General features: G+C 50.8%; 18 protein-coding genes and 1 long non-coding RNA gene across 70 annotated transcripts in view; 9 read left to right on the forward strand and 10 right to left on the reverse strand.

Annotated features, from left to right (window-relative positions):
• Nucleotides 1-1,250: 1,250 nt before the first annotated feature.
• On the forward strand, nt 1,251-4,562 carry LOC142062898 (deoxyribonuclease-1-like). Its single transcript, XM_075106088.1, has 8 exons — nt 1,251-1,397; nt 2,077-2,165; nt 2,333-2,416; nt 2,557-2,672; nt 3,491-3,603; nt 3,910-4,067; nt 4,145-4,241; nt 4,509-4,562. Exons 1-8 carry the CDS (start codon nt 1,251-1,253, stop codon nt 4,560-4,562), a joined length of 858 nt encoding a protein of 285 aa, XP_074962189.1.
• A 1,367-nt stretch (nt 4,563-5,929) lies between these two features.
• Nucleotides 5,930-9,835, forward strand: LOC142062899 (deoxyribonuclease-1-like 2). The gene is made up of 8 exons (XM_075106089.1): nt 5,930-6,493; nt 6,844-6,932; nt 7,948-8,031; nt 8,148-8,248; nt 8,323-8,435; nt 8,688-8,842; nt 8,966-9,062; nt 9,785-9,835. The coding sequence occupies exons 1-8, from the start codon at nt 6,347-6,349 to the stop codon at nt 9,833-9,835; spliced, it is 837 nt and encodes a 278-aa protein (XP_074962190.1). The 5' UTR covers nt 5,930-6,346.
• A 276-nt stretch (nt 9,836-10,111) lies between these two features.
• ECI1 (enoyl-CoA delta isomerase 1) lies at nt 10,112-18,001 on the reverse strand. Its single transcript, XM_075106086.1, has 7 exons — nt 17,872-18,001; nt 17,405-17,533; nt 16,300-16,427; nt 15,515-15,661; nt 14,097-14,218; nt 12,246-12,424; nt 10,112-10,640 (listed from the first exon to the last, which is right to left on the reverse strand). The coding sequence occupies exons 1-7, from the start codon at nt 17,912-17,914 to the stop codon at nt 10,474-10,476; spliced, it is 915 nt and encodes a 304-aa protein (XP_074962187.1). The 5' UTR covers nt 17,915-18,001; the 3' UTR covers nt 10,112-10,473.
• Nucleotides 18,002-18,473: 472 nt separating this feature from the next.
• Nucleotides 18,474-19,997, forward strand: PTX4 (pentraxin 4). The gene is given in 5 exon segments (XM_075106229.1): nt 18,474-18,656; nt 18,805-19,252; nt 19,255-19,611; nt 19,614-19,896; nt 19,898-19,997. Coding segments are annotated over 5 exon segments (1,332 nt in total). The 5' UTR covers nt 18,474-18,512.
• Nucleotides 19,998-20,938: 941 nt separating this feature from the next.
• CLCN7 (chloride voltage-gated channel 7) lies at nt 20,939-45,503 on the forward strand. 2 transcript variants are annotated; one of them, XM_075106090.1, is made up of 25 exons: nt 20,939-21,138; nt 31,709-31,780; nt 33,011-33,082; nt 33,323-33,388; nt 33,996-34,128; nt 34,480-34,589; nt 35,357-35,437; nt 35,882-35,944; nt 36,530-36,613; nt 36,784-36,877; nt 37,289-37,353; nt 37,827-37,943; nt 38,285-38,339; nt 38,892-38,952; nt 39,761-39,899; nt 40,170-40,263; nt 41,590-41,759; nt 42,089-42,140; nt 42,463-42,590; nt 42,786-42,871; nt 43,134-43,266; nt 43,384-43,443; nt 43,789-43,965; nt 44,073-44,153; nt 44,273-45,503. In XM_075106090.1, exons 1-25 carry the CDS (start codon nt 21,004-21,006, stop codon nt 44,357-44,359), a joined length of 2,415 nt encoding a protein of 804 aa, XP_074962191.1. In that variant the 5' UTR covers nt 20,939-21,003; the 3' UTR covers nt 44,360-45,503. The 2 variants fall into 2 exon arrangements, with proteins under 2 accessions (XP_074962191.1, XP_074962192.1); XM_075106091.1 differs by lacking the exon at nt 37,827-37,943.
• Nucleotides 45,504-46,213: 710 nt separating this feature from the next.
• Nucleotides 46,214-48,335, reverse strand: PERCC1 (proline and glutamate rich with coiled coil 1). The gene is made up of 2 exons (XM_075106092.1): nt 48,225-48,335; nt 46,214-47,110 (listed from the first exon to the last, which is right to left on the reverse strand). The coding sequence occupies exons 1-2, from the start codon at nt 48,248-48,250 to the stop codon at nt 46,363-46,365; spliced, it is 774 nt and encodes a 257-aa protein (XP_074962193.1). The 5' UTR covers nt 48,251-48,335; the 3' UTR covers nt 46,214-46,362.
• Nucleotides 48,336-50,464: 2,129 nt separating this feature from the next.
• LUC7L (LUC7 like) lies at nt 50,465-69,180 on the forward strand. Of its 7 annotated transcripts, none has more exons than XM_075106109.1 (12): nt 50,495-50,674; nt 51,412-51,482; nt 52,569-52,663; nt 57,524-57,622; nt 58,333-58,443; nt 59,092-59,235; nt 59,678-59,854; nt 60,689-60,777; nt 65,149-65,178; nt 66,120-66,284; nt 67,363-67,424; nt 68,821-69,180. In XM_075106109.1, exons 4-11 carry the CDS (start codon nt 57,527-57,529, stop codon nt 67,388-67,390), a joined length of 840 nt encoding a protein of 279 aa, XP_074962210.1. In that variant the 5' UTR covers nt 50,495-50,674; nt 51,412-51,482; nt 52,569-52,663; nt 57,524-57,526; the 3' UTR covers nt 67,391-67,424; nt 68,821-69,180. The 7 variants fall into 7 exon arrangements, with proteins under 7 accessions (XP_074962205.1, XP_074962211.1, XP_074962207.1 ...); XM_075106105.1 differs by lacking the exon at nt 67,363-67,424 and adding an exon at nt 51,765-51,848 and having other exon boundaries at nt 50,500-50,674; XM_075106110.1 differs by lacking the exon at nt 67,363-67,424 and having other exon boundaries at nt 50,483-50,674.
• Nucleotides 69,181-70,646: 1,466 nt separating this feature from the next.
• FAM234A (family with sequence similarity 234 member A) lies at nt 70,647-93,591 on the forward strand. 9 transcript variants are annotated; one of them, XM_075106098.1, is made up of 13 exons: nt 70,720-70,748; nt 76,622-76,942; nt 77,026-77,334; nt 78,410-78,529; nt 78,740-78,928; nt 84,743-84,873; nt 87,212-87,341; nt 87,800-87,938; nt 88,228-88,368; nt 88,768-88,846; nt 89,272-89,424; nt 90,290-90,392; nt 90,549-93,591. In XM_075106098.1, exons 3-13 carry the CDS (start codon nt 77,070-77,072, stop codon nt 90,758-90,760), a joined length of 1,662 nt encoding a protein of 553 aa, XP_074962199.1. In that variant the 5' UTR covers nt 70,720-70,748; nt 76,622-76,942; nt 77,026-77,069; the 3' UTR covers nt 90,761-93,591. The 9 variants fall into 9 exon arrangements, with proteins under 9 accessions (XP_074962204.1, XP_074962195.1, XP_074962199.1 ...); XM_075106100.1 differs by lacking the exon at nt 76,622-76,942 and adding an exon at nt 73,745-73,848 and having other exon boundaries at nt 70,731-70,748; XM_075106097.1 differs by lacking the exon at nt 70,720-70,748 and adding an exon at nt 75,181-75,367.
• Nucleotides 74,387-75,107, reverse strand: LOC142062905 (uncharacterized). The gene is made up of 2 exons (XR_012662583.1): nt 74,681-75,107; nt 74,387-74,565 (listed from the first exon to the last, which is right to left on the reverse strand). It is a non-coding gene; the product is annotated as an uncharacterized LOC142062905 (long non-coding RNA).
• Nucleotides 93,592-94,861: 1,270 nt separating the features above from the next.
• RGS11 (regulator of G protein signaling 11) lies at nt 94,862-100,592 on the reverse strand. 4 transcript variants are annotated; one of them, XM_075106118.1, is made up of 17 exons: nt 100,010-100,592; nt 99,270-99,366; nt 98,897-98,947; nt 98,704-98,810; nt 98,552-98,603; nt 98,410-98,468; nt 98,147-98,223; nt 97,949-98,030; nt 97,707-97,775; nt 97,006-97,029; nt 96,859-96,920; nt 96,496-96,609; nt 96,267-96,382; nt 95,796-95,883; nt 95,534-95,672; nt 95,387-95,469; nt 94,862-95,315 (listed from the first exon to the last, which is right to left on the reverse strand). In XM_075106118.1, exons 1-17 carry the CDS (start codon nt 100,067-100,069, stop codon nt 95,189-95,191), a joined length of 1,407 nt encoding a protein of 468 aa, XP_074962219.1. In that variant the 5' UTR covers nt 100,070-100,592; the 3' UTR covers nt 94,862-95,188. The 4 variants fall into 4 exon arrangements, with proteins under 4 accessions (XP_074962219.1, XP_074962220.1, XP_074962222.1 ...); XM_075106117.1 differs by having other exon boundaries at nt 94,863-95,315; nt 97,006-97,035; XM_075106119.1 differs by lacking the exon at nt 95,387-95,469 and having other exon boundaries at nt 94,862-95,250; nt 97,006-97,035.
• A 34-nt stretch (nt 100,593-100,626) lies between these two features.
• Nucleotides 100,627-104,852, forward strand: ARHGDIG (Rho GDP dissociation inhibitor gamma). The gene is given in 7 exon segments (XM_075106122.1): nt 100,627-100,767; nt 100,769-101,024; nt 102,215-102,397; nt 103,335-103,418; nt 103,492-103,568; nt 104,169-104,232; nt 104,321-104,852. Coding segments are annotated over 7 exon segments (990 nt in total). The 5' UTR covers nt 100,627-100,641; the 3' UTR covers nt 104,521-104,852.
• A 133-nt stretch (nt 104,853-104,985) lies between these two features.
• On the forward strand, nt 104,986-109,502 carry PDIA2 (protein disulfide isomerase family A member 2). 3 transcript variants are annotated; one of them, XM_075106114.1, is made up of 11 exons: nt 104,986-105,315; nt 105,873-106,079; nt 106,400-106,533; nt 106,601-106,738; nt 106,823-106,954; nt 107,034-107,159; nt 107,237-107,431; nt 107,795-107,915; nt 108,082-108,263; nt 108,350-108,436; nt 108,576-109,502. In XM_075106114.1, the coding sequence occupies exons 1-11, from the start codon at nt 105,099-105,101 to the stop codon at nt 108,660-108,662; spliced, it is 1,626 nt and encodes a 541-aa protein (XP_074962215.1). In that variant the 5' UTR covers nt 104,986-105,098; the 3' UTR covers nt 108,663-109,502. The 3 variants fall into 3 exon arrangements, with proteins under 3 accessions (XP_074962215.1, XP_074962216.1, XP_074962217.1); XM_075106115.1 differs by having other exon boundaries at nt 106,835-106,954; XM_075106116.1 differs by having other exon boundaries at nt 106,838-106,954.
• AXIN1 (axin 1) lies at nt 109,490-183,405 on the reverse strand. Of its 2 annotated transcripts, XM_075106112.1 has the most exons (10): nt 183,146-183,402; nt 180,029-181,000; nt 141,486-141,626; nt 134,532-134,628; nt 127,226-127,363; nt 121,305-121,858; nt 118,758-118,934; nt 117,344-117,589; nt 112,166-112,333; nt 109,490-111,338 (listed from the first exon to the last, which is right to left on the reverse strand). In XM_075106112.1, exons 2-10 carry the CDS (start codon nt 180,904-180,906, stop codon nt 111,212-111,214), a joined length of 2,526 nt encoding a protein of 841 aa, XP_074962213.1. In that variant the 5' UTR covers nt 180,907-181,000; nt 183,146-183,402; the 3' UTR covers nt 109,490-111,211. The 2 variants fall into 2 exon arrangements, with proteins under 2 accessions (XP_074962213.1, XP_074962214.1); XM_075106113.1 differs by lacking the exon at nt 118,758-118,934 and having other exon boundaries at nt 183,146-183,405.
• A 23,728-nt stretch (nt 183,406-207,133) lies between these two features.
• MRPL28 (mitochondrial ribosomal protein L28) lies at nt 207,134-210,547 on the reverse strand. The gene is made up of 5 exons (XM_075106126.1): nt 210,025-210,547; nt 209,709-209,861; nt 209,423-209,557; nt 208,483-208,569; nt 207,134-207,550 (listed from the first exon to the last, which is right to left on the reverse strand). The coding sequence occupies exons 1-5, from the start codon at nt 210,310-210,312 to the stop codon at nt 207,473-207,475; spliced, it is 741 nt and encodes a 246-aa protein (XP_074962227.1). The 5' UTR covers nt 210,313-210,547; the 3' UTR covers nt 207,134-207,472.
• PGAP6 (post-GPI attachment to proteins 6) lies at nt 210,527-227,707 on the reverse strand. Of its 3 annotated transcripts, none has more exons than XM_075106124.1 (13): nt 227,533-227,707; nt 223,301-223,478; nt 221,537-221,744; nt 221,329-221,429; nt 220,678-220,943; nt 219,112-219,440; nt 218,281-218,374; nt 217,591-217,714; nt 216,756-216,892; nt 214,493-214,671; nt 213,834-213,980; nt 213,318-213,434; nt 210,527-212,806 (listed from the first exon to the last, which is right to left on the reverse strand). In XM_075106124.1, the coding sequence occupies exons 1-13, from the start codon at nt 227,627-227,629 to the stop codon at nt 212,510-212,512; spliced, it is 2,274 nt and encodes a 757-aa protein (XP_074962225.1). In that variant the 5' UTR covers nt 227,630-227,707; the 3' UTR covers nt 210,527-212,509. The 3 variants fall into 3 exon arrangements, with proteins under 3 accessions (XP_074962225.1, XP_074962224.1, XP_074962226.1); XM_075106123.1 differs by having other exon boundaries at nt 221,329-221,462; XM_075106125.1 differs by lacking the exon at nt 227,533-227,707 and adding an exon at nt 226,935-227,071 and having other exon boundaries at nt 221,329-221,462; nt 223,297-223,478.
• A 7,315-nt stretch (nt 227,708-235,022) lies between these two features.
• Nucleotides 235,023-235,947, reverse strand: LOC142062912 (hemoglobin subunit alpha-A). Its single transcript, XM_075106127.1, has 3 exons — nt 235,716-235,947; nt 235,353-235,557; nt 235,023-235,249 (listed from the first exon to the last, which is right to left on the reverse strand). Exons 1-3 carry the CDS (start codon nt 235,901-235,903, stop codon nt 235,121-235,123), a joined length of 522 nt encoding a protein of 173 aa, XP_074962228.1. The 5' UTR covers nt 235,904-235,947; the 3' UTR covers nt 235,023-235,120.
• A 2,399-nt stretch (nt 235,948-238,346) lies between these two features.
• Nucleotides 238,347-239,231, reverse strand: LOC142062913 (hemoglobin subunit alpha-D). Its single transcript, XM_075106128.1, has 3 exons — nt 238,964-239,231; nt 238,640-238,844; nt 238,347-238,522 (listed from the first exon to the last, which is right to left on the reverse strand). Exons 1-3 carry the CDS (start codon nt 239,053-239,055, stop codon nt 238,394-238,396), a joined length of 426 nt encoding a protein of 141 aa, XP_074962229.1. The 5' UTR covers nt 239,056-239,231; the 3' UTR covers nt 238,347-238,393.
• A 1,997-nt stretch (nt 239,232-241,228) lies between these two features.
• Nucleotides 241,229-243,552, reverse strand: LOC142062915 (hemoglobin subunit pi). The gene is made up of 3 exons (XM_075106129.1): nt 243,388-243,552; nt 242,086-242,290; nt 241,229-241,506 (listed from the first exon to the last, which is right to left on the reverse strand). The coding sequence occupies exons 1-3, from the start codon at nt 243,480-243,482 to the stop codon at nt 241,378-241,380; spliced, it is 429 nt and encodes a 142-aa protein (XP_074962230.1). The 5' UTR covers nt 243,483-243,552; the 3' UTR covers nt 241,229-241,377.
• Nucleotides 243,553-248,387: 4,835 nt separating this feature from the next.
• Nucleotides 248,388-275,565, forward strand: part of NPRL3 (NPR3 like, GATOR1 complex subunit) — a 47,192-nt gene continuing 20,014 nt past the window's right edge. The window contains exons 1-9 of one of the 29 annotated variants that reach the window (XM_075106157.1): nt 248,413-248,734; nt 250,213-250,282; nt 256,701-256,739; nt 256,949-257,107; nt 260,415-260,544; nt 263,903-263,977; nt 266,921-267,074; nt 267,899-267,980; nt 275,182-275,319. In XM_075106157.1, the coding sequence (XP_074962258.1) occupies nt 260,461-260,544; nt 263,903-263,977; nt 266,921-267,074; nt 267,899-267,980; nt 275,182-275,319 (533 nt within the window). In that variant the 5' untranslated portion in view covers nt 248,413-248,734; nt 250,213-250,282; nt 256,701-256,739; nt 256,949-257,107; nt 260,415-260,460. Of the gene's footprint in view, nt 249,527-250,212; nt 250,283-256,700; nt 256,740-256,948; nt 257,108-259,477; nt 259,595-259,999; nt 260,064-260,414; nt 260,545-263,902; nt 263,978-266,219; nt 266,675-266,920; nt 267,075-267,898; nt 267,981-275,181; nt 275,320-275,565 lie in introns of those variants that run through there. The other 28 variants (XM_075106168.1, XM_075106153.1, XM_075106161.1 and 25 more) reach the window with 28 other exon arrangements.

A 275,565-nucleotide genomic window follows, 5' to 3' on the forward strand; every position in this document is an offset into this window, starting at 1 on the left:
CATGCCCCAGGAGCTTCTGCCTCCAACATCGCATTCTCCAGGTTGGCTTAATTTTGCTGAGATGCTCTCCGGGGGCTGAGCCTGGGCACAGCTCACGAGCATCGCCCAGGATGGATATGGTTCTGTATAGGTGCCTCTGCCCAGGAGGCTGTGGAGGCTGTTGTGCCCCCTGGGAGTGGGGAGGACTTGCAGGACTTTGGGCAGTTCGTGGCATGAACAAATCATAACATTATCAAATCATGGCATTACCAAATAACTGCGTTGCCAACCAGAGGGACTGCAGCATTACAGATGGTAGCATTTGCAGGTGTAGCAAGGATGCAAGTGGGGAAAGGTGCGGATTTAACTAGAGCAGCTGGCCCAGAAGAAAAAGCAAGACTGGGGAGCAATCTGTTCCCTAGGTCGGGCTTTGGGTGTGCCGAATGTTGGGGTGTTTGCTGGTCTTCTCAGCCTGTCTTATTGAGGCTCCTGGCAGGGACGGGTGCTCAGGGCATCTGGGCTTGGGCAGGGCTCAGATCCCATCCACTGGTGAAATATTACCCCAGGGAGCTGAGTGCCACAGGAAATACTTCCCAAATGCCTTTCGCTATGGGTGGAAGCTGCTGTGCTGCCTCGGTGAGAGGTCCCGGGAGACTCCAGCCTGGGTGAGGATGGGGCAGGGGCAGTGCTGGGGGACAGGGGGGAGAGAATACCCCAGGTAAGGATGCTCCAGGCAGGGAAGGAGGTGGGGAAGGGTACTGGGGGGGATCCATCCCTTGCTCTGTCCCAGCACTGCTGCTGTAGGGTCTTTTGGGTCTCCAGTGCAGACCCAGGGAGGGGTGAGAGAGGCACAAGCCAAGAGACCTTGGTGTCCTCAGCCACTGCTGCCCACCGTGGGCCAGGAGAGGCATCCAGGCTGAGTGCAGTGAATGAGGAAGCAACTGCTCTGCGTCACCATGAAATGGCACTTGCTCCTTTGCCAGTGAATTATCCGCTCTGGCCTCACGGGCAGTCTGGCCTCCCTCCAAGAGGGACAGGCAGGATAAGGCACCCCACGTGAGGCAGGGACAAGGTCTCAGCAGCCTAAGGCCAGAGCCGAATGGCTGGATAGGGGTTCACCATCCCTGAGTCCTGGTCCTTCAATGGAAAACAGATGCCTCCCAGTGAAATCAGTACAGCCAGTGGGAATACCCTGGTCACCCTTGTTGTCTGTGCAAAATCCCCCTCCCAGCCAGGGGGGCTGAGCCCATCCATGCCCCTCTGCATGCAGGATGGTGGCATCAAAGTTGGTGCTGTCACTGCTGGTTGTGGCTCTCCTGCTGCATATGGCCACCACGCTGAAGATCAGTGCCTTCAACATCAAGGCATTTGGGGACAGCAAGATGTCCAACCAGACTATCGCAGATATCATCGTCTCTGTGAGTGCTAGGGGAGAGGAACAGTCCTGGCCACTCTCTAGTCTCTGGGATGCAGCCAGCTTGGGGCAGTCAGATGCTAGCCTTCTGCAGGCATCTGTCCATCCATGCGTTCACCCATGCATCCACCCACCCATCAATCCACCTGTCCACACCCCTCCCATCCATCCACTTATGCCTCTGTTCATCCACCCATCCATGCCTCCATCCATGCCTCCATCCAAGACTCCATCTTCCATGACTCCCTCCCTCCCTCTCCCCCTCCATCCATCCACACCTCCATCCATTCATCTATCCATCCATCCGTGCCTCCATCCAACCATCCATTCATCTGCTCTTCCCCCATCACCATCTCCACCTTAGGCTGTGTCCCCTCTTTCCAGACCCCAGCTGAGCATGGGTCATGCTTGGTGTTGCCCAGGTTCCTCACTCAGAGCAGCCTGTGAGCAAGGAGTTGCTGGGATGGTGGGTGGTAGACTGATGGGTGTCAGAGGGCACTGTGTCACCCCAGGGACCTTCCAAGCCAGAGGACACCAGCAGAGGAGCTCCCTCCCTGGCTCTTGAGTCCCTGCTGCCCCCCCATTGCCAGCCTTGGAGCCTTCAGAGGCCAGCCCAGGCACCCACGGCGCCCCCATGAGCAGCTCCTGGCCAGGGGCAAGCAGCTCTGAGCTTGTCCCCACAGATTCTGTCTGGGTACGACATCACCCTGGTGCAGGAGGTCCGGGATGCCGACCTGAGTGCTGTGAAGAAGCTCATGGACCAGCTCAACAGGTGACCCTGATAGCACAGGGTGGGGAGTGCCTGCAAATGGAATGCCAGGACAGATCCTGGATGGTGTCTTGCCATGCTGGAGCACCTCTGGCTCAGCTGGAGAGAGCCTGCTGGGTGCTAGGGAACACTGGGAGCCTCCTCTCACCCTCTCTGAATCTCACTCTCAGGGCATCCATGCACCCATACAGCTTTTTGAACAGCATCCCCCTGGGTCAGACTAGCTACAAGGAGCAATACCTCTTCATCTACAGGTAAGGGATGCCCCCAGGGTCCAGTGTCCCCTGTGTCACCCGCTGTCACCCCCAGCAGCCCCTGAAGGGAGGTGGGTGCCTTTGAGGACCCTGACTGTGGCAGGAGCAGTGCCGGGGGCTGCCCCGCTCTCATCCCTCAGGTCGGACATGGTCTCTGTGCTAGGAAGCTACTACTATGATGACGGCTGTGAGTCCTGCGGGACTGATACCTTCAGCAGGGAGCCCTTCATTGTCAAGTTCTCTTCACCCACCACACGTGAGCAGAGTGGCACATGGCAGCACCTCGGCAAGAACTGGGGGCTGCCAGGACCTGGTACAGGGTTCCCTCCACATGGGGCTGAGTCCTGAGCTGTCTGCCAGGCAGGGAGTTGTACCCTGGAGCCCCAGTTCAGGGGCTCTGCTGGGGTACTTCACTGCTGTGGGGCCTTATTCCACCTGTGGGAGCTCAGGGGTCCTGGGTACCTGCCCAGCATGGCCAGAACTGCCAGCTGTTTCCCACCATGTGCCATCTCCCACCATCTCCCATCTCCTCCCATTGCCTGTCATCTCCCACAGTGTGCTCTCTCCAGTTGCATGCCGTACCACATCTCCAGCTGTTTCCCATTGTGTCCCACATCCCATCTCCTGGTACCTCCCATCTTGTGCCATATCCTACCATCTGCTTCCTCCAGTTGCATGCTAACTCCCATCATGTACCATCTCCCATCACCTCCCATTTCTCATGTTGTGCCATCTTCTACCCCATGCCATCACCTCCACTTCCCTGGCACTCCCCAGGGTACACACACTCTCGCACCTCTCTCCCACCCCCATCTCCTTCCCAAAAAAGCAGTGGCTTGGAAAAAGTGTTGGGAAACAAGTAGCAAACCCCAAACCAGGTACAGAGTAATCCAGCTCCCTGCTGAAAATTCCAGCCTGGAGGACAGGCAGACCACAAACACCAATGCAGCTTTTTCCTTCAGCAACTTTTCCCAGCCAGTAGCTGGGGTTTGGCCCAGGGTGTTCCCCTGGGGTTCCCGCTCCCTTCCTGGGTGCTGCACCCAAGCTGGGGGCTGATGGCCACCTGTCCGGCAGAGGTGGAGGAGTTTGTGCTGGTCCCCCTGCATGCTGAGCCCAGCAGCGCAGCAGAGGAGATCGACGCACTCTACGATGTCTACACTGATGTCATCAACAAGTGGGCAACTAACGTAAGCTGTGGTGGGGAGCTTGGCTCCTCCCTGGGGCAGCTGGGCAGGTGGGCATGGCCACCGCACATCCCAGTGGTCGTCCTGGGATGGCCATATCCCATGGGAGACTTCTCGTACCCATTGGGACAGGTACCACCCTGTCAATGTCCAGGCAGGGAGCTGCTTTGTGGCTCTGCTGCCGTTACTGGGGCTTGTCCCCCCATACTGGGGAGCCCCAAGAGGATTTCTTGCTGCCCGGTAAGATTTTAGGGAGCCCTTGGTGCCCCAAAAGGTCTGTGGGGAGGGAAACAACATGCTACCCCACAGAACATTCTTCTCCTGGGCGACTTCAATGCCGACTGCTCCTACGTGACCAGTGCCCAGTGGCCGTCCATCCGCCTGCGCTCCCTTGACGCCTGTGAGTGGCTCATCCCCGACAGTGCCGACACCACTGTCACCAACACCACCGACTGCGCCTATGACCGGTGGGTGCTGCAGCAGTGGCATGGGGCTGGCATGGGGGGAACTGGCAGGCACTAACACCCCCATGATGCCCTGGCAGCATCGTTGCCTGTGGCACCATGCTGCGCCAAGACATCAAGCCTGGCTCAGCCACCATCAACAACTTCCAGAAGACTTTCCACCTCCAGAGCAAGGATGTGAGTGAGGGGCTCGGGCACACAAGCCCACCAGCACTGTGATCCAACCCACTACCCCTCCTGGGAGCACAGGTGGGCTCCCTGTTCCCCAGGGCACACCCAAGGGTGGCCTGACCCCAACCCCTGCACCAATGCAACCCCCCAGCCTGAGAATTTTGGGATATGCTTTACATTTCGGAGGTGGAGTGTTGGGGTCCCAGCCAGCTATGACAGTTATGGCAGGTCTGGATGAGCTCAGCCACCTCTCTGTTTTCCCCCCACGCCTAGGCTTTGGCTGTCAGCGACCATTTCCCAGTGGAGGTGACCCTGAAAGTCCGCTGAGCCTGTCCACATGCTGGTGGCTACCAGGACACCCTGGCATGCACCTTCATCCCTCATGGGAGCCCATGTTCCACCAGTGCCAGCCAATCTGCCTGCTGCCTCTGCAAGGAGCTGCTCTTTGGGGTCTTGTGGGAGTGGGATGCTCTCTGTTTCCATTAAAAAATGAGCCTTTTCCAGGCCTTGCAGCTCTGGAGGGAAGGTCCATTCAGCCCCCCCAGCAGCCTCTCACTCTGGAGCCCCCCATCCCCCTGCTGGGGGCAGCCTCATCAGGGCTGGAGCCAGGGAGGACCCTGGGGCCGGAGGGTGGCAAGTGCTGCTCCCCATGGGCTGCCGGCAGCGAAAGCAGGGACACCGGGAGGGGTCTGGGAGGCTCCAGGCAGGATTTGGCCCCCTTACTGGGTCACAGGTTGCCCTTCCGCCAGCTTGGGGGCTGCATTCTGGTGGAGCTTGCCTGGCTGCAGGGTGACTGATGGGGCACTGACAGTGAGGGTGGGGGGAGGTGGAGAACATGAGTCAGTTCCCAGGAGGTTCAGTGATTCCCGGGGCGTTTCAGTTCTGGCACAATGCCGAGGGACACCAGACTCATCTCATGACTGGGTGTGAGGATGCAAATCCTGGCGGCATACGTGAGAGCCCAGCAAGCCCCAGCATGAGCAGCTGTTACCTCCCTGCTCACCCCACTGCTAGCACACCAGTGTAGAGCCACCTGCTCTCTCAGCTGGGGTGATGACACGGGCTGGGTTTACACCATGTGCCATCACAGGGGCTGCTTTGGGTCACCAGTGGGGCTGCTTTGGGCCATGAGTACTGCTGTTCCAGATGATCACCAGGGCTGCTGCAGGGGTTTGCAGCCACCCCCTCTTGCCAAGGTTGGCAGCACTCAGCCTGCCTGACCCAGACACCCTGCTGTTTCCTCCTCTCCCCTCTAATTACACCGTCTGAATCACCCATGTTAAGGCCATTGCCCTCTGCCACCTGCCTGGCCACTGTGCCCTGTGTCATGACCCTGGGGACCTCCCCCGCTGCAGCACCCCGAGTCCTGTGTGTCCATCCAGCCCCACTGGGATGCCCCGGCACCAGTGCGCCTCCCCAGCTGCCCTTCACCGCATCGGCACAGGAGCGGCTATGCCGGCCCCACCCTACCACCCTGTGGGGTTTTGGTTTCCCAATGTAGGAAGGAGCCCAAAACTATGCCAAAACCCCCACGGGGGTGTCCGACTCATCCGGCTTTGCTGGCACTTCCGTCGGGAATAAAGCTGCCCGTCCTGCTTCTGGGAGGGCAGAGGTGCTGCGTGCTTGGCATGGTAAGGACGGATCCGGACTTGCTACCTTCAGCCGTGAACTGGGAGGGGCTGGGATGAGCTGGGATGAGCTGGGATGAGGATTCACTCCTTTACTCCGACCATGGGAGCTGCGATCAAGTTTAAGGATGCAAAGCAGCAAGGGGTGCCAGTAGTGGTGGCTGGTGCTGGCAGGTGATGGAGATGACCTGGTGGGGAGCAGAGCTGGGTGATCGCTGGGGCTGGCAGAAGTGCTCCGAGGCAGATTCACTGCAACAGGATGGGATTTAGCTTCTCCTGGGACCAGAGAGCCAGCAGACAGCCTGTGCTGCTCCAAGAGCTGCTCTGGGTGGTGCCCGCTGCAGCACACCGTTGCACACCAGGACTTAGGAAGGACCTACATGGATTTTTTTTTTTTTTTTCTCTATCCCCCAATCCAAAGCACTTTTCCAAGTTCAGCTTCCATCACTGCATCCATTCCAGCTCAGCACCCCTCCCGGCAGGATGGGAACCATGATGCTGGTACTGTGTTTGCTGACCATGGCTCTCCCGTGCCCAGCCACTGCCATGCTGCGCATCGGCGCCTTCAACATTCAGGCCTTTGGAGACACCAAGATGTCCAACGAGGATGTGGCAGGCATCATCGTCAATGTGAGTGTAGCCAGGGATGGGCTCTGCACTGGGGAAGACTCAAAATGTGGCTGCTGTGCCAGGATCATGTGGGGATGTGGCCGTGGATGGGATGGCATCCCAGTGCTGGGGATGCCCTGGGTGGATGAATGTTTGGTGGGGATCAAGGTGGGATGTCAGTCACACCTCACAATCCTTCTGAGCCCTCCGTGGGGACATCTGCCCCAACACCAAGGGATATGTGGGGCCCTGTGGTGCTGCACCCAGCACTACATCTGAGTGCCTGGCTAGGAGGTGGGTGGGAGAGAGGGGGTGGCCCCTAGCCAGCAGCAGGCTCCCTCTTGCCATTGCTAACCCTCTTGACCACACAGATCCTGTGCCGCTACGATGTAGCACTGGTGCAGGAGGTGCGCGATTCCGACCTCAGTGCTGTCACCCAACTCATGGAGCAGCTTAACAGGTATGAGCAGGGTTGGGGCCAAGAGTGCCTGGCTGAGATATCAGCATTAGGCAGGGAAAGCCAAGTTGCCTCAGCAATAAAAGGCCAAAAAAAGTTGTCCACTGGCAGAGGGTTTGTTTTTGGAAAGGGGTATAGGAGAAAAGTGCTGGGGCTGAAGCTTTGAGCAGGCACTGAAAAAGCCACCAGGAATAATCCAGGTAGGGGAAGGGGAATACAAGCAGCACAAAACCTCTCTGAAAGCTACAATCCCATTGGAGCACACAGGATGGAAAGAAACTACAGCTCTGGCAAGCTCCATCTCCAAAATCCAACAGGACAGGGCAGAGGCAAGATGGGGGATGAAGGGGATGGGGCAGGCAGCCCCCCACACCCCAAGGCCCTGTGAGTGGCAGGGGGATCCTGGATTGGACCCAGAGGCAGATGATGCTCTGAAGCAAGCAGCTGAGGCATCCCAGAAGGAAAAGGGGCTGCTGGGTGGGCTAAAACTGGCCACTTCAGGGCAGCAGCTCCTCCACCGGCTGGGTGCTGATGATGTTTTGGCTGAGGGCCCTGGGGCTGGGGTCAGGTAGAGGTGGCTCCTGTCTTGTTGAAAGGCAGCAAGTGCTCATAAGCAGGTACACCCAGCCCACGTCCTTGCCTCTGGTGTCCCCTCCAGCATGGCCACAAAGCAGCTGGGGCAGGGAGGGTGACGCCAGGCTTCGCAGGGCCCCAGGCTGCTCATTAACCTAATTTAGCTTCACTGCAAATGAAGGTGTGGAGCGTCCCTGCAGAGAAAGGGGTGGCCATGTCCTGCCCACAGCCAGCCGTGCCTCAGGAGCCACCCCAGGGTGGTGGGGACACCAGGGTGGCTTGGGGCCACTACACCCATGTCACCCCATGGCTGGGGCATAGTGGCCCATGGGGAGAGCAGAGGAGGACCAGCTGGTGCCAACTCCTCAGCCACCCAGCCCGTGGCCATGCCAAGGCCACCCCAGGGTACCAGTCATGTCACCATCATGCCTTTGCATCTCCGCAGTGTGTCCCCATCCCCGTATGACTATGAGATCAGTGGCCCCCTGGGACGGGACAACTATAAGGAGATGTACCTCTTTGTCTACAGGTAATGGGGCTGGGCATGCTGCTGTCTGCCCCGCAGCACCATTGGGCCACCAACACCATGGAAGGGATCCAGGGGACATACCGAGCCCCAGGATCACCATCTCTTTGGTCCCACAGGACAGACACCATATCTGTGGTGGACACCTACCAATATGAGGACCCCGAGGATGTCTTCAGCAGGGAGCCATTCATCCTGAGGGTCTCAGCGCCCCACACCAGTAAGCAGGGGGACAAGTGGCTCCAGGTGGTGGCATGGGGTGGCTGTGGGGCTGACAACTCTCTCCCCTGGCAGAGGCAGAGGAGTTTGTGCTGGTGCCGCTGCATTCAGCCCCACACAATGCTGTCACCGAGATCGACGCGCTCTATGACGTCTACCTTGCCATCGTTAGCAAGTGGGGGACTGACGTGAGTGCTGCTGGCACCGGCAGTGGCACCAAGGGTGGGCGCTGAGTCCCGGGGACCATTCAACCCACGCAGGGTCCCCACTCTGAGGCGAGCGCAGCTGGTGCAAGGGTGGTGGGATGGGGACCCTGCTCCTGCCCTGTCCCCTGCCATGGGGGATGCCCCAGCACCTGGGGCTGAGCCCCATGGGAAGGCTGGTGTTTGGGGCAGCCCCATTCCCCAGCCACCATGAGCCCCCCCATTTTCCCATTGCAGAACATCATGTTCCTGGGGGACTTCAACGCTGACTGCGCCTACGTCCAGCCAAGTGACTGGTCAGCCATCCGCCTGCGCACCAGTGATGTGTTCAAGTGGCTGATCCCCAACAGCGCCGACACCACTGTTGGGAAATCCGACTGCGCCTATGACAGGTGAGCACTGCTGCAGCACTGTGGTCCCTTCCCTGGCACCCCAGGACCCCCTGCCCATCCCACACCACCAGCGGCTGAGCATGGGGGCAGGAGCAGGACCCACTGCCCACATCTCCCCGGCAGGATCGTGGTGTGTGGTGCCAAGCTGAAGAGAAGCATCGTGCCAAATTCAGCTGCCATCTACAATTTCCAGCGCGCTTTCCAGCTGGAGCAGGACAAGGTGAGCCAGGCGCGCAAATCTGGGGCTCAAACAGGCACCAAAGCTGAGCTGTCCTGGGCAGCACTAGCTGTGGGGCTGCAAGTGCCTGTTTGGGATTAGGCAGCCCAGCCATGGCCACATAGCTGCCACATTTAAGAAAAAGCCCAAAAGCGGCACTGGAGGAGCTCCAGCAGCAGCCTGAGCCAGCTCCAGCCACAGCACATGTGCCCCTGCCCAGCGCCTGCCTGTGGGTATGTCAGCACAGCCCTTGTCTGGGGCACACTCCCCTCCTGGGACACAGCAGCCTGCAGCCAGCTAATAGGGAGCTCAGGATGCCAAGGGATCCATGGGTGGAAACAGCGGGGAGAATTTGGTGTCACTGCTTCTCCCCATGGGGAAGAGATGAGACACTGTTTTTCATAGTCTTTCATGGGCAGGACCCCACAGTGTGGGGCAAAGCTGACCTCCAACCACCCATAGCTGGCACAGAGCTCCCAAGCAAGGCACAGGGGTCTTGCAGAGCAGGCACCCACCTGCCAGCACCTGCCCCAGGGTGTCACACCCGGGCATCTCTCCACAACAGGTGCCAAAACTGGAGCCTCTCAGGGTTGGGGACATCATGTCCCCCTCCAGCAGGCAGATGGGTCCGGCAGGGTGATCATTCGCCCTGCTGGCCCCACCAGCACGGTAAGGGGCTCACCAAACGCCTGTGTCACATCTCCCTACCTCTTGCCCTCCTCCAGGCCCTGGCAGTCAGCGACCACTACCCGGTCGAGGTGAAGCTGACAGCTTGAGCTCCTCCTGCACCCGCAGACCACTATCCAGCTCCAGCTCTCACCACCAACCCCTGTGAAGCACCCTAGGCAGCACCATCCATGAGCCCTGCATGTGGGCTGCTCTGGGTCCTGGTCTAGAGAAGGGTCACAGATGGCCACTGGCCATGCCCAGGCCCCCCCAGCCCATGTGGCTCACAGCAAAGCCCCACCAGCTCACCATGAACCAGAGCCCAGGGACAGGCCACCAGGCAGGAAGCGGTGACTGCAGACAGGCTGGGGAATGACACATCCATGTCCTACCTCATCAAAGATTTTATTGACAAATCTCATTTCGCAATTAGCTGTTGGACAGAGGAAGGGTATCCAAGGACCGACAGGCTCAGGACACAGCAGCTCAGGACACAGCAGCATCAAGACCCTCTCCAGGTCCATTCCTTGGGGGAGCCGAGCAGCTCTCCCTGCTCTCAGGAAAGGCAGCGGTGGTGTCAGGCACTCTATGGGGACTAAGGGGAAGGGGCGGTTGGGGGCCATGGAAACAGGCAGCAAGTCACCCATTGCTGACACTGCAAATGGCTTCACTGTGAAAGTCTACAGCTATTGCAGCATTTCGGAGGATCACTTGAACTCCTGGGACTGGGCTCCAGCTGGCTGGCTCCTCAGCTCTTCTTCTTCTTCAGCATCTCCATATACATGCGAAGTGATTTCTGGATGGACTCTTTTGAGATGAAGCTGATGAAGTTCTGAATGTCTTCCTCCCGGTGAGCTACCAGGCGGTCCAACACCGCCTTCCTCATCATGGACTTGGTGAGCTGACGGGCATGGTCTGGAGAGGAGAGCAAGGATGGGAAATGTGCATGGTCCTCGCCGCCGACCAGCCCTCAGCCACTGCCACCATGTGCAGGTCCCTCCAAAGGGGAGGTACCACACAATAAAGGGTTCTTTAAAACAGCAGGGGAAGGTGTAAGGAAAACCCACGGGCTGGAAGCTGAACTGGATACATTCTTACACAATAAATTATGAGCTGTATGGCTCAGTGAGGAAATGACTGATCTACCTGGACAGGTGACAAAAAGTTGTGTACCTCCTTCTCTTTGCACCCTCCAGAGCCCAGCCCCCTCCCCAGTACACACCACCAGGCTCAGGGCAACAGTAACTGAACAAATTCTCCCCTCCTTGAAACTGCCCTGGCTCTAAGCTTCTTCAACCCAATCCCTTTGACCTCTAGCATGACAGTCTGCTCACGCAGGCTGCATATGCTGTACAAACACCAGCAGCACTGTTCCCCTCCAGCTCAGCCCAACGGCAGGCTCTGGGCCAGCTGGGTATAGATATGTGGATGCTGCTGGAGCTGACCAAAGCCTCGAGCACACGTCTGCTCACACCCACACAGAGCCATGCACAATGATGTGGCTGCACGTCTGTTGCACAGTTGTTGCATATGCACTCTCAGTGTGCTGCAACAGCAACAGTGAAATGATGAGCAACCGCCCCCCATGCACTGGGAATCGCAAATTGCTCCAGCACCTGTGTGCTTCAGACACCTTCACCTGGACAGAGTCCCCCTCGCTCCGATTTAGGGCTCTGGGGAAGGATCTGCATGGTGCCTCCTAGAAGTCAGGAGAGAGCACAGCTAAGACATGCTCCCCACTCTTCAGGGCTGCGGTTTCGCTCTAATGCCAGGACAGCAGGGGAGAAAGCAGTTTAGGGATCCTCTTCCAAGGCTGGGAAACAAAGTGACAGCCCTGGGACCTGTCCATTTCTTCAAAGTTTCATTAAGGTTTCTACAGAAAAAGCATCTGAAGGCTGACACATAGTTGCACCTCCCTGCAGCACTCAGGAGGTGCCATGGGATGGGATAGCTCAGGTCTAGCCCTGGCCAACAGAGAGCCCTCTCCCAGTTCAGGAACTACATGCTGCCAGTCACGGAGCAGCTCAAACACGCATGTGATGTCTCCACTTGTTGTCTGTCCTCATGCCCCCATCGCCATCCCCAACTCAGCAGAGTGACAAGAGTTGATCCAAACCACAAAGGCAGACTAGCAGCGACCCAGGCACTCTTGTCCAGCCTGTTCCCTCAGCTCCACAGCAGCTTTCCTGGGGTAACACCTCCACTAACAGACGCAGAGATTCAGCTTGTATCTGGAGCTCAGGCACCTCTGCATTGACTCAGCAGGGCTCGCAGGGTGAGCCAAGCTGGAGCCACGTGCCTTGCACACCCAGCACAGTGTCCTTCTGTGCAGGGGCACTAGCAAGCACATCCGTTAGCCCAATGCTGCCTGGCCCACTGTGCTGAGCTTTCCTACCTCCCAGCATTCACACCTTCCCTTTAAATGGAAACTGTTACACAGCTCCGAGGTACCAGCCCTGGTACCTGTCCTTCCCACCCAGATCAGATCCCCCTTTCCTCTGCCAGAGGTGCCGCCCTTACCAGGAAGGGCCAGCCACTGGGCCATAACAGCTGCAGCCTTCTCCTGGAGCTTCTCCTCTGGCACCAGCTCATCAACAAGGCCAAACCTGTGGGCCTCAGGTGCAGGGTAGAGGGAGCCCAGCTGGAGGGAGCGTTCAGCAACTCGGTGTCCCACAGTGTTCACAAATGTGTCCTTAAACCTAGAAGAGATGGAAGGAAAAGCCACAGTCAGGGAAAGAGACACCCAGCAGCAGCTGCGCCCAGACACTGAAGCTAAGAGCACACTTGGTCCACTCCCTAGGCAGGGGTCTCTAAACAGCAGCTACAGCTTAGCCACACTGCAAAAATCAGGTGAGCAGAGCCATTTTCAGTACCACCACAATAGAGTTCACCCTCCTCTCCACAACAGCGGCTCTATTTACCCTCTGTGCAGGTCCCAGCTGTGCCCACTTGCTGTGACATGAAAGCTCCTTTCCAACAGTACATTTAAACATTCTTAGGGCAACCACGGGTCCATGCCTTGCATGTTATCATAGAATTACAGAATCATAGAATGGTTTGGGTTGGAAGGGACTTCTAGAGGTCATCTAGTCCAACCCCCCTGCAGTGAGCAGGACATCTTCAACCAGACCAGGTTGCTCAGAGCCCCGTCCAACCTGACCTTGAATGTTTCTAGGGATGGGGCATCTACTACCTCTCTGGGTAGCCTGGGCCAGTGTTTCACCACCCTCATTGTAAAAAAAAATTTCCTTATATCCAGTAGAAGTCTACCCTCCTTTAGTTTAAAACTGTTACCCCTTGTCCTGCCACAACAGGCCTTGCTAAAGAGATTGTCCCCATCTTTCCTATAGTCACCCTTTAATTACTGAAAGGCTGCAATAAGGTCTTCCTGCGGCCTTCTCTTCTCCACGCTGAACAACCCCAACTCTCTCAGCCTGTCATCAGGGGAGAGGTGCTCCATCCTGCTGATCATTTCTGTGACCCTCCTCTGGACCCACTCCAACAGCTCCATATCCTTCTGGTGCTGAGGGCTCCAGAGCTGGATGCAGTACTCCAGGCGGGGTCTCACCAGAGCAGAGGGGCAGAATCACCTCCCTCGACCTGCTGGCCATGCTTCTTTTGATGCAGCCCAGGATACAGTTGGCCTTCTGGGCTGCAAGCGCACATTGTTGGCTCATGTTCAGCTTTTTGTTCACCAACACCCCCCCCAAGTCCTTCTTTGCAGGGCTGCTCTCAATCCCTTCATCCCCCAGCCTGTATTGATGCCAGGGGTTGCCCCGACCCATGTACAGGACCTTGCACTTGGCCTTATTGAACCTCATGAGGTTCTCACAGGCCCCCCTCTCCAGCTTGTTTAGGTCTCTTTGGATGACGTCCCATCCTTCTGGCGTGTCAACTGCACCGCTCAGCTTGCTGTCATCTGCAAACTTGCTGAGGGGACACTCAATCCACTGTCTATGTCATTGATGAAGGTATTAAATAGTCTTCATCCCAGTAATATTAGTGCCTCTGCACTTCCAGAGATCTCCACAGCTATGGGATTTTGCAGGTACACCACCTGTACCCACAGAAAATCATGTTCCCAGAGTGAGCCTGACTAGGGGCATCTCCCGTCACTAGTGTCAGAGTTGACTGCAGAGTCAGAACCTCGCTGGTGCACAATGTGAGGACATCCTGCAGACTGAAAGCTTTTCACATGCCTGCAGAATAGGACAGAGAAATGAGGTACTGTGTCCTGCAGTTGCAACTACCTGATCACTGACACATAAAACTATATCCCAGCATCCAGTGAAACTGATTAATAAACTCCTTGGAGATGACCTCTTTTTAGAGACCTACATGTGACACCAGAAGTGGGAGGCACTGGCCTACCAGAAGGGAGCCACAATGCCCAGCTGGGCTTCATTCAGGCCGATGCTGAATTTGGGGTTCTCCGCCATGATCCTGTAGTCACACGTCAAGGCAATGAGACAGCCTCCCGCTGGGCTGGACCCCTGGCAAAGAGTGGAAGGAATGAGTCTAGGTGATGGTTACAAACATACCTGCACCCCCAGCCTCGCCATTTCCTCCAGAGCAGGGAAGACACAGGGTGACAGTGCAGATGTCCCCCAAGTCTCTGATTACCTGATTTGAAACAGCCCTAAAAAGGATTTCTGATAGGTTTACCAGGGGTTTACCCTTTCACTTTTTCAATGCTCTCTGTTTCTTGCATTTTCCAGCCTGGAAATCGTTAACTGATCCATGTTACATGGGTTGCAAACCCTGAGTTTTAAACCCTACTTGAGTTTGTAACACTAAATGCCACAGAAATGGTTCTGTCCGGGAGCTTTGTAACACCTTCTACCTATAAAATTTCCATTTGTGACCATCCTTGCCACGACTTGGTGCTTGCTCAGCCCTGCACAGGATGCCTGTAAGAAGCTACTCAGAGACCCAGATGCCTTCAAAGACAGTCTACGGAGAGACACACAACTGTGAGCTGCCAAAGCAGCACTGCACTGAAAAATGAAAACAAGACACCGAGCAGGTAACAACCCATCTATGGACACTGAGACCCAGGTGGCACTTCTCTGCTGGCCAGGAACCCAGCTAGAAGAGCAAAACCTGGTGACAAACTGCACTGCCTAAAGCACTGCTGCCCAGAGGGCCGAGGACAAGCACTTGTGGGACTGCATGGCTGCCTCCCATCTCCTCTCCTCCAGTGAAGCAGTGCAAAGGCCAGGTAAGTGACCCTGGACAACTCCTACAAGTCTCATCAGTGAGAAAGCAGCCGGCAGACATGTAACAGACATCCTTTGGACCCCCTCCTACTCCAACTAGTTAGCTTCTCGGGCACTAATCTGCCACCAATGCCCCTCTGGGCTTTACCACTGGCCTACACTCCTCCTCCTGGTCCTCCAGCCTGGAGGATAGACTCCCAGCTGAGTTCCTGGGGCAGGGTATGGCTTTTGCTGGACAAAACACTGCCAAGGGCACTTCAGTCCCCATCGGCAGGATATGAGTGCAATGCAAGCTCTCCACTACAGCCAAAATGCTGCCACACTCCAGCAGTGCCTGCAGCTTACATGGAGCCTGCAACATTCCACACTTTCATACCTTCCCACAGCCCAATGTGCTGAACCGACAGCATGTACTTTGCCCAGGCATCCCAACATATACATCCCTGTATTTGTTTTGGCACTGACAAGCCTGATTTTTTGGCTGTCCCTGCCCACACGGTGCAAAGAAGCTGCAGCAAGCGACAGACCATGCTCCTGCATGGACTAGGAAGGTGGATCCAAAGCACATACATTGACTGCAGCGACTGTCACCATGTTGGAGCTGTACATCTGCAGCCACATCTCCTGCACAGCTCTCCAGAACTCGGCATAGTGCTCCGTGCTCTTCCCGCACATCTCGGTGATGTCCAGGCCAGATGAGAAGATTTTGGGGATGGCCTGGAAGTGGGAAAATACAAATGTCGATGAAAGTCACTACTCAGGGATGACCCTTTAGCCCTCTAATGAACTCAGCCTGGCAGCCTGAGGAAAGGGAAAGTGATAATTAAATATGACATAAACCAGGGTCTTTCGGGGTTCTGAAACAATCCCCCCAGTGCTCCCATAGCCTGGGTCACCCCATCACCATGGCCTGCAGGGCTTGGACTCTGTTTGCAGCATGATATCTCATTATCAGGGTCCCTGTGCAGGTACATCAGCCACACAGCACAAAACCTGCCCTGTCCCATTCCCAGGCACCAGCTTGTACCCACATGACACCTGAAAATAAACACCGGCTTCCTTCAGCAGCTGTGTCTGGGCTATTCAAGAGATCTCATGGGATGTGTCAGATTTGCAGATAAGCAGCTTTGATTTTAGTGACAAATGAAAATACTCAGTTGTTATTCTGCTAGAAGAAGGCAGGGCAGAAACAGCACAGCGCTTCCAAGAACCCCCTCCCTTCCTTCCAGAGACAATCAAAGCAGTCTCCTAGCCGCCTTGTGACAGTGACCAGGGAGCCAAGAGACCAAACTCAAGCAAGGGAATGGCATCCATGCCTGCCAAACTGCCCCACAGCTCCCACCCCAAGCACGTACGGATGTCAAGATGACGCCACGGCAGGCCCGGTCGTTCTCCAGCTTCTCCAGGCTTATGCAAAACTCAGTGAGGAAGTCCAGGTTAAGGCTGTTGACTGGGGGGCTCTTGAATTTCATCGTGGCAACACCTGCGCCATGGTAAACACAGAGACATCAGAACTTCCCACCACAGCAGACCGCGCTGCCTTGCCCAAGGGAGCTTCACTTGCCTTCCTGTTTCCCTGCTCACCCAGATCATGTCTTCCCACTCCTGGCTTTCCAAAAAGCCCCCAGAGCAGTGTGGTCAAGAGCAGGGCCCTGCCTTTTCCCAGATCTGCTGGCAAGCTGGGCTCACTCAGTCAGTGGCGAACCTGGAGCACAAATGAACATGCCCGTGGTGGCATGCTACGTGTCAAAGACCAGCCACCTTTGGGGTCACACTGCCTAGCAGTTCCCTGTGCCCAGGGGAGCACACACCTTTCTAAGCCTGCTGGCAGCATTGCCACCCTGGCCAGCACTGCAGGAAGAGCTCTGAGCCCTCGTCCCCTCCCAACTCGCACTACCCTAGCCCAAAAGTTCCTCACCGAGTGCTTAGTCTGGGTGCTGCAGCTGTGCCCAGGCTGGAGACAGTGTGAGGACCCACCCAGGGACCTGGCAGCCAAAGGCAGGCCCTGGGAAGCCTCAGGAAGAAGCACCCTTTGTTCGGTGCAGGGATGTGGCCCTGTGACAGCTATTCTGGCAGCCAGGACATAGAAATCCCCAACAGCTGCTCCCTGAAGGAGCACCTGCCACTCTACCATGTCCCCAAAGCAGGGACTTCACAGTTGGGATGATGCCTGGGCAGGGGACCGGGCACGAGGTCTGCCCAGGGTGAGAGCTAGGGTTACCCTGTGGCACCCAAGTAGCACCCAGTCACCTGAAATGTCCACAACCAGTGAGACTCCCATACCCAAACCTTCTCTCTGAGGGTCCCAAGCAGCTTAAGCTGGAACGTCTAGGATTTTGGTGGCTTTCCATGCACAGAGACACATGTGCCATGGGACGGGCATGGGAGAGCCCCCCCCGCCTACATCGCACAACACCCCGTGGGACGTGGGCAACACTGCAGAGGTGCCACCTGCCGTACCTGAGCTCTCATCCAGCTCCACCAGGATCTTGTTGTTGCTGAAGGCACGACATGGGGTGAGCAGAGGGCCGGGGGGCTCCTGGTGGGCTCTGCCCCAAGCCAGAGGCCGGCGGCAGAGAGGCAGTACACCTGGGGGGACAAAATCCTGTAGGGCCGGGCAGGGAACAGCCCCCACAAGTGTGGGGTGTGCTCCCCAAAACTGCTTTGCACAGACAGGATGGGGACATCCTGACCCACAACGGGGGACACAGGGATACCCTGACCCACTGAAGGAGGACATGGGGCACCCCGATCCACAACGGGGGACACCCTGACCCACCGAAGGAGTACGTGGGGCACCCTGACCACGGCGATGGGGACAGAAGGAGGGGCCGAGGGGACGCCCCCACTCGCGTCGAGGGGCGCGGGGACACGTTGACCCCCAGAGAAGAGACACGGAGCCGCCTGGCCGGCGGGACCGAGCGCACCTGACCGGGCGATCCGCGGGGGGAGGGTCAGCGCCGCCGCCATCTTCTGTCGCCTGATCGAGGGTACGGGGCGCTGCCTCGGCCGCACGTCACTGCTCCGCCCCGCCCGGCAGGGCACGCCCCAGCGGCAAGCCCCGCTCCCGGAAGCCCCGCCCACGGTCGGCGCCGCGGGGCGCACGTGCTGCCCACCCGTGGTGGCCCGCGAACGCCGGGCTGGCTCCACTGCCTTTCCTGCACTGCCCTGCCCTGCCTGCACTGCCCTGCTACTCCTGCAGTGCCCTGTTCTGCCTGCCCACCTTGCCCTGCATGCAGCGTGTTAGTCTGAGGCTCTCCACCCTCCTGCCCTCCAGGAATCGCCCCACACAACTGGGCCTACTGGGGCCATATGCTCAGGGATTCCCCACACACCTTCCCCACCCTGTGGCTTAGCTCCCACTGCCTGGCCCCTGACCCGGGCAGCCGGAGCCCCCGGGAGCTCCTGGGCTGGGGCCAACTGTCCCCACAGAGTGCCTGGCCTCGGACCACAGGGCTGGGAGCTCCAGCACTGGTGTGCCAGCAGTGGCTGCAGATCTCGTCATGGTGGAGGCTGCCCCACAGGAGCACTGTGGGGTCCAGGGCCAGTCCTGCTGTGCAGGCAGAAAATGTCTAGCAGCAGCATGGTGAGGATGGTGCTGTCCTTCTGCCTGCTCCTCACTGCTGCCCTGTGGGGTGGCCTGAGCCAGGTGCTGGGGACCGTGGCCTGCTCCAGTACTCTGCTCCTGTGGCTGCGGTGGCTGGAGGAGCAGGTGGGTGCCTAGGGTGGGGAGGGGACACGGCCTGGCCTGTGCCAAGGGGCACTCAGTGTTTCAGGCCAGGCTGGGGTTGGTGGCGCCACAGGGGCCCAGCAAGGGGATACGGTTTCATTCCACCTCACCCCACTCCCTCCGCCACCAGCTCCAGGAGGTGACACCGAGCCATCTCCAGAGCATTGCCAGGAACTACAACACCTCCTACAACATTGGCAGACTCTTCCAGGTGCTGGTGGAGCAGGTGGAGGCAGCTGCCACTGCCTGGGCTGCCCTGGGTGCTGAGATGGCCCACCTGGCCACCACTGACTGGTGGCTGCACCGCAGGCTGAAGAGGCTGGACGGGACGGTGGGTGCCTTGAGCCTGCTGCACCACCTGCTCACCCACCCACCAGGTGCACCAGTGGAAGCTGGCACCAAGCCACACAGTATGCTGGACGCTGCCTGGAGCAGGGGCAGCCAGCTGGAGTGGGAGCCACAGGGCCAGGTGGCCCCCAGCACCCCCAGCCCTCAGCAGCTGAAGGTGAGAAGGTGGCAGCAATGCCAAGAGGAGGAAAGGCACTGGCTGCTGGCCAATGATGGGCCCAGTGGAGCACCCAGGGAGATACAGAACCCCCTTGCGATGCAGCACTGGGAGCCCAAGTCAAGGCAGTGGTGCTCCCTACTGTGACTGCAGTCCCCCAGGAGCAGCCACTGGCCACCCAGCAGCCAGGAGAGGGTAGGTACAGGCCCCCCGCCCTGGGACCCACCTCCCCAGCCTGCTGCACCAGTGCCATCCTGCTCTTCCCCAACACCTCTGCCGAGCGCATGGCCATCCTAGGGCTGGGGCTGTGCCGGGGGCTGCAGGTGCTGTCGCTCTGCGCCTGGCTGGCCACCCCAGCTCCCCACCTTGGAACCCTCCTCTCCTACACCACCAAGGATGGCAGCAGCAAGCTGGTCATGCATGGCCATGATGGGTTCTCCCTGGCTCTGCGCACGTTGTCATTGGCAACAGGGAGTTTCGGGAGCTCCCAGTGACCCCGCTCCTGGATGGCAAGTGGCACCACCTCTGCCTCACCTGGTCCTCTGGCCAGGGCCAGTACTACTTCTACGTGGATAGGCGGCTGCTGGCCACTGGATTTGGCTTCCAACAGGGCTGTGAAATTCCTGCTGGTGGCTTGCAGGTGCTGGGCCAGGAGCAGGAACACCCCGGTGGGGGCTTTGGCACCACAGAAGCCTTCGTGAGTCACCTGGCTGGCTTGGCTGTGGGCTGGCCCCGACCCTCTCTTCACACTAGCTGATACCTCACTGCAGGGCAGGGTGCAGAGGGTGGCGTGCCCCTACCTCTGGCACTGCCTGTGACAAGCCCAGCAGTGGGAACAGTGCTGGCTCTCTGTGGTCAGTGCTTGCTTATGGTGCCCGGCTGGCACAAGCCATGTCCTCCCAGGGTGATGGGACACCAGGCCGAGGGGCCGCCTCAGGACTGGGACCACTGGAGCTCAGGAAAAGGAAAGGTGTTTTGACAGCCAGGGTACGGCAGAAGTGGGGCCTGTCCCAAAGCCGGGAGGTTGTCAGCTCCTGCCCCCAGAAGACGTACAGACTTGTCATTCCTATTAAAATGCTCTGGGAAGAGAGGAAACTAATGTAGTTCTGGGCTTACTCTTCATTGTAATGCTTAGTGCCACTTGCAGCCAGACAGGAGCTGCTCAGCACAGGCAGCAGGGGGGCCTGGGCTGGGTCACGTGCGGGTGCTTGCTGCCTGTCCCCTGCTACTGCTGATTCCTGCCACTGAGTCAGACCCGGGGAAAGCTGTAGCACGGAAAAGCCCATGATCTGGAGTGAGCCAGAGGTGCCATAGCAGGTGACATTGATCCTGCATGCATGGCCCCTGGCTGGAGGGTCTCCTCAGAGGGTGCCGAGCTTTGGGCTGAACTGTGCTGCTCCGAGGGGGGCTCAGGCAAAGCTCCCCCAAACGGTTGCCCTGCGAAATTCTCTGCCTGGAGAGCGGGAGCAGCACCGGCACTGACTGCTCCCCAACCCCGCGGTCCCCAGAGGGTGTGCCTGGGCCTGGCATGGCGCAAGGCCTTGCCGCAGGCCTGCGGCCTCCCGGGCTGCCGTCACCGCTGTCACGCTGGCATCAGGCCCCGTCCCCGGAGGCGTCTGCGGGACCGGCGGGACCCGGCGTCCGGTCCCTTCCCCGGGGACGGGGCGCGGAGGGCTACATGCGGGACTACAACTCCCATGGTGCTCCGGGGCTCCACTGCCCCCGACGGCCGCCGTAGCGCTCACGTGATGGCGATGGCCCGGCGGTCACATGACTGGCCAGTGAGGCAGGGGCTGGTGGAGGTGTGCGCTGCTGCCGCCCCGTATGGCCAACGTCGCCAAGAAGGTGTCCTGGTCCGGCCGTGACCGCGACGACGACGGCGAAGACGGCGAGCGCGCGGGCGAAACCACCCCGCTGCTCAACGGCACCGGCCCCGGGGCGGCGGGCGGCGCCCGGCAGGTAGGTACCGGCACAGGGATAGCGGCACAGGTACGGGGTACCGCTACCGGCAGGTGGGTACTGACACTGACGCGGGGGTACCGCCACACGGGGGTAGGGTCTGCCCCTTCCCGGACCCCCCTGCACCAGCCGCCGCTGGAGGGGGCTGGGGCCGTGTCTGCGTCCCCCTCCCCTGTAGTGTTTCACCGTGTCCGTTGCCGCGGGGCTGGGCGGGGGTTGCCGGCAGGAAGCTGCGGGGCGCCGGGGCTCTGCTCCGGGGGAAACTCGGGCCCCCTCTGGGCTCCCACCAAGCCGGGGAGCCCGGGGAAAGCAGAACCTGGCAGGGCCTGATGCGAACAGAAGCTGGGAGGGAGCCGGGGCATGGGGCCTTCAGGTCACTTGTGGAGAAAAAGCTGAGCATGGGGGCTGACTCACCGTCCAGCGCCTGCCCTACAGCAGGGTAGGCTCCCATCACGAGGTGCCTGCATGCAGCGATGCCAGTGCCCAGCCGGGACCCTGTTGCAGCTCTGCAGGCTTGGCTCCTGCCCACTCCTCAACTGTGGGCACAGCCCAGCAGCCTGGTCCCTGTCAGCAGGACCTTGTGCTGAGCTGGGGCCTGCTCCTGCCTGCTGGGGCTGCCCTCTTTGTTTCTACTGAAAATACTGCTCTGTGAGAGAGCCTGTTGCCTGGTACACTGCTGATGCCCGGGGCAATGTGTTGGGCTCAAACACAAGAGCATCTAACGCTGGCGTGGTGGTGGACATTGTGCAGTACGTACGGAACTGTGCTGGCAAAAAGAAGTCTAGGGTGGGACCTATCACAAATGCAGGGAGGCTAATTCCTTCTTGCAAATAAATTTTGGTTAATTAATTGAAGAGAAACTTCTCACCATTGTAGCTGGAGGCTTCTACTCGGGCCATCTGCCTAGCAGTCTCTCCTCCACACGAAGCACACTGTGACTCTGGCTGACACACTCCGTCCCTGTTATAGAGCAAAGCTGTGGTTGCGTGGGCTGTGCTGGGTGAGGGCTGTGGTCTTGGTAGGACGTCAGGCTGGGTCCTTGGGGCGCTTCCGTGCTAGCACTGGGTGGGAGAGGAGCTGCCTCCGGGCGATGTCCTTGAATTTCCTATGAAGAGTTTGCTGGGAAACCTGAGCTTAGAGGAGGAGGAGGAGGAGGAGTGGGGCCAGCCTTTGGCAGCTGTTAGCAGGAATGTCTTGCCAAGCATGATTCTGTGCTGCCCTGCTCCTGTGCAAGTCAGAACAGCAGGCTAATTAGAGGGAAATGCAGGGTTTGTTAGGCTGGAAGTGCCTAGTGTGACATTGTGGGAGCAGGGCATGGCAGCTGGAAGGAGTTGCCTGTTCCTATGCAGCTGTTCTGGTGTGAAAATAAAAATAATTTTCCCAGCCAGTACAACAGGGCCCCATGAATTTACAGCATGGGTTGTCTTTAAAGACCATGTGGTGAATTCTGCAGGCCTGAAGAGTGTTAAAATAGGGATTAACCAGATCTCGTGGCCGTGGGTCAGTTAGGAATGGGTTTCCCTTGTGGCTCAGAAGAAATGCCTGAGCTCCCTCTACAGCAGGGCTGGTCAGTGGTGATCAACCCTGCTGATATGCTTTATTGTCACTGTGTCCCTTTGCAGTGCAGGTGGCTCAGGCCCCAGCTGGTGACAAGGCGCTACATGGTATTTTCCTTAGCAAAAGAGGAGAGTGAGTACCTTGCTGGAGCTCCAAACCCATGGCTTCCCAGACCACACATGCCTCTGGCAGTGTCAGCTGAGTTGTCACCGTGGCACTGAGGTTGCCTTTTGGTATGGGGCAGATGCTTCTCTCCCTTGGATGGTCCTTTGACCTAGGTGCCGCATGGTCGTATAAATTGAAGTGGGAAGGCAGGACAGCTTTGGCAGAGAAATTAAGGGAAACTGGAGTTGCTTAGCTCATGGGAGACTTAAACTTGAGTTATGGTAATACAATAAATATGTCCCCAGCAGAATGTCTTCTCTCTCTTATGTGCTTATTTAATGGAAATGAAAGTGATCTTAAAGTGACAAAAGGAACCATGGGTCTGTAGTTCTTCATCTGGTTGCTGTGAGAGACAGACTGAGCAGTTGTGGGTGGGAGGTAAGGAGGGGCTGGATAAACATGCCTGTGACTGTAGAGGGGCTGCTACAGGGCTGTCCTTGAGGTCTACTCTGGTTTTGGGGCTAGCTCAGCACTGCTCTGGAGCTGACTGAGCCTTCATCCTTTCACCAGGACCCTCTAGTGCCTCAAGTATATCAGGAAGCAAGAGGCTGCCTGTATGTCTGAGCATCACACCTGCCATGGGCTGCCCTTTTCCCACATTCTAGAGCTGTGTGTGTCAGTTCTTGGGCTGAAGAGTGGGTAGACGATTTTAGTAAGAGCAGCCAATTTCCATCATTAGGCATTTTTTGAAAAAGAACACTTCTCCTTCACTACCCGTTGAAGATATGCTCTGTGCTTGTGCTAAAATGCCTTGACTTTGGGTTTGGTATAATGCTCCTGCTCCAGTGGGTGCCTGGAACAGGGGGTGTGGGCAGGGGGTCACCAAAATATGGACCAGGATGCTGCTGCTGGGTGGCTTGTTCTTCTTAACTCCTGTGTGTTTATTCTGCCTCTCTAGATATTGTTGGTCTTGTTTTCTTTAACTTCAAGTAACAGGGTGCAAAATGCAGCCTTTGTGTGGCCGGGTGGCAATGCTGGAGGTCTGCTGTGCTTGCTGTAATTGGAAAATCTGGGGGGGAGGGGGAGGGGGAGGGGAGAAAAAGAGAAGTCTGCTGGGTGAGCCCTGGTTCCTGGCAGATGGGCTGCAGGTTGCGTGTCCCTTGGGTTCTGGCAGAGAGGCTGCCTGACCCTGCTTGCCCACTGCTGCCTGCCCAGTGCCAGGAGCCTGGAGCTGACCTCCCTGGGAAGCTGCTGCCCTTGGGTGGTGGCAGGAGCTTCCCCAAGCAGAGGGGTTTTAGCAAGTCCAGTCCCTTCTGCTGGGTGCTCACATGGTCAGGGACTGCTGTAGTGCTTTAACCTTGCATTGCTCCTCTGCAGAGGGGACATGTGGGACAAGGTGCTTGGAGAAAGGCAGGTGATCCAGGACAATAACGACATCTCCCAGCCTTGTGCAGGTGAGGGGCAAGAAGCAGCTCTGCCCTGGAGTGGCAGCGGGAGGTCAGAAGCAAAATTGCATCCGAGTAGTGATGCCATGGGGTAGTCCAGACATTTTCTGTGCCCTTATGGGCCTGGAGATGAGGAGCCTCATTCTCTCCTGGTGTGGTTCATTTCGGGGATGATGGCTGTGTTGGTTTGAAGCCCGTTGCAGCTGTAGTTGTGTGTCAGAGGAGGGGGATTTCCAAAGCCTTGTGGCTCATCTGCACCATACGCTGCTGTAGCTGGTGATGGGGCTTCCCAGGCTAGTGAGCCATGCCTGCTGACACAGCCTTGTAGTCTGGAGGTGTCCTACCCACCTAAGCAGGTACCAGGAACTCCTCGGCAGAGTGCGCTGGGGCCAGGAAGGCCCTGGGTGCTGGAAATCCTCTTCTTTCCCTCCCACTGCTTCTGCAATACTGCTGTGTGCTCCTGATGTGGTCTGCACCACACTTTATCTCATTGATAACAGAAAGCCATGTGCTTCCAGTTCGTTAGTGAGCAGCAGGATGGTGATAAGGGCCAGTGTATAGGGGGGGTGTCTTAACACCAGGTGGTGGTTGGTGGGGGTGGGTGATGTCCTGCATGGAGCAGCCTTGCTGGCTTGTCCCTGTGGAAGTCAGTTGTGGAGCAGAGTTCCTATTTATGGTTCTTCAGAGTGACTTTTGGGAGGCACGGCCAGGTCGCTGTGCATGCAGCCTGTGTTTGTTCTGTGGTGTTTTAGTCTTGACTGAAGTTGTTCTGCTATTCACAAACAAGGATTGTTCTTTGACTGCTCTGCTCGGAGGTAAAATGCTGCTCTAGCATCACATATAGCTGTGTGGCTTCTTGTCACCTTTGCCAAACTGGGATGCTGGTAGCAGTGCTGCTGCCTCCCACCCTGACCTGTGATGCTCCAGGCTGGTGCCAGGATCTGCATTAGGCTGCTGCTGCCTGACTTTGGAGGTAGTCCTCTTGGGGCCTGAGTAGAAGGTGGTCGCTGAGACCTTCTGCCAGACTTTTTTTCTTGTTGAGATTGATCCTGAGTTTGCCCTCGCCCATCTTGGGTGGTGCTGGAGTGGGTGGCAGGTGATGAAGGGAGAAGGGGCCTTGGGAGGTCTCTAGCCTCACCCCTGCTAAGAGCAGCAGATATGTTAGACCAGGTTGCTCAGGGCCCATCCCCAGGTTCAGTGTGTCACCACCCTCAGAGGGAATGTTTGTCTCTGATATCTAAGCAGAAGTGCCCTTGCTGCAGTTTGTCCACTGCTTCTTGTCATATCAATGCAAAGCTTCAAGAAAGGTCTGGCTCCATCTTCTCTGTAACCTCTTGTTAGGTGGCCGGAGATGGCAAGAAATCCCTGAGAAGCCCCAGCTTCTCCTCATATGTCTTACCACATGCTCCAGTCCCTGGCTGTCTTGCCAGACTCACTCCTGTGTCTCAGTGCCTTTCTGGTCCCTGGGGAGCCCAAATTGGGTCCCAGGCATGCTCTGGCAGGTGCTAAGCAGAGGTGTGGGATCCCTTCCCCAGACCTCCTGGCTGTGGTCTTGCACAACCCAGGAGCTAGCTGACTGCCTCTACTGTAGCTGTGGGCTGCTCACTCCTCTTCAACTTATCTACCAGCTTGCTGCAGGACTTTTTCAGCAAAGCTGCTTTCTAACCATTGGGGCATGTCCATGTTAGGTGCAGGGCTTTGTATTTACCTCTGTTGAACTTTGGGGGCTTCCATGCAGCCTGGTGAGGTTCCTCTGAGGAGCAGCCCTGCCTGCCAGTGTACCAACTGCCCTGCTAACAAAGGTGTTAAGCAGTATTGGTCCAGATGAAGGCTCCAGGCATCTTTCTGCAGAGCTCAGAATGGGTAAGGAATTAGCTTTACCACCTAAACAGGGCAAGTGCTGAGGGCTGGGTGCTGCTGCTGTCGGAGGCAGGCTCAGCTGGCCTGAGAGCCTCTCCTGGGGCAGGAGAGCTGTTGAGTCCTCTGGATTTTGGCCACAGTGTGTGTTGTTATGTGGAGAAAATCATACTGTGGTCACACCAACATCATATGTACCCAGGATCAGCAGCTGTCTTGGCCTGAGTTTGAAAAACAACCAAAGGAGGGTTGAGCCGTCCATGTGCTCAACGAATCTTCGAGCCATGCACAAATAGCCTTCTGTCTTGGCTCCTGGATGCCTGAATCTCCTCTGTCCCTCTTATAACAGTCAGGTGCTGATAGAAGTAGCTTTTTCCTGTCCTCCTGGCATGTGGTCCCCATGCCAGGCGAGACAGGAGCAGCCTCAGATAGCTACTCCAGAGTGACTCAGCCTGTCTGGATGCTGGAGGGGTGCCCAGGCTTAGGGGGAGGGGGGCACATATTAAAAACATGCTGCTTGTCTAACAAAGTTCACTGAATCACAGAATCACACAGAATCACAGGTTGGAAGGGACCTCAGGGATCATCTAGTCCAACCTTTCTAGGAAGAGCAGAGTCTAGACAAGATGGCCCAGCACCCTGTCCAGACGACTCTTGAAAGTGTCCGATGTGGCTGAGTCAACCACTTCCCTGGGGAGATTATTCCAATGGATGACTGTCTTTACTGTGAAAAATTTTCCTCTAGTGTTCAATCAGAATCTCCCCAAGAGCAACTTGTGTCCATTCCCCCTTGTCCTCTCCATGTGACTCCTTGTAAAAAGGGAGTCTCCGTCTTCTTTGTAGCTACCCCTTAAGTACTGGTACATGGTGATGAGATCCCCTCTGAGCCTCCTTTTCTCAAGGCTGAACAACCCCAGCTCTCCCAGCCTACCCTCGTATGGCAGCTTCCCAGTCCTTTGATCATCTTGGTGGCCCTTCTCTGGACCCCTTCCAGCCTGTCTACATCTTTTTTTGTATAGTGGGGACCAGAACTGTACACAGTACTCCAGGTGTGGCCTGACAAGCGCTGAGTAGAGCGGGATAATGACTTCTTTATCTCTGCTGGTGATGCCCTTTTTGATGCAACCCAGCATCCTATTGGGCTTTTTGGCTGCAGCAGCACACTGTTTGCTCCTGTTGAGCTTCCTGTCCACCAGGACCTCCAGGTCCATTTTGACAGAGCTGCTCTCCAGCCAGGTGGATCCCAGTCTGTGCTGCACTCCTGGATTATGTTTTCCCAGGTGCATGACCGTACACTTTTCCCTGTTGAACTTCATAAGGTTCTTGCTGGCCCACTCTTTGAGCCTATCCAGATTTTCCTGCAGAGCAGCTCTCCCTTCTGAAGTGTCTACTTCCCCACTCAGCTTGGTGTCATCTGTAAACTTTGTCAGGCTACACTTGATCCCGATATCCAGATTACTTGTAAAGATGTTGAATAACATTGGAGTCCCCCAGTGATCAATATTGGGCCCAATATCGATCCCTGGGGGACTCCACTTGTGACAGGTTGCCACTTTGAAAAAGAGGTATTTACCACCCTTTGGGTGCGGCCTGTTAGCCAATCCTCCACCCACTGCACAGACCACTTGCCTAGGCCATAACACATCAATTTCTTCAGGAGGAGGCTGTAGGCCTTGGAGAAGTCCAGGTAGACAATGTCCACTGCCTTCCCCGTGTCAACCAGGCAAGTCACTTTGTCATAGAAGGCCACCAGGTTTGTCAAGCACGATCTGCCCTTAGTGAAGCCATATTGGGTTTTCCCAATCATGTGCTTCATTTGACTTGTGATGGCCCTCAGGAAGATTCGTTCCATAAGTTTCCCAGGGATTGAAGTAAGGCTGATGGGCCTATAGTTACCCAGATCCTCCCTTGGGCCTTTCTTGTAGATAGGGGTAACATTTGCCTTCCTCCAGTCCTCTGGGACATCCCCCGTGCTCCATGACTTCTCAAAGGTTATGGAGAGTGGCCTTGCAATGATGTCAGCCTCGGGTGGATGGTGTCAGGGACCATCGATTTGTAGGGGTGAAGTTCCTGTAATAATTCATGTACTAACTCTTCCTTCACTGATGGTGGGTTGGTGTTTGGATCAACCGGCAATTTCGTTCCCAAAGCCTGGGACCTGACAGTGCTGGTAAAGACAGAGGTGAAAAAAGCGTTGAGGACTTCTGCCTTTTCAGCATCATTGGTGATTGACTCTCCTATTCTGTTTAACAGTGGGCCTATGTTTCCCTTCTTTTTCTGCTTGTGGTTGACATACCTGAAGAAACCTTTCTTGTTATTTTTGACATCTACAGCCAGTTTCATTTCAAGCTGGGCTTTTGGTTTTCTAACTGCATCTATGCACGCTCTGGCAATGCCCTTGTAGCTCTTGACAGATAATCCTCCACTTCTCCATCTCTGGTATGCTTCCCTTTTGCATTTGAGTAGACCCAGGAGGTCATGGTTGAGCCAAGGGGGCCTCTTGCTCCACTTACTTCCTTTTCCTTTGTAGGGGATAAACTGGCTTTGTGCTTCCAATAGAGAGTTCTTGAAGAACTCCCAGCACACACTAGCTCCTTTATCTTTCATGGAAGCTTCCCATTGAATCCCTCCCAGCTGAGGCCTGAGTGAACTGAAGTTTGCTTCTCTAAAATCCAGAACCCTTGTCTTAGAGCTGACCTTCAGCACACTCAGCAGGATCCCGAACTCCACAATATTGCGATCACTGCAGCCAAGGCTATCACTAACCGAGATATTACGAAGCAGGCTTTCTCGGTTTGTGAATAGCAAGTCCAGCAGTGCCTCATTCCTGGTTGGCACATCTAACATTTGTATCAGGAAACAGTCCTCTACGCATTCCGGGAACTTGGTGGATGACATGCGAGCTGCCGTATTGTTCTTCCAGCAGGTGTCTGGGTAGTTGAAGTCACTCATAAGGACCAGGTTCTGTTGGCCAGAAACTTGCTTTAGTGCCCCAAGTATCGCTTCATTGACATTGTCATTGTGGTTAGGAGGTCGATAGCAGATGCCCACTGTGAGGTCCTGCTTGGAGATAACCCCTTTGACTTTAACCCAGACCAGTCGCAATCACCATAGTTAAACTTAATACATTTGAGGTTTTCCTTAATGTAGAGTGCAACTCCTCCACCTCTTCTACCTTGCCTGTCCTTACGAAAGAGCCTGTAACCATCCATTGCGATCCCCCAGTCATTTGAGTTGTCCCACGATGTTTCAGTTACTCCTATGATGTCATACCCTTCTGAGTGGGTATTTTCCTAGACTGCGTGTATTCGTATACATACACTTGAGGTGATTGCTTTTCTGTTTCACATCCTGGGAGTCAGCTACAGAACATTTGTCACCACAGAAAGCAAGAAATCCCAAAGTTGTTGGCTTCAGGTCCAGCTGCAGCTCCTTTCCCTTCATCTCTGCTTGGGTCCTGCTGCCACCTGCTCCACTGGGAGTGAAGCTGCCATGCTGTGGCCCCTTGCTCCATAGGGAGTGAGTGTAGGTGGGATGTGTCACTGGTTTGTCCCCATTTGGTCTTCCTGTGCACCTCCATGACCAACAGAAGGAGGATTTCCCTGAAGGGCTGGTCCTATATCAGGTCTGAGCCCAGGTGTGAGTGGGGGACATGGCACCAGTGACAGTTTCCATCTCATTGCCTTGTTCTTACCCTGGACATGTGGCATCTAGTAGGAACCTTAAAATTTTTTGCTTCCTGAAGCCAAGTGGAGGGGAGTTCCCTTGCAAGGTCTCAGCTTTATCCCTCCCAGGGTTTCAGGGTGAGGACCCCGTCCTTCCCTTCTCCCCAGGTCAGCAGGGGCCTGGCTGGGGCATCCAGCATGGCTGGGCACCAGTGGGCGCTGAAACAGGTAGTTCCTGCCTCCGGCTTGTGACTCTGTGTAAGTTCCTACATGTATCCCCCCTGGGGAGGTGACAGTTTTGGGTATGCCTGGCTTGTAGGAGCCCACGGTGGTCTTCTCTGACTGCCAGGAAAGTCCACCTGGCTCCTTGCCAGGGGGATTGTGGAGCCATCACAGACCAGAACCAGGCTGGTTTTGGTAAACCTGTGTCCAAAAAACACTCCCTGGAGCCCCCTCCTATGGGCAGATCCACAAACATGTGACTCCCGTACTGGGGACGCCCCTGCCTGCAATGGCTCAGACTTTTGGGGATGAAAGGTTACCAAGGAGGGTTTGAGAAGCTGGAGCAAAACCCACCTGCAGGTCAGGGAGTGAATGAGAATGTGGAACAAATGGAGAAATGGGAAAATAGGTCAGGCTGCAAACACAATGCAATATTCTTTGTGTGCAGTGACATGCGCGGCTCCCAGCTGCTCTGGCCTGCACGTTCCAGACAGGATCTGTGGGGATTAAAGCAGCAGAGGCTTGATCTGGGATCTGTTGGCTTGCTGATGTGCCAGAGCCCTGCTGTTGCTCACCATCCCTCTTATATTCTCCAGTCCTTTAGCCTGTCAGCTGGGGAAGAGTGAGGCTCTAGAGGGGAAGATCTTAATGTTGAGAAATGGTGTTTGGGCTGTACTTAGTGACAGTGCTGTTCACACCCTTGTGCGTTCCTGTGTTTCACAACGGCAGAGGGGTGATGGCAGCTTGCCTGCTTCTGCTGGTCCCCTTGCAGCACTGCCCAGCTGGAGGCTGGCTCAGCTGCAGCCCAAGCCCTTGCCTGCATTGGCCAGGAGACAAGAGGTGCCCCAAATAGTGCAAAAACTCCCGTGTTACACAATGGTGCTGCCAGTTAGAAACCCGGTCACCAGCAAAAGGAGAACCTCCTTCCCCAGAAGGAGATGCGAATGCTCCTTCCCAGCATTGTGCTGGGTCTGGCTTGGAGAGGCACTGGTGTCTCTGAGGCTGTGTGGGAGCAACAAGCCCTGCTTCCTCCTGTGTGTGCTGGCTGGCAGCTGGCCCAGCCTCCACTCTGGTTCTGGGTGCTCAGAGGGGGATGAACGTACTGATGTGCTCATCTCTCTGGCTGGAAACTGCTCCATGGAGCGGATGGCCTGCCCTCAGCCTTCCCTTATCGCTGGCTGGGTGTGCAAGCTGAGGAATGGCCCTGGCAGGTCTTGGTGTGCTTGTGATCGTGGAGATGGCACTTTCTGTTCAGGGGGTCTGTACCTCGCAGCTCCAGGGGAATGTGGAACGTGCTGCTCAGCACGGGTTTGTTGGCTGCACGGTTGCTGTGTCAGGGTGTCACACTCCTTGGCTGGAGGCTGTCAGTGACTCTCGCCAGCTCTTGGGGCTGCCGGCTACCAGTCTTGAGCTGCTGCTGGCTGGCACCTTCCCTAGGGCAAGCTGGCTCTGCCAGCTAACATGTTGCAGCAGCTTGCCCAAACCCCAGCAGACTGCTGCTGCCTCATGCTCCCTCTAGAGTTGTGGGTCCCACATTCCCAGTGTGTCCTCCAAGAGCAGTCCTCTGTGAGTGCTGCACTTTGGGGGGCTCTGGCAGTGGGCAGGCAGGCAGAGCTCGGCGAGAGGCACAGAGCATGCGCACCCGTGTGCTTACTCCTTCCTTCTGCCAAGGCTTGCAGCACGTTTGGGACTTGACCTCATTTTCCCTTCTCTCCGCAGCTCACTCCTTCCTCCTTCCTGCGCATTGGACAGCTGAGCAATGTGGACCTCAACGAGGACATCCGTGAGCTGGTGAGTGGCACAGAAAGGGGTCCACCATTACTGAGACCACTTCCCTTCTACTAACAGCTGTTTTTGTCCCGTCCCCCCCGCCCACATCCTGCTTGTCCCATGAGGGCTCTAGCACTTCCTCCTGGGTTGGGTGACCTTCGTGGTGTGGGCAGCTGGCTGCCCCTCTGCCTTGTCTGTTGCTGCTTCCTCTTAGCTGCAGCACTGGCCCAAGGACATCATGGTCCCCAGCACCTCTCTGAATGCCAGCACCAGCTCACTGGCACGGGAATCTTCCTCCTATGGGAGCAAATGTGGAATCTAGTGGCATGGGAAGAGATTTCTTTCTTGTCACGAGAGCTCCAAGCCGCTTCTCTTGCCTGCTGCCCAGTTGAGTGTGAAGGCAAGGGAGGGGATCTGTAGTGGGACAGCAGCTGGGGAAGGTACCTTGGCCCTGGGGACAGGGTTAACGGCAGATGAAGCATCTTGCGAAAACTCTCAAGTTTCAAGTTATTCCCCTTCCATGCACACCTGAGAAGTTTTTCTTCCGCAGATTCTCCTGCGTCAGCTCTGGAGCTGTAGGAAGAACAAATGGGAAGAAGACTTTTGCTAAACATTTCTTGTGGAATTCTTAAATGTGAAGAAATATGTCTTAATCCAACACCTTGGAGGAAAGGCTGGGCTGGCTTTGGACATAGCTGTGATGCAGGGTGCTACTGCTCCAGGGGCCCTTCTGGCATCCTCAAAAAATGCCCTAATTTGGAGCTGGGAAAAACTTATATGGTCAAAGGTGTTTGGGAAACAGAATTTGGTTTCTGCCCAAAGTCGTGGGCCTGCTTGAAATAGTTCCTTGCTTTCGGCTGAAGGGATTTCCTGCTGAGGTGAAAGGTTGCTGTCCTCTGGAGCACAGAGCTGCTCAGAGGCAGCACCAGATCAACATGGTGGCATGGTACCCAGCTGGGCAAATGCTCCATCTGCCTGTGGGGAAATGTCCTACCCAGGGGTAGAGAGGCAGTGGGTGATGGTGCACCCCTGACAGCCTGTTTCAGCTGCCTTAAATCCCATATATCCACCAACTGGTGGAAAATCATCCTAGATCCTGGCCTGCTGGACAGCTTGCACTAGGGCCTGGGTCTCTGCAGTCCTCCCTGCTACTCCTGAGCATGAAAACCAGCATTAAACCAGTAATTATGTGGCAGACAGGAGGGCTGGACTTGGACCTGCCCCTCGTAACCTGTGCATTGCATCCCGCAGGAGACGGAGCTCCCTCGGCAGCATCCCAATGAGATCCCCCACAATGAGAAGCTCCTGTCACTCAAGTATGAGGTGAGCGCCAGTCTCCCTCCCTTAGCTTTGCCCTCTGGGATGCATTGCGTGAAGTACCTGGGGTGAGGGCTTCTAGCTGCCCAGCTAGAGGGATTTCAGCAAGGAAGGAGCAGGATTGAGGGAGGAAAAAGATACAGGGGTGCAGAGGGGCAGAAGTGAGGATCTGAGGTCAGCCCTCTCCAGCGTGGGTGTCTCTTCCCCTGTGCTAGATGGTAACGGCATCTCCCTTTCCTGAACTAGAGCCTGGACTATGACAACAGTGAAAACCAGCTATTCCTGGAGGAGGAGAGGAGGATAAACCACGCAGTGAGTCTCACCACAATCCCGTTGCCCACTGTCCCTGCCGCCAGGATGGCTCAGGGAATCCATTCCTCCCCCTGCCTGGCTGCTGAGGGGCTTCTCCACCCAAGGGCAGGTCGTGCTCAAAGCAGGTCTTGAGCTGGGGTGGGTTTTTATGGGCACTGACCAGCTTGTAATGAGCCATAAAACCTCAGGAGCAGGACCCAGCATACGATGGTTCGAATGGGAGCTAGCCTGGGTGAACATGGTGGTGGTGTTGGGCAGCACAGGGCAGGTCCCTGAGCAGAAGGACTTCTGGAGCTGTGAGAAGCATCTGCCGTGGGGCCTTTGGGAGTCAGTGGCGCAGCAAGAAGCCCAACAGGAGGGACCTCATGGAGGCAGGCAAGCTGGAAATGTATGTCTGCTGGTAGGGATCCCACAGAGGGGCAAGGGTACTGGTGTAAAATAAGTAAATTGTGGCCAGGCTTTGCAATTCTGGGTCAGCGAGCATCAGCTTTCCCTGGGCAGCTCAGGGTTGTGTTGGAGAAGGTGCCCAGGTGGGTTGGAGTCCCGCCAATGCTGGTGAGGGCCCGGCTAGGCAGCAGCAGGGTCTGATGGCTGTCTTGTCCCTCAGGCTTTCCGGACAGTAGAGATCAAGCGCTGGGTCATCTGTGCCATGATCGGCATCCTCACCGGCCTCGTTGCCTGCTTCATCGACATCGTGGTGGAGAAGCTGGCTGGGCTGAAGTACCGGGTAGTGAAGGGCAGTATCCTCTCATGGAGCTGTTGCTGCCTGCCAGCTGGGAGCTGCGGGGTGTCTGCTCCTGGTAGCCGTGGGAGGGGTGCTGGGGGAGAGGGCAGCGCTTCCTCATCTGGGTTTGGTGGCACAGACTCTGCTGCCCAAGGTGCTGCTGAGTGCCCAGCTCCTCTGTGGGGCTGAGCTGTGGCTGGGCACTGCCATAATGGAGGAGGCTCCTCACAGCAGCCCGCCCTGGCTGCCCTAAGTGCACAGGACCTGCTGCACTGCTACAGCCCAAGAAGCATTTTAGTGACGTGTTATCACAATGGGAGGGATGGAACCCAACTGATACTAGGCTTTCCTTGAGCTGCTTCCCCAGATATCGACAAGTTCACGGAGAAAGGAGGCCTGTCTTTCTCCCTGTTACTCTGGGCCACCCTGAATGCCAGCGTGGTGATGGTGGGCTCTGTGATCGTTGCTTTCATAGAGGTAAGAGTTTGGAACTGGTCTGGGTCAAGGTATCCCTGTGCCTCCTGCCTTGGCTCTTTACATGGGGGAAGCAAGTCTCCAGAAAACATGCAGATTTGTGTAATAGCAGATGTATTTCTGCCAGATTGGCTCTTAGTAGCCCTAGTTCCTCGGTGTTAGCTCCAGCTGTGCTTTTGAGTTTTTCCAGGGTTGTCTGACTCATGGAACATGTTGCCCTTTGCTGGTAGCCTGAGGCAGAGGGTGTGCTCCAGCTTTGGGTGCAGGGGTAGCTCTCACAAGCCTTGGCCCTGGCTCGGCCTCTCTGCATTGGGTGTACATGAGTACTGGCAGAGAGTGGACTGGTTGGCTGCCTTGGGGACATGCTCAGAGGACAAGCTAGAGACTGGGGCTGGTTGTGGCTGGGACGGGGCAATGGTTCTTTACAGGCCACTCTGAGTCAGTAACGTCTTCCTTGTGGCTTTTCTCTTGCTCTCCCTGGCCAGTAAATGTAAGCCTTCTGCAGCACTGGACCTCTCACCATGACATGGTGGTGGGAACGCCCTAGTGTCCCCCAAGAAGCCAGCCAGCTCCTTCTCCCTGGCACACTTGCCCTTAGAGCCAGTGGGTGCCACCCTCAAGCCCGTCTCCAGAGCCTGTTGATAGGCTTTGGCCTCATCTCTGAGCCTCCCTGAGGGTGTGCTTGGTGTGCCCTGTGCTGAGAGACAGGAATAAGGTGGCCAGTGTGTCCCCATCTTGGCAGCCACTCATGCTCTCTCTGATACCCACAGCCTGTTGCAGCCGGCAGTGGCATTCCCCAGATCAAATGCTATCTCAACGGTGTGAAGATCCCGCACGTTGTCCGCCTCAAGGTAGGAAGTGGAAGGTGGTGGTTTGTGTGCCTTCTGCCCATGATGGGGCCCCCTCTGCCAGGCTGGCCTGGGTGTGCTGTGTTCTCATGAGGTGGTCCCTGCCTGCGCTGCTGTGGCAGACAAAGAGCTGGCATGAGCTCCCACCAGCTCTGCTGCGCTGCCTGGCTCTGTAGCTGTCCCCCCCAGTGTCAGGCAGTTAAACCTCATGCCCTGAAATCAGCAGATGGCACTGGGAACAGCAGCTTTGGGTCATTTCTTTGCTCTGGCCAAGAAGGAAGTTGGCCAACCCCACTGCCACACTGCGGGCACTGAGAATCACAAGTTCACCAGGGTCACTGGCTCCTGCCCCTGCAGCTGGCTGGGTCTGTGTCCCCTGTGGCTGCTGCAGTTGTGTTCTTTGTGGCAGCTGTGTGATGTGCTCTGCCTGTCATCTCTGTTTTGCAGACCCTGGTGATCAAAGTCTGCGGTGTCATCCTCTCGGTGGTTGGTGGCCTGGCTGTTGGGAAGGTGACGTGCACAAAGTGCTCTCTGACACACTGCTGGCATATTGTTGTCCACTGCTGGCACATGTGCCACAGCCTATCACTGGCCCTGCACTGGAAATGGGGTGCTGGGGGCCCTGCAGTGACTTCCCAGTTTTATTCCCTGGTCCACTGGCCAAGGTGACTGCGGTGTGGCCAGATTTCAGGAGCCCCTGGGGCATGCAGCACCACTGAACCAACCTGTGTATGGCTCAGCTGAGGGCAGGAGAGCGGCAGCCTACATCCATTAGTGGCTGTCCCTGCAAATGTTAGATGGTGGCAACCTGGGTTCCCCGTTGGGACCTTTCTAGCTTGCTGGGATTGAAGGCAAGCAAGGGAAGCCTGACTTCCCCTTGGCTGGAGGGAGTGCTGGCAGGAACAGGAGGTGGCCGTGGGATCTACTTGCTAGAATGAGGATGTAAGGGGGAAAAATGGTGAGGTCTGTATTTCTTAGAGGGAAATCCTTCAGGCCAGCTGCTTCAGGGCTGTGATGTGATGAGCAGCATTCAACATCCCTGACTGTCCCTGGGGTTCTTCCTCCACCGATCTGACTCTGCTCTCCTGTCAGTAGGAAGGACCCATGATTCACTCTGGAGCAGTGATTGCTGCTGGGATCTCCCAGGGAAGATCCACGTCTTTAAAGCGAGACTTCAAGGTTGGTGTTGAGGGTTGAGGGGCTGTGCTGCATGTGCCCCTCCTGTGCCCAAACCAAGCTGTTCCTCAGGGTCATGCTCATGGCTTGGGGTCATATATGGCAAACCCTGTATCTTCCCTAAACTTATGCCAGTGCCCAGCCCTAAACATGCATTTGCTTTGGTGTTTCAGATCTTCGAGTATTTTCGCAGAGACACAGAGAAGAGGGACTTTGTTTCAGCTGGAGCTGCTGCTGGCGTCTCAGCTGCATTTGGTGCCCCCGTGGGTACGTGTCTTGGCTCTCTGATGCTGAGCGGTGCCTGTACTTGGATCTCATCAGGAAGTTGCTCCCACTTACATGGAGGCAGCTGCCGGGATCTGCCTAGGGCACTTCAAGAGCCCTCTGGCAATGTGCACAGCCGTGCTCCAAGCTGTCCCACCATGCCACACAGGTCTCAGGAAGAGAGAAAGGGGCTTCATCTGTCTTGGATCCCAAATGTTGGGATGGAGGAGGGCAATGGAGGGGCTTCACTTCAATCACTGATGGCTTGGTGGGCTTGCTGGTCCCTTTGCTGGAGCCTGTGAGGTCTGGGGTGGTGTGGGGCATGTGGGCTGGGATGAATTTGGGTGCCTTGGCTGGTGCTGTGAGTCTGTGGCATGCACCCCTTGTGAAGGTGATTGTGTCTTGCATTTGCAGGGGGTGTCCTTTTCAGCTTGGAGGAAGGAGCTTCCTTCTGGAACCAGTTCCTGACATGGAGAATAGTAAGTACTGAAAGCAGGGGCAGTAAATTGAGGGCTGCCAGCTCCTGTGTAAGGCATTGCCTTTTCCCAATGCCCATCAGCCCCAGGCCTTCTGCCATCCCTGCCCCAGCGGGCAGCCGTGTGTAACACGTTCCAAGGAGCAGCATCCCGTCTCCCCTTCTGTGCCCTGGTCCTCAGTGGCTACATTTGGACCTGGGTGAGCTCCATCTTGCTGCCAACTCCTCTCTAAGGGAGGTGCCTTGGGCTGTGCCCCAGGGCAACCAAGAGGCAAAAGGAGGAGCAAGCCCCGGTTAGTGTAAGCTGCCCAAGGGCCGCTACAGGGAACGTGGCCTCTTGTCCCTACCACACCATGGGTACCAAGCCCTATCCAAGGGCCTCAGGGCAGGGGGTGGTTCGAGGTAGTGCTGGGGCACATGGTAAGGGAGCGGGGCTGGAGGCATCTGGCAGTGCCTCTAGGCTACATATCCTTCCAGTTCTTTGCCTCCATGATCTCTACATTCACTCTGAACTCTGTCCTGAGCGTTTACCACGGCAATGCTTGGGATCTCTCCAGCCCTGGGCTCATCAACTTCGGCAGGTTTGATAACGAGGTATGGTATGGATATTCTGCACAGAGGGCTCTGAGGGGGTTAGAAGCAGCCCATGGCAGCTTGGGGCCACCAGTCTGTCTTAAAATATCACCTGGGGGCTGAGGGAGGCTCTGCCCTAGCAGGTTATGGGATCTGCCAGATCCTGGCTCTACCAACCCCAGCAGAAGGCTTTTCTGCAGCCACTGCTGGGTCTGGGGGCTGTGGGATGTCCAGGGGAGACTTTGGGGTAGCTCTGGGAGGTGCTTGCCAGCGCAGGCTTTTGCTGTCCCAGCAGACAGTAACCAGCTGCGGGGCTACAGATGGGCATGGGGATCTGAAACTTGTTTCTTTCTCGCTTGCAGAAAATGGGATACACAATCCAGGAAATTCCTATCTTCATCTTTATGGGAGTGGTTGGTAAGAGAGTGCTGCTCTTTCAGTTTGGTCAGTCTGAATAATTTCCTATGTTCTCTGCCTGAGTCTAAAGAGCTTTGGGATCCAGTTTCCTGGGGAATGGGAAATCCATTAAACTCTGGAGCAAAAGCTGCTTGTGGGGCTTACATGGGGGTGAGAGCTGGATCCTGGCTCAACCATTACCCTTGTAGCAAAGGCAAGCCACTTTAATCCACATACAGCAAAGTTGCTGAGTGGGGTCAGCACATCGTAGTCGTGGGCAGCCCTTGCTTTCAAAGGAGCTGCCCTTATCCCCATGGAGTTGGCCTGTCCCTTGCCTGCCTAGTGCCAGCGCTGTGACACTCGCCCCCAGCCACCCTGCTGCTGGTGCCAGGCTCCTCTTGGTGTTGGGTCCTGGCTGTCTCCGCAGGGACAGCATCCATGTGTCCCAGGGTCACTGGTCACAGCAGATGGGTTGTTGATGTCTTCCTGAGCTTCTCAGGTTCCTTGTGTCCTGGACAGCCATAGGAGAGCCTGGGCCTTGTGTGCTGAGGTTTTTCTCTTCTGCATTCACAGGCGGGATTCTTGGGGCCCTGTTCAATGCCCTCAATTACTGGTTAACCATGTTCAGGATCAGGTAAGAGCTCATGGATAACTAAGGTGATTGACATGGGTTGGCTGGCACCTTCTGAACTCCCTCAAAGCAATGTTCCCAGCCAAAGCAAGACTAATCTCGCACTTAACGTGAGCAACAGCAGCCCCTGGGAGCTGGGGGAGCAAAGACGCCACAGGCTTCTCACTGCCTGTGGTCGAGGCTGTGACCCACAGCATCCTGCCATTGCTCTGAGCCTGCTAAGTAGTTCCCTTCAGTGACTTGAGGGCCTGAAGAGGTGCGAACATTGTGCAGACCTGACTGTTACGTGCTTCTGAGAGCAATAACAGATCAGAGAGAGCTGCTAAAGCCATCTGAGCCCAGTCTGGCGCAGCCAATACTTGTCACCAGCTTTCCAAACACCAGAACTAGCCTCATGGCCTCAGGGAGGGATGGATGACCTGTGGCCTTGGAGCAGGGAGGGGCCTGCAGCAGCTTCCAGGGCATCACTCCTCTTGGGCCTTCACGGGCCGCAGCTTTCTGGGCTTGGCTCTGCACTGTCCCCCAACCCAGGTCATGCCAGCCTTTATGGGAGCTGTGCCTGGCTCTGTACAGGGGAGGCAGGCAGGTCTGCTGGAGCTGGCTGGGCAAAGCTGCTTTTTCCAATGGCCTCCTGCCCTGGGTCCCCACGACAGCTTCACCAGGGCACAGAGTGCTGGACAGCCTGGCAGGGTCTGGGAAGGGAGCAGAGCCAACCAGCCTGTCTGTATGCCTGATGTGATAAGCCAAGCCAGGCTGCAGGTGATCCTGCCTGTACCCCTGGGTACCACTCATTTCTCCACTCCCTTGTCAGGTACATCCACCGGCCCTGCCTCCAGGTGGTCGAGGCCATGCTGGTGGCAGCAGTGACAGCAACTGTGGGGTTTGTCATGATTTACTGCTCGAGAGACTGCCAGCCCATCCAGGGGAGCACGGTGGCATATCCCCTGCAGGTAGGAGGTGCTGGAGAATGGCCACCCTGAGCCTGGGCAGAGGCTGAGGGCTAAGCAGGAAGATGAGGCCCTGCTGGGTTTTGTGGCACTGGACCTCACAGTCAATGCCCTCCGCTGCAGGCAGAGCTGGAGACCCAAGCACGGTGTTGGTGTGCTTGCTTCCCACAGCTGCCTCCGCATCAGCACACGTACCACTGAGCCTGGCAGCCTTCCCTGCCACAGGGCAGCCTGGATCTACTATTTCTAACTCACTCTTTTCTTCCCGCTCAGCTTTTCTGTGCCGATGGAGAGTATAACTCCATGGCCACTGCCTTCTTCAACACACCCGAGAAGAGCGTTGTCAGCCTCTTCCATGACCCTCCAGGTCTGTACACCCGGCAAGTGGGTCCTTGAACATGAGCAGAGCAGCACTGGGCTTGTGCGAGGTGGCTGACCTGTTCCCTGGCCACTCATGGGACAAGGCAGGGGATGATTAGAGTGGCTCCAAGAGGGCATGATGGGATCCAGCAAAGCACTGTGCCTGGTCCTTTCCTGCAGTGGTGGAAGGAGGTGGAATGGATGCTGTGCCTGGTGGTGCCTATGAGCTCAGCCAAAGTGCTGTGGTCTCAGGAGCCTGTGGCCAAGGACCTGGTTTTGTTTGTTCATGTTTGCAAGCTGTTGCTTCTGAGTTGCGTGGGAGCATGTCTGACCCTTGCTGACTGTCTGAAGTCCATCCTGGAAATGTCCCTGGCTATTTTCTTAATTAGCAGGGCCTCTTGGCCCAGAATGACTTTACCTTCTGGGCAGGTTGTGGAGGTGGATTTGCTTGAGAAGTGCAATTTCGCTCCCAGGTTCCAGCTCCCATTTCCCTTGGACCTAGTGTAATGACAGCATGCCCTCTGCTGGTCTGAGTTTTGTGGGCAGGGAGCAGACAGCCCCAAATTTCTAGATGCTTAGCCCAGAGAGTTCAGCTTGGCCACCTGAAGCCAAACGTCCTGTGTCTCAGGGCTGTTACCTGCAGTGCTGGGTTCTCCGTGGCTCAGGGTTTCGGTCCATTGACCTCTCTGTGAAGGAGAGGTTGCAAAGTACTCATTTAAACTAGACTGAGCTGCTTGGCAATCCTAAGATAGCAGTAGACTGAGTCCTTGGGACAGCAGGGTCTCACTCTGATGGCACAACATGTGCCGTGGGGCAGCTTGGGACTGGCCAGAGCAGCTGTTGCAGCTGCGGTATGGGAGGGGGTTCGCAGGACCTACTCTGCTGAGTTGACCCAAAAACTGGCAATATGACCCATGCCAGCTAACCAACACCTCTGTCCTCCTGACCTCATCCTCCAGCACTGGCAGTCCCTTGGGGCTTTGAATTTCGTCACGCTGCCTCGTGGGAGGCTGGGAACTGCAAGACTAGGAGGGGTTGGGTCATCGTGGGTTGTAAGATGGAGGAAAGGTACATGCTAGACTCAGTGGGATGGGTGGGCTTGGTATGGCACTGTCTGACTGGCAGGGCCCTTGAGTGGGCAGAAACAACCCCTAAAGAGATGGTTTGAAGGGCTTGCGGTGCCAGGGAGGAAGGTGCATCTGATGAGAGGGGATTTCACTGCTGAGAGTGTGTCATGGGGCTGCTGCTGTCTGTTCTCCCATGGTCGCAGCCCACTGGGGTGTCCTTTGGGCTGTGGGACCAGGACTGACTCTCCGTTCTCTCTCTATCTCAGGTTCCTATAACCCCATGACACTGGGCATGTTCACACTGATGTATTTCTTCCTGGCCTGCTGGACCTATGGCCTCACAGTGTCTGCGGGGGTCTTCATCCCCTCGCTGCTGATTGGTGCTGCCTGGGGGAGGCTCTTCGGCATCTCCCTGTCCTACCTGACCAAAGGCTCGGTGAGTGCTCAGTGGGAAGGAGGACTGGGCAGAAGGACATGCGGCACCCAGCCCTCCTCCCTCACTGCTGGGCAGGCATGGAGCTGGCTAAGAGCCCGGCACAACAGTCTGGAAAGGTGTGGAATGGGTTGACTCCTCACTTGATGTCTTCCCAAGCTGGATCTGGGCTTTCCCATGTCCCAACGGAGCCCTGATGGCAGCTGGGCTGTGCAGGTGGCCTCAGGCACTCCTCCCCACTTTGGAGGGGGGTTTTGGGGCCATAGTACTCTTTATCCCTGGATGCCCTGGAACCAGCAGCTGACTCAGCCCCTTCTCTCTCCTGTGCTCAGATCTGGGCTGACCCTGGGAAGTACGCCCTGATGGGAGCTGCTGCACAGCTGGGTGAGTTCCCCACTGCACAGTCTTGGCCACCTCCTGCTCATGTTGGGCTGAAAGTGGCATGGGAAAAAGTGGTCCATGCTTCCCTGGCGCAGCTTCTTCTGCAGCTGAAGCCCAGCCTGGCTGTCAGCTTCCTAATAACCCTGCCAAGCACAGGCAGTGCTGAGGCATTAGCAAGGTTTGGACTTGTCCAAGGTACCTCTGCTTGTGCAGGCAGTCCTGGATCACCATGCAGAGACCGAAGGGCCTCGGGTGCTTTGTGATCCCCTCGCCCTATGTTCCCCTGCTCCCCTAAACCCCCAAACCCCTTGGGTACCTCTCACAGGTGGGATAGTGCGGATGACGCTGAGTCTCACGGTCATCATGATGGAGGCGACGGGCAATGTCACCTATGGTTTCCCCATCATGCTGGTGCTGATGACAGCAAAGATTGTGGGAGACTACTTTGTGGAGGTGAGGGCTGGTGTGCTCACTGGGAGCCTGGGACCTGGCAAGAGGCTATGGCTTGGGGTTGGGAGTGCTGGAAAACTGCAGGGGAGCTGCAGGGGTCCAGGACAAGCATATGCTCCCTTTTGGAGGGAGCTCCTATAAGGCTGTACCTGTCAGCATCTTGCCAGACTTTTCCTGACAGCTTGGTTCTTGTTGCAGGGACTCTATGACATGCACATTCAGTTGCAGAGCGTGCCGTTCCTGCACTGGGAGGCCCCAGTAACATCCCACTCCCTCACAGCCAGGTAGGTGGGCTGGGGGATGCTCCATCACTCCTGGGGCAGCAGCTTTTGAACACTGTTGGCCTGAGCTGGAAATGGGGGTGGAGACATTTCATCCCCAGTGCCGCCAGCCCAGCCTCTTCCCCAGTGGGGAGCAGTGCCATGGTACGTTCCCTCCCTGTGTCCTGGGCAGGTTATGGGGATGGAGGAGGTAAGCAGAGGGGGAGGGGGGTGGAATTCGGGACTTGCTGCTGTAGGGGTGTTTCACACTGAGCCTTCCCTGCAGGGAGGTCATGAGCACTCCTGTCACCTGCCTGCGGAGGATTGAGCGAGTGGGCACAGTTGTGGACATCCTCAGTGACACCTCTTCCAACCACAATGGTTTCCCAGTGGTGGAGAGCAACCCTGATGCCACGCAGGTGGGCAGGGTGCCGCTTGTGAGGGGGTGCAGCTGGGGGTGAGCCATGTGAGGGCTGGCTGTGGCATGGGACCCTTGTCCGTGCCACCCCTATCTCATACGTGATGCTCTGTTGCAGGTGGCAGGACTGCGGGGTTTGATTCTGCGTTCCCAGCTCATTGTCCTGCTGAAACACAAGGTGGGTGATGTTCTTTGGCCTGTGTCAGAGCCCCAGTGTCCCCGTCCCACTGCTGCCTCAGGCCCCTTGGTGCCTACCTTACTTGGGAGGAGCTGGTGGAGAGTCCTTCACTTGGCACTTGAGGAGACAGTGGGGTCTGCCGTGCTGTGCTGGGGGTACCCCAGCATCATCCTGCATCCCACTGGGTTCATGAACCCCAATCGAGTGGGAAACAGCCTGTTCTTCTACAGGTGGTCCATCTGCCCCATGCTCCTGCTCTCTTCCCTCCCTGCCGTTATGTGTTGCCCTGGCCCTGGTGCCTGTCAGTGCTGCATGATGGTCACCAATGGCCTCTCTCTTCCCAAGGTTTTTGTGGAAAGGGCCAACCTGAGCCTGGTGCAGCGGCGGCTGAAGCTGAAGGATTTCAGGGATGCCTACCCCCGCTTCCCCCCCATCCAGTCCATCCACGTCTCCCAGGATGAGCGCGAGTGCATGATTGACCTTAGCGAGTTCATGAATCCCTCACCCTACACTGTACCTCAGGTAACAGCCAGGGACCCCTCTGCACCCTAGCAACTCGAGGGTCATGGGTGGGCAATGGGTGCTGGCTGGGGATGCCGCAGCCCACGCAGCCCCACTCTGCCTTGCAGGAGGCATCTCTGCCACGGGTGTTCAAGCTTTTCCGAGCCCTGGGGCTACGGCACTTGGTGGTTGTGGACAATCGCAATGAGGTGAGTCCCAGGTCGTGGTGTTCAGGCAGCCTGGGCTCCTCAGGGTGGGGGTACATGCTGCCCTTGTCCCCAGGCTCTGTGTGGCAGCATGGAGCTGTACCCTGTCCCTTTCTCGGCAGGTGGTGGGCATGGTCACCCGCAAGGACCTTGCCAGGTACCGGCTGGGGAAGGAAGGCTTGGAGGAGCTCTCGCTGGCACAGACATGATGCCAGGTGGTGCTGCCCAGTGGACATGTGCCCTGACCCCTCGGAGCCAGGGAACCCCTTTTGTGGGAGGCGGGGAGAGGACTGGGCCAGCCTGTGCAGGCATGACAGTGCCCAGAGCACTGACACGGCTGTGCTGCCCTGGCTATCCTGCCCATCGCTGTCCTCCCACGTCTACTGCCTCCTCTTCTCACCCCTTTCTCTGCTTCCCCAACGGATCCAAATGCACCCTTGGCTCTGTTAGCTTCTGGTGTAAGCTCTCCCTGAGGGTTGGGTAAAGGCTGGAGTGTGCCAGGGGCAGTAGAAGTGCCCTGCTAAGCTGGGCACAGTCCCCCTGCCGTGGTACGTGGCCGCCATCATCTCATCCACCCAGCCTGGGCAGTCTAGCACCTAGCCTGCCCTGGCCTCTGCTGCAGGGCCTGTGGGGAGCAGAGGAAGATGGTGGGGCTCCCTCCTGCTCCCAGGGCCCTGTCCTCCTGCTGGCTGGGTTGGGTTGAGCCCTGGGACAGGCGCCTGCATCTCTGACCAGAGGAGGGGGCTGTGCCCTGCTCAGCTGTGCAATAAAAGGGCTCCCGTGGTTCAGCAGCTGCCGCCTCTCGCTCTTTCTTGGCTACCTTGGCCACTCTGACCCCAACCTGTGTGTGAGGAGACACCCCTGGGGTTCAGGGCAGGGATGGGGAGGGGAGAACTGCCTGCTCTGGTGCAGTGTTGGTCCTGCAGTTCCCAGTGTGTGCCCCTCTGCCACTCCTGCCTTCTTCCCACTACTGCTGCTGCCTTTCCCCTCAGCCCATGCTGGGGTCCAGAGCAACCCTTGGGTGTGTTGCTGCACGTGCTGCAGCTTGTTCTGGCCCTTTCCAGCAGCCTGGGCCCTGCCACGCACGCCAAAAACTACTACCAGCCCTCGATCTGGCCTGGGGGAAGGAGCAGAACCTGCTCTCCCCTGGGTGATGAGGAGGGCTCCAGCCCTGGTACCTCAGCTACCCCATCTCCCACTGTCCTTGCCCCTCACCTAGGCATTGCCCCCTGCCCTGGCCTAGAGCCATGGGCCCAGTGCTGTCCCCTCCTTGCTTGGGCAGGGCCATCCTGGGGCCTGGGGGGCTTTTGACTGTGGGATACTGTGCTTAAATAAAGCCTGTTTGTACTTTTATTGTGGTACTGCCTGTGTCTTGCTTTCCCCAGTGCTGCTGCCCAGGCTTGGCGCAGTGTCTGCCAGTAGCCCCTCATGGCTGAGCTAAGCCCTGTCCCCACCGCTTGTACTGGGAGGGCATGAGCCTGCTGGGGAGGCCAGGGCCCCCCCCCCAGCCCTATGGCAGGCTACCCCTTCTGCATGCTTTCCCTTTCAAGGCCAGCAAAGCTACCACAGTGCAGGAACTGCCTCGGCTGGACAGTCCTGCGTGGCCAGGCCCTGGTAACAGGACCAGGGCTATGAGCTCCAGTGGGAGCCTAGTCTGGTGGTAGGGGCAGTGGGGAAGGGCCGGCTGCCTTCCCCATGCAGTGGCTTGGTCCAGCTCTCCCAAGTGGGTCTGGTTCCCCAGCACTGCCATGGAGCAGGGGAGCTGTGGGCTAGAGCAGGCCCCCAAGGTGGTGGCGGGTCTCTGTTGAGTGCTGGCAGCTGGATGCTTTATGAGGCCCCATGTCGCCCTTTGCCCTGGTGCAGGTGAGATAAGGGGATGGGATCCTCCGACTTGGGCCCACAGAGTAAACACGGGCTGCTGGCTCTTGCCAGCAACACACTTCCCACCTCTTCCTGCTGCCAGGGCAGCCGGTGGCCCCAAGGGCAATGCCAAGCAGTGACCCTTTGTCACCATTGGCAGGGACACTGCAGTGGCAGGTGGCAAAGGACACTGCAAGCGCTGGTGCCTGGTGGGAGTCATTTATTCACTCATCCCATTGCCAGCTCTGACCCGGTGGCTCCAGGTGCCCTAATGCTGGCACTAGGGCTGCTGGGTTTATCATTAACTGGGTGGCACGTGGCGGGACTGGGGGCCCCTGGGGCCATGATGGGGTCACAGCCCAGCAAAGGGCTCGGCCTCCAGCCCCAGGCGGCCTGGCTCGGGTGGCAGCTCTCGTCCAGTGCTCGGCAGCTCCAGCCCTGGCTCCACCGTCCAGTTGGCCAGGAGGTCACTGAAGTCAGGGGTGCTGGCATGGAGGAGGCTGGCAGGGCCAGGGCCTGGCTCCCTCCAGAAGGAGGGTGGCAGCTTCCTCCGGTGCATGGGGGTGATATGGCTGTATTTCCTCTCCAGCCGTTGTGTCTTGCCACTGGCTGCTCGGGGCGGCATGCACCGGTGCACACCATACTCAAAGAGCTCGGCCAGCGGCCCCAACCTGTGCATGGCCCCAGGGCTGCCCCGTGGTGCCATGGCCTTAGGCTGGGCCTCAGTGTGCTGGAGTGAGCTGCAGTCCTCGGGCATGCCGCAGCTGCTGGCGGCCTCCTCTTGACCCTGCCGCCCAAAGTACCGCTGGATGTCGCAGCTGATGAGCTCTGAAAACTTGAGGAGCTGCAGGGTGGTCTCAGCAGCACTGGGGACAGTAAGCTCTGGCCCCACATTCTCCTCCACTGTCTCCTCCTCATATTCTTCCTCTTCCTCCTCCTCCTCCTCAGAGAGGTCGGGGAAGTCTCCTCGGAGGGGCTCAGGGCGCATGGGCAGCAGCAGGCCATGTGGGAAGGGTGAGGGCAGCCGCAGCTCAGCCAGGGGCCGGATGATGCCCGCAGCCATGTCAGCGCGCAGGGGCACCCCGGGTCCTGGACTCACCCTGCAGGCAGGGACAGCAGGGTGAGGGTGGCATGCACCCTGGCACCCTCCCCAACCTGCCACCCTGCAGCGGCAGTTGGCCCTGAGGCAGGAGGGGGACTGTGTCATGCCACACCATGGCCATGGTGGGGCTGCAGGGCAGTGGGAATATCCCCCACAAACCATGGGACATGGGGCAGTAGGGATGTCCCCACCAAGTCATGGGATACAGGGCAGTGGAGATGCGCCCACTGAGCTGTGGGACACGGGGCAGCAGGGAAGTTCCCACCAAACCACAGGAGACAGCAATGAGGATGTCCCCTGAATCATGAGCCATGGGGCAGTGGGGATGTCCCCCAGAACTGTGGGGCAGCAGGATGTTCTCCTGAACCCTGGGGCTGTGCATGGAGGTCAATAGGACCGAGCCCCCTGTCACCCTGGGCTGAGCCACCCCTGCCATCCTAGTCTGATCCATCCCTGCCACCCAGGGCTGAGCCCTCTGCCATGGTAGTCTGAACCATCCCTACCACCCTGGGCTGAGCACCCGGCATGCTGAGCCCCAAGCCCTGCCCACACCATGGCCTTGCATGTTTCTCTGCAATGGGACAAACCTGGCCACCTCCTTGCACTGCCCTGGTGGGCTCTGGTTATGGCTGGGTCATGCTGAGCTGGATGAGGCATCTCTGTTATTAGTGCTATCTGTGCCCTGGGGTCCCCAGCCCTGCCCCACTGCACAGCATTCCCAGCCACACACCTGGGATTGCCATTTCCCCAGCCCTGGCCCCAAGAGGTTCTTGGGGTATGGTACAAATCCTGGGGGACAAATCCTGCTCCTGCCACACCAAGCACAGTGCTGAGCCCTGTACCCAGCCTGAGACAGCATCATTGCCATCTCTGGGGTCACCATGCATTTCTCTTTGTGCTGTCCTCACTGCAGGACGCCTGGTCCTGTCTCTGTGCTGCCCTGGGGTGGGCAGTGGGGGACTCAGCCTCCCGAGGCACCGTCCACCTCCAGGCTGCAGGGAGAGGGGAGTAGAGCCACCCCTAATGGAGCCAGCCTGCCCCACTGCCAGCCTTAGCCAGAGAAACACCCTGGTGCAGGAGGGCATTGCCCAGGGCCACAGCTCAACACTCACCTTGGCGCTGCCGTCCGGCCATGCATAGGCTCCCACGCTGCTCCCCCTTCCCGTCCCTCCACCTGGGCCTGAAGTATTTATAGCGGAGCAGTGAGCTGACGGCTGGCAAATATTTGGTAGCTGTATTGTAATAGTAGACTTGGTAAACAGAGCTGGGGTTTGCTTTAGCACCCAGCAACGGGAGAGCGATGTGGGGAGGGACGTGGGGACGGAAGGCAGGGCTCACCTTAATGGTTCACTAGCCAGGGGATTTTCAAGTGTTGTTCCTGTAAATTCACCTATTAAATCGGCAGCCCCAGCTGCCAAACTGCCCGCACACTTGTGCCGAGGGCTCTTATCTCCCCACTGATTGGAGGTGAAATCAAGCTTTGTCAAATAGGCGTAAAATTAAATTTCATGCTATTTTGACTCCTCGAGTAGGGATCTTCTGAAGAACATACTGCATATCAAGCAATGCCTCTGCAAACAGGCGCTCCCACCGCGGCTGCAGGGGGCAAAGCTGCAGGGGTCCTGCAGTGCCAGCCCCACACAAAACAGAGCAGGACCAGGTGCTGTGCAGCCCTCGTGCAGGTCCAGATCCCCCATCTCCAGCTTTGTGCCCTGCCCCAAGGTGGGTGCGAGGCTCCCTGCCCGGTCCCGGGATGGGGTTTGGAACCTTTTGAGGTGACAGGACACGGCCCTGATGGCATGGCTGGTGGGAGAGGCGCTTCAGGGTGCTGTGCTCCCTGTGGGGCGGTGGGGCTGGGTGCTCAGGGGTGGTGCCTCTTGCTAGGCAGCACCTGTGGATGCAGAGACAAGGACACACCGTGTGGAGAGCGGCTGGGCCAGGCCCATGGTGGGGACGGCACCTGGGACAGCAGCATTGCCACCATGGATGGGGCACTGTGGTGCCCTGTGTCCTTGCTATGGCCTGTGGCTGTGCTGGCCCATGCAGCATGTGAGGGACTGAGGACAGTGACAATGGTGAGCAGCTCGGATCCTGAGGTGGCTATGGCTAGAGGTGCCACTTCTGTTTTGGCAGTGGGATGTGCCAGCGGGGCGGCCTGGGGCAGCGCAGAGCATGACCAGGGGACAGAGATGGCCAGGAGACTGGAGGTGGCTGGGGGATGCAGGGTGGCCAGGGCACAGGACAGCCAGGGGACACAGGACAGCCTGTTCATGACAGCTGGAGGGCACAGGATGGCAGGGTCCTGACACAGCACCCAGACGACATCACCACCTGTGCTGGGGACGCTTAGGGGGTGGGACACCTGCCATCGGGGTTGGGCACGGCCAGAGCCCTGCTCCAGAGCTGCCTTGTCCCCCTACCCTCGGGGTGACTGCAGTTCCTGATCTGCTCCCTCAAAGCTCTCACTGTCACCTGCCCCAAGGACCCTGTACCCTGGGCTGAGCACCCTGCACCCTGGGCTGAGCTGTTCCCCAGTGCTGAGGTAGGATCCCCAGCCCCTGGTATGGTTGCAGCACTGGCGAGGAGAGCATCAGCCTGGCCATGGCTGTCACCCTCTTGCCTCCCCAGGCCAGCAGCCCTGGAGCACCCTGCAGGGGCAGAGCTCAGCACCAGCACCAGCATCAGCACTGGCACCGCAGCGCTCCTTTTCACCTCTCCAAGCACTCACATCACCAACGCCAGGATGGGAGCAGCAGCCATCCTCCCTGGGCACCGCTGGGCAAACACAGCGGGTGGGAGCTGATAAGCCATGGGCACCCTTCTGTCTGCTCCCTGATGTCACCCTCCTGCTTGGCATGGCTTGGCATGGCATGGCACGGCACAGCTTGGCATGGCCTGGCATGGCCTGGCACAGTTCTGCATGGTTTGGTACTGCTTAGCATGGCCTGGCCTGGCTCGGCATGGCTCAGCATGGCCTGACATGGCTCAGCATGTCCTGGCACGGCACAGCACAGCTTCACATGGCTTGGCACTACTCAGCATGGCCCAGCATGGCCTGGCACAGCTCTGCATGGTTTGGTACTGCTTGGCATGGCATGGCATGGCATGGGGTGGCACGGCTCAGCACAGCTTGACATGGCTCTGCATGGCCTGGCACAGCTTGGCAGCTGCTCCTGCTGAGCTCTTGGGCCCACGCTCACTCAGCCCCGGGGGCGGGTGCAGTGGCACCCAGGGGCAGCACCGTTGATGGGGGCCGGGCCCGTCGCAGCCGCCCGGTGGGGAGCCTAGGCCCGTTTTTGGTGCCACCCGGCCGTCCCGCCCCGCCGGCGGACTACCCGTCCCGGCATGCCGCGCGGTGGCGGGAGGGGTCGCTTCCGCCCAGCGCCTGCTGCGCGCCGCCGCCACTGAGGCCGGAGCTGCCGCCGCCGCCCAGGCGCAGGCCTAGGCCCAGGTCGGAGCCGTCCGCCCGCCGCGACCCGCGGCCCGGCCCCGCGCCCCGCCATGTCGGCCCAGGCCCAGATGCGGGCCCTGCTGGACCAGCTCATGGGCACGGCCCGGGACGGTGAGTAGTGGCGGGCGGGGCCTGCAGGAAACGCCGCGGCCTAGCGGCCGCCTCAGCCGCGCGGGGCTCGGCCCGGCCCGGCCCGGCCGCTGCCTCCGCTCTGGACCTGCGGCTGCGCGACCGGCCTCCGCCCGCGGCGGGCCCGAGCCGGAGCCCTAGCCCGCCCCGCCGCTGCCTGGCCCCGCCGAGAGAGCGGGGCGGGCGGTCGCCCGGGCGGGCCGGCGGAGCGGGCCCGGGGCTGCCCGCGCTTCAGGGCGGTCTAGCGAGCTCGGCAGAGGGAGCCCGGTAGGGGTAGGCCTGCCCGGCGGAGGAGCCTGCTTCGCCCCTGGCCTTAGAAAGCGCCCGGCGTGGCCCAGCCCCGGGAGGAGCCCTCCGCTCTGAGCTCCGGCTGCCGCAGGGAGGCTCTAGGGAAAGCTCCGTGCCCAGGTCACGCTGTACATAGAGGCATGTAGGTAGGTGTGCCTGCAGGAGCCGGCCGTTGTAGTTGTCCAAGAAAAGAAATGTGACAGCCTGTGCAAAATATGTTCCCGCTGCGGTTTGTATCTCCCTTCTGCGACTTGCTGAGTACTTAAATTTTCTTTGGCACGTTAGCAGGGCTGTTCAGGTACTTTGCACTTTGTTTCGTAAGTGAATAAGTGCTTTTCTTTCTTTGTGTATTGAGTTGCTATTGAATTGCTTCCCATATTTTTATTTCATACAAACTGAACAATTGTGGCCCCTCTATTTTATTTATAAAGGTTCAGTGTATCTTTGCCTGCCTACATCAATCTGCAAGGGAGTTGCAGAAAAGCCTCATGTTCATCGAGCCGTGAGTCACAACAATTTTTAAAGCTGTTATAACAAAAAAAAAAAGTGTTTGCTTTTTTTTCACAAGTAACTTTAAAAGTGTAGCTTAGAAAGAAAAAAAAATAAAGAACCATTTTCAGTAGACACGACATTATTCCTGGATGCTTGCAAATCCTAAACTATATTCATACTTTAGTATTACACATACCTGTGTCATATACACAGATGAGCTTTAAAATTGTCACATACCATTACCACTTTGCCTTTACTTTTATGTATCATTCCCCTGACTTCCTTACTGCAGGTGTGGGCAAGAAAACTTTTCCTTTAAAACTTTTCAACAGTGGGCATAAAATTCTGCAGCTGAGGTCTTGAAGAATGCAGATGGGTATAGTATATGTTGGAGCTCGCAGTGTGTATTGACTAACTTTGTTTCTTTTTTTTTAAATTTTTTTTGCTTTCCTGATATTGTCTTGTTTAAGTGGCTCCTGAGTGTAAAATGTCTTCTGAGGGTGGGACATGGGTGGGAAGCACGGTTCGAGTTCCAGGCCAAGACCTACAAGATTCGTCTTTGCACGGCCTTGGAAAGCACACTGCATATTTGGTTTTCAAATGAAATGGACCGATGTCTTAATTATCAGATGAACAAATAGCAGTCGCCTATAAAAACTGTCCAGCACAGCCCTGTTTTGTGATTCATAGCCCTCCAATAGTGTGGGTTTTGGTACCTCCTGCCCTTTCTTCACAGTAAAAAGGGGGGGGGGGAAAGTAAAAGATTTTGGCTGTGAGCCAGATTGTCTGTCTCCTTTTTTTCTCTTCTGGCTGTGCTGTCTCTTTATATGGATGACAGGCCTTGGACGTTACTTGGCTTGCCAATGCTGTGTTTAACATGGTGTACTGGATGAATAAATGCTAAAGTAGTGTTTCTTGCCAATTATAAGTGTTCCAGAATATCCTGTTACCCTCTAAGCTTTTTTTGAGTAATTTTGGGGAGCAGGAACACCAAGTATTTTAATCTGCATATAGAGGTGAAATGATCATACTGACATCTTTGTTCTCTTATCAGTATTCTAATGTCTCCTTATTTAAAACCACAAATGAATTTCAGGAGATGAAACCAGACAAAGGGTGAAGTTTACAGACGATCGCGTTTGCAAGAGCCACCTTCTGGATTGCTGTCCTCATGATATCCTGGCTGGAACAGTAAGTATATTCTCTGTAATAAGGAATTCTGGCGAGACAGGTGTTGGTAGAGCTGTTCAGGGCTCGTTCGTGCATCGTAGGTTACTTCTAGAACAGATCAGACTTTCTGTGCCCAAGGAGCAGTCACAATTTTAACTTCAATTTCTGTGACCTGTGTATGGAACTGCTGAAGTCAGGAGCTCTCAGAGTTTGCTTGAAACATTTTTTTTTTTCCTCTCACAATCCCATGTGAAGTTGCAAGATTATTTCTCTTTTAGCAGTTTGAGATGTTAGGGTCTGAAACTTGCCCTGTGGAGGTCGCAAGATCGTAGCTAGCCTGCTGTCCTGGGTGCTCTAGTTCACTGTTGCATCTTCAGCTTAGCAATTTTTTCTCACCAGCTGCAATAATCCTTAATCGTCTCCCCTCTCCAACCATGTGATATTCTCCTGATAGAATGGCCATTTTTCATCGTTACTGGTTGGCATGCTAATGGCAGGTTGCAGCTCCGGCTGACTTTGTCTTTAGAGTTGGTTGGTCTGAGCAGTGTCACTCTGCCTGACTGGTTTGAAACAGTTGAGTCAGTTCCTTCACTGTTGCCCTCTGGGGACAGAGGTGGCCAATTTTCAAAGGTTTGGCTCATGTGCTCTCTCTGAGAGCAAAAGGTGATGTGGGCTTTTAACAGCAAGATCTTGCAAAATAAGTATTCAGTTTAGGTGTCCAGATGAAAGATGCAGTCCGACTTTCAAAAGAAAATGGTGCAAATCTTTTGTAATTGTTGCTGTATCACAGAATTGCAGGATGGAGATGAATATGGATGTTTGAAATCCATCTTCACCCTCACTGTTTGACAGTAAATGGTGATTCACATTGTCCGTCCACTTAACCAGATTGTGTAAAGATACCATCATTATTTATAGCCCTTCCTGCTGTTATTTCAAGAGCTGGGTTTGACACAGTAGGGGAGGGCAGGTGCTCCTTCCTCTGTCGTTGCGATAGCAAGACTCTGTGGCAGCACTAGTAGAAAAAGGTTTAGCAAAAGCTGTCTCGGCTCTGAGCACTCGCACTTTAGCGTCTCAGTGGCTGTTATTGCAGAGTAAGATGCGTAGTCAAAAATCAATCTCTATATATCTCTATATTTATTTGTTATTAATTTGAAGCTCACATGTATTTTCCAGCAATCGCTCCATTGTCCTCTGTATCACCTCTCTTCCGTTTCAGAATTTTAAAGCTGTTTAATCACCTGCCCACCTCTATCCTTTGTGCAGTTCACTGTTGTTAGGGTATATTTTTTGACATGAGATTCTACAACATTTTTTGGGGACCCAAACTGTGTTTTGAATATGCAGGCTGCCTTCTACCTGTTCTGCCATGTTTCCAGGAAGGAGGTAAATGGTGAGTTGAAGGGGTTGAATTAAGTGATGTGAGTGACTGCTAGAGCTAGCGCCAAAGCATTGAGGAAGTCTGAGGTGTTTGGATGCATTGCATGTCTCCTGGAGCAGACAAGTATATCGAGAAATCTGTTTCTCTTCCTTCTGTTACTTGTCTGCAGTGAGTTGTCTCTTCCCTCTTCCTGTGGAATTTGCGCTTACAAATCTTGCACAGGAGCAGGAAGGAAGACGGCTTCTGTGCAAGCGATCTTAAGGGTCATTCAGATGATCTTGTGGTGGCCTTTAAGCAGCTATGGAGCTCTCATGCTGCTCTCAGCAGGTTCTTAGGGGCAAGAAAAAGTACTGATGGCACAGGTCTGTATTGAAAGAACAGGTGATGTCCAGAACAGGAGCAGCATTTCAGCTGTCAGTGCTACCAGCCAGAATGAAACTTAACTGGATTGTGCAGGCTTTCCTTGTGATCTTGGTCAAGTTTGCTCGCACCTCACTGTGCTCTGTTAAGGGAAGAGCTGCACGGGTGAACCAGCCTCAGCTGGATGGGGTACCATCCATCTCTGGATGTGTATTATTGCAGAAATCGGGACCATGGGTTTTTTTGGAAACTTCCAACAGGTGCTCCAAGCCTTCTGATGCTGGTTATGTTGCATCCTTCCCCTGAAGGCATTGTTGCTGCATCCTTCTGTATCCTTTGCATGTGCAGATAGTCCTAGGTGGGAGGCTGATTGGAGACTAGCAGGAAGCTGGATCCCTTGGGTAGCTGTGCTCAGTGAGATGTGAGGGAGTCCCATTCACTGACCATCAGGTGCAGAGTAAGAGATGGAGTCCAGACTGTAAATAAAGCTCTGGAATATTCCTGAGAGCTGCAGAAGGCATGCTGATGTTTGCTTTATTTAGGTGGGCCAGTGTTCCTGGTTATAAGAGCCATTGGCTCCAGAAACTTGTCTAAACTTATCACTAGATAAGGTATAATGGTTCTCTTTTTGGTCTCCATGGGAAAGGAAGAAAATTCTGGGTGAACACAAGTTAGTTTAATATGCACGTGTGCTGTTGTCAGGTGACTTGTCACTAGGTTGTTAGTGGCCTGCACTGAGTTAGCTTTGTAGCTAATGATAAGCGTATTTCTATCAGTGGATGTACTGCAGCACGTTCATAGATGATGGCATCAGCTGGTAATCCTCCTGAATTTTAGCTCCACTAATAAGTGGACAGATGAGTCTGAAAGCTGCAAGGTAGAATGTAGCGTGGAAATTACATTCAGGAAATTAATTGTGTCTCCCACTGGGAGTTATGAGTGAGCTGAAATCTGTAGGCTGCAGAATTGTTTTGGGGGGGTCTGTGCTTTCCTTTTTTACTTAGGCGAAACCCTGTAGCTCTGATTATTTCCAAGAGTTAGCAGTTTCGTAGACGTCATAAGAGATACCTCGGAATGTGGATTGCTCAGCAAATGTAAGCAGGACTAATTTTCAGTGGCATCTAAATGTATTAAATCTTTCTTTGTATGGGGGGTTAAATCTTTACTCAGGCTGTCCTGCTTTCCTGTCCCGAACACTTGTATTATAAACCAGCCAGGGGTGTTGACAGGAGCAAGTCATGATCACTGCTGGAAAGGGTGGGTATTTGCTGACAGGCCTCCTTGAGATGAGAGGATTCTGTGACACAGAAGGGGTAGTGGAGGAAGTCTTGAGGTTTGTATACTGGTGAAACCTGAATGTCCTCCCCTCGAGGAAGAGGTCGAGAGATTCATTGCCTTTTAACAAACAGGGAGAGGAATATGGAGCACACTGTCGGCTCTCTGAAGTTTTGGCTTGGAGACCCTTCTCTGAAGTGAGGCTAGCGGATCAGCTTGCAAGAAGAGTTCAGATAAGAATACTTATGATCTTTGAGAATCAGATGGAATACCACTATTTTCTCCCTATTTTGGAAAGGCATCTCAGTAGAGTGACCATAAGAATAAAAGGTTTAAGTCACATCATGCTCTGATGTTGTGGAAAGTGATTTTTGTGGTAAAACAACAGTGGCTCACTAGTGTTCTTTAAAGATGCTTGCCTGAAGATGAACATGATTAAGCTCTGAAACTACCAAATGCGTTTTTTTGTAGGCATTAAATTTCTACCATTAGAGAGCTCAGCAGGACTATTCCTGGATGCAGTGGCTGTTTCTGTAGCCTGCTGCCTGTAGCCTCCTAATTCTGGTAAATCTGCAAAATGAGGGACGCTAAATAGTGGCAAGTCTTCCAGACCTGTTTTCTTTCTCTAAAAAAGAAAAGCTAATGACACAGATAACTGCTAAATGCCTGAGTGTTACCTGGTGAAGCCTGCTTTAGTTGCTTTGCTTCATTCTGAACACTTCATTGCTGCTGTCTGAGTGCATTGCTACACACAGGTGTCCCTGGCACCCCCAGCTCTAGTTTGTGATGTTCCGCAGGGATTCTGTGTTGATCCTGATTTAGGTGTATTTAGCTTTTTTCTGCAGTTCAGTGAGTTGACACCTGTTGTGCTGTGTTCAGGTTTGGACTTCTTGGGACTGGTAGTGGCTGGGAGAGAAGAGGATGGATGGCTGGGGGTGTTCCTTCATGCAATGACATGCACCCTGCTGTTTGTACTGTGGCTCACACTTAGGCCTTTCATTATTTTGGCTTTCAAAATGCCATATTCTTTTTCTATTTGAAGAATAAGAGAAATGTTCTCTGTTATATGTTGATAATGTTGAAATGTAGTTTCCATTTTTGAGAGCATAATTAACTTCAATTCATGTGGCTGTTAACTCCTAGGTTGGGGAAAAATAACAAATTTAAGTAGTGTCAACTGCAATAGGAGTGAAGGGCAGCATGGAAGTCAGCTTTCTGGGAAGGGAGATGCTCTGAAAAAGTCTCTCATTAGATGGACTTATGCATAGGAATTACCTTTGGGCAGGTTTTAAAATTCCTGGCTGCAGCTGAATGTGGGAAGGAGCTAGCTCTAGCATTACGAGTCTGTTGTTGCTGAGCGAGGGTTTGTGCTTTTCTACTGGCCATGCCCCTTATTTCCTTAAGTCCACTTGTTTTTGATACTTGTCTGTGTTCTGTGACTTGGTATCTTTCAGTATGTTACTAGGGCTCATCCTGACACAGATGTGCTGTTCCAGGTGAGCTTTAAACAGGGTACAAATCTGTATGTTTTGCTGTGCTATAGCTCTGTAATGGGAGGCATTTGGAGTTAGGGTCTATTGAAGGAGCTGCTGCTGCTGCAGTGTGCTGCAGCTTCCCAGCTCACTCACAGCAGTTTCTAAGGCTGTGCTGTGACCTAGACCAGGAGTAGGACTGGACATAAAACATTTGGGGTGGTGTTCTAGCCAGCATGTGGTTCTTCTGGCTAGTTCTGTTATTGACAGGTTAAGAGGAGTCTCCTTTTCCTGAAGGGGCTGGGTTTTGATATGATACAGTTGGCAAGAGTTAAGTATCTGCTGCTTGTTGAATTAATGGAAGGTTCTTACATTGATTTTCCTTTTCAACAGCGAATGGACCTGGGAGAATGTACAAAGATCCATGACTTGGCACTGCGAGCAGATTATGAGATTGCAAGTAAAGAGAGAGACCTGTTTTTTGAGCTGGATGTGAGTAAGGAGAAATTTTTGTTACTTTGTGTAAACTGTCTCTTGAAGCTATTTGGCTGAACAATAAGACTCAGTGGGCATTTCAGCTAGCCATGTTATTTGATGTGTTATCTGTCAAGAATGTGCAGCTCCTTCCAGAATGCTGGTTTGATTGCTGACTTGAAATAGTAAAAGTAGTAATGGTCCTTGCAACCCCATTAGTACAGCTAGCTGGGAGGCTCCTCTGGCATTCCTTGCACCCCACACCTGCTGCTCTGTACCAGGTCATTGTAACATGGTAGCCCGTCCCAGGAGAGTTGACATTAAAAGCCACCTGCTCTGTGGCTTCGCTTTTTCCAGAATTAGCTTCCTGTGATGGAACAGATCAATGTGGAAGAATAATTCTGTCTTCCCTTTCCATGTTATTCCACTGCTTTTGTCTTTACACCTGTTGCTCATGCATTGGAAGTTCCGGTGCAAAGCAGTCTTCATGTGAGCATTCCATTATGTGTCAGAGTAAAGGAACTGTGTCAGGTTCCAAGCAGATAACAGACTTAAGGGCAGGGGTCAAATTTTACTTTTTCTGCAAAGTGGTTTTTTTTTTTCTCAAGGCATCCATTCTTGAGGTTGGGTGTGCATTATACAGGGATTGCACCAGCTAGCTGTGGCTGTCAAAGCTAGATCTGGCACAGGGAGCATCTTTATTCACACTTCTTTGTCTGAAAATGCAGGCGATGGATCACCTGGAATCCTTCATCGCAGAGTGTGATAGGAGAACAGAACTGGCCAAGAAACGCCTGGCTGAGACACAGGAAGAGATCAGTGCTGAAGTGTCTGCAAAGGTATCATCCTCTCATTAACCATTTGTTCTGCCAGTGTGCGTGAGAGCACTGGTGCTCTGTTGTCTCTGACACCACTGATACTGGGAAGTTAGACTCCACAAAGGCTTTGTGGATTCCAGCCGTTGTCCTCAAATGCTGCCACTCTGGCCATTCTTGTGAAAAACTTCAGAGGGCCATAGTAGCATAAAACATGAACTCTAAAACAGGTTGCTTTAGCATGGCAATGAAACTATTTAATGTTAATGTAATAACTTAGAATAGTAAATCTGTCCCATGAGTGTTGTCTTTTCTCTTAGTAAATGCTCATGGAGGTTCCTCTTTGGGAATTTGCTTCATCGGGACGACACAAAGCATTTCTGAAGCTGGTTTTGCAGACTCTGTTCTATTCTGCAAGCCAGAAATGTGCCACTGGCAGAACTGATGATGCCCTCTCCATGTCTAGTTTTTCTTTGTTCTCTATCTGTGACTACATTGCCTGTACTTGGTCCACCAATCCCTTTTACTTGGGATGCCTTTGACTTTTGGAGATCTATGGTCATCTTTCACCAACTACTTTTATTAAACAATAACTTTTAGATAAAAAGGAAGAGTCATCCTGCAAGCTTTAGCAAGGTTTTTGCCTTATTAAAAGCATGTTATTCTCTTTAGGCAGAGAAAGTACATGAGCTGAATGAAGACATTGGAAAGCTCCTAGCTAAAGCTGAACAGCTGGGAGCTGAAGGAAATGTTGATGAGTCTCAAAAGATCCTGATGGAAGTGGAGAAAGTCCGAGCAAAAAAGAAAGAGGCAGAGGTATGGCCTTGGTTCTCCTATGAATTGTAATAGTAGGCTGAGTACATGACGAAGAGCTGGACGGTTCATACCTTATATATAAAATACCTCATATTTCCTGTGTTGTCAGCATCCCCTTTTTCAGTTCCAGCTGGCCATGTGCCAGCAAGCAGTTGGCAGTGTAGTGTCATAGATGAAGAACAGTTTTTAAAAAATGTTTATCTAGTGAAGATAGCTGACTGGGGCAGGGGCGGATTTGTCCTCTGAAATACTTGGTCACTAGTCGCTTGCAGGGATAGACTGTCAGGTTGTGCTTGCAAAGCATTTTGTATGGCACCTCCTTTATACTGAGGGTGGTTTTTTGATTCTTGACAGTGGCAGGGCAAGTCTGCAGGAGTTTCCCTGGAGGTTTGGACTATGTAATGGTTCCCTGACATTTGTCTGGTTTTTTGCCTCCCTTTAGGAAGAATACCGAAATTCAATGCCTGCATCCAGTTTCCAGCAGCAGAAGCTGCGTGTGTGTGAAGTCTGTTCAGCATATCTTGGTCTCCATGACAACGACCGGCGTCTTGCTGACCACTTTGGAGGCAAATTACACTTGGGTTTCATTCAGATTCGTGAGAAACTGGACCAGCTGAGGGTAATCTTGTCTGTTTTCAACCTTCTACTTGTAGTTCTGAAGTCATTCAATGCTTGTGTTAAATTCATACAGTATTCTTTGCAGAGTGCTTGTAGAACCCCAGAAATTTCTGATTGTAGAATCCCTGAAACTTCAAATGGAGATCTGGGTAGCCTCACATGTTCTGTGATTTCTGGGTAGCTAAGTACCCTCAGAATTAGTCAAACCAGATCACTGCTGTCATTTCTTCCTTAAATGCATGCAACTGTACCATTGCTCTTTCTCATTGGTTTCCTTGAAATTTGTCACCATGGATTTCTGACTATTGAAGAGCACTTTCAGACCTCTTAATGAAATGCTTGAACTGAAGTTTCACATAGTGCTGTCAGTGAAGATCTTGAGTAGCTGAAGTGATTAGGAGTTTTCTGGAATGGTTTGTAATGGAATTGTGGCTCTGGTCTTGCTTGGAAACAGAGGTCTCTAGAGTGCTCGAATAAGAGTTGTGATTCCTGTGCCATATTCACTAGGCAGTATTTTGAGGTCAGTGCCTCGACTGATCATTAGCATGAGGCCAGAGCACTGTTTCATTATGTGTTGTGTATACTCATGGTGAGACAGTCCTTGCCTCAAAGCTTACAGGCTTGTCTCTTAGAGCAAAAGGCCTCAGAGTAGGGAGTGGCATTTCTTGCACTAATGTATGGTAGTGAAGTTGTGAGGAAAATGAGAACCTTGATGGAGATTTTAACTAGCAAAATGCAGTGAAACAGTTCTTTGTCTTACTACTCAGGTAGTCTCCCTGCAGACCTCTCTGACCTATTACTGTATGGCTGAAATACGATGTGAACTTTTTTCTAGAAAACAGTGGCAGAAAAGCAAGAGAAGAGAAACCAGGATCGTTTGAGACGGAGAGAGGAGAGAGAACGAGAGGAGAGAATGGGCAGACGGTAAGTGGAAGCTTTGTGAAGTTCGTTTTGAAATAGTCTGATTTCTTGTATCTGAGCACTGCAGGAAAGCAGCATCTGCTGCTGGAGCAGCTGTTAGAAGTGCTCCAGATGCTGTGAGAGCCCCTTGGCATTCAGTTAAAGATGAAAACAAATGCACGAACCCCCTGCCTTAGAGTGATTGTATGTGTATTGTTTTAACCTCCATTGTGTATCTGAAAGATGTGAGCTCCATGTAGTCTTCAGGCTTATATTGGTCTAGTCCCTGCCTTTGGGAATCTCAACCTGAATAAAATGCCCTTATCCAGCATCTGAGTAGGAGGGTTTAAGATGAATGAGGGCTAGGTCTGCACAAAAGGCGCTGGTCATGCAAAAATTCCCCAGACAGCCCCTCCTCACTTCTAGGCTAGGTGGTGACAGCAGAATGGAGCTGGTATCCCTGAGCCAGATGTCAGGCTGCCTGTCTTGCTCATGAACTTTTCTACAGTAACAGTGAGGTGCTTTTGGCACAGCTTTGGAAAACACTTCCTAGGGGATCCGAGGGATCTCAGGAAGTGGCTGCTTCTGGTGGTTGTGGCCACGTGTGTCACCTTCTGCTCATAGTGTATAAACCTTGAGCAGTAGGAGTGGCTGCAACGTTGGTATTCTCAGGACAAGCTCTCTGCCTCTTGCCAGCTGAAGGGGAAAAAACTATTTCTTCTGTACTTGAACTGAATGAGCATCTTGTGTGTAAACAGCTTGGTTAAACAGCCTGGTGTGGAGAGGGTGATTATTTGCAATGGTCAGGCAGAGGAAGTGGCTAAGTAGGAATGCTGTTCTCATTGTCACAGCATCTCCCCACTTACCTCACATGTTTCTCATTTTGTACTACTTTTGTCAGAAAAACCAACCTTGCAGCCTGTGGAAGGCTGTTTTTGACCCTTGGTATAGACTGCAGAGTATGCTTTGGCCATCCGTGTCTGAGGCATGAGATATACATAACTCCAGTATGCTCTAAAATGGTGCTGGCTTCTGGGTATACATTGCTGGAAATGCTAGTAAAGAAACACCAGAATCAAAGCAGCTTGTGTTCTGTGGTCTGCCGCATGGTGATTTTGGTGTGTTGTGAAGATGTAAGCCCCAAATTGTTATGCATTCTCCAGTTAGGGTGTTTTATGTGAGTTTTCTCTCCCTGTGGATTGCCTGGTATCATATGAAATGCCAGTTTTCTCCTGAACTGCAGCGCTTCACATAGAGGCTCACAACTTTCTGGTGTCTGTGCAAGACTGTTGGTAATGCAGTTGTACTTGGGAGCTGCAGAATCTGGAACTGGCTGATGAGGGCAGGAGTTAATCAAAAGGAACTGATGCTGTTGCTATGGACAGAAAGATGGAAATGAAACAAGTGTCTCTGCATGCAGCTGCTTTGGGGCAGGCTCTTTCAGACCCACACTGTAGGACCACATTTGACCTGGACTCCATGTGTCTGTCTCCATGGTGCCTCTTCTTCCTGGAGTTCATTTCTATGTGAAAATTGCTCAACAGAGTTGCCTTCAGGAAGAGTTCTCTGGATCAACCTAAAATGCTGGCTTTCTTCCTCCTGTGGCATGTCTGTGCTTTTGGTTTTGGTTTGTTTGGTTTTTTTTTTCATCTCAGTTCTTGAGAGTTAAAGAGCCTCTTGTGTTCACAGGTAGCCCATATATGGATGCATATGTTAAGAGGGTTTGAAGATCACTTTTGAATATTTAATGCTTTAAATGTGAAGGGTTTAAGAACTGCACTGAGCTGGCCTAAAGTCTGAGTTCTTGCTGGTTCAGTATGTGGCCCTACTTAGAGACTGTGGCCAGCCTTTGCTCTCGCTCTGTAAGGAGGTGTCTGTATGCTCCTCTGTTCAGACACTAAAGAAAAACAAGTTATTAAGGAGCCAGGAGTGCCATACAGAGGAGATCAAATTACTTGCCTCTCCAAAATGAGAACTTGACCCAAAGAAGGAAAATAGTTTTCCCAGCAAATGCTTAGTGTCAGAACTGGGACTAGAGCCCAGATTTCTCTATTTCTCAGTACCTTGTCTGCTGGGAGCTGTGCAACACCATGTTTACAGAAGCATTTTTCCATCAAAAACTAATCAGTGACTTCTATCACCTTTCAGACTGCCTCTCTTAACAAGAGCTTGATACTTCAAGGAACCACAGAAAACATGTTTCCTTCATAACTCTTCTTGTCATATGCAGTATCTTCACGGTGTTATTCAGTAAGAGAAAGAGTACCTCTTCCAGAAGTCTTTGGCGACTTACAGGCACTGTGACATACTATGGAAACCTGTAGATTCAATTGTGAAACTCTGCCTCTCACAGACTTTATTAATTTGTCAGCTAAACTGTGATTTCCAGATAAGAATGAGTGAACTGGGTTGTTCACCTCTAGTGGTAAAAAACCACAGGTCCTTTGTTTGGTGTTGCTGGTGACTGTGGGCTACCTGGTAATCTCTTAAGACTGAAATTCTGTGGAGAGGTGGGATGCTTGGAAGAGTAGACCTTAGTGTTTGCTTCTGAAATACACCAGGAAACAAGTCTAAGCGGAGTTGCCAAATGGACTTTCTTTGTATGAAGCTGGACAAAACACAGGTTATGAAACTCAGCACACAGTCTATGTGATGCAGGAACAAAAATGGGGCGGGGGGGGGAATGTATGCTCAGCTTCTCACTTCTCTGGACAACAGTCTTCTACCGTCTCCTGCTGTATACTGATTCAGGCTAGTAAGGAAAGTGCTCTTTTGTTGGATGCTTCCTGAATTCTGAAGTCTAGTGCTAGAGAGTGATGATCGGGAGTTTATTGTTCAAACTCCTGCTCAGATCATAGGCATGGAAGGGCAGCCAGGTTTTTCAGAGGATGTGGAATGGCTTTGTGTGGATGTGTGCACTGGTGACTCAGAATAAAGTGATCAGGAGAAAAGGAACATTAAGAATTTGGGGTAATTACAACCACCAAAAGGTCCTGCTGCTCTGTCAGGTTCTGTTACATGAAAAAGGAGGTGTGTGGTTATTGCCTTGCTCTCCTGGTTTATCAGCTTTTCCTTCATCTGATCATCTTGTGTATTGCCTCAGCGCATGGTTCATTTGCCTGACTCCCAAGTTCAGCTCCACGTTGTTTACAGTTCTACCTGAATTCCTTTCTAAATTTTTTTTCTTCCTACCATGATTGAACAATTCAATTTCATTGTGAAGGAATATCAGTGCACATTGATTCTCTTAATCTTGTCTTATCCAGGTATGGTTTTAGATGGTATTATTAAAATAGATGCTTCCCTATTGCTTTTTTATATTTTGTCTGTGTAACTTTCAGCTGCGTCTCCAGTTACAGTGCCAGAACAGCTCTGTGGCTGTGTAACTGGAACATCTCCTGTGAATCTGTATGCAGTGTGGAGATGGGAGTATTACAAGAGTGAGTCTCTAAGTCACTAAACAAGGAGACTAGCCGCTTCTCAATTAAAGCACGAAGAGACAGTTCAGACAGCATGTGAAGTTTTTGTGTAGTAGTTTTTGTGTAGCTCTGAAACGTGGCTGTGGAGAAAAAGGGAGGGTGTGTCTTTAATGTGGAGTGGTATTTTAAGTGGTGCTGAGTAATGGTTCTTCAGAAGTTGAAAGAATTGTGACATTGTTATTTACAGACTGTCAAAAGCTAGTGCTTACAGCATTAAGGTTGGAGTGTTGTACGTGAGCTCTGAAGCTATGGAAATGTGGGAAAGAATAGTCACTCTTCTCAAGTTGCTTTCTAAGCCTGAGATGAAGGATTTTCTGTGTATCTCAGTTACTTTTCAGTAATAGTGCTTCCCTTTGCCTCTGTCCCCTCTTTTTTTTTTGTAGTTTCTTTCCCAAACAAGAAAAAAAATGTCATTGATGCAAATATCCGCCTAATGTTTGTTAAATAAATATGATGAGTGAGAAAATCCTGTATTTTCTCTTTATTAAAACCTTTTTAATGTGCAACCACCTTAAAGAAACTGAAATCAGAAAACTGTCGAGTGTCTTTCTGATTGGAGAGGAGCACTTCTTGTGCATATATCAAATATGCACATTAAAGTTGGAAAGGTTTATTGTGGTGTTTTATTAAGAGACTGAACTGGTTTGTAGACTTCTGTTCTGACAAGAAGCTCTGCATGTAAAAACTAGTGTTTCTACAAAGTTCTTCAGTTTTTGACAAATTCCCATTCCCCTGCCCCCCAAATTGAAGATCTTTAAATGTTTTAATGGTTTTATGGCAAGCTTTTTTGTAATGGACGTATTACTTGGGATATTGTGTTCCTGTGAAGAGCTGCTAGAGTGAATGGGTTGATTCAGTGGTTTCTGAAAACCTGCCAACTAGATCATACCTTCTTTTCCTTAACTCTTCTTTCTAGGTCTGGATCAAGAAACAGAGATCGTCGAAGGTGAGTGTGCAGTTCTCCGACAGTTGTCCAAAATGTCTATTTCTGTTTCTGTCTAGTTACTGAGGTTTACCTGGGTCTCACAAATGGAGTTCAGTCAGTGCCCCAGACTCTTCGTTTTGCTCCCTGAACAAAATGGGAACTACTGCTTGGGCACTTCAGTGGTGCTGTGCAACTTAATGTCACCTGTTGGGCTAGAAAGCAGATGCTGGCTAGCCCACTGAGGACAGAGGGTGCTGTGTGCTCCCGAGGGCTAGTCTAAGAACGTACTTGATGCCTTTTTCAATAAACCTAATATACTTTCATAGTTTTAATGTCTGAAATATAAATATTACATATATAATACCTCAGATGTAAAAAAAGAGAGGTTCAAGATTAAAGCCCCTACATCTCTGTGAAGAGCTTACCTTAACGGTGTGACAGCATTCCCTGTGATCACGTACCTGGAAGTCTTCCTCTATACCTCTTCCCATATACATTGGCACCCTTTGTTTTCTTTTTAGAGCAGACTGAAACAAATCAGCTTCTAAAGTGCAGTACTTTCACAAGGGAAACTGTCTTTTGGCAGACTGCCATACGGGTTATGGTAATTTCACATGCCACTTACTTTGGCCTCTCTTCTACTTATACAGGCCTCACTTTGAGTGAGGCATGGTTGGTAAGCTCTGCTCTAGGCATTGGCACATGCTTAGATTAATGGTGGGAGCTTTTTATATAAGCTTCCCAGCAAATTGAATATTCCCATTGGTATTTTGTTGGTAGCATGAGGCCCAGGAGGGAGATGCCCTGCCTGTGGGTGATCTGCCTTCTGTGTTGGCAGGGATGCAGCTGGGGGGATGAGTGCTTATGCTCTGAATATTTGTTACTCAGGAGTGTTACTCAGGTGTACAGATCCGATGTACTGGCCCGTCTCCTGAGTCTGAGGCAATCTGTGTCCTCTTCAGATCACGGTCTCGGGACAGGAGGCGAAGACGCTCGAGATCAGCTTCCCGTGAACGGCGGAAGTCTCGCTCCCGGTCCCGAGAACGACACAGACGCCACCGGAGCCGTTCCCGCAGCCACAGCAGAGGTCATCGACGGGGGTCCAGAGATAGGAGTTCAAAACACAAGTATGTATTCCTGACCCGAGTTCTTCTGGAAAGGGGAGTCCTTGGCATCACAGCAAGCCTCCCCAGTCCCTTAGAGTGAGCAGGAGTATGACCGGTTTCTCAAGTTAGCAGCTGCAGTGTCTTGTACCAGCTCCTGGGCCAAAGCAGGATTTCCCAGTGGCTGTTTGCAGATGGCCTCATGTGGGAGCAATAGGGCAGTAATGGTACAGCGAATCACAGCTTGAGAGGAGAGTCTAGGAGGTAGAACCAGTTCCCTGATTTGCAGTTCCAAGCCTTGAGATATTATTGCTGGTTTGCTTGTATGAGAAGCAGCACAAAGGCCTGCTTGAGCTAAATGAGCCTCCCCAGGCCTGTAAAAGCCAAGTAACTGAGAGGCAGTTCTGATGTTACATTTCTACGGTTACCTTCTGCTTCCCACCTTCTTTCTCAGGGCTGGCATGGGGATGGAAGTGTATGATTTGGGATCTGTGGTAAGCCTTCTGTTAGGATAAGAAGAAGGCTCATTGAGAGACAGGCATTTCTTTAGGAATCTGCACTAGAGGGAGGGGGGGAAAAGGCATCCAAGAGGAGGAGTGTACCATTCTCCTGTCACCGAGGAGAAGCGCTACAGTCCAAAGAAGGGCTTTCCGTCTCTTCTGAACCTCAGCAAAGCACTCACTATGTTAGAGGAAGGATGAGGCAAGCATATGTAAGAGTATTAGAAAAACTGAAAGGAATCACTGTGTATCCTTACAGCCCATCTAAGCCCACAAGCATATCTATCACCAGGTGCTTTCTGAAGTTAGATCTGGCTTTTTTAAAATGCTCCTAATTAATAGGGGAGTGCTTTAGCACTATCTCACCTGATTAGGCACCACCACTAAGTACAGTTCTAGAAAGAAACCTGTTGTATGTCTTGTGTCACTTTAGCTAAAGGGTAAGAACAGGTTTTAAAGATTCCTGATGAAGGGGAGGGAAATAATGGTCTGAAAAAATAAGTCTGTTAATAATTGAGGGGGGTGTGTAAATACTGTTGATTCTCCAATGGCTGAGATACTAAAGTCCTTTTTTAAATCTGTCTTGAACATGAAAAATAAAGAAAAGAAGTTTGGACAATTAGGAAGTGAGGAAGACCCTGTAATAACTATTACTAAAGAGCAGGTAAGGGATTACTTTGAAAACCTTGAACACATTCAAATCAGCCCACTGAGATTGTAGGGGGATTGGCTAGCTGACATACTTCCACAGAATTACTAAGAAATGGGGAGAGACCAGTTTAAGAAAATAAAACAAAAAAAAGAGAACAAACAAAAAACCTTGTTCCCTGAAAGGGTGTAGCTTCTCTGTCCTTGAGGATTAATGAAATCTGCATTCAGGTTCTGCTGGTCTGAGATCTCGCTTGTATAAAGGAATGGAGAGCCTGTCGCAGGATCTGGAGATCGCAGGGTAGGAGGACTCCGGGCAGCAGGCATTGTTGTGGGAACAGGAAAAGGAAAAGAGTTCTCATCAGACAGACTCGCGTTGTCTTCTGGTTAAATGACACGACTTAATGAAAACGAAATGGCTCGTGTGATACAGAGGGCTGTAAGGTTTTAATGTATCAATTGTGCAGTATTTCCAAGCCTTACAATCAGCATGAATGAAAGCTGGAACCTCTAAGGTACCTGCCAGGTCCTCTTCTTGTGACTGTAAAGAAAAAACCTGTGTAGTGAGTCCTAGAGTAAAATGTCCTGGCTCTGTGGCGTCTGTGAAAGCCTCTGCCTAGTTCTGAAGGGATATGGGCTGCTAGAGCTCCTTCAGGATCACTACCTTTTGAAGGCTGCTAGTCAATAAGCTGGCATTAATCATACAGGAAAACAGCCTTTTCAAATTGGACCTAACATGAAGCCGTCTGCTTTATTCTGTGTGGGCCGATGCAGCGAAGCGCTGCTGAAAATCTGTAGCTGTCATTTGGGCAGGCTGCAAAAAGATTTGCCCATGTTGTGGGCTGTGAATATAAATCTGTATCATCCTGGCGTTGAACCCAGGATGCTGCCAAAGACACAACACTTGTCAGGATGCAAAGCAGAAAAAGCCCAGGGCTGAGCAAGCGCTTGAGTCCAAAGAATACAGCTGGTATTTAAAGTAGTTGAGCAGAAAGCCACTAGCTTACAGCGTAATCAAAAAGCACTCTAGAAGACAGAAACGGAGCTGAGTGAGTGACAAGGGAGAAATTGCAGGCACTTTGTATGGCCCAGTAAACTAATAAGGGGCCCAGGGAAGACCTCAGAGAGCCCCTGTGGCAACAGCTTGAAAGGATCTCTCTAATGAGAGAGTAACAAAGGCTGTGCTGAGCACTCAGGGCTGCAAACCTGGTGTTCTCTTACATAAAGCTGAGAGGTACCGGAGTTGCTGTCCTGGGAGACACCACTCCTGACATTGCAGTACCTAGGCATAGTTCTGAGAGAAACTTGTGTTATGCCACAGCCCTGTTAAGAGAGGGGATGTCATTTTGTGTGTGTATTTGAAAATTCTTGTAGTTGTGAAGTTTATAGCGATGGTTTACTTTGTACTTCAGATCTTCTAGAGATCGATCTTCAAGAGAAAAGTCACGAGACAGAGAGAGAAAAGAGAAGAGCTCTTCTGAGAGGCGGCACGAGAGCACAAATGGCAAATCTCGTTCCAAGAGATCAGAAGAGAGAGAAGCTGGCGAGATCTGAACTCAAATGATCTGTGTTGCACTGTAAATAGTCTGATAAACATTCTACACAAAGCCTAAATTTCCCATTTATATTTACTGAATACAACTCATCTTTTGTAGTTTGGAATTTTTATTGTTTGGCAGATAGCTGTGAGTTTGTAGAGACACAGAGTTACGTACTGTTTAACAGGATTTTGTTTTAGTAGGAATAAATAAATCTGGATGGATTGTTCTCAATTCAGGCCAGTGGTTGACACACAGTGTTTGTCCTCACCCAGCGAACACGGCAGTTGGGCAGTGCTGTGGTCAGACACCTGAGCTGCCGTGATGTTTGTGACGCTTCAATCCTTTCCAAAAGATCTTCCTGACCCTTTGTGAGCACACCAGTAGCACTGGTTCTCACTCAGTTAATTTTTTGTTCTGTTTATGTACGTTAAAAGAAATTCAGAAGTGGGTGGGGTTTTTAGTGCTCAGCCACCTAATTTTTGTGTCTCCAGCATTTGAGAGTTGCCTCACTAGTCCAGCTAAGTAGACACACACAAAATTTGGTCCCGATCTGCCTATTTTGAAAGCTGTTCCATCTTTGTGGATGACCAAATCAGCTGGAGCACATTTCTAAGATGGGCTCAAGTCTAGTTTTAGTACCTTTCCAGATCAGATACCGGATGTGAACAAAACAGTGGAAAATCTGGACTGATTTCTTCTATAGAGAAGTACAGCCACAGCCAGTCTGCCTATTTACTGTTCACCTGAGCCAGAGCTTCCTCAGTGGAGTTTTCTGGCTTGCAAAAAAAAAAAAAAAAAAAGTGTTGGCATAGGTTTGGTGTGGGGTGTTTTTTTGTTGGTTGGTTAGTTTTGGTTTTGTGGGGGGTTTTTTCCCCCCAAGGCTAGGCAGGCAGAAGGTGGCCGAGTGGGAGGGGTGACTCTGGATGGAGCAAAATTCAGGGGCAGGGCGAGGAAAGGAATCACCTGTGTCAGTGTGTTCCGCTTCTCCTGGGACCGAGGCACCAGCTGTGTCCAAACACGTGTGGGAGGAATTTGCATATTGTAATTAGCTTATTTGTAACTAGGTTTATTTTACACTAGGGGAGGAAGGCTGCCTTGCTGCACCAGCCACAGTTGTGACCCTTGGATTGGTATTTTATGAGAACTGTATGAGTAAAGTGCTTGCTGCCTGCTGAGCCGGGTGCTGGTGGGGTGTTGGCCTGGACACTTCTCGTTAGTGCAGCGAGGCAAGTGTCTCTAAGGACAGCTTGCTCCTAATGTTTCCATGGGAGCAGGAAAATGTCTGTCAATGCTGTTTAAAGGCCGTGTGTACGGTGTGGGGGGTTCAGGCGGCTCTTTTTTCCGCCTTGGAGGTTCCAATAAGCAGCTTTAACGGTTTCAATTTCCCTGCGGCTGTCCCAGCACTCCCTCGGTGTTAGTCCTTAGTGCATGCGACCTTTCCCTGTCCGTTTTTACAACTTAATTCCGCGGTTTCACGTATTTGGTTTCTTTTTGTAACCTCCGTGTCGGGTGAGGGGAGAGCAGGGCCCGGGGGGGGGGGGGTCAGCGGGGCGGGCCCTCGGGGTGCCTGTACGTGACTGTGCTGTTCTCTCGCGGTCTGATCGCATTAAAGATCTGTGTTTGTGGCTCCAACTGCTGCCCGGACTTGTTCTTGCGGGTTCCCCGCCCGCGCCGCCGCCATCACCGGGACGCGCCGCCCACCCCTCCGCCGCCCTACGCAGGCGGGGCGGAAGCGGGCAAAGCTGCGTCGTGGAGTCACTTCCGCCAGGAGGCGGTGGAGGCTGGAGGCGGAAGTGGCGGTGAGTGTGGAGCGGGGTGGGGGTCGGTCCCACAGGGGCCTCCTGGGGCCTGAGGGGAGGCCTCCCGGTGCGGGGCCTCCTGGGGCCCCCCTCCCGTCGGCGGGGGGCGGCTAGGCTGCGGCCGGGGGCAACCAGCAGGCAGGGCGGGGGAGCGCAGCGAGCCGTCCCGGGGATAAGGGGAGCTCCCGCGCCGCCCCCGCGGGTGCGGCCTCCCGGTGCGACCCGAGAACCGGACACCGGGCGGCGGTGGGTGGGGGTGTGCCTTTTGGGAACGGAACCGGCTCCTGGAGCGCTCCCGGCGGGAACCGCGCCGTGCTAGAGCGGAGCTGAGGGCCGGAAGGCGGGTTTAGTTAAGCCCCTGTGCTGGGCGGGGGCTAGCGGCAGGGCTGGTCCGGTGCTGGCTCGCAGCTTGAGCCGGGCTGGGGAGCAGCGCTGCTCGTGCCCGAAACACTGGAGCTGTTCCATGGTCCCTGCTGCGCTTGGCCCAGCCCTGGTGCCTGTCCCTGTGACTGGAAGGGTCTCCTGTCTAGCTTCAGCAGCTCAGAAACTTGCCCCAAACCATATCAAGAACACTGGGAAAGAATTTAATCCCTTTTGTAAAAGCCTTGGACTCTGCCAAGGTAGCTTGTTGCTTTAATCCTCCGTTTCATCCAAGCGAGTTTATCCCATGTAGTTGGCGGGCTGCGTAGGGGTCCTGAGGAGATGCTTACAAAGTGCTTCAAAGTGGAGATCGATATTTCAATCAAATAAAAATACAAGAAACCCCTCACCTTGCAGAGCTCAACCGACAGCCTTCAGCACTAATCCTGGAGAGAGTTCAAATTTGTGTTTTCCTTAGCAGGTCGTAAGCCTAGTCTACAGGCATGAATTAGAGTGTTTCTTGCAGAAAGAAAAATACTTCAATGTGTTAAATTGCGATGTCATTTCCATACTTCTTTCCTTATTTTGGAAGGTGAAAAACCTCTTACATAACTGCTGGGAGTCAGAGGGGCAGCCTACTCTGTGGGGAGGCATGTCTTGGTGTGACTGGAACCAGTCCTCCTGCGTGCAGGGGCAGAATTGGGCACCCTTCAAGGGACTGCCTGCGGAGGCTGGAAGCCGAGAGGCTCTGTGGGGCTGGGCATTGGGTATGTGGATGGAATGGCCTGTGAACGAGCTTTCCTCCGTGTACACGTGCAAGAGAGGAAAATAAAAATTCAACTTCTCGGGGGAGGAAAGAGGGTTCTCCTGGAGATACCTGCAGCTGGAGGAAGGCTGTTGTTTCATGCTGCCCTAAACCTCACTAGGCTGAGCAGGAAGGGCCCACTGGGCAGCAGAGAGTTTGTGATCTGTGGAACAAGTGCTCCGCTTAAAAAATGTACTTTCTTTTTGTCATTTTAATAAACCTATGTGAAATGACCACAGCCTCTTCTAAAGGGTTTTCATACACCGAGATCTCCCCAGAGCCCCTGTTGCATTAAATGTATGGCGGTGCGGAGAAGTTGCCATGCTTCTGGTGCAAGCCGGGGAGCCCCATGGATGAGGTGGGGATGCCTGTGACATGGGAGATTAAAACAACTTGCTAACTGCTACTCTGCGGTTGACGCAAGGGATCTGCAGCAGTTGGTGAGGGTGACTGGCTTGGATCTAGCAAAGGTTTTAAGTTTTGGGGTGGTAAATGGCACGTGTCTCTGCTGCTCGGTTGTTATTACTGGCCTAACCTATAATCAGTTCCACACAGCTTTGCAGCTGTAATGCTGTTCATCTGTTTGCTTTTCCCATCACTCTCTTGGAAAAAGTACTAGGTCATGTTTTGCTTTTTGCTAAACAGTTTCTCTGCTTGGAGCCCAGCTGTAGTGAAAACTGCCCTGGAAAAGGACTTTTCTCCTACAAATGACAGATGTATTGCATTCTAAGGTGATGTTTGGTTGTACTCTGGAGGAGTTTCTAATTCACTTATTGTGAACGCTCTGTGGCACATGTCGTGTCTGCACTGGAGGGTTAAGTGTCATTTAAGAAGAATGAGGTGTTTTTGAAGAGATCTTTGTTAACAGAGGCAAAACAGCAAGAGTGAGGGGAGGGGAAAGGACAGCTGTATCAGCAGAATGTGGGTGTTTTCTCTGAGACAGCTGCCTGCGTTGTCTTTGGTGTGGTCTGGGTTAGAAACTGTGTCCTTACAGTGCTTGTAAGGACACGAGCAGGAGCAGAGGTAGCCTGGGGTCTGAAGGGGATGGTCTCTTTGAGGCAGTTGTCCCCACCAGCCCGTGGCTGTGACTTTATATCAAGAAAGTTATGAGCTGCAGATGACCCAGCAAAACTGTAAGCATATGTACGCAGTGCAGTCTGTATTTGGAAAGGAAAATTTCCTCACTTTGAGAAAATCTTTCGTGTTATTTCCTCATGACTGGACCCTGATGTAAGCAGGACTGTAGAAAAGGGAAAAAAAGACCCAATAATATCTTAATGTTGCAGCCAATGACTGCCCAGGGGGTTTGCTGCAGTGCCTTGCCATACATTGTATCAAAACTGAATGGTCTCTACTCATAGAAGACAGCCATGAAGGGAACGTTGCATCTTGTTCAGACCAAAATTTGGAAGCTCTTCTGTCATTACTGATTGCAGCTTGGGTCTTCAGCAATTTCTGGCTGACAGGAAGGAAACCTATAAGGTACTTAAAACTAAAAAGTACAGAGCAAAAACACCCAAATGCTGTGTTTGGGTGCCTAAAATAGCCAGTCAGAATCTGATTTCATCATTCTGTGAAAGATAGAAACATGTTGAACATCAAAGCTAAGTTATAATATATTGCTAGAAATTTTCCAGGAAGAACTGGTGCATGGTGAGATTACAAATGCTGTGGTTTGGTATTTTATGGGTGGAAAATGAGATAAACCTTCCATCACACAGATACTTAAATGGTTTCTATCACCAGTTTTCATACATCTGCCTGTACACAGTTCTCTGCCTATCAGGCAGTTCTAGCTGACTGGTAATGATACTTTGTCTCTTGGATTTAGCTGTGGCTTGGCACTAACCACTTGCTGCACAAGTTCCGCTGGTTTGATACAGATCAGGTTTGTAAATCTGCGCTGTAGCTTCAGCTTCGTGGCACCCCACGAAGGTGAGTAAAGCTGTGTTTGTCTTGAGTGCAATGTTGTTACTGTGGAACAGGAAAGGGTATTTGTTCCTCCTTGACTTGACTGAGGACTGCTCCTAGCCTGTCCTGTTGCTGGGGGTATGTAGCCTTTAAAGCTTGGGGAGTGGTGGAAGTGCACACACCAGAAAATGAAGTCATGTAAGATGCAGACCCTGGCTGTACCGCAGTGCTCCTTGGGCTGTGTGCATTCAGTTTGGGTCTGCCCTGTGTGGTTTCTAATTATTTCCATTTCTGTGAAGTCCTTTTCCCATGTTTTCTCACGGTGAGGCCTCCTTTTCCCAAGCAGAGAGCTGATGCTAGCTATATCTAGAGCCTACAGCATGAGTTAATAATGCAGCAGCACATGACCCTGTATTTCCTTGTGAGGTGCCTGGATTTGTTAAACTTTCTAGTGACTTATTTTGTGTCCTCTACCAGCAGGAGACAAAACGCGGGCTGCTAGAGGACAGTAAAATCATCTGAAATGCACACTATCATTTTCTGCTTGTCTTCAATTAAACCGATTATCACACTTCTTTATTGTTCAGAGTTCAGACTGTTTCACATGCTGCCAGCACGTACTTTGGCAACTGCGGGCGATGGGATTTCCTGCATTGTTTGAGTCTTTGCCATTGACCTTTGCAGTCGTTGTTCTAGCACTGCTTCTGCTCTCGCAGGGGTGCAAAGGGCATTATTCAAATCCTGAAAGAAAAGAGAAAGAATTGCTTTAAAGGCATTGAGTGCTTTTTGTAATCGGTGGCTCCTAGGGTCATTGCTGCAAAAGAAGGGGAATTGCTGGGGTTGTCAGGATAATTACCACTTTTTTTATTGTTCTCATCCCAGTCTAGATGACAATGGTGTGATTTATAGTGAGTCATAGAAATATGCCTTCCATACAGCGTTAAGATGGTGGCCCTTTAAGACTAAGCCAGGGTAGAAGCCTGATTTTGGTTCTTGGGAAGTCTCATAGGTGCTGGAAGCACTCGGCTGTACCCTGGAGGTTTGCTGGCTCCACACCGGGGGCTGCAGAGGGCTCCGCTGGAGAGGCTGGCAGGGTTGTGCTGGAGCCCTGTCACAGCCCGTGCTGTGGATGCTGGTTACCGCAATGTTCAAGAAGATCCACCTCTCCCTGCTGCTGGAGACGGGCACGCTAGAAATACACAAACCATCTGCCTCGTTGCAAGGGAAGCTGTGTGACCCATTGCTGCTGACGTCCCCATTGCTGTGGCGGTGGTTGCTCTGCTCCGGTAAATCATTTGCTCAGCCTGTGCCTGGAGCCTTGTACCTTGAACCTACTAGAGGTTGGGCACTCAGCCGGCTCCAGTAACTGACTGGTGCTCAGCTCACCAGCATGATAGCCTGGTTGGGAGGAAGGCTTAATGCATGACTCTTCCTTTCCTTCCCCTTTCCATCTGGTGCCTTCCTACCTCCGTCTCCTCCATCAGGTGCCTGCAGTTGGTCTGGAAACAGCTGGGGCCTCCTGAAGGTGTCTCTGGTGTTGCTGGTAGACTGATGTGAAGGGCAGATGAGGTCTTTGGAGTAAGATCTTTGGAATAAGATACAACTTCTACATTACTGATTTAATCGCATTTGCATGGTATTGCACAGCTTGAATTAAATTGCCTGGAGCAAGATCTTGTACTTGATGTGCTGTCCTAAAATAAATGCCAGAGTGCTCAGATTGAAGTAAGTGCTGTATAACTCCAGTCTTGTAACTCCAGCAGGCTCTAAGCTTAGCTAGGGGATTGACAGCAGTGTGCCAGGCTGTCCTGCTTGCCCCATGAGCTCAACCCCTGCCTTGCTGCACATCTGTCCCCCTTGTACCCATAGGAGAAGAGACCTCTGCAGCTTTTCCCTCTGGTGGGACAGGGACAATGCGGGGAGGTGAGACCCCTAGTCGAACTGCAGCTGCCTAAAGGAGCCCGGCCTTCCAAGTGTGACTCTCATTTTGTGTTTCTTTGAACCTGTAAATGAACTTTGGCATGAAATGTGAGATGTAACGAGCTCTGTTGTTGTTGGAGTTGAAAGCCCCAGCTCTCTGTGTTGTCTGCTGGTGCTGAGTTTAGGCTGTTTTCTGCTGGGGAAGTAAATTGCTCCAGCGGACAATCCAGGCATGTGACTGCTGGGGCACAGTCATGGAAAATTGGCTTCGTTATCATGTTTATTTGCTCTGATATAATTTTTTATGACAGTGTCATGCAGCTTTTTCCAAGGCTACTGGAATGTGTTATTCTTAATTTCTTCCCTTCTGCTATTTTTTTAAAGAAGAACTGTCAGAGAAACTGTATATAATATTGATTTTTATTATTGTTGTGGGTAATGAGTTACAGGCTTTTGTAACTGACTAGGGCTTTTTCTTCTTTTTTTCCCTTTTTATAACAAATTAGCACAGAACCCCTCTGTTACTGTAGCTGTAGCTCAAGATTATGATTTATAGCAGGAGAAACTAAAATAGCAATTGTTAGCTTTTCTTCCATTCTGATGAAATCAAATTTGATCGATTTTAGTCTCAGCTCATGCCTTCTTTTTCCTGTGGGGAAGGAAGTAATCACTCTCTTGTGCTCCGAAGGGCTGGGTTGCTAAACTTAACAAGTAGTTTCTCATCTGAGAAGGGGTTGAATAACTTTGGTTTGTTCCTGTACAGAATATGCTGGTGTTTGTTTCTCTCTCTCCTGGGGAAGCTCAAGTGCTGATTACAGTTGGGAACAGCCTGATGTTGGAATATAAAGGTCACGAGTGTTTCCTTTCACTTCTGCAGCTGCGAGTCAGACTGAGATACATGGGAGGTGGCAAGAAGTCTCTGCAGCAAAAGGAGCTTTTGGCATGTTTTTCTTGAGGGAGACCTACAGACTGGTCAGTTCTTTCTGTGTAGAGGCTGTAGCCTTTTTTGTCCGGGTCTAGCAGAGCTGATTTCCTCTTCTGAAGAAGAAATAGTGCTATTCCTGCACCCCACGGTCTCGCCCCATTGCTCCTCATGGGAGACCTCTAACCGCTAGTACCAACGGCACTTTCTATCCAGCTCTGTTACAACACGCTGATTTGCTCACCTCCCATTAAATGTTTGCAGTGTGAATATCAGGTAGTAACAGCATTTTTTTGTGGTGTGTTTTTTTTTTTTATGTAGTCCAAAATCAATTTTAACTGTTCTTTCTGTTGTTGCAGGTGAAGGGGGAGAAAGGTATCTGAATACCAATGAATGAGCTGCGATGGATAACAAAGACTCAGAAGCTGAGATCCACCCTCTGAAGACTGAGGACATAAAAGGTCAAGAGAATCATGAAAACTCTGTGGAGAGAAGAATTGTCAGCAAGCAGTCATCACGACTGTCTCGGTTGTCCCGGTGGCGCACTGCCGCCTTCTTCATCTCATTATTTCTGTGTCTGATAATTGTGTTTGCTTTCTCATTTATTATTCCTTGCCCAGAGAGGCCAGTTTCAGAAAGAACATGGTTCCAAAACTATGACAATGCAGGTGAGCTTGCTGTAGCAGAATAAATACTTACCAACAGCCCTTTTACTTTATGTGCCACAAAATTTGAATTGTGGAGCTCTACCTAAGTGCGATCTGGAGCCAGGCCTGCAGGGATGCTGCCCTTGGAAGCAAGAGCTGTGAATACCTGACCTGGATAAGCAGTGGCCTGTCATAATTGGAGTGGCCTTCCAGGAGGTGTTTACAGGATCTGATGGAGAAATTAGATGCTGCTCTGAAGTGCTAGCAAGGTAGCAGGCTGGTCGCATTTGAAAAAAAAAATAAGGAAGTGTATCTGGGAATAAATCTGTGTTGAAGTTTGGTCTGTAGAATGTTCTCTTGAAGTTTGAGCTGAGGTTTGGAGACAATTAGGCATTTTTTCCTCTGTCAGTATTACTTTCTAACTTTTCCCTGTAGCTAATGGGAAGGGGAGAGGAAGAATTGCATCTTGGTCTTTTTATAAATTGCACAAATTTATAGTTGCTTTAGTTGGCTCTTTAGTCTGGGTGCTGCTCCCTGGTGGCCCAGCATTCCCTTCTGTGAAAGCTTTGCTTTAATCTTACACGCAATGGTGTGTGCTGATTGTGCTATAAACACAGAGATAGTGCTCACCAACAGGGACTGAGCTGTGCATGTTAATGCAGAAATCCCAAGTTCTGCTACTCTGAGCTTAAGAAGGCTGCTTTTAGCTGAGAGTGAGAAAGATGGAATATCTGGGGCTGGGTTTTATGGGTTTGGGGTGGTTTGGGGATTGTTTTTGTATTTCAGGAGTAGCAACCCCACACCAATACCAGACTTGTTCTTTGTTCAACATAGTTCAAATTCTGGCTGATTGGCTATAAAAGAAGACAAATCCTCTGGGGGATAACAATTTTAAAAAATCCTTTGGCACTAACTTCCAGTCCTTGTTACTCATGTAGATGGCTTTTTTTAATACAAAAGCCAGTTTGTCCTGATGTTACACTGTCAGAGATGGAGGCAGTGAGTAGGTCTCTAGGAATTTGTGTTTTGCTCCAGCTAGCTCTGCTGTTGGTTGAGGCAGTCCTCACCAGCGCCTGGCTTGTGATCTCTTTTACAGTGGCCTACCAGTTTCTCGCTATAGAAGATGTGAATGAAGACAAAGTGCAAGATGTCGTCTTTGCTTTCAAAGCTAGCAATGGCAGCAGCAACTTCAACAGATCCTGTCTGGATGAAGAAGGTAGCTGTAGCTGATTCAGAAACAGAAAGCCTTGTAGTAAAGGCTGTTCTTTCTCTTTTAGCTCTGATTAGTCAGGCTGCTATGGGACTGGGAGAGAAAAGTGGGTTAGCTGGGTGGAGAGAGAACCTAGGTGAGTCCCAGCTCTTGGGTGGTGCAGAGCAGCAAAGGTAGGTGTAGGTAATGCTCCCTCTGACATCTGTTTTTTTTCAGGTCGGCCTTCTCTGTGTGCCTTTGTTGCTGCTGTGTCTGGCACGAATGGCAGAGTGCTCTGGGAGAAGCCTGCTGCTGGGGAGATTGAGTGGATGGAGTGTGGCATCAGGCAGCTCGGGGATGCTAAGTCCCCAGGTTGCTTGGTCATGGCGAAGCCAATGTCTCTTATGGCAGTTGACCTGCGGACAGGTGAGTAATCAGCAAGAGTACTGCTGCCATACAGGGGGCGGTGGTGCTTGCTTTTGTCACCTGGTGACTTCCAGACCTCGGAGGCTGGGAACATGAGCATGGCATGACTTGCTGATACGTGAAAATGGGCACAGGGTATTTATTATCTTGAAAACCTTGCCAGAGCCATTTGCTGGACTGTTGAGAAGCGCCTGTTCTCTCAGCCTCTGTGTTCCAAAGGCTGGGCTCTGTCGTGGTGGTTTGTGCCAGCCACTGTATTATAAACAAACTTTTCAACAGCTTTTGAAACAGGAGAAGCAGTCATTAGCTGTGAATGTTACTTCATACTCTCAGGGGGTGGACACAACCCTGCAGTGTTTCTCAGTTGTTTGCATGTGAGTGCTAGGAGTGCCTGCAGTGGCAAGAAGAGTGGGAGCTTTAGGGATTTATAATTTTAAAGTCATCAAGGAGAGCACTTAGGGTAAATACCAGTTTTGGTAGTCCAGGATTTTGTCTGGTTCCTCTGGAAAGCCTTCTTAATTTCTGAACCTATAGATGGAGAAACTCATCATCTTGCCTAACATGGGGTGAGGGTAAAGGGGGCCTGTACTTCTCTAGGAACAAGGCAGTGGCCATCTGTTCTGCCTTGAGCCTTCCTTGCTGATGAAGCCTGAAATATATAAAGTCTTGGAAACATACCTAGGATCCCATCCTCTGTATCTGGTATTGAACCCCTCACAGCCTATTTTCCAAAAACTGGGAGAGAGAATCATAGAATCACTAAGGTTGGAAAAGACCTCTAAGATCATCAAGTCCAACCATCAACACCACCCTGCCTCCTAAACCATGCTTTGAAGTGCCATGCCTACAAGTTTTTTGAACACCTCCAGGGATGGTGACTCCACCACCTCACTGTGCAGCCAGTTCCAGTGCCTGACCACTCTTTCACTAAAGACATTTTTCCTAATATCCAATCTAAACCTCCCCTGATGTAGTTTTGTTACTTGGGAGAAGAGACTGACACCCACCTCACTACAGCCTCCTTCCAGGTAGTCTCCCCTCAGCCTCCTCTTCTCCAGACTAAACACCCCCAGCTCCCTCAGCTGCTCCTCATCAGACTTGTTCTCCAGACCCTTCCCCAGCTTTGTTGCCCTTCTCTGGACATGCTCCAGCACCTCAGTGTTCTCCTTGTACTGAGGGGCCCAAAGCTGAACACAGGATTTGAGGTGTGGCCTCACCAGTGCCGAGTACAGGGGCACAATCACTGCCTTGCTCCTGCTGGCCACACTATTCCTGATAAAAGCCAGAATGCTGTTGGCCTCCTTGGCCACCTGGGCACACTGCTGGCTCATGTTCAGCTGGCTGTCGATCAGCATCCCCAGGTCCTTCTCCACCGGGCAGCTTTCCAGCCACTCTTCCTCAAGCCTGTAGCATTGCATGGGGTCGTTGTGACCCAAGTGCAGGACCCAGAACTTGGCCTTGTTAAACCTCATACACTGGGCCTCAGTCCATCGATCCAGCCTGGCCAGATTCTTCTGCAGAACCTTCCTACCCTCCAGCAGATCAACACTCCCACCCAATTTGGTGTCATCTGCAGACTTACTGAGGGCACACTCAGTCCCCTCCTTCAGATCATTGATAAAGATATTAGACAAGACTGGCCCCAACTCTGAGCCCTGGGGAACACTGCTTGTGACTGGCCACCAGCTGGATTTAGCTCCATTCGCCACAATTCTCTGGGCTCAGCCATCAGCCAGTTTTTTATCCAGCAAAGAGTATACCTGTCCAAGTCATGAGCCTCCATCTTCTCTAGGAGGATGCTGTGGGAGACAGAGACAGTTAAAGGCTTTACTAAAGTCCAGGTAGGCAACATCCACAGCCTTTCCCTCATCCACTAGGCAGGTCACCTGGTCATAGAAGGAGATCAGGTTGGTCAGTCAGGACCTGCCTTTCATGAAGCCATGCTGGCTGGGCCTGATGCCCTGGTTGTCCTGCACTTGCCTAGTGAGCTCACTTAAGATGAACTGCTCCATAACCTTCCCTGGTACCAAGGTCAGGCTGACAGGCCTGTAGTTCCCTGGATCCTCCTTCCAGCCCTTCTTGTAGATAAGCATCACATCGGCAAGCCTCCAGCCATCTGGGACCTCCCCTATTAACCAGGACTGCTGATAAATGATGGAGAGTGGCTTGGCGAGGTCCTCTGCCAGCTCCTTTAGTACTCTTGGGTGGGTCCTATCCAGCCCCATAGACTTGTGAGTGTCCAGGTGGCACAGCAGGTTGTAAACTGTCCTTCTCCTGGATTACGAGGGGTTTCTTCTGTGATCCTTCCAGCTCGGGGCCGAATATCCTGGGGACAACTGGTCTGACTATTAAAGACTGAGACAAGGAAGGCATTAAGTACCTCAGCCTTTTCTTCATCCTCAGTGGCAATGTTCCCCCCACTCTGCATCCAGTAGAGGATGGAGATTCTTGTTGGCTCTCTTTTTTGTTGTCAATGTGTTTGGAAAAACATATTTTGTTATTCCTTACAACAGTGGCCAGATTGAGCTCTAGCTGGACTTTTGCCTTTCTAATTTTCTCTCTCCATGACCTAATGAGATCCCTGTACTCTTCTTGAGTTGCCTGCCCCTTCTTCCAAAAGTGGTAAACTCTCCTTTTTTTCCTAAAAAAAGGGCAAGAAATAGCTTGCTTTTCCTAGAAATAGCAAGAGGTATAGCTCTAAGCAATCTGAGGAAAATCTAGTGCAACTTTTAATTTCCTTTGTATATGGAAGTGTAGACACACACAGAGCTGGAAAGCTGCTGTACCAACTGAGATATCTTAGCACTGTTTCCCTCGACAGGCTTTAGCACAGGTTATTTATAGACTGTTAATGAAGTAGTTGCTTTTAGGTCAAAGTGTAGAAAGGTGACTGCTGAGCCAAAGGCTCGTAACTAAAGACAGCCATAAAGAAATGGCACAAGCACAGAGAGAAGGAACACAGGTCACAGCAACAATATGGTAAGAAAACATTCCGTAGATAAATTAAAAGTAATAGATGAAAAATTGCTTTAGATAGAAAAGTAAATAACCCAGAAGTTGATGTATTTGATACCTTCTTGCGATTAAGTAGGTTAAAAAGGGTTTCTTAGCGTAGTTGACTTTTACTGGGGGTTAGGGGGGCAGATCAGAATAAAATGTATTTAAATAGGCTAAATGTATTTAAAGTGGCAAAGTCTGACTTACATCACATTGTGCTAAAAACAGTAGTCAGAACAATCTTTAGCTGTTAATGATTCATCATTGTGGAGGATTGGTGAGATTCCAGGGCTCTCAGGCTGCCTAGCCTCTGCCTGTAGGGAGTTTGAAGGGGAGGTAGGGAGATTATCATCTGAAAGTGTCTGATGTAGTTTTGATCTTTAAATGCTGATAAAGTTAGTGCTTTTCTACCAGTTTCAGTTGTGTGAAGTCTTGCTTTCTTGGTTGCCAGAATAAGTGACCTGAGCAAACAAGAAGGAGGGTGTAGGATTGCATGCTTCTGTTTGTGTGGGACGTCTAACATTCCTGCATGTTTATCTTGCAAGCAAACTGGGACACAAGAGTTTAAGATTAGCTGTCACAGGTCAAAGCAGAAGTCTGTGTAGCTTGGTGCTCCATCTCTGCTGGGGCCAGAAGCAGAGTCCTAAGGAAGAGGACAGGAGTAAGTGTATTGCCACACCTTCTCTCTTTACCTTATCCTCTAGCAGCTTGCATTGTGAGCCCTGTGAGCAGTTCTGGTCTGTGCTGGTCTCCTAAGGGATATGGCAGAAAGGGGACTGCAATGACCAGATGTATGAAATTGCTTCTGTGCAAGGAACCACTAAATTAACTGGAACTCTAACTTGGAGAATGTGTGACAGGGAGAAAAGTCTATAAAATTTTGAGTGATAAGTAGAAGAACAGGGAGTGATGGTTTCCTGTCGCAATTCTTCATTGCTCCATGGTTTTTTTTTAATCAAGTGATAGGTTCGGAAAAACCAAAAGGAGATACTTCATCACATCCACGGTACCACGGATGCCAGGAGCTTACAAGTGTTTAGTAAACAAGTGGGTAAGGGCATGGGAACGGGGTCTAATGCTGCTTGGTAGAAAAGACCTGCCTTCAGCTCAGATAGCTTGTGAGCTGCAGACTGGGAGAGCACAGTCTTTGGATGTGCATCTAGACCTCACCCAGCCTGAAGCAAGCAATCCTTGCCACAAAGCTTTGTGTCTTCTGCGGCTGCTTGAACTGAGAGCTGAACTGCCGTCTAAGTCATAATTTTAGTATTCCTTCCATCCCACCCACCCACCCCCCATCCCCCCTGAAAAATCCCCTTTCACCCTGGTTAGATTTGCTGTCTAGCAACTTGTCTAATTTCCATCTTGGCCTCTGTTGCCATGCTTTTGCTGTGACCTTGGGCTTTGAGGAAGCACCGTAACAACTCGTTGATGGAGCAGGCTGAGACTGGATTCATAGTTCATGGTCTTTGGGGTTGTGTTAGAGCATGAAAGCTTCTCAAGTTCTTTGTGTTGAATCCATCTCACTGTTACCTGTTTCTATGAAGTCAGGCTGCTTTTTTAGGAAAGTAAGATACTTCCTCCAAAACTATATCCACTGTCTAACCAGCAAAGAATAGAGCCTTATGTACTGAAATGCGAATTTCATCAGGCTGGTCTTACTGTTGTAGCTTTGGACTGTGCTGAAGCCAGGATATAGTTATTTGAAACTTAAGTTCTCTCATTCCTTTGCCTGCTTGTTTTCTTCAGGGGTGAAATTCTTTGCCTTCCAATGATTTCCTAGGGGCACTCTTCTACTTCACATCTGTTGTCATAGTAACTATCCAAGTATTTTTGCAGTGTTTCAGTAAAAGCTTTGGAGGAATCCTACAGGAAATACAGCCTGCGTTAAATTATTGCAGACACAGTCAGGTCCTTGGCTTTCAGGACGACCACCTTCCTGACAAAGAACATATGATTACTTTGCATTCCTAAAATGATAATTGCTGTCTGTGACACTGTTTAAAGGGGAGAGTAAGCGTTTCTCCTCTGAGCACCTAGTTAGTTGCTTGAGTCGTCCTTAAAAAGAAAAACTCCCACTGGTTTCCCCTCCTCACCAAATTCCGCTGCAGATTCTGCTGGGCAGTGGCTGGAAAGTGGCCAGCAGCCCAGGGCAGAGTGTGTGGAGTAAAGTTACCCAGCTAGCCTGGAGCTGTTGAAGAGAAACTCTTCACAACAAAACTACCATTTTTTAAAGACCAAAGCTCTACTACCTCTATTTACGAACAAGTGTGAATGTGCTGTGGATGTTCTTTGAACAAGGGAGAGGTGGGATGTGAACTGAATTGTGGCTGGTCACATCAGTATGGAACATCTGCAGGAACATCGGCAGGAGGCAAGTTGCAGTAAAAAAGGTTTTGTCAGGAGTAGCTGCAACACTGTGGTCAGAATTCAGCTGCTTTATGGTGTTAAAATGTCTGTGCAGATTTAAATACACAGCAGCAAGGTTTAAGATCACAAAAAAGGATTCTCCCTGCCATGAACATGCAGTGAAGCTTGCTAACCTAAGATAGGAGAAAAGCAAGCTGTTCTTTGCGGCCAGGATGTGTAGGCAGCTAGAATTACTTTCCAATATAAGTTGAAATTTTGGATACTGGGAGTTATCTGAAATGCAGAAATGCAACGAAAGTACCCCATGATGAGCATAAAGGTGACTGGCTGGTGGTGCTGATGGGCTGTAAATGGCTGGCTACTCCAAAGTACTTTGAGGAGCAGGGGTGTTAAAAGCCTTTCAACTGAAGTGTCTTTTAGTGAATGTTTCCCAATAACCCTGTCTTCTAGGGGAGGTTCAGTGGAGCCAGTCCAGTGACTTTGGAGCTAATTATACTGTGCTGACGCCGGTGTCAGTGATTCCAGATGTGGATAGTGATGGAGTTCAGGACCTGATAATCTTTATTGCTACAGGAGATAAGGTATGTCACTCTGAAGCTGTGATAAACCTGGTGGCTGGACCACAGGGCATGGCAGGAATGTTATTTATTTTGATCTTGTAGTCTAAGGGGAAGTGTCCAGAGGCCTCTCATATCTGTGGGTTTGGGGTAGGTTCTTTCCCACTCTACAGAGATGTACTCCCAAATCAATATGTCTTTTTTTTTTTTTTTTAAGCATAAAAGAAAAAAGCCAGCCAGGAATCCCTCCCCCTTTTCAGTGTTCCTGGGCTGTGTGTGGAATAAGCCTAGGCGAGATGAGCTTGCAGTTTTCAGAGAAGTAGAAGTGAACAAACCCTGACAGGTTTGGCTCTTAGATCAAAGCACAGCTAACAGGCAGCACTTTCGTACCACGACTGCCCTTTTCTGGTACCTTTCCTGTCTCTGCCTGTGGTCTGCTTTAGACAGCTCTCTTCCTAGTGTCACTGCGCTGGTTAATTCTGACTTGGGTTCATTTGCTGAAATAGCTGCTAGTTATGTTATCTCCATTCCAATATTGCTTTTCCCATTTCTTCGAAGGGTAAAATCATGCAGCTAAAAGAGTTTTTATACTAAAACATCTGCATCTGTGATTGAGTGGTACAGCATTATCTGCATGTGCAATCTGTCCTGTTTAAAGCATACAAAAGTTATGGTTCCCTGCAAGTCTGACAGGAGGGTGTCCTCATACCACAGCACTCCATAAGCAAATAGGGTTTTGCTGTCTGAGGCATTGTTGTTGCCAGAGACATCAGAAATTCTATCCTCCCAACTCCTATGTTTCTCTTCTGTTTTCTTTTCTCCTTGCTTTTGCTATCCCAGTTATCTCAAGATTTTTTTATTATTATTTAATCTTAAGCAGCCAAGAAATGTTTGAATGTAGTCGCTGTTCTGCAAGACTGCCTTTTGATTTGTTTTCCATTTAACGTCTCTAGCTATCTTGGTATGAGATCCCTTCCTCCCTCTGGACTTGGCAAGCACTCTGTCAGCTTAAGTAAAAGTGTGTTCTTTTTTGAGAAGTCACGCAAAATGTAGGGAACTTGAGTGGAGCTCTGCAGCTTGGAAAAAGGCACTCCTGTCAGAAGGGTGATTCAGAACTTAAGTAAATTAGCTTTGTTGCTAACACGGGCTGAAGTTGAATGGTACATTATACTGCTGTTTCCTGAAGTGGTGGACCTTTGAGCAGTCTGGGGAAAGGCCTGTGTGCAGGAGGTTAGATGGCAGCTTTTTCTGAGTGTCTTATTGACCCCTACCTGCTGCAAGCTTCAGCACAAATACATCCAGGAAAACATGACGTTTTTCAGGATGCATTACTGGTAGCAGCACATGGAGGTATTAAGCAATGCAGTGAGTAAGGTGCATGTATTCTCACTCACCTTTGGCTGTTGCTGTCCCGGGGCAGCTGCTGAACCAGTGCTTGTGACTAAAGGTGAAGCTGATATACAAGAGCTGGTATGTGTCTCCTCCCAGTGTGGGAGGCTGAGAACAGCTGGTGGGTGTGCTGCTTTCCCTCTCCAGCTATGTTCTTCTCTCCCCAGCAAACTCTATCCCTTATTCACCTGCCAGACTCTCCAGATTCACCTTGAGAGCAGCAGGTCTCCTGTTCTTTCTCAGTCTCTCCCTCTCAAGGAAGAGGGAAGGGTTACTGCCTGACTCAGCATCTCTGGTGGATGCTCTTTCTCTTGGTTTGACATTTCCCTTTTCCGTAGCATTACTGCTCTCACCAGACCATGACTGTTGCCCAGACATTTGAATCTGATACCAGTTTCAGTCTATATTCTTCTGGGTGAAATGTTTTTAGTGGATTCTGTTACCCTGTGCAAAGAATGTAAAGAAACCTGTCAGCTCTTTTATCCCCTTGGACTCATGTCAGTCTTAGGAGGAGTAGATTAGGGCACTTAAAATATTTAGCAGAGCTACATGTAAAGCCAAGTTTCCCCTGTGTCCATATGCTGCTTTTTTTCGTTTCTGCCTTTAGGTCCTATCCATCATTGTCACTGCGCAGTAGGCTTGAATCGATCTTTACTGTCCGTAGCAGAGCTGGGGCTTCCTGTTTGGTGGTCCCAGACTGCAGGGGAGGTGGTTGGCAGAGGTAGTAAAATCTCGGGGCAGGTGGTTGTGCTGGAAGTGGTTTTCAAACTTGCAAAAGTATTCACAGCAGGGAGATCATGTAACTCATGCCCACACCTCCAAAACCAGGGAGAGACTTTTCATGCAAGCCTATGCTGTTCCTATTCAGTTCCTGCTCAGTACCAGCTGCTCAGAAGCTTAGGAAAACACTCCAAGTTGGAGCAGTGATAATGCAATGCAGCTTTAAATTTTTTTTTATCCCTTCCTTGCATAGATTAAGACCTTCATCCATTCAGGAAAAAATGGCAAACAGATTGGCTCCACTGGAAGCCTGAACATTGATGGGAAAGCTCGCTATATTAGGCTGAACCTGGACTCCTCCTCCTACTTCTTCTTCTATACAGGTACAGTTCTGTTTGTGAATTTAGTCTGAAAGAGTGATTATAACTGTGAAATCAGGATTTCTAAACGGTTATCTGAAAGTGTGTTATGCATTCTTAAAAGCTGTGTCATGCTTTCACCTAACAAAAGAGCTCTTCAAGGCCAGGAGAGGGGGGGCTTCTGCTTAAACTAAGGTTTTTTTATGTACTGGAGTAATTTTATTTGAAAAAATGTTGAGAATGTAAGGTTTAAGTAGTCATTTATAGCAAATTATTACTCTGGAACACTTGGATTATGAACAGATAAGATGTTAAAAGCATTCAAAAGCAGGCTTGTGTCTCAAAATACCACTACAACTCTGTGATGCAAGCCCTAAAAATATAGTTGATCTGCCAGATCTGGAAAATCGTAGAGTTCAGAGCAAGGGTAGGATAACTTATCTCCCTCATTCTTCTTTTTTTTTTTTTTTTTTTTCCCACAGAAAATGCTCTCTATGCCTTTTCCCTGAAAGATCTCTACAGTGCAGCAACTGGGAAGGAAATTAAGCTTCCCGGCCTTGAGCAAGATCCTCAGTGGGAGAAGAATATTGACCATACTACGCACCGCTTATCCCTTCTCAGGTGTGAGATTATGTCTTGGTTGCTGGTGAACTGGAGGGTACCAGTGTTCCTGACAGGATGACCTGTTGTGGCTTTGTTCTTTTCTGGCTATATGGCTTTTGGACTAGGAGCACATCCAATGCTCGGGGAAGGTGCTGGTGTTGATGGCCAGGTCAGGGTTTCACATCAAAGGAGGAAAATCAGGCTGGGGTTTCCTATTTGCATTTACCGTGCAGGGGAAAAAACCAAAACCCCACAATAAGACCATCCACAGTCTAGGAAGCGTAATCATTTCTCTGTTCTTGTTCAGCTCTGGAGACATTCGTTACCTGGCAAAAATTCCTGGGCAATCACAGGAGAACATCTTGGTTGTGAACTCGGAGATGGCTACACTGATCAATGCACGAGATCTTCAGACTTTGTGGACCCTCAACGTGTCCCGTGTTGTGAGGTAGTGTTACTGATGTGGGTTGGATGAGGCGTTTCCAGTCTCCCAGCGCCAGTGTTGTCCTGGCAGATGCTATTTTTTTATTCATTTGAAACATGAAAGCCTGCTCTGTGGTTATGTCTGGATCATGCTTATTGTATTATGTGTCCTCTGATAGCAAATGTCAGGTGCCACTTCAAAATTGAGCAGCCCAAAGCTTTGATTCTTCATTCTGTGCCTGCTGTAATATGGCTGTCTTAGGACTGGGCTCAGAGCTGGGAGTGGTACCAGGCTAACCTAACACAGCAGTGGAGTGTCTTACCAGGGGAGTTGCTGGTAGGATAGAGGCTGCTCTGAAAGAACAAGGTATGTCCAAGCCATCAGGGTGTGTTACGATCTGTCCATTCTCTTTCTCTCCCTTAGAGAGCCACTACTTGGTTACTACAAACCTGATGTTCTTGGCATTGTCCTTGAGAGTGAAATTGGACCCAACAGAAAGAAGGTTTGAACGCTTTTCCTTTTAACTTCCCTTTTCTCTGCATGTCTCAGCTCAAGGAGGCATTGAGTCAAGGGCAGCTGGTGGGATGTGTTTCCCTCTGGCTGATTTTAGGAAGTTTTAGGCTGGGAAAAAGATTTCTTTCAACAGGTTATTGGAGCCATCTCGGGCACTTTAATTCTCTTCTCAGCAAGGGGCTTCAATGACAGAGCTCTGAACCCCTTGAAATAGCTGCAAAACTTGTGACTTTAATGTCGCCCACCCCAGGTCTCACAGCTCTGTGATGCTCAGCTTCAAGTATTTCCTCATCTTCCCACGTGTCAGATACTTGTTCACGTAGACAGTGTGGGGTAGAGACAGCTGACTTGACTTCTCTCTCATGGCTTTTTAGAGTTCTTTGTTATGATTTTCTTTTCTTTCTTCCCTGCTAGGTTATGATTGTTGAGAGTGGATCTGGAGCAGTCCAGTGGGACCTGAAGCTGAACTCAAGAGCAGAAAGCCCTGGGCCAGCCACGCTTTCTACTGCTGATCACCGGTCTGCCTTCCTCATCTGGGGTGAATACCAGGCAGCAGGAAATGAAACGGTGAATAGTGTTGCTGAATGGTTGCTGTTTGGGCCAGCATTGGGTGGAGCTACCCTCTTTTCCCAGTGTTCACATTCACATCTGTCTGTGTCACTAACACTGCAGGCTCCTGCACTGGGTGTGGGGTCACTGACCAGTCCGGTGTGCTAGAAGCAGGCAGACCCCTGCCTGTGACCTAGTCTGTACTGGGTCCTCACTATGTCCATAGCAACATCCCTGCTAGTAGCTGGTGGTGGCACCAACAGCTTTTTGTGTCTTCAACCTGGCTACAAAAGGGACTTTGTGGCTCTATGAGCAGTCACTGGATTGCCCAGAGCCCTGCCTTGGTGTGGTACTGTAGGTGAGGTGAGAGGCTACTGGCTTGTTACCTCTGCTGCTGTTTGGCCTGGAGCCTCCTGCAGCAGTACTGTAAACAGTGATCTCCCATGGCCATGTGAATATCCTCTCTCTGCACCAGCGCAGTCTCTGGCAGCCTCAGTGCACAGCTCAGCTGTGTAACAGAGACCTCTGGGGCAGTGGCTGGCAGCATTAGTGACAGGTGGTGTCTTGGAGGATTCCTGAGCACCAGCTGAGCTTCATGCACTTTTTCTCACTAATGCTACCAGCCCTAAGGCAAAACTGCCTTCTGCCTGTAGCAGATAGGCCTGCTGTTCGCAGGAAGCTAGGGGTGGAGAGGAGAGCACCAAGCAGTAAGCAAAATCCCAACACTAGTACTAGTGGCATCAATCAGGATAAGTTGGGCAGACACGGGCAAGTATCTGACTGGATGTATTCTGTTGAGCATGAGTAATAGCTGAGCTGGTGCCGGCATTGTTTCTGGAGTAACGTGTGGGTCTGTGTCCTGATAGTGTCCTGTTGGTTGCAGAGATCCAGACCTCCTCTCCAGAAGCTGTATCTTTTCCATCCTTCCTACACTAATGTCCTGTTGGAGCTCCGCAATAGCACAGACCAAATAATTGCATTCAGTGGTAAGTCCTCTCCTTCCAGCACTCCACTGAGGAGGTGCAGGTGGACACTAGCTGCCTGGTACCTCCTGGACTCCGTGAGTGCACGGTGTTGGCTCTGGTGGCCTGTATGAACACAGAGACCTTAGGCTGGGCTTTTCCCTCTGCTCTGCATTACAGCCACGCTGTTCGAGCGGAGCCGTCATGCCTGCTATGTGCTGTTGAGGGGGCCTCAACCCAGCGAGGAGCCAGGGTCAGTGTCTCTGATGAAGCGGAAGCTGAAGGAGGATGTCTCTGAGAGCAGGGTGATCTGGCTGAGCCAGGTGGCTGTGGACAGTGAACAGTACATCCGGGACCGCCTCTACAGGATGCGATTCCACAGCCGAGTGTGAGCTTGCTGAGGGAGGGGGAGAAGCTGCCCTGGCCCAGGGGTCTCCAAGCTGCCTCTCCTCTGCAGCCATGCTCTTAGCAAACCCAGATCATGAATTAAAATGGAAAGCTGCCTATCTTGATCTGCAAACCAAAGTGTGGCTGGTGGGGAAGCACCCCCAGTGTCTGGGGATGCCCAGGCTGTGAGGGCAGCTGCCAGTGCGTCTGTCCTCAGAGCTGATGGGACTTCAGTGGTTGGCCACCCACCACTGAAGTGTCATCAGCTCGGGGAAGAGGGCTTTCCCCTTGATCCTTCTGTGCCTGCAGAACTGTGCTGATTCAGCATGTGTCTGGAGGAAAACATATGCTTGCTGGGGATGCTGGGGCTGATTATTTCTTGGGTGCTTGCATGAGAAGAGGAGCTTTGATGTGTGGTGTTAGATTTCCTTTCTGAGCCAGCTCTCCTGGCTGTGGGAGAGGTACTTGGCTGCAGGTTGATTTGCAATTGCCTTCTCCTGGATTTGGGTCCCTGCTTTGGGTCGTGGGGTGTGCGTAGTGATAGACCCCAGCCGCGGCTGATGATGTGGCTAGGTGTCACCTGGGCCAGCAGAGCACAGGTTAAAGTGTCATTCTACTTAGAAAATGGCCTTTTCTCCTAAGAATAGCCCCATGTGCCCCACTGCGCAGTCACAAGCCTACCTGTGTCTGTCTCCTCTGTTGCTTCCTTTCCAGCCAAGCTGTGCAGTGTTAGTGACACAGAAAGGGAGCTGGTCTCCCCACTGATTTATGCTCCCTGTCCCCAGTCTGATCATAGGTGATGTGAAAACCAGAGACCAGGCTGTCTGGTTCCTGCTGGTATGGACATCACCTCTCCTACTGGTTTTGAGGTACCAGGGGATACAGGACATTTTTTCAGAGTAGAATTGCATTTTAACCTTGCCTGGGAGCTGGGCTTGCCACTCTGGAGAGCCCTGTACCCAATCAGCAATGCCAGCTCTCCTACAAATACTCTTTCAGTCTTGCAGCTGTTGAGGAGCCTTTTCCAAGTACTGTCCCCTCTGCCAGGAGGTGGGCAGGCTGTAGGGCAGGCGTGAGCCACTCTGGGGAACAATGCAAGCTGTCTCTGCAGCACAGCTCTGGAGAGAGCTCTGTGTTCCCTCCCTGCCCTCAGAATTGAAGTGATGTTGGGTGTGGATCTTCAGGTGTTCTCTCTGCCCAGCCTGGTAGCCTGAGGGAATGGGACAGATTGCTGTGTGAAGATGATGTCTCCTCTGGAGACTTCTGTAGCGTGGTGTGCATGCTCTGCTCTGTTCCTTCATGGGCATCAGTGCAGACTGTAGAAATGAGGTGCAAAGTGTGGAAAACAGTTTGAATCTGCTGCTCAGTCCTGAAAGCTGCAGTCCCCACACCAGCTGCACTGAGACACAAGCCCTGACCGTATGCTGCTGGGCACCCACCTGTCTGGTGAGAGGAAGGTGGACAGAAAACACACACCCTAAAAATAACCTCTCTCAAGTTTTGCAGTGCTGCAGGGGGTTTAGCCATTGCCTCCCTCCCTTGCCTAGTCTCAGAACGGGGCGTGTGCAGAAATACTGTAGGATGAGAAACTTAAGCCAGGTTGCATAGGGTCAAGCATCAGTTCTTCTCTTGTGGCACTGCTGAACTTTAACCTGCTGCAGGACAGCTTCTGACTCTGGCAGCTAGTGTCACCCAAGCTCACACCCACAGCTTCAGCTCTCCCAGTCTTGCAGCAAAATGAGCTGCAGCATCAGTGGTCTGCCTGGATGCTTACCTCCTGCTTCCAGCTGGGCCAGTAGTTGCCTAAAGAGTGCCCTGGCTCCCTCTGCCCCATAGCTCAGGCAGTCAAGGGAGCTGTGTAGGATGAGTGCTGCTGGCCTCTGCAGAGCTGTGCTGCTGACGGAGCCCAGTCCTGGGGCATCCAGGCTGTGCAGGAAGCTGGGGATGCTTCCAGGGGAGCACTCCACAACCTCCAAAGCACCCTAGACTCAAAATGGTGGGTTTCTCCCTCTGTTCCTCTCTTTCCAGGCTGTTTTCTGAGTGAGTCTGAGGGTGCAGGGAGACTCCCCTGCCACATCCCCTAGCTTAAGTTGCCTCTTTGCGCAGCACGAAAAAGCCTGAAGCCTAGCAGCCCACACCAGCATTGCAGGGATCATGGGCTGCACCAGTGCTGCAGCACCGTGGTTGCGAGGGCTGGATTCAGCCTGCCCTTCTGCCAGCTAGGACAGAGCTGGGAGCGTGGCTGCGGGAGCTGGGCAGTGGGAGCCCCAGGCTTGTGTGCTAGTCCGATCTCTGTGTTGGATGAGGATTGTATCCCACTGAAATTCCCCTGGCAGGGAGCAAGGTGCCCAGGCTGTATTCTCTCTGCAATCCCAGCATCTCAGCTCTCTCCCTGCTCAGATCTCTACCCACACCTGACCTTTCTCATGGGCACACTGAATATTCCTTTGGGAGAGCTGAATTTTTGGCTTTGGGGGACTTTTTTGGCTTTAAGTTGCCCATCAATGTTTCCAGATACTTTGGAAACGCAGATTTCCCAGTGGCAGCTCAATTAAATGCATCAGTGCCAAAACAGCACCTTCTTAACAAAACAAGTCTCTTCCCAGCTTATTTCCCTGTGTAATTGGTTTTTTGCAGTATTTAATGAATGACTTTGTGCCTTGATTCCATAACGCAGATGGGTGATGATAGCATTTATCACTGTGTTATGTATTAGTGTGGTTTTTTAACACTAAGACTGTTTGGTTTGGTTCTTTAACTTATTGCAGATTGTGCCCTATAGGACTTGGTCTAACCAGTATGGTTTCAATAAATCCTCTTTTGCATTGTTTGTAAATGGTGCCCCGCTTTTGTTGTTGCAGCTGAGATTATGCAAGACTTCTGGATTTTTTGGCAGCCCTTTGTGTGACTTCCCAAAGGCAGAAACCCCGCTTTTTCAGAGGTATCCGGGTGTCCTGGTGATGCTTTGATGGCTGAGCTGGAAGGGACTCTGCCCCAAGGTGCTGCCTGCTACCCTGTCCCACTGCAGGCAGGTGATTTACCAGGAGAAGCGAGCATGCGTAGGGACGCTGGGGTTAGATAACTATCCCTGCCCCCCTGCCTAGGGCGCCATGACCTGGTTTTACTGCAGCAGTCCATCAGCATTAGAGTCTCATGCCGGGACTTGAATTTGGATCAAGCCAGAGGGAGCCATGTGGCAGGCAGTGTCTCATGGAGCATGGGACCATCTGTCACTGCCTGGCGGCTGCCAGTGCCAAGGTCCCAAGCTCCATCCAGTGACCAAGGCTCCTGCAGCTTCCCCTGCCCTGAGGCCCCTGTCTGACCCAGAACTGAGCTGAGAAATACCCCCTGCTCCATGCCGGGGGTCCTGAGCTCTGTGGCAGGGAAGGATGCTGTGATCCTGAGCATCTCAAGCATCCATGCCATTTGTTGTCCAGGGTACGGGCTGGCACCGCTTGCTTGTTCCCAGGCTATGGATGTCCCCAGCCTGCTCGGCTGTGTGTGTCCCTGGGTGTATACAGGGTGGGCTGGAGTCCAAGGCTGAGCACTGGTGGGTACCAGCTCCGCTCTCCTTTATATAATCACCAGTGTTAATCCCCTGCAGCTGGGGCTTGGCTCAGGGGAAGAGAATAATCCTCCTGCCAGATCCTCAGCCTCTGCTCAGATTAATGAGCCCTGGGCAGGGAGAGCGCAGCTGCCAGCCTGAAGGGCCCTTGCAGCCCAGGTTTGCTGGTCAGAGGCACCTCTGGCCCCGCTCAGAAGGCCTTTTTGTCCTCCCTGGGTGCTGTACGTGGGTGCACTGCACTGGTGGCTGCAGGGGGCTGAGTGCCCTGAGTGCCAGCTTGGCCCTGCCAGGAGGGCAGCTGGGGCTGCCAACAGGGTCTATTTTTGCCTGTCAGAGCAAGAAGAGCCATGGGTGGTGGCTGAGCCATGTGGGTACATGTGCCTGGGTGGGGCTGGTCCCCATGTGCACCCTTGCTGGGTGCTGCAGGCAGGGACAGGGGTTGCTGCCAGCCCAGGGCAACACAAGTCCAGCCAGGAGGGGTGGCCACTACCCTGTGCACCCCCCATCCTGCAGCTACCTCCCTGGTCACCCTTCCCCAAAAACCATGGGAGCCTCAGTGCTTCCCCATGGGGGCTTTATTGTCTCCATGGCTTGTGCCTCGAGGGGGACAGGAGGAGGGGGTGAACCTAGCACCAGGCCGGCTGGGTGTGGGATCCCTGACGGACAGGAGGATGCAGGGATGTAAGCAGGGGCTGCAGCGGGACCAGCCTGGCCAGGGAGGCTGTCAGCGGGTTATATGGCTTCTCTCCTTCAGTGCTACTGCCGACAGGGTCCTGCGGCAGGGTCAGGGCGTGCTGGGCAGGGGGCTGCGGCTGAGCTGGAGGGTGCTGGATCAGGGGGGTCCCACGTTGGCAGGGGGCTGGGGCCCTCAGCTCTCCTCCTCGGGGACAGGGGCAGCCACAGGGCCCCTGCTCCTCTCCTCGACGTCACCTACAGGCAGGAGCAGGGCTGGGCTGGGGCTGGAGTGCCGCTGCTTGCGCATGAAGGGGAAGACCCTGCGGGCAGAGTGGAGTCAGTGCGGGTGGGGACCACCCCAGCACCTTGAGGGTTCAGCCCCTGCCCTCACCGCTTCTTGGTCTCTGGGGGGATGACAGCCTCAGCCAGGAGGTTCCTGTAGAGCTCCGACTTGAGGAACCGTGGGTAGGAGTCCTGGGCGAGCAGAGGCATCAGGCTCCTGCCCAACCCTGCTCTGCCCAGCCCTGCCCTCGCCCACCTTCTTCATCAGCATGTAGATGTGCATCTGGGCATCATCCATCACATAGCGGTGGGGTGTCTTGATGCCCTCCAGCGTCTGCTCCATGGTCTTGCTGTCAATATTCACCCAGCGTGTGGCCCCGGGAGCCAGGAACTGCCTGGGGAGTCGCAGCCAGTGGTGAGCACCTGGCCCCACAGTGGGACGTAGCACTGTGATGGCCTGGCCCACGCCAAACCCAGCCCCCCTCTCCCTCCCAAACACTTGCCCCGCTGGCACTCACTGGTAGATGGAGTCCACGATCTCAGGGATGCGGGACTGTTCGCCATAGCGCAGTTCCTCACACGCCTCCCAGAAGCTCAGGTTCTCAGCTGGGGAGGGGGATGCAGTGTTGGGGATGGGGATGTGGCCCCCAAGCCACCACTGCTGGGTCCACAGCCCAGCCAATGGTGGGGCCCAACCCCTGGGATGGAGCTAGCTGGTGCAGTGTGGGGTGGTGGGCCCAGGGATGCTGAGATACGGCAGCAGGTCAGGGGGTACAAGGATGTGGTGGTGGGTCAGGGGCTGGTTCGTTATAGGTTGGCCATAGGTTGGTCAAGAGGTGCTGGGATCTTGTGGTAGGTTTAGGATTGTGGTAGGTTGGATTAGGCAGTACTGGGACATGGTGGGTCTGGGGGTTCTGGGACAGGCTGGTGAGTCTGGGGATGCTGGGATGGAATGATGGGTCAGGGGGTGCAGGGCCGGGGCTGCTCACCACTGAACTCCTTCTTGAGGAACTCGAGGAGTTGTGCCCGGCCCAGGGGGTCGGTGAGGAGCTCACTGAAGTTGAAACCCCAGCGCTCCACGCGCAGCTTTGTGGGGGTCAGCACCCTGTGGGTGGGCAGTCCATGGCTGCCTGCATGACCCTGCACCCCACACTGCAGGTTGGGGTATTGGGGGCAGAGGGGGGGAAGGGGCTGGCAGCCCCCTGTGTAGGTGCTTACGTGGGGGCATTCATGGCCCAGTACGTGGTGTCATCCGTGATCCAGGGGTTGCTTGGCAGGCAGCCAGACATGACGGGGTCATGGGACATGTATTGCTCATTGAACTTGATGTACCTGCCAGGAGTGGTGGCTAGAGGTGGCCAGGGCCACCGTCCCACTGCTGCCACTGGCCCCAGCTACAGCGGGGACATGGCAGGGACGTGCTTGGGCTCTGCAATGACCACGGAGCCTCGGCTCTGCTCCCCACCGAGGGTGATGGCAGCATGGGCGCTGCGGTGCCAACAGCTGGCTGCAGGGATGCTGGTGCCCCTGTCACTCCAATGGGGACCTTGCCTATGGCTGGGGCAGCTGCCAGTCACTCACCCCTCGAGGCAGATGGAGGACTTCACCCTGGTCCTGGCCATGGCCTTCCTGCAGTACTCAATCTGAGGCCAGCCACGGCAAAGACGTCAGGTGTGCCCGGCAGCCTGTGTCCCCCAGGAGCCACCTCCACCCCCTTTCCCCACTCACCTCCCGCTTGTAGTAATCCATGTTCTTGGTCTGCAAGAGATGCACAGGGCTGGGTGAGGGCACGGTGGGGTTGGGACATTGTGCCCACCAGTCCTGCCCAGCACCACCCTGGCATCCAGTCCCACTGTGTGCCCTGGCACCCTGTGGCCCACCTCCGTGGCCTCCAGCCTCATCCCCACACCCCTCCTGGCTCAGCCAGCACAGCCGGTGGGGTGAGCCCAATCCATCCACCCCCAGCCCCAGCATGGCACTGGCCCTGGGTTAGTGACACTTACGTGGGCAGAGGACACGGCACATGGCGCAGAGAAAAGAAAGCAGGTGGTTAGTGGGGATAGGCTGGTTGGTGGGGGCTGGGGCAGTGTTAGTGGGGTCATGACATGAGGAAGGACCACATGGCGGCTGCAGGCACCCCAGGGTGCTGGGACTGCCAGCATTGTGGCTGCCCATGGGGATTAGGGGCGCTGGCACAGAGGGGTGCTGGGTGCATGGGCAAACACATGGACCCCCGGCTCAGCCGGGGCAGGGGGACAGGCTGGACACATGGATGTTAGCAGAGCTGGGGCTCCCCCACCCAAAATGTGGGCACAGCCCAGGGTGGGTCAGCTGGGCACCCACTAGGGCAGCTCATCACCCTGGCACACATGGGTGGCTGTGCCCTGTGCCTGCTGGCAGCCCCAGGGCTGCCCAGCCCCCCCACTCACCAGTTGGACGCGGGTGGTGTGGCAGTTCCTGCGTGTGGGGCCCTGCTCCAGCACATTGGGGGCTCCCGGCTGCAACGAGAGCAATGCGCCGGGGGCTGGCAGGACCCCCTGCGCCCCCCAGCCCCACTCCCTGGACCAGGGCTGTGTGTGGTGCCAGCGCTCTGACCCTCCCTGCCAGCCCAGGGCTTCATCCACCAGCCCGGCATCCCTTGCCCCCCCCTCCCCACCCAGCCCATCCTCACCGGGGGCCGGTTGACAAGCCAGTACGCCTGCTCCTGGCAGTCGATGACGATACGGTCACCCTTCCGACGCTGCTTGGCCGCACTGCCAGTGCAAAGGCAGCAGGGAGGCGCTGGCACCCTGCCTGCCCCAGCACCCAAGGGTGCTCCATCCCAGCGGCTCCCCAGGGTGCAGCAGTGCCAGGCTGTGCCTCCACTCACCGGAGCTGCTCCCGCGCCTGCATCACCACGAAGTCCCACGTGTGGTTGATCCGCTTGTGCAGGAGGTTGTAGTTGTCCTGGGGAGTGGCAGTGACGGTGTCACCCCCGTGGACATGATGTGACACCTGTTCCCTTGCCTGGCCCCAGGTCCTGTTGGCGCTCCAGCACAGGCAGAGCCGGTGCCAACCTGCGGGTGAGCCCCTGCTCCTGGATGAACTGAGACTCCCCCAGCTCATCACAGGTGTGAGGCAGGCACTGCTCACCTTCTCATGCTCGATCAGGTCACCCTGCTTGCGGATGTTCTTCTTGGCCAGGTAAATGGCTGCAAGAGGAGTGGTGGCACCCCAGGGAGAGCTGGGAAGGGGCTGCAGCCCGTGCTGGTGCCAGCAGCACAGTGGCACCTACCGTAGTCCAACTCTGTCGCCGGCCACTTGGTGCTGGTCCAGAAATAGGGGGTCTGCAGTGGGGGGAAAGAGGCTGAGGCACAGCACCAGGGGATGCTGAGCTGGCATAGACCCGAGGCTGCAGCAGCGTCTGTGCCGCTGGCAGAGCCATACCTGGAAGCGGTAGGGTGACTCATCTGCCCGCAGCACCAGGCTGCGGGGGTCTTTGAGGGGGTAGATGTAGCCATGTTTCACAATGAGGTTGCCAAGGTGCAGTGACTCTGGGGGAGTAGGAGTGGGGGCTGCCTGGGGGCTCGGCAGTCCTGGTCGCCCCTTTGGTGCTGGCCACCCATGCTGGAGCACTCACCCTCCTCAGAGATGCCATACTTCTGGATGAGCCACTCCATGATGTCATTCCCTGGGGACAGAGGCAGTGTTAGTGGGGTGTGATGGGATCCCCCAGACTGGGCATGGGGAGGCTGGCACCCCAGCACGGCACTGCGAATGCCAAGGGGTTCACGCAGGGTGATGGGGGCCCTGCCAAGGACGTGCTGAGCCGCCCACCCTGAGCTGCCGATGCATAATTGATCCCAGCTGCAGCACTGAACACCCGCGGGTGCCGGGAGGTGAGCGGCATGGGGTGCCATGGGGCTGGGTGCAGTGCCAGGGCCACTGGGGGAGCACCCACATGCCTCCCCCACCCCACACACCTCACAGGGTGCCTGGCCGCAGAGACCCACCTGTCATGGCGTGGGGGATGACGGTGATGAGCAGGCGCTGGTTCCTCATCTTGATGCCCATGTCAGGGTCCTGCATGCTGACGATCATCCGCTCCATCTGCCGAGCAAGTGCCTGCCATGCTCAGCCCACCAGCCAGAGGTCCCAGGCCCGGGGACAGCCTGGCACCCTGCAGCCGGACCTGGGGCACTCTGCAGCCGGGCAAGCATGTGATGCCAGTGGCACAGGCATGCAGGCTCCGGGCATCCCTTGGTCGGGGGAGTCCCAGTTTTGGGGAGCGAGCTCTGCCGGGGTTATGGCAGCACCCCGGTCCGGGGCTAAGTGCATAGCTCCAGGGCGCCGCCCGTGGGTGTCCCCGCGTGGGGCGGTGCCCGGTACCCCGTGGCGAGGCCGGGTCCGGGGTGGTGCCCGCTGTCCCGCGGCACACAGGGTGCTTGCAGCTGGTACCCGGTCCCCGGCGATCCTGACACCCGTGCCGCTGCCCGTGTCCGGTCCCCGATGCCCACATTGCCCAGTGCAGTGCCGGTGGCCGGTCCCCACGGTTCCAGCGCCCGGTTCCCGCGGCGCCCGGTCCCCACGGTGCCGGTCCCCGGTCCCCACGGTGTCAGTGCCCGGTGCCCGCCGCCCCGCCCCGCCTGCGGTGCCCGGTGCGGTATCGGGCGCGGCGCCGGCTGCCCGCCGCCCGCTTCCGGCGCGGTGCCCGCTCCCCGTCGGGCCGGTGCCGGGGTCGGTGGCGGCTCACCTTGCGCAGACAGGGCATCTGGAGGCGGGGGTGCCGACCGCGGGGGCCGCCGATGGTCATCGCGGGTGCGCGCCCAGCACCGCGCCTCCCGGCCCCGCCTGAGCACGCCCTCGACCACGCCCCGGCCCCTGTCCCGCGCCCCCTTTCAGCCACCCCCCCGGCTGCTGCCGCCTGCGCCGGGAGCCCCGACGGGCACCCGGGTACTGGCGCCCGCCCCGCGCCGCGCCGCACACGGTCCCCACGGACCGGGCCGCCGGGACCGGTCCCCCGCACCGCCCTCGGTCGGGGCGGTGCAGGGTTGGCCTCGGGCCCCCGGGGGGTGGCCCGGCTGAGCCGGTGGGCTGCCGGCTGCGGGCAGAAGCGGGGGGAAACACTGTGGCTATTGGAACGGCTGTGCGGGCAGGGTGCGGGCAATACAGGCAGGGCACGGGCGGGGGTCCAGGCAGCGCATGCAGTGTGCGGGCAGGGCGTGGGCAGTGCGAGGAGTGCGGGCAGGGAGAGGTGTTGGCAGGCCGTGGGGGCTACGGGCAGGGAGCGGGCAGGGAGCGGGGGGTGCGGGCAGGGAGCGGGCAGCGCGGGCAGGCGCTGCGCGGGCGCGCACGGCGGATGAGCTCACTGCAGTCTCGCCGCCCATGAGCGGCGGGGCTGGAGCCGCCCGGCGCCGAGGGGCGGGGGCGGGCGGGGGCGGGCAGCGGAGCCGCCGCGTCTGCGGGAGCCGCCGCCGCCGCCCCGCCGGGCCGCGCCGGGCAGCGCAGCGGGAGCGCAGCGGGGGAGCGCAGAGGAGCAGCCGGTACTGCCGAGCGCGGAGGAGGCGGCGGCGGCGGGCGGGAGGAGCGCGGCCGAGGGGCCCCGGCGGAGCCGCCGACACCGGCAGGGCCGCGCCCCGGGCTCCGGCAGCGGCTGCCCCGCCCGGCCCCGGGGGGAGCTGGGCCCGGCCCGGCCATGCTCGGCCTGGATGTGTGCGAGGCCGGCGGGCAGCTGCTGGAGCTGCTCTGGCTGGCGCTGTGCTACCGAGGTGAGGGGCGGCGGCGGGCCGGGGGAGCGCGGCCCCGCAGCGGTAGGGCATCGCCCGGGTGCCCCAGGGATGGGCATCGCCGGGGGGCGGTGGGTTGGGCGTCGCCCCGTGCGGGGGAGGGGGGCATCGCCCCGGCTCCCTGAGAGGTGAGCATCTGCCCTGGGCAGCCGGTGCGTTCCGGAGTGAGTGTCAACCCCAGGCCCCCCGGGGGACCGGAGCACTCCGCTGGGGCAGGGGACCACCCAGCTGCCCCACCCCTTGCCACCTCGGAGCCTGGCCTGTGGCACCCAGCGCACACCACCCCACCCTGTCCTGCAACCCACGCGGTGGGTGCATCCTTGGGCTGGGAGCCAGCGTGGCAGGGTGCCGCACGCTTCCGTGACAAGCGGGGCACTCTGGGGTGCAGGGCCTCTGCTTTTGCTGGGGGCCCAGAGGTGCACCAGGACCATCGCTCTGCACCTCGGTCACTGCTGCTGCCCCGGAGACCTGTGCAGCTGGCCCAGTGGCCCGGGGGGCTGAGCACGATGGTCCCTGTCCCAGGCTGTGCCCCCCCACCATGTTCCCAGGGATGGGGTTTCCAGGGGCTTGGGGACTGCAGAGCTTACAGCGAGAAGAGCAATGGGTGTGGGGGGATGATGCAGCGGGCAGGGCAGAGTCGGGGCAGAGGGGACATCACCTGCCCTTGTGCCTGCCACAGCCTGGCACCCACCAGAGCCACCGTTTGCCGCTGGGCTGTTTTTACCCCCTGCAGCCACTGGCGGTTTGGGTTTGGGGTGGGAGATGGGGCTGGTGGCTGCCCGGCGGGGTTAGAGGGGGCCACAGGGTGGTGACAAGGACCTTTCCGGGTGACGGCACATGAAGGGCACATGCAGACCACGGTGGGTTGCAAATGCCCCCTGGACTGTGTGCACCATGCAGGCACCAGCTCATCTTGCTCCATGACTGTGTGGAAATGCAGCTGGTGACAGCGCCTCAGTCTCAGCTGGGCCCTGGGGACATGGAGCCTGGAGGCGTCCCCATGGCCCCGAGTGGGGGGACAGCTCAGGTCCCACAGGGGATCACCCACTTCCATCTGTGGCATGTCCCAGCTCAGCTACCCCCTGCCCACCAGTGCCTGTGTGTCACAGGGCAATGGGTGTCCCCCAGGGTGTCCCCGGGGCAGCAAGACTGCCACTGCCTGTCCCCCGCAGACATCATGGCTGACAAGGAGGGGGTGACGCTATCGCTGGAGGAGGAGGAGGATGCCGACATGGCCCTGGCGTACAAGACACCGGAGAAGAAGAGCCTGCGGGAGATCCAGGAGCTGGACCCAGGGGACGAGAGCCTGCGGAAATACAAGCAGGCGCTGCTGGGTGCCATCCCTGCCGCCGTGGGTAAGGCCGGGGGCTGCCTGCTGGAGCTGAGCACCCTGGCACCCAGGCAGGCTGGTGCAGCCTTAGTGGGTGCAGGCAGCTCAGGCATCCCCAGCAGGGAGGGTGCATCCCAGCTGGCGTCGCCCGTGGGTCCTGCCTGTGCCCCCCACCTGTGAGGAGACACCGGCATCCCCCTGCCGACATAACAGCTGCCCAGGGACCCCAGTTGCCTTGGTTACGGGATCACCGCTGCAGTTTCCATAGGAACAGTTAAAAGGGACCGGGAAATTCATTTGGATGACAGAGATGGAGTGAGCAGCCATGGCTGCGGTACCCAGGTGGTGCCCCCTGCTCCCCATGATACCACCCCAGCCTGGTGCTGCCCTCGGTGTCTGCGGGGCCTGGGCCAGGCTGGGGGGCTCCACTGGCCCAGCACCCTGGTGTGCTGGCTGATGGGTGCATGTTGGCAGGGGTGGGGTGTGCAAGCTGGTGAGGTTGGTGCAAACCAGTGGGGTACATGAAGTGTGTGTGCAGGCTGATGGGGCACAAGTGGGCTGGTGGGGTGCAAACTGCTGGTGGGGTGCAGGTTGGGTTGTTGAGGTGCAATTAGGCCAGTGCCCGCCTTGAAGGATGCCTTTGCCTGCCCCTTCCTCCTCCGCAACCCCTTTGGCCTGCTTCCAAATCAGGGAGGATCACACCACAGGAGATACCTGTGGCTGGGCCTTTTTAAATGTGGTCTTACTCCAAAGGCATTGATGCCAAGTTTGGGGCTGGCCTGAGATGCCCCTGGTCTCCTGCATGTTGCCTGGGCTGCCTGGCACTTGCTGACTCCTAATACCTCCACCATGGGCACCGTGGCTCTTTGTGCCATTACAGGGGGCATGGGCAGCCCCCAGGTGCCAGTGGCAGTGGGCTGGGTGCGGGCGGGTAAGGTCTGCACCCTGCCACTTGTCCCTAGATGCCAGCGTGCCCAACGTGCAGGTGACAAGGCTCACCCTGATGTGCGAGCAGGCGCCGGGGCCCATCACCATGGACTTGACAGGTGAGTGGTGGGGGCACTGGTGGGATGAGGAGGAGGAAGGGGTGCCAGGCTCATGGGCCATCTCCCCGTGCAGGAGACCTGGAGGTGCTGCGAGGCCGGGCCTTTGTGCTGAAGGAGGGGGTGGACTACAGGGTGAAGGTGTCCTTCAAGGTGAGGCGGGTGCATGATGCCCTGCGCCTGCTGGCCAGGTTGGGCACAGCATTGCTGTCCTCACACTCCAGGGTCTCAGCCCCATGGGGTCCCTGTTCCCCATGGGTCCCTTTTCCCATGTGTCCCTGCACCATGTGGTCCCTCCTGCCACCCATGGGGTCCCTGCTTTCCCAGGGTCCCTGCCATCCGGGGTCCCTTCTGCCCTGGGGCCTCTGCTCCCCCCGCCTCACCCTCAGGGTCCCTGCCCACTGTGGGGTCCCTGCCACTGTGGGAATCCTTGCTGCCCCCAACATCATTGGCACTCCAAGGTCCCTGCCACCCTGGGGTCCTTACCCGCCTTGGGGTCCATGCCACCCTTGGGTCCTTGTCCCTCTCAGGGGTTCCAGGCACATTGGGCCCTTGCCTTTCCCAGGGGTCTCTGCACCTCCTGGGGGTCCCTGCCACCCTTAATCTGGCTCAGTGCCCCAGAAGCTGGATCCTGAGCGGTGTGCAGGATGGGGCTTTAGAAGTGGGTCCCCCCTCCAAGGCCAGGGGTCCCCCAGGGCAGGGGGCACCAAGCTGTGGGACAGCATCCATGGCACCCCTGCCCTCTGCCCACAGGTGAACAGGGAGATCGTCTGCGGGCTGCGGTGCCTGCACCTCACCTACCGCCGGGGCCGACCTGGTGAGTGGGGTTGGGGGGCGGGGGTGGTGGTGGTGGGGCTGTGCCACCCAAGTCCACTCAACTGTCCCCCCCTCCCCTTCTTGCCCAGTGGACCGTGATGTCTTCATGGTGGGCAGCTATGCACCACGGGCTGAGGAGTACGAGGTGGTGACGCCAGCAGAGGAGGCACCGCGGGGCTGGCTGGCACGGGGCTTCTACCGCGTTCGCTCCCTCGTCACTGACGATGACAAGACGGAGCATCTCTCCTGGGAGTGGGATCTCTGCATAAAGAAGGCCTGGGAGGACTGACCCCTCCCCCACCCGCACCCTGGTTCCCCCCTGCTGCCAGCTCGGGGACGTGGTGCCTGCCATCCCAGGAGACACCTTGCTGGCACCACTGCGCTTGCCCCGGTCATGTGCAGGGTGGGTGGGTGGGGGTCCCTTAGTGAGCGGGTGCTCATGGTCGTGGTCTTCGCAACCAAAGTTATTTTTAATTGCTGGTTTTTTTTTAAATACCGACGCCCACCTGATCCCTGCAGTGTCCCCATTGCTGGGGCTGGGGCTGTGACCCTGCCATGGTGGCGCGGTGCCCGCAGGCTGTGCTCTTCCATCGCCATTAAACCCTACAGACTGGTCTCTTACTGGTGTGTCCATGCCCCCACCGCTTCTGCCTGTCCCCCTTGTCCCTGTTCCCATCCTGGTGGCAGGGCCAGGTCCCACTGCAGGGACAGGCATCTGGAAAACAGCCACCTGGTCCTACTGCCTTATTGGCAGTGCCGAGCAGCCAGTAGCGGAGGGCCACGAGCCCCAGGGGACAGGCACCACCCGCCCTGGGGCTCTTATCTGGGTCCTTTCCCCCAGGCACCTGCTTTGGCAACGGTGGTACCATGTGGGGCTGTGGGGCCCGGCTGGTTTGGCTGATGTTGTTGCTGGCCTTCCTGGGCCCGGCACTGGGGGGTGAGGAGGAAGATGGGGAAGTGGTGGCAGAGGAGAAGGATAACATGCCCTCGGATGAGCTTAGGGAGGAGGATGGTGTCCTGCTGCTCCACGAACACAACTTTGCTCGTGCCTTAAGCGAGCACCGGCTGCTGCTGGTGGAATTCTGTAAGTGTCGCCCCGATGCAGGCAGGGTTATGGGCAGGGACATATGTGGGGATGGGTGTGGGCAGGTAATATGGGTGGGGGATACAGGCCAGAGGCATGGGTGTGGCTGTGGGCAGAAGCAGACACATGGGCAGGGGCACAGGCAGGGACACAGGTGCAGGACAGGCCACGGGGTGCGAGCGGGGCAGGGGAATGGGTATGAGTAAGGAGAGGCTATGTCTCAGAGGAGCAGGGGCACAGGGCATGGCATATGACAGGGCAGGGACATTGGGCAGGGGCTTGGGGCATGGGGTGAGGACATGGGGCAGGGACACAGGTGGAAGCATGGGGTGGGGGATGCACAGCAGGGGCATGGGACACAGGGCAGTGACACACAGTGGGGGTGGGGGACATGGGCCATGGCACAGGGGACACAGGCAGGGGCATGCACTGGAGCTCACCAGGCTCATGCAGCCATTACATGCCCTGGCCACCCATCAAGCCCACCCTAGAGACCAGGGACACCCCAAAGCTGTCCCAGGGCTGGCCCTAACACCAATGCTGTCCCCTGCTCGCAGATGCACCGTGGTGTGGGCATTGCCAGCGGTTGGCCCCCGCCTTTGCCCAGGCAGCTGCCATGCTGAGGAACGAGTCCATCCCAGCGTGGCTGGGCAAGGTGGATGCCACAGTGCAGGTAGCCCTGGCCAATGAGTTCGGCATCACCTCCTACCCCACGCTCAAGCTATTCCGCAGTGGCAACCGCACCCACCCTGTCGCCTACACTGGTAGGGCCATGGCACCATGTGATGGCCGTGGCACCCATCACGGGGTACACTGTGATGGGTGCTGGGGCGGGCTGGGGCGCAAGGATGGGTGGCAGGGGGGTGATAGTGAGAGGGTTGGCAATGTCCTGATGGGGTTCGCAGGGTGGTGATGGTAGGCAGGTGACAGCATGGCAATGATGCATGGGGTGATGACAGGCAGTGCCATGGTGCTGCTGATGGCAGGTGGGTGACTGGGGCCAATGGCACCGGGGGGGGGGTGTGTGTGGCAGCCCGGCAAGGGGTGGCCAGGGTGATGGCGGGGGCCCTGCTCCGCGTGCCAGGCCACATGGACGCCGAAGGCATCGTGCGCTGGATGCAGCGTCGGGCCAGCCCCAGCGCCACACTGCTGCAGGATGCTGACACTGCCACCGCCTTCATCAGCTCCCAGGACTTGGTGGTCATTGGCTTCTTCAAGGTAGGCTGGAGCGGGTGGGGACTGGATCCGAGCTGTGGCTGTAGCAATTCATGGGGTGGCCCTGCAGGACCTGGGGAGCGAGGCGGCCCAGGCATTTTATGAGGTGGCCCAGGAGCTGGTGGATGTGCCTTTTGGTGTGGCTGAAGCGGACGAGCTGTTCCAGGCGTACGGGCTGTCAGCTGACACCATCTGCCTCTTCAAGAAGGTGAGGGGATGGGCAGAGGGGTGTGTGGCGGGGCCGTTCTGGTGTCCTCCTTCTCCCCACCCCCCCACCCCCCACTCTCACCAGCCCCTGCCCCAGCAGTTTGACGAGGGACGGACAGACTTCCCTGTGGACCCAGCACAGGGGCTGGATGTGGCTGAGCTCACCCAGCTGCTCCGTGTCCACAGCCTGGAGCTGGTGATGGAGTTCACCAATGAGGTATGGCTTGGCCATAGCCCTGTTGCCATCCCTGTCAAGGCCATGGTCCCCTGGCCCTTACCCTCCTCCTGCTCCCCAGACCTCCAATCAGATCTTTGGTGCCAAGATCCCCCACCACATGCTGCTCTTCCTCAACAAGTCATCATCAGCACAGCTGCCACTGCGGGATGGCTTCCAGGCAGCTGCCAGTGCCTTCCGGGGCAAGGTAAGGGGGTCCCGTGGCAGGGACGGGAGGGTGGTCACAGGCCACCCCAGCATCAGTGCTGCCTGTTCCCAACCCAGGTGCTCTTTGTGGTAGTGGATGTGGCTGGGTATGGTGCCGAAGTCCTGCCCTTCTTCGGCCTGACGCCCACTGATGCCCCCACCCTGCGCCTTGTCAAGATGGAGAACAACCGCAAGTACCGGATGGACCAGGATGCCTTCTCAGACATGGCCATACGCACCTTCATCCAAGCAGTGCTGGACGGCAAGGTGAAGGTGAGGGATATGGCACCGTGCCAGTCAGCAACAAGGCTCCTTCCCTGTGGTGAGTGGTGGGCTGTTAACCCTGAAGCCTAATGATGGCAGTTGTGCGGTGAACACCAGCCACCTGCTCACTGATGCATGTGCTGCCAGGCCTGAGAATTGGGGTGGGGGTTGTTATGGGAAAGGAGGCAGAAGACCGGTTATGTGGAGAAACACAGAGCTGTGACAGTGGCGGATGGGAAGAGGTGGTCCAAAACGCAGCACAGGAGCACCCCTGGCTGCAGGCTGGGGGACCTCATCCCCATCCCACACTGTGCCCCATGGGGCCCTGTAACTGCTCACCCCAGGCTTTGGCCATCCTGTCTGTCCCTGTAGCCCCACCTGCTGAGCGCAGAGCCCCCCAAGGACTGGGATGCGCGGCCTGTTAAAGTCCTGGTGGGGAAGACCTTCGAGCAGGTGGCATTTGATGAGACCAAGAACGTCTTTGTCAAGTTCTGTAAGTGCTGGGGCTGCCCATGACCCTCCCTGAGCTCTGCACAGGGCTCAGCCCCACACCATGACAGCCCCCAGCCCTGTCCCCTTTGCCCAGAGGATGCTGCATCCTGACCCTGGCAGAGCCCCGCTCCTCCGGCTTGTACCCCAGCACTGTGCATGTCCCGCAGATGCGCCGTGGTGCTCCCACTGCCAGGCGATGGCAGCTGCCTGGGAGGAGCTGGGTGAGCGCTACAGGGACCACAAGGACATTGTCATCGCTGAACTGGATGCCACAGCCAATGAGCTGGAGAATATCATCATCAACGGCTTCCCCACCCTGCACTACTTCCCCGCAGGCCCAGGCAGAAAGGTGGGGGGGGCACCCATGGGGCCACCCCGGCTCTGCCAGGACCTGGGGGATGGGGTCACTCCTTGTCTCCCATCCCACTGCTCCAGATGGTTGAGTACAAGAGCGTCCGAGATGTGGAGACCTTCTCCAAGTTCCTGGAAAATGGGGGGACACTGCCTGAGGAGCCACCTGCGGTAAGTGAGGTCCCCCCCCACCCCAGGGCCAGGGACCCTACCCGCCTCACCCCAGGGCAGGTCCCAGCCTTTGCTGGGCAGGGGAACAGGTCCTGCGGGATGGGATGTGTCTGTCTGTGCCTCACTGCTCCTCCTCCAGGTGCCCAAGCCACCTGAGAATGAGAACAGCACAGGCAAGGAGGAGCCGAGTCCACTTGGGACGGCCGAAACCCGGGATGAGCTGTGAGCCCTGTCCTGCTCAGGCTCGTGCTATAAACATCCTGGAAACAATGTGGGCTCTGCTCTGTGTCTGCGGCTCCCCAGCATGTCTTAGGGAGCACCCATGTATCTTGGGGATGCAGCAGAGCTGGCAGGTGCCATGACAGGCAAAGCCCCCACTGCCAGCTGAACCCAGGGAGGGGTGCTGCAAGGGGCTCTCTGCCTCCCTGGGGTGCTGAGTCAGCATGGCCCCATGTGTGCTTCAGTGTTCGTCCTGGCAACACTAAAATGACATGGGGTGGCCGAGGCCACAGAGGGCATGGCCCTAGGGGGTGCCCATGCTCTCCACACTGGCCTTTGTGCTGGGCTACCAGGGCGCAGGTGATGGGGGACCAGCTGGCGGTCTCTCCTTTGTGGCTCCCAGGCAGCCCTTGCACCCCAGGCCTGGGCTCCACAATCATGTACCAGCCCCAGGGGAGACCCAGAAGCTGCTGTGACAGCCAAGGAAGGCAAGAAGAGCCCAACATGGGGCTCCACACGCTCCTCTTAAGTTTGGCTCGAAGCCTCTGTGATCCCCAGTGTCCCCTTCAAGCCCTGGCACTGTCCCCTCTCCCCTGGGCCTGCTGTTCCCAGACCTGGGCGATCTCCCCCAGGGGCAACATCTTAGTCCCCTGGGGCTGGGACCTGCCTGGCCACCCATCGAGGGAGCCCACGGCTGCCCCAGCCCTGCCACATGCCTAAGCGCATGGGCGAGAGCAGGGCCCTTTGCCTGACCTGTCCCATCCTCCAGCTGCCCCAGCTGGCTGCTGGGGGTCCAGCTGCCTGCTCCGTGGAGAAGGAAGAAACCAGCAGGCAATGGGACGTGGGGTTTTATTTCATTTTATCCAAGTAACTTTGAAAAGATCATTGTACAAGTCAGCACATGAGAATGCAGAGATGTTGCCGGGGCTGCTCACCCGCTTTACATATTTACAGGGGACCCCCCCTGAGGAAAAAAACGGGGGAGATGGCAATCCTGGGCATGTTAACAACCTCACCAGACACAACACCATCAGAATTTAAAAAAAACAGGGAAGAAAAATGCTCGTAACACTGTTCCCAGGCTGAAAACAATTGCAGATTTTGCTGGACTTCACGTAATGTATAGGCAAGTCACAAAACGGTGTTTTAAAGGCACTCAGTGACATATACAACAGGCTGAGTTGCATCCTGGTGCACAGGGTCCTCAGCAGTTCTAACATGCTGCTGCGGCCAAGAGCAGTGCTGGGCAGGGTGAGTGCCACTGTGGAAGCCCCCCAGCTTTGGGGTCCACCCCAATTTCTGGGGGTGGGCAAGGGCTGGTCTCTGAAGGAGCCAGAGCCGGCACAGAGACAGGGCAGAGGGCGAGGTGGGGGGGCCACTGGTGCAGCCCCCGGCTTTCTTGCATCCGAGTAAGCCCAGGAGGCTTCCCAGGGTGCCGGCTGCCTCGCTGCGTAACCTGGCCCTACACGAGCCCCACAAACTGGCGTCAACAACCTGCCTTGCTCTTGGCAGTGGGCTGCAGTGCCCTCATACTGCCTCCCTTGAGACACAGAAGTCGACAAAAGACCCAGGACTCATAAAAAGTAATTTTTTGTCCTCAGCTTTAGTGTCTAATCAGTTCCCTCCCCTATAATGTTTCTCCTAAAGTGTCCCCTGACCAAAGCTGGAGCTTGGCATCAGGGGCCTGGGCACGTCTGTTCCAGGCACATGGGTGCCAGCCCTCTGCAGAACTGCAGCACCCTCCTGGTGAGCAAACCCTTCTCCAGGGGCACTTGGGGTAAGGGATGAGCATGTGGGCTGTGGGATGCCAGCACCCAGCCCTCTGCCCCAGCTCCGAGCCGGTCCTTGCACTGTAGGAAGTCCCCACCCCCGAGAGCTGGCACCAACCCTTCTATCCCTCGGGGATTTACTCGGTCACAAGAAAGCTCAGGAGGAAAAAAAAAAAACCCCAACATCCTACCATGTCCAGCAGCTGAGACTGCCAGGGAGGCGAGAGCCTGGCTCATTCCAAATGGCTCAGTAATCTTCAGAGGTGAGCTGGGACCACAGTCCCTCTGGAGTGGAGCCACCCCTTCCATGCCCCGTAGCGCTCCGAAGCCATCCACGCCGGGGGGGGGGACCAGGGCAGGGTGCCATGAAAGCGAGGAGCAGACGGAGTCTGGCAGATGGCTGTACACTTTGGGTGAGTTCTGCAGTACCTGTATGTTTTACATTTACATAAGAGCACTGTGACATTGGAAATATTTTCCTTTTATTACAATATATCAAAAATATGCAGCTTTAGTAAACAAGGTCATATTACACTTTCTAATGCACTGTACAATGCTACATTACACTTATATTCGGTATGGAGAGGGAGCCCAGGCTCCCACTGGCAGGTTCGTGGGGTGAAAGGTCGTCCACCAGCAACCTGGAGCTTGCTCAGGTCTGTGCCAGAGCAGGCTGTCACCCTCCACTCCGGGCTTGCAGTAGCACCACCAGCGTTTGCCCCAAGCCCTCTCCTCAGGTCCCAGAGTCTTTCACAGTCCTGTCCTCATGCCTCAGCAGCCCTGGAGCTTAGTCAATCTTTTCCACCTTCCCGATGATCTTCTCTTCGAAGATGGGCAGGATGGTGTCATCCTCCCGCACCTCCTCAAAGACCACACCACAGTCGAACTCGTCACTCACTTTCTTAAAGTAATACCTGAAAAACCAGAAACATGGGGGCAGAGAGGAAAAAAAGCAGGTGAATGGTCATGAGGGCACCACAGTCCCCAAACCTGGGTAGTGCCCTTCCATGGCTCTGAGGTTGTGGTGCATGGGGAGCAGCTCCCCCAGATATGGAGGCAGCTGGGGCCATACTTCTGACCCTGCCCTCACCCAGTGAGCAAAAACAGAGTGGTCAGGATCCATGCTGACAAATTCAGGAGCTCCAGTCCTGAATCCAAGCCCATTCACAGCTCTCTCAAAAGCAGTGGCTGAAGGCACCCATGTTGGTGGAGGATTTCTAGGCAGGCTTTCCCATGGCAGCTCCTACTTGGAAGGGAAAAACTTGGAGAGCTACATGCCCCATACCTGGCTCCTTTGGGACTCTGGCAGGACCCAACCACCTTGTCCTCACTGGAGTAAACTCCGTGAGGAACCAAAATTGGAAACTGGAGGGTTTCCCACAGCATCACTGAGCACCGGCTGATATTGCTCCTCACCAGCCCAGGACCCTGCAGGGCAGCTCAGCAGCTTGTGTTGAAGGTGCAAACCATGATGCAGGACTCTTCTGCTACAAAATCCAATCTCCCTCATCCCTGTAACCTGCCTCTTCAACAGCCAAGGCACCTTGGCTCTGCTGCCACATCCCCACCAGTGCATGCCCTGCAGGAGCCCTCTTGAAAAGCTCCAGGAGCCCCCCTGACCTAACTCCACCACACTCCTTCACTTTAGAGGGGACAACACTGCGGTGTCCTGGCAGCGGCATCTGCCAGGGGTCACTTACAGTCTGCTGGCACCACATCTCATGTGGAAAGCAGCCCTTACCTGTAGTTCCCTTTCTTGGTCAGCAGCTCCTTGAACTGTCCCAGTGTCACGACACGCCCTTTGACAAGGGTGCGGTAAGGGATCGGCTCTCCGCAGAAGTAGTAAGCGACCACGATGTTCTCGCATGGCTGGGACGCGCCGCTGCCTGGTCTCTTCTGGGGCTTCAACCTGCCATATAAAAGTACAAAGGAACCCACTGAGTATCAGCCTACCTGCCAGTGTGGGCAGGCCTGACAGCCCGTATCTGCAGAGCCTGGATGGAGATGCTGAATTAGCACCCAGGGCCCTCAGGAGCACCCTTTGCTCCAATCACCAGCTCTCTTGGCACGCAGCCGCATGCTGATGCTCGTGAAGGAGTGAACAGCACTTGGAAAGGCTGGATGGGGCCAGACGGCAGCTACAAGGAGAGCACAGGCTCTAGCTTAGCCCCTTTGTGCTGAAGAAACCCGTCCCTGGGCTTTGAGAGGGGATGGCCCTTCCTGCAGCACACCACTGCCGTCAGCAGTCATCGGTAAGCTCTGGGCAAGGTGGAGCATCCCAAGCCCACAGCAGCAGTCCCAGATCACCATCAGCATGCTCCACCGTGTGCAACGAGCACCCAGGGCCAGATGTGCACTTGGGGGTGATAATGCAAACACTGCTCAGACCACTCTGAATTATTGCTGCCATGGCCAAAATAGCTCAGCACAGCTTTCCACTGACCTACATCTGCAGGGCTGTGCAGACAGGACCACTCCTGCTCCCCGTGGCTCCCCTGGGCACCTCTCCCAGCGTAGATGGAGTTTGGAGGGGATGGAGCTCCCAGCAGGAAATGCCCTGGAGGCTTTGCTGCCTGTCCCTCCTGTGCACGTCAGTGGCTTTAAACCTCCTGTATTTTCTTTACTCTCAGGATGTTGGTCTGGTTGCTGCTTCCAGCCCACACACTGGGGTTCTGCTACGTGCTGCCATCACTAGACTGAAAGCATGAGCCCAGTCCTAACTCCATTTTCAGAGGTAGACAAAAGTAGCAATAATAAAAATCAGGGTACTTTGCTCTTCTGTAGAGCCTTTCATCTGGGGTGCCATAAATGCTGCACAAACTTTGCAGCAGCCTACACAAATTGGTAACTTGGCATGTGTGGTCTAAGCCAGAGGCAGTCTTCTCTTTCAAAGTCACATAAAACAAATTTGGCAGCTTTAAAAAATTATTTAAAAAGCACACTGGACAAAAAAGATGATTTTATATTTACATGACTGGAAAGTTGCTATAAAAAACAGAATTTGCCAAGCACATGAGGTAATCGTAGTTTTGGAAATAACTCTGACCCTAACCTTTAAACACTGGCTCATGGGCAGAGCACCTTTTTAATGGCATGCCCACATAAACATCAGCACTGCAAACTGAGACCAGACACAATCTTTTCACCTCTTTCAAAAGGCATGAGAGGTCTAAAGTTCAGCTGAACAACCCTCCTGGTGCCTGCTCTGCCTGGGAGACCTCTGGAGAAGATGCAGCATCCTGAGAGGCAAGGGTCCACTCCTGGGGCCAGCAGAGGTCTCGGAGCCTCTCCCGTTGCCGTATCAAAGCACAGGATGCCCTTTAGCTAGAAAAACATTATGGAATTGAATCATCCTTGGAAAAAAACAGGGGCATTTAACGGAAAAATGGGTCATAAATTCAGGCAAATTCTGTGAACCCTGTGAGCCAGAAGTTAATTGAAGGGGTTTGGAAAACCTCAGAGTCCCTAAGCTTCTCTTAATCCTGCTAGAAACAAGCTGTGACTAAGAGAGAGCTGTTGCATGCCCAGGGACCTGGGGACACAGCTACGTGCCTTGCACAGGCAGCAAAGCCAGTTCCCCTGGGGGCTGCTGTTCTCCTTTTCCTGGGGAGATGGAGAGGACCCCGCCCAAGCTCTGCCATGGTAGAAGCAAGAGGGGGACCATGCCAGTGGCTGGGAGCCTTCCTCCTGCTGCCACGTAATCATCCCTGAAAGGCTGTTTCTGAACATGCTCAGCCTGGCTCCAGTGCTCACCCTTTTCCAGAGCAGAGATGTGCTCAAAAATGATGCCTGAAACGACGCCCAAAGGCAGAAACTCTGCACTGCTTCACAGAGCTAGAGTTAAAAACAACCTCCACGGTTTTGGATCACCTGCTTTTGCCATAAATCAAAGCAGGGTGGATGGCTGTGGTGCCTCTGAACTCCTGGGGCCGAACAAAACTGTGCAGCAGGACTGGCCAGCCAGGAGCACAATAAACATGCATCCTGAACCACAGCCACCGATCTCTAGCAGGCTGAAAGAAGGCTGATGAATAAGGAAGTACTGAAAATGTAATTTTCCAAGAATTTCTCTCAGGAGAGCAACACAACACAATTGTCTCTGCTTTTGTCATTGCCCAGAGATCTCCTGAGCCTAGGGCTTACCCAAACAGGCCACCAGACCATGTCTGAGCTCTGCCTCATTGAAGCTTCTACCTGTATCCATCTCCTAGGTGGCAACGTGATCCAGAAACACAGCCAGGTACCACCACCCTGCCCCTTCTGGGATCAGCTCCCTTTGCTGCATTTGTCACATATATGAAATGTTATCCAGCAAGGGAATAGCAGCACTCATCTGACCTATTGCATCTGCACTTCACGACCCACTGTGATTTTTTTAGCTGTATAACCCAGTGGTGCTGTGCTAGAGAAACTAAGCCTGGGCTAGAGCACCAATCCAACCTCGCTGTGATGCAGAGGCGAAGCATCCAGCTAGCTCCAACTCAGCCCTGGGGCTGGAGAGCCTTGGAAAGCCTGAAATGCACCCAGCAGATGTTACCTCAGGAGGTCTCCCAGTGGCCAGCTCTGCTCCTCTTCCAGGCTTGGCCCAACCCAATGAATTCCAAACCAAGCTCATGCTAACCTTCTTGTTGCTTGCAGAAATCTTTTCCCTGAAGAGCTGGTATTAATTACTTCATCCAGCTGTGAACATAAGCGAACTATGACACTGAGCTACAGAGAATGGCTCAAAACCTGGCTGTACATGGAAGAAACCTGATGGTCACTGGGACGCCAATGCTGGGCATGCTGGATCTGCAGGTCACTCAGTAGTGGACAATTAATCCTGCATTGCTTGCTAGCAGCAGCCAGGTAGCTATCTCAGAGATCAACAACCCTCCAAATGCTGCAGAATAGGAGAGAAAGGCTTTTTCTGCAATAGAAGTGTGATTTCTGGAAGAATACTTACTATTTCCAGTACGTACAGGCACTACAGGTGCGCCTCTTTTATTTCTAGTGGGGCAGTGCTGGTATGGGAGTGGGGCTACCCAGCCAGGGCAGCAGGCAGTTAGCTGAGGAAGGCCACTGCTGGTGAGGGCTGTGCTGGAGGAGAGTGGCTGGTAAGGTAACTGTGCCAGCAAGGTGAGCTTGGCTGTACAAAGCTGGTATGTTGCACTCTCCTCCTGTGGCCAGCTCAAGCCTGTGCCTCAAGGACACCTCTGGGCTTACCTCCACCTCCCATGCTCTGTGGCTTCCCCAAGGCTGCCGATGAACCTGGACACAGGCTCCAATTTCCCAGAGCTCTCCAGAGCTCCTGACTGAAATAAACAGTGTTTTCACATTAAATCCCCTCTCCATTTCTCCCTAGCTCTCCAGTCAGCTTTGGGCAGCCTCTCAGACTTGGGGTCTATTTTCAGACATTTCCTGTGCTAACCATAGCAGGAGCTCTCTAAAAAGCTGCTAGCTCAGGCATGCTTCAGCTGGAGCACCCAATCCTGCCAAAACCTAGGAGAGAGATTTCAACACCCAGAAACCCCTGGATCCCTGGAGACCACTGCATCCACTCTTGCCTGCTACTGGACACAGGCACATCTGCTCTCCATGAGCAGTTTCCCCCCGGTGAACACAGCTCCATGGTTTTCCACACGTGGGCAGGTAGCTGGGATCCCTGCATCACCAGAAGAAGGGCCGGACCTCATGGGGAGGCAGCGTAAGCAGAGCAGCCCAGCACTGGGAGTGCTCAGCCTGTCCTCCCACTGGCCTGCACGGCATTTACCACGATGCCATGGGGTTCCTACAAAAACTATACCAAGTTATTATTACAGTATTAACTGCATATGCATATAGTCCAGGTCAGTGTTTCCAAACTGTGTATCTGCATCTAGACATTTCTGGGGAAGGTGCATGAAATTAGTATGACTATAAATGACTCAACTAATAAACACTACCCAATTACACCAACTGAAAGGTAGATCAAATAAACTTGGCTTAACCTGACTTGGGAGAGCCCTCTAATTACCTGGCTTTCAATCAATGCTCTGACATAAATAGGCAGAAGTCTGCTACACGGTCACTGCAAGCAAAAATAATTGGAGCTCAGCAATTCAAAGAGCTTCTTTTTAAAATTACAGTTATGTTGCTAAGAGTCAGACACCAAGGTTTCAAGTTTTCAGAATACAACTATAAAGCTGTGAAACGTTTTTAATTGACATAGTGCTTTTTAGCTGTTAACAGTAATTATCTAGCACTTCCAAAACACTTTTCATCAGAGAGCTCCATGGGCCTTGCAAATAATCTTCCCTGAAAGATAACACAGGAGCAGGAGAATTAGCTCTGCAACAGGCATTAAGCTGAGTCACAAAATGATGCAGTGACTTGGACAGGGCCATGCAGAGTCAGTGCTGCTGCAGCGGGACTACAGTGTAGTGCTCCCATCCAGATGCCACAAGCAGCCTTTGCTGTAAGACCGCAGGAGATGTAGATAACAAGCAAATATATATTCTCCTTCTGCAGTTAATTTTGCTGCATCCTGCTAAATTCTGCTCCTGCACCAACCTTTGAAATCATCTTGTGAGTGTGAATGAGCAGAGTCGGCAAGTACCAGGGGAGAGAGCTCTCCCATACCACACCCTGTCTAGACAGGCACCACCTGCCCAGCTCCTCCTCAAGCTCTGAGCAGCCCCTTCTCCACCCTTTTAGGAGCATTTCCAGCCTCTCCATCCACAAACCACAAGACCAGGCCCTCAAGGTGGGTTTTGGCACTTGCACCACCACAGCAGAGGGACTGGGGCAGCTTTCGCTGACCTCTCTGCATGTGCCTCCACCTAGCTGATGCTGGTAGCTGGAGACCAGAGCAGAGGGCAGTGGAGATCTCCCTCAGCTGCCCACCTTGAAAGCAGTCCCCCCTTTCCCTCCCACGCACAGCCATACCCCATCACTGTACCTTTGCTTAAGGGGGAGTTTTCCAGCCCTTTTTTCCTCCTCCTCCAACCTCCTGCGAGCTTCTTCCAGCTGGGTGAGAGGGTTGGGGGCTGGATTGGGTGGCATGGTAGGATCTTGGATGAAGGGGTGAGAAGGCTGGACGACGTTCCGGAGCTGCGCACTGACCCACGGATGCACAGCAACAGGTCGCTCAATGGAGAGGGGTCGGACCATATCGTGGGGCAGCTGCTTCTTAGCACCTGAAGAGCTACACACAAACACAAAGGTTTTAAATGGACCGCCGAGCTGCTTTGGACAGACACACAGTCACTCCTAGATGGACCTACTGCTTCTGCAGCCGGACCCGGGCACCACTGGGAAGTTCCTTACAGCATGGATTCCAAAGGAAAGAGAAGATTTCACGACAGCAAGTCCTGAAGGGGTGAGCAACCCAACCCTGACACAAAGCCCACATATCTGTTTAAGGGCTCTCATCAAGTCCACAATACATAAAAATAAAACCAGCAAAAGGCAGCTCCACCATTTGTGACATTCCTCCAGAAGATGCCCTCCCGTGTGCTGCTGGCATTCCCAGGTTGGGAGCTTCTCCATGAACTGCTTGTCAGCATCCCAGGGATGTGCTTGCCCTTCCAGCAGCAGAATGTGCTGCCTGACTTCACAGTGGCCTGGCACTGCCCATGGCTCTGGCACTTGGCCGCAGCTGCCTGCAGTACCACCCACCCTGGCCTCTATCATCAAGCAAAACAAACCACCACCAGTCTCACCACTCAACCACCAGTGCAGTTGTGTCAGAGGGGACAAGACCCCAGATCCCTCTCGTCAACACCTGGCAAGCACTGCCAAGTGACAGGCCAGGGACTGACCAGACTGTGATTAAGGATCCATGCCTGCAGGAGATCTGCTTGACTCCAGAACGATTCCTGGGACAGTCATGTCCTTGGCTCCACTCTAGGCAGGTGAGGCCATCCCAGAGGATGCTACCAGCAAGCTGAAACGCTGGGCAATCCTGAGCTGTGCTAAACTGCTTACTCAGGGCCAATGGCACCAGTGCAACAGGTCCAACATTTCTATCAGCACCTTGCAGGAGTAACAGGCATTTACATACAGCAAATGCTTAAAGGAAAAACACTGCCTGCTGTGTGCCGCCTTATACGCCTCAGAACCACAGCAGCAATTTGTGAGATTTCCCTGGGGCTGCAACTTCTCTGCCACAGCCGCAAGTCATCCTTCAGAAAAAAACTGCCCCCCTAGCAATCCTCAGGCTCCAAAAGGTCTAAACCCTTGTGTCTGGAGGATTCTTGTCTTCCCAAGATCTCCAGGAACAAGGCAGACTGCCAGACAGCCTAGACACACATGCCTTGTGCAGGAGATGCAATACAACAGTGTGAAGACCCCTCCCTCTTGCCAGCCCTTACCCATGGTTTGTTTTCTTATGCCTGCTGATCTCCTTCTCTCCTTCTATGATCCACTGAAGGATCTTCTGGTTTCTCTCCACATCTTCAGGAGATCCTGGCATCTCATAGCTGGCACCATCACTTTTCCCTGAATCGGTCTTCTTAACATTTCTTTTTGAGAGCAGACTTGCTTTCCCACTGCAAGAACAAAGCTTGAGACATTAGCTCTTTGCCTAAGCCAAACCACTGCAGACCACAGCAGAGGATGGACATGTCTATCTCCAGACGTACTCAACGCTGCTGAGGTCTGGTGCTGCCTGCAGTGCAGATGTGGTCCTGGTTGCCTTCCACAGCCCCCTGGCTCTACCACAGCTCAAACCAACCATGACGCAGTTGAGGCTTAGAGCAAGACTGGCCAGACCTAGGCACAGCAGGCTTCTCCGTTCAGCACCTGCGGGGAAAGGGAGCTTCTCCTCTGGCCAAATAAGCCACAGCAATGTGGCAAAAAGCCCAGCAGATCTCCTGCCACACGAAGGGTTGTGTTAAACCCCTGGCTCTTTGCTCACAGCAGGAAGTTCATGCTGGTGCTGCAATTCACCAGCTCCCTCTCCACAGCAGACCACTGCTTGAAACCTGAGCCCTTCCCATCACCTCCCAGATTCACTGGTACCCCAAACTGCTGATTTGCCATGCCCAGCATTCGCTTCTCACCCTGATTTGAAACGAGGCTTCACATCATGGTGGAAGACCACATCCTAGCAGGGTGGGCTGCCTTCTGTGGGCTCTCATGCACTGGGAAGCCCAACCACATTGAACACTGTAGTCAGATGGATGCCAAGCAGCAGCTGACACTCTGGCTATGGTTATGACTGCAACAAAGGCTCCTACAGAAACTCCACCACTCCTTGCTCACATCCATGCCCACATGTCCAGCTGGGCAGTCCCATGCTTATGAGGCCATGCAGAATTCACCCGTGCTGGCCTGTCATTGCCACAGCCTGTAATTTCATAGGATACTCACCCACTTTACTCTGTAGGACCTTCCTACTTCTGAGTGCTAACACGTGCAGGAAAAATAACCTTAACACCACAGAGGAGTAACAGGCCCTCAGACAGCTTTGCTGATTCTTGGGGGAAAAAGCCTGGAGAGGGGTTGCTAATGATCTAAAAAGGCAGGGCAGACTGACAACTTTCTTCTCCCTACACGAGGACTAGTGGGTATCATCAAATGAAATTCTCCAGCAGCAGGTTCAGTGCAAACAACAACAACAAAAAAGCCTTTTTTTCTGCAGGTTGTAATCAACCTGCAGCTGCAGCAGGCTGGCGAGATAGAAGCCCAGCTGGATTCAACAAGCAGCCAGACAAACCACTGCAAGGGACTGCTGGTTGCCAAACAAGACTGTTCAGATGCAAACTGTTGTCTTGTAAAGCTCCTAACCTGGGGACTGTCAGGAACTGCGAATTTGTACCAGAGGAAAGACAGCTTTGAATGAGCCCTCTTACAATTCCCTTAAATATATGCTGTAGTCGCTGCTAGAGAGAAGTCCTGTGTCAAGATGGGGCTTTGGGCTATGCTTATGCTCTGTTGAAGCAACAACCCTTTTCCCATAGAAACAGGGCAGATTTAAGTGTTTCTCCCCCCCGGAGAGCAGTTTGCTTCAGCTGCCCCTGTGCTCTGCCTCCCTCCTGCCGCCCCAGAAAGCTGGTCCTGCCCAGCCTTTACTAAATAATATTCCACCCTGGTATGCTGCAAAGCAACACCCCAAACCCACAGCCTTGGGAAGCCAGCTGTGCTCAGGATGAGCACAACGGTCCCCTGCAGCTGCTCTATCACCATCCCTTATCCCACACAGCCCCGAGCTCCGCTCTCACCTTTGCAGTCCAGCAAAACCTGCTGCAGCGGAGAAGTAGCTTTGCTCCTCCCCTCAGCACAGAGGGGATGGAGGAATTCAGATGGCCAAGGGAAGATGGACAAAAGCCCGTAAGGCAGCAAAATGGCTTTTCTGGGCAGAGGGTCCCCTACCCTGGAGGACCTCCCCTTGTGACAGGACGCCACAGCAGCACCACAGCATCCATTGCTTTGTTGTGAAGAGAAATGAGCCCTTCTGGTGAATGGGTTAGGCCTTGCAATAAGGAGAGCTTTTTTGTCCTCTCATAAACACCTTAGCATATTGGTTTCTGTTACCCAGACCCCAAGACACAGCCCTATACTTAGCAACTCCTTATGCACAGGGAAGTAGACCTGCATCTGCAATTTCTAAGCACCTCCACTGCTTTAAGGAGCAGAAAACCTACTTTATATCCAAGTCCATTAAAAATCCTGGTTAAAGGGTGTCTTTCAGCACCAGATCACAGAAATGAAAAGGGGTCTGTAAGGGTTATCAGGGGGCATACCTGTTTCTGAAGGGGAAGAGCAGTGGGAAGCCCTCAAACCATGTCCCAGCATAGGCTTTCACAAGAAAATGTGGTTCAGCCAGTGTTTCACCGACATGCTACAGCCCGTTTATGAAAGAGCTTCCTAGAGAAGCCACAGCTCTGGGACTCCTGTTGGGTGTTGCCTTGACTCACCTGTAGCCTAAAGAGTCCATAGGGACAGGGGCCATGCCCAAGTTTTCAGTGTAGTTTCGTGATTTTGTTGCATAGTTATGTGAATCTACATTCCAAGTAAAGCTGTTCTGCACTCGCTGCGTGGCCTCGGCCTCGATCTGCTCTTTTGGTTTCATCACACTATGGTGATGGATGTGGTGGTAGATATGTTTATGGTGGTATAAGTTAGCTGCATCCAGTTTCATTCCTGATTTTGTTGTGTGCTTGCCATGCCCTGGAGGAATTGTTCCTAGTGTCCCTGACAGCTTTCCTAAGTGGCCGCTTTCCGGGGACCGTGGCTTAGGAGAGTGGCGGCCAGGTCCTGGAGACTGGCAGCCTGGTGTTTTCATGACACGCTGTACATGTTCATCAAGGATGCTTTCTGGGTTTTCTTCATGGGCATCTCTCATCTGCATCCCAGCACAGCCCATCTCAGAGTAACGAGGAGCGAAGTGATGAAAGGCTTGGGCGGAAGGCATCTTGTGGCTAATGACTGAGGGACCAGAAGAGATATCTGCATCCTCACCTTCTTCTTCCTGCAAGAAACACAAGGACAATCAGAAAATGACAGCAGAGTGGTGAAAGCAGTCCCTAGTCCCATATCCCACTCGCAGAAGGACTGCCAACCCTTGGGTCAGGCCTGGCTTAGTCCAGCCAGATCTTGAAAAACCTTCAACATGGTGACCCACCACTCCTCTGGAGACCTGTCCCAGACTGTGCCACACTCCTGCAGAAAATTTCCTAATGCTCAACCCAAGCCTGTGTAGTCTTGCTGCCACCAAGCAGAGCTGCTCAGGTCTCCATACCTGCTTTTTGAGCCACCATTAGCAAGGGTCTCCACTCATTACCCAAAGAAACCAAGGCAACCTCTGACAGGCAGCCCACACATCACAACCAGGGTTTACAGATGCAGCTTTCTGACATGTGTAACAATTCATCAGATGTATGAGTGGGCAGAGCCTTACTAAAAAGCTCCCTAAGTCTCTTGATGGTGATTCTGTAACAACCAACAGTGGAGGAAACACAACTTACCACACTGTACCTGCAACATCCTACGAGCCTTCAGTAAGGCACTGCTTCAAAGCCCATCAGGTAAAGACCAAAGTTAGAGGATATGTGGCAAAACAGTTCTCGAGTCAGGCAAGACAAGAGGGGTTTCTCACCTGAATGACTATTTCACAAGGCAAAGCCAACATCAGGCTTGTAACAGGAGGGAGCAACTGAAGGTTGACAGCAGCATGAATGGTTTTGAAAATCAAACACTGATTTCTCCTGGGCATGCTAAGGCTGGAGTAAAATACTTCACGCAGATAAAGAAATGGGCTGGAACTGCTTGTTCTTGTAGTTCACAACAGTCTAGGACGTGCTGTTAGCGACTCTTAAGTCCTTGCCAGGAAGAATAAAACTCCTCTATGCTGACAGCCACAGTTTTGATGCTGACAAACTACTTTATGCTCCAACATAAACTCAGATATTTATGAAGTTTCTTTATTGGAAGTCAGGATTCCTATTTTTTTTAATTACATAAGCAGGATTCCAGTGAGTCCTTTAATCCAGCTCTCTTTTCTTCCTTTGGCACAGCAAAGAAATCAGCTGCAGTGCAGGGTATCTCTGCCCTGCCAGATAAACGTATCTGCTAGAAAACACTGACTTCCATCAGCTTTGCCTGTCAGATGTCATCATCCATCACTTGCTAACCAGCTTCAAAGTTTCAGCTGCCAACCACACAGCAAGAAAGCAAATAACAGACTTCCTCCCAGTGTCACACCTTGGGGTACAAACCTGAAGCAGGGACAAAGCCAGGCTTTGAAAGTGCCAAAGGCGTGGGTGTTGCAAACCTGGGGGTGTGACATGATGCCCACGTCTGGAGGGGACACACAACTTTCTAACAAATCTCTTTGAAGAACTTCAGAGGCACCTTTCATCTACAGCCACAATGCTGCAGCCTGCCAGCTGCTGTCTCTGGGCACCTAGCTCAGGGACAAGAAAAGATGAAGGATGTGCTGACTAAATCCCTACCACTGGGTAAGTATTTATTAACAGTTTATGGTAACCCAGTGACATGCTCAGCACCTGGGAGGCTTTTAGGGCTGGTGCCTACTTTCAAGAAAACTCTTACGTTTAAACACCAACTAATGTGCAAGGCAAGATCTAACCCTGGCACAGATCCCTGAGGAATGGCAGTGCATCCCTTCTGCTTAGAGCTCAGAGCTCTGGCAGTGCTGTTTGACTGGAGCAGGGTGGCATGAGACTGACAACCCAGGGTGGTCCAGCCAAAGGGGTGCCTGGGATTTGGGAAATCCTCTGGCTGCCTGGAACTCCATTTTGTGGATAACTGGGATCTGGTACTTTGCTTTGCTCCAAGACTGACATCAGGGTGGGCTAATGGAAGGAGAGATACATTGGCTCACTCTCACTTTGCCTTGGCTCAGCTCGTCTATGTCACTGAGCAGGAGATCTGGACCCCAAGCAGGTCCTCAGACAGGAGCAAGTGCTGCTGGGGTTGATGGTATGCAGGCAAGCCCTGGGGCAGCTGGCTTCCCACACCCTAGCACTGGTCCTCAGCCTCACATCAGGTAGGAAAGCTCCAACGGTGAGAAAATGGCAGCTAATGAAGGAATTGGTATGCCTATCCCAAGCTGCCCTCTCTCCTCAAGCAGGGCAAAGGTTCAAATCAAGACTGCAGATACCAATTCCGCTGAATCTTTTCACCACGCTCAGTCTGCATTGGAAAAACTGACATATGGCACAAGGTCGGAGCAGTCCAAACTGGGATTTGTATACGGCAGAACCAAGCCTTGGCTCAGCTACATGCTCTGGTGCATTGCAAGGTGCTCCTTCCCTGAGCTACCCAACAGCAGTCTATGCCTGGCAATGCAGTAGCACCCTTCCCTCCCACCCAAACCTTCTCGCACCCAGCTTGCGCAAGCCTGCTGTCTAACCTGCATCCCTTTGCCCACTGAGCACCCTCGCCTTGCCCATGGCCAAGACAACTACATGACCAAGGAGGCACAGGCAAGAGGCAGTAACTGCAGCGTCTTACATCAAAGAAACCTGCGGGTCTGGGGAGCAGCCTCCACCACGGGCTCAGCTTTCCTGGGCACAGGGGTGGTGTGGACTCTGGAGCCATGTTTCAGCGTCTCACTACTGTGAGCTGGGCAAAGCTTGGTGGTGAGTGCAGCCTCTAGCTGGGCGGGGAAGCCCTGGGTGCCATAACCACTAGATGGTGCTTTGTTGACATAATATTGTCAGAAACATCTTCTATCAGCTCCCAAAGGCAGCAGCAGTTAGAGAGATGCAGGCTTCAACTTTGCTGACTGCCTGCTGAGCTATTTTTAACTCTCCAGCAGGGCTGGGGGTGCCCCTCCCTTTGAATTAGGAGGCTGAGATCTGCACTGATGAGCTAAGGGCAAGCAATACCTTCCTGAAAACCTCCTCCTCTGTCTTCTCCCAGTCCCACTCATCAGGCTGCTGCTGGTTGGTAGGGGAAAATAGCTCACCTAACCACCATTTTCAATCATCATGCGAATGATTTCCCTCTTTAGTTAGGCAATGCTTTACCTTCAAATAGGAAGAATCTCAGCAGTGGCTTTGCTTCTCCTGCCTTATTTACAATTCACTCTGTTCAGAAAAACACAGAGTGATCTGTATGATACGATACTGATCTATATGATACTGCAGCTTCCATGCACGACATCAGGCTGAAGTGGCTCAAAAAGTAATAAGGGAATGCAATATCCTCTAATCCTTTCCCACATTGCTCAGAATAATTAATGAATTCAGAGTTGGGTTTTTTTTGAAAAACAAAAATCTTACAGTCTTTTCAGTAAAAGGCGTTTGGCTTTAAATCAGAAGCCTTTTCTCAATGTTACTGCATGGCGTGGCTTTGGAAGCGAACCTGCAGGCAGCTCAGTATGGGGGAGAAGAATTCTTTTTCCCTAGGTTTTACAAAACATTTCCAGCTTCTCTGCTAAGCTGATAACTTCCTAGTGTGACCAATGCTTGTGGTTTTCCCTGTGCTGCTGCTCAGTGAGCCATGCAGATCTGGTAAGAGGTTACCCTGTAGTTTTAGTGTTCAGGTCATAGAAAAAAGCCCTGTGATCTGTCAGGATTCAAGCTCTCCTCTTGCTGATACTAGCAGCTCCTGCACCTTAAGTGCTGAACTAAAAAAGCTACAATTGCTTATTCTGAGTTTTTCTTGAATGGCTAATGCCAGATGCCAGCCAGTCCATGAAATACATTCTGGAGACAGAAAAGAGGTTTAATATATAGCATTAGTGGGAGTCCTGGGCTTAAAAATAGATTAAGTCACACAAAAATGTATTTAGACAGACTTAAATTTATTCTCTGGCACATAGGTATTTGATGATTTTATGGTATTGCTACTGGCAGCTTCTTCAAGGAGGCAGAGGGCTGGGAAAATGTAGTCTGGTACAGGTGGGGTCTGCAATGGAGCCGTGGGAGGAGGAGGAGGAAGAGTGCTCTAGGACTCTGTTAGCAGAAAATGCTGCCCGTTACATTGGCTTTATCTAGAAAGCAATAGGTACCAGACAGGGAAATACAGCAATTCCAGAAGAACAGGAATCTAATTACAAAATAGTACCTTGCTGGCCTTTTCTGGCTGGATGCTGGATGTGCAGGGAATTTGCTGGACAACACTTGAAGCTGGAGGTAACCTTACAGATCCTTCTGCCTTCCTCACTCATTTGAAATGCAGACGTCATTTGAAGAGAATACTACAACCTACAGCTCTTTTCTGCTTAAAGAACTATTGGATAAACATTTAAAAATACTCAATGGGGCTGAAGGGCCTGCTCTGGAGCCCCGGAGGCTCAGCTTCCCTGAAAGCACAGAGCTAGCCAAGACAGGCACCAATACCTCTGCTTTAAGGGACAGCTGTGGGTTACTGAGCCTTTGCCTCAGGGCCGTGGCAGCTATTAACTGCAGAGACCCACAATTTGTTCACATAGGACTGCAGTTATACTAATATTAGTGATGTTCAGCAGCACTGCAGTGTCCTCTGAAAACTCTCCTGTATCTGCAGCACAAGACGTACAAGTACCCACAAGATGCAATATCTCGGAATAAAAGATATGGTGTGAATACTGCTGAACACGGTGTCTTACACAGGTAATGCCAGATGACCAATACCTCATTCTCTCCCTCTTGGAGCTTGTTGTGGAGCTGAAGGCCTTGCACGCTTCCCTTGGTTCATCTACCAAGTCCTTGAGTTCTGAAGGGCCCCAGCAGTACCAGGGCTCTCAGCACACAGTGCCATGGGCAAGGTTTCCCCAGCCACCCATGTGGAGTCAGTGTGTTTCGCTGCCCAGGAGAGGTTTTTTGGATGCTACACCTGATCAGTTCCCAATTTTCAACGGATGTGCTAGACACTGATAGGCAGAACCCTTTTGGTTGTGGTAGAAACAGCCTGAGAGCAGACACAAACACCTCCAAGCATAACATCACCTGCCATCTGGTTACCATTTGTGGGGGAAACAGGGATCACACAAAACCCCACAGAGGAAGGCAAACCCCTGCTACATAGTCCCCATCCTCACATGGAAGGGATTGCTCTCGAAGTCAGGAGAGCAAGGATGCCAAAGATGATGGAGAGCATCCCCAGCCCCTAACTGGCGGCAGAAGCGGGCACTGTGGTGCCGTATCTGGTATCTTACAGCAGGGAGGGAGTGCTGGAGCTCACAGAGCCCTGCATGGATGGGGGAACAGCACTGTGGAAGCTCCTGGGGCAATGTGAGCCTCCAGGAGCCCCCGTGCAAGTAATGACCATGGCTGTTGGAGCAGGGAAGTGGTCACCCCAGTTGCTTCCACAGCAGCTGAAAGCTCCCTGTGGTGCACAGTACACAGACTCCCGGGCTGGTGGAGGAGGCAACGAGGTTACTAACCGCTCGAACACGTTTAAGGCGCTCCTCTAATTTCTCCTCTGCTTCACGTTCCTTTTGTACTTCCTCCAAACGATTGATCAGTTCTGCAGCAAACTTCTCTGGTTCAACATGGATATCCTTTGGCATTCGGTATGTACGCTGGAGGAAAAACACACCAGGGGTTAGCAAAAGATGCACGAAAAATCACGTTTATTTTGGAGGCTTTGATAACTGGAAATGCCAGTTCTGGTGGGGACATGAGGGAGGAGACTGGCAGATGCAGAGGTGCAGGCTAGGACCAGGGGGCTGGAAGCTGAGCCACCAACACGAGCTCTCCAGCTGGCACCAGCTCCACACACCACCCCACATAAGGGAAAGGTTTTCTGGAGCCACAATTCAACAAGCTCTTTCAGCACCAAACTCCAATTTGGGATGGATGTGCTTGCTTTTCTCCTAATGTACACAGCGTCAACAGGAATATCCTGGTTTCAAAGGGTGTGAAAAGGACATACAGACAAACTTCTCAAAAATCATGCTTATCGTAGTGATGTTTTTGCTTGGATAGAAAGGAGGACCCTTACACATACTTATTCAGCTTATCCAAGGTGGATCAGTGTATGCTGGTCTAACTCTGCAAATCTAGCCCATAGCCACAGAAAGGAATGGAAATCCTGTCACCTCAAAGACATCTTACTTCCCTCCATCTTCTGGTACAACCCAGCAGCTGCAAAAGGCCACGATTCCCACAAAGCATCCTCTCTTACTAGAGCATCCTGCAGGATTGCACCTTGGCTCTTCAGAGGCGTGCAACTATCCCCTGCTTACTTTATCAATACAACAACCTTATAAGCGCAGAGGTACTATTCTTCTGCTTGCTCCGGGTGAATAAATGAATATTTATGGAAATTCAAGGGCATTCTTGGTTCCTTATGCTCAGCTACTTTGTCCCTAAATTCCCGAGCTCTGGGATAAGACGTCTATGTAGTGAAGTAAGAAGCTATCAGCTCCTTCTGTATTTTCCTCCTCATTTTTATCCCTTCTGCATTATTTTGTTAAAATAGTAGAAAAAATAAAATGACACAGCAGAGATAAAAATTTAATTTAGAGGAAAAATATATGGAAAATTCAACAGTATAAAAACCTGTATTCAAATATTTCAGTACCAACATGAAATATACACTCTATAGGACCAGAGGTAAAATTAAACATGAAGACACAAGATAATTCATAGCAAAAGAACAAATGCAGCACCAGAAGCAGAAATCGAGCTTGAAATCTTTAAAGGAGGATGAGAGACCAGCTGACTTTATCCCAGTCCGGCCAAATGATCAACGCAACAGATTAAAATAATGCCTTGCCTTAAAACCTGACAAAAGTGCACTCTTCGTCCTAGCCTGGACCTTGTGTTGTTCAGAAATGCGCCCCAGACCGGCTCCATCATGGGGGAAGATGTGGCAGAGCTGGTCCCTGCTTTGTTACTGCTGGGGAGCTTCTAGGATCCAAGTGGTGTTTCCCCATTCCCCTCACATAGCCCAGGGGAGCACTTCTGGCTAAGGGAGTCTGCTTTCATCAGAAACCTCAAACCCATGACCACCACTGTCCATCTCATGGGGAAGCACCAGCAGTTCCTGAGGGAAATTTCTCTGTTGCCTGACAAGTTGCAACCTGTCAGGTGATGTGTTCACTCCCTCCTGCCACCTCAGACATGCCAACTCTCCCTGCGGTTGTTTATATGAGAGCAGCACCAAGCCCTGCTCCGTTAGAAACTTAATGAGACTAATGAGAGGCAGCTAGGTGCTCAGCAGTTACAGTCTTGGGTCTCCCCATTGCAGCTACCGCAGCAGCTTCCATAGAAAAGCAGAAATGGGAAAGAATTCCCCTTTATTTTCATAGCCTTTGATACAATGCAGCATCCTAAACCAAAGTCTCTCCTGAGCCCCCAGCAGCAACGGGTGCAAAGGCTGAAGTTTGCTAACTTGTGTGTTCGAGTCCTGTTACAAGGTGGTTCCCACCAGGTCCAGCAACACTTAAGGACCACGGCTCCGTGTCTAATGAGGATCTGAAGTCATTCAGGGTTACTGCTCTACCCAGGGAACTCGAGACAAGTCGATTTTGGTCTTTTACAACTAATACTTCAGCATGATTATCCAGAGTCTCTCAAAGTCTGGAGGTGATTGAAGCTCACCTACAGAAACAAAAATAACGGAACCCAAGAATCTTTAGGATGAACTCATTTGCCTTTCTCTTTGATAAACAGCTGCATCTACAAAACCCACTGCCCCATCCTTGGGACTTTCCACCCAGCATAGCAGCTTACAGAAGTCCTCAGCAGCTTGCCTGAAGGTGCAAGATGCAGTCCCCTCTGTGAAGCCATCTCTGCAAGGATCTCCCTGACCATCCAAGTTGAATGCGACTGAAATAAACCTCACTTCACCCCACAGATACTAGTTGCACGTGCCCTACATTGTCCTGGCAGGTACCTGCAATGGTGAGTCAAAGAAAGCTGGCAAGCAGGATGATGCTCTAAACATTGCCATGGGCCTGACTTCATTCCTAGCTCAATGGATGAGCTACACAGATCTTCCCAAAACTAATAATGGACTGCGTTGACCTGGTTCAAATGGCTTAAGACAACAAAGTGTTTGAAACTTTTACCAAATGATGGACCTGACTTCGGAAGGGAGACATGCTCCATCAAAAACCAGCCAGGCTGAGCCTGTGCCCAGAGGAGGATCCTCAGGGCTTCAGGATTTTGAACCTGCCCCTGGCTTCCTGTGGGCATACAAAGCCCTGCCAAGGGAGTGGTAAATAAGCTGTCTATTGTTCTGAAATCAGAACAGCTCTGAATGCTTTTGTTCCAAGTAAAGGGTGCAGCACACTTTGAGAGCTGGCTGGTTTTGCAGGATCCAGCCCTCCAGTCTGGACCAGAATGAAACCTCTGGCCATTCTGGGTCAACAATTCAGAAAGAATGTGCTTCATTTTAAAGAACTGTTTTATCTACAGCTGTTTCATCTGATGTTTTATTATCTATTTTTATTTAATGCCACTAGTTCAGACAGGTCTGTCCAGAACCAAATCATGCTGAGATGGGGAGGTTGCAGAGAACAACAGATGGAAGGCTGAACACCAGATGGGTTGGTTGCTTGAACTGGTCTGGATGGAGCAATCTTTCTTACTGATAGCTGTGAGGAATGATTTTTTGGGGTACCTATCACCAGAACACTGTCCTCTGTCCTTGACATGCAAAGTGTTGGAAGCTCTGGAACTTTTGGGAAGAAGCAGCCTGCTAAGAACATATGAGACACACAAGCTCTCCAGTAGTTCCATTTAGCAGCTGTGATCACATTTTCTCCTTCTTTTCTTGGAGTCAGTGGAGTGGGAGTTGTATGGATCTTGCTCCATGAGGCAGATGCCGGCCTTTGCTTTTGATGGATTTCATCTTCCCTGAGAAACTGAAGTTTAAGGATCAAGTGGCACGTCAGAACACACTGGCATCCTAAACGTGAAGTTTTACTATGATCTATATGTGAAAAGGCAGAAAGGGAAGAATCTCACTGGGGCTTGCGGGTTACCCTTGGGAAGAATAAACCTCAGTTGCTCAGAGATTAAATAGTAAGTTTTCCAATGTTGTCCTTGGGTAGATGTCTCCAGTCAGCCCCAGGGATGCAAGGGTTGGGCTGAGCCACTCCTGACAGATCCGACTGGGCCAAAGAATTCTCTGTTGGTAAATCTCCCTCTTCTACCGGAGTTTTGATGCCTTCATGATGCTTGAGCGGCCGATGTTAGATCACAAGACAGTCTTGGAGATGAAATAAAGATGGCAGGCTAGAGAACCTAAGAGAAAAGAACTTCTGAACCTCCACATTTCCCACATTAATAATGCATTCTACTGTGACATATGTTTTTAAAGGATAAATGATGTTTCCATTCCAGAAACAGTTGTGGCACAGCTTATGGATAGCTGAATTTCAGCATCCACTTTAGCAGCGTTCAGGGATTAGCAAGGAGTCCCACTGCTGCAAGGCATTTGAGGAAAAAGGCATAAAATGGCTGATGGAAATTCTGAGCAGGTTCCCAACTCGCAGGAGCAGAAAGCTCATATAGCTGTAGTTACACAGCATGAGACCAGTGCTTCTCCTGTATGCTCCTCACATTTACAGCATAGCAGCTGTAAAAATCTTCTGTTGCACACAAGAATGCTGTGGAAGCCACCTCTGCACAGAGGACATTCTTCTGGGGAAGCTCAGCAATCAGCCTGACCCTTCTGCTCCTGCTTCTACTTTTTTTCTTCTCATGTGGAATAGCGTAAAGAGCTGCAGCTTCCTTTACTGTGGGGCAGGACAGGAGAACTCCCACCTGGTGATCAAGCTACAGCAAGAACATCACAAAATGGCTTCTTTATGCAGTTGAACAAACAAACAAAAAAAAGGAATTCCAAGTCTTAATGATTGAGGTTAGATTTTTCTGAATTTGCTGGGAAAAAGAAGCATCTCCTGTCCTCTCCTCGGAATGGATGAATGCCAGAGCCAGGGTATGTACAGTGCAATAGCACAGGTACAGTCCTGCATTCTCTGGGCTTTCACCCTTCCTTTGGGAACTTGCTTGCTCTTTCCTTCCCTGGTGCTCCAAGACTCTGCTCAAATCCAGGAGAGAGATGGACAACCACATGAAAAGCAACACTTACCTGCCATGGAATGGGTTCCTGTGAAAGGCTCAAAACAAAGGTCTTGTTGTTTGCTAAAGACCTTCACCCACGGCATTCCTGGGCAGAGTGTCACTTCACAAAACACAACTATTCCCAACTTAGAGCATTGGTGGAATATGCAGAACACAGCCGTGCATGCACCAAGATCTCCTGCTGCACAGCAGGGCAACCTACATAACCAGCAGACGCCTTTGTTATTTGGAGGCAGCACAGCTGTTGAAGCTAGTGGGCAGTCTCCTATGAACTATAATATAATACATATAATCACTACTGTTTATAGCTTCTGGACCTAACTAAAAGTGCTGCTATTAAAAGCAATAGAAGTTCTTTCAGAATTTTGCACAGTAGCCCCATAACTCATTTGTAGGGGAACAGTAAGGTCTCTAAAGGACTTCTGAAATGACTTTTTGGAAGTAGGAGGTCCTCTACTATCACTAGGAAAACATGCCATGCATTCTGCAAGTGCTATCAGTATGGACTCTGGCTACACTGGTTAGACATGGGTCCATAAAGACCTTCACTCAAATGTTGCAATTTAGTCATTGCTACACATTTAAAAGCATGCTAACCACCAGGTCCAGGCAGCTGATGGAGACTGCTTTAGCTACGGGCTGCGAGATATCCTAACCACCCGTTTTGGAAAGCAACACTTGAAGAAACATTTGCATGACTTCTCACTAATTGGGGAAGTTTAATTCAATAAGTGTGCAGTTAGAGGTGATTTTAAAAGACTAACTTTATAACATTTCACACGGGTGTTGTCAAAACATATTGTCTAATTACCTTCTCCTTTCTTGGCTGATTGATAACTGAGGGCAGAGCAGTGCTTCTCTGAAGTCAATGCCAATTCTGTGTCAGTAATTGGCTGGCAGGAGGTGCCAGAGTGTCTGAACTAAACTTTTATTCCCTGGAGAAAGTCTAGAACTAACTCGACTTCTCAGTCCTCCATTCCCATATAAATATGCGTCAAGATGCCTTTTTCCCTGGGACTTAAAATTACAGTGCAGAATCTAATGGGAACCGTGGATATTTCACAGAAAAATCCTTGTGAAGAGTCTGTGTGTAGTTTAGGAGGAATATGTAATTCTAAAAGACTGTGTAGATAAGTAGGAGAATATAAAAATTTATAAGCAGCAGGTGGCCAATTTAAATCTTGTTTTTTTCCCCCCCTTTTAAAACTGGTTTCTAAAAAGGTCGATAAAATTTAATGCTAAGTAAAACTAATTAGCCTGCAAGGAACTGCTGCTGGAATGACACTTATTCAGTTCAACAAAAGAAATGTTTGGCAGATGGAAGTTCGTTAAAGCAGAGCTTACTATACATATTTAATGCTCCATACTCTAAGTTTATAACCTGCAGTTCATCGAGGCATTGCCAGTGCACATAATCGACAGAAAGCCACTATTATTTTTATCCAAAAGGCAAAGCCACTGACAAGCTTTGAAGTCAGAGAATATTCACTCGGTAGTTCCCACTGTTGGGGAACAGCAACAACAACAACAAAAAATAAAGGCCAAGCTTTCAAACTTCAACTCTAACAAAGCCATGCTTACAGTAAAAACAGCATCAAGTGAAATAAAAAGGCACCCAGCCAGCCTTTTCAACAGCGACCACACTGTGAAAGCAACTGTGTGAAAAGAGAGGTGACTGAGCAAGGATGGCTAGTGAGCGTCCACAGCCAGGGCTTTCATTGTCAACCCAGTGATCAAAGCACAGGAGACCCTCTTAAATCTAAGGAAAATAAACTAATTTAAAAGGCAAAACAAAGAGTGGTGGTTTTATTTTTTTTCCTTTTTTAAATCAGATTAAAACAAGGGTGTATTTCTGCTGGCAGGATGAGAACAGCTGTGTCAAGTTTGAGGGCACTTCTGGAAAAAGCAGATGGAAGCTTTTTTCCTCCTTATTTGATTTGCTCTGGAGTCCAGCTCTCCAAAGGGGAAAAGAAGCACCTTTATTCCCTGCTAGATATTAAATGTCACCTGTAACTTCTCACAGAAAGAAAGCAATAATAAGCAGAGCTGCAGATGGTGCTGCAGAGCCCTGGCAGGTATGTTTATCTTCCAAAGCTGTTTGCTTACCTGGAGCAACTGGGAAGACAGTATCAGACAAATGAAATACGCCTGCACCTTCTTTGCTCTGCTGCCTCGTACCCCCAGGCGGGCTTTGCCGAGTGCTTGAGAACAGGTTACTGCTCCCTTCGGCTGCCCAGTGCAGAAATACTGCTTGGAACAGCTGCGTTTCTCCCCAGCTGACCTTGTACATCAGCCTCCATGTCCAATGGCCTCCTACACTTTCCACAAACACCTTCTTCAAGCTCACCTGAGGGCATGCAACCTGCTTGCAGGTAGATGCCAGCCAGTGCTTCCATTCTCGTCCAGGAGAAGCAACTGGCTACTGACTGAATGGTTAAGAAAAATTATGCGTTTTGGGCAGCCCTAGATGTTGAGTTTGGCAGAAGGCTACCAATCCCTTTCTTAGCATGGTGTATTTCCATCTTAAAACATCCTCAAATGAATAAAGCACTGAGTGGGGGTTAAACTCGAGCGAGCAGAGCAACTGTATGCTAGAGATCTCACATATCTTGCATATTTACCTCTGGGGAAGGACACAGTGCTACTTACAGGAATGTGAGGTAGTGGCACACGTCCATTTGCTTTGGCACTTTCTTGCATCTCTCTGCGATGCTGCTTTCGGAGTCTGTACGGTGGGATCCCATCTCTGCCAGAATAAAACAAGGACATGCCCTGCTTTAGTGCCTTTCTCTGATACATTATGTTCATTTAAGCCTCACCGCCGCAGAGTGGCAGGTAGGAAACCCCTTCCCGTTTGAGAAAGGCTTTGAATGCCCAGGGTGAGCGCAGCAGAGCAAGAGGAATCGTGCAGGGAATGATGCTCGCCCAGGTCCCCGCACCAGCAACGCTCTGGCACTGGGTACCAAGAGGACTTACACAGCATCCACCGGGAGCAGAGCGAGGCACGGCTCCTGCAACCGCTGCCCTAGGCAGAGGGCAGGGAGAAGAACTTGGACTGCATCCTGGTACCTTTTATAGTTGGTTGCTTTCTATAAGAGAGCCTGTAATGTACACTGTAAACCACAGGGCAGGCTAGGAGGGGGAGGAGGAGAAGTGGGAGCTCAGTGAGCATCTACACCAAGGGGAACTTGGTCGAGGAAGAAGGTATATATTTTTAAGAGAGTGTGACAGCTTCTCAAATGTCTTATCAAAGCAAAGGGGTAGGCTCCACTGCTCTTAAGGAGACGTCTAGCTCAATCTGAAAATATGGGCTTGATACTGGAGTTACTGTATGGAACAACCTAGCCCCCACTCCAAAGCAGGCTGGGCAAGGTTAGGAAGGGATGCCATGGGCAGCAACACCCAACTGAACCAGCTTGCTGAAAATGCTGGTGATGGAGGTCTCTGCAGAGGAAGATGACAGCAGTGGCAACAAACCTTGGTCCTGACAGACTGGGAGCTGGGTCCGTGGCTCTGCTGTGAGTTGTGAGACGGTGTGGACCAGCACTGCTGAGCCACATGCAGCCCTTCTGCAAAGACGGGGGCCTGGGTGCATGTGGGTCCCCGTGACGGATGCTCAGGGAGATCAGAGCCACGAGGATTTGCTAAGCATCCCTAATGGCAAAGCATCACTCCCTGAGCAGGACTTCAGAGGAAGACAGCAAACCCAGTTTTGTTCTCACCATTGCGATCACCCTGCTTACACCTGGCATGAGGAGAATGTGAGTGAAATGGAGCCCAGTTATGAATAAGGACACAGGCCTATCTCCTGGTGACACTGGGTTATTTTTTAGAAAAATCAACAAGTGCAAAAACAAATACCAGCCTGGAGCTTAGCAATTTGGAGCCTTCCTTTTTTATTTTACACATTTCTCTGATTCAGCAAAAGTAACTGCTTGGGAAGGCTGTGCAATGCCACAGAAATGGATGGAAATTAATGTGGAGGGATTTGGTTTATCTGAAGTACCAAATAACTTCCAAGCACACGTGCTGTCTCCTTCCAACCCCCACCACTTCAAGCAGTGCAAACAAGCAAGTCCCAATGCATCTCACAACTCACAACAAGATGTTTGCACAAGCCAAATGTACTTAGCACCCACCCCTCTCCCCAATTGCCAAGCACAGCTGCTTCTCAAGAACATAAACCATACAGTTCAACCAGCAGATTTTTAAAGTCGAGGTGCCATTTGGCAAGGGAAACGCCATTTACTGTGGTGTTTTGCTTGCAAACCTCCTGAGTTACAAGTACCAGCCTGTGCAAGGATGGTCACCATCAACTCTCCCGTTTCCATCATGCCTGCTGCCCTGCTGGCTCTCTGGAAATGTGGGTGCAGGCAGAATCACCACCAAATTACATCAGAAGAATGCAATTTCATGCAGTAACCCAGGCATTCAAAACTAAACACCATTAAAATAAAATAAAACCTGTGATTAATGACAAGTGCTTTTTAGTAGGAAGACAAATGAGAGAACACAAAATTAGCCAGGCTAATTACAGCTCTGGCTAGTGGCTGCAGGTAATGCGGGAGGAGGAAGAGCATGTCTGGGAGCATCACCTCTGCTGCGCCTGGCAGTGACACATTAGGGGAGCAGAGAAATTTCCCCAAGTGTTGCTATACTGACAGGCGATTACGATAGCTTTCATTAGGTGGCTTCATTTTCTTTAATGAAGAACCTCAATTTGAAAAATAGCTTAAGAGTCACAATGGTTAAAGAGTTTCATCGCATCATGACATGGCTTTTTCCAGGCTGGATGGCAACAAAACAACTGGCAATTTTTACAGGGGCAGGGGGGAAATCTGGGGGATTATTTTAGCCGCTGCTGGTTGACATCAATAGACAACATTTCAGCTTAACTGCCGCACAAAACCCGGGCGCCAGAACACAACTTACACGCTAAAGCCACCCGGCTATTCGCGGGAAAAGCAGCATTATATTAGAAGGTGCAATTTTTCTTTCTTTCTCTCTCTTTTTTTTTTAATTCTCCCCAGCAGCAGTCCCAGTGGAAAGAGCGACTTTTGTTCCCAGCACAGTAGCGAAAGGCTGATAATGGCCTCTAATCTATCCGGCTTCAAACACATGTTCAGTCCCGCTGTGCTGCCTTTGATGTCATTTTAACTAGATTCCCCAATGCCACCTCTGAACTTGGAACATTCCTTCGTTCAATGTACTGTGCCAACTCAACCAGAGGAAGCAAATTCAAAGATAAGCACTTTAATTTTATCCCAACAAAACCTTATTCAATAGATGGGGGGAAAGCAAGGAAAACCAATACCGTACTTTTGTTTTCCCTTTGTCAGGTAGCTTGCTTTGAGATATTTTCAATAGATAGAGAAATAATATATATATAAAAAAATAAAAACTTTTTTTTAAAGCATACCTACTTTTAAAATAAAAAACTTTCTCAAACTGTTTTTCCTTGTTTCGTCATGTGATTTTCTCTAGCATCTGAAAGTTCTGTGCTGAAACGCAATGGGGGGACCAAGAGTACTTCTATAATTTATTTAATGATAATGTGATTGGTTTGCTACTGGGGAAATGTGGGGGGCTTCCTTGCCTCTCCAGACTGACCTGCAAGAGCCTCTGGTGAGCTGGGACGTGTTGCTGTGGCTCTGCAGTTGGACTCTTTTCTAACAAGGCCTGTCTTTGCTCCTCTGTAGACAGCTTCCAAACCCAACCATTAAGCCTAACAAGTTGGAAATCATCATTCAGGATCTTTTAGATTAAAAAGCTGTTAAACTTGTTTAAATATAGCAGAACTCAAGGTCATTCTGGATGACTGGCCATAGGAAGGACAGGAAACAAATCCACAGCAAAGCTGATATTTTCTACCAATTACTCTTATCAAAGCACCACTGTCACCAAGAGACCTTTCTCACATAAAGAAGCGCAATGGGAAAATCACCAGGCATTTTGGCCAAAGGCCAGTCATCCGAGAAATAATATTTAATCTGCAAGGTTTTTTGAAGGAGTAACCACTGTCCTAAACCTCTTCGCTCCAGGGAATGGCCGTCCTTACCCTGGAGCAGGTTTGACTGGAATGGGGGAAGAGCAAGCCCACTGGCTTCCCACACACCCAGGGGAAGGTAAAGCTGTTTCCCAACAAAGATAAACCAGAACACATGATAAGACTCAGAGGAAGGAGTATTGTCATTCAGTTGGACCACAACACTGGGCTAAAGAGGAGACATTACCTCTAAGCTCTTGGAGAAATAAAGAGAAGAAGGATATGGACCTAAAGCATTTCTGTGTCTGAACTGGAATATCACATGATTTAATGCAGTTCAGCTTCTGCCTGTTGCCCTCCTACCTAGATTTGCCTTAATTTCCCTTGAGTGTCAGCCCTTCCCACCCAGAGGCCATCTCCTCTGCTTTGGAAAGATGCTATCCATTATCTGAGGACAATGGGGGTTATCTGAGACAGCAAGAGCAGTTCAGGACTGCAGTGTAAATGCCGCTGCAAGCCAGGGGCAGCTTCTGAGCATCTTGGGAAGAGGCAGAACCCCAAAGCCCTGACCTACCACCAAACACCAGCAGCAAGCGACTCAACCCCACCTGCAGCCATAGCATGTTTGCCAGGCCAGCACTCGCCAGAGCCTTTCACCACGTCCTCTCCAGACCTTGCCCCTGCATAAACCAGCTAAAACAACACAGCTGCCATGCCGATTATAAAAACAGGTTTCAGCAAAGAGGACCGGAGCTGTTTTGCCTACAAGGGCAGAGGAATTTGTATGACACAGGAAGACTGAAAAATAATCAGTGGAGCACAGGCATTTAAGAGCAATGTTTTTTAAGCACTCAAAAAGCAAACGCCTCCAATAACAGGGACAGATAACATACTTGTTATATAAATTCAATCCATTACAACAATATTTACTAGTGCTTGGAAAGACACCCTGCTGAAAGTTTTGTCTTTTAGGCATGCATGCTTGTAGCTGGTACCACAGAAATGGCTTTTAGAAAAACTTAGGTGAGCTGGACACTCCCAAAAAGCCTGTGCCTGCCTCCTTCCACCCCAGCTTAGGAGGTCAGATGGCCAGAGCATCACCCAGGTCTTTGCTAGCAACTTTGCACAGCTGAGCTGTGCATGCAGCCACATCCAAACCCTGCTTTGTCATGATCAATACAACATCAAAGCTTAGACTCCCGTAACAACTGCAATACATCAGAGTACAAGCAACTGCTCAGTGTGTCTGTCTCCTCCACCAACTTGAGTTGGCCGACACTGGAAGAGCACACCTTACATCAAGCCGTGCTCTCTGTGCACCTGCCTGCTTTCCTGGCTTATTAGCACTCCTCCATTAGCTGATATTTGCATCCTGACAGTCTGGACACGTTCTCCTCTGATGGAGGGTCAGGGAGGTTTCCACCTTGCGGTCACACCCTGTTCGCACCCTGCCTTGGAGCAGAAGCCACATTTCTTCACTATTGAGCTTGACTGCTGTATGTAAACAGCAGACATAGGGAAGAACCTTGCTCATCAGCAAACGAGGCTTTTTTTGCCATTTTCCTTACAGGAGGCCTAAATTCAAAGCACCTAGACATGCAAGTCTTGTCAAGCAGCAGGAGTCCCTTCTTTAACTTGCGTCTGGTTGTTCTTAATTTTTGCTGCCTTGAGCAACTCTGCAAAAATTCCTTTGAAACTCGGGAGGCAGATAGGTTCAGCAGTGCCATGTGAAAATGGAACAAAACCTGGTACTGGAGTTTTAAAGGGCATAATGAAGAGCAAGTGTTGAAAGCAGACAAGATTCTTTGTAAGCCAAAGGTCAAGGCTGTATGTCCAGAATCCCAATTTGGGGATCAATCTGCATGCATCCAGTTTGAGATGCACAGAAAGAAAGATCACAAGTTTACCCTTATGATTTTTCAGACTTACTTAAAATGAACCACTGAGATTGGGCTAGTTATTAGCCGAAGGCAGTGCACGTATCGGTGGTAATTAAAGTCCTAAAAGCAGCCTATGGTAGGCATAGAAGGGATAAAATACTTCAAGGAAAAAGGAGCAAAGAATAAAGAATGCATAGGATGGTCAAACAGAAATTATTCTGCCTGTGAAAGAAATAAATTATGGCTACTGAAATAAAAATTAGGAGGGTGAAGAACTCTGGCATAAATGATCACAATTCATCACAGTTATAACCATCAGTGCAACCTCATGAGCCTGCTGGACCAGTGGAAAAGGAAGTGCTACAAGCTAATTGATTCTGAAGAGTTCTTACACCTGTCTCTCCTGATAACAAGAAGTTACATGACTTGAATTGATGAATATGAAGAATGACAGAAGGATGTGGCAAAGCAGCTGGATTTCTATCAAACTGAGCCTTTATTTAGTGGTCCTTTACAACTTTCTGTCCCAGGGGCATCCTCTGCCTCCCAACACCCCTTTCTTTGGCCAAGGTCTGCCTCCTCCATTTTGCAACATGGTATGGATAAGGTGTGAGGAGCTGGTGGCAGTGAGTAGAGTGAACTCAATAGCTGTTCCTAAATGGCTCCAAGCCTCCACAGAGCCAGAGACAAGCAAGCTACCAGTTCACACAGAGCCACACAGCAGACACAGAAGTGTTCTTACTATGCCGCACATTCACCAGCTCGCTGTGTTAACTCAGGGCAGGTAGGGAACTGTTGCAGCACCCATTAACAACATCCATGACACAGGCTGGAAAGTTTCTCCAACAAGGTCTGACAGCTCCTGATATTCACAGTGACACTAAATGAGCCTCTTGGAGGACTTTGTGTTTACAGCACCTCTGTTAATAAAAACGTCTCCTAATTCTGTAAACCTGTCATCTTTTGCTTGAAGAATCAAAGAGTTTCTACTCTACAGAAAGACATTTTGCATTTGCACTACTAAAAAACAGACCAAACATTGAATATTTCCCCCTCAATCCTTTTTTTCCATCACAGAGATGCAGTCAGAACAAAATCTCATAAGCACTTTTTTCTACCTTTGCAGACCATCTTCAAGGAAGGTATCTCATGGGTGAGATACAGGGTGCTGTCAGGAAGGTAGTAACTAGAAAAAAGCAAAAAAGATTTGGCGGGGTTTTATTTGTACAAGTTGTGCTGAAGTGCAGTGGTCACCAGACATAAACTAGAGCTGGTCAGTCACCAATCCTACTGAGCAATTGCAGACTGAGCACAGTTTGGCAGCAAAAAAACTCAAGAGGAGAAATACCCAGGTAAGTAGAAAGTTCTGTCTGACATTCAGAAGATACCACATCTCAAATCACTTACTACAAAGCCATCCAACATTTTCAGTATTTTTTGCACCTGGCAAGAAACACTGCAGGAACTCCGACTGAACATTGCTTATTTTAGTTTACTCAAACCATTTGATGCTGCAAACATTCTCAAGACTGGCAAGGCTGAGCAGCCTGCACAGTGACAAAACAATCACACTTGGAAAGGAAGTGAGAATGATCATGACCTTGGGTCTAGTCAGATATTCCCCTGGCATCAGGTGTGGCAAAGCCTCCCCCAGACCAACACAACAGCAGCACCACCACTAAAGAAACAAACATCCTGCTGTCCCACTTACTGTCCCACCAGATTGGAGTTACTTACACGCTGCTGTCCGTCAGCGACATTGTATCGGCATCACTGGACATGCTCTGCTGCTCGCTATCGTTGGCACTGGTCGCTGGTGCCAAAGCGTAGCCTGTGTTGACATAGTAAGGGTTAACAGGCTCCCTCCACGACCCATGCCTGCAAGAAAGAGAGAGTCAAATTAGAAGGACACAACCTTGACCATACTCTGCATCACTGGGCAGAAGGACTCTGCCTGGAGCCCCAGCATCAGTGACAGGCTACACATTAAGCTGTGTTAAGTTGCACTGACAGAACTGTGAACAATTTAACTCATAACTGGAATCAAAAGGGAATACGTGTAGTAATGAAGGTGATACTATTAGAGTTGGAGAGGGAACAACACTATATGGAAGAAGTCCAGTTCCCACGAGGATTTACTGTGTCTGTTGGCTAACTGCTTAGCCTTGTCTTTCTATGAGCAAGGCAGGGCATCTAAAAGCAATACCTAGATAATGGATAATGAGACAGCATGTTTTCTTAGACAAATCAGGCTTCTTTCTACCCTTCCAGCTGCGAGGCATGTGTAGCATGGCCCACCCATTCTATGCTTGCTTTTACACCCCTCTTTACTCCAACATGTTTGCCAAGGCAGGGAGGTAAAGCAAGAAATGGCTGTTGCTTACAATGCAGTACCTAAAGCCGACCTCGAATGTCACACTTGGGTACATCAAACACTTGCAAATTCCACCAGGAAGGACCACCTAATTGCACCAGCTCTTCCAATGGACAATCTAGCCGTGGATCTATGGTTTGTACTCAACTACATGCCTTGTCCTGGAGACAGGCGTACGAGCAGGCCAACCTCCTTCTCTTAAACAAAATGGTGGAAGAGAGATTGCCTGTGTGAGCTAACTTGCGAAGCAAGTTCCTTGCTTAGGAGGAGACCTGCATTAACGGTGAAGCAGCCATGAAACAAGCACGCAAGCAGCTCTTTCACACTGACTCTGCCATTGGCATAGAAAAGCTACTGCTGCCGACGTGCCTCCAGCTCTGCTGTACTGCAGGACAGTGAGGTCATGCAGGCATCTCGTCATCACTGCGAGTCATTTTGCAATTTGCCAGGAGGAACAAGCTGAAATGTTCACACCAACGCAGCATCATTTAATCCCCCACCCTCTCTGCCTACCCCTCTGCAAGAAAAGCAGCATTTGTAAGATATCTTGAAGTTGATAAAATCCTAGGTTTTCCAAGCTCTGTTACCAGCTCTGAAAACCAGAGTCCTGTTTTAATTCAGATCATGAAGCTCATCAGCATGATCTTTTATTTAGTAACTCAGTAACCGGAACCTAGTTGATGCCGTTTTTATACAGACCTTCAGCAAAACCTCTAACGAGGACACAACACGCAATTTGTGCTTCCCTGTTCTGCTGCAAAAAGCTTTTCTGACTGTACTGCAGTGGTCAAAGTCCTACAGACAACAGAAAACAGTCCCTGCCCTGATGAGTTTACGTTTAGATAAGACAAGGAAACCCATGAGAAATACACAGATGGAAGAACTGGATGCAAGGAATACACCAGCAAAGGGAAAAGTTGGCAGTTTCTGCATATCTGTACAGAGTATAAATGCAGGACAGCCACTACGTGAACTGGGACTAGTAGACAACCCATTTTAGGTGGAGGTTTTCAAAATGATTTGTGTATAATGTGGTGCTCAGTGTACAATGATGGAAGCATTACCGAAGTGTTTTAAAACCTGAATTCGACAGGGCTAATAGCCTTCTGCTAGCACACCACTCATACAGCTCCTATTCACCATGCCCTTCTGCTCCTAGACACAGAACCAGATAGTTTTCCTTGCAATACATGTGGTCATGGATGTTCACTGGTCACTAAGAAAAATCATATTGTTTTAGGTCCACTATGGGGTCAGTTAGAAACAAATTGCCCTCCTATTCTCACAAAGAGAAAAATAGTATTTTGCTTGCCATAAACCTCCACTAAAAACTCCAAGCTGTTTCTCCTGAGGACAAAGCTCAGTGTAGTTGCAGAGTGGTGCAAAGAGCATCCAAAACTGAGTCAGCTGAGGTTTTTCATAACTGTTTGAGGCAAAGGAGCCTTGTGAGGTTTCTCCATGCTTGGGTGCAGTACAGAGTCAGTTGGGTATGAGCACTTATGGGTGCCTTGGGATGGCGATCACCACAAACGTCATCTAGCACACAAACTTTCTGTCTATCACTGTAAGTGTGCACTGAAGCAACCTTATTTGTATATTCCATCAGATTTCAGAACAGCTTTCTAGGGCAGATACTTAAGGCTGGAAATAATTTGAACAAGTTAATCCTAAAAAGCCAGGTATAATAAGTGAAAACCGTACCAGCCCCACTTCACCTGTTGTCCCCTTGCATAATGGTCAGTTCTGAGCATTAAAGGAACCCTGTGCAGTGCAACCCTCCTGTCACATCTGATATGACAGTTGCGTGACAGAGGCTGATACAACCTCTTAAATTGAGACAAGACTGACGCATATCTCAGGCCTTCCCTGCAAGCAAAGAGAAGGATGCTTTTTGGATAACCCAATTAAAATATAGCACCAATTTCTGGTGGACCTTCTGCCAGGACTCTCTGGAAGAGGAATGGATTATTCTAGCAGTATATTAAGAAAGCACTATGATATATAGAGTAAACTGTACAGATCAATCCATCTCTCCTTTGTATCTGCTGATACAAAGACAGGGCAGCAGAGAACATCTGAAGAATTCATCGGGTATGGATCTGGGATGGCTGAAGGAACCAAGAACAAGCAGATGAGTGTGGGGTAGTACCAGGCCCCTCTGGAGGAGTTGGGATGGACGGGCAGCACTTCACAGCTGTGGGCTTCCCACTGTGGATGCAGGCAGCAGTTTGGTCACAACTGTTGTATTTAGCTAAAATTACATACTTAAGCATGTATACAACAGGGATTACTTCCATTTTAGCTCTGCCTCTAAAACATCAATGCAAATGTAAACTTTTGGTAAGCGTAAGTAGAGGGAAAGGGTATAGGATTTCAAAGCAATCATAACAGGTTACATTACTTTTGAGGAATCCATCTGTATTCAATCCTTCTCCTAATGTTCCCTCTCCCTGACAACTCTCTTCAGCTGGCTCGTATCACTATTTGAATGTTTTGTGCTGCGCCTCTGAAGAATGCTTTCAACATCTATTAGGAGGAAAACATTAAAGGAACATGGAGTCTAACAAAAAAACCCTGGTCACTTCTGATCTGGGAGGGGAGGCTGCTTTAAAAGGGATACAGGCATGCTCATAGCGATTTGAAATGTCAGCTAAAAACCTCGAATACTGAGCTGTATGTGCTGATAAGGGTGATAAAAGGAAAGGTGAGCATTTAAAGTTAAACTTCACAAAAATTCCTGCAGACTTCCGGATATATATTTTTTTTAACGGAAAAAGCAATGACAGGTTTTGAAATGAATGCAGAACATTTCACACATTGCAGAAATAAAGCTGCACACCTCTTCTGCAGCTCTCAGTTGCTCAACCCTCAAAATAATCACACAGGGAACCATTATAAGAGATCACAGCGATACAAGTAAGTCAACCTGACCATCTGCCTTTTCTTTGCATAAAGCTCTCCACTGATCCCTGTCAATTCTGGTAATACTGACAAGGGCCAAAACTGTTGTAGAAAACCAGCAAGCATCTCCTCCTTAGGGCTTCCTTCTACCTGCTCAGAGTTTATTTTGCATGTTGCCTTGGCTGCACCCCAACCCCAAATCTGCTCCTCCAACAAAGACCAGCACACAGCATTCTGAACATTAGCACTGCCCTAGCTGGAGTTCCCACTGCATTGCAAGTCCCTAAGGGCATCCTTCTCCTTCCAGCCTGGGGTCCCCAGTCTCCTTCACACAGCTCCCCACTGATGGCTATTTCAGTTTTAAATCAAAGACACAAAGTCCCCCACTTCTGCCAAACATGCTACTCTGTGCTCTTTGCAAAAAGAGCATGCTGTGGCTGGCATGCTCTGGGGAAGCACTGCATCACTTTCTAAATGCGCAGCAGGAGAAAGATCTCACAGATCCTACCTGCAAACCTAAATCCACACCGCATCCCCTTTGGTTCTGAACAGCTACATACCTCCTTCATTGATGTTCTTCATCAAGCATGGAAAAAAAACCTAAGGCAAGAAGGAAACTTCCTTGGACATGAAAGACCTGTAGGCAACTAATTTCTGTAGAATTTAGCTTTTCACTGGAGGGAATGTTTGCACAACACTCTATTGGCAGGTCTGAGACATGGTCTTCTCAAGTCTGCTAGCAGTTCCAGTGTGGCTGGAGCGGCTCCCAGTCTAACAGGGAAGCTGATCAGATCCATCAGTTTTCATTGGTACCATCTCCTCCCGCTCTAGGACTAAATTTTTATGACACTGACTTTTTCTAGAAGAAAATTTTAGCTCAAAAGAATCATACCTTATGATAGAAACCAGGCAGGCTGGCAGTCCTCCTCTTGCAAGGGTCCCCCACCTGTCTGACCCTCAGATGACTGATCCCCAAACTCCCTGCTGGCATGGCGAGGCACCTCCAAACCCCTGCACTACCAAGGGAGCAGCTGTTTGAGACACTAGATCAGTAAATCCAAGAGATGAAGACTCATGAAGCTGAAAACCACAAAACCTCAATGCGTTCTGCTTACATTTCCCCTAAACAGCGCTTCCAGAAGATTTCCTCCAAGGACATACTCTAAACCTTTGGTCAGCATGGTTTGGGTCAACCGCTCGTTTTTAACATGGGAGAAATCCCATTTTCTAGACAGCTGGAGCCATGAGGCAGCTGATAATCATCCAAACTTCATGACTTCCCCTGGAAAGCTCCAAGCTGCAGGAGAAGTGGGGCCAGGGGCAAGTGCCAGGGAAGAACACCCCAAAATGGGCTCTGCAGACTCAGGATCTCTTGCCAAGCTGCGACATCCTCCTTCGTGCACAGCAGTGAGGAGCCTTGCAGTGGGACACGATTCCTCCTTTCCTCTTTTGGTGGGCCATGTTTGAGCTGAGGAATGGTGCCCAGAGACCACAGAGCAGGACTGCAACAAAACGAGACCCCGTTACTGAGTCTCTGTGCTTCTACCCTGCTTTTTCACACCAACTTCTGACAACTTAGTTTAAACTTTTATAGTCCTGTGTTTTTAAAGATGACTATTTCCAGAACTACATTTGCAGGAGGAAACCAGAACTAAGCCCTACACTTATTTGATGTCTCTGGTCATTCTGTCTTTGTGTTTAGGAGGATGCAGTCTAATGCTCAGACATCCTTCCAGCTCATTATTTTAACCTCTCCTTTTTTTCAGTGTGAAAAAAATTATTTTCCATTAAAAAAGTTATGTACTTCCACCCAAGAGTAAAAGAAGTTTTCAAAATGACAGCTTGCTGAGTCTCTGGCTGGCCAGACATGATCAGAGCTCTCTTACTTCCCATACTGACATCTACAACAAGCAGGTAACTGCCACATCCTTCACACAATGCCACATTTCATTAGCACAACCAGTCAATCAAATTAAAAGGTGTGCATGTTATCTTATGCTGTACAAGACGAAGCAAATCCCCTCAGCATAGGTAAACACCACATGCTGACAACAGTGTCAAAGTGGCAGCAGGGTCACCTTTAAACGAGAACAGCATTCACCAAGAAGTCTGAATTACAAGATTACATTAATCTACCACCTGAACAGAAAAGTCTCAGTTTCCAACCCACAGTACCAACAACCATGGTAAAAGTTGCACCATACTGGCTATAAACCAGAGAAATGTCCCAAGATATTCACAGCGTTCCCCAATACATCATCATGGGTGTGTTCTGGAGCTAAGAACAAAATGCCTATGAAGATGTAAAGCTGAAAACTTTTCCTCCTGACTGGATTTAACCTGCACCAAAGACACAAAGTCTGCTCAAGAGGTTAAAATTAGGGATTTAGCTGATAATTTGACTGCAAATCCTCGGGGTTGCTCCACTTAAAACTCTTCCCAATTACTGCGTGTACTCAGACACTGCTGTGCATCTCAACTTTATCACTGCCAATGTCAAGCTAATCACATGTGTTCTAGGCAAGGGCAGCTTCTTCAAAGATCACATAAATTCTGGACAAGTTAATCTGTTCTTTGAGGTCTCCAGATGGCTCTTGCCAAGAAAGTTCACTTCCAGCCCTGCAGCCGGCGAGCGCAGCGGCCCTGGCACTCTGCAGAGCATTACAAAGGAACCAGATCAAAGTTATGTCTTACAAAAAAATGAAATCTGAAGTTTGAAAAGCAACAGCAGCCTGTCACTTGTAGGCTTAAAGACAAGTTCTGCATGCTCCAGCTATCAGAGAATTTATGATTACAGTCTGGCTTTTAAAAGCTGATGAAAAAAAAGACATTCTTTAGCGCTCCTTGCCTTTGCAAATCTGTATCTTCTTCCATTCTTATTCATCCTCCTACGCTGGAGGAAGAAGGGAAACAAATAAAAACTTAACTAAAAGTACAGATAAGGGCTCCTCTTCTCTTTTATTCTAAGGCATTCAATTCCATTTTAGGAATATGCAGAGATTATTTTATGGGGAGCTTCAGTAATTATTGTGAAGTATTAAAGTACAGTTACAAAAGCTAAATGCGAGATCTACCAGTCTGTTTCAAATTTCTCACTCCTTTGCATTTACCAAGGACATGCTATTTCTCAGGCAGGACTAATGAACAGAAGATGCATTCACTGAAACCAATAATTTACATCATAGGATAAAGCAAGGTGGGTGAGAAAAGTGATTTAGAATTTGTCAGAATCTAGGAAGAAAGCTGAAATACAGGAAATCGTTTGTTTGCCTTAGGAGGCAAATAAAGACTAGATGGGCTAAATATTGTGGCTGTATTGGAATATTGCCACCCTAACCTTCTTAAGAAAGGCTTTCAGACAACAAGATGCAACCACTGTGTTCCAAGGAAACTGCAGAACAAGTCCCATCAAGATTTCATCTATAAATAAGCCCTTCCAACTCCTCCTTTCCAACAGAGGCAAGGCTGTGCTCATTCGCTGCCCCAATGTAGTACTATATTTTAGATTTTTAGATGTGTACTTATAGATTTAAAATCAAAACTGTAAAAATCCAGTTTTGCCACAAAATAATGTCAAGTCCTTCCTAAAAACGATGTGCATCTTCCCAAGAATAAGACCAAAACCCTAATTCAGTAGCTCAATGCACAAGAAATGAATTAAAATAAAAGAAAAAATACGGGCAACACAATGCCTGCGCATCAATTAACAGGATGCTTGGATCATCTTCCTGAAATAAAGCAAATGTCACAGAACATTTCGTTCTGTATCTAACCATAACAGGTATTTGCTTAGACTCATTTCAACACAGTAGTCTGAATTTACAACATAACATAGTTTGAGTTGTTTTTTTTAAAAAAAGATTACATGATTAATATGAACCCTTATCCATTATGAAAGGTTGACATTAAATAGGGAAAATTTCTGTGAAGTGTACAGAATAGTTGTCTGCATCAATTGTGACTGAACAGGAGCCTTACTGCTTTGGAGCAGCCTGGCTCCATCCATTCAAAAGCCTGTGTTGTGACTTAAGATGCCACAAAACAAGGGCAAAACCAGCATCTCCTTTGTGCATTTTGGATATCCACTGTCCACTGCTCCCACCAATAAGCCACACTTGCCTCTACGCTGTGGCCTTTGTCAGACAGTACTCCATAGGAGAAAAAATATTTTCAATGTTTTATTGGAAGGGACAGAATCAAGCTTGCACAGGAAAGTGCTGAACATCCACGTTGCCAGAAGTTGTTGCCTTAATAACTGAATTTGTGACTGACATTAAAATGCATCCCAAATGCAGCGAGACGACCTTGACCTTGAGGACAAATCCTCCTTACACCTCCAGAACACAGATAAGACGACATGCGTAAGGAGAAATTTCAATTCCCCCCCCCCCATTATAAATAGATACAAACCTTTTCAAATCACAGGACCTGTTTACATGAGCCTTACAGCATGCCTAGGAGCTGGGATTCCCATCCCCAGGCAGGGGATGTCGTGCTCCAGCAAGCTCTCTATGTGCTCCAGCTGCCCAAGGGCTTGGGTGAGAACCAGCCCCCAGGACACCCCCCTAAAATGAGTGGGACCCCTGTCCTCACCCCCCACTCATTGACCCTCCTAGCATGCTCTCCCTGGGCCACAGGGCTTGCTAGCACAGGCACAGGCACTGATGTGGTCTCCTTTCCCGTCACTTAAGCTGAGAGCTGGGGAATATTCAGCAACAGGCTGATAGGCAAGACCTTTCTGCTCTAACTGGCTTCTCAGAGTGAAACGACTTCTATGATTAACACAGCAAGTGATTTTATATATATACACACACACATATACGTGCTTAAGTGGGTGAACACACACAGTAGCCATTTCAGACAGCATGCAGCAGTGCCAGCTCCCACGTCTCTGCTTTCCTGGGTGATTCTCCGAGATACATTGGGGCCAGTGAAGAGAAGAAACCCTCTGCAGAGAGCTATAGGGGCCTTTTCGCTGTGGTTTCCCCGTGGTTTCCCTTCCCTGGGAAGGAAGGCAGGGCAGCTGGGAGTCATAAAGAAGTCGCAGAGGAAACTGTTCTTCCCAGAAGGGGTAATACAACTATCACGTTGCAGATGTAAAAATACCAGCAAACCCCCCAACCGTTCAGAGCCTTCGACGTCACACCAAGCAAGTGACCATCCGTCCCTTCCTCCCACCCTGCCTGCAGCCCAGCATGCTGGTCCCTCTACAGATGAAATAAGCAGCTGAAAACATCTCCCAGCCTTCCAGCTGTGGGCTGGCCGAGCAGACACCCACGTAACACAGCTTCCAGCACAGAGCATCCCCCTTGCCCATGCGGCGAGGGCCTTCATGAAACAAATTACTTCCAAATGCCTGCCTCTGAGGCACGGGGAGAAAGGGAAGTCCAGGTTTATACCTGCGTCTGCTCATAACCTAAAGAAGGCAGCAGCCCCACTTAAAACCAGCACTGCCTGCAAACTATCAAATTTATCCCAGGATTTCAACAGCTTTTCTTCATTATTTTTTGTCTCAACCAAACCACAAATTTACTTAATGACTAAACCAGGCAAGTGAGTACTTTGTTTTCCAGACAGCGGGAACCTTTTTAACGGGATCCAAGTTTTCAGAAAACACGTTTACCTAATGTCAGGCGAGGGAGAGGGTCCACTTCCGAGATGCTTTTTATGCTTTTTTTAACTTTCCCAAACCCACCAGTGTTGTGGTTGGGGTATCTCCGAGTCCCAAGCCCAAGGAGAGGCGCTGAGCAGGGTGAGGAGGAATACAATAAGAACACTGTGTTCCAGGAATTGAATAAAGGCAAGAGCATGCTTTTGGCTAGCAGGATACAGTGCTGCAACTCCGTGTGCTGCTCTTCTTCTCTGGCTGAAGCAACGTTGTTTGTCCACGCTTCTCTGAAATGGAAAGTATTTCTTTTTGCTTACTTGTTCCAAGGAAAGATCTGAGGAGGCCTGGTATAACCAGGCAGATCTGGGGATTCTCCAGTGCCTTGACTCTTCTTTGCCAAAATTTCTGCTCAACAAGAAAGGGTTTACAAGAAAGAAATTACAAGCAGATTTCTCTGCAAGCTAAGTAACTTAAGACCAGGGCCTGTAGGATGAGTAAGTTTTTGGACAGGAACAAAGCATCATGCTTTGGCCAGTGACTCCAGACCATTCCCCTCCTTCCTACATACCTACAGAGCCTCTGGAGTGTTCAAGAACATGGGATGGGGCAGGGACATCCACAGGTACATAGACCACATCGGGGAATTGGAGCCATTGGAATCAAAGGCCAAATAAAACTGCCTGGCTTCAGTCCTTCCTTAGATCACTGAAGCTTTTCAGGAGGGCATAAACCCCAGCACCGCAATCAGCTGTCTGTATTGCTTTCAGGGATATATTTCCCAACACATAAATCACAACAGTGATGTTGCTGATGGCTGAAATGAAAGGGGTAGACATGCATCTCAGGGGGGCTCCATTTGAGAAAGACTAGTCGCAGCTTTGACATTAAATGTTGCTTCTATCACTGGGCCACGTAACGTAGGCTGAGCCACACAACTGAAGACTTGCTAGCCTCACTTAAATCCTCATTGAAACAATGGCATGAAACTCAATAATCATTATTAATTTATTGCCAACAAACTTGGTATTTTAATGAAATTGCAAGTTTGGATGGCAGAAGAAAATGGTCGATGTAATATTTTGACCATCTATGAGGCACCTGACTTGGCACCTCAAAATAACCCAGGTTTGTTCCCGAAGACATTTGACAAAGCCCTACTAATGATGAGGTGGGTAGGATTACTGAGGAACCCTTAGCAATAATCCTGCACATAAAAAAAGACTTTCTTTCACTGAATAAGGTCTGGCTCACTAATGAACATGAAAAGAAGAGGTCTACCTCCAAGTAGAGTCACTCACTGGTGTCTTAACTCCTACAGAAAGGATCCAAGAGACTCCCCCAATTGAACAAGAACCTTTGAGGTGACCGAACTCTGACTTCAGCTGGTAACAAAACCAAAAACACAGAGGGCTGGCAAGACCTGGCAGAGGTAAAGCTGAGAGCCAGGATTTAATAGTGCTCCCAGAGGGGAGATTCAGCTGATTAGAAACATCCTCATCTTCTCTCTCAGTGTATATTAAAGGTCAAGAAGTGGGATCAGATATTGGCAGCACATGAAAAAACAACTCAGTCAAGCAAAAGACCTTCACAAAGATGTTTCATACCTTTGCATTAAAAATTCCTGCAAAGCCTTATTTAACTTTACTCCTATCTAGGGAACACATTCAAGTTTAATATCAAGAGACCATTAGATCAGGACAGAAAAGACTACCCTCCCCTGCCCCCAGAAGACTTCTGCCTCCAATCAGTACTTTATAATGATCAGGCATTCATAAGCATTGGTTGACTGTAACCATGACGGATAAGTAGGTCTCAGAAGTAGAGCACCATGAAACAGACCTTCTCCAGCAGTCCTCTGGAGTCTCACAAGCTCCCCAAATGGGATCATTAAAGGATACTTGTTGGATCATATTAACAAGTGGCAGGCTCTACCTACAAGAAAATACTGTCAAGCTGCAAAAAGCTTTTAAACTTCTTCTATCATTTACTGCTCAGCTCTGAAGAGATGTCAGCATCACAGTAAGTGTATAAATCATAACTCAGTCTCCTGGTCTCTTTTGGGAGCCCGTAATCTGACATTCCCTTCTCATCTCAGGCTAACCTGGCTAATATAACGCAGTGGTTGGGGCATGATGAAAGTGGACCGAGCCATGCTATCCTTCTGACAAGGTACATTAGAGGTTGAAAGCAATGACAAGTCCCCAGAAGAACTGTAATAACAACCAGAAGGAATTAATCATGCAGAAACTGTGTCTAAGGGAGACAGATGCTGTTGAAAAGGATCTTTCCTACTCTAGAGATACTTTTTTTTTTTCTCTTTTAAGAGTTTAGCAGACTAACAACACATAACTTCTTGCTGTCACCAGAAAACACGAATACACAGGGAAGATAGATTTGTGAAGATGCTACAGACAGCCTTTTAAGTAAGGACTAAAGTAACTTTTCCTTAGATTGTGCAGAATGAAGTCTTCACTCACAGTCCTTGTTTTGGGATAGTCACTGAACCTTGTATCTCCAGCAAGACCTGGAAGCCAACCATCAGTCACTGCAGGTCACACAAAATCATATTTAAGGATAATGAATTAAATCAACTGATTTAGTTTCTCGTTTCTTGTGGCTGTACTTTTACAAACAGATCTAAATTCAGTGGCTGTCTGGCAAACCAAAAGCAAAGAATTCAGCGGTGATAAGGATGGAGATCAGCATCTGACACCAGCCGGCACAAGTTGCTTAGCTATCCCTCTCTGCTGCATATACCTTGACCATAACTGGGCATGCTTCTCTGATGAAGGTGACATCTCCAGAGGCATTTGCTAAATAGTTCAAGGTGCAAGAACCATTTCATCTCATTTAAATGGATATTTAATTGTAGTGAAAAACAGCTAAAGGAGGCAGGAAAGGAGAAAAAAAAATAAAAAAGAGACTTGCTCACAGACAAATTGCAGAGGAGTTCACAAAGTAGCTCCTGGGACACTGCAATACCAGAAGGTCCTGCTAAACTCCAGACCAGAGGGGAGATGAAATACCTTTAACTATAGCAAGAGAGTGTTAGAGAAGCTGTTGGGTAGCTTATATATGCAAGTCCATCCCATTACCGGATGTTTGGCCAGTTTGGCCAAACAGTTTGGCCACTGCTCAGGGAAGTCCTGTGCTTGTTTTTTCTTGGTGTATTCTACAGCAAGTTAAACTTGCTTATTGCTATTTTTGCCTTATGCAATTTTTCTGTTTTGGTTCTCAACCATTACAACAGGCAGATATATGGGCTTTTACCTTTATTACACAAATTCCACAGTATCTTTTCATCTGGTATGCATTATTGTAAGGATATATATGAAGTACCACATCCACTTAAAGTGCTGTAAAAGAGCTGTTTGAACTCTCGTTCCATTCCTACATATCTTTATACAATTAAATTCAATTGACAGTTTCATTTAGGAAAAAAGTGACAATGCAACCAATATGCTTTGTTCTAAATAAATTAGCCACTGTTCAGATAAAAGGCATGTGTATTTTTTTAACCTCAGTTTCTTAAAGACAGAAGGCTAGGTGATCAAACTCTTGTGTGTTTCCACTGACGTCTTTTTACTGCCTCCAGAAATTCTGAGTACAAGGTGACACCCAACCAAATTCAACAGGGGAGGGAGGCCCCAAAGACACTGCAATAAATAGTGAAAACAGGAAGGTGTGGAGAGACTCTTAAGCGCTCTGAATAATGATGTGGCTGCTGTAGCCAGATCTCAGCAGAAAACCTACACGGAGCAGAGATCTTAAAATCACGTCAAACGCAAACAGAAGTTTCAGCTCCAGCTGACACCTTCCCAGACACTGAAGTCAGCATGGGCCCATCGCAAAAGCCACATTTTGGGAGCCCGAGTGCTGAGACCTGGTTTAATTCTGCATTTTGGTTGGCTGTGGATGGGCCCCAAATCACCTCCAGTTGACATGACGTGTTGCTGTTACCGTTTTCTTCTTCTATAGCAAGTGGAGCCTGGAGCATAGCACCAAGGCTAGTCTGACCCACTGCCACATGCTACAATCATCCCAGCTGCCATAATTAGAAATTAAATCCTGTGGATGAAGGAAAAGGATGTTTTCTGTGTAGGGCCTGGAGCACAAGAGCTGTGAAACACTGGAGCCCATCTGCATAACACAAAACACCATCTATGTGTATGTGCTGTACTGTACATACAGGATTTCATTGACCAAGTAGGTAATAAAAAAATGCCTCATTGCTTTAGATATTATCTCCTTAAGACAGCAGGGAAAAGCAAGCTACAGTTTTGAAAAAAAATCTATCTTCTACTCACCTCTTGTGCCCAGGTATCACACTATTACTGATCCTGCCCTATCTCTGCAGAACTTCCTCTGCTCAGGGCACAGGATAAATGGATTGATATCCTTATCCCCCTCCGCCGCCTTTGTACTTTTACATCACCCAAATCTCATGCTGAATGCAGCATTATTCATTTGGTTGGAGATTCTTCTATGGTAATTTTCACAAGTGAAACTCTCATTTATTTGTGATGCTGTTCTGGAGGAAGTAAAAGCTACTATCCTCTTATGCACAAAAAGCCAACCGCAATGCTGAAATAGCCAAAATTTTCTCAAAATGTGGATGCTCAATTTGAAGTGCTCTGGGACTAATACTCGGCATTTTTGTTAAGACTTCTGCCTTGATGTATGCTTAGCACATCAGTAAGTCTGATCTGTGTCTTACGTTGTGCACAGAAAATCTAAGGCATGCGTGACAACTCTCTCCCAGGGAGAAAAGCTGTCTTACAGGACGTCTCTTGCAGAAACCAGCACAGAAGCACCCGTGTTCTTCTGCTTGCATCTTCTGCTGCTTTCACTGCAAGGCCTTTTACTGATGCAAGAGGTAATGCAGGTGCCCTGTGCACCTTCCTTCCTATCTGCTCTGTTAGTTCACCTGGCCCTAGCCATCCTATGCACTGAACAAGCAAGGGTCCTAATGAAAAAGTCGATGATCATACATCAACAAATAGGTACAAGAGTACAGACAGTTATGAAATGCCATGTGACAGCACCATGCATCAGACTTAACACTATCCCATGTCTACATAGGGTAAACATCCCCAGCCCCTCTCTCCCATTCAGCTATATGGGTTCAATCATACAGCTAGGGTCATCTCACAGCCTTCCCTTTCAGAGGTGAAGAGAATTTCTCTCCTAACTTGCCATTCATTTGCACGAAAAGGAATTTTATCCCATTATCAAAACTGCCTGAGATTAGTGGATAAGCAGTTATCTTCCTCCTGTGTAATGGGCGTGAACCAAGGCTGAACAGGCACCTTCAGCTGTAGCACCCGAAAACTCCGGGAGGCATCAGAAAACCCCTTTCCAGTTTTAACACCCTGTACAGCTTTGTCTCTTGCTAGCTCCCAAGATCACCTGCTCACTGTTGGAGGATCTCACCCACCTCACCTCCTCCACATCACTGCCCAAAAAGGCTTTTTGTTGCAGAGTGCCTTTTCTGGGGGATGGGATAAGACAGATGGCTCACCTAAAGGTGAGCATTGGAGACTCCAGAATCACCATCACCTGCAATAGGAATTGCAGTTTCCAGTCTCTGAAGCCTTAGCCATGCGCATCATCAGAGCAAATACACTTTCCAGAGACTCTGGCTGCAAAAATTTTACGCCGTCTACTACAGAGCTTGTGCAATTTTCACAAGTCCATAATTTAGTCACATTGAACAGATTCTCACATGAACAGCAGAAAGTATGTTCAAGCTGCCAGCACCCCTCCCACCTCCAGCAACCCACTTGCCAAATGATACACCCCTGCTTCAAAGTAGGGAAGCTGGAAGGTTATCAATGAAAAGTAAATTGTAAGACTCTGACATGAGCGAAACAATGTAATTTCCTCCCCCTCTTTTTTGCTAAAATTTGCCAAAGTCAGTCAGCCTTAGGCAGAATCGCAGCATGGAAGAATACCAAGCTCCACAGTCTGATAAAGATATGAGCAACTACAAAAAAGTTTTATATAATGGGAAATGTTAGGCAACCATGACTACAGCCATTGCCGCCAGCTCTGCCTATATAGTAGATGAGTGATATTTTAACATCACTATTAACGCCCCCTGCAAAACTACAAGCGAGTCTGTAACATGAGTCATAATATCCTCTGCATACATTTTGATCGCAAAGTTGATGGAACACCCGTCCCCAAACCTGTGCGTGAAAACCTTAGATGAATTAATCAAAACATGCAGGAGCTTGTGACATGTCTGAGCATGCACATTTGCATCTGCAGTTGTGAGACTCTTGCGTGACATGGTGCGACAGCAGAGACTTGCCTGCCAGCTTTTTGCTGCTGGTACCTTGTCACATCCAGAGAAGAGAGAACGATATTTGCTAGTGGTTCTTATTCTCAGGCTAATCTTTCTGGACTCTGTGTATATATCCACAGTACAATGTAAAATTCACGCTGTGAATAAGTGAGCAAAGACAGACTCATCTGTTTTGCATGTGCACGTAGCTAACAGAGCAACTGCTCAATGGCAGCATCTTCTCTGCTCAAAACAATAACAGATATCTATGTATGCTGCAGACATGCATTTGTTGTACAGCTTTAAGCAAATAATAAAAGAATTTATGAACTCCAGTGTCGGCGACTTATGGAGATCCTCCACATGCAGGATCACTTCATTACCTGCCTGCAGACAGCAAGTGGGATTGCGTGCCAAAGGGCCATAATTCCTGACCTCTAAATCTTCTACTTCACAACTGCTCTCAGTCTCACCACTGGAAGTCTACCTCAGTCCAGATGAACAATCAGAATAATTAATCAGGCTGCTTTTTTCTCCAGTAGAAAGGAACAGGGCTTTCCCAAGCAGCTATTTCCCGACACCAACCTTGCAAATCTCCCCCCAGGGTTTATTCTCTGGAAAAAGTTAGGGAACAGGTTGGGACAAAGAAATATCTCTACATTTCCTTGACTGCAGCCAACCCCAGGAGACAGGAGGACATGCATGTCTGTGACTGGCTGTGCCTGGGGTCAGGAAGAAGAACCTTCATTTACTGTTGGAAATGCAGCTGCACCCAAAAAATCTTTTGGGGATTTTATTCGCTGCTGCAAGCTGAGGAGATATGGGGCCACAACAGCTCTCAGGGCACTGTTCATGAAGACTTGGGCTTCATTTTTGGGAAGAACGTCTTTGCTGAGGAAGAATTCTGTCTCCCTGGTAGTTTAGGGCAAGTTTATGAAGTGATAAAACTCTTATGTTGACCTTCACTGAAGAAGTGATAAGAATCCAGAAGAGTGACTATACCCCCATGATGGTGCCTGCTCAGCTTCTAGTCTTAGAGAGGAAATGTTCACATCAGTCCTAAAAAGGACCAAGGACTGTGATTTGATCAGCAGGAGAGGATGTGTTGGTGATCATCAGACCCTACAAAATCTTTTCTGATTCTGATCAATGCCACTTTCCGAAGTGATGAAGACTAGCAGGCCAAGGTCACCTGCCTGGCTGAAATTCAGCCCAGGAAGGCTGGTGGAACAGTGATGAGAAAGAGGTCTCTTCATACAGAAGTCTGAAACGTGTGGAACTTTTAGTTCTAGAGCAAGAAAAGATTTTGACCCAGTTTCAGACTTTAGGTCTACCTCCTAAACAAAAGCAGCTGAAGTTTAAATGAGCCAATTCTGCAGATCATTTTGCTGCTGTTACACAATTCCTTCTAATCCCTAAGTGTGGAAGATGTGCCAATGCCGACCCAGGCACATCTTTGTCATTTCAGCTGGACTTCCAGCCTTTCCACTAAATATTTCATTCTGCTAAACCATTCTTGACAAATGCCAAACACTAAAATCTCCCAAATATTTATTGTAATTTCTTTGGCCACACTATCACAAGTGCCTAAATTCCCCTTCTCAGTTGGAGAGCTATCTAGACCAGAGGTCTCCAAATCTTTCAGACTAATAAACATCACAAAGGCTCATGAGCCCCTATGAGTAGTAAGGGAGAGATTGTTTGAGCCACAAAAGGAACAAAAATGACCAGCCATCCCCTGCTGGCTATTCTCCTCCCCTAAGAACTTGGTCTAATCCCCTCCACCCTACAGCCCTTAAAAAACAATGTGCCAAGGAAAGGGAGCAACTGCTATGCATACTGATTCCTCCCCAGCTTGGATGTGGCTCCTGGAGGACCACTGCCAGCCAACTCTTAAGAGCCGCCCCCTCTGACATGCTGGGCTAAGGCAGAAGGTTGTTTTTCATGCCTCTGCCTTTCATGCCCAAAGAAACCATCAGGCTGGTTGCTTGTGCATCTCCTGGGCTCATGCAACAGCAGAGCTCTTCCCACAACCTCTTTGGGTCTCCAAAGCCCAGCAGATAAAAGGACTGTGAAGCAGCTGCAGCTCCTGCAGCCACTCTCGGACCCTCGCCGAGTCAGCCCCAGAAGCAACTCAGGCTGGTCCAAACATTTTGTGGAGAAGGCAGTGGATGCAGTCCAAGGAGCACATTTCTATTTATCTTCCAACATTCAATGTGCTAACACAGCACCATTTTGGTGAGGAGGTGCACACGCTCACTGACAAGCGACGCAGGGAGCAAGAGCCTGAGGTACCAAGAGAAAGGAGGAAGATGTGCCAGAAACACAGGGTTATAGCAGCTCTCAAAGCCACTGCTGTGTGCTCAAGCATGCCAAGGCCAACCCTGGAAGCACTGGTGTCTCTAAATGAAGCCACAGTTAAGAAGGTAACATTATAAACCTATAAAATAAGGTTTTACTGCTGCTGACTAGCTGGAACATGCAGAACATGTGTTGCGGGGAACATAGGATGATTTTATTAGCAAACACAAAACCATTCATGCAGAGTGGCCCAAATGGGGTGGGTTGAATTAAGAGAACAATAGCAGCTCATCAGATGGCCCTTTCTTTCACGTCTTCAACTTACTACGCTAGCAAATACTTAATGCAACTTGGGAAATACATTTTAATCTGAAGAGCCTCACGTTATTAACACATTAGATTAAAATCAGAATAATTGAGAATGTAACCTACTCCTGATGCTGTTCATTAAATGACTAAATCTAAACCATCAGTACTCAGCCAGCCTCCCTCCCTTTTGGAAACTCACTTGTGATCAAGTGATTATTTGCCCAATGTAGCCCAAGCCAGCACTTTGCAGCTCTGCTGAGACTAAATGGGACAGTCTTTCTCGGCACTAAACACAACGCTGCCTCACTGCCTGAGCACCTGGGTCATAGAAGAGCTATGGACCCTTCAGGCTGTTGAGGGGAAGATGTGCTCGGGCTCAGACCAATCTGAAAGGAAAAAAGCAAAACAAAACCAAACTCTGTTGCATCAGATGTTAATGCTAACCACATTTCAAATTTGATCATGGATTTCAGTTCCCCAAATAACAAAACAATAGGCACCAAAGAGGAAAAGTAGAAACTGCTGCTTGGGGAAGCTTGCCACAACATGCTGGCTGGAAATGTGCTGGGACTAAATCCTGCTGCAGCCAGGCTGGGGCTCAGCACACCAAGGCAGCCTGCAGGAAAGGCAAGGCTGGCTTCCCCCTTTCGGAGCTGCTTGGTGGTCCATCTGCCTCCCTCCTCATTTCACCTCCAGCTCTCCTTGCAGCACCCAGTCGATGCACAGTATTTATGCTGCTCACACACCTCAGGGTGGGAGGGATGAGATTAGATTAGCAGATGAGACGGGACAGCATGGAGACGGCCTTGAGAAGCAGAGACTTCAGAACTCACACAGCAGGCTCTGGCTCTGAATGTCCTTGCAGTGGGCACCCCTGTAGTGACGTTAGGATCTAGAGCTGCCCCAGCCTTGTTTAATGCCTAACAATTTTTCAAGGCTTTGCTTTGCAAAACAACCAGGTAGGTGAGCAGAGATGCTGCTGCTTTAAAGCTGGCGTGAGGAACAGCCTGCCTACTGTTCATGGTTTAAATTACAGATTTGCCACAGGACACCAGTACAAATGATAAGGCGGCAGCACCCTGGCTTAACCTTTGTCAAAGAATTCCTAATCTTCTCCAAGATTAGACTTTTGTTCTTCTTAACTGCCAGCCCAACACACCACCTAGACTGCAGGGGGCCAGGCCCACAAACCCAAATTAATTACATCAGCTGTAATTCACACCTCTGGATGCTTTTGAAGTGACTCGTTAAGTGCTTTTGCATAAGACGGGGGAAAGAAAACCTAGTAGTGTATCACATTGAATAACAGATTTCTGTTCTGGAAGAAGCACTACACAGATTAAACCCTAATATCCCAACTAGCAAATTCAAACAGATGCAGTTTGTTTCAGTGCCTGTCTCTGTGTCTATCAGCTCACAGAGTCCAACTGGATGCCTTTAGGGTCTGCAACAGCAGCAATAAAATGGCTGTAACGTAAGCTCAGCTCATCATTTCACCAGTCCGCACCCCAGAATTCAGCTCCTTTCCCGCACAAGGGCTCAGAGACAGAGGAGCTTCCCAGCCGCTGCAGACTGCTACCCCTACCCACCATCCAGCATGCCAAACGGAAGCTGAAACTTCACTAAGGAAGATGCTGTTCCTCAAGGGCTGGAAACGTCCCCCACCCCATCCTAATGCAAACTGTAACATCGTTGTCCCACCCCCGCAGCCAAGCAAGCAGGGGTCTCCAAACACCACCACTGTGCAAACAATAAACAAGAAGTGTTTCAGCTACAGCGATCTTTTCAATATGGCCTTGAGGCAGGCAACATGCTACTGCTGGCGTGCCTCTGGAGAGCGAGTTTGGTATTGCTGCTTCAGCCAGCAACAGCAGACCCTCGGGTAGGACAAGGCAAGGTAACTGCACAGTCGTTCCCACTGCTCAGCACCCCGCAGGGAAACTTGGAAAGATTTAGTCAATCCCAAGCTGGTGCCGCACAGCTTTCAAAGGAGAAGGACAAACTTATTTTCTTGTAACTCACTGTAAAGAAATTGCAGAGCAGCTCGTTTTGCTCAGAGAAAGTCAGTTCCCCATTGCACAGGGTGATGGCTGCAGCAAGCAGGAGACCTGGCTGTGCCTGAGCAGTTGGCACTGCAGATCCTAACCCACACAGCGACAACATCCAAAAGGAAATCTCCATGCTTCAGTCCTCTCCCCACTTCCTTCCTGCTCCTTCAACCTGGGGACTACAGAGAGCAAAAACCACCAGCAGCTTAATGATGGATGGGCAAAACCTTTTCATGTATCAGATGATCAACTATCTGGAGGCTGATGAGGGAGATAGTGGCCCTAAGCTCATCCTGCTCTAATGGCACATCAGAAATGCCAGTGGCTTTCTGCCTCCCATCGAGAGAGGGGTGGCAGGGGCAGGACAGTGCAGGAGAGATAAGTTTTTGACATTTTTGCAAGTTTAATATTCCTACAGCGACCACATGCTGCACAAGAACAACCTTCAAGTCAATTAGAAAATTTAAAAAAAAAAACAAGCCAACACTAAGGACTAAGTGCTTAAGATAAAACCACCACTTATCTCCCAAATGATTTTTCCTGACCCTTTGGTGCATGGCAGTTCTCTGAATAAAAACGTGAGCTATTTACCCAGGGTGGGATTTTCATGAGGGCCTATAGGTGTGTAAAGGCAAGGTCAGTAAGGAGAGAGGGTTCTTTTTTTATTTTAAATTTTTTTTTTAAGGCCAACAGCTACAGTTTGGAAAAGCTAGCAAGCAAGCTTTCAGGCCGCCAAATTACCCTCCCGGTCCACTAGAGAAGCAAGAAACTGAAAGTCAAACACAGGCTGAGAACAAATGTTCCAAGTTAAATATGTTAATCAATTAGATAATTGGAGTGAAAATGCTGCTCAGTGCTCCTGGAAGAGGCTGGGAGAGGTTAGCAGGGGCAGACGTGGCCAACCTGCAGTGAGGACAGCTGTCCTCTATGAAGTGCTGAGGTTACATGATGGTGAAGTGTTAAGACATGTCAGAAAATAAACACCCCTTCTTGAAGTCGGGATTTTTAGGAACAAGCAGAGAAATGCAGCTCCCAGGCCCATCTTCAGAGGCACCTTCTAGGCCTTCAACCTGACACAGAGATGGTCCTCAGTACTCATCCCCCAGAAATGCACAGTTTGCATTGTGGAGCAACAACTGGGTGCGTCCCCTCGGTCTACCTCCTCCAAAGCAAGCTGCTTTTTTTTGGACGAGTTTCTTTGGATGGCACAGAGCTCCATGTGTGCAAGGATCCTGCACCACCAAGCCTGGGCAAGGATGGTGACCCCCTCTCCCTGCAGACCCTGCTCATGGACCATTGCAGCTAGAACAACATGACGACTCTGACACAAGGCCAAACTCTTCCTTTGCATAGCCTGGAAAGAATCCCAGCAATTTCAATGACAGTAATCTCTTTGCCTGCCATCTCCCATGGATTTTCAGCACGGCTCCTTGATGCTGCTGAATACCAGCTCAATACCCAACATGAGTGAGTTATTTCAAACATTTTCAGCCCGTGTTGTTGTGTGCTGAGGTAGAGTGGGTTGTGAAGAAAGCATTTGTTGAGTTAACTCTGTTTTACTCAGCAAGTGGAACAAATTTCATCACCCCCTACAAGTCCATTCTGTTTTCTATTTATACCACAGCCATTTGGTGCAGGACCCAGGAGCAGCAGGAACAGGTGATGTAATGCACTGTACAAACAGCATTCTGTTCATACAGTGGGAAAATAAAGTGCATTCTCTTGGTTTCTTTGATCACACTTAAAACAATCAGATTAGAAGTCACAGATAACCCAAGACATGCTGGAGATGAAAGAATTCTGGAGAAATAAATCACCCAAAGTTAGATATTAAGCAAGATTTCTCTCTTAACAATCAACTTATCTGCAGAGAGGGGAGGAATGACCATGTGGTTTCAAAATACTGCCAGGCATTTTATTTATTTTTATAATACCATAAAACTACTCCACCCACTTTTTCAGAATGAACGTTGTATTACACAAGACATCAAAGGGACTTTATGGCCTAAATTAAGCAATAAAATAGTTGAGATTGTGCGTTATGCTGAAAATTGGCCAGCTTCTGGTGCCTGGTAAGATGGGAGGTGAACACTATGTGTTCAGAGCACCTGAAAAAAGCTCGGGGCAGCATGGCCTAAGGTATCAAAGTGTGTGGCACTTCCATTTAATAGACCAAAGTGAAGCTCGAGGCCTTCAGTGCACGTTGTAACTCTCTCTTACCCAGAGAACGGTAGAAACTCAAGGCTGGGATACTGGTGCTGGCATGGAGAACTGGTATATTAACGGGATATGGTCCTTCATGTCCATAACCTTTAAGGTTTGGTTTATAGGCAAAGCTCTGTTGGCAGCTGTGGGCTTCATGGATGTTGTTCCCCATCTTCGACAGCAAGCCATGCCTTGGGAAAAGGACATGGGAAAACCCAAGGGAAAGCTGGTGGTAGGTCTGCAGCATTGCCACACTTCCCACCATCTGGCCATCTCCTGCCTCTCCTACCTTGATCAGATTTACACAAAAAGGAGAGTCAATTAAAGCCCCTCTTGAAATGTTTTCTGGCTTGTATGCATTTTTAACTGAAAAATAACCAGAAGACAGGATATGTAAGAGTGGTGTGTTAGTGCTAAATGTTTATTTTCCAGCTCTGCCTCATGACCTTACACAGAAAGGTGAGAAATGAGAGGCTAGCAGGAGAGGAGAAAGTTGGCAGGTCTATCACTCCGGAGAAGTGCAGGGGCCGGGTTTCCACTGGAGCAGCTCAGGAGATGCAAGAAAAGTCAACCTGCATGAGACATGAGCTGGCAGATCCCACATTCCCCAGCGTGTGCATGTCCTTCCTTTCGCGCTCTCAAAACAGAGTTTGAAAAAGAAAAAGAAAAAACAATTTAATTAATTTGGGCCCTATCATGATTTTCTGTGGCCTGACTCATTGCGTTTGATCTCCCAAGGCTGGCGAGAGGTGTTTGAGCCTGCCCTCAGAGCCCCCGGCACTCCAGCCAAGCACCAACAATGACTAGACAGACTTTACCGCCACTCCTTCCGTGTATCAATAGAGTCACTGTTGGGCAAGCTGACTCACTGCTCTCCCTGAGAACTGTTCCACACCAGTTATCCATCAAAAGAGAAAAATAAAGCTAAATAATTCTATGTTCGGAGAGAGTTAATTTAACAAGAAGAAGGTTTTTATTTTAAGGTTTTGTTTTGAGGAGGTTTGTCCAAAGAAAGCTTGCACTGCTGCTTTTAGGTGGCAGAATTGGCATGGGGTCCCTGGAGGACGCTCTCAAGCTGCTCTTGCTTCTAAGCTATGCTCTAAAGGCATACTGAGGAGGATATTTAAACCTATGGACTACATGTAAGGAAAACAGATGCACACAAAAGTTCTGGAAACCGCCGGGTATGGGAGTAGAGCTGTTCATAAACCAGCCTGTCTTGGGACACCATCTCCCAGGGCTGCAACGGGGAATGAGAGGGCTTTTCATTTTCCCTTGACGTCTCTCCACCCCCTTACACCCAGTGTAAAACCCAAGACTGGCCACATCAATCTACATTACATCTTCATCTCAGCACGCCAAGCCTGGGTGGAGATGAAGGTGGGGTGAACGCACCCTGCCTGACACTTCTATTCCTGCTGGAAAACACAAAACTCACCCACAACTACAACAAAGAATTACCCAATAACATCTAAGTTCAATTAAGTAACAATGTTTAATACCCCACTAGGACAAATGCAGCTTGGGAAAATGACAACAATGAAAGTTCAGTATGAGCAAGCATGACACGAAGCCGGGGAGACACAAATTTACAGGTAGACCTTGGCCATGCAACATACCCCCCAATCAAGTCACCCCAGCATTGCAGACCCATATTCCCAGCCCATGCCTTGGTCCTAGAGGAATGCCAGCATGGTTGGGTCAAAGACAGTGGAGCAGCAGCAGCAAATAGGACATAAGGACCTGTGCAGATACGTTGGAGCAGTATTAGGCACACTTATAGTTTGCAGCAGATCGAGTTTGGTATGTCCATTCAAGACTTATTCTCTGCTCTACATCCAGGTCCCATCATACAGCAATGAAAAATGGGATTCTCTGTATCTATCAACTTCCTTCAGGCTGCTGAGATTTAACTGATTTCTCTGTAGTGTTCATGAACGTCAGCAAGCTCTACCACATCTTCTGATTAGCTGCATTTAAGCAGTTAATTCTAATTCTGCTACTCCTCCTGAAACTTGATGTAATATGTCAGAATGAAGAGATGCCACTACCTTGCTAAGATGATGGCAGCTGTTTGAAGAGTGTTTCAAGAAAGTACAAGCCAGACTTCTGCACAACAAGACATAAAGACAGTATCTAAGGTTTCTAGGTTCTTTGAAGGCCTTCAAGACTTTACAGGAGAGACCAGTCCCAGGACAAACAAGTCACCTGATGCAATTACAAGTCATGGTGGAGTCCCCAAACTTATCTCAATCAGACACTCTTGATTTCCTGTTTGCGGCATTGACAAATAAAAAGCTCTACATTACAGGTAATCGTACTTCACAGAGGTCAACAATTAAGAAACAGCCAACTACATTTTACAAGCTCAGGATAATCAAAAGCTTCCTCAAATATCTAGAGTTGCAATAAGCACTTAGAAATGGCAACTCCCAACAAATTGCAGGCAATTTAGAGCAATTTACACAGATGACATATTTCCCTATCTATGCTTAAAACCTTCAAACTCAGTTCTGAAAAATACTGCAGGAGTTCCTGGAACGTATCACTGCTGATTTCTAAAAATAGTGCATTGCCCATTCCCACCTTCACTGGCCTTAGAGGCAAGGTGCAGGACCTCTGGTCACCATGCTTCAAAGAGAAATTTACCACCAGGAGAACAGATTTTAGATCAGATATTTAAAACATGGGAGGATCCTAATGTGTGTACCAGCAAACAACAACAACAAAAAAATCCACTCCTCCTGTTCCTTGAAAAATATGCTCAATTTCAATACAGCATGATTTGATTTAAGCCTTACAGTTTTTAAAGGAACAGCCACCTGCTTTATTTGTAACCCAATCCTACTGTTCCCACACAGTCAATGCATGAGAACCAGGATCCAACAGCAAATTAAAAATCATTAAATGACTGAGAGGAAAGGAAACATACCTTTTTCATTTTAAAAGCTTAACCTTTTAGATGGGAGATTTAAAAACATTCCTAGAGGTGCAGAGGAGGAGAAATGGACAAGGATATGATCTAGTGTAGATGGCTGTTATAGCATGGCAGTTTCATCCCTCACTTTCGATGCCTAATTTTGGGAGAAAGAAAAATGATTTTCCTTGATCATGTGGCTTGGGTTCCTGGAACTGCAGTTTTATCTCAGAGCAGGGCTCTCATATTGTATTTCATGATTCCTTCCAGTGATGGCTCCCAGTGTCCAGGCCACCAGTCCAGCTGTTAGTGCCATTACTTCAGCTGCATGAGTATATGCATTTCTGTGGGGCTCATTGTTGCATAAAAGCTGATTAAATCCTTCAGACATGCATGTGACAGAGGAGGATCTGCTTGGCAGTTAACTAAGAACTAAAATCACAGCGGTATTGGTTGGAAGGGACCTCTGGAGGAGCAGAATAGTCCAGCCTCCAGCTTGAAGCAGGACTGCTGTCAACACCAGCAAGGTAGCCATGGCTGAATGTACTTACTAAGAACATGAGAACAGTTTAAGAAATCTGGTGAGAGAAGCAGAATTACAATCAGCCATGGTGGGATACTGGAACAGCCTTTTCTGATCTTGCATCATAGGGACCACAGGAATAGCAAGGAGGATTAACTCAAGGAAAGCTGACAACATGCTAGAAAGAGCCCAGGACAAGCTTTAACACACTTCTCTCCAAGAAATGACGCACGCCTGTTTTGTCTATATGGGATGCTGGAGATAGGAAGGAGAGTAAAGCGCTAATAAGGCACTCCTTTGGGACTCAGAGGGCACTTTGACCTCAAACAGCTCACACGGTCAGCAGGTCCCCAGTCAATGCAAGGCCACACCATCTACTCTCTTCTCTATTCCACCTCCTCAAGCCCAGATCGCTGCAGGTTGCAGGCGATAATTCCCCACCACCCTCCCCTCCTTCCCTGATATGGCATTGCTGCTCTGACAGTCCCCATCTCCACGCTTCCCCCAGCACCTGAGAAGGACTTCCCACCCCTGAAGACCACCCCATGGAAATCCTGCTCTCTGTTTCCAATTCACACTCAAATACAATAATACAGAAGGAATTGATGCACTGAGTGTTAAAATAGTGAAAGGTGAAATCCAGCACCCTAGCACAAATATAAACCACAGTTGAACCATCACGTGGGGAGGGGGACTTGGTGCAGAAGGGTCCCCTGTATGAAAGAGAGAGCTTGTGAAAACCTTTTTAAGGCCTGAAGTGGTTGACTGTTTAGTACAGAGTTTAGATCTGCAATACAAACAGCTGACCCTAAAAAGGAGGAAAAATTTTCAAACTTTGTCTCCACTGGCAACAATAAGGTTAGAAAGAGACCCCTCTACCATACACCAGGACTGTTTTTCTTGTCCTTTATGCCAAACACAGAATAACCTGATGTTATAAATCCTGTTCACACTCAGGTTTGCTCAAGACTGAATATAATCCTGTTTGACAAACCTGCCTGTTTTATTAACTTGCTGATCACACAAGTTAGATAACTTCAGATGCTTGCTCTTACAGTCCTAATTTTGCCTAGCTGGCATATCAATGTATGTATGTTCAATTTAAAAACTATTCTTAAAATTCAAATTTTAAAGGCAGCACATTTTTCTTCCCTGCTAATTGCCTTCTGTGACTTGGCGACACCTTTGTGGATAATAGGTGTTCCTGCCACTACTGTCCCATCTGGAACAAGAGGTTTGGCTCCAGTCCCACCTTCTTTCTTCAGCTCAGGCTTCCAGGATGACTTCCAAAGTTGGGATGTAAGAGGATTATGCTACTCTGTGTCACCTGAGGCAACACACTACACCCAAGTCCACAGCCTAAGATGGGCTACCTGGGAGGGTTTCTGACATTGCTGGTGCCAAGCCACAGGCAGCAATTAACAAAGAAAAAAGGTTGCTCGTAGCTTGACTGCTGGCAATGTGGTTGATGGCTCCAGACAGAAGAACTACATGAGCTAAGAAAGGGAGTAATCCATGCAGAGCTGACTCAGGGCGTCACCATCACAGACCAAAACCCCGATGACCTTGCTGAGCCCAAGCAACTGCTGCCTCCCAAGTGTATCCTACAACTGGGGAGGCAAATCCAGTAAGCTGTAGGAAGCATCTACCCTTCTGAGCAAGTGTAAGAGCTGTGGGCAGGCACTGGAGGACTGCAAGACCAGCGTCTTCACTATAAAATCGGCAGATATCACAGCTCACTCACTACAGCTCCAATGAGCCACCTCTCCTAGGCTGAGCGCCCAAGTCAATGATATTTGCAAAGGACAGTCAGCTCTCAAGAAGAGAAGCTCTATTACTGCATCAAGAAAGGAAAACAGATCAACATGGGGCCAGCTGCGTTTTCTGTCAAGACTGCCGCAGGATCAGAAGAGCATCCTTGAGCTCTGGACTACAGTTGTAGCTGCAGGCAACAAGGCACAGCAGGAGAGGGGCTAGAACAAGTGCTGGGGTTTCTGCCTTCCTCAAATTTGCTCATCTCTTCCATCCAAGCAGCGTGACGGAGCAGTGGAGCTTGACTGGTGAACTGTCCCAGGGACTGAGGGCACCCTGTTAATGTCTAGATCAGAGATGCAACTCGTTGGTCTTGGAGATCCCCCACCTCCTCTCCCTGCTTTGCTGCAGTGGAGCAAAGCAAAAGGCAGTGCAGGCTGCAGCAGGCATCCACACGACGCTGTGCCTCTCGCTGGAGGAAAATGTACCCTGAGCCTGATGAAACTGCAAGGCGTTGGTTGCTCAGCCGTGACACCCACAGCAGTGCTGGCTGCCCTCCTGGCCACGTGGGCAAGAGCCCTGCCCTGCGTGGATGCTTATCTGGGCTGGTGAGTTGGGAAGAGTGCTATGTTAGCATAAAAACAACAACAACCCTGAGCAATTTTCAGCCAGTTTAGTGTAACACATTTCCAACTTCTTAGCAATCACAGAGACAGAGAAACATGTGAAAAATGCCCCTCTCTGTGCTGATTACCTTCTCCTGAATACCACAGGGCTGAAAATAAAAATACTGAGTTTTGCCCAGTTGGGCAGGAAACAACAGCACCTGCAACGACATGCCACGAGGAAAAGCACTGTACCTTCCAACTGCCCCTAAAATCAGATGCGGCCAGTCTGCTGCGTCCCAGAGAGACAATCCAAATGAGCTTTCCTCCCTTCTCTCCTGGACCACTACAATCCATGCAACAGATACCACTGGAAGGACGTAAAAAGAGGAGAGCAGACATAGCCTGTAGCTTGGCTGCTGTGCCTGCCGGCACACAAAGTTGCTCCCCAGCCACCTCTCCACCAGTCCCACCAGCGTATTTGTGTCATTCAGCTGCTGCAAACTTTGCCACCCAAACCTACAGAGAGCAAATCTACATGAAACAGTTATTAAAATGGTGTGAGTCTCAGCACCCTGCCTACCTAGTGCCAGCCACTGCTACGACTGGTTCCACCTCACCAGCCAAAACTCTGTAGACGGAAAGGCCAGCAGAGACAAAGGTGTGCTGGGTTTACCTTTGAAGGGATTTAGATCTGGAGCACTGAACACTGACAAACTGCTGAGACAGGCATTTACTCAGGTGTATAAACATCACAGATGGCAAATGCCAGCCTTGCAAGAATTCTTCTCCAAAGCTTAAGAATAAATTCAACATGTTTTTAAATAATTATGGATGAATCATTTAAAAACTTCCTATATTTTATCTTCAGCAGCTGACACTGATTGTGCAGCTGTTTTTGTTTTTAATATAATTACATATTCCCACCTACTTGCACTCTTAGTTTGTAGCAGAAAACCTAAAGCATAGGCTGACATTTCCTTTTGGCCTTAGGAAGAGACAGAACAGTTAACACAAAACTTAATTCATTTGAGGTGGCAGGGGGAAAGAGAGGCCGCAAGTTAATTTCCCTTAGAAGCCCGATGGTCCCCACCCAGAAACCAGCACACAAAAGAATACTGCCTTTTAAACAGGTAGGTTAGGTCTGAGACCAGAGCGAAGGTTTGTCAACCATGACAAGCTACAGCTTGTTTAACAGTAGACCGAGGGTTGAAAAGTCTAATAAAACCAAAAGGCCTTCCACAACAAAGCTGCTACCACTTAAGGAGAACATTCACACCCATTCAGTAAGGTTTTTTCAAACACGCAAAGGAATTTGGAGCCACTGAAGTGAGCACAGACACACCAAAACCCAGCAGCTAGAAACTGAAGCTGGAAAAAACTGAAGCAAGTAATAAAGAACACACTGAGAACAGTGAGAGTAACTAACGACGGGAAGAGATAACAAAAATGCTGCATGACCTCCCATCACTTGGATGCCTTTCTAAAATAGACACTTCAGCCTGACCACAAGTTATTGTGCAAGAACCACTGGGTGCAGCTGCGTGACCTGTTATCTCCAAGATTACCAAAGGAAAGTTTTTCCCATGACCATTTGGAAAACTTCCTCTCTTCAGAAGGAGGTTTACAGATCAGTTTTAGCAGGCTGCTCCAGCCTTTTCTGGGGAAGACCCAAAACCACAGCTCATGCCTTCTCAAATGCCTCCAGTTGGGCTAATCACCCCCGGGTCACAAACTTCACTGCATATATCCGGAGGGGAAAACCACGATGCTGTTTTACAATGTGACAAATCCTACACTGTAGTGACACATCCACACATCCTTTGCTGCCCATTTCCATCTTGTTTCAAGCTCATGTATTTTTGCGGTGTTAGCCCACCTTGAAGAAAAGAGGGTCAAGCCAGCCTTTTCAAAGTAGCTTTTCCCAAGAGAGGAAAACAAAGCTTCCCTGAACGTGCAGATATTCAAAGACGCATTACATATAAATACTTCCACAACAAAGAAGGCAACTTCTGTCCTTTCTTTTCCTGGCAGAGCCTGGACCAAGCAACAAAGGGGTGATGGTCTTCATCCAGTGCCAGCAGATCAGCAGAAGACACATGCTGCACACACCTGAGGTTGCCAGTGTAACCAATGGCTTTCTTTTGTGGCTTTGCTCAAGGAGGAACATTTTTCATTTCCTAAGAAATAGATGTTATGACAGTCACATGGACCGAATTAAAAGTACAAAGACAAGCCTTCTTAGCCAAAGACCCCAACTTTTTATTTTAAAACAAAACAAAACAAAAACCATGACCTATGGAAATCCAATCTGGGTAGGGCCATAAAGAGAGCAAGAAGGTTCCAAGGTCAGGTTTTACAATCTTTTGAAGTAGGAATGAAGCTGATGTCCGAAGGAGGCATTTCATGCAGCAGTCTGTACAGAGCTTCCCTTTCTTCAGCATACTGCAAATGTTACAGTGCAAGAACTTGCTGTCTTTGCTCGGGCACTCTTATTTATACACAATAAAGCCCTTGTACAGGAGATCAAGGCTGTATTTCATTGATTTGACATGATGGTTAACCTGTGAACTTTGCCCCTGCTAATAGAATAATTTCTATTTGTTGATTCCTCTTTTGGGATCCTCGAGGGTAACAGTTGCTTCAGCCCAGCTCTCATTTGCATGTCTGGTGCCAAATGGTTTTACATCTCTTACTTCTATGGGCCAGAGCCAGGAGACAGTTCACAAAACCCAGTAGCTGCAGCTGGATAAAGTCCCGCACCTCTCTCCCTGGATCCTACCCGTAATTCCCAGGAGATCTCCTGCAACTCAGCTCTGATTTGTACTGATTTGCCTGTGAAAGCTTGGAGAGGTCCTCAGCTACCAAATGATTGATCCCACAGAAATATATGTGCTGGTTAGAGGTCCTAAAGCAACCACCTGGACCAGGCAGCAACAGCAGAACAAGGAAGCCCCTCTTCCAGATAAATCTCACACAGTCTGAAAAGCTGATTGCCAGCCAAGAAAAAGACCAAAAATTACGATTGAAAAAGATAAATCTGTTGAACACTAAAGGCAGGGTTTTCCAGCAAAGCTAACCCACTCTAAATGTGGACTGCTGAAAAAAAGGCAATCCCACCTCTTCATGCCTACTGCTCTCCTCCTTCAATCACCAGCATTTCTCTGAACACACCCTGGAGATAAGTGACAAAAATCTTAAACCTCCAGGCAAAAGGGAAATGAAAATGGAGAGAGGGAGAGGACTGAGACTCTCCAGTCTACAACAGGACAGGGAATATGTGGGGGTTAGAGGGTTGAAGGAAGAATAAAACCCAGTAGCTTCTGGTCATTAGCTCTGAAAGTAGATCCAGGGACTAACATGAGGCCCTGGTGGCTAACCAGTAGGTCTCACTGGGGTATTTCAAAGTTTTTTCCTCTGGCTATAATTTTCCCTCCCCGCCACTGTTTTTCATCAGGATAGGTGAAAGCTATTCATCTATTAACTATTTACATCAGCTAAAGACCTTCTAAAAGGTGGTACTTTAAGGACAGGTTGTATCTTGGGTGCCAGAGGACCAAAAGATTCCAGGTCTTACCACAAAAGTGCACTATGGAGTCTTCAAAGGTAAAATCCAATTTCCACGTGGGTTTTACAGAATTTAGATAATTTAACTTAAAACTGCAACGGTTTTACTTAAATTCATCACTGCCGTAACAACAGTGAAGAACCCAGACCAGGGCTGTAAGGAACGACGGTTTTGCTTTCACACAAAAGCGTGTCCTGCTGCAATTTAATTCCTGAGCATGACTTGAGGCAAAGCAGCTTGCTCTGGCACATGGCAGAGGGGAACAAGATGCATGTCTCCAGAAGAGACCTTTCCTGAAGTGCCCAGATGATGAGAAGGGGATTTACAGCCACACCAGAGAAGGGACATCTTTGTCCCCAATGAGCAGAGATGGGCGCTGCAGCTCCTGGAGCAGTTCAAACCTGAGCTACATGTGTACTGCAGCGTAAGGAAAAAAATGAGCCTCTTAACAAATGAATCACCCCCAAACCAGCTGACCACCGGGGATGGTGTATTTCCAAGACGATTGTCTTCTTTGTAGAGTCCAAAGCTGCACTTCCAAGTGAAGCAGGCAGTGATTAGCTAATTACTGGCATTAGGATAGATGGACCCGTTTTATATCTGATATGCTCAAAAGTGTAGCTCTCCTCCTGTACTCTTCCACTTCCAAATTGCCTCCACTAACCTAGCAGCAGAGCTATGACATCCCCTTGCCATCAAGGGGTTGATAACAAGGCACCAAGGACAACTGGCCTCACCCACTCAGGGACGGCTGCTCCGTGCTGCCAGACAGAGCAAACCCCTGCTCCCTGCTCTCAACCAAGTGTTGAGTCCTTTCAGAAAGATGCTCAGAATTATATTCACCAGCAATTTGACTTTTTAATCATTTCAATTACTGTGACTAAACCCCTTCAATCGGAACAAAACTGGGAAAAAATAACCCCTCTCCTGCCTAGCTTAACAGACCATACCAAATCGTGAAGGTTTTTGCTTTTGTGGGCTTCACATATTTCATTTAACGCAGATAATTAACCTCAGTTTCTAATTTCAAATCCTCTACGTAAGGAACTGAAGTGATTGAATACATTAACTGACAGATGGAAAATTAAAATATTACTACAGCTTCTGCATGTGGCTCAAAAGACAGGGCCTTGCAAAAGATCTTTCTTCTTTTATTTGACCGATTAACTGTAATTTGCTTAATGGATTTAAGGATGATCTTAATAATTCAATGATATTTCCAGGAACTGATTTAGGATATCAGCACCTCCCTTCTGAGTTTTTTTTTGTTTTTAAACTCAGCAATTTTCTGCACTACACATATAGCTACTTCTGAAACCAGATTTCTCCACTGATTCTAATGAAATCAGACCCACAATTTATTTTAGATGCATGGTGGCTGCATGACTGGCCTTGCACTGTTCAGCCACAGTCTGTACCTTCACAGAGCACCTTCTGAAAGCCTAAACCTAGGGATGACATATGACCACGGTGTGCTCCAGTAGCCAGTGACCCAGCCCAGCAGGTAGGAAGGACTTCTTGCACAGCTTGGGAAGGTGGGGAAGTCAACAGCTCTACCCTAACATGAGGCCGGCGTGTGCTCCCCCAGCACCCTCACACCCTTCTCAGTCTCTTTTCCATCAAGAAAGCCTGGCGTAACATGATTTCACAGTCTGTCTCAGTAGTTAATAAATTCAGGATCTAACAGACTATTAAAAGAAAACATCCAAGAAGCAGTCATTTTTAAAACGTCCAATGGTAACTAATTATTCAAGGGATTAGTCCATTATAGCGACAACAAAGAAACTCTTAAAACATAAACCCAAGTTGAACAGCAGATCAAAACCACGGTGTACCCACCCCATGGCCCACCTCCTCCTAGGTGCACTTCTCAGTGTCTTCGGATGGGTTCAGCTCCCATTCAGCTTTTTAGCACCCAATTCTTTCTGAAATGGGGCAGAACCAGAAACAGCCCAACTTGCAACCTGGTTCTCAAAACACAGTATCTCATGATTTGTGCCATCATTGTAAGCACCCATCAAAACAGGACCATCGTCAACAGTGGACCAGAGGGGCCGTGGCTCTGTCAAACTCAGCCATGAAGCCCTCCAGGATGGAGATTCCCTCCTCTCTGGTAAACTGTTCCTCAGCTGTATCCTGCTCCCCATGAAGGTTTTTTTTTTTCCCCCATGTCCAATCTGAACCTCCCCAGCACCAAAAAGATGGGGGTATAACTCCCCTTTGTTCTTTTAAGAGAAAAGCTTCTGTAACCCAAGTAAAACTCAATCACAATAAAATAAAGGACCTGTTTGCTGGAGGAGGGGAGAAAAATGCATTTATCAAAAGAGAGTGCTAAAAGCTTAACTACCTGTCTTTAAAAAGACGCCAAAGCACTGATCCATAACCAGACAACAAATAGACCACTTCATCTTGATTTGTGTAGAGGCAAAGCTATGGGCACAAAAGGTATTCTTCAAATAAAATCCATTTTAAAACTTGGCAACCACCAGTATAAATACTTTACACTGTTAATATAAGCATTTCCATGCAGAAGTTTCATCAGCTTAACAACATATTTAAAAAAGCTGGCGTAACTTCTGTGCAAAACCACCATCGGTCTTTGCCCTGTATGTCTTACAGCACTGGAGTCACTAAATTGCCGGTTAGTGCTATTAGCATCAGATCCTACCTCCCCATTAGGCTCACTAACTTCTCTCTAGAACAATGCAGAACCAAAACTATTCTTCTAGAACTTATTTTCTTTAAATTTGGAAATAGCCACAGATTCCAAATAGGGTTTTACTGATGACAAGTGGCTTTACTGGCCCAGCAATTTTAATTCTAGCTAAGTCAAGCTAAGCATCCAAAACTTTTCCTTCTGCCTTTACGTACACAGATAACATTCAGTAGCTGCTATTTTCCAGCAACCAACCTCTCTTGAAGCTCCAAGACGTCCATGCTGCTTCTCCAGTTAAAAGAACCATCAGTAAGACAGTAATGCATGCCTTGAATTACTAAACATAGACTACTCCTGCATAGCATTTGTGATTTTGCATCCTCAGTTTTCCACTCATGCGGTCCAGCTTCTAACTGCTGGACCATTTTTATGCTGCCTAAGCAATGGAGAAATCTCACGTCCTCCCTGAACCAGCGTACACCATTCCCCTCTACGTTACAGTTTGTCATTGCACTGTCTCAGACCAGAGGTTGTCACGTACCTCTAAAAGCTCCTTCAGTTTTTTCTCCACTTGCTTCCTCTGCACACCCTGTGATGATGGTGTGCTCACTCTGTGTTTTGAGGAGAGCTGCTCTCACGTGTGCCCAGGGAGGCTGCCAGTACGTTGGCACAGGCATAACGACTCTCCTGGTGATTTCTACCAGCCCCAGTGGAGAACTACGTCACCCATCCTTTGCATTTGAACCACCAACAGTTGTGAAACACCATGAGCTTAGTCAGCTCAGTGCTCTGGAAATTAAAGCTTAGATCATGTAGCCAGCTTACTTAAAAAAAACAACAAAAAAAACACACACCACAACAAACCACAAACCACATGTGCATCAAAGCCCCCATTAGCAAATTTCTCCATCCACACCTATCAGCTCCGCCACAATATTCCCCACTGTCCAACAACTGGAGACCTCACCTACCACCACATGTCCTCTCATTACCATCCTCCAGGTCTCCTTTTTAATGCATTTTGCACTTCATGACACAGGTCAAAACCCAAAACAACTGGCAGAACCAACCTACATCTCCCAGCTTGCTGGTCTTTCAGAAGAGACGAAAGCAGAGCTGCTCACACGAAACACCATATATTCTTGCCACGGGAAGAAAGTAAACAACAGCTGTGAGTGCTGCTCCCCAGCACTCTGGGAGTGGGAGGGGAACCCCTTCTGATGCAAAGCTAATGAGATGGCAGAAGAAACCCACCCTGACAAAAGACACAACTGCAACCTTTCAACACCAAACACCAGATTTCCAGCTTTTTAAGATGTGTGTGTTTTCCTGGAGCACTCGAAAACCAGGCTGCAGGGCAGTTCTCAGGCACAGGTTTAATTTCTGGTCTTTGGATCTGAGGAACGCCATCCCAGCATGTCAGAAGAAGGTTAATGAACGATTTAGCCACCCTCACAACCATGTTAGTGTCACTTTCGGAAGCTGCGAGTTAATGCCCAAGATCTTTGGGGGTTACCCTCTTTGAAGTTCACTGATCCATAACGAATGTCCAATTAATTTGCAGGAGCCTAACTATAATGACTGTTGGCCTTTTCCTATGCATACAAAAACACAGTGGGTAACGGCAATGCTTTTGGCGTCAGGATATTCTCACATACGCATGCACATTTGAACACCTTCAAAATATCCAACACTAATAACAGGTTGCCTTCTGGTGTTTGAGGAATTTTTTATGTTTGCCCTCCTGAGAGCAGAGCTACTGCATCAAGATTTATGAACTTTCTGCTGCAAAAAATTTGGAGCCGATTCAAGATGCTCATTTGCTATCAGAGTAGTACTTCTATTGCATATGCTCAGATTCCTCTTTATTTAGGGTTTCCATGGAAGCCAAGGAATAGAAGTTCAATCTTGGGAAGATTAAACAGGCCCTCAAATATAATGCAAAACAGCTTATTTTAACATCCCCTCAAGAACAGAAACTAGAAATTCTTCCACACATATGCAAAACAAAAAAAGGTTTGTGGAAATTATCAAAATAAATTTGGACCCAGCCTTCCAAATGCTGCCCACAGCTATTGCTTCTTGCTACAAAGTAGCTCTGCTGGCTTCCAATACTCTTACTCAGGTGAGAAAGTAAATGAACAAAAAGGTCTGCAGGATGAAGATGTTATAATTAAAAAACCAGCTTATTCAAGACAGCTACTGCCATACAACATCCAGGATGTAAGTCAATTCAACCACCAGGTCCTGCAAAAAAAGGAATAATCACCTCAAACTGGTATCTCAGCAGATTTTTTAGAATGAAAAAAATGCAGAGATTATGCAGTTCGGTAGCATCTTCCATTGTGATGCTCTGGATGCTACTGGAGCTGACATACCGATGTTTGAAAAGTAAAATAATCACTTATCTTCAGTTCCTCCAGGCTGAGAAATGACTCCTGCACCGGCAAGAATGGTAAATGTTTCTGTGCCTTCCTACCCAACAGGTCAATGGAGTGTCAGTAGCCACAATGACAGGCTGTTGGACACTACAAATTAATAGTAATGCATTTTTTCTGACCTTCATCCCCCAGGTAAAGATTTATTTCATGTTGTTCCAATCTGGTATGAAAATGCCTAAGACTGAGGACCTCTACTCCAAAACACTTTTATTTCACATCACATTTCTTAAACCATTTTAAAATCTAGCACAAATATATTCAGATAATGGTAAAGTGCATTTTTTTCTGAAGCCGGAGCTGAGAAGCACAATGTTGCATACAGGTTTTGCTACCTGCGTTAGTAAGGAAACTAAACACAGCTGAACCTCAAATAAGTTATTTCCAATCTTAAAGCCATTATCACTTAAATAAAAAGTTACTTAAATCATAGACTTTTCTAATCCTTTGCTTTTGGTGAGTACCTGACCACTCACTGAAAATGCACTTCAGGAAACATTCCAGGTTTTTATTAACTCCATGAGAAAATCCCAGGACCCTGGGATTTTGTTTTTCTGACTCCTGATTAAAACAGCAGGAATCCACATGAATTCCCCTCCAAGAGTTCCACATGCAACAAGCCTCCCTCAAAATCTATAAGAAAACAAGAATCAAACCGAAAACATTTCACCAGCTGAAAGGCACCGAGACTGTGCGCAGTTTCCAGCTGCCAGACTAAAGGGACGGCCGAGAGAGATTAAACACAGAAATGCTTTTCATAAGGCAGGCAGCTTTGAAGAGGACAGTTCAACTACTTCATTTCGTAATCTTCACAAAGCGTCAGATTTTAGCCTAAGCAGGTCTTAAAACAAGGAGATTTTATTTAAAAAAAAAAAAAAAGTAGGAATGTGTTCTGGCTGGGTTCTGTTGATTCAGCAAGGGTTAGACACACACACGCTTATTGATCCCAGAGAGCTCCCTGCTAAGTTAATTGTCTGGAATTTTAACTGAGCTCTCAGCAAGTTTCAAAATCCATGTTGGCTGAAAGTGGGTGGGGGACCCAGAAAAAAAAAACAGGCTGCAAAACTGCAACTCCTCCAGTTAAAAACCCCAGCAATTACTCTGATGAAAGGAAAAACTGCACCAGAGAATCCTTTTAACTAGATTCAGTGATTCCGACTTTGACACTACTGGAAATCAGTGCTGGTAATCTCATGTGTGGAGCAGCAACATTTTCAGGGAGCTCTGTGAACCCAGTTTGACACATATAAACGTTACGGAGGTGAGGGTATCTCCTGCAAGCTTCCTGCAGCCTCTAGGTCTGGCTCATCACAAAAATTTCCTGGTGTATTTACAAGAAGTTTTACCACGAGCTGTACTCGCCTGTGTTCCTGTAACTGAATCCTGACCTGCTGCTGGTGCAGGCTACAGCTAACTTGGAGCTGCAGCTCACTCGACTCCCTGAATATGCATGAGGACTTCCCATGGCTCTGCACTGCCCACCAAGCCCAACCTGCCTCCAGACTACGTCCAGCAGCAGTTTCCCCGGGTCATGAACAGGCTGCAGGGGTGATTCGGGGCAAACAGACAACTACAGCCAAAGACACCCTTAAAATAACCTGTGACTACTTTCAAATAAAGCTCTGCTTTCCACCAAAGCGCCTGCACAACACCATCCCAGACCAACGTGGATGCTGCTCCCCACCACCCAAGGCCCTCCAAGGCTTCCCATCACCCCGGCGGAAGCTCCACAATCCAGCCCCTGGAGGCACCCTGCAGGAGGGACGCTGCCCTGGCGTTCGCCTACCTGAACTCCCTCCCCTCACTGTATCGTAGAGCTGAGGCGGCGCGCTGGGTGGCCGTCTCCAGAAGCAGCTTCTGGGTGAGCCTGCTGGAAGGCGCTGAGTCCCTGCTGGCCTCAGGCTCGGCGTCTTGGTCACATTTCCACTCCTCATCCTCATTCAGAGTTGGCAGATAACCAGGTAGCCCTTTACCTGTCCCAGACCCTGAGCTTGGATCGCTATAAATTTTTGGACTTTCCCCACCTGTCCTTGTGTATTCCAAATAAATATCTGACTTAAGGAACAAAGGGTAGGTATTGTCTTCTATCATGCACTGAATCTCTGTTTGGGCCTGGTCAAACATGTCAGGGTCAATCTGCAGTTTCATGACGCAGTCTTTGATGAAGCTTTTTGTGGCTGGTTTGATCTGCCGGGACACAATGCCATTGTTGTCGAGGATGTATTTTTTGTAAATAGCTTTTGCCAGCTTGAGTCTTTTTTCCTCATTAGACGTGCACAGCTCCAGCTTCCTGAAGCCGCTGCAGGCAAACCAGAAGTCCAGGAGATCCGCACAGTCCTCCTGTTTCAGGAAAGTCCTGAAGAGGTTGATACCGTCTTGATCATCCAGCAAGGAGTGCAGCGACTCGGCCCACTTCAGGTAGGGTGGAGTTGGTGAAGCACTCCCTTCAGGCTCGTACCCCAAATCCAAATCAGAGCGCCTTGGTGTTGCTGTGGACGTCTCATTTCTAACCACGTCGCTTTTACCAGAGTAGAAACCATGGCTAACTGGCCTTGGATCCGTGGACACAAGTTCCCCCTCCTCACCAGGAACCGGTGGCCTTGGAGCATCTTCAGTAAAGCTTCCTCCAAGGTCCAAGGGGAAGCCTTTCCCCTGGATATTCATTTTTCTGGTCCTTGCTTGTGCAGGAATAGTGGAGAATGAGGTCAAATCTCAAGTCACCAATATTTGTAGCTCCAGGGTGAATGAGTTTGTTTGGCTGAAACAGATGAGAAAAAAAGTAAAAAGTGAGTATCGCTGTAGATAAACACTCTAAGATTACAAACCACTAGTTTTGCTCTGCACCCTTACTGTATTAACACCTCTTTTTCAGCAGAATCAATGGCAAGCCTCTCAGCAACTTCAGAGAGCAGAGAACTAGGCTCAAACTGGGCACCCTCTAAAAATGACAATTACAGAATATACCAAAAGTTTACATTCAGCATTTAGCATCACTGATACTATAGCTGGCACTATGCTAGAACAGCAGCCAATTTCACAACACTAGTGGTTTTACAGACCCTGGGATCTTGCAGTCTCCACATCCAAGACATCTATACTCAGGTACCACGTGGTGCCACAGGACACATACCATCTTCTGTGCTGCCATTAACTCCTCTACACAGCCTACCTGGACAGCACATGCACCAGGTCATATTAAGGTAGCATGTTTTTATGTGGCCACCGATCTAGCAAATTCTCATCCCCAAACAGGAATTTAAGGCTTGTGAAAAAAATATTTTGAAAGAATATCCAGTTAGTTCCGAAAGCGAGACTGCACCTTAATCAAACACAGGCGACTTTCATATGCTCAAGTGACATACCAGCACCACATTCCTCACAAATCTCTGCATTTTAGAAATACGCTGTGTCGCCTTGTCTAACTCCAGGGAAATCCAGATGCATCATTAACCCCAATATTTTGGGCACCCGGACTGCATGCTTGCTTCAAATGGGCATGTTAGCACAGGAGCTCAGGTCTGGCACTGGTTTTCGTAGACAGGCCGTTGAGAAAAGGTTCATTTACGCCAACAACATTGCATGCTGCAAGCCTGGGAAAACTTCAGGTCATCAAAAGCAGATGAGAAAACCACCTCAAGAAGGAAATCTGATCAAGTACGATGTTTTTAAATAAGACCAACAAGTCAATGCGGAGTATGGGAAGCATAGGGGAAGGAGGGCAAGGCCAATCCCTGGGCCAAGACTTCTGCTGCTCTACAAGGCAACTTCATGGTTTAACGACAGTAGCAAAAGTCTTGTTTTACAAACAGAATCAGCTTCAAAGCCCCCAGTACTGCAAAGTACCAACTGCCCAACAAATTACTCCTTGCGCTGCCTTGACCCAATTGCATGTGAAAACATACTAGGGAAGACGCATTTTACCTCGGCCTCCCTCTCAAAGCTCACCCCACTACAATGAATGCATCGTCGGGATGCTTTGCCATTTTCCCCCCATTCCCTCTCCCCGCTGAACCAAGAACCGCCACCTATGCCGTACCGTCCTTACAGCCCACCTGCACATCGCAAAATAAGCTCAGCCAGACCAAGAGCTGCCGTCGAGCACGGCCGGGCCCTGCGTGCCCAACCTGTGCCGTGCAGCCACAGGAGCCAGTGCCGCCCTCGCGGTCCAAGCTGCCCGCAGCATGCAGCCGCTGCCCTGGCACCACGGAATGGGGCTGGGTTTTTTTGCACCATAATGCGTTTCTGTGTCGTTTTCACTTCGCTTATGGATGAGAGCACTGGGGCTCGCACCCACCTCCCCGGTGAAGGTCCCCAGCTACCCCTGCCTGGGTGCTGGGGACCCACTTGGGGCAGCCCCCCTTGGGGCAGCGGTCCCTCAGCCATGTCGGTCATTGTTGCGGCGAGCGGCTCCCGCCGCTCGTCCCGGCGGGGTTGGGGGATCCCGCCGAGAGCAGGGGAGCTCCGGACAGAGACAGCGGGGACGAGGGATGCGCCCGGCGGCCCCTCTACCCCCGGGGGACCCCCCGCCTCACGGCCCCTGGCAGAGACAGCCCCGCCGCCGGGCCCCCGCCGCCCCGCGGGAGGCGCCGGGCCTGGGCAGGCTCCGCGGGGGGCCCCGGCGCTGACAGGGCACCGCGCCGGGCCCCCCGCCGCCCCCGGGCAACTTCGGGGGAGGCGAGCCGGGTGGACCCCCCCCGCTGCCGCCGCCGCCGCCGCCAGCCCCGTGTTCGCCCTCCGCGGCGCGGCCCGGCCCGTGGCCGCCCACCCCCCGCCCTCCCGCGCCTAGGGCGGCCTAGCCAGCTCGGCGGCGCCCGCCGCGGCCCCACTCCTCCCGCCCGGCGGCGGCCTCCGGCGCGGCCTCGGCGCAGGGCCTGGGCTCGGGGCCGCCTCCCCGCTCACTCACCCGCACGGAGCAGCGGCGGCGGCGGCGGCGCGGGGCCCGGCCCATGCGGCTCAGCAACGGCGGGACGGGGCGGCGGGCGGCGGCGGGGCGGCGGCACAAAGCGGGCGGCCCGGGACGCCCATGGCCGCGGCCGCTGGCTTGTGGCGGCGACAGGGAGAGAGGAGCAGCGAGCCCCGCACCGCTCCGCTCCGCCTGCGCCGCTGCCTTCCCAGCGTCGGGGAGAGCGGCTCAGCCGCGCCCCCCGCGCCCCCGGACGGTACTGCGGGACCGGCACCCGGCCGCGGGGGCGGAGCGGGCCGGGCCCGGCCCGGCCCGGCCCGGGGGAGGCGGCACTGGGGCACACCGGGGGGGCCAGGGCAGGCGGGGGCCAGGCGGGAGGCAGCGGCCCCGGCATCTACCGCTCGCTGCTCGGCCGGCGGGGAGGCTTAGGCCGGCTCCCCGCCCCAGGAGGCCTCGAGCCCCGCGGAGCCCCCAGCACATGGCCGAGGGTCCGGGCAGGGCGCCGAGGGTTCCCAGCAGAGCCCCAGCTGGGCTGGCGCCTCGCCCAAGGGCTGAGCAGCTCCAGGGCTCTGTCTTGCTCTGGCCAAGAGGAGCCCACCGGAGGTCCTCCAAGCATCCCGGGCAGGGACAACCTGGAAGAGGGTTAGGCATTGGAGACCGCCAAGGCCTGGCTTGGCTCGGCTCGTCAGGGAAAGGCAGCCACCCTCAAAGCTGCCACGGGCCTCTACTGCTCCGTGCAGGATTGAACGACAGTGTCTTCAGCCAAGCTCTGCTCGGGAAAGACCGCACACTAGTGGGCCCGGGGATGGACAAGTGCGGCGGCTGCTCCACCAGCAGCTCTTGCCTCCACGAACAACTAAAGCTGGTTTAGAAACCGCAGCGTGTCTCCCGCTTCTCTGAGCAGGGCAATTTGGCGGCGGGAAGAAATAAGGGGACTCGCCAAGAGGTGGCACTGTATGGACTGAAATGGGTCAAACAACATGGAGACTCCCGAGAAAGGCGGTGGGGAGCGTGTCTTATCCCGAGAGGGAGCTTCTGGCCAGGCAGGGTGCGCTGGCACTGAGTGTGCAGTGCTGACCCAGGGTGACGGGGGACGTTGCAGAAGGATTACCAGATGCAGAGACCAAACGAGAGTAGCTTGATGGGGAGATGCAAAGACTGTTTCTTCCCTCGAAAGTGATGGTAGCCTCAGCCCTGGGACTGAGCTAGGCAGATCCCCAGGTACCATCCTGAAAGCTGAACACGCAAGCAAGCCCCAAGACAGTCCTCTAAAAATCAGAAACAACTCAGAAAGATTTCAGATAGGGATAGTTTCTGGGTTTTGGTGCAATTATTCGACCATATGTGCCTGTTTCCGTGCATTTAGGCAACACTTTCAGAAACATACAGCATTTTTTCCCAGCTCTCTGAAACGCACAGAAGTTCACCCTGGGCGGTGGCACTCCCCTTCCTGCCCCGGCATAGAGCCCAGCAGGATGGTGCAGCTCTTTGCGCTCTTTCATGTGAATGATGCTTGGAGCTGATTTACATGTAGCAGTGCCACACTGATCTCAGGCATAATACTAGAAAAGCTCATGTGGGATTCAGCTGGTAAAGAATTAAAGGATGGGAATATAATTAATGCAATCAGCCTGGTTTCTAGAAAATAGCTCTTGTCAAACTCTGATGTCATCCTTTGAGGAGATTACAAGTTTGGCTGATAAAGGCTATGGCATAGAAATAATAGACCTGGACTCTTCAGGCATGTCACTTAATCCATATAGTATTCTGATTAAAAATTAGCACAATACAACATCAAGAGAGACACCTTAAAGGGGCTGGGAGCTGGCAAACAAACAGCCATCAATGGGGAATCCCTGCAGAATGGGAGCACTCTCAGTGGGTGTCCGGGGCTTGGATGGGAAGCCCGGTGCTATTCAGCACTTACATCAATGGTCTAGAAATAGATTAAAAAGCCCTGCTGAGAAAAATGCCGGGGCCAGGGAAATGAGAGGGGCAGGAGACATGGACGAGGTCAAGACAGCTGTAGAAAGCTTCAGAAGCTGAGTCCTGGGCAAATAAAACATGGTTGAATCTGAGCAGCTGCATTAGGATCCCTTTGCTGAGCACAGGGCCCTTCTGCTGGAAACCCACGCTCTGCCAAGGATGTGCTGGGGCTGGGGGGTGGGGGGCAGTTAGGAGACACAAGGGACAGGGCGGGAGCAACAGACTCCCCACGGGGGATGTCCTGGCCAGGACTGAGCTGGGTGCTACAGCAAAAAGGGTACCAGCATCTGCATTTCAGAAAGGTTGCTGAGAAATTAGATGGTGGAGAAGAGTTAAAACTGATCCCTGCTTTGCAGGGGGATGCCTGAGAACCACAGCCTCCTTAGCTAGTTCAAAGGAGGCCCAGAGATGCCTCGATTATAGTGCTTAAGCAGCTTCATGGGTGAGAGACGATCAGGCATTAAGAGAGCTTTTCATCTCCCAGAGAAAGGCCCAGCAAGATTTCATGGCCCGCTCTAAGTTTGCATGAGAAACCAGAGATAGATTTCTCTGTGGCAAGTGGGGGGTGGAGGGGGTGAGTGTGCGGAATTTGGGTGCACCAGGATGCAGGTAGCTGAAGTGCCAGGGCCTGGTGTGCCCCAGGGCTGCTTTTTCCTCCTCGGGGCCAGGCTGGGCCAGGGTGGGGAGAGAAGTGCCAGGGGCTTCGTTTGCACCCACCAGCTCCCAGCTGCATTCTCCCAGCTCAGGGGACACAGCCTGGGGTGAGAAACCAGCTCCAGCCCAGCCAGTGGGTCTCTTCTAGCCACCCAGGATCACTGTGTGTACGTTCCATCCTTGAGCCAGAGAAAGTGGAGCCAGTGCTGCCTTGTCCAGCAAAGGCAGCTGCCCCTTTGTGGGCTGGAGGAGGCAAATTCCCTGCAGGCTGATGCCAAGCCCTCCCAATGTCTCACAATTTTCTGGTCCTCTAGCAGGGCTGAGCGGGGCTGGGAGAGCCTCAGGGTCCCTCTGGAGCCCCCTCCCTGCCTTTCACACCTCATTTCACCCACACCGAGGAGCCTGGTCCATGTGCTTTCCCAAGGGCCAACATCAGCTACTTCCAGATTTACCTGGGGATATCAAACAGGTGAAAAACTAAACCGAGCATCCCCTTGCAGGGGAATCAGCCTGCGAGGTCTATCAAAAAAGGGACCAATGAACAAGACCGGGTCATTTCTCCCTTCTTCATCAGTTGGTAGCGTGGTTCTGCCTTATTCCTCCCCAAAACTGCCACAGCTGAGATGCAGCAGTGTTTTGGTGCAGACCTCATGTCAGCCTGCAGCCAAGACTATTCCCTGTGCAAGCCTGGGATGCTGTACGCTTCCCAGCTCCTGATGCACACATTCATTTCTGCCTGGAAGAGCCAGCAAATGCTAGTGACATAGGAATTGCTCTCAGCCTTTGGTCTAAAGGGCCTGGGGCTGTATCCAAGCAGCCTGACACTGTGCACACAATGGTTGCATGGTGCGATTTGCAGAGCCTCCCTGCAAGCCCTTCACTCCTATCTCTCAGAGCTACAAAGGGATGCTTTCTGCTAGCACCGTCAGTTCCCTGCCAGGTTGGCTTGGGAGCTGCAAGCCTTCCAGCATCAGTTCTGCAGAGGCTGAGAGTGCTTGGTTCAGCTTCAGTACTGACAATATTAACCTCAAATGAATTCTCCTTTTTGTAGTGACTCACCAGCTTCCCCAAAGCAAGGTGGGCCTGACCCAGTGGTGATGTTTGACAGCTGGTGGGCTGTTAGCATCCAGAGTACCTTTCTACCGGCAGAGATGTGTGAGGGTGAGAGCCGGTGTCCCTCTGGTGCAGGCAGCTTCAGGATGAAGCGCACTAGATGGTGCTGTTCAACCTTTGGCTGTGATTTAAAAGGACCCTGCAAGGTCTTAAATGGTACTGAATTTTGGTTTTATTTGAAAACCTTTTTGAAACTGGAAGACAACTAGAAATACCCCAAAGTGTGAGGTCCTAAACTGATTGCTGGTGGAGGCAAAGGGCAGCTCACCCTCAGAGGGACCATCTGCGTACCACATCCCCTCCTCGTGCCTGGACCACCCTCATTTCTGTGGCACGAGTTGGGGTATGACTACCTGAGCAGTGATAGCAGAAGTGGCTTCCAAGAAAAAAATGTCCCGTGGTGGAAAAGGCTGATAGCTCTCTCTTGGACCACTGCAAGATGCCACTTGCAAAGCAGAAGGAAGAAAATGTATTATCAGTCAAAGTAAAAGTATTGGCATTGTGGCACCAGTAACCAAGGGCAACCTGAAGAGCCCAACTGGGACAAGACACCTGCAGCCCAGTGGCACTGCTGTGGCGGTGGCAAGCAAGCAGAGCCACAGGACATGGCTGGCAGGAGAACAAAGCAGAGAAGCAGCCAGGGGTATGGAAGGGCTGGGAGCTCCTGCCTTGCCAGGCCGGGAGGGACAGAGCATGGGCAGCGAGGATGCCCATGGGCACCTGTGCAATGAGCTGGGGGTGAAAGCTGAAGCGGGCAATGCAAACACATGGCATCCCTTCTTGTAGGGGGCACTGGTCTAAAGATATCTCCCCATCCTGGCAATGTCAGCCCCCAATGACATCCGCGGAGCAGCAGGAGCCGCTTTCCAAGTCCCCATGGTGCAGGTCCTGTGGGCAGCCTGACATACCTCCTGTTTTGGATTCCCCACCTCAAAAGAGGCAAACACACCCAAATTTGTCAGCTTGCCTTGGATTTGCCTCTAGTGCTTGTCAAAGAGGGTGGCACACCATTTGGACACAAAACTTGTGCCTTTTTGCTCAGATGCTGCTCTTTTATAAAGCCCATGCCTGAGCCTGCTGCTCTGGGCAGATGTGAAGAGTGTGGGGCTCAGCTGCTCTGGGCGCTGGGGTTCTTCCCCTCCAGCAAAATCATCCCAGTTTCCCAATCCATTCCCATTCCCATATGGGTGCTTGCTTGCAAATCCCCAGGGTTGCCAGGGGTCCCCAGGCCTCCCTCCTCACAGGTACAGGGCTGGAGTGGGTGGATGGGGCAAAGGTTTTACTGCTCACGTGACAAATAAGAAAAACATCAGCCCTCCAGCCAGGGTGGCCTCCTTCCAGGAACATAAGGGCAGGAGGGCCTGGACCAGCAGTTTTTGCAGCTGCCAGCATTTGCCTGTGGTGGTGCAGATGCCTGTACAGCAGAGGGAAGCCCCATGATGCATTACCCAGAGCCTCTGTAGCGTCCTGGCACCCTGATCTGTTCTCCCCAGGGTCTTGTTCTGCCTTCAGCCCTGACAGCATCCCTGCTTGATGTTTCCCTTTTTCCCTGCCCTGGCATCAGCCTCCTTTCCTCAGCTCAGCTTTGTCTTCCCCTGCCAGATTACAGAGCCCCTAAACCTGGTGTTTCTCCCAAAAAAGGTTACAGGTGAGTTCATGCCGGATGAGCTGATTACCCAATAGCTGGCCAGCTATTTCTTTCACACAGTGACAATGCCTTGGGGTAAGTGCAATCTCCTTCTAGAAAATTGTCTGTAATTGAATGGACCGTCCAATGATGTGCTAGGGGTTGCATAAAACCTACAACAAAAGGTGTGGGACTGAGGCTAAAAGTGAGATTTAAGGTGGAAATTCAAGTCCTTCAATTTTGAAATCACCTGGGCAGGGACCTAGCTGCTTCTGGGATGCTGCTCAGGATGGGAGTGGGCACTGGGCAGCTGCTGAGCCCATCCCTGCTCAGTGGTGAGGATGAACAAGTGCCCCAGCCCAGCCCGGGCAAGGAGCCAGTGCTGCTGCTCTGGGCCATGGTGCAGGAGACAAATGCACGAGCCAGCGCCAGGACCTCAGCATCCCCCTGGCCTACTACCTGGCTCCTATGCCACTTTTGAGGAAGAGTTGCCCATGTTTAGCAGAGCAGAGAGTCTGCCAGACCCTTGCTGTGTCTGAGATCCTGTGACTCCCCCGGTTTTGATCAATCCTCTCTGCCAAAAGCCATCACGCACACACTTGGCCAGCATCGCCGATGCCCAATGTTCTTCATCACTGGCCAGTGAAGGCAGGCTCCCCCATGTGATGTCCCACCCCATGCGCCTTCCCACACCCACCTTTGGGGTCCGCCCCAGGCCTGTGCCCCGCATGCCTGCCTCTCCATGTTCCAGACCACCAGGCTCGCTGCTCCTCTCGGGGGGCTGGAGGTGGGACACCGTCCATGCACATCCCAGCAGCACCGCTCTGCAGAGAGAAGAGATGTCAGCTCATCCCTGCTGGGACCACCCTGCCCAAGAGATGCTTGCAGGGGAGCCAGGCCAGGTGGGCACACCCTCCAGTGCCCACCTCCAGGAGGGAGTCCTGCTCCCATGGTCCTGAAAGGACACACTTCATATCTTGGCCCTCCATGAGATGGAGAAGTCTGGAGCGGGCTCTGCTCTGCCCCAAGCCATCCTGGGACTGTCCCATCCCTGAGTGCGGGGGCTCTGGAGCAGTTAGCACTACAGAAATGGTCCCACCTTACAGAGCCAGGGCAGGAGGGAGCAGTGGCATTGGGAAGGCGGGATGGGGGGATGTCCCTGTCCCTGGTCCCCAAGCCCCACTGCAGACCCAGGGTTCACCCACCTGCCCCAGAGCATTGCTCGTTCCCCCTCTGCAGCTGCTGCTCTGGCATCCCTGCAGCAGGATGGGATGAGGTAGGCACACAGTGGGCATTGTCCCCACCCAGGGAGGAATGCAGGGTGCGGCTGGTGGCTCACATAGTCAACACCTGCATTGAGACAGCTGGTCCCTGCCAGCAGGTTTGTCCCAGAGCAGCCCATATTAATTCAACCTGTTTGATCCTGGTGGGAGAGGCATATCTCCTTTATCCAGCCATCAGTGATCCCAACCAGCTGGGCTACAGGGGGTTAAGGGAAGGCTGATACCAAGAGTCCTGCTAGAAATATCAGTTGTTACGCTCTTGCAGATCTGTTTTGCAACACTGAGATCTTCTGGTTTAGGTGTGATCACTAGCCTGGCTGGTGAAAGCAAGCTCAGCGATGTCTTGATGTCTGTTCTACAGCCTTGCAGACTTCCAGCCTGAGTGTTTTGATATGATCCCTATCAGCAATCTGGCTTGGGGAGCAAGTGCTTGTCCCCACACTCCTGGCTCACCCATCCTGGAGGGTCAGGTCTCCCAGGGAGCTGTCAAAAAGTTTTGTGATAAGTCAGGTCTATTGACCATGTTTTGGCCAACATCTGGTGACGAGGTGGTGGCCAGCTGGATGCATGCTGCTGATTTTTCAGCTCTTGCCTGGGATGAGGCTCACTGATGGTGCATCTGCTTTGATGAGGTTCTTTCCAGAGATGTGGAAGATGGTCAATGAACTCTCTATCATGCAATTTTGGTTTATTGTGAGTCCACCTAGTGGCCCATGGGGTTATGGGCAGCTTTGCTGGGTACGGTGAGGCTTGTGAGGATGCCTCAGAAACACTTATGCACCCAGGACAAATTCTGGAAATCATTTTGCCTGCACACACACCTGACAAGTACAGTTCAGGTCTCAGCTCACCATGTCCTTCTCCAGGACAGCTCCCAGACCATGAAGTGACAACAGCAGCTGAGATTGTGGCTGGTGTGCACCAGTCCAAAACCCAGCCAGACCTTGGCTGGGGCAAAGGATCCTTGTGTTCACATTGGGTGCTGCTGAGGGCAGCCCCATGGCATTTTCACCCTTTATTTCTCCTGCAGAGTGGTTTTCCTTGCTGCTTCATGCCTCTTAGACAGGGCATTAGATGCCCCAGATGCTCCTCTGAAAGATGCTGTGTCCTGGAAAAGATCAGCTCTGAGTGCTCAGGCAGGCCAGCAGCTGGGCTGGGAAGCTGTTTGCAGCTAATTGCCAGTAACAGGCTTCTGGTGGCTGCCCACCAGCAGGCAGGACAGCTGCGCTCATGGGAAGTCACACCCTGCCGGCCAGAGTCCTCGCTGGGCTCTTCTGTGGCACGGTGTGCTGCACCAAGGGACCAGGTTCTGCTCCAGGCCAGGGGGACAAGCCAGCCCCAGCTGGGGGACCCCTAGTCCTGGCAGAGCACTTCTGGGAGCCCTCTGCTCTTCCAGCTCTCTGGTAACACAGCCACAGACCTTTCTGGCATCTCTCCCTACCCCTGCTGGGACTCCAGCTTCCAGCACCCCTTTCCCAACCTCCTGCTTCCCAGCAGCACCTCTAAACCCTCCAGCCTCGGGTGGGGGTTGCCCTCCTTTGCTATCTCCCCTGTGTGGTGGCCTTTCCTCAGAGCAACCATCCTGCACCCTTCTCCCCAGCAATGGCCAACCTTCCTGGCTGAGCTGGTGGATGGGACCCCTGCACTGCTCCGTCACCAGCACCCAACCAGGGCAGCAGGGCTGCACCACCTCTGGGAAAGGAGGTTTCTCTGCAGGGTTCCTCTTCCATGGTGGGAGTGAGGTCCTAGGCGTGGCACCAGGAGAGGCTCTGCACTGCTGGATGCCTGCTGAGGTCCTGACCAGTTAAGCCAAGATGCTGGACCCAGCCCAGCAGTGACCCTGGAGTTTACCTGCTTCCTTCTGCAGAGAAAAGCAAAAATGCAGAGATGGGACAAGGAGAAGGCCCTGGTGCAGCAGGAGGGCCTTATTCTCGTTCCTTCTCTGTCGTGGCTGGATATCTGCAGACTAGCTGGGGACATCCAAATGTGCCAGGGTTGGTGGGGCTGTGGCAGTGGGAGGAGGCTGTGTGGGTGGGCAGGCTAGTGCAGGCTTTGCTGCTCCTCATTAGCAAACTGATGCTGTGCTGGGTCACAGCTGATGAGCTGGGGGTGCTCAGTGAGTGCCATTTATTCATGCTTTTATAGAAGGGTTCTTCAAACTCTTCTGCTGCTTTAGCTGCCCCAGCACAAGCTCAGCCCAGGAGATCATATTGGCATTGACTCACCTCAAGGCTTTCCTTCATCGAGATGTGAAAAGCATCAGAATCGTCCTGACACGGAACCAGAGAAATTGCTCACAAAATCATTCACTGTGGGAGGAAACTCGGAGAAGTGGGCGGTCTCTGTTTTTGGAGGTGTTCAAGACGTGCTCCACAGCCAAGGCAAACTTTCCAGGGTGCTGAATGTTAGCCATGAGATTCCCCATCCCTTTCTGCCAGCACTTCTGGGACCATCAGTGTCCCCTTTCTGCTCATGCTCTCCACTTGGTAGTATTCTTCCCTGGGTATGAAACCCCAGGCTGCCTCTCTCCTAAAATCCTTTTTCCTTCCCATGCCAGAGTGGGCAGATGAACCACAGCAGAGCCAAGTCCTTTGTGGGACAGGATGGCTGGGAGCCGCGGGAGAGGTGGGCTAGCAGTCACGAGTACCCCACGGCCCTCTCCTCTGGGGAGGAGGCAGCAGGAACCGCTCGTCAGAGACATAAGCGTCAAGCTGGGCAGGTGTCTCAAGCTTTGCTGTGTCCCATCTTTTCCAGATGCCAAGGCTTGGACCATCTTCTATAAAGTGGTGCTGCTTCCCAGCCCTTCAGCCCCTGTCCTCATCAGGAAATAGAGGCTGCTGCCACCCACTGCTCTGCAGGGATGCAGCCACCTTCTGGTGTCTGGCCTGCCCATCTGCAGCAATTTCATACCACTCATACTTGTGCCAGATATGTCCTTCAGCCTATGCAGTGCTTTCCCCCCATGGTGGGAGCAGACAGCAGCCTGATCCCCACAGCCTTGGCTTTTCTGACCTCTATGTACCAGGCTTTCTTGGTCATCTCCCAGATGATGTATTCCCCACTCTGACAGTCCTGCTGGGCCTTCTGTCATTAATGCATCTTCTTTGCCAGAAGTCCTTCAACAGACAAGTGTTGGCTGACATGGTAACCAGCCTCAGGAGAACCTACAGCTGGCAAACATGAGCAAATTAGCCCTCATATATGTGTTTTATCTGGATCCTTTATAGTTATAATTGGGCAAAGCACAAGAAATTGTGTTGTGGTGGATGTACAACACCAAGTCTTGCCAGACCTTGGACTCAGCATCTTCCTGCATCATCAGCTTCCCCAGTGTGCCAAGGACATGCTGTGAAGAACATGTCTCTCAGAGAAGGTTGGCATGGACTTTGATTGTTTCCACACTTCTCTGATGCCCCCAGGACCATGAGGTGGGGTGAGTGCCCATGGGCTGTCTGGAGGTGACCACCTTGGGGGCAGCGTTCCCACGACACTCCAACCCATGCTGCAATCCATCCCAGCCCACCTGAGCCTTCTCCTGCAGCGAGATGTGGAGCAGAGGTGCCTGCAGAGGAGGTCCACAGCTCCCTTTTCCCAATGGAGAGATATTTTCAAATCTCCAACGCTGAACATCTTTAACTCAGGCTGTTTAGCTCAGTCTCACATTCAGCAGTTGCCCAGGGCCGGGAATCTCTCCAGCCCCTGCCATTAAACTTCTCACTGATAAAAACAGATGATTTAGCCTGAATTCCCATCCTCTGTCTCACAGGTAGTTTGTGCTCCTTGTGTGTTGGTCTGGCCTGACAGGTCTTGCACTGGGTGGACCTCTGGGTGCACCATGCAGAGCAGCCAGGAGTTTTGGTGATGCCTTGACAATGGTTAGAGCAATGGGCTGGGTTGGGCAGCAAGGCTTAGCGAGTTGGGGTGCCCCAGCAGCCCCCAGTATGCCCCAGCCTTTTGGAGAGCATCTGCTTTCGCAGGTGGCATCCACATCCCTGACCCCCCACCCCTTGGCTTCCTTCGTGGGTCTCAGGATGGACCATCCAGGGCTGGTAGCACTACCACTATGGCTGAACACCCTGTGCCCACCTCAGGGAGCATCTGGGGATATGGTGACACCCCTCCCTAGGAGACAGCTCCTCTCCTTTGCTGTCCCTTGTCATGAGGACCAAACCCTGGCCAAGCCTTCTCAGCTCTTTGAAACAAGCCCTTTTGGTCCCTCCATTGCTGTGTCTCCATGAAGATGCTCATGGCTGGATCTGAGCCATTTGCCTTGGATGGCACTGGGCTACCCACAGTGGGAATAAGGATGTTTTTGCCTCAGTGGCATCCCAGGAGGACCGTGAGCTCATCCCCACTGGAGACCCTCGTTCCTTGCTCTATTGAGGTCTCTGCTCAGTCCTATTCTCATTCCATGGCCACCAGCCCCCATCCAGCCAGGTGTTTCACAGCTGTTTTTAATCACCAGCTCAGTCTGTGGACCCAGCCTTGTCATCCATCCCCTCCTGCCCTGCTGTGAACCAGGTGTAGGCCCCCACCCAACCCTGCCCTGGGGGCCTCCAGCACCTGCCCTGGGGGAGCCCGTTGCTCAGGATGGGACATACCTATGGCCTGAAGGAGCTGGGTGGCCAGTGTCCCCTGCTCACCTCCAGCATCCGCAAACAGCAGCTTGCGGCTACCACCTCGACCCATCTCAGCTCTGTCCCACCAGCTCCCAGCTCCTCCTGCCAGAAGACCCCACACCAGCTGGGCTGTAGCCACGTGGTCCGCACTCATGTCCCACCTGCTCTTTGCTGCCGTTGGTTTTTATCTGCTTTTCAGGTTCCTTGGCTCTGGTCTCTGCTTTCCCAGGGTTTGGAGGACAAGGTCTACCCACACGCTGCTCTCCAACTTGTGGTGCCAGCCCTTTGCAGCTCTTCCCTCGCATCAGTTGAATCCCACATCCTTGTGGGAAGGTGATTCCCCCATCCCAGGACAATGGCACCTTCCCAGGGTAAATCCCAGGGGTCCCCGCCAGCCCAAGACAGCTGTTTCAGGGGGAGCCACCTCAGCTGTGCCCAGAAGCCAACTCCCCATGGGAATTGTTCATGTGCCGAGACCAGGCATGGGACAAACCTGCCGTTGCGGCCCTCTCTGCTGCCACTGCTCCGGCACTGCACTGGCCCCGGGGGAAGGTGAGGAACAAGTGTCCTGGTGGGGTCCCAGTGGGGTTTCAAGGCTGGCCAGTGCTGGGAACATCCCTGCCCTCTTTGTGCTCTCCCTGGTAAGTGGTGCAGTGCAAATATCAGCCGGGTTCTTTGAAATGAAAATAAAACTGATAAAAGTCTGGCAAATCCTCCACCCTGGCCCCTGCTGCTGGCCCAAGCAGTGGCTCTTTCTGCTGCCGAGCCGGCTCCTGCAGTTATAAATACATTATGTATGCCGGTGTCCGTCGGTCAGAGCCTTTTGTTGATGTTGAATATGTCCTGGCCAACAAAAGTGGACTGGATTAGCCACAGTGGATTAAAAGATTTTCTTCTTAGAGTTTACCTAATAATATAACAATTGACATAGAAGGTCTCTTTGAACGCTACACGACTCTCTTATTTTACCATCTGTGAGTTTGCTTTCTGTGCTGCTCATGGGGCATCCGTCTGCCAGTGGTGCTGGTGGTGGGAATGCTGCCCAGAGTCGAATTTGTCACTGAGCAGAAGAAAGCAGCCCATGTTTGAAGGGAGGCAGTGGGAAGGGAAAGTGGCACAACTTCTGTCCTCCTGCCTTTGTCCTCGGCCCTTCTGCTGGTGGTCTGCCGGGCTCGTGATGCTGCAGCATGGGGAGAGAAGAGACCCAAGGAGTGGGCTCGAGCGATGGGGAAGCCGCCTGCTCATCTGCAATTCGAGGTGTCCGAAGAGGTCCTAGCCAGAATAAGCTCCTTTATTAATCACAAATTTTGGGAGACTTGCCAAACTGTGAGCCAGTGGAGTTTGCTTGTCTCGGTTTCAGCTGTTGGGCTCTGGCCGCCGCCTCTGGTCTCCATTGCAAGATGGGTCAGGCAGCGGCAGCAGCGACACCGGGAAACATGGAGGGCAGTGGCAGCAGGGGAGGAAGGCTCCCCCCCACCATCCTGCGGCGCTGCCGTTGCTCACCCCCTCCTCCGGCACACCCCGCCATCCCATCCCTCGGGCTTTGATCTCATACCGGGGGGGGCCCCATTCACAAGTCTTTCATAGCAGCCTTTGGAAATACCCGTCCTCAGAAGTCGCGAGTAATGAGATGGGGAGACGACGAGCAATTTAGGCGCCGCTCTTTCTCGCTTGCGTTTTTTTTATCTCCATCTCCCCCCCTTTTTTTTTCCCCCCCTCTTTTTTTTTTTTCCTTGCAAAGACACTTCTGGAGTGGCGCTGACTTTGTGTAGGATTGCCGCACCACCCCAGACCTGCTGGGGGAGGGCAAGAATATGGGGCTCGCGCGTCTCAGCCGGGGGCCTTTGATGAAGCTGCTTTGCAAAATTTGATTTGAAAGGCCTACGATGGCAATTTGGGGAGAATGGTGGAGCCTTTCTCCACCCGCCTCTCTTTGTCTCTTGCCCGAAGGGTGGTTTCATTGTGGGTGCCGGGGCGAGGGGGTCGGGGCGGCGGCGTGGGTGGGGTGGGGCAGCAGCGGGGACCGCGGCGTGGGAGAACAATAAGCGGGGAGATGGGGAGAGTTGGGATTTCTCACCTGCCTGGGCATTCGCAGTCCGCCATGACGGGAGCAGCCGCCTTGCTTGCTGCTGTCCGGAGCACTTTTTTCCCCCCGACTCTTGAACCTATTTCCCTTTCTTGGCAAGTGCGTGGCTGGAAGATGGGAATCTTTACTTTATATTGCAGCTTGGGCTTCCCAGCCTGATTGGCTGCAGCCAGGACCAAATGCTGGTCCTTCCATCCCATCGTCACTATGGCAACCGGCCCCGTTAGCCACCACCGATTTACTTATAATTGCTGGGTAAATAGTCAAGACAGGCCGCTTTCATCCCACACTGAGAGATTGCTCTCCCTCATTGCCTTTTTTCCCTTCCTTTTTTTTTGAGGAAGAAGCCCTAAAGAGCAGTAACACTTAAAACTCTTTGAAGGCTGTTGCAGAAAGTGGCTGCCTCCCCCCAGCCAGCCTTTCCCCATCACTCCCACTGCACAATGCCTTGATGCCGGGGCTTTCCTCCACAATCCTGCAGCCCTCACCATCATCCTCCATCAAGGAGAGGTACTGACTGGGGATGTGTAGCACAGGGTGGGTGCAAGGGTCTGGCTGGAGTGGGTTCTTGCCACCTCTTCCACCTTTCATGGGGATTTCACAGCAGTTCATCTGGAGAGAAAGGATGGGGCCAACAGTCCTCCATTGCCTCCGCCCTCCTTCCCCACTGCTGCCATTAGCAATTCATGTTCACAGCGTGTGGGATTTCTGCCTGGGCACCTGGCTTGGCTGGCCCTTTCTCAGCTCTGCAGGACCCACTGGTGGTGCTGACTGGGATGGGATGGCTCGTATCTCTGGCCTTGGCCATGCTCATCCCTGGAGGCTGGGATGCTGGGGCACCCACTCTGCCTTGCTGCCTTCATGCCAAGCCACTTCTTGGCAGGTCTGCAAAGGACAGAGCCTCTCCTCATTCCTGGAGGGTGTTTAACAATGATGGACAGAGGGATACGCACAGGTCATGTTGCCAGATCTGCGAGCATGGACCAGAGGTGGCTGCACAGCCCATGGGACAGAGGAGCAGGCTTCATGCTCCTGGCCAGGTGGGTCCTGCAGGCGGAAGCACGGTCCCATCCCTGTCTTCACGGTCCCGGGAGGGATGCTACAGCCAGAGAACAGCAAATGGGCGCCCAGCCCAGCCTCGCTGGCTGGAGAACCTGCATGGGACCTGCAGGGCACTTCTGTCCCCACCAGTTGTCACTGGCACCGAACAGCAGTTCTGGCAAAACAGGAAAGAAAATGGTCTTAGGGAGAATCTGAGGGCTGGGGAGATCCTGGGAAAACAGAGGTCTCACAGGCAGCAGAGCTTGAGGGAAAGGAAGCCAAGGTAATCTTCCCATTCCCTCCTCACAGCCATCCAGAGGGAAGAGTCCACCAGGGCAGCTGCAGGAAGGGCGCTGAGAGACGCTGCCCAAGCTCCTTGCTTTGGTGCTGGCAGTGAGAGAACTGGACGATTCCCACCCTGTTCACTGGGGAGTGCAGAGGAGACAAGAGTGACCACAGACAACAATGTGAAAGCAGCTGGCAAGGGAGCAGCAAGGAGTCATAGGGCCAGGAGGCATCTCCAAGGCTTCTGAAGTATCTGAGGCATGACCCAGCTGATCCTCAAACAGCCCTACCATGCTGCTCCTGGAAAAGGGCAGTTTGGAGCCTGGCAGATATGATAATGATTTTCCTTTTAATGTGCTCCATGGTGAGATAGGAAAGGGCAGGCCATTAGCTCTGACAGCTTTACCAGCAAGTTAGGACAGATGCTCCTGAAAAAAGACACTGTGGGCACCTGAGCAAATGCACTCTACCTGGGAAACTGAGATGACTTGTAAAGGGGAGGCCTGTCTCCTAATAGCAACCAGCTCTGAAGGTGTCACCAGCAACGTATGGGGGTGATGCATGTGATACAGCCCTCTTGGGTGTGCAAAGGGATGGTGACAATGTTGTCACCAAAGGTTTCTAGGGAAGTGGAGCAGCCTGGAGAAAGGAGCTGGCTGGTGCTCGGAGCTGCTGCTGCAGGCGCAGCTGGTCCTGGTGCTGGGCCGGCCTAGCAAACAGCCCACCCAGGGACTGGGGGCAAGCAAAGGGACGCACTGAGGGCAGGGCTCTCGCCACCCATGCTCGGGTCAACAGCCAGCTCGGGGCAGCCAGAAAGGCTCAGCTTAAACAAACACACTGGCCAGCTGCATGCAGGACATGGCTGGCTCCAATTCAGCCGAGCACTTTGGCACCCAGATCACTTCAGGGCAGCAAAGCAATGAACCAAGCAAGTGGGTCTGTACTGTTCAACTGCCCCAGGGATGGCATTATAGCCCTGGCTTTAAAGACATTTGCTGCTCAGTGGCCAGCTGTGCTTTGAGGACAGGAGCTGGCCTGCTTGGGGCTCTGCAAGGCATGATTAGGTTCAGAACCCCTGCAAGGTATGCCAGGGGTGTGTTTCGGGACCCTGGGACCAGGAGCCTCAGCACAGCCCGGGCGCTGCTGTCTGGCTACGGGTCCCACCTTACTCTGGTCCCACCTGGGTTGCTCTCCCACTTGCGCTTTCTCTGTTTTAAAGGCAGATTCTCTGTGAGGTGCTTTGAGGCTTGGCTGAAAGGAGATCAGTCCCTTTTGGTTAAACACAAGCTGGTACCTCTCCAGGTACCTGCAGGCTGGGGGCCCACCCGGCCCTGCCCCCAGCAACGGGAGCCTTCTGCTGGCGCTTGCAGCTGGAGACCCGGGCACAGGCACGGAGGCCATGGAGCCATGCTGGCAGAGCTGCGCTGCCCTCCTGGGCATCCTCCAGCAGTTCCCATGGTAACTCCCCAGCTCACAGGGTCTGGAGCCCGCCTGGTTTTAGCCACATGCCATCACAGCTTCAGCCACATCCACCCACCAGCCCTGCTCTGCGCCCACTGCCCCAGGTCCCATGCCAGGGTCTCATGACCCTCCACCCCCTCCTCCCACCACTGCCATCCCCTCCTGCCACCGAGGACCTCCTGGCCCCTCCACAAGGGACCCACTGCCTTGCACCCCACTGCAGAGAGCTGCTCCACAAAACCCCACAACAGAAGTACCTTCACCAAAGCCATGCAAATGCCTTAATTCTCCTTTTTGTGCAGCATATCATGCAGAAAACAAGGGAAAACTGGTAACAGAAAGAGAAGCACAGCATTCACAGAGGAGAGGGGAGCTGAGCAGGACAAGTGGGTCTGTATACAGGTGATTTCCCACCTCTGCACTTTGGTACGCCTCAGCTTTGCACACCTGGGTCCGACTGGCCAGGTGGAAGCCTGGTAGCCCATTGCCTGCATCCAAGATTTCCCCCAGTTTTCGGTGCTGGTGCCCAGCTCTGGTTCCACGCTTTAAAACCAATGATAGAGAACTGTTCCAAAAAGAAAAGGCCACAGCTATTGAATTCTAGAGAAAAAGTCTTTTGCAGCAAGACTTGAAGCTCGCTGTCAAATAGACTGAGAGGTTACAATGCAAGAAAGATGAAAATACCAGGTACAGAGAAGCCTTGCTCTGGGAGCCAGAGCATGACAAGACTAAACTCAGAGTTGTAACAAGGCAGCTTAAAGTTAGGAGTAAAGACTTTCCACCTCTTGAAACCTCCCAGATCCATTCATGGCTTTCAGGAAGAAGGATTTAATCAAACACAAGTCCTCGCCCAGCCTCAGAAGTTGATGGACAACATCCTAAGGAATAAAATGAGCAGACACATAGCTAGCAATGGGCTACCAGGACAGAGTCACCCCACATCCTGCTGGGCAGATGAGACTTAGCTAGGAAGGTCCACCTGGGTCTCACAACACATTCAGGAGAGGTCCATATCAAGGAAATTAAGATGCCTTGGAACAAGTGGACAAGTCCCCATGTGAATAAATACCTGATTAAAACACAAAGTGGGCATTCTGCAGTGGTGGAAAGGGCAGGGCAGCCCCCAAGGGCTCTCCGCACAGCCCAGTGCTCCTCCAGCAGCTAGGAAAAGGGAAGTGATTGTGTTTGCTGATGATACCTGGTTGATCATGGCAAAAGTGTGAGAGCTGGCTAGGAGGAGCTGCAAAAGCATCCTACAGGACTGTCTGGAGGACTAAACAGCAGGCAGAGTTCAGCCTTTATAAAGGCACACAGGGAAAAATCCAACCTGACTGTACAACAGCAAGTTATCCTCACAAAAAGGAACAGTCTGCTTCTTCCATGGATGAATAATGCAGCGATAGCTAGGAAACAACAACATGGCACTGGACACCTCTGATGCATAGGGTGAGAATGCATCTCCATCCTTCATCCCAGCCACAGGCTGCTTTGGGCCCTGTGGTTGTCCCAGGGACAAGCTTAGCCAGTCCCAGCCCCATCCATACCAGGAGTGCTACTGGAGCTACTTTGCAGCTGCTCCCTTTTCCCTAGCATCTCCCGTCCTGCATGCTCCCTCCACCACATTTCACCCCAGCTTGGAACACACACCCCTGGGGGCACTGGGTCCTGTGAGGACCATCTGCAAGCAGCTGCATGCCTGGGTACCTGAAGGCCTTGCAAGCAAAGCCCTGCTCCCACTTCAGAAATGTCTTTTTCTGCATTTGCCAGAGTGCTCTAACTGGCCTGAAACAGCACCATTTTCAGGGTTACCATGGCAATGGCTGCCTGGTAAATGCGTGCAATGGAGGTGCACATGAACAGCAGAATCCAGCCAGGCAGAGGTGCCTGTGGCCAGACCCCAGCTAGCACTGCTGCTCTTCGCACTCCCCAGCCCTTCCTCCTGCAGCCAAGGAGCCCAGTCTCAGCCCATGACATGCAGCAGGAGCTGTGGATGGAGGGAGGTAACTCCACATACCCACCTGTGCTCTGTGTGTCCAGCAGCCCGGTCCAGCATTCCTGGTCCAGTTCAACCCATGACTGTAGGAGAGATTGCGGCAGGAATGTGTCAGGAGTAGGTGTTTTGGACAATTAATGCATTTACATATGTAGATTTTTATGACTTTTTTTTCTTGTGACTCCTTACTGCAAAAGCTAAGCTCCCCCAGAGATCCGCCCGTGTTCCTCTCCAGGAACCTGCGTCTGGCCCCAGGCTGGTCTCACCTAGTTGCCCTCTGAGCCGCATGTCCTGCCCTCCTGTCCACAGCAGAGCCCTAGTGCTGTGGAGCAGGGCACCACCAGGCCACAGGGTTTGCTGTGACACAACCGGCCACGCCATCTCCCACCTCATCCCCTGCAGGCCTGGGGCAGCTGGCCAGGATGAGCAGCATGTAGGGAACTGGCAAGACTGGGAAACCTGCAGTCACTCATGGAGAGCTGCCAGGGCCTTCTCCTGGGCACAGCCAACCAGTGCCCAAGGCCAGCAGCCCCAGGGCATCCCCAGGGATGCTCACGCAGATCCAGGTTTTTGCCTGCTGCTTCACTTCACTGGGCTCCTCGTGATCCAGCGTGAGGCCAACAGCTCCATCCCACCATCCCTGCCGACAGCCACTTCTCCTGGAGGTGATGGCTTGGCATGTGAGATACTTCCTTGGGTGGATGGGAGAAGAGAGCAGAGCACAAGGCTGCAGAAGGAGCTTCAGGCAGGATGGTGACTGTTAATACCCCAGAGGAGGGCGGGAAGCAGAGCTATTAGCCTCCCTTTCCTCCCACCCAAACAGGGCCCTTCCCCTCCAGCCAGCACTTGGTAGCAGGTCTTCTTCAGTTCATTAGTGATACCCCCTCCTCAAGCTGATGCTTGTTTTGCAGGGAGCTTCACAAGGTGGAGCAGCTACTAGAAATTGCATCACAGAAAAAGTGAGATTGGAAGGACCTCTGGAGGTTTCCAGTCTAACCTCCTGCTCTGAGCAGGAGGCTCAAAGCTTAAGCAGGTCACTTGGGATCTTACCCTGTCGTTTGAAAACTTTCAGGGATGGAGGTGCTACCACCTCTCCAGACCCTGACCCAGGACTGCACCACCCTCCTGGGGAAGAAGTTTTTCCTTACCTCCAACCGCTGTTTTCTGTGTCACTACACATGACCTCCTCCCCTTCCCTGTGTCCCTCTGACACAAGTCTGGCTCCACCTTGATCCCAAAAATGCAGAATGACATCACAAACGTTACTCACCAGCAGAGCCACGAGGACATTTGCTGCTTTTCCCCATTGCCTCTAAACACCATGAAGAAAATCCCCAGCAGAGAGCAAAGCTGCGGGGGTGAGCACACTGCATACCCCTAGCCGCACCAGCCCTCAGCATCCAAGTCCAGCTTTTGCTAGCAATTGAGTCCTGGTAATTCTAAAGCAAACATAACAGTGATATTTGAAAGACTTTTGCTGGAATTGCCCGAGTGAGTTTCTAAATCTCTTCTTGATAAATGCCATAGGGTGGGGGATGACTTTCAGACTGTTTTGGCCTGTGCTTTTCACAGTGCTCCTAAAAATCATGTCCCTTTGCAATGGCTACTCCGAACTGAGAGCCTCAAAGCCACGAGGGAAAACACAGGCTCATGTTCGAGACTGGCATGAAAGGCAGGGACACACTGCTTTTGATAATGCTCCCAAAATATAACACGCTGTTTGAGTACAGTGGGGTCTGTTGGGAACTTACAAGTAAAACACTGTTTAATTAATGAATTTAGATAGATAAGAAAATAAGGTTGTTGAGAAATAAGACCTTAATCTCAAGCTGGTTTTTGGATCAGTGACCACATCTTGCTGGGAGACAGACAAAATTCAAACATTGCTTCAAGATATCAGCCAACAGAGATTCTGGGAATTCAGAACCTCAAAGTCCGTGTATGTGTCCTACTATTGCTGAATGGCAGCCATCTCAGCTGAGGCTTTCCCAGTTTGGGTGCTTTCCGCAATTAACCTTTTTCTCTACTTTATTGTTTGCAGTGTTGGGTTTGGGGATGATTCCTCCAGCCCTGTAATACCAAGCCCCCTCCACAACCAGCACATGGGCCCAACTTTCATATTTCAAGGGGCACTTTCATATTTGTGGCAGCAGGCTGGGACTATTAAACTGTATTTTTGTTACCTGAGAAATGAATTAAATGAGAATCATTTAGTCCTGGATTGACCTTCTAACTTCCCAGCACTGGTGGCTGATACCTGCACACGTGCATCTCCCTGCTGGACATTTGCATTCCATGGCTTTGTCCGCTGACACCTGGTAAAATGCCAAGGCTGGAGATCCCTCTCTACTGATCAGTCCCTGACTGCAGCACCCTCTGGGGGAAGATTTTCCTCATCTCTGACCTAAACCTGCCAGTTTGTGGCCATGTCCACTCCTTGTTTCATTTGCCACAGCCATCCCCACTCCTGCCCCCCATCTGAACCATGAGCAACAGAACTGCCTGGGCACAGGGGTCACGCCTTGCCAGGCTGCACTGCTTCAGGTGGGCGATGAACCACTTCGTGCCTCCCCTTGGGATGCCTGGCCCTGGCAGCGCTGGGAAGGGCTGTCACCACGAGACACGCTTGCAGCAGGCGACCTTCAACGTGGCCTCCCCAGCTGTGACTCTGCAGGGTGGCTCTTGAGAGCTCATGGCTTTGTGGTCCATGAGGACCCCTGGCAGAAGGCACAGCATGCCCCAAGCCCTTCCAGGCGTGCTACTGAGCGGTGCTTATCTGTGACAGCCAAGGAAACCTGAGGCTTGAGTGAAAGCCTCTGGCAGAGCACTACAGTTGGGTTTGGACAACTAGCCCCATTTTCCTGCCCCGTCAGAAGTCCTCCCAGTGCTGGCTGCCATCCCTGCGCAGGACAATAAAACAACCAAGTGATTCTGCCATCAAGATGCCAGCTAGCAGCTGTCTTGCCCAGGAATTGCATTGACAGATTGGCACAAACCTTGGCCTGCCAGTTCTCCTTGGGGTTTTTCTTTTCATTGCGGTCTTGCTGAGATCATTTTTCACTGTTCCCCCTTCTGAGTGGTCTCCACTGCTACCCCAGCCTTATCAGCTGCCAAATTCAAGGTGACTCTGGGCAGGGCTCTCTGGTAGTTTGTCAGTGGCTGTCACATCCTTGCAAGCGGCTGGGTCTCTGCTCCCAGCCTACATGTTGGTATTTCCCATGCATGCTGCAGCAGTGCTCAGGATCCTTGTGGTGGCTGGCGTTGGACATGGACGGCACGTGGTGACCTTTGCTGAAGCCTGAGGCAGTGCTCGGGTCTGAGCTGTGCTCAGCAGCCAGGCCCTTCCCCTGTCCCAGGGTGGATTTGCAGCCTCAAGCTGACAGCACCCAATTTGCACCCACGCATTTGTGGCATCTGTGGTTTGCTGGGAACACACTGTCATGGCAAACAACCAGCTCCTCCAATTCCCCTTGCTAGGGCAGTGAAGGAACCTGATATCTGCCAGACTGAGCTGACCTAGACAGATAAAACACTACTACCACCATACAAGCAGAATCAAGCTCTCCATTTGTGGTCAGAGCTGCAAATGAACAGGTATAAAACCAGGACAGGTCTAACACTGGGCCCTGACCTAATTCTCCACCTCCTCAAGGTAACCTGGCTGGGGTATCATTGCCCAAACTACCCCAAAAGTCAGACAGGGCTCCCTTCCCACCAAGACATTTGCTACTCTGCCTAGCAGAAGGGTGAGCCAGCCCTGCATGCCTGCAGCTGTACAATCACAGACTTTGCTTTCTCTGAAGCTGCAGCATCCCTGGTCTGCAAGCAGAGTTTCCAGCTTTCCTCAAGTCAGGAGAGTATGTCCCTGAGAGTAAGCTCCTGGCCACATCCAACACAGGTGTAGGAAAAGGAGCTGGGGGAGGGTTTCACAGTGAAGGGAGGATGAGTGAATGGAGGGCTCTGACTCAGAAGTCAGGATTAACACAGCCCCACTAGCTTCTCCATGGTGAAGCTCCTGCAGCTACTATTGCCCTCTTGCAGTGCCCCCATTAGCACACCCCACTCCCAGCAGGACAGGAGCTCTCCCCCAGGCCCGGCCAAAAGCTCCCACTACCTCTTAAGCACCCACCAAACCTTCCCAAGGCAGCAGATCCTGCAGAACAGGCATGCATGATGAGCAGCGCTGAAGAACAGAGTCAAGTTCAAGGACAGTCAATACCAGGAGTGCAGCTGGGGAGGACATACAGTTGAAGTTCTCTCCCAGGAGACACGGCACCACCCAACTAGAAGATTTTACATAACTGAAAACTACTAGCCCCCAGTACAGAGAGGGAGCTGGTAATTGCCCACCCAGCCACTCCAAACAGCCCACTCGCTGCTGAGGAGCTGAGGCAGTCAGGGACCTGCACAGGTCTGAGAGCAGGATCCCGGCAGGCATCAGCCATGCTCTGCCATAGCTGCACTGAGCCTGAGACCAGACCCGCACCAGCATGTTCCAGTAATGCCTCAGAAAGGGGCTGGGACAGAGCCACAGTCTGGAGTATTGTTCAGAGCTGCATTTAAATGCATGAGCTGTGCTAATGACGAGCAGAGCTGTCAAACAAGGAGCTTGTCCCAGCTAATTATCTCTAACGAGGGCAGAGTATCAGGGTCCCTGAGGAGCTGGGAAGCAGCTTCCCACTCAGCTCAGTTGCAGAAGAGGAAGATAAGCAAATGTCATTGTACTGGCCTAGCTACAAAATCATTAATTAGGCAAACGCCACCTTCTGTGCCAGTTTGTTCTTGAGAACCTGGACTTGCCAGAGATGAGGCATACAGGCAGGCTGGAAACATCCCAGCTTTTGCCACCCAACCTGTCCCTTGCAGTGCTGAGCCACCTGCCCCCATGCAGAGACAGCACAGCCCCAGCCTGGCGGGCCCGACCTATCAGCCCAGGGCTGCACAGCTGTGCCACACTCACCTGGGGGCTCAAATACCCCTTGTGAGGGCTCCAACCCATTCCCTGGTCCAAAAAACAGCAGAAGTCTGGTTTTTCTGAAACACCACCATTTAGATCATGTTTGCCTCAACCATATCCCTCATCCCCAGCCACCCAGCACAGCCCTCCAGAGGCTCTGTGCCTGCCCAGCAACAACCTCCGCAACACCTGTTTCCCAAATCTTTAAGGCAGACATTAAGGCACTGGGAATTTCTGCTCCCCTGCAGTCCTACTCCATTCCAGTGCAGAGGGACTCCTCTACCAGTCCAGTTTGAGAGTCCTGTGGCTCAGAAACCAAGACTGTACACTTGCCCTTATGTGCAAGAGACAGGGAGCATGTCTCACCCCAAGGCCAGGTTAAAGCAAAGTCTCCTACTGGGGCAACAATCCAGACATATGCCTCACACAAGGTCCATCCCGCAAGCTCTGTGCTTGTCCCTCACCTCAGAGCTGAAGGGAAAGGGAGGACAGGCTGTTTTTACTCCAGCCAGTAAACCTACTGCAGGACTATGAAGCTTACAGAAAACATCAGAGTGCTGTTCATCAGCATCTAATTCCAGTAAGTGCTTTTCAGTCTCTTGTTGCCAGAGAGGAGCAAAGGCTTGCACACTCTCTTCAACTACACTTTTACAAAATAAAAGATTTAAAAATCACCAACTTCAAACAGAAACAGAGCTGGAACCCAAGGGATTGGAGCGAGCTATAGGGAGCTCAGCCCCACCTGCTGGCAGGCACCGCTTGAGGCAGGGGTTTGGGGTCGTGCTTTTGGGGCACAATCATCTGCTGCAGAAGGCTGGGGTCCGATCTAAGTTACACCACCATGTCTCACAGCCCCTGCTATAATACACTATTGAGCAATGAGTATCAGAGGAAAGTTTACTAATATTCCCAAAATGCATATTTAATTTTATATCATGATCAAGCTCTCAAAAGCAGCCAACTACTTGTACAGGCAGAAGAACCACATTAAGTCAGTCTTACAAAGATGCTTTCAGAGGCCACAGGACAGAAATTCTTTCCTCAGCCCACAGGAACATTTTCTCAGTGAATTTAGGCTGTCATTAGACTTTGATAATGGCAACACGCTCCTGGACATGCTTGTCATGTGGCCCCTTCCACACAACGTGGTTCAGACAGAAGACACACTGAACCCAATAGCTTGATCTGCAGCAGGGGTTTTGCTCCAAAGGTTTCTTTCCTTCTACTGCTTCTGCAGTGCCTGTTCTTTCAGTTGGTTGACAAGGTCTTCAGCATATACCTTAAAGAGTGGGACAGGGTCCTAAAACAAAGCAGAGGATAAACCACTTAAAAAGAGTGAACCTGAGCAGCAGCAAGGGGTGAAGTCTAATGGAGAGTCCAGGGAGGTAGTGCTGCGGGAGCATTAACATTTAAAACCAGAGGAAGATGGGCCAGGTGTTTTTTCAGGGGCTGAATGAGACTACCTGCTATGCTATTCCTCCAGACACAACTCCTCCTCCTCAGCTCTGTAAGCTTGCCTCAAGGATGACAGACACCTGTGTGGGACATTCATCAGTTTTCCCAGTTCTGCCTGCATTTGAGAATCATCAGTAGCTCCCAGGGTTCCCTTTTCTTCCAAAAATGCTTGCCTCTCTCCTCACTTTACCCTAAATCAGAGCTGTACTGAAGCACGTTGGACAAACATACTCCCTGAAGAAGCTGGACCCCACAGGGTTCAGGCCCCAGCACCACCTCAGTGCTCCTGACCCTTCCGTCCATGCTGCAGCCACAACAGGAGCCAATGGGTCTGGGAGAAACATCACCAAGAGACCCCAGTGCCCCAGGAAGCCCTTCTGCCCCAGCAGGTCTCTGGTGCACCCTCCTCTGTGTATTACTTCCAACAAGCAATCTGCAGCGGCAGAGGGTCACAAACTAAGCAATGCCCTGAGCTTGTATCCATGTGTCCCAGAGCACAAGTACAGCAGAAGGCAACCAAAGGCAAAGAGGTTCACCCATTGGGGCAGGAGTTATGAGCCATCCCCCTACATACCTCTCCCCTGATTGGGGGATCTGGTTTCACAATGTGCTTTAACTCAGCCCTGTATTTCGGGCACCCCAATTTAACTGGGCTCATGTGGCTGCTTAGGAGTTTTGGAGCACCATTTCTACCACTCAGGACTGCTCAGATCAGCTGGACATGCAGCCTGATGCAGCTAAGACACCTCTGTGCTAAGCACTGCCTCAGGAACTCACCTTTTTTTCTAGGAGCCTCTGTTTTTCTATTGCTTCTTCTAAACTCAAGCCAACCCATTCAGCTTCCTCTTCTGGGATCACAAATTCCTGTGATAAAAGAAGGAGCAGGTAGCACAGTCTTTCCAAGTGACTAAAATGCAAATCCTATCTAAGCCCAACTCACAAACACGTGATACAGTGGGAACGTTACTACGGACAAATTTTAAAATACTGTTCCCTTATTTCTGGTAACCAAAGTCTGCTTCCCTTCTCTCCTTTTTCCTTTGTGAGGGTCATGTATCCTCTAATCAGTCATGCCTGCTGCTGTGCCTCTCCTTTGTGTAGTTCTGGGGCTGTTGCTCAGCACAACTCTATGGACCATGGATGCTGGTAGTGTTTCTCCCCAGTTTAAGGACAGGGAACCGCTTAAGCAAGTCCAATGGAAAGCTACCAAGATGATCAGGCGGCTGGAGCAGCTCCCTTATAAGGAAAGGCTGAGAGACTTGGGTTTGTTTAGCCTGGAGAAGAGAAGACTGAGGGGGGGATTTAATCGATACCTATAAATATCTAAAGAGTGGGTGTCAGGACAATGGGTCTAGACTCTTTTCAATAGTGCCCAGCGAGAGAACACGGGCAATGGGCACCAGTTGGAGCACAGCAAGTTCCACCTAAACATGAGAAAAAACTTCTTTCCTGTGAGGGTGACAGAGCAGTGGCACAGGCTGCCCAGGGAGGTTGTGGAGTCTCTTTCCCTGGAGACATTCAAACCCCACCTGGACGCGGTCCTGTGCCCCTGCTCTGGGTGTGCCTACTCAAGCAGGGGGGTTGGACAAGATGATCTCCAGAGGTCCCTTCCAACCCCTACCACTCTGTTATTCTGTGACAGTGTGATTAAGGCATTACCAGTCTGGACAAACATTGCTGCAGACACCAGGGCAGGAACTGCAGGTCAGGCACCCACCTGGTACTTATTATAGATGGCCTCTCTTCTGGCTGGATCATTGGGATGCAGTTTAGGATCCCGCCGTGCAAGTCGCAGCAGCATCGTTCGCTTCAAATCCATCCCAAGCTTCGAGCACATGTCAGCTTTTGGAGTCTGGAGAAATAAAGCCTGATGTTGAATTGCACCAAGAGGCCAGCTGCTAGAGAACACGCAAGGCTATCAACACGTAGACAACACTGGCAGTTTGTCTGCACACCATTGAGGCTCTCAGGGCACGCCAGACTTGCTGGGTGCAGGGCCCTACCTTGAGGATGTAGAAGTCAAAGCCATAAGCCTCATCGATGAGGTCCAGTGTCCGCATGGTGACGGTGATGGTCAGCGTGGCATCGAGGATCTCGCTGTAGAACTGCCGGTCGAAGAGCTGCGGCTTCCACGTCTTGGGCAGCCTGGTGGAGAGCTGGACAGACGCCGGCGGTCAGGGGCCGGGGATGCCGCTGCCAACCGAACGGCTGCACCAGGGACCGGGTGGGCGGCCCAACACGCGGCACTGTGCCGCGGGGAGGGGGATGGCGGGGAGCGGGGCCCGGCCGCCCGGGGCAGGGAACACCCGGAGCGCTCACCTTGTCGTTGCGCGCATATCGGAAGCCGCGGATCCAGCCTTCGCCGCCCCAGAGGCCCTGGTGGGCGGCGGGCGGGAGGTGCACCGGCACCGGCACGTCCTGCACCCGCTCCCGCTCCCCGGTGCGCGGGTTCCGCCGGTAGCGCACACCCAGCGGCCGCCAGTGCACGGGTGTGGGCGGCGTCTCGTCATGCAGCGCCGCCAGGTAATGCTCCGGCAACCGCGCACAGATGCCCTCCCGCAGCCGCAGGGCGGGCCAAAGCCGTGGCGCGTACCGGTGCAGCAGCATCGCCCCCCTCCTCCTCCTCCTGCTGCTGCTGCTGCTGCCTGCTTCCGCTCCTACCAGCCGGAAGTGGAACCGGAGCCGTCCCTCATTGGCTGGCGCCGACGGGCCGCAGGGGTGCCGACGGCGGCCGGCAGGGGCCGCGCCGCGCCCGCGTTTTGCCCGCAGCCCGCGCCCCTCTGGCACTTGCTGCTTGTATCCTGACTCCAGCCACCACGTATTTGCCCTCAAATACCATTACCTTTATTAAATTATAAAATTGTAAGCCTTAAAATTTACCGTAAGAAAATAATGACAGGTATTAACAGCAAAGAAAAAAAAAACCAGCCCCACAACCTTTTTTTCCTCAGACACAAGAATTGCTCAGATTTTACGCAAAATAATTAACACCCCCCATCCTCCAGGCACCTAACTCAACCTTGTGCCAGGGCCAACAGTCGCGGTGGAGGAGAGCAAAAGCAGAATTTCAACAATCAAACAGAAACTAAACATTCATGTTAGTGGGAGTTCTCGGCCCAAAGCTTCTCCTGCTTTGCAGCATGGAAGCCCCTGAAGGTAAAGGCCCGACGAGGAATTATTGCTTTCTCTGGTAACTAGCAACACCAGGGCCAGACCAGCTGCCTGGCACAGAGGGCACAGCTGCCCTGCAACGCCGCTGTGCAAACCAGGGGGGAGGGGGGAAGTGCCTAAAAGTGATAAGAGTTCGAGGAAGGTCCAAGGGGCCCATGTCCCCCACTCCCACCATGCTGCCAGTGTTGTGGATGGCAGCAGCAAAAGGAAACGCAGGGGACACAGGTGACAAGGGACAACGCTGCTGGGTGCAGACAAGTGTCCTTTGCTCATCCTGCATCTGCTTAAAACATCAGAGCTTGCTGAGGAAGGGGAGAGAGAGGGATAAAGTGCAGAGCTGAGCAGAAGGCTGGGCAGTTTTCAAAGCAAAGTAGTAACCCCATTTCCTATAAACTAGGAAACAAATCCTTCATTAACAGCTCCTTCCTCCCCAAAGCCACCTGAGGAGGGACTCCATGGATGGGCTCCCAGCAGCACACACCAGACTGACCACAGCTGGACTAAACCAGCAAAGAACAATGTATTTGAGCCCTTATCTATAGAATAAGGATGGGCAAAGACAACTTTCCTGGTTGCCAAGTTTCTGCCCTTGCTTTCTGATGCGTGCGTGCCCTATAGTAAGGCTGGGGTGGGACACTGCTGGTGGCCTCAGACCAGCTGCAACTCTGCAACACATCCAGCCTCTGAGGCAGAGAGGGGTGCGCAGCTCAGGCACCATCCTGGACCACCTACGCTGCCAGGCAGAGCCGTGCACATGCCAAACCCACAAAAGGGAGGAAGACGGTGAATACCTGAACACTGAGAGAGGGAGGGGACAGTGCAGCAGCCTGGCTCCTTCCAGATGAGCTAAGAGGGCTAAACTTAAACTTTGACTAAACCCTGCAGTGCCATGGGTTTCACAGCTCTGGGGGAGATGCTGCTGATGCCTCTTGCATGTCCCCACATGGGTTTTTTTTCACATCCCTGCCAAGCCTGATCCTGAATCCAGGGCCCAAGTCCTGGCCTCATTCTTGCCCCCCACCCTGAATTGGGACTAGGTAAGAGCAGCACCACCTGTTTCATGGGGAGAGAGGCTCCAGACCCCTGCAGAGGTGGCAGCCAAGGGTCCAGTGCATGCCAAGATCAGCTCCCTCCCTTCCCATCAGCACCAAGGGCTCGCAACAGCTTTTGCCCCCCAGGTCAGAAGAAACCCATTCTTTTGGGTTCAAATGCTGATTGCAGGATGGCAAGGAAAATCCCTGTCCCATAGCCCTCTGCTAGGACAGGGTGTGCAGAGAAGAGCCCAGCAGCCAAAGCCCTGGCTCCAGCTCAGTGTGGGCTAAGCCCTAGCTTCATGGATGCAGCAGGAGGGGAGTAAGGGTTGGCGATTTCCCCCAGGGCCACATGGAGGTAGGGAACAGGCTATTCTTTGATCTAGAACAATGAAGAACCTGTCCCACCCAAGCAGAAAAGCAGAGGTGGCCTCAAACTTGCCTTCACAAGACAAGCCCACCGTCTTCATATTTAAACCTGGTCCATACTGCGCTCTCCCAGCCAGTGAATGAGCACATAAGAGCTGATGTCTGTGAGGCGCAGCCCAGGCAGAGTGCAACCTCACCAGCCTTCCACCTCTGCCTCCAGGAATTCAGCAGTTTCAGGTCACAGCATAGAGCTCCTCACGGTCATTCTGGCAGATCTGATAGCGACAAGTGAGCTTTTGTGACCAGGCCCAGGGCTTCTTATGCTTGTCCCGAGGAGGAAGCAGGAAAGCAACGCTGCAAGCCACCAGAACATGCCAGATGCTGTGGGTGTAGTAATAGTTCTCATTGGTTTCCATGAATGCATATACCGAGATGGCAATGAAAGCCAAGGTGATCCCTGGGAGGAGGTAGAAAACCCAGCGCTTCCATGAGGAGGGGTAGCAGTGTCTGCGCTTCACTCCGTGGTAAACCTGGAGGTACGAGAGCACAGAAGGGTTAAGCAGCTAAGCAGATTAGACAGTGGGAAATAGGCAGCGCTGCCTGACCCAGGAGCATCTGCCAACCTCACAACAAGAAGGTGTGCTTGCTACACCTAAGAAATTCTGCCTCCCCCTTTCTTGGGCCCATCTCTTGTGTGCAAGAGTCCCTATCCAGCTGTGGCACCAAAGCCCAGCACAGATACCATAACTCCTGCCCAGGGCACAGGCAACAGCCGACTGTTCAGGGATGACACTCCAGTCACAGGTGTGTGCTGAACTACAGCTGCAGCAGCTGGACTGTGCTGAGACCCACAACCAGGGGATTTCTCAGCTACTGCAGGGATGGAAGGCAAATCCCTTGCCCTGCCCTTCCTCCACCTGGGTGCTTCAAGGAGATCAAGCCCTCCTTGTGGATGGGCTGGAGCCTGGGGTCTGCTCTGCCACCGTCATTCTCCAGAGGGGAGCTAAGGGCAGCAGGTCCTGTCTGGCTGCCCGTACTTACCCATGCTGCAATCATGATGATGAGGGCAAAGAGGCAGGGACCCATCATGTTCCATACCCCTCTGCGGTCCAGCTGCAGGGACATGGCAATTAACAAGGTCCCCAAGACAAAAAGGACCTGGGAATGAGACACCACCACTATCATTAGCAGCTCATCTGCTGCCAGAACACAGCCAGCCATGCAAGAGGCAGGGAGAAACTCCTGGCCACCCAGCCCTGCATGCATGCATGACTCAGGAGTATCACCTCCAGCAGAAGCCAGAGGACCCACAAACCTTTCCCACAAATCTCAATCCCTCCAGGCCCAGTCCCTACAAGCACACAGGCTCACAATCTGAACTCCTGGGACAAAACCACCCACTGGTTTTAAAATCGGGGTGGCACTGGGTGACAAACAGGCTTTGTCACCAGGCTGGGCTGTGTCATTAAAATACAGCCCTGAGAGGGCTCAGCACGGCCACCCGCAGCTTGGCTAGCTCAGATCTGGCCCTGCTGCATAGGGTTACCTGACACTCACATATTTCAGGATCTTCTTCACCCGGGACATGCACAGGATCGTCACCCAGATGGACACCACAGAGCCCAAAAAGTCACAGTACTGTAGTGTGTCATAGTCCATGATGCACATCACTGCGACGCCTGGCTGGTCACATGCGTGGTAGAACTAGAGCCGGGGACAAAAGCAAAGGCTAGCATGAATCCAGCAGCAGCACATTGCTTTCTGGAAAGGAGAGGCAGAAGAAGGCTCAACCCATGGTAGCCATGATCCCTCCTGGCAATGCCTCCAGGAAGCTCCACCAAACCACCACGGCATTACAGAAAGCAGATGAGAGCAGCCATCAACCTGCGCCCTCCCAGCAGCGGCAGAGAGCTCTTAGGACAGCACCCTTCAAGTGTGCAACATTCCAACCCCATCTCAGTTCTCTGGTGTCCCACCCTCAAACATGAGCACCCACAGTGCAGGCGGAAGAGCCCAATGAAAATAGCACTCCTGCCAAGCTCTGAAGGGGCAGGACATCTCCATGCAGCTGCTTGTCCAATGATTCTAGAAGGTCCTTGTGGAGCTCCAGGATGGACTGCCCCACCAAGGACTTCACTCTGATGCATCAGTCCGATGCTGCAGTCCGATGCAGCTTGGGGGAGCTGGCAGGGGACCCGACAAAAGGCAATCCCTACCGTGGAGAAGAACATGGTGTAGGTGTAGACAGAGGCCTCCACCAGGTAGTAGCGATAAACAGCAACCGCTATAGCCGGCAGGAACATGAGGTTGCTCAGGGTGAGCAGAAGGGTGGCCAGGTTCTGCGTACTGACAGACTGGGCCTTGGTATCATCCGTGCAGCTCCACCCGCCCCAACCTGCAGAGCAGAGAGGCTTGTGTGGATCTCACATGCCCTGCCTTGTCCTCCCACAGCACCCAGCAGGAGCCTGGGATTCCTCAGAAGAAGCAACTGCACCCCAGGGCTACCTCCTGGCCTCCTCTCCCTTGCTCCATCAGCCACTCGCACTCCTGTTCTCAGGATGGTCTTGTTACTCATTGCATGCACTACTGTGGGAAGTTTTGGGGAACCCCAGTAGAGCCCTGTGTCTGCTCTGAGGACATCCCCCAGGTTGTTCCCACATAGCAGGGGCCATTCTACATACAGTATGGGTGTGTCCAGGCTGGTACTTTTCATCCCTACAGTAACTCAACACACATGCTACTTGTGGGTGATACATTAAGTGTTTGAGGCCAGATGCTTCAGATGATGGTTTAAGCTGGGTGCATCCCTACACATCCCAGGAACCAAGGCGGAGAATAATCCACAAGATCAAGGAAGCCATTGGGCTCCTGTCCTACCTCCTGTCACAACAGGGCAGACTGTAAAGCCAGCTCAGGTTGCTCTGGACCAACTCTGGACCAACTGAGTTTTGAAGATCTCCAAGGTTGGAGACCTGGATACTGTGCAAAGCTGAACAACTTCGATGGAGGAGAGTTTGTCTTCTTTGATTTAGCTAGAAGTTTCCTTGCTGCAGCCTGTGTCTGTATCTTCTTGCCCTTCCCCTATGCTCCCCCAGAACAGCCTGGCTCCAGGGTCCCTGTAACCCCTGTGGGCAGTGAAAGGTGTGATTCAATCCCCCTCTAACTCCTCTTCTCCAGGGTGACCAAACCCACTGCCTCAGCCCAGGGTGACACTGACGTTTGCGCAGGGCAGGTGGGAGTGGAAACTTCCTAGAGTACAGTGCACACTCTAGGCTTGACGGGGGGGGGGGGGTCAATTCTCAGCCTGCTGATGGGATACCAAGGACTGAGCTGAGACAGTCTCCTACAAAACAAAACAAAACACCCCACCTACCTTTTTTTCCTTTATTTTAATTCAGGATTAGGATGCCCATGCCCTTCTTTGGGGAAAGGAGGTCAGTCACAGGGCAGCCTGGGTGCATGCAGGCATTCCACAGTCAACAAGCAGAGTTAAAAGTAGCATCCGTTCTATAACAGTGCCACTAGAAACCAAGCCAACAGCTCTGCATCTTCTGTTGGCTCCCTGCCAGGCAGGGCCCAGGGAGGCTGCTCTCTCCAGTTTATTTCTGGGTCACGAATATGCAGATGGGGCACTTTGCTCCAAGTGATTCAGCAGAAAGCTGTCCTCAGCCTGATTCCCCAATTCCCCTGGGGTGCTATATGCTTCCCAGAACCTGGCACCCCTCAGGGAAATTAGGATGCTGTTCTCCCTCTCATTCCTCACCCAGCATCAGCACTGCAGCAGACAGCAGGGACATCCTGGCTCAGACCCAAAGCAGTGAACCACATTTTGCCTTGTCCTTCTGCTGAGAACAGGTACATGTACCCACCCAAGCACAGCAGAGCTATCATCTTCCCTACACCACTGACTCCCGCCCAATTTTCTCACCCCATTAAGATAATTCGCAGCTGACACAGATGTTCCTCCTCCAGGCGCACCTCTGAGTCTAAGGGCTGGCCTGAGTGCTGGCTCTTGAAAGGAGACAGGGCACCATGGCGAAGCACAGACAGGGACTGCAGCCTGGCCTCATCGCATCCCTTATCAGGGCCCTATGTAACAAACTGCCCTGAAAGACACAGGCTCTGACTGCCCTGCTGGCGTTCTGATCTCTTTGGTGATGCTCAGAAGCACCTCTCCAAGCCCTGGGAGTCTCCAAGCTGTAGGTGAAATGACCATTGAGCAGAAAGCTGTCCTCAGCCTGATTCCTTATTTCCCCTGGGGTGCTCTGTGCTTCCTAGACCACAGCACTCCTCAGGGAAACCAGGATGCTCCCAAAGAGGCCACCATGGGTGCCAAGGGCTCCCTGGGGAGGCACTGAGACCTCAGGCTGTTCCTGGCAGCCATGGCAGACCCCACACTCCCTGACCCAAACAGCAGCACTAAAAAACATGGGCTCCCCTTGGGAAGGATGGCAACACTTCCTAGGAAAATGCACTCACCAGCTTTGCAGCTGCAGCCAGCATAGAGGTAGCCGTGTCTTCGCAGGAGGCTGCACTGTCCATATGGCCCACAGTCATTGAAGCAGGGGGTGAGGTATGCGAAGACAGTCACTTTGGCTTCTGTGGCCTTACATTCACTGCAAGGAGAGCAGGTTGTGTTGGTACCCTGGTCCTTCGGGGCAGCCTTCTGCCCAGGGAACTCTGTGCCGAAGGGTCAGGCCACACTCGTGCATGCAAGCTCCCAGCTATTTCAGGATCTGCTCCATCCCTTCCATGAGCTAGGAGCAGAGCCAGCTCCCTCTCCACTCAGACTGCCAAACTGATGCGCAGGCAGGGGTCAGCTCTCCCCAGACCCCCACAGCAGATGCCAGTACCCAGGCCCAGCATCACCAGCACTGTTTTACAGCAAGCAATCAGCCCCTTATGCAAGCGACGAGCAAAGAGGCAAACCACAGGGCTATGGACACAACTGTCTGCATTTCAGAGACCCCTCAAAGGAGTAACATCAGCATTTTCATTTACCAGTTTATCACCTCAAAATCCTCCTGGGGAAGGGGAATCTGATCTGGGCAGGCTTTGCCACCCACAGTCTGCATGAGACCTGCCAGCTTGGCACCAGACAGGCTGCTTGGGTGCTCACAAGAGAACAAGTCAACACTGCCACCCGCCTCCTTCCCCCTCTGCAGCCACAGCTTCACCCCTACCAGGTGAGACAAGCCTATGGCAGGGCAGCAAAGACAAGGGTTTGGTTTTGCTCATACTAGTCAAGGGCAGCAGGACACAGAGGCAGGGTGCTCTGAATCAGCCCCAAGGTGGGGTGACACACCAGACTCACCCATGGCCCTTTGGGCAGATGAGCTGCAGGGAGAGGAACCAGTCATCCGTCTGTGGGTACAGGACAATCAGCATTGCTTCTGCAGAGGATGTGCTCAAGCTCAGAGGGTAGCCCTGGAAAAAAGCTTAAAGAAAAGTGGGTGCTGTGATGGGCCAGGACTAAGGGAGAACAGCCCACGGCAATCCCAGGCTGAGACCAGTTGCACAGGAATCAGATACTCCTGCGGCTCTTTGCTCCCGTCCTCAGGAGGCACCAGGGGGGACAGAGAGGACTCTTGCTCCTGAGACCTTTGTTTTTTCTTTCATCTCAGCTCTTGGTACCTGCCTAGACAGTACAGGGCACCTGGAACAACCTGTTTGCTTGGTTAGTCCTCCAGTGCAAAGCTCAGCTTCTCTACACACCAGCAATGCCTTGACCATCCCCAAACCTCCTGCCAATAAGGCTGGAGGAGCCCCAGCTGATAAGCAGATCTTTCTTTGGTGGAGGCTAACTCCCAGTGCCAGACTAGCATCTGCAACCCAGCACCCCTGGGCATATGCCAGCACAAAGATCTCAGGAGGACTTGTGCCAAGATCAGCTTCCCTGGGACACCCCACAAAGTTCTGTGTCAGTTAACAACTCATGAGGTCTAAAAGCAAAGACCTGAGATGGCATAGCTAAGCTGATGGTGGGTGCCAGGAGCTCTCATACCTGTGCTGCAGTTCTGTGTGGCATTGAGGGACAGCACCGGTGAAGCAGCACTCACACACGCTACCACAGTGGCATTGGCCAGGCTCACGGATGTCTGTGCAAACAGAGCAGTGTCCCACGTCAGAGCACCCCGATGCCACCCCCCTGCACAATTCATCTCCCATGCTGCCCACGGTATACAGGAGCAGCAGGTGACAATAAATCCTGCAGATCATGGATACCCATCAATTCAGCAGCTCTTTCTTGGCAAACCCATGTTCACCTCACCCTGCACTGCCACTGTGTCACATCCTGGCTGAAAGACAAGAGAACCTCCCGGGGAACTGCACAGGGGGACTGCCCCAAAGCTGGGACACTCACACATCGCTTTAGCATGAGCACTGGGTGGCAGAAGTCAGAGGCAGCACGACATCAGGGCTGAGCTCTACTCCAGCCCTCAGGAAGTTTCATAGACTTTCAGGGGGCTGATTTTGGGGTGTCACTGAAGGACCCTGGGAATCAGTGAGTTGGGCAGGAACATCCTTGGGTTTCCCTGCTCAGTCTCCTCTCTTGGTGGCAAGATGCCAGGCTCCTGTGGAGAAGATGGCATTGCAGCTGCTTTCCATTTCATCTCCTCTGCGTCACTGCCACCACATGCCAGCAAGCTGTTGGCATTTGAATTGGAGCTGGCAGGTGGGGCATGCTAGAAGCAGCTAAAACAGGCTCAGAGTGTTTTGTGACAACAACAGTCCCACTGGTACTAACAACCCCTGGAGTTTGCTGACAAACCAGCCCAGGAGCAGGGACAAAGACCTGCAAAGGGGATACAATCCCATCAATCAGACTCCGCACCTTGTTAAGCAGGAGACTGACCACGAGGGAACCCCCACTGTCCATGCCAGTGTTCAGGTTGAGGAGGAGGAGGGTCGGGGAGAGGGAGTTCACAGGCACGCTGGGACTATTCAAGAGCCTGTAGCGCACAGACACCACATCCAGGTCCTCACGAACAACGGGCTGGTTCTGCAGACAGAAGCTCCTCTGGTCGGATGCATTGCGTGAAACCTCTCCGGTAGACAGAGCAGAGCTCCCTGCTGCTCCTGTGCTACCTGGTCTGGGACCAGTCTGGCTGTGGTTTAGGCTGCTGAAGTTAAGGAAGGAACTGGTACTTCCTGGTCTGCAAGCTGTAAAGCAAAAAAGGAGAGGAATCAGCACAGCCAGGACTAGCACCTCATCCAGGCAGGGCCCCAGCAGCTGCAGACCTTCAAGTGATAGCACTTGGGGGTATTTCTGCTGGTTCATGAACTACAGTATTGGCTACAGCCCCTGAAAGGCACCATCTTTGCAGGGGGAACTCTAGCATCAGCATCCACAAGTTGGGACACTGATGGAAGCCAGACAGTGGTACAGTGGGTGGAAGTACCCTGGAGCCACAGGGCAGGGGAGGGGGAGCAGAAGAAGGGATAACGCACAGTATCATAACACATCAACATACCCAGGGAGTATGCACTAGCCAGTGGCAGAGCACAGCACTTAGCTGTCCCATAACACAGGATGCATAGAAGTCTCTACCCATTTCCCAGATGCGAGCAGACAATGCTGAGCAGAAGAGAGAAGCTAACCCAATGTAGTTACAGGCACAAGCCATCACGTCGTGGCAGATGGAGCTGAATGTGACACTTGGAGTCCCACTGCTAGAGCCTGTCTGTTGCTCCCAGAGGCTCAAGTGCTCCCCTCTAATACCTTGGCTGCCAGTGCCAGGCCCTCCAGCACATGGGACGAGGCTCTGCTTTGAGGAGGGGATGGCAGAACCCCCAGCAGAAGAAAACTTTTAAAATGTACCTAGTTGGTGAGCTTCCAAGAATCAAACAGGGATTATGGTCATGTAATAAGAGGATGCAAAGGTACCTATCACAGCCACAAGGACCTTGTGACCTTCTGAGTCACAAGGTGTCACCTAAAATGGGTTGCAGTGAGGGGATGTCACCAAGACATTACCCCAGATAAATCTCTGTGAGATGGTTTCCTGTCTGTAGCCTGCTTATGGCCAGCTGATAGTCAACATATGATTACAGTCTGGTGCATCTACCCAAAACTATTCTCCCCACCAGATTTTAAGACAGCCACTGCTTCCAAACAGCCTTTGGAAAATATCATTGCTTCAGAGACCCCGAACTTTTCAGGTATTTCCAAAACAGGTAGTTCCAGGGAGTATCCCTCTCGGGTGAACACTGGAGCCTTCACTTTTGACTCCAAAGTAACAACTAGGTCTCAGCCCCCAGGGTTATGCCCAGGCAACCAGCGTGCTGGGGAATGCAGGCCACTACAGCCAGCCACCCAAAGGCTCAAGAGAGACACAGCAGACAAAGTCCTCTCTGGTCCTTCCCATAGTGGAAGACCATAAAGAAAGTGGAAGCCCACCTGTGAAAGAAGCCAGCATCTCTACTGACACACTGGCATTGGCAGCGCCGAGACTCTCCACCGTGATCTGCAGCCACTTCTCCCAGGGGGGCGAGTCCAGGGCCAGGCTGCAGTTTATGTTCCCTGTGCAGGTGACAATCCTCTGGAAGGACTGGGGCAGCGTGATGGAGCCCAGCACTACCCGCATGGTACATGCTTTCTGCTCACTTGTTACGCAGCTCCGCAGCTCAAACTTCATCCCTGCAGCATGGCTGGGAATGAAGACCCTGCAGAAGGAGGGACCAGCAGTTTGCAGAGCTTGTACACTCTCTCAACACAAGTCAGCCATGACCCACCATGGTCCCTGGGGCTTTGCAGCAAGAACTAGATTGCCCTGGTTGGTGTTGTGGAAATCCTTCCCAAGGGAAACACCTTGAAGAACTAAAATTCCCACAGCTGAACCTCTAAGACCACCTGGAAAGAGTTGGATAAGGGCACTTGTGTGCTCCCCGTGCAAACCCTACCAGTGCCGCAGGGAGCTCAGCAAACAGGCTCAGAGACACCCTGGCTTCAGCCCCATGTGGGAACAACAGTGGCTTCCCCTAAGCTGCACCCATGGGAAATCCCACCCTGCAATGGCCCCAAGTCTTTCCATCCACTGCTCTCACTCACTTGACATGCAGCGGCTTAGCAGGTGAGACGATGGTTTGTGGCATGGCAACACCGGGCTCCAGAACAGGCATATCAGTGAGTCTGAGCACAAACATATCTGCCTGGAACATATAGGGGCATGGAGTGGAGAAACCCTGCAGGTGGGGAGAGCAGACGGGTCAGCTGTGGCAAGACACACTGGGCGGAGTACAATGGCCGAGACCCTCACCTTCACTTCAATCCTGCCAGCAGCCTCAGGGAGATGGGCAGCAATGAACCAGTCTCCGGCAGCAGGGGTGGTGATGTTCACAAAGGTGGTGTTTTGCACAGCGCTGCTCAGAGTGATGCTTATGTTGTAGGAAGGACGGACAGTTGCATTTGCAGGAAAACGAGTGCCCAGTGGATTAATTACAGGAGGGGCTCCATAGCGAAAGTGCCTGTGAGAGAAACCAGAATGTGAATAAATTGAGGGATGCAAAGATACTGGCAAGATAAACTGGGATACAAACTTGTAGTGGACACCCAGCTTGGCCTGAGATGAGAGAGGGAGCACACTGGAAAAAACGCACATTTTCAAGCAGACCACAGAGCCATGATTTTCAACTGGTGAGGACTGGCTACTACTAGCTTCTCTGGAATTTATTTAGAGATTGGTTCAACTTGGCTGCTTATTAAGATAAGGATTTACATGGTTCCATCAAGCCTGAAAGCAAATTTCCACAACACTTACTAAGGTTAAGCCCCAGCCCCAAGACTACTCCTTTTTTATAACAATTCCCCATATAGGCTAAATTGTCAAAGAGCTTTAATTTTCTAGCTAAGATCTGCATCTTCCCTATTCCCTCTTCTAGGAAGGGCAGGCAGCCAGACTATAAAGATGCCCACCAAGGAAGGTCAATGTGACAGACTTCAGTACACTAGCACTACTGCTTTCCAGATAAGCAGCCCAATGTTCAAAGCAGTAGAAAAGCAGGCAGCTAAGTTATATGTGAGATTTGGGCAGCCAATCTGGCATTTAAATTGCTTGCTTTTGGATTGCACTACAAGAGAACAACAGATGCAACAGGTCCAGCGAGCAAACATGACAGGTGATGTGTTATTAACCTGTTTGAGCTCATTTCTTAGGGTATCGCTTAGCTGCTGCCTTGTCCCTCACATCCCCAAACTATTAAAAACCTTTCTGGGAATGATTATCTGTTCCAGGCTGCTCTGGGGCAACCAAGAGCACTGGTCTGTGCCCAGAATAGACCAGGGAAGTGCAAACTGAGCAGCAGATTTCAGTCACTGCCGAGACTTCCATGGAGTTGGTACCAGAGACCCATGTATCTCTAAGGGCACAACCCGCGCAGGAAACTTGGGACTCTCCCAAGATACAGCTCAAAGTCTTGCCCCACCTGCGAGTTTTTGACCTCAAATCCCGCAACAACTCAAGTACTGCTTTAAGCTACATTTCTTTCACTGACATTGAGTTTGCAATCTACTCATGCTCTTGGGTCTGCAGGACTCAGCATTCCTTTCCTATCTCTGCTCCACACACAGCCTGGATCCCTCACAAAAGGCGTCCCCAATCTATTCAGTTCCTCAGACCTGGGGAATTTCTCTGTCTCCAGTTGTTTTGGGTCCTCTCAAGCCCCCTGTAGTCCTGCCACATCCTTTGGTGCCATGCACAGGATCCTGCCAGGCACAGAAAGGTCCAGGAACACCTTTGCTCGCAAGCAGCAACACCAGCCTCACTGTGAAGCTCCCTCCAGTGTTTCTAAGGCATCTCTTAGACACCATGACTGATAGACAGCCCCAGATCCACTGGTAACATGAACATGAAATGCTCCTACAGGTTTAAACACAGACTTAGTACATTAAGAAACTACGGCTGATGCAACTGGAGAACGGAGGCCTAGCCTCCTACAAGCAACCAACCACAGCCAGGAGCAACAAGGACAAGAGAAGGACAGGAAGCCCATGTGAGCAAGCACTGGCACAGGGACATACATACACAGTGATCTCCATGTTAGTGCACTCAGGTCCTTTCCCCCGGGACGCCTGCAGGAGCCAGCGAAGCAGCACAGTGTCTTCTGGCACACGGAAGTGGAAGAGCTTAGCATTTCCATACCAGCTGTAGAAGGACAGCTTCTGTGCGCTCTGAGAGAAGTACTCGGAGACATACAGGGAGTCTGAAAGTGAGAGAGCACAGTATTTGCTGAGGTGGCTGCTGGGGGCAGGCTGCAGGGCTACACCTGCCCACAGAAGCACACAGGAGTTTTAAGGCTGCTGGAGCGGAGCCCTCTGTGTCCCTGATTCCCACTAGATATGTGGTGATCCATGTTGTTCCTCCAGCCAGAATCACCCACACCTCTGTTACAAAACCATCACCTGGAGCCAGAAAGCACTAAAAGATGCCTTAACTATGCTCTGCGAGATGTGCTCTGAAGACAACAGATCACCAGAGACACTGAGGAAGAGGAGGAAAAGGTCAGAAGGAAAAGTTGATGGCACAAGAAAAGGCAATGAATGGAGTAGGCAACAGCAAACCCTGGGGCAAACGGTACAGAACAGATGGGTGCAGGTAGTGCAGGGGTGCTCCGGGCCTCGGCAGCAGTTTATGGTGCCAAAAGACAAGAGCTGTGCCCTTGTCTGACTCTGCTGAGTGCACTGGCTGATATTATCGGTCTCACCCAGCTCAGGACACGTACTGCACAACACAATGCCTTCCTGTGATATGCAATGTGATGAAAACTCTTGTGCTGCAAACCTAACTCTGCTTTCAGACGTACCTTCCAAAGTCTAAAGATTTTCCTACCTGGAAGAAAGGCTGCTGGGATAGTGGGAACAGCCCCAAGGTAGGCTGAAAGTTCATGCATGAGGACAACAGCTTCTCAATCAAAGCTCCATTAGGACTAACTAGATCCTCCATTCATCCCTCTGCCCAGCTATGCCTACAGATCACCCCCAGCCTGTGAATAATTTTACCTGCAAAACTATACATTAGTGTTATTGTCAACAAGAAACCAGTCAGTCAGCAAGAAACCAGACAGACTGCAATTCAGGGATGGAAAAGAAACATCACACCAGGGTTGAGAAGGGGACAAAACTGCACAGACAGTGGAGCCCAGGCCATGCTGCCCACCCAAAAACAAGGTTCATAACACTCATCAAGGGGGTAGAAGAAGATGTGTTCACAGTTCTGCCAAGTCCTCCCAGATGCTCCTTTTCTACTCTGGAATTCCTAGAGTGGGGAGAAACTATGGCACCTTTCAGACACACATTGCTCATTTCTATCAAGAGAATAAAGGAGCAAGCACAGTTTAACTTGCCTTCCTCCAACGCTGCACAGGGTCGTGCTGGAAACACAGAGGACCCAACTGAGTTTAAGAAAGATGCTAAAGACAGAGGAAAACAGTCCTCAGGCAGGACCAGAGCCTTGGGATATACTTCATGCCAAGAGGAACTTAATCCTACCAGGAACTACGATTCATACCCCAAAGCAGGACACATGCCGGCCTGCACCCACGGCACTGCAAAGAGACAGGAATGGTAATCATGGTTTAATTCCCTGGCAAATTGCCAAGACAAAGCCTCCAGGCACCCTGCAAATCAAACAGGGAAAGGAGGAAACAGGAAAACAAGAAATACCAGCCATTCAAGCCAAACGGAGGATTTGCTCATGGAGGAAGAGTGTGGCTGCCTTGCCATAGTGGCCCCATGCCCACAAGGTCCAGCCAAGGGAGCAGCGTTTGCAGCACCTTAATGCACAGAGACAGGTGTGCTCATGGGAAAGGGTGAGCCCCGGGCAGGACAGTGTTCAGAAGTCCGCAGCACATGGGCAGAGCTGTCCAGATGCAGTCCCTGTGCCAGGGTTACACTCCTCTCCAGGCCACTGAGGAGCAGAGACCACAAAAGGGGCTTTTCAAGCAAATGCTCCCTGCTGTAATGCTAGCGCAGTATGTGGGCTATTACAGACAAGAGCTGGCTGCAATCCCCTACAAGCTCAGCCGTATTTCATGCACAGGAGCTACAGAAGGGAACAGTCTTTAATCAGCAGCATCTATACCCCCAGCTGCCCTCTGCATGCACATGGCATGCTCATTTCTGGAAGTCCATGGAGATGTTTTGGCACAGGATGAGGGCAGACAGGGGCACGAAGCATGATTAGGGCTGGGAGATCCCCAGCCCTACTCAACCCAACAGGTCCCATCAGACAACTTGCATGGGGCTAGCCCTCCTGCCTTGATGTAAGCTGCTCCAACCCCATGGCTGCCAGGCTCTGCACAGCCGACAGTCATGGTCATCTCCCATCCAGCATGTTCTCACAAAGCTGAAGCATGATTGGTGTGGTTTTTGGGGAGGAGAGGGTAGGCAGGCTGCAAAATTAAAAACTCAAGCATCAGCGGTGCTATTTATTAAGGCCTGGTCAATTATACGGTGCAAGCTCAAGTGCAGTAACAGGCTGAGGGCAGGCAGGTAGACCTGCCCTGCCCACACGCTGCCTGCGACCAGGCTAGCAGCAGCTCTGGCTGTACCAACAAAACGCCGGTATAGATAAAGTCCACTCACAAACAGCTTCTGGTGGCTTTGTTGTGCTGAGCACCCGAGAGCTGTACCCAGGGAGCAGGTAAGCTAACTCCCAAAGCACTCTCCGCCTGGGCTGAAAGCAAATACCACAGGCAGATAAACTGAGTATCAGCAGGGAGAAGCCAGAAAGACAGGTCACCACAGGCGAGGCATATGCTCTGGCAGCCCATTTGCATCCAGAGAGCATACTCTAGTATTTGCTGTGCTCTGTATGTGTGTGTCCCCAACTATTCAGTACACTGCACCAGCATGGCAACACCTGGAAAGTCCCACTCGATTGTCCCATGATGTAAAACAAGCCTTTAAACTAAGCAAGAGCGATGTCAAATGGATGTTGTTTCCATCCTCTCCAGGTTTCAAACATATTATGCAAAAACCAGAAGTGTTTTTAAGACAAGAAACAAAGGGCAGTAGAATCACAGATGCAGAGAGGAGACACGTTATCTGAATTTCAGAATAAAGAGCCACCTGTGATAGCTTGGGTTTGTTTGTCCAAAGATGATCTCATGGTAGTTTTAGGGAATGATACATTCACTGCTGGTTTCAGGGCTTCCCATCAAAAAGATGAAGCCCACATTTCAAAGCAGATGCAATATAAAGCTATACAGATGGCAGTAAGTCTGACTCTGGACAAGACACAGCTATAGGGCAAGGTGTTTGGCCATTTATAATGTACCAGAAACCTTATTCCTTTAGCCTGGGTCAAAAATCAATCTCTAAATGTTCCAGAAAGAGGTCCCTTGCTCCTCTGGAGAGGTGCTGATCCTCACTGGCTCCCAGACCTAACCCTACAGAGGCATTCCTCCAGCCGGCAGGATGGCGCCAAGACAAACCAACCACCACACCTCAAGTACAGGGTAACTTTCCAGAGCTGGGAGCCCAGCTAGCAGGATGCCGGGGGGGGGGGGGGGGGGGGGCCCTGGGGCAAAAGGCCATCTCACCCAACTGCTCCCCCGAGCAGCCTCCGCATTTTGCGGGCTATGAGGAAGTGACAGCAGATAGCCACCACTGGCACAAGCCTACCTCTGTGACGGGGTGAAGTAGGCAACCAACCTCACCTCTCCAAAACTTTCCACCACTGCACCCACTGACTGACCCTCTGGGGGGAGCGGCATGGTCCCCAAGGACCCCAGACCCCCAGCACCACCACGAAGAGCTGCCCACCGCTCTGCCGAAATCCTCACTCCCGCCCAGCTGCCTTGATGCACTGGAAGTAAAGTAACCTGAAAACAAAGCAAAACCAAGCAAAACAACCACCACCACCGCCACGAACACAGCAGAAACCCCTCAGGGTCCGGGTCTGACCTCTTGCCGCTCTGCAGCACCCAACACCTGCGCTGCTCCACAGGCGACAGTTCACAGAATCCCCAAGCACCCAAATCACGCGGGAAATCACAAAGCTCCCCTCAAAGCCACTCCTGGCGGGAGCTGGGGGCTCAGACCAGCTCCCGGGGCTGCGCGGCAGACAAGTCGCCGCTCACTTTAACGTAACCCGGTTGGTTTCCCACCGGTGCCTCCATCCCCCGGGACCCTCGCCGCCCCACGGATGGGCAGCGATGACCTCCAGCCCGGCTCCTCTGCCAGACGCGCACCACCCTCCCAGCCCTGGTCCCCGAGTCCCCCCGCCCCCGCGGAGCCCCCCCGGCCGGGACTCACCGGGGCCGGTGCGGTCGCCGCGGCGGGCGGGGAGCGCCAGGAGCTGGAGGAGGAGCAGGAGCAGCAGCCGCAGCGGCGGACCGGCTCCCCGCGCCATGGCCGCCCGCCGCTATCCCGGCATCGCCGCCCGCCGCCCGCCCCGCAGCGCCATCGCCGCCGCCTCCCCGCCGCTTCCGCCGTCCCGCCCCGCCCCGCCCCCGCCCCGGCGGAACCGCCGCCAACGGGGAGCAGTTGGGACGGGATCTGCTCGGACGGGTGCCGGGGGACGTCGGGGGAGCCCGGGGCGGGCAGGGAACAGCCGGGCCCCGGGCAGCCTTGGGACCCCCGGGATGAACCGGGGACCCGGAGCTGCCCGCACAGCTGGGGAGCCTTGGCGGGGCTCGGGGGCACGGCTGGGGCTTGTGGGGTGCCCAGATCATGAGGGAGCCTCAGCACCGACCTGGGGACCCCCACCTATCCTGGGGACCCCTGTGATCCCGGGAAAGTCCTGAAGCCCTATCAGCACCCCGAGACCCTGGATAACCGCAGGGAGACCTGTCACCCAGGGGCAGCAGAGGGTCCTGTGGTCCTCCGGCACCCTGCTACCCTGGAGGACCCTGTAAGCCCCAGGAGAGTGACCTTGGGGCCGGGCGGGTGTTAATTCAGCCTTCAACTCCACTTTAAAGGTATCAACTCACCATCAGTCAATCCTTATGAATGACTTTCCTGCAACACTGTCTGCACTTATAGTTATTTCCCTCTTAAAGGACAAAAAATGAGATTCAAAGTCAAAGATCTGAGAGATCTTAGCATAAATCAAACTCATCTCATGTAATGCAGAATCAGATCCACAATGTGTTACAATACCTGTTTTCTCACAGTTCTGATCCCTTAGACTTGTTCCTGTTCCCCAAGAAAAGCCAGTCACAGTGTTCACTGTAACTGTTTGGGGTGGTGGATGCTGTAGGACATGTCATGTCCAGACTGACAGCTGCTCCAAACACGTGATGACACTAAAAAGTTGTCATTGGCTTAGCGACTCTGTGAGTTGCTCCTTTCCCCTTTGGCTAAGCAGCCTTGGCATCTCAGAAGAATGGGTGAGTTTGAACAAGGGAGGGTCTCCCTTTTGCTGCTGGAGTTGAAGCTGAAGCTGGAACTGAAGCTTCCTCCACTTCCACAGGCAGTGCTGCAGCTGGACACATACAGCCACCCATGGATCACCATGACCTACAGCCAGGCAGAAGCTCCAGCTGCAGTGATATCTGCCTCCTCTTGTGGTGGCAACAAAAATTGCAAGGTTTAGAAAACCCCTGGTGAGTTTCTGTCTATGCCGAAATCTGAGGGTGCACGGCTATGCTGGGGCTAAAGCTTCTGTCTGGCTTAGTGATGCTCTTGACTCTGAACATAGTGTAATGGTTAGGGCTCACCACGTCTGCTTCTTGCTCTTTGGTCCATGAGTCCTCAAGCACAGCACCTCCTCCGGAAGTCAGACATGAGTGGAAGACCTAGTTATAAAGAGTGTATTTCCTACAGTGTTTCAAAAGGCCTGGGGAGAAATCTGGACTATATACTGAAAATATCCCTGTTTGAAGCTATGACCTGGAAAAAATAAATAATGGTGACCTGTCCAAATTGAATCTATGAAGCTTTAACAATGCTGACCCATGAATTTTGATAAATATACTTCTACTATTAATAAAGGCACTCAGGTGCTCAACCATTGAAGGAGGTATAAAAGCTTTCTGGCTGAGCAGCAGCAATGCACATTTTGCTGTATTGCTTTCCATAAATCCATAGTTGGGTTCTTCTTGGCCATGTGCAAAGGTCTCTGGAGAGCATGGAGCTGGCAGAGTCTGCTCCTGTATCTCTGGTCCTGTTACAAGAAGTTAAGAAGTGGTGCTGGATGGAAAACTGTATGTTTTAACCATCTCCATATAGATTCTCATTGAGTTCTGTCTACCCAGCAGCTCATTGCCTACTTGAAGTCACTGTGACAGGGGATCTGGAAAGGAAGAGTATAATGAAGGACCATGTCCCAGGAATATGGACCAAAGATCTGCTGTTAGAGTTGCACACTTTAGCTTTTGACAGAAACGTCAGATGACTGCAGCAGACTGGTGAGAGGCTATTTGATGTAGTCTGTGGAGCTTTACTATATGCAGCTTTCAGTGTTATTCACAAATGGTGAGGAGGTCAATCATTTCAGTGTAGATAAATAAGGTGACACAGATAGGAAAATATGACCTAAACCAGAGGAGGCTTAACTTAAACTGGCTGTTACAGCTCAGGAAAAAGATGCTGGAGTCCTCATTGATGGCTCACCAAAATTGTGGCCTTGATGTGCAGCAAAAAGCCAGCAAAATGTGGTGATGTCATCAGGAAGGGCTTGGGCTCTCAAAACAAGAAAAAGGGCATTTTTTTGTGATGTGTAACAGATTGGTGCACCCACATCTCTGCCGTTCTGGCCTCTGAATCTAAGGACATAGTGGACTTAGAGTCCTGAGCAGAGCAACTGAGATGATCAAGGGGATAGGGCAGGTGCAGCATGAGGAGGTCTTGGGAGGGCTGGGATTTTTCTCTGGAGAAGGGGGAGCAGAAAGGGCCAACTCTACAAAATCACAAATTGAATGTGGACCAGGTGCTCACCAGATTCTGCATGACTAGAATTAGAAGCCATCGATTAATTTGGTAGATTGGTTTAAAATGGATTAAAAGGACTTTATATGGGGCAGGAGGGAGAATGAACTTCTGGAACTTGCTGCCACAGGAGGCTGTGGAAACAAATAGGATCAGCAGGTTTATAAAGGGTATAGAAAATTCATGAACATCAGGTCAACAGACAGATGCTGAAGGCAACAGGCAGGAATGTACCCTCTGGAATTGCTATTACTGCTGGTGTGGATGCTGGAGGAGCACAATTAAAAATGGCTAGGCTAGTGTGCTGTCCCCAGAGGGCATCTCCTGTGGCTGAAAACAACAGTGGAAGAGAGGAACCAATGATGTGACCAGCAGAACATTTCTTATGTTCTCTGTGTCACCATCCGTAAGAAAATTCAGATGATCTCAGGTGGTTAGTGTGTGGTAGGAAGACAGGGCAACCCTCAGGAAGAAAATTTTTGCAATTCTATTCACTTTCCGACACTGTAGTGAAGACCTCACAAATCCCAGCCACAAAAAGAAGGTGGAAAACCAGTGCAAAGTAGGTGTAGAAATCTTCTGCTGTTTAGTTGTGATGAATGGCTCCAAAACAGAGGTGATGACGCTGAGAAGGCATCAGTGGCCAACATTGTGTTACCACAGATCTGCTCCTTCTCCTCACAGATATAAAATCCAGGACCTGGATTCTGTTGTGACATCTCCAAGGGTGGGGGGGATTTGTGGTATTTCATGCCTTTTCGGTCATGGGAGCTCACAGAACAAGACCTGGGTTCCTCACAGGTCAGCTTTGAGTGGGATCAGGAAAAAGGTTGTCTAAGATGTTGCTTGCAATGTTAAACATTTTGTGATGGCAAAGGAGAGCAGACTGTTTGAAGTTCTGCAAATATTTGGTTTTATCAGTCCCATCCTCTCTGGAGGGCCTTGTATAGCTGTGCTTGATGCAGCTGCTCCACTGGGAGCAGTCTCTGCTTCTAGGACAGGAAGAAGAGAAAATATTTGAAGTCCTTCATAAAAATTATCATTTTATTGAAGGCTGAATCTATTTTCTGCCTTCTTCCAGGACCACTTTTCCTTTTCCCACTAGCAAAACAGCCAGCGGATAAGGTGGGAGGATCCTAAAAAGTGCGGATTAAAGTATATTTCAATCATTCCAGTATTTTCAGACTGAAAAAATGCCCCTTTACCTCAGCAACTGATGGAAGCCATCTCCACACAGCCAGTATCTTTGAGAAGTGTTGGAGGGTGGTGGGGTCACAGAAACAAGACAATAGGGTCTTTTATCATTAGCAGGGTAAAAGGAGGTAACTAAGGAGCCATAAACCAGTCAACTTCAAATCCGAAAAAAACAGTGGGACATTTAATCAAAGAGACGAGTAATAACTATGGCCATTGCCAAGAATTAATCATTTCAGATGAGTCTGTTTTCCCTCTGTGACAGATTCCAGTCCTTGGTTCAACATTATTATTCACTGTTCCTTCATCAATAACTTATTTGTTATAATGGAGAACGCGCTTGTTAAATTCTCAGACATGCCTGGGCTGGAAGGGCTGTGAGCACCCCAAAGCACTGGGATAAAATTCAAAATTATCTAGACAAATCAGAAAGAACAATTCAGTGTGGAAAATCTGACATTTAGGGAAGAGTAACTGTCCAACCACAAGGCAAACAAACCGCTTACGCAGCAGTTTCTCAGCAAAAGACCTATCGGCTGCACCAATCATTAGTTACGCTATTGGCATATTGAATGTCAATATGGGATGTATAAACAGAAGAATAGTTTGTAAAACAAATTATGTTTTCCTTCATCTCTCCAGCAAAAGGATCCCTCAACTGGTGTCCTAAGATCAGTGTCTAATAATAAACCAATTCTGTATCTTCCCACTGCTTCTCTGATAAATTTTGAATGGGAAATTCCTGGTAAACTCCCCTAGGATGCTTGACCTTCTCCAGAAGTATGTACTTCTGTGTCCCTTTCCAGGACACGCTCTCTAGGGCCATGACTTTTTATCAGATGCTAATAAGAGTAGTATCCAAGCTACCTGGCCAATGCTGTTTGCAACCTCTCAAGAGACTGGTAAAAGAGTTGTGATCAGGTAAGTCATAACCATCAAGCTTATTTCCTGATGCCATTTTAGTTCCTCTTTCAATAAAAATGAACTCTGAGAAGCCACTTGCCTTGGTGACTATCATATAACAAAATATGGTGTTGTTCTGTGGGTATCTTTGAACCATAAGCATGATGCTTTGTCCATCAAGAATAAATGTTGATGAGCGGTGAGAAAGGCCTCCAGGCAGTAGAGACATCAGACTGGGCTTCTGTCTCACCTAAGACGTTCATCTTCCTTCTTCCCCTGAAGCTGCCTACTGTGACTCTGCCTGCTGAGCACTGCCATGGCCTGGGCTGGGGAGCTTTGCCCCCAGATTCCACTTCCTCCACGTTGCCTAGTGTAATTTCAGGCTGCCACTGCTGTGGCAATGCAGAGATTACCTCCACCTCACCAGCACCAGGGCTACAGCAATACAAGTGGCAAAACCAACCTGGGCAGGCAGTGCAGGAAATGTTTGGCCTGCCCTGCTCTAGACCACTGCCACTGCACTGCCTGCAGGTCCCAAGGCAGCTGGGCAGGAACTCTAGCTCATGGAGAGCCAAGCTGCAGAAAGCTGCTGCCAGCATGTCTGGCCCGTGGGGCAGGCTGTGTCCTGAGGCACATGAGGCCATGGCCACCAAGGGATGCCCAGTGAAGTGAGCCTGAGGCTCACATGTCCCTGTGCTATGGGCCAGGAGGCATGGGATGCCTGGCTGCTGGGGCACCCAGTACTGGAAATGGGCTGCTGGGGAGGGCTCCTGCTCCCCACTGAGATGGTCCCCAGTGTGCTCGGGACCTGGGGCTGGCTGGAAGCCTGCCTCTCCCTGCCCGGGGCTCCAGCTCAGCCCTGCAGGCAGGACCAAGGCTTGGCCCCCTGCACCCTCTGCCTGGCCCTGATAAAGCACCATGGCTTGAGGTCCCCACCTTGTGGTAGCAGGGACAAAAGGCTGGGATAAAACTCATCCTGCCTCTTCAGAGCTCAGCAGTTCTTTGGCCAGACAGAACCCTGGGAAAGCACCGCAGAGACAGGACACTGCCCACTGTCACATGTGTCCTGCCTAAGGACAGACGTGGTAGGGGAGTGGTTGGAAGTGAAGCCTGGCAGAGGCAGTGGTGACAGCTGCCAACCCCTTCCCCTCCACACACGTACTGTCCCCTGCATTGCTCTTACACTTTGCCTTTTATGCACACACCATGTGCGTAAGGACCTTATGAGGGCCCTCTGTTGCCAGGTTTGGAACATCCCAAGTCTGTGCTGGATTTGATGCTGGCTCTTCCCAGTGCTTTACACACTAGTACACACCACCTTGCACACCTGTGTGCCCTGACCCCCCCACCATGACCCTGCTTCTTCCGAGCTCTCCAGGGAGCAGAGGCTCTCTGTTGAGCAGAATTGTGCCCACAGCTATATCTGGGTAATGTCAGCTGGAAGGGTGGAACCTGCTCCAACACCCTGCTCCGTGCAAAGGTACATCAGGTTGGTCAGTGATGCCCTGACCAGCTTTGTCTTCCCCTCCTCACCATGCCCAGGTGTGGTGGGCATATGAGGTCATGACACCTGTGGTGCTTTGCAGGAGAAACCCTGGGGGATGGAGGGCAACCCTCTCCCTCTGGGGTTATCTGGGGTCTCTCCTGCCTCTGGTATGTTCACTGATGGTGACTGGAGGCCGTGGGACTGGGGCAAGTGTTCATCTTTTGCAAGTGCCAGGAACCAAAGGGACCCATAGCAAGCTCAGCTTGGTTCCATGCTCTGGCTTTGCTGCACCAGCTGCCCTGCAGCTTTCTCAAACCTTAACCCCAGCACTGAGCACCAGCCCTGGCAGGGACAGGGCAGCCTTACTCAGCACCTGGCAGGTCGTAGTCCCCCAGGACTATCTGCTGCCCCATCTCCCACCACACCCACAGCTGGAGGAGAGCCCATGATCTCCTTAATCAGCCACTGGCAGCCCACCCCTGCCACAGCTGTCCCACTGCAGGCTGTGATAAAGGCCAGGGGCTGTGCAGACATCAGCACTATGGCACCCAGCACCGCTTTGCTGCCTGCACTTCTTTTACTGCCCTGACACCCCCTACCCCACTATGGTTCAGGGCCCAAAGAACAGGACCTGGAACTGAGCCCCATCTGCTCCCCTTGCAGCCCCCCATGCCTGCTAGCCCCTCAGGACCCTTCCAAAGTGACACCTCAGCAATGCAGCATTAGGGGGAAACAGAAGTCCTACAATGCCACACAGCCCTGCATGCTGGGGATGCACAGAAAGATGCCCTTGCACTTGGAGGTCTTCAGGGTGTCCTCATTGTCCCACTACACAGAGGGTCACAGGCACTGGGAGCCCCTGTTCCCCGCAGTCTTCCACAAGCACTTCCAGGACAAGATGTTCTCCAAAAATTTGTCCCAAACAGGGGCGAGGGATGCACAGGGTGCATGGGACAAGACGGGATCCCAGCATGGTGCTCTGGTGAGAGAGCTGGGACAATCTGGGGCTGCAGGGAGCTCCCAAGGGCCAGAGTCTGGCTGCTCTCCCTGAATCTTTCCCCTCCACCAGTGCCTGGAAATGCTCTGCTTGCTCCCAGATATCCACAGCTGGCAGAGCAGTGTCTGCCTGCTAGGCACCACCACCCAAACGCTGCCTCTCTCAGAGACAGCAAAACCAGACCCTATTTCCTCCATGTGCCCACCTGACAGGGGCAACCCCCCATTCGGGCCCCTGGAGCAGATCCCTCCTGTTCCCTCCCGGCAGGCAGCAACAAGAGCAGGACACCAGGGCTGGAGCACAAATGCAACAGACTTTATTTCAGATCATTTGTCTGCTTGCTGTTGGAGGGCTGGCAGTGGGTTGGGTCCAGCTCTAGCCATGGTGCCGTCTTAACGGTACTTGGCAGTCAGCTCCTTGGCTACGGCACACATGAACTTGTCCAGGGAAGCATGGACCTCCGGAGTCAGGAGAGTGGGGTGGTGGATGGCCACCACCACCAGGAAGCAGTGGCCCAGCAGCTGAAAAGGCAAAAGGAGATAATGAGCAAGAGGGAGAGGCGAGGGGGTAGCCAAGGGGGTGCAGGAGGGGAGCTGGGCTGGTCACCCCTTCCCAGATACTCACTTTGAAGTTGACAGGGTCCACACGGAGCTTTTGGGCGTGGAGGTCGCTGAGCTTGGAGAGGGCACCTGCGATGTCATCAATGTGGTTGGCAGCCTCAACCAGTGCAGCTGCTACCTTCTTGCCATGCGCCTTGATCTGAGCAGAGCCATGGTGCAGGTCAAAGTGGGGGAAGTAGGTCTTGGTCTGGGGGTAGGCCGTGAACATCCTGGAGGACAGAGGGGGGTCAGGGACAGATGGGGACAGATGAGACAGGAACAGAGTCACATAGGACAGGGAGAGTTGTGGATAGGGAGGGGATGGAGGCAGATGGGAGGGAGTCAGGGACAGACAGCAGAGGGGATGATGATGGGGATGGACACATACCTCTCCAGGGTCTCGGCACCATAGGCCTCGGCACTGCCACCCACTTTGGCGAACACGCCCTTCACGTTGGTCTTGTCACTGGCAGACAGCACCATGGTGTCACCTCGCGTTGGCAGCCCCCAGCACGGGTGACCCCACCAGCCGCCGCCGCCCTTATATGCCGTGCCGGAGCACCGCCCTCCCGCCATGGCCCGCCCCACTCCCGGCCCCGGCCCCGGTCCTGGCCCCGCCGGCTCTGGGCCCCGGCCAGACGGGGCCGCTGCCAGCCTTCCCCCCCCACCCCGCCAGCGCCGCGCCCCGCTCCTCCCCGCGGCACGCCATCGCCTCCGGGCCCGGCTGGAGGGGTCTCTGCCCCCTCGGCACCAGCTGGGTCTTGGGTCAGCGTTAGGGTTAGAGCTTGCACCAGTGCGGGCTGGGTGGTCCGTCCCCTCTGGCACAGGCTGACTGCAGGGTTAGGCTTAGGTTTAGGTTAAGGCTTAGGTTTAGGCTTAGGTTTAGGGTCTGTACTGGCATGGGCTGAGGTTACGGCCTGCACTAGCATGGGTGGAGGAGACCCTATGTGTCCCCTCCTGGCACAGGCTGGTTTCAGGACTTGGAGTGGGGTACCAGCTGAGGTCCCCCTGGCACCGGCAACTCTGGCACAGCCTTGATGTGCCCTGGCAGGATGGTGGGGACAGCGGCATGGGGGTTCTAACTTCAATAGCATGGTGGGAGTCTGTACCCCACGGACTGAGCCTGCCACATGCAGCCCATGGGCACCTGCAGTTACAGCCTGACTCATACAGCACAGCCTCCACACACACACATGAACTGCCCCGGTACACACACTGCCCTTATATGCACTGCCGTCTAACATGGTCCCTACACATACACCATCCTTGCACATGCACACACTGCCCCTATACGCACACTGCTGTCCCACACAGCCGCTATACACACAGCCACTCATCCACACTGCCCCACTGCACCTACTGCTCTCGTTCCCTCAGCGCACCCTAAACTGGTGTACCCCGAAGTGTGTGTCCTCTTTACCCCCTGCTCTGCGAACCACAGTCACATACCTTTGCGTACAGACCCCAGAGCTCCCCTGCCCCAGCGCTCTCTCCTGTGCATGTGCTGTGCTAGCCCCAGTGCTGTGGGGGGACTGGGTGACCCTGACACCGAGTGTCCCACTTGGCAGAGCCATGGGGATCAGCACCAGGTACTGATGCAAGCACTGGCCTACAGCAGCAGGAGCTCACAGCCAAGGAAGGAAGGTGCACAGGGCCACAGCAGCCCATGGCCGGCCCTGTGTGCCCCAAACGATGAAGGTGAGGAAGGCAAGAAAGGCAAGGAAAATGAGGAGGGTGAGAAGGGTGAGGGGGCCTGCAGTGCTTCCAGTATGTTCGAGAGCTGGCGCAGGCAGGCAGGGGACAGTTCACACCCATGTTTCCTCCATGGCTGACGGTTCTTATCATTTGTGTTTGGGGGAGATTAGCTTGAGCTGGCACTATTTCAGCACAGGGAAGGGGGGGAGGATGGTGGGGCAGATCTGGGAAGCAGAGCCCAGGGAAACAGTGGTGGGGCAGTGTGTCTGCTGCCTATGCATGCATCACAGGGGGCAAACTGCAAAGGTAGAAGATCCCTTCAAACTGGTGACACAAGAATAAATGGGTGTAAATGCACATGAGGACGCTGGGATGTAGGCTGAGATGTTTCTGAGGATGGAGGAAAAGTGCTGTGGGTTCATGAGTCCACTTGCAGGAGCAGGCGCCAGCATGGCCCAGGGACTCCCAGCCTTGTGTTTCTCTGCATGCAGAGTCCCTGCATACCCAGTGCCTGGCTGCTGCCTGCACTTGGCCACTGCAGGCACCACTCTCCTAATGCATCATCTCTCATCCCACAAGAATGCTCATCTGGTCCCTCTGGTGTCACTGCGCAGAGCAAACCCAGGGCTAGTTTAATATCTTACAACCCATCACCTGTAATCTAAAACAATGATATTTTAAAATTGATGCTCCAAAACCCTGAAACCAGTAGCCCTGTGCTGGACTGCAGCTCTGCCCGCCCCACTCTCACCTTGCCCAGGCACCAAGGGAAGAGCAGATACCCGGGGCTGGTGTGGGGGCACTTTCCTGGCAGTCAACAGGGATTTATGCCTCAGGGGCTTGGGTTCAATGATAGTGTTTGTTGGTGGTCTGTGGTGGATTATCTTCCACACCATGAACTAGTCTGATTGCCTGTGGAGCTCATGCAGGCACCTAGCTCCCACAGCATCCCCAGTGAAGTCCTAAACTGCCATCATGATAGATGGAGCCAGGAGGGATTAATCCTACAGCCCCCTGGAGAGCCCTTTGAAAGGGGATGCAAGAACCACATTTTGCTTAGCACATCCTTCCACCTCGCTGTCTAGAGGGATGCAGGCACAGTGAAGTGACAGGCTGAGCTCCATTTTCCGGATCTTGCTACCAGCATTGGCTGCACCCCAAGCTGGGGCAGGGTGGAAGTAGGCAGGGCCCTGGGGGGCACCCAGGGAGCCCATGGCCAGTGCTGTTCCCCTGTACCATGGCTGGCCTCACCTTCCTCTGATGGGAGCACCACAACACCCCAGCCCACCCCAGCCCCCAGCCCCGGCACAGACAGAGACGGTGCTGCAGCAAAGGTGTCTTTATTGATGGCATCTGGGCAGGGCTGACAGCTTATCTGTACTTCTCGGCCAGCACGGCAGCCACGGCCGTCAGAAACTTGTCGAAGGCGACGTGTACCTCCGGGGTGTATTCTTGGCCCAGGTGCACGGCCAGCACCACCTGGAAGCACTGCGCCAGCAGCTGCAAGGCAAAACAGGGCTCAGCACCGCTGCTATGGCCCCTGTCCCCCCATCTAGTCCCCGGTCCCTTGTCCCCTATCCCCTGTCCCCCATCCCCCGTCCCCCATCCCCTGCCTGCCTTGAAGTTGACGGGGTCAACGCGCAGATTGTAGGCATGCAGGTTGCTGAGGTCAGCCAGGGTCTGGCGGAGGTTGTCCAGGTTCTGAATGGCATTGCCCAAGGCAGTCACCACCTTCTTGCCATGGTTGCGGATCTGCTCAGAGCCGTGGTGCAGGTCAAAGTGGGGGAAGTAGGTCTTGGTCTTGGGGTAGACCAGGAACATCCTGCCGGAGTGGGATGGTCAGTGCTGCTAACTCCTGGCTGGACCCCCACAACCAGCCCCCTGTGGGGCTCCCACCTGCTCACCCCCCTTGCCCATGGGGTCCCCGAGCCCAGCCTGCACCTGGTCAGGGTCTCCTCTCCCATTTCATCTTTGGCGCTCTCCACCTTCTGCCAGACACCCCTGACCAGTGCTGCTTCTTCAGCACCCAGCATGGTGGCGGCTGGTGTCAGTAAGCAGGTCTCGGTGGCAGTGACGCCTGCCAGGACGCCCTCTTATAGCGGCCAGCACCTCCACCCTGGCCTTATCTTATCGGCACTGAGGGGCAGGGGGGTGTGGCTGTGCAGCCCTGTGCCCAGGGAGTGGCTGCGGTGCTGTCTTGGGGGGCCCCAGCTGCCCTGGGGGGCCCAGCCCTGATGAGGCCCCGAGTGGGGCTGGCTGCCCTGCCTTGGCCTGCCCCACTGCACCAGGCCCATGCCAGGCTGGGCCCTGGGGGCAGTGCCTGGCTGGGCTGCCCTGTGGTCAACAGCAGCCATGGGCACATCCTGTGGGCATCACAGCCTCGGTCTTGCTGGCCAGTGAGTCTTCAGGCCTCCCATTGGGATGCTTGTGAGGCCTGGGCTTCTTCCCTTCTTCTCACCCTGGCGTGTGCTCCTGCCTTTCCCTGTAAATGCTGGGATATCCAGCAGGGCATATGGTGGTTGGTGACTGTCACATCCTTCGCTCAGCCTCTGTACGAAGTCATTGGTACAAATTTGGGGTTAGGGACAGACCAGGTGCTGAGCTACCATCTAAGTTGTGGATTTAAATGTTCAGGTTACCTGAGACCCACAAATGTAGAATGTTTTAAAAACTACTGTGGTACACTGGCTGACAGGATTAGAGCGATTTGGTGATTTCAGAGCTTCTGCAACGTCTCTGTCCCCCTTGTCCAAACACAGTCCTGGAATTTTGTAAATGAGATGAAGACCACAGCTTGCAGTGCCAGTTGAGGTTGTCGACCAGAGTTTTCTTAGGACTTTACACCCACCTTTTCATGTCAGAAGTCCTCTGAGACAGGCATGGCCAGTGAATGTAAACTGATAAGTAATTTCTTCACAGCAGCTCCCATCATGCTGTCTTTTAGATTTTTGATCAAGCCAGCCCTGATAACACACTGATGTTCTGGCTTTTGCTGAGCAGTTTTTGCACAGCACCAGGACTGTCTCTGCTTCTCATGCTGTCCCCCCAGGGAACAAATTTTGGGGTGCATGATACACTGGGATGGGACACAACCAGGCAGACGACCCCAGCTAACCAAAGAGGCATTGCATACCATATAAATCCATGCTTAGCAATAAAAGGGAAAAGAGGGTGGTTTAGGGAGTTTTAGGGGAGTTACCATCTTTTTTTGCTCAGGGACTGGCTGGGCATTGGTCTACTGAGAGGAGGTGGTGAGCGATTGCCTTTGCATCACCTGTTTTGTTTTTGTTTCTTCCCTCTTTTTCCACTTATCCTTCACTTATTAAACAACTATTTCTGTTTGTTTTCTTGTTTGATCTTGACTCCCAAGTTTTCTTGCTTTTATTCTTCCTTTCCTCTTCTCCTCATCCCACTGAGGGGGCAGAGTGAGTGAGTGACTGTGTAGTGCTTAGCTGCCCACCAGGGTTAACCCACAACAGGTATGTATGGAGCATCCCTGCAGTCCCCCCAGGGTGACCATTAGTTCCATCCTCTTCCCCGTCACTGCTTTGCAAAGAAACCCCTGGAATTTTTGATCCCCCAGATACTATCAACTCTGATCTCCAGTGACCACTAGCATTCCCAATTTCAAATGTGTGTAAAGTTCCCTGTATATAAATAAGAGATGTCAAGCTGAAGGCATGGTCCCTTTACCAAACCTGCCTAACAGGTATGATAGCCCAAGGTGTTCAGAAAACAGATCAGATACCTTGTCCATACCCCATGGAGGGGAGGGTGAGAAGACAATGCCCAGCATTGCTCTGGGCACATCACAACATATGGCAATGCAGGTTTTGTTCACAACAGGCTGTGTTGGGTTTTGGACAGGCCAAACAAAAAGCCTGGGTCCATTCAATATCCTAGCAGGATAAAAGGCTGTTTCCTGGTCTGCCTGGAAACAGTCTTTGGTGGATATACCTTTGGTGAGCAGTAGCAGTCACAGGGCTCTAGCCTGTTCTGGGCTTCTGCTCAGTGTTATGTTATTCTGACTGAATATTATGTTATGTTATTCCCATTGAATTTACACAGATTAGCACATGAATTAGTACATCAATTCACACAGCTTAGTATTTTCCCCTCCATATTGTGTAGACATTTCAGAACACCCCTACCTGACCAGTAAGGTGTAGGAGGAACACATGGAGATGAAAGCACAGAGACCATAGCTCACATTTGAATTATTTATTAGGTTTTGCAGATGACCAAGCCCCTGCATAGGGGATTTGAGAGGACTGCATAGGAAGGGGTGAACACCCCAGAGCCTGGCAGCTGGCATGTGCCATGGATGTGCATCCCTCATCCCCTGTGGAGGCTGTTTATCTGTACTTCTCAGTCAGAACAGAGGAAACGCTGGACAGGAACTTGTCCCACGCAGCATGAACTTCTGGGGTGAAGTCACTGGGATAGCGGGCAGCCACAGAGCACAGGATACAGTGGGAAAGCAGCTGTAAGAAAAAACAAGATGAAATCCATTGTAATAAGTAACAGTTGTCAGTCTAGGGGTTTGCAAGGCACCTTAGTCCCAGCATGCTCTGGGATGGCAATTACATGCCCCAACCAGGTAGTGCTGCTGCCTGATGCTATGAGTGAAGAAGCAGAGTTGCCTCTGGTATAGGGCAAAAGGCACCTCTTGATACCACTCCCTTTTTCCAAATGTCCCTTCCTTCTGCCCCAAAGGGAAATGCAACAGAGTGGAAGTGTTTAGAATTTACTTTGTTCAAGACAGGTGATATAACTTGACTTGTGAGGGAGGTTCATCAATTACAACAAAGGCAGCAGAGACTCAAGTCTGTCTAACACAAACCATAGGAGCCCCCTGAGTAGTTTTTTGCTCGAGCTAGACCAGATCTTTCATCAAAAGATCCAATCTCAGGTTAAAAAATCAGGTGGGGAACAAGCTGTGACAAGAGTCAACAAGGCTGTGCAGTGCAGTCAGGTATCAAGCTGCTGTTAGCCAAAAAGATCGGTGGTCACTAATTCTGTGATGGTAGTTTTCATCCCTGAAAGTCTCTGTGCTCACTCACCTTGAAGTTCACTGGGTCCACCCTGAGGATGTAAGCATGCAGCTCACTGAGTTTGGCCAAAGCACCTCTAATGTCGTCAATATGCTTCACAGCTTCCCCGATAGCATTCATGACCTTGGAGCCATGACCACGAAGCTGAGCTGAGCCTTGGCTGAGATCAAAGTGAGGGAAGTAGGTTTTTGTCTGGGGATAGCTGGAGAAAAGCCTGGAGGAGAACATGAGAATGAGATTCGGCAGTGGAAATGACATGCATGAGACAATAAAACCTCAGAGCAAGTGCAGTGTAAACCTGCCAGCTAAAGAATTGCATTCCTTCAGTGGTTGTAACAGAATTTTGGGATCTTGAAGCCTGCATCAAGGTCATCTTTCTGCTCTTAAACCTCTCCTGCAGTATGTGCAGATTAGTCAGAGAGCTAGTCTGTATGTACTAGAGAAGAATAAGTTAAAATAAGTTAAAAATAATTTTAAACTCAATGCATTTTTTGGTTTTGGGGGGGTGTTTTAAAATAAATAATAGCCTCATATTGTCACTACATTTCCTATATTACATTGTAAGCCAGTTTGCAGGATCTTCAAACTCTTATGAGCTGAATGAACCAGAATCAACATGAGTGGTACACAGAGTCCTGGAAGGTGGAGCACAATATTTTATCTTGAGCTGTAAATAACGTTTAAGTAACTTTGAAAAACATAATAATTTCTGAACAATTTCCAGACTATTATCCCTTTTGTGCCAGCTTGCCTGATTTGTATGAACTTTGGATTACTGTGCTATACTTCAAGCAGGGGATCCAGTCGTCTTGTTTCCTAACAGTTTGTTACTTATCAACTGGAACAATGAAACATGAGTATCCAGTGAATTTAGTGGACAGCTATTCTCTTAATGCCTAGAAATTGCAAGAGAAATTGTATCACTTATACAGAAATTGCATCACTTGTACGATAAACCACTTCAAGTTAATTTCCTAACTGTGATAACTGTATTTCAGGACACTGAGTATGAATGACTTTGAATTCGTCACAAGAGCTCCTGGCTATGAATTCTTCTGAATTGCTATAATGGCAAATAAAATGTTAGAATTGCTTAGAAAATTAAGTTTTGCTGTGATATTTTGAAGACCTCTATTAGCATTTAGTAGCACAGATATAATTCCAGAAAATTACACACCAAACAACATAGAGGTCATCCATCAACTCTCACCAGTTCCAGTGTGCTCTCAATCATGGAAGTTTTACACGAGATGCATCTTAACAGCGAAGCCAGAGGAGGCACCCTCTTTGGAGGGCTCCTGGGGGACTTACCTCTCCAATGATTCTGCCCCAATGGCATCAGCTTGGGTAGCCACCTTTGCCCAGATGTTGACCACAGCGGCCTTCTCGGCTTGAGTCAGCGTCATTGTGCAGAAGGGTGCAGGCTCAGGCTCCTTGTAATGAACACTCAGAGCAGGTTTGGACTCATCGCTCTGGTGGCCCTGGTTATAAAGAGGAAGGGGAGAGCGGACCTTGGCGCCTGTCCACGTTCATTGGTCACTACAGGGGCCCACCCATGGAGGTGGGAGACTCTTATCTCCTCATGAAACAATGCCTATTTCAGCAAGGGTCAGTGCCTGGCCTCCTTGCTTGCTGGTGTTATCAGCTTCTTGCTTCTTAACGTAATGGCCGTGTGGCCAAAGGAAATTGTCTGGACACATATTGATACGTGAACAGAGAGATACTGCTGGAACATTCCAGCAACTGAGCACATCTTTAAGCTAAGGAGCATACGGACTTCAGGCATACTAAGGAGCTTGGAGAAAAATCTGCATTTTCTCCCTTGCCTCACAGACGTGAACCCAAGACTCTGGGGTCTTCTGCAGCATATCATACACTTCCAGTATATGTGGCTGCCACATGGCCCAATATTTCATATTAAATGATTCCTAAGTAGTGCTAGAGACAGGCTGCGAGACGCATGGTATAGTTCAGAGTAAGGGTGAGACCCTTGTTTTTTGAGAATCAGTGGAGATTTTGCCATTTGCTTCAGCACTGCCAGGACTTCACTTTCTCAGACTCTTGCAAAGAATGAGACACACATTCCACAATTGATATTGCTTATAACAGCACCGGTAGTAATGATTTCTATGAGTACACGAAGAGGAAGCTTATGAAATTGAGTATGGCCCTAGAAAAAAGCGTGTGTGTGTGTGTGTGAGAAAGTCCAGTCAGACTTTTTTTTTTATCACTAAATGCTTCACACTATTTGTCTTTGATTTCTAGTTCCATGATTCTTACTGTTAGTTATCCCTTGTACTGTAAAATAGCCCTCAGCACCACAGCCAGTGCTGGTGTGTGTGGTGCTACATGCTGGACATGCATGGAATAGCCTGGTCCCACAATAGATGGCTTGCAGCTTCAGGGAACAGGCACACTTGATGGATGAAGGACCAGACATGCAATGGGAAGACCAGCACAGGTCTGTAATCACAGATAAGTAGGCAAAGTGTCAAAGAAATACTCTACTGGAGATGGTCGCTGCTGAACCTCAGGGAATTAATATCCTGCTAGCACATGAAGCAGAGGTAAATCTCTCTGCCACCCTGATAAACTACAGCAGCCATACACATCATGACTGGGCTCTGGCAGCCATGGACGGAAAGCTGGTTGGTACAGTCAGAGGTCAAATAGTGTTCTCTGCCCAAATAGCATTGCACACTTGCACTGGGGAGGTTGGTATGTATAAGCCTGATTCCTTGCCAAGATGTCTGTGTTGCAAAGTGATGCTACTGGCAGCTACAGAGGATGCTCCCCAGACATGGTTGTCCTGCTGAGAGGAACGTCCTTCCAGGGGTCTAATGATACTTGGGTCACGTGTGCATTGGAGTATGTCCAGCCTATGGTTATCTGTACTGAAGCAGCAATGCGGTGCAATCACACCACCCAGCCCCAATAAATGTCACACAGGAGCATGCACCAAGCTTGGAGACTCTCTTGGGAGCCATGGTGCAGCTGTGCTATGCTGCTGGGCAGGGGAACCTGACTGCCAGCTGATGTTGGCTTTGAGGTGGGAGCTAGGCTCCCATGTGTGCTGTGCTTATGGTGGGGATTTCTTCTGTGCCTTCACATGGGGACAGTTCTCTCCTCTCTGGGCATACGCTACAGCCTGGAGAAGTTGGTACACTCACTACAAACAGACCCCACTCTCCTGGGGTTGTGGTTCTGCCAATATGTCCTTGGGTCAGGTGGGAATGAAGCAGTGGTGCTAGAGAAGTGGTAGAGATGGAGTCAGACAGCTGTATTTATCCTCTGGTATCCCTGGTGTCCTGGTGGCTGCAGTGGCACTCGCAGAAGAGCTCTGACGCACCCCTGATGCTTTGCACTGGGCTCTGAATTTCAGCCTCCCTGCATGTGAGCTGTCACAAGAAGCAGGAAAAACCTCGTGCTTTCCCAAAGGGCAGGCACAAGCACTTGATGCTTCTTGGTCTGCAAGCCTGGCTGGGTTTGGTGATCTTGTGTTGTCATCCCCTCTGTGCAGGCCAACACTTTATCTGTGATTTAATTTAAGATTGTGTTCAGTACCACAGCTCCCTCCTCAGCCCTCCTGCCCACTGGCTGGGTGGCTGAGTAATGTACTTCTCTTAGTACCTCACTTTAGGAGGGGATTCAAGAGGGTACTCACCAGAGACCTAGTGAAGGCAATCACTTTATAATAAGGAATATTATCAGAGTGCTCTTTGTATATCCTGCCTTTGATAAATGCCATATGGACATGTCCAATGAAAACCCAGAATTAACTCTGTCTGGCTATACGGATGCAGTGCAGAGCAGTATCCCATTAAATGTGCCATTGAAGGCATGGGCAGTGGTCCTTCAGTCAGGGCACAGGGAAAGGTGGTATTCAGTTTATACAGCTTAAATGGATGGAGGTATCAAGGCAGGCTGTATTCATCATACTTTGCTACATGCATTTTTAAAAACTTGCAGTTTTCCCACAGAAAAGTCACTTTGAAAATAAAGATGTTATTGTTAAATATACTTTTGTATGTTTTTGTCTCCTCCCCAGAGTCCTGCCTCTTACATTGCCTGCCACATAGCTGTGCTCCAAGCCCTCCTCAGTGAGAGTGCTTTTAATCAGAGACTCAGTCAATGCATGATGGAAATGACTGTGACCCAGATATACCCAGGGATAAGGCAGAGACCATCAGCGCTCCTTCCTATTTTGCTGCCCATTGTTTAACCTGAACATTGATCCTCCATGACTGTAGGATTAAGGTCTGTGTAGACATGAGGATCAGAGTGATGCCCACACAGGAGAGTTCATCATCGCTGAAAACTTTACGAAATTTGAATTAATTTTCTGGGAGTTACTCTTGCAGTATCACAAAAGCCAGAGCAGCCAAAAGATGATAGTGGTTTGCCAGAAGGAGCTCACCGCTTGCCCAGGATCAGGGCCACGCTGAGGGTGGCTGCAGGAACTCCTCAGGAACATAACTGGTGGGAGAAGCGTGATCCTCGGCCACGTGCCACAAGGTGACATGGAGAGTGACCATCTCTGTCCTCATGTGGACCTCTCAGCCAAGTTCCTCCATACCAGTGCTCCAGCTGCCCACTGGGTATTGAGACATGGAGATCCTGGCCTGAGCAACGCAAGGAGCTGGACAACAAGATTGCTGGTGTTCCCCTGGTCACAGGACTGATACTGAAGCTACGTGAAACCCCTTTGTATTTCCACCTTTGTGAAACCCCACCAGACCTGCCTTCCTCTCTTGCTGCTGCTTCTCATAGTCATGATTCATAGACCTGTAGAAGAAAGTCCACCCCTGGGCAGATGATGAATCTTTGTGATGAATCTTTGTAATTAACCTGTGAAATGTCACCAAAGGTGATTTTTAGTAATAACATAGGTCTTTTTAAATCCTGTTCCAAAAGTAGGCTGCCAGAGTTTCTCATTTTAAAAGGCAGAAGAGAGTAACAGGCCTGTTTCTTCATTATAAAAGCAGCCCTGACTGTAAATCCAGTGACTGATTGAATGGCACCTCTGAGATCAGGGATAATTTCCCCAGGGGCCTGTATTCTCCATGGGGACTGCCTCCCCCTCAAAAGGAATTCTGTGGATAAGGTGGCACATATGACTGCTCTAACTCTGAAAATTTTGTGCTTATTAAGTTTTGTAAAGCTTAAAAAGGGCATCCAAGTCCTGGCTTTATTCTTTGATTTTCTACCAGCTTGCAACATTTTGCTTTAACTAAACCACAGCCTCCAAGAGCTCAAAATGACAAATATGTCTGCAATTTATTATTTAAGAAAGTACAATTATGCTTTGAAGCAGACACACTGGGAGATTTTAACATAGCTGCCCAGTGCTGGTGCATGGGGAATGCTCTGCCGTGATAATACGACTGCTCTTTAATCACCCTCAGACAACTTTCCCCCTTCAGTGACACCTTCTCTTTCTGCAGTTATCACTGGCCTTGTGGAGGATGGCCCTGCAGATTACACCCGCACTGCATGAGCTTATCTCCCTCTTTAGCCATCCACCTCTGCCCCATATCCCCACAGGGAATTGCTGAGCAACATCTAGAGCGGGGATATCTCAGAGCATTCAAATATTCATATAGTGCAATCAAATGCAGAAGAATTTCCATGCAAAACCCAGGACATCCTCTAACAGAATAGCTGATAATTTTCTGATCTCGGTTAAACACAAAATAAGACGAATGCACCAAGACAGCTGCCAATATTACTCTCACAAATCTAGAGGCAGGAGTAAGTTTACAGGAACCACAAGACAAGTTGTATCAGTGCTGTAAAGCAACCTGAGGTCTTGCAGTGAACGTGAGAAAGAAGATGAAGCACACCTTTACAGGAGCATGGGGAGTCAAAAGGTCCCACTTCCACAGCCTGCCTCCTGCAGGCATCCTGTAATGGCAAACCTGCAAGGAAGTGATGAGCCCTCGCTGCCATTTGCCAGAATCACTAAAAACAACCCAAAAAGACCAGTGCAAAGAAATGGGAACAGGTGGCCCAGGCCTCTAGCAGCCCCTGCATGAGGGCTCCAGGGCCAGCACCATGGCTGGGGGCCTGGGGGGGGCCGCCACACACAAGCTGGACACATGACTGAACTGGGGGTCCTGGACCATGCTGGGGGCATTGGGCAGAGCTGGCTGTGGGTAGGTGAAGCACTGGAATAAACTGGGGGTGCCAGAAATGGGGAGTGGTGTCCACGGGAATGTGAAGTACTGGTCTGAATTGGGAACACTGGGCTGACTGAGGGAAGTGCTGGGTTGGGGTGAGGGTGGGGTGCTGGGCTGAACTCCAAATCATCTGCTGAAGCGGGACTGCTGGTAGGGCGTGACGAGGTGGTCTGAACTGTGAGCACTGGTCTGTAGCGGAGGACGGGGCTGCGGGGCGTGAGCGGCTGGTCTAAACTGGGGGCACTGGGTTGCAGTGGGGGACAGGGCTACAAGGCGCTGGTGCCAGCCGCCCTCTGCCCGCAGCCCCGGCCCCGCACAGGTAGCTCCGCCCCGCCGGCAGCCGGGAGTCGCGAGCCGGGCCCGGGTCGCGGGCGGAAGCGGAAGGCGGCCGCGGCGGGCCCCCTTCCTGCGTGCCGTGCCGTGCCGTGCCGTGCCGTGCCGGCATGGGCGAGAGCACCAGCCCCATCAGCGTTATCCTGGTGAGCTCGGGCAGCCGCGGCAACAAGCTGCTCTTCCGCTTTCCCTTCCAGCGCGGCGCCGAGCACCCCGCCGCGCAGGCCAGTAAGTGCGCGACGCCGCGGGCTGTGGCCCGGCCTAGGGACTGCGGCTGCCCCGCGCCCTGGGGACCTCCGCCGGGGGCTGCTGCAGCCCGTGGGGGCCGGGCACCCCCACAGCCCCCTGCGGGGTCCTGGTATTACCCACACAGCCCCTGTGGGGGCCTGGCACCCCCTTCCCCATACCTTCAACCGTCCGCGCTCCTCAGGGACCTCGTACCCCCCCCAGGTGCCCTGGCACCCCTCACACACACACACGCCTAACACCCCATGTTAACTGGACCATGTTATTGTCAGGTGTTGTTATCGGCCTTATGGCTGCTCCTGGATCAGATAAAGTGATGTGGGTTTTAAGAGCGGTAGGTGAAGGAGGAGGCAGGGCAAGGAGTGAAGGCCACCGATTTGGGAGAGGGGATTCAGAAGACACTAAGTGAGCTTTAACCGATAGTGGGTAAAACCTAAGAGACTTCAGTCCCTTGTGTTGGAAAATGGGGTGGGGGAGGTTTCATTTCTTCCAGAAAATAGGAACATGGGACTGTTCAGGTGCCAGTTGGCAGCTGTGGAGCCAGTGGTGGATGTACCTTTTCCTCCCGCATTCCTGATCTGGGGCCATGCGTGGACCTGCCTGCAGCCAGGGAGTCCCTGGGGCCTGAGGCGAGGTGGCTGTGCCCGTGGCGCTGCGGTCAGGGTCAGTGTCCCACCTGGCCTCGCTGGTGGGTGAGTGTCATGCTGCCTGGCTAAAGGTGCTGCAGAGTGTTGAGGCTGTTTGACTTGGATTGCTTGCTAGCTGCCATGTATCACGAGAGGTTTGACACCCCTGTTTAGGTTGTGAGTCACTTGTTACCAAAAGAGAATCGCCTTCAAACCCCTTTTTGTTTTTATAGGTCAAATCTGAAAACATCAATTTTTTTTGGTTGTCCACTTCTCTCCTGCCCGCCTCCTGCCTGCCTTTTTGTTGGTAAAGGATTTCAGTATTGCAGGAGGGGCTGTTGGAGCATTATCATTGTCCTGAAACCTGAGCAATGATGAAGAGAATGCATTGGTTGGAATTTTATTTTCCACGCTCTCTCAAACTGCAAACTGTTAGCTGGCACTTGAGAGAAAAGTTGTTTCTGTGAATGTTTTGCTTTTTAAATCCCCATAAGATGTAAACCTCTTTCTCTTACATTTTGATGTGTTTTTAAGTGAGAATAGAAAAAACAAGATCTGGTACTTCTACCTGAAAGGGAAGGGGTGCTTTCTGCTTTTACTATTACTTTTTTTAGGTCACTGTTATAGATAATTTTAAGAAGGGCACAGACAAGTATTTTCTTAATGCACAAGTATTCTCTTAAGGCACTTATTTTAATGAACATTTTAAGGAGATTGTTTGTTGAAAGAGCTGTCTTTAATCTGTATTGCAGGTAAACCAAGGAGTCGATATGCTGTGAATAGCTCTGGTGACACCACAGAAGATCAAGATGGCGACTCCAGGTAGGGGAAAACATTTCTCCTTGCCTAAGAGTTTGAAAGAGTGGAGAGATGGCCTCTTGCTCTCTTGCCTGCTAGTTCAGTAGGCAAATTCTCTTGGACTGTACAGAAAACGACCTCCCCAAAAATGTTGTAATGTCAAGTTATGAACAAATTAGTGCTTAGTAATGAGGAATTTCTAATGAGGGAATGCTACAGGATCTATTGTTTTCTGGGCAAGGCATAAGTCAGGTATTTTGTGCTCATTAGAAAGGCAGTAGTACTCTTTCAAAGCTTAGGAGTATTAATACTTAGGCAAAATTCCACTTTTTTTTACCTGCCTACCTCTAACTGGATATATTTTTCAGTTGCTGCAAATTCTTCCCTACCTCATGTAACTGTCATATGGAATTGCTGTGCACTAATGAATAACTAATTTTGTTTCCCCAGATATAGCTGCCCTTCTGTCTGTAGAATGAAATAGTAGCTCAAAAGGAGACTGAGACTTAAAGATAATTTTTGAGTTACAGGAAATCAGGGTAACAAACGCACTGAAAATAGGCATTGTGTTGTTCAGCATGCATGTATGTACGAATGGAACATCTAATTATTTATGTAGAAAATTTGAAATCTGCATGATTCTAAATTTATCACTATCAGATATGAGACAAATTTGGGAAAGGAAAAGTTTTTTTTGTCTGTTGGCCCATAGTTCAGTTGCAGATCTTTTTTGTGATATGTGTTTTAATCTCCAATATCAATAAAACAGGGCAGTTGCTGTTCTTTTCTCACATAGGAGAAAAAAAGAAGTACTCATCACTTGCCCCCAGAAAGGAGTTCAGATTCCAGGGCTGGGATCTTACGACAACACATTTTGCTTGATATTATTTTTATCTCTTGCCTCTTCTCATACCTTTGAAACCTTCAGTTGCAGCCTCTGTCGTGTCTCCAGTGACTGGAGTACAATACAGGGCACAACTCCAGTAGGACCAAGATGTGGTTTTTTTAAGCTTGGTAATTGGTGAATGGCATTTCAGACTGTGCTGTGGATGGCAGCTAGTATGCACATTAGGAAGGCTCAGTGCACATGTTTGCTGGTTATCTTAGGGATTTTTTGGTTGCTGTTCAAAACCCTGGCTCTAGTATTTCCCTAGATAGGTTAAGATGGTGTTGGAATGGTACTTCTGTACCTTCTTGTTGCCTCTGCCATTTTGGCAGGTTGGACAAAGCACTTAATACTGAGCTGTTGGCTGTGGTGCTGAATTAGTGTGATGCAATATGGGGCTACTACAGTGATGTAAGAAAAGCTTTTATCATTTCAAATTATGGTCAGATGAGAAAACTGCTAGAATTTTCCTGAAACTGTTTTTAAGTAAATTAAGTAGTGGTTTTAAGGCAGGTCCTGCCTGACCAACCTGATCTCCTTCTATGACCAGTTGACCTGCCTAGTGGATGAGGGAAAAGCTGTGGATGTTGTCTACCTGGACTTTAGTAAAGCCTTTGACACTGTCTCCCACAGCATCCTCCTAGAGAAGATGGAGGCTCACGGCTTAGACATGTACTCTTTGCTGGGTAAAAAACTGGCTGGATGGCCGAGCCCAGAGAATTGTGGTGAATGGAGCTGAATCCGGTTGGTGGCTTGTCACAAGCAGTGTTCCCCAGGGCTTAGTGTTGGGGCCAGTCTTGTTTAATATCTTTATCAATGATCTGAAGGAGGGGACTGAGTGTGCCCTCAGTAAGTCTGCAGATGACACCCTACTGGGTGGGAGTGTTGATCTGCTGGAGGGTAGGAAGGTTCTGCAGAAGGATCTGGCCAGGCTGGATCGATGGACTGAGGCCCAGTGTATGAGGTTTAACAAGGCCAAGTTCTGGGTCCTGCACTTGGGTCACAACAACCCCATGCAACGCTACAGGCTTGGAGAAGAGTGGCTGGAAAGCTGCCTGGCGGAGAAAGACCCTGGGGGTGCTGGCTGACAGGCGGCTGAACATGAGCCAGCAGTGTGCCCGGGTCGCCAAGGAGGCCAACAGCATCCTGGCTTGTATGAGGAATAGTGTGGCCAGCAGGAGCAGGGCAGTGATTGTGCCCCTGTACTCGGCACTGGTGAGGCCGCACCTCAAATCCTGTGTTCAGTTTTGGGCCCCTCAGTACAAGGAGGACACTGAGGTGCTGGAGCGTGTGCAGAGAAGGGCAACAAAGCTGGGGAAGGGTCTGGAGAACAAGTCTGATGAGGAGCGGCTGAGGGAGCTGGGGTTGTTTAGCCTGGAGAAGAGGCTGAGGGGAGACCTTATTGCTCTCTACAACTACTTGGAAGGAGGTTGTAGTGAGGTGGGTGTCAGTCCCTTTTCCCAAGTAACAAGTGATGGGACAAGAGGAAATGCCTTCAGGTTGCATCAGGGGAGGTTTAGATTGGATACTAGGAAAAATGTCTTTACTGAAAGTGTGGTCAGGCATTGGAACAGGCTTGCCCATCCCTGGAGGTGTTCAAAAAACGTGTAGGCATGGCACTTCAGGGCATGATTTAGGAGGCATGGTGGTGTTGGGTTGATGGCTGGACTTGATGATCTTAGAGGTCTTTTCCAACCTTAATGATTCTATGATTCTAGATTGAAAGTGCTGGCATGTAACCTACATTAAACAAAGATATAGATTATTTAATTTTAGTGGTGTCCAGAACTCTGGGCTTTAAAGTTAGTGCTTAATTTCCTGGTCAGGTATTTGTTACTAAGCTTTTAGTGTTTAAAATAATTTACGATGTCTCAGCTGAGCTCACTAAGTGTGAAGTATCACAGTTCTGAAGTGCTGAATGAAAGAATGTTAAGACAGAAATCCCCCTCTGCAGTGATGGTCTTCAGAAAAATGAAGTTGTCACTGGTACAGTTTTGTATATAGCAATGCATACAAATTCATGCTGACTCTTACTAAGGTCAGTGCTTATAAGCCATATGTGTACTTAGATGAAATTGAGTTGTCAGCCAACACAGGTCAGTTACCAGGAGGTCCCTTAATATTATCTCCTGCGGATCTGTCTTTAGCTGCCATGCAGATGAAAGGGAAACAGCAGAAGAGGAGCATTTATGTTGCTCTGAAAGTGTTGGTTCTGCTAGAGGCCAGATATCAAGGTCCGGCACACTGCTTGTGCTACGTACATGGCTGGGCATCTGCATTCAGAAATTCAAAGTCTCTTTCTAAATTGTGTTTGTTTCATTGAAAAGCTTTTTCCCAATATCAGTGTAATAGGTAGTGTAAGTCCACTGCATCCCATACAACTGATGTAGCAGCTAAACATATCCTTCTCTTCAGTCATAGCAGCTAGTGGAAGAAATCACTGGCGCTCTTTATATACTGAGTACTGTTAATTTATATTAGACAAGAGGAGGTGTGTTGGCAGAGTTCATATCTTTCACTAACTTAATGATACATGTAGAAAAAATATGCAAGTTTTAGGTACACAGGCCCTTCTTCCAGCACACACACACACACAAAAAAAAAAAAGGCCTTCAAAATTGTCAACAGGTTGCTCAGACTTTTTGATTTGTATCAGACTGTTTAAGGAGTAACCGAAGTTGGTGCTTTGGAGTAGAAGAGATTCTAAGGGGAGAGTGGAGGCAGAAAGGTGCAGATGTCCTGGAGAGGGCAAGATGTGTATGATTTGTAAACTAGGAAAGGAAGGAGTTGAACTATCATAGGCTGTAAAACCAGTATTGTCATTGAGCCCGTGGGATTTTTCTCCCTCACCAATGTTTTGAATCTTCGCTCCTGGGCTCCTCTTCGGAATGTGTTTTGCATGTTCCCATTGAAGATAAGGCTGGAGAGACCAGGAATGGAGCAAATGGTTTTGCAAGAGCCATTCCCATTCCCCCAGTGGCAGCTCTGTCCCTGGGAGTTTGTTCTTTCTCAGTGCAGTGGTGCAGTGTTTCTCTTCCTGAAACGCTCAGTTCAGTATTGCATGGAAAGACTTCGTCAGCAAGAAGTCCAGTCCATTTTCTGGTGGTGGTGATTTTCTGATGGGAGTTGTCCTCTGTGAAAGTAATTTATTAAATAAATGGTTTTGTATTATTTCTGGATGGCTTCTTCAAGGAAGAGTCTGCAAAAAGATTCCTTTAAATCACTGCATATCAGTAGCATCTGTAGATGTTTTTGGTGGCACAAATTGAGGCTGTGGAGTGGGCAGACTGCTAAGTTGAGTTGATGGTGTATGCCCAGTTTGATAATGTTGAAGGGTTGAGTCTTTCCCACGTTTTTATGTTCAGTAGCAAAGGTTATTTCAGATTTATCTTTTTGCTGCAATAGTTCTCATGAGGGTTGGATTAATACTTTTTTATGCTGGATGGTTGTCCTTAATTTACTAGCAATCTAATACCAATTGTATCCTAGATAAGGTTCAGTATTGCTTTTTTCCTAAGCTATTGGAACCCAGATTGATTACTATTATGCTCATCTCTACTGGAACAGTTGAGTTGTATGTATTTCTTTATGGCCTCAGAAAGGACAAAATTATGTCAGTTTAGGTGGCTTAACTCTCCATTTCTATATAGCATATTTATATGCATAACTGGATTTCTTTTAGCCTTCAGATTCAAATTTCCAGGTCATTGTTATGCTTGCTGGTTTTTATAGACAACTGCAGCGTATTCATGACAGTCCTACCTCTAGGTTACTGGTGTGTATTTGCTTATGTTAATTTCAACTCAATGGAGCTGTGTGTTTGAGTCTTCAGAATATAGATTTTTCTTCCTTTTAAAAGCAAGTCAAGCATTGAAAGTGGTTGAGGTGTGTTGATGGTGGCCATGCAACAAAAAGGTATTCAGAAGAATCTGTCACTGTCAAAACAAATTGCCTGCCAAGTGTCTCTCTTTGATGGCTTCTTTTCAGCCTTTCATTATTTGCTTTCTTCAAAAACGTCCTGTAGTTTTTGAGTGCTTTGCCAATAATACATACCCCTCAGAGCTTATGGAGATGCTTGCCAGCCTCTTTCCCACCCTCCCCACCCCCCACCCTCCCCAAAAATATGTGAAGCAATTACTTTTTTGAAGCCATAAGATAATGCTCTGTTAAATTGGTTTGAAACGGTTTTTGTAGTTTTTCTGAAGGTTGTATAGTCGGCAAGCAAAAATTCTAATGAAGATGCACATATACTAACATATGTTACACCAGACTTTGCAGTTTTTAGTAGCATATATTGTTAATTGGCCAAATGCTTCTGTTATAAAAAAAGTCAAGTTCCTGGCAAACAAGGACTTGAATGTCCCTTTCTAACAAACAGTAGTTCTCCTGTGATAACATTTCTGTGTCCTCTGTCCCTCTTTCACTGGACTCCAGTGTTCTTCATTTTATTTGTTCTGAAAGGCTTCCTTTCTGTAAGCCTGTGCTTTTCCATTTATCCATCCATCCCTTTAAACACCCTTTCTGCAATATCACCCCCTCTGTATAGTTTGTCACTTGGGATTGCTCTGGGTTCCCTTTTCAACATTACCGGTAGAAATCTGCTGTGTTTTGGATTAATAATTGTTGGAGGTTTTAATTTTGCCTCTCCTTTCTAACATGGACAGTATAAAGCTTTTATCAGATTCATTTTTCAGTATATTTAGGAAATTTGTTTCAGGAAGCAAGTCCTTATTTTCCTTGTTATTTGGAAAAAGCAGCAGTTGACTGTTAAAATTAAAATAGATGTTTGGTCCTCTGCTATCAAAGTGAGTACAGCTGTTAACAGAGCAAGCCTCGCTCTGTATGCCTGTTGTAAAGAAAGTTTTCAGATTCTTTGCCTTGAAAACTTTTCCAGCCTACTCTTCCTAAGATTCTGCTTATTGCCTGGGGCAGAGAGAGATGGAGAATGACATGATGGTTGTGCTCTGATTCTGGCCAGACTTGTACCTAGCGGCTCTGTGTGCAAGGCCCTTTGCAGAACCTTGGCTGTGCATACACCAATAAGTGTTTGGCATCCTCTTTTTGTAAGTCTTGGGGATATGGAAGCACCAGAAGCAATTGTGAAGAGCTGTGGGTCATTTGGGGCTGCATGGGATGTTCCTTTGGTGAGAATACTAGTAATAGTGTCCAGAAAAGAAACGGAAGTTTAGCATCTACTCTAAATCAGGCTGCAATCTCTTCTATTTTCTCTTAAGGTAAGCATGAATTAAAAATATGGTATAAATACAGATCTATAAATGCAATAGGGAACACATTACAGCAGCCAGTGCTAGCGAGAGGACTAAAATGCCTTAGCCTGTTTTCTCCATGTTGTCTGCAGTATATCCCAGGGATTCACCTACCGTTAACTTTTGACTCTTCTCAATAATTATATTTCCTTTAAAGTAGTTTAATACTTAATAGTTCATCCTAGTTTTTAATATTATCCTTTCTTTTTGTATTTTGTGTACTTACCTCGTTTATTTTCTTGTGTTTTTTTTTTTTTGTGTTGTGTTTATGGTCATGTTCCCATTTCAGAGACCAATGTCCTCTAACTGATGAGCAATTGGTTTCGGGGTAAGACCAAATGTTCTAAACAATCACCTGTGTCTAGAATGGCTTTCTTTTCTCACCATCCTTTTAATTGTGCTTTGTTTCTGGTTTCTGTTTTACACCGAATGATGAGATAATTATATGCTAAATCACAGTGTCTGTAGGAAACACTGCTAAAGGTTTATGCTAGGATAATTACAAAGGTCCTACTAACATTTCTGTGCTTCCTGTAGGGTGTCCAGAACGGGTGTGATACTGTCCCTTCTGTGAATTGAGAGAAGTTGTGATCCTCCGAGAATGCAACAAGTATAGCCTTGGCATTGTAGTTATTCCAAGAAGGAACCCTAAAACAAATTGCTTTCTGATGAGCAATGACTTAAAAGTACAGATCAGTGAGTAAACTCTTTAATCCCACAGTAATTATGGAGAGCTCTTCGGAGACCTGGCTTTGAGCAGCTGCTCTGGTTGCTCGTTCTTGGTGCCTCACGAAGCTAAACTGGATGACTGCATTATACTCCCTTTTTGAATGTATGGAGGGAAAGGTGCTTATCTCTACCCAGGGCTCCAAAAGTATTAAACTGCATCTCTAGTCCCTGATTAACATAAAGATGCTCACCTAGATACTCGGCTCCCATTCTAAACTACTTCAAAGAAGAATTCTTTGTAAAAACCTTGCTTTGAATTTCTATGGCATATAAAGAGTTATTATCCATTCTTGGGGAAAATTGAATTTGTGTTTGAGATTCTTTCCCCCTCCTTTTCCATGCGCTAAAGCTAAAGTAATTGTTGTTTCAGCTGAGTTTCCAGAGGAGATGCTGGTGAGAGCAGGTGCTCTGCGTTAGTGTGTTTTGTATCGTACTGCTGGATTGTCTGCTGTTGCTGCTACATTTTGGTTGTGATAGGAGTAGTAAGACATTTTTGGCAAATCAAAGCTTTTGTTTTTTGTATTTAGTTTCTGCCTGCTGAATTCCTTAGTACAGGAGTGGTTTGCTTCCCTCTGGAAATCACAATGCTCAGACTAATCTCATAAAAGAAGGGACTGTTACTGCCCAACTGTGAAACCTAATCGGTTACTAACAAACTCTTGGGCTCTGAGAAGTCAGTATTTTTAGGTCATCTTAATACACCCCAGAGATTAGAAAATCAGTAGTAAAATATCTAAAGTAAAAGTGTTAATTTCTAATACGAGATGATGAATTGAAATGATGGGAATAAAGTATCTGCTGTCTCTCAATCTCCCTCTCATCCTGAGGCCTAAGAAATGTATAAATTATGTAGTTCGTTGGGGGGGAAAAAAACCCCAAACCAGCAAAACGAATAAATCTAGGCTGTCAGACAAGGGGAATGGGGCTGGAGTCTAGTTCACTCTTGCGAGAGCCTGTGGAGATACCCAGTGTCAGTACCCATCAGGTAGCACCCATGTAACCCATTGCAGGGTTATCTTTCCTGAGCGTGTCATCTAGCTGCAGCTGCAGTACTCTCCCAGAAAGAGAAGACAGTGAGGACTAGCTAGTGAGAAGGTTCTGAGGACTTTACAAAATCAACCTTTTAATCTCCTGCTCCCCACAGAGTCACATACAAGGTGGGGCAGACAGGGCTGTTGGTGTCGTGAGCTCTCCTGCAGAACTGCTGAACTGTTATGTTCAGCACCACATTTGTCTGTTAAAAGATCTGCTGGTGTAATTCCTTGTAAAAGGCAAATCTTAATGGTGGTGAAAGTCATTATAATGATCAGTTTTCTAGCTCCCAAGATATCCTTTGCCAAAGCTGGAGGAGGGAAGAGTAACTCATCTCTTACCAGCAAGCAGGCATTTTCTGATTTGCCGCCTTCTCCCTCCACTCCCCAAAACATACGCTTATTTTGGATCCATTGCTATTACAGTCTTCCTGGCTTCATGATGAGCCTATTAACAAACGTGGCTGAACGGCGCAAATAGAAGAGGAAAAGCTCACTGCTGTCATGGTGACTTTTTTCCTATTTTGAATGTGATCTCCAATGACTGACAATCCACGTCCTGTTTGAGGATGAGTGAGCCCTTTCTTCACAAACTCTGTGTGTTGTGCAGCCCAGTGCGGCATGGTGGCTGAGGAGTGTGGGCTCAGTGGCCCCAGGAGTCTCTGGCTAGTCTCCCCATCTCTCTGCTTGCCCTTACCTATGTTTGGAGCAGAGTGGCCAGGGATCTGGAAGTTTGTACAGAGCTGCTCCTTCCATAAGCCAAATGTAAGCAGCGTACTGTGGTCAGGATGACCTGTTTGTACAAACACCAGTGGCTCTGACAGCTCGTAAAGCCCCTGTGTTGTCCTGCATCTTCAGTACAGATAGGTCTAATAAAAGAAATGCCCCTTGGGTCATATGCAAATGGATATACACAAAAGACCCAGCTGTGTGCATTTGTCTTCATCTCTGTTGTGCACCATAACACACTGGAGTGAACCAGGAATATGGTACATTAATTCCTTCTCTGGGCATTGAGGGCTTGCTTGCAGCCAAGAGATAAGGTGAGCGCAGCGCACACCCATGCCTGCCCTTTTCTCTGAGTGATACTGGGTTATCTGGGATATCTGCCTGGTGGAGGGGGATGGTCTGACAGGGACACACATCCCTGAATGTAAATAAAGAAAATGGAATAAATACTTCCATTCTTAAAAAACTGGTCTTATCAGAAACTGGTTTGAAATTCATTTGGTCAAATGGGAGCCTCCAAGAAATCAGATGAGGAATGAACTTGTTAATATCAAACCTTGCACTGCCTGCATTCTAGAACAAGTTCCCTCCAGCAGCTCACTGAAGTCTTCTTCCCTGTGGATTTGAGCTCCACTGTCTCACGGGACACCCTGAGGAAGAAGAGTGGATGTAGAGACCAGACCAATTTTGCAAGGTCATCAGAAAGAGCGGTTGCAGAATTCCCTCCTTGTCACACTGGATTCTTACCTGGTTTTGCAGCAGTAGCTGTATTTTACAGGACAGACTCCTTGTAGATACTTGCCCTCATGCCTCGCAGCTCCCCTCTTCCCACCACCAGCCCAGAGAATCCAGTGACACCGCGGTTGGTGTTGGGAAGGGCCTACCCTGTCACAAATTTGTCTCAGTTCATTTTATTAAATGAGAAAGCTGAGGTGAGGCCAGGCAGCTCTTGGAAGGGTGCCGGTGGTCTGTTGACCGTAGGTTCAGATTTGTTAAGTAACTTTCAGTCTCGCTGATGAGATTTGGGGAAGGAGGGGCAAGTGTTGGATGTATGTTCCTTCTAACTGAATCAGCTCTTTCTTGCCTTCCCCTCTGCCATAGTGGGTGGCTTAAAGATCTCTGTTGTGCTTGAGTGACAGGCTGTGGTGATATATATTTGCTTAGTAAGTTCATTAACCTGCAGCTAAATCCAGGCAATGGCTAACTTGAGCTGTTTTTATATTCAAGTGAACTGCATCTAATCTTTCCAATGTATTTTGCTGAGCATGTAATTAAATAAGCATGACCCTGCAGTCTTTGTCGTGAATGCTTCCTGTTTTATAATTGTGATGATCTGAGAGATGTAATTAAGGGGTTCTTAATTTTCCATAATTGGTGTAACTCCAGGTACAGCAATTTAGACACAATTCACAATGCTTTAAGAACTCATAAGTTAAATATATCTGTATTTGGAGGAATATTCCGGGGGTATGCTTTTTGAAAATTGTAATAACTTCTTGTCTCTGCTCTTCAAGGTTTTCAGATGTCATCCTGGCAACAATTTTGGCTACCAAGTCAGATATGTGTGGCAAAAAGTTTGAACTCAAGATTGATAATGTTCGCTTTGTTGGCCATCCCACATTGCTTCAGCATGCCCTTGGGCAGGTATGGTGTGAGGTCCGCTCGGGGGACCTGTCTTCTTTTCAGACTGCCTGGCTCAGTTAGGACACTTAGAATTCAGAATGTGCATGTTTGCTTTTGATCCTGTTTTTACTTCCTTATGCTCAAAGCTGTCTTTTCCTTATTTCCAGATAAGTACAATGAGTGGCAAACTGAGGGAGCTGTGACAGTGATTCAGAGAAATCCCCCTCCTGGTTACTGTAGGATAGGATAGCAGCATGGGTAAAGAGAAGTAACACTAAACAGTCCAGCTCAAAAAGCTGTTTCTCACATTAGTTATTGCAAGCTAGCTTTTTAGCACCTCTAATTAGTATGGCAGATAAAAAAACCCAAACCCTACACCAAAAACCTTCACAAATGCTAGAAACTATGTCAGCCTTTTTTTTAACTCTTTACTCTTACTGGTGCTGCAGGTTATTCACATGGCTTGATTGGAATAGGTAGGGTCTTGAAAGAGGTCTAAAATTTTCTTGTGGACAAAGTCAGGCTGCTGTTTCATTGAGACCTTGTTCTGTGGCCTGTGTTTTAGCTGCCTGGAATGAAAGCAGTTGCCACCCAGGCTATGGAAAAAGTCCTGCTTAAATCTAGGAAAGAATTTACATGCTTTTATGTGCAAAATATTCCCTGTCCCATCCTTCTTGATAGACTGTAAGAGTGAACTAGGCTTTGGTAATTTCTGAATCCAACACTGATCTCTGTCACTGAACTGCCATGGTCTCATTTTTCATCAAATTTACTAAGTTGTTCATTTTTTTCAGGGAAAAAAATCTGCTTGCCAATTGTATCATCCTTTCTATCTATAATTAGAGGTGCAAACAGATTGTTGGCAACTGCTGCTTGATATTTAGAGGACCAGACTGCTTTAATCCAAGTGAGGAGCTGGTCTCAAGCATCAAAAGATGCTGGTGTTCCACTTTGGAAACTCAGTCGTGAGTCTACAAAAATGTGATGGAGGATCACCAAGATGCAGTCTCAAATGCTTAAACTGTTTTGGAAGACAGAATTAAGTGTTCCCAAGCTATGCAAGTACATCACCAGCCCCAGACTAGGCAAACAATGAACCAGGCCCAGGGTCTGTTCAGGGAGCCCAGCCAGGAGCAGAAAGAAGATAGGACCAGAGGCAGGGCTGGAGGACAAGGCTGCAATGTACTTAACAAGGGTCCATCCAGGATACAAGGTACCTACGATGATGTAGGTCCAAGGTCCATCCAGGAGACAGGGCTGGAGACAGGCACACCTACAGGGCCTCTGCTGAGCTTAAATGAGACTCCGGAGCCAAGCTTAAATGGGGCTCCTGGGTCACTTGCTAGGGTGTGTGTGGGGGGACCCAGTTGGGCCTGGTCAGGGCCATTAAGACCTTTTGGTGCCCTCAGGGCCCTGACAGTGGTGGCCTGTTCTCTCACTGTATCAGATTCGTTTCTTTTGCTAATCTTGTCCAAAAGGCACAACTTACTAAATGTGGTATAAATGAGGTTGAAAATTTGTAATTGTATTTTTTCACCACGTACATTCTCTCCACTTGCCAGTCAGTTTTATCCTAATTGCATGAAATGTCTCATAATTTTCCATTTGTCTAAATAAAATTGCATCTGAGTAAATAAACAAAGTTGTATAGTGCTGTAAACACTTCTTTGTTACTTCCTGTAGGATCTTCTTTTTGGGTGTGTCTCATTACTCTGGTAGGTGCCCCAGAACTTTCTAGTGTCCAGAATCTTCTAGATGTGGCAGCCATCTCTGCTAGTTCATTTGAGTCTAAATCTGGGACCCTTTTGCATGTAGGAGGAAGCTAGATGGAGCTGCTTTCTCATGGAGCAAAGGCAGTGACCGGAGTAACCTGAGAGTCTCTGGTCTGGGTTTCTTCAGAGTTCATACTGCAGTAAGTTAATCCACAGGACAGCTCAGCAAATTCTTACTCAGATGAGATTCAGGAGTTACAAGAGCACGGATATTTAATCCTGTGTACCAGACTGCCTTTTATGTAGCAATATTCTGAATTCTTCAAATTCCTTCAGCATTTTCTTCTCCAGCTTAGTCTTTTCTTCTTTTTTCTGGACAAGAGGTGATATGAAATCTAGCCTGCATCCCAACTGATGTTAGTGGTGGTAGTTTCTTTGATCTTAAGGAAGGAATAGGATTAATCCCTACACTTGGAAATGCTTTTGAGTCTTTATTGAGGTTCACAAGGCATCCTGGAACATGTAACTCCAAGAGAATAAGTAAACACAGTAAATTGTTTTACCATCCTCCTATCACTGTCTTTTTGATAGAACTTCACTTACACTTCAGAAAAAACAAAAATATGTATAGTTTCTTTTAGCTTCTCTAATTTTTAAAACTACTGAGTAAAAGCACTCAGAATCCGGAGTTCACTGCTGAGCAGTTTGTTGCTTGTACTTGGGACCTGTCAGGAAGGGTGGATGCAGCTCTGCTGTTGCCAACTTCTCTGCGTTTGCCCCATCTCAGACGCTGCATTAGCCACATATGCACATATGTTGGGTAGAGATCAAATATGAGTTTAGCTGGGTGTTTGGCTGGCAGGTTATAGCTGTTTCACTTGGGGTTGGATGGGTGTTCAGCAGGGAGCTTTGGGGTGGCAGGAATGTCCTCTGGATTTTGTGCTCCCTCTTGTGGTGACATTTGCTCGATTCAGAGTTGTTGGTCTCAGATGTGCAAATTCAACTTGCTCATCTTGGCTTCCACCATTCCTCCCTACCAGAAAGTCTATACCTGCATTAGGGGTGAACCTCTGCAGAAAGAATCAGGGGGGCTGGATAAAGTGTATGAAATCCTGCAGGAAGGGAAAATAAAACTTTTTAGTACTGCAGTTCTAGAGCATTTTTTTTTTCTGATTAAAAGCAACAGTTTGTACCATGACACAATCCAAATGGAGATTTTAGGAAAGGAAAGAATATCTGTGGCCTGGGATGACAGATCTTTGGATTTCTCTTCAGTTAACAATATCTATGACAATTGTTCTAAGGAATTGAAACCTAGGGTCCTTAATGATGCTAAAATGCAATAGTAAAGACACCTAGGAAGAGTGCTATCTTAACTGATACTCATTTAGATGGTCATGACCAAAATGCTTTGGTTTAAGTCTTCACAGATTCTCAGAAAAGGCAGTGTTGTAGGGTGACTGTGACAGTTCAATAAAAAGAAAACCATAGTTTTATTTTTCACAAGTCCGATCTGATGGTATACTTTGATTTGTCTGTTCTCTTTTCTCATCAGACTTGTTATTTGACTGAGTTAGGCTTTTCTTTTTTTTTTTTTTTAATTTTTCCCATTGTTATTGGATCCAACTGATGCTAGCCTATGGGATTTTTTAAAATATATATTCCAGGTATCCAAAACTGATCCCTCACCGAAGAGAGAGATGCCCACTATGATTCTCTTCAACGTGGTGTTTGCACTAAGGGTAAGGACTGTCTTCATTCCATCTGACAGTGGGATGTGCTTCAGACATATAAGAGAATTCAGCAGGCTCACATGCCAGTAATCTCTTGTAAAACATTCAGTGCCTGATTTCATTGTGATATTTTAATTTGAAATAACAAACCTAAACAATATAGACTATGGCAGTGAAAAGTAGGAAAGTTTTCCAGCCCAGTGGAAAACAGGTACAGTTCTTCTCTTCAGGACATTTTTCTAGGGTTTTTGGTTTTAAATTCCCAGAGTGTAAAGGCATTCAGGAAACCAATTTCCAAAACAGATATGAACCTAGTTGCAAGTGCTGTATGTGTCTTGTCTTCTGTTATTAGTGAGCTGGTAATCTGCTGTGATTTTTTGAGACCCTGCAGTTGAGGCTTGTCCAACTAAGCTGTGCAAGAAGGCAGCCTGGGTCTGACTGTCCTGTGTGTCAGATGATGCTCTCTGTACGTGACTGCTCTACTCCCGCCTGGGATAGGACCAAATCCGTACAGCTGCAGTAGCACGTTGCCAAGCCCTGGTGACTCCAGGCAGCTCAGGCCTTGGTAGTCAGTTCTGCGCCAGAAGCAGAGGCAGCAGGCAGTGTGGACAGTGGTTCATGCTTGGCCAGCCTTAAGAGTCAGGTCCCCACCATGGCCTTGGTCAATCCCAGCTTGCTCAGTGCGGAGTCATTCAGAAACCTACTCTGGCTCAGAACAGCACTGTTTTGAGCCCCTACTTATGCTGTATGGTACAGAGACATGTGCCTTTGCTCAGTGCCTCTAAGCTTTTTTTTATAATTAAATGGACAGTGTTTGAAAGCTGCCTCCTCTTAGCAATGAATCATTGTAAAGGGAGAGTGCCAGGTGGCTGTAGCATTCTAAATAAGAAAGTACAAGTGAAGAGTAAGTAGATTTTGATGCTCAGCAAGAATCTGGAGCAATTATGTAGTAAATATGTAGCAAATATGGAGCAAATATGTAGCTTGGAATTTTTTCCAGGCCTACTCTATTGACTAGATGTTGGTATCTGTTTGAAGGGATCCTAGCTTGGCCAACTAGGTAGTAAAAAAATGTAGAAAACTCGTTATGTTCTAGAGTGATTTGATTTCTGAGCTCTGGTTTTCTCTTCCCAGGCCACAGGTTGCATCTGTGGAGCCATCATATAATTTTTGCGGCATGTACACGTATGAAGAAACATCTTAAAAATAAAATGGGGAGTTACAGTAGCTATCTGTATGGAAATGGTTGATTTTTGCTCGAATGGATATAATGTCATGGTTTAAAAGCCTCCAGCTCCCTGCTTGTGAAATGACCTTTTTTTTACCCCTTTTAGCACTAGTGCTTTTCTTACCACTGGCTTTCCAGTGGTGACTAACATGGACATGGCCGTGGTCCTCAGTTGAAGAGCAGGGTTTCACACAAGAAAATTATCCCAGCAATCAGTCTGAATCAAGCAAGAAATTTTTCACTGAGTTCTGCTGGGGATCTGGTGTTCTTGTGCTTTGGGACTTTCTTAGGTCGGGAGGTGCTAAATTTGGAATACAGCAGTTGATTTTAGATTTCACACATTAAGAGACATTAGCTTCAAGAGTTTTGCTGTTTTGGTTTATTGGTAAAGCATCATGCTTTGGTTGTAGGTAAGTGTGTACAGATGCACTTGTAAAGACAAACATTCATGCACGTTGAGTCATGTGGGAGCAGAAGTGTTAAAATGAATGTTCCTTCATTCACAATATTGCGAAAGCTTGGTGAAGTGCAATAAAGGCTATCTCTAGCATATATTTTCCTAGAATCTAATTTCCAGTGGTTCTCCTAGGAAAACTTGCTTTTCTGAATTTTGACCACTGTGATGATACTGATGTAATTGTGTGTGAAATGCAGTACTAAATCGTATTTGCCAAATGAGACACTTTTAGTTCATAGAGAGCTGTCAAGTTTCTGGAAAGTGCTGTGCAAGAAGCAAGTGGAAATTTTTTCCTAGAATGGTGTAGTGCACTGCAAAGGATGGGCGGAGGCATTCTGAGATAAAGATGAGAGTCCATCTGCAGTGGGCAGACAGAGTGGGCAAAGTCCCAGATGCTATAATCAGCACTGATCCTGTTGTGTTTAAGCTTCAGGGTTACCGACGTGTCGTGACTCAGCAGGAAGAGTGGTATCCAAAAATGATGACTCATGGTTTGCTAGTTCACATGCCAAGTTATTGCTTGCTAGAACCTTAAATTCCTTTAAATGCCTTAACAAACATGAAGCAGCTGCTTATTCAGACAGGAGCCACTGAGTCCCTCCCCCCCCTTGGCAGCTGTGCTTACACGATAGATTTTTCCAGCACTTTCATTCTGGGACTTGCACGAATACAGTGTTAGTAATAAGCCATATTTGTGAAATGTTTGGGAGCGTAAATCCAAATTCATTCTGGTTTAGGATCAAATTGTTGATCATGTGCTCATAATTCTTACCTAATTACTGTCTTGTAGTATGTAAGGCAAACCTCAGTATAGCAACGTAGAGTGAATGGGCTATCTTAAAGGCACTGCAGTCCTTATATTCCCAGTGAATTTAACCTGAACATTGTGATATTCTGCCTTTTCAAATAGCTTGACACTTTCTTTTCTCCCTGTGGGAAATTGAGTTCTTTGGTCTCTCTGCTAGCAGAAGGCCCATTAACAACTGGAAAAAATAAGCCAGATCGAAGTATCATACTCCAGGTGCTGTGTTCATTTGATGTGCGTAGACAAGCTTAGAAATCCCTGAGCCTTCTCTTTACCTTTGGACATCTCTGAGCTTCTGCATGTTGCTGGTAGAGAAAATTCCTTTCTGTTGCCAGTTGCCAGAGAGGCTGACTTTTGATATCTACTGACGATAATTATTTTGACTACTTATCCATCACTGTAGTTCCATATACATGATTGCGGCTGAAGGACTGACCTGTTTCTTTTCTGTGTTGCCTGTAGGCCAATGCAGATCCATCCGTGATAAACTGCTTACACAACCTCTCCCGAAGAATCGCCATAGTCTTACAGCATGAAGAGCGCCGCTGCCAATACCTGACCAGGGAGGCTAAGCTGATCTTAGCTATTCAGGATGAAGTGTCTGCCATGTCAGAAGGTGAGTGCTGAGATTAGCTTTGTGCAGGAATATGTTCGTCCAGGAGCACTTTTTCAGAAAGGTGCTGATTGAGCCTTCCTACTTCTTTTGTGGCTGGGGTCAGTATGAGCAAGTTTTGGCGCTCTTTAGCATTCTGACAGCTTTTGACTGCATTTTGCTTCATCCAAAAGCAGTATCCCTATGAGAGATGTCAGCTTTAGAAGTGAAGTAGCTTCTTTACTTTCCTTGCTAGCTCAGTCAGTGCTATCACTGGAGAATGTGCACTGAACCATCATGTTTGGAACTGCCTGTCAGGCTGAGATGGAAGAAGTCATGTAGCCTGCTTCACCCAACCTAGAGAAAGTTTCCCATGCTGTAATGCTGTGTGCTGAGTCACCAGGCTTCTTGTGTGGAAACTTTACTCTTACATGTTGTTACCATGGCTAGCAAATAGTTACAGAGCCTTTTTTGTAGACTGTACTTCAGAGCAATTTACTATAATATTACGCACTATTTAAGGTGAACTCTGACAGTGATGCATGATCTTGCTGTAGGCATTTAAAATTAAAACTAACATGTATAAAACAAAAAAAACTTAAAATCATCACTTGTTGAATTCGCAGTTACATGTGCTTAACTGAGTTAAGGTTTAGAAGTTGGCAATAATTCACTATTATTATTTTAACACATAATGTAAGTTATTGTAAAAGCTTTGAAAGATAATTGTAGATTTAAAAGGTAGGGATTCTGTCCCTAAGATACTGGTTGATACCTTGTGGGAGAAGAGGAAACTCTCTTTGCTTTGAAATCAGTTGTTTGCTTTCTTGTTTTGAAATTTTCCATAGCCACAGAAGGGCCGCAGTCACCTTTTCATCACATCTTACCCAAGTGCAAACTGGCTAGAGATCTCAAAGAGACGTATGACAGGTGAGTGAATTTTCTTCCCAGCTCATAGAATCATAGAATCATAGAATCATTTAGGTTGGAAAAGACCTTTGTGCTACTTCTCACTGAAACCTCTTGGCCTTGTTCCTTAGGATATTACCCACTTCTTCATGCTGTTGACTCTTTGGGATTTGGGTTTTAGACCAGGTGGAGTGATGTGAAGGCTAGCTGTCAGGTAAAAAGTTTGCAGAATTGCTATCCTAATCATTACCTTGGTCTCCCTTTGGATACATGGTGGTTCTTAAAAGTTGGTGATGTCTGTCACAGCTTCAAGAATTGTTTTGTTCTTCCCTAGCACAGAGGCACATAGTGACAAGTGAATTGTAGTATTGAAAAATTGCATAATATGATATCATATTGGTGTAGAAGTGCTCTAAACCTGCAGCTAAGAGAAGAATTCTGCATCTAGCACTGGCAGCAAGTCAGATATTGCCCTGGCTTCATTTGGTCACACTGCATGTCTGGACAGTGAATTTGGATTAGGTGGTAAGACTTCCAGCAGAATGGGAAGTGTAACATGCTTTTTCTTGACTGGATTAGAAGTTCTGGCAAGTATTTCAAAGGAGCATGGAGTTAGTGTTGAATTTCAGCAAGAGCCGGCACCAATGTCCTCCAGCGTACTTCTGCTCTGACAGCTTGTCAGTGCTGACTCCTTATGCAGAGCAGACACCTCCATTCAGGATATGCACCTGGTGAAAGGCCTTGACAGAGGAGCACACAAGGTTTTGGTGGGGAGGCACATGATGTACCCCTTCATTAGGGTGTTTGTCAGGGCTTGGGAGAATTTCTCTGGAGTTTCTTGATTGACTGTAGATCACATTGTATGGTATTAGACAAACCCTTTAGCCTCTCTAGATTGTGGTTCCCCTTGCACCAAGGGAATAATTGCAAAACCCTGTGAAGTAAGGCACTGGGAGCCTAAATAATTTAATGATTGCAAAGCACGTTAGAAAACTTGCAATAAGCTGTTCTTTGTTATGTTCAGGAGCTGTGAATTTCAGCTCTTTGGAAGGAATGTTTTTATTGTTTCATACAACTAGCACAGAACCTGTACTGAAGTTTAAAAGAAGGCACTTTTTATGTAGCCTGTAATTCTAATATTAAACTTCACCTACTACTTCTATTTTCTGTTCCTCTGGGGCTATGTATTTGTGACTGGGCAAACCCTGATCTTGTCTCCAAACATCTTAGTGACACAGTGACATCTTGTGGCATTTAGCTGTGACTGGAGGAACATACAGCCCAAGCTCATGGAGTGTGCTAATACAACCCTTCCATGACATAAGGAGGACTAGACTGACCACGGAGAAACACACATAGGTGCTGCCCCCAGATGTAAAATAAGGTAGTGTCTCCCTCATTTAGGCATTTTGAGTGGGAGAGAGGTGGTGCAAGTTATATTTTGACAATTTTGCATGACATTGTCATAAGCAAATGTAAGAAATAAGGTGTTGGTAAAAATATAAAATGTCCGTGCATTGGATTGGAAAGCTCTATTTGAAGAGTAGTTAACAGTGTTGTTGGCTGGCTAGGTGATCAGGGGTGTTCTGCAGTATTTTTCTATTAATGCTTCATATGAGAGAATAGGAAGTATGCTTATTATACCTGCAGTCAGATCAGCTGAGAGGGCATGCAGCACCTTGCCAGGCAGGCATAGAATTAAAATTATTTTTGGTAAGGTAGAAGAAATTGTCTAGACATAGGATTTTATTCTGCAACTCCAAGATGAAGAACCTGTGTGGCAACAGATCTGGAGTGAAGCCTGTGTGGTCTTCTATGAAATGACAGTTAGTCACAAGTGAAATGGGGTTGCAGAAAAAGCAAATAGACAAGAACGCATAAAATGAAAGTCTTGTCTGTAAGATGGGAAACAGTCCTGCTCAGGATTGTAAAGCCCCTGCTGTAATGAATATTGTATCCAGTTTTGGGCACCACATTTCAAGAAGGATTTGGGCTACCTAGAGATGGTAGAGCAGTGAGAATGACCTAACAGGAATAGAAAGATTTGGTCTGTTTCTTTTAGAGGAGAAAAGACTGCTGGGAATGGTAAGTCTTCAGATGCATGCAGCGACAATGTGCGGTTCTAAATTTACAGAGATTTCTGGCATAGCCTTTGGCATAGGGGCACGGCATAGTAAAGTGGAGAGAGCACTTTGAATTGCAGATGGGAACCCAGCTTTCCATATGAGATTCACTCAAGCCAGCATTTCCTAGTGTCTGTTGATTTCTGTAATTCCAGTCAAAAGCCTCTTGAATTATCATGGTTGCTCTAGAGGTGCTGTCTAGCCCTTGGTTTCCTGTAGATGGTGCTGAGGTATTTCAGGCAAGACCCAACATGTCCTTTTAGAAAGTTGCTTTTTACAAAGCCACAACTGTATGAATCTTTTTATAGTTCAAAATTTCCTTGCATTTTGAATGAAATGCCTGTATTTTATGAAGCAGGAATCAATAGCCAGGTCATCTTGACTGTAACGCTATTGCTGCTGTAGTAATGGAATATTATTAAACTGACAGTTTAGAGGTAATCAACATCTAGTTCCTGGGACCTTTTTTGACTCTACTGGAGAGAACTAGAATATTTCTTCTTTATTATTTCAGAAAATAGATTTGAGAGTCTTCATCTTGTCCCCAAACTCCATCATTGGTGTGGAACAAAAAGCAATGGCTTTAGGACCAAGACAGTTCAGTTGCCAGTACCTCCAGTGCTAACAAATTTACCAGTGTTACAATGGCTGTCTCTTTTAAGCCAGTGTTGAATTTAGGGAATTAAGACAGCTTTCACCAAGTTTTATCTGCAACTGCAGATAATATGTTAGCTTCATACTAGCTAACTGCCTGGCTGTTTTTAGCAAACTCTCTTAGCTTTATATTGGAATAGAAGTGAAAGTATGGGGAAGTTTTTGGGGAGGATTGGATTGATTGTTTCTTCTTTTTAATACACGAAGAGCCTTTATACATTTTTAGCCTAGCGGGATTTGAACTGAATGGTAGATCCAGCCTATCTCAGCAGCTCAGGGAGAAGTGGAATAATTATGTGAGATTTAATGAATTATTAGATGTGATTTTTGTGGCTGTACTGTAAAATATAAACCAGCTACAGTTATTTGACCAAAGGATGGTCAATGTGTCCTTTACAAGGAAACGTGAAACCATTTCAAAGCTCTAGTGTAGTCACAGCCTCTAGCAAAAATAAATGAACTCCAAAGCTACAAGCTGACCTCAACCAGACTAGAAAACATCCTATTAATCTTTGATATAAATAGGATAGATATAAAGCAAGGTGTGTGTCTGTAAAAATTCATAACTTTCTTACAAAATATGAGGTGGGATTGTCTTTCTTTTGCCAATAATTATGGGGGGAAAAAGGGCTGCAGTTCTGTGGGATACTGGATAACTTTTGGGTTCCCATTTTGGGGCAGTAGCTCACAGTCGCTGTTCAGGGCAGAGCAGAATAGAGCAAAAGAGCAGTGATATTCCCAGAAATGTTCCCCAGCTTCCTGCAGCTCTGGAGGTGGTTTCTGTATATTCAACAGCCTTCAGCTGATCTCACTTCCCGGAATTAGTCCATGATCCTGTGAGCCAGAGTAAATATTTAGCAACCACAACATCCTCTGATAAGGAGGTCCATGGCTTAACTAGTTTCTGTGTTTCTTTCGATTTCTCTTGAACTTTGCCCCTTCTAGTATCATGAGATGTCTCACAGGTCTTATGATGGAGAGATGTTAAACAGCTTTTTCCTATTTACTCTCCCTGTCTCAGTTTTAGACTATGATATCCCCCCTCAGTATCGTCATCCCTCACCATGTATCCCTCAGTATCGCTCATCACATATTATCTAACCATAGATGTTTAAAAAAAGTGTTGAAACTAAGTTTTCATGGGATAAAATGGAATGTCTTTGAGGATTTAATAGCCAGTTAGAGTATGGGGAATGAAGCTATTTTTGCCCAGTTACTCTTGAAGTCTGTGGGAAAAAGGAACAGTTGCAGCAAGGTCTCTGGATACCAGTTAACTGTCTGATAAGACAGCAGATGAAATTCAGCATAGATAGATGTAAAGTAATGCGTGTAAGGCCAGACAGCCCTTATATAGTACATAACTTCTCTGAAAAGAGCTTTTGGAATTACGGCAGATAGTTCAGTGAAGAAATCACCTCAGTGAAAAAGCTCAGGTTGCAGTAACACTGCAAAAAATCCACATAAAATGTGAGGAGTAGTTAGGAAAGGAGCAAAGAATAAGAGAGAGCCTTCTGTAAACTCCTGGTGTTCCTACTGCACCTTTGAATGCTTTGTGCAGTTCCAGGTTTCCTGTCAGGGGCCACTTAAACTGTGTCCCTGAGGTTCATGGTGTACAATGCAGCGGATGCAGTGTTCTCACCTTCCCGCAGTCCTGCAGCTTCCTGGACTGTTTGCTCCACGATTTTAGTTGGTTAAGAAGAATAAAGTAGAATTGGAGCTAGGTGACTCCCTAATGTGACTTTGGAAACTTGTTTTCTTGGTATTCTCTTCTGTTGCTGGTTTTTGCCGTTCTGCTTCTACCCCTAAAAGAAGGTGGCTTCAGAGTCTGCTGGTCCCCAGCCAAAGAGGCCAGCTGATGGAGATTTGTGAGGCTCACAGTAAAAAGCTTGCTAAACAGAAGACTTCATGGGGAATCTGTAAAAATGAAGGCAAATGTAGATCCAAACTTCACTTCTCTGACTTGACTATATTTCATGTTGCATGAATCTTTGTGTATATATTGGTGAAATTGTTTAACTCTGTTGGCTGGCTAAGGGCTGTCACATAGAGTGCTGCTAGGTGATGCAGCTTATTCCGTGTCAAATTATTACAGGCTTAAATTATTTGCCATCCAAGGAGGGGGAAGTGAAGGAGAAATCATGTACATAAAGCTATAATGAACTCTTGAAATTGTACAATTGAATGTAAATGTAAAAGAATGAAATTAAGATCCAGATCAGAAATGAAAATCTGATTTTCTTGTTGTCTTTAATTCTAGCGTCTTGTTGTATAGTGCACTGTAGACAAAATTATGCTGTGGAGAGTGTAATTATGTGATTAAAGCTTCTGCCTTGGTGCACTTGGACCAAGGAATGAAAGGAACCAACTGTATTTTTTTCTATTTCCTGAATGTTAAACTATGCAGGGAAAATATCCCTGCAAGTGTTTAATGTTTTCATGTATCTGCTTCTTTTCAGTAATGTGTTTTAACAACCCCAATAGCTTTCAGGTAGTCTCTTCACGTACTTGTCCTGCTCATTTACTGTAATGTTTTCTCGTGTGAGTATTTGGCCTGGTAGATGGTGTGGATAGCTACTGCTTCAGGGTGCCCTTTATCTTGATCTATTTTGAGAGGATCCAGCTTTATCTGTCAGTTGGTGTATGTCTGGTGGGATAAGCAGTGTTACTGGAGTTGCAGCATTTAATTCAAGAAAAACGGAGGTGTTTGCTGTGCTTTGCATGTTCCTTCAGGGTGTGGAGCCTCCGATCAGATGTGAGGTGGCAGCACCAGAGAGACAGTGGATTAATCCTTTCAGTTCCTTTTATCTGCTCCATTTGCAGCTTCAAAAATCGATATTTTTCAGAGGTCAGTGCAAGATTTGAGAGCAAAACCACGGCCTCTGCTTTTGAAAAGTATTGTCTGCTGTGAGATTTTCCCTAATGAGTCTGATCATGCACGAGGCAGGACGGGATCATGTTTGCTCTCACACAGCTCTGTTGTGGTTTGGTGAATAGTTATACCGGCAGCCAAAGCTACCCAATGTTTTTGTTTTCAAGCTGAAATTTCAGGCCTCTCTAAACCCTGTATACAACCAGATGAACTTGAAAAAGAGCATGTTAGTTTGTGGCCTACAATTGAATGCTAGGTATAAATGTTTAAATCACCACATAAAGAGTTTCCAAGACATATATTTGCTCCCGGCCTGTTCCTGGCATGTTTTTAAATCTGTTTTGTGTAGAGGGGAAATTCGTGGGCGTTAATGACATAAAAGTCATATTGCGAGTCTCAACACACTTGAATTCAAAATTCAGACTGGAATTTTCAGAGTGCAAACTTTGATTTTTCATTGTAGGCCAAAAAAAAAAAATTCTTTTGGAACAAAGTTTAAAACCAAAGGACATGCTGAGAAATTCAGCTCTCTAGTATAGACAAGATTAGCTGTTGCTTAAGATTGATTTGCAAGTTTATATGTGTTCTTAACACAGTATACATGAAAAGATGTGCTGGGCCCCACTGCCTCTAGCAAAGCTGTTCCCAGGCCAGCGTTTCCTGCCTACGCGCTGGGCAGCATTGTGAAGGTTTGCAAGGTGGTGCTAGCTTAGCTCCTCATGGTATGTTACTCTTATGGTACCTTGACCCCTTTTTAAGTAAATATACCTAGGTATATTTAATCTGTTGTCTAGATTTACAGACTTCTGCAGCACTATTTGAATGACGTTCATTGCTCTAATCTCCCAGCTTTCTGGTTTTTTCAGTAAAAGAAGCTTATAGTTGCTTTGAGGCTAAACACGAGGGTCAGACTTTATTGTCATTCCCGAGATGTCCATCATTTCCACTCCATTCCTGTTGTCTGAAGTCAGCTTAAAGGCTTAGCTTAGTCCATGTGGTTTCCTAGAATGAAGAAACCATTTAACAAGCACTTTCGTGATTTCATGTGACAAGCAGGAGCAGGTTAGTAGGAAACAAAATCTATGCAGAACTGAAGGAATCTGTTACTGTGGAAGTGTGCTGCTTGTAACACCCCTTGCCCAGTACAGACATCTCCTTTTCTTTTTCCTTGGAGAGGAAGATGGAAATTAGAGGTGAAAACATTGTACCCTATTCATCTTTGCCATTTGCAGCTCTGGTCTAGGGAATTTTCCAGTGTCTTGCAGCAGATTTTCAAGAAACTCTTTTAACTTGAGATACTGCTGCAATGTTAAGAGCAGAGGGAGCGGAAGATCAGTGGGGTGAAGTCTTTCAAATTCCCCCCAAGCCTCGTAGGGGATAAACGCTCTCTAAGTACAAGTTAAGGAAGGCCTTGCAGCTAGGAATCAGCCGGTCCTCAGCCAGTCTGGGAATAGACAGGGTACATTCAGTCTTTTCTTGTCCTGATGTGGTTCCTGTGCAGGGGTGAATCTGGACCCGTATTTTCATTTGTTATACATGGTAAATATTGTATGTATTTATTTTCTTCCTATTTCAGTCTCTGCACAACAGGGGTAGTCCGTTTACATATCAACAACTGGCTGGAAGTGAGTTTTTGCCTGCCTCATAAAATCCATTATGTTGCCACAAACTTTATACCCCCTGAAGCAATTGAGAGAAGCCTGAAATCTATCAGGTAAGAGCAAGCTCTGTCCTTCAGAGTGTGGCTGGTCGTCCCTCCAGTTCCAAGTGTGGTGCTGCAAAAGTCTGTGCTGGAATGGCTAGGGGGTGATGTGACACTGAGCTATAGTAGGGGGGGCATGGGTTGAGACAGGACTTCCTGAAGCTGATGCCGAGGTACCATGAAGCTGCTGGATACATAGCAACATGAAGCCACAGCGTTTACATTAACATTAGGTGGCTATACTGAGGTGATGCTGCA

The sequence above is a fragment of the Phalacrocorax aristotelis genome, chromosome 10, assembly GCF_949628215.1.
Source record: "Phalacrocorax aristotelis chromosome 10, bGulAri2.1, whole genome shotgun sequence".
Lineage (NCBI taxonomy): Eukaryota > Metazoa > Chordata > Aves > Suliformes > Phalacrocoracidae > Phalacrocorax > Phalacrocorax aristotelis.

Coding starts and splice junctions, on each gene's coding strand:
- CLCN7 (XM_075106090.1), top strand. CDS start 21,004: ATGGCCAACGTCGCCAAGAAGGTGTCCTGGTCCGGCCGTGACCGCGAC. Junction 37,944..38,284: donor TCGGCAGGTTTGATAACGAG/GTATGGTATGGA, acceptor TCTCGCTTGCAG/AAAATGGGATACACAATCCA. Junction 41,760..42,088: donor CCTACCTGACCAAAGGCTCG/GTGAGTGCTCAG, acceptor TCCTGTGCTCAG/ATCTGGGCTGACCCTGGGAA.
- LOC142062912 (XM_075106127.1), bottom strand. CDS start 235,903: ATGGCGGGAGGGCGGTGCTCCGGCACGGCATATAAGGGCGGCGGCGGC. Junction 235,558..235,715: donor GGTGCCGAGACCCTGGAGAG/GTATGTGTCCAT, acceptor TCTGTCCTCCAG/GATGTTCACGGCCTACCCCC. Junction 235,250..235,352: donor TGGACCCTGTCAACTTCAAA/GTGAGTATCTGG, acceptor TTGCCTTTTCAG/CTGCTGGGCCACTGCTTCCT.
- LOC142062915 (XM_075106129.1), bottom strand. CDS start 243,482: ATGACGCTGACTCAAGCCGAGAAGGCCGCTGTGGTCAACATCTGGGCA. Junction 242,291..243,387: donor GGGGCAGAATCATTGGAGAG/GTAAGTCCCCCA, acceptor GTTCTCCTCCAG/GCTTTTCTCCAGCTATCCCC. Junction 241,507..242,085: donor TGGACCCAGTGAACTTCAAG/GTGAGTGAGCAC, acceptor TTTTTCTTACAG/CTGCTTTCCCACTGTATCCT.
- PDIA2 (XM_075106114.1), top strand. CDS start 105,099: ATGTGGGGCTGTGGGGCCCGGCTGGTTTGGCTGATGTTGTTGCTGGCC. Junction 107,916..108,081: donor GAACGTCTTTGTCAAGTTCT/GTAAGTGCTGGG, acceptor CATGTCCCGCAG/ATGCGCCGTGGTGCTCCCAC. Junction 108,437..108,575: donor TGCCTGAGGAGCCACCTGCG/GTAAGTGAGGTC, acceptor CTCCTCCTCCAG/GTGCCCAAGCCACCTGAGAA.
- LOC142062899 (XM_075106089.1), top strand. CDS start 6,347: ATGGGAACCATGATGCTGGTACTGTGTTTGCTGACCATGGCTCTCCCG. Junction 8,032..8,147: donor ATGTACCTCTTTGTCTACAG/GTAATGGGGCTG, acceptor TTGGTCCCACAG/GACAGACACCATATCTGTGG. Junction 9,063..9,784: donor TCCAGCTGGAGCAGGACAAG/GTGAGCCAGGCG, acceptor GCCCTCCTCCAG/GCCCTGGCAGTCAGCGACCA.
- PERCC1 (XM_075106092.1), bottom strand. CDS start 48,250: ATGCATGGCCGGACGGCAGCGCCAAG. Junction 47,111..48,224: donor GGCCGGACGGCAGCGCCAAG/GTGAGTGTTGAG, acceptor CCCTGCCTGCAG/GGTGAGTCCAGGACCCGGGG.
- LUC7L (XM_075106104.1), top strand. CDS start 50,614: ATGTCGGCCCAGGCCCAGATGCGGGCCCTGCTGGACCAGCTCATGGGC. Junction 50,675..52,568: donor CATGGGCACGGCCCGGGACG/GTGAGTAGTGGC, acceptor AATGAATTTCAG/GAGATGAAACCAGACAAAGG. Junction 66,285..68,820: donor GATAGGAGTTCAAAACACAA/GTATGTATTCCT, acceptor TTTGTACTTCAG/ATCTTCTAGAGATCGATCTT.
- LOC142062898 (XM_075106088.1), top strand. CDS start 1,251: ATGGTGGCATCAAAGTTGGTGCTGTCACTGCTGGTTGTGGCTCTCCTG. Junction 1,398..2,076: donor TCGCAGATATCATCGTCTCT/GTGAGTGCTAGG, acceptor TTGTCCCCACAG/ATTCTGTCTGGGTACGACAT. Junction 3,604..3,909: donor TCAACAAGTGGGCAACTAAC/GTAAGCTGTGGT, acceptor GCTACCCCACAG/AACATTCTTCTCCTGGGCGA.
- FAM234A (XM_075106094.1), top strand. CDS start 77,070: ATGGATAACAAAGACTCAGAAGCTGAGATCCACCCTCTGAAGACTGAG. Junction 77,335..78,409: donor CCAAAACTATGACAATGCAG/GTGAGCTTGCTG, acceptor TCTCTTTTACAG/TGGCCTACCAGTTTCTCGCT. Junction 87,342..87,799: donor CTACTTCTTCTTCTATACAG/GTACAGTTCTGT, acceptor TTTTTCCCACAG/AAAATGCTCTCTATGCCTTT.
- MRPL28 (XM_075106126.1), bottom strand. CDS start 210,312: ATGCTGCTGCACCGGTACGCGCCACGGCTTTGGCCCGCCCTGCGGCTG. Junction 209,862..210,024: donor GATATGCGCGCAACGACAAG/GTGAGCGCTCCG, acceptor GCGTCTGTCCAG/CTCTCCACCAGGCTGCCCAA. Junction 208,570..209,422: donor CCATCTATAATAAGTACCAG/GTGGGTGCCTGA, acceptor CTTTTATCACAG/GAATTTGTGATCCCAGAAGA.
- AXIN1 (XM_075106112.1), bottom strand. CDS start 180,906: ATGAATATCCAGGGGAAAGGCTTCCCCTTGGACCTTGGAGGAAGCTTT. Junction 134,629..141,485: donor TCGCTGACGGACAGCAGCGT/GTAAGTAACTCC, acceptor TTATTCTGGCAG/AGATGGGATCCCACCGTACA. Junction 121,859..127,225: donor GCCTTAAACGTGTTCGAGCG/GTTAGTAACCTC, acceptor TGTTTCTTGCAG/GAAGAAGAAGGTGAGGATGC.
- LOC142062913 (XM_075106128.1), bottom strand. CDS start 239,055: ATGCTGGGTGCTGAAGAAGCAGCACTGGTCAGGGGTGTCTGGCAGAAG. Junction 238,845..238,963: donor GGAGAGGAGACCCTGACCAG/GTGCAGGCTGGG, acceptor CCACTCCGGCAG/GATGTTCCTGGTCTACCCCA. Junction 238,523..238,639: donor TTGACCCCGTCAACTTCAAG/GCAGGCAGGGGA, acceptor TTTGCCTTGCAG/CTGCTGGCGCAGTGCTTCCA.
- PGAP6 (XM_075106123.1), bottom strand. CDS start 227,629: ATGGCGCGGGGAGCCGGTCCGCCGCTGCGGCTGCTGCTCCTGCTCCTC. Junction 219,441..220,677: donor GATGCTGGCTTCTTTCACAG/GTGGGCTTCCAC, acceptor TTTGCTTTACAG/CTTGCAGACCAGGAAGTACC. Junction 216,893..217,590: donor ATCTGCCCAAAGGGCCATGG/GTGAGTCTGGTG, acceptor CTCTCCTTGCAG/TGAATGTAAGGCCACAGAAG.
- ECI1 (XM_075106086.1), bottom strand. CDS start 17,914: ATGGCGGCGGCGCTGACCCTCCCCCCGCGGATCGCCCGGTCAG. Junction 17,534..17,871: donor CCCGCGGATCGCCCGGTCAG/GTGCGCTCGGTC, acceptor TTGTCCCCCCAG/GTGTACTGCCTCTCTGCCGC. Junction 15,662..16,299: donor GTGGCGTCATCTTGACATCC/GTACGTGCTTGG, acceptor TCCCACTTCCAG/GCCATCCCCAAAATCTTCTC.
- RGS11 (XM_075106117.1), bottom strand. CDS start 100,069: ATGACCATCGGCGGCCCCCGCGGTCGGCACCCCCGCCTCCAGATGCCC. Junction 96,610..96,858: donor TCCTCCATCTGCCTCGAGGG/GTGAGTGACTGG, acceptor CACTCCTGGCAG/GTACATCAAGTTCAATGAGC. Junction 96,383..96,495: donor TGGGCCATGAATGCCCCCAC/GTAAGCACCTAC, acceptor GCCCACCCACAG/GGTGCTGACCCCCACAAAGC.